The 288,358-nt window shown below is 37.1% G+C and overlaps 1 protein-coding gene across 3 annotated transcripts; it reads left to right on the top strand.

Annotated features, from left to right (window-relative positions):
* Window positions 1–74,443: 74,443 nt before the first annotated feature.
* On the top strand, window positions 74,444–200,567 carry pcdh1a (protocadherin 1a). Of its 3 annotated transcripts, XM_044140330.1 has the most exons (5): window positions 74,444–75,154; window positions 86,081–86,895; window positions 89,408–91,594; window positions 160,831–161,050; window positions 193,724–200,567. In XM_044140330.1, exons 2-5 carry the CDS (start codon window positions 86,101–86,103, stop codon window positions 194,092–194,094), a joined length of 3,573 nt encoding a protein of 1,190 aa, XP_043996265.1. In that variant the 5' UTR covers window positions 74,444–75,154; window positions 86,081–86,100; the 3' UTR covers window positions 194,095–200,567. The 3 variants fall into 3 exon arrangements, with proteins under 3 accessions (XP_043996265.1, XP_043996267.1, XP_043996266.1); XM_044140332.1 differs by lacking the exons at window positions 160,831–161,050; window positions 193,724–200,567 and adding an exon at window positions 106,435–108,186 and having other exon boundaries at window positions 74,445–75,154; XM_044140331.1 differs by lacking the exons at window positions 160,831–161,050; window positions 193,724–200,567 and adding an exon at window positions 93,256–102,898 and having other exon boundaries at window positions 74,445–75,154.
* The last annotated feature ends 87,791 nt before the right edge of the window (window positions 200,568–288,358 follow it).

Here is a 288,358-nt window from a genome sequence, read left to right as displayed (position 1 = left end):
AGATGTGTTGCTTTCTTTACTGTGCCTAGCAATCAACTTGCTTCATTTAACCTGTTGGAAGAGGCACTGCCATATGGCTTTAGAAGCTGCAGCACATTTCTTCAATCAGAAAGCAATTTAAGACTTGACTTTGAGTCTTGTCTCAGTGCTTTATATTTTCTTGTAATATTTTTTTTCCCCCTTGTGCAACAGACTTTAAGATGTCTCACTTATTATGTGAGGTTAATCTATATGAAAACACTACTCCCTCTTCCAACACTTTTTTGTTAATGTTGGCGAAAGGATTTTGCCCATGACAATTAAAGGTCTGGCCTTGATGGTTTAAGTGTAGTCCTTTTTCAATTTTGTTTTTTCAACCAAAGAGGGAGGATCGAAGAGGGACACACAGACAGTCCATAGCTCTTGGGGAAAGGAAGGCGTTCACAGCAGGAAGGGAAACACAGTAGGACCTGGCATGGATGCCAAACCCCAGCGGGAACAACAAGTTTGTTTTTGAGAGAAATTCATCTGATCTGTAAAGATTTGGTTGTTTTTGTGTTTTTATTGAGGTTTCTGTGTTCTGTAGAGTCTCTGTGCTGTCCCGTCTACCCCTTGATTAGTTACACCTGTTCCTCGATTCTCCTGATTGTCTCCCTGTGTATTTAAACCCACCTGTGTTCCTTGTCGGGTCCTTGTTTTATCTAATCTGCTGTCAGATGTCTTTTGGTTGCCAGTCGCTACCAGTTTTGAGCTTTAGCCTTTTGCTCATTCTGTGCTGCTGGGATTTTTGGACTTTGTATTTCTGACATAATTTCTTCATTAAATCATCATTTCCTTCACACCAACCTGAGTCCTCTGCGTCTGCCTCACCACCTGTCTATTGCAAATTGTGAGATGATAAAGTTGAAGACTGTGATTACGCTCCTCCCTGTAGTTCATTATGTTCCGTCTTTTACTTTGAAACAATTCTCTCAGTTCCACTGTTATTTTTATATTTGCTGATGTTTGTTACTCACTGGCAACTAACTTTGATTTTGACAGGTGGTGAGGCAGACGCAGAGGACTCAGGTTGGTGTGAAGGAAATGATTAAAAAAAAAAATGTAGAAAGTTGTCAACATACCAATGTTCCACAAAAATGAATTTCATTATCTTGTAATTCAGTAAACTAACTATGACAGCTATGGTATAGTACATAATGTAAATTATCTGTTTGCATGAGGCAACTGGGATATTTTGTACCACTTTATTTTATTATATTTTCTTTTAAAAATGTAACATGGATATATAAAGAAATAAAATCTAGCCTTACCATATGTTGTGAAACTTTGTTTCTGGTTGAAATGTGCTTAGGTATTTCAGATTGTTTTAGATTTGTTTAAAAAAATTCCAATATAGGCAGATTTCCTATCAATATTTTAACTTTTTGCAGAAAAATTAGCAAGAAGTTGGATATCCAGATAGTGAACCACAAAAGCAGGGATCCACTATACATGGAATTGTTATAACTAATTTGAAAGATGTTATATTTAAATATGACTCTAAATCTGTTTAACCATACATGACACTTATGCCACCCTCTTAGCACTGAAAAGGTTATTGTTCAGTAAAATGGAAAAAAAAAAAAAAGATGTTCACAAATTGCATTCTCCAAATGCTAGAAAATTTGGAACTAGAGATGCGTTTGAAGAAAAAAAAAAAAACCCTTCTTTTTAATTTTTTACAATCTGACCAATAACAGTAAAAGTCAGTTTTGTCATCCAAAATATACTGTGGTCTTTTGCTTGGATGCTCTTTAGCAGCAAGTCTCTATTGATGCATAGTGACCCTCTTCTTTACATTAACTTTAAGCACTTTTTTAACGTTGTATTAGGTACTGATTCTATAGAATAAGTGCCCTAAAACTCTGTGATCAGCATGTTGAACTCATGGTCTGTTTCTCTTGTCTGCAGCGTAGTTGACCTTTAATAACTGAACTACAGGTATAATGAAGACTGTGATAAGAGTCCTTTTTATAGCCAAGCTCGGGTTATTGTCCTGGTTATGTCATTTTAATGGCATCTTCTTTATTATGTAAAGTGCCCATGTGTGTAGAGGAGATTTCTGGACAGTTTTAGGTTTTGAGTGTGTCCCTTTTGTCCTCCATAGGTGGGATACTAATTTGAACACTGACCGCACCACTTCAACTGTTCACAGTTGTTCCTTTTAGAGTCATGAAATCAAAATAATGAATTCAGAGTCATATTTTACCCTCAGCATATAAAATTACAAGCAGTTTGATTAGCAACAGTTACACAAGCACTCTTGCAAATAATTAGGCCCAGGCAGCAAAAGCGCTGTGAAACTCTAATGTATCTGTAGTGTTTATTAATCTGTTGGGAAATAAATTTATTTCCCAACTTTGTGGAGGCCTAAGCAGAAAAGAAAACTCACCAAATGTTGCACAAATGTCAGGCATACCACAAAGATACGTATTTTAAGGGTTTTGCAAAAGCTCAACAGCGTCCCCTAGACATAAGAGGCACCGATGTAAGATTCACTTGCCTGTCATGATTTGACACTCAACGTCTTGTTACAGCTCTAATGATAATATTCCATTGTTTCAGCCAATATCATTGTTGTTGTCGATTTGTTTAAGCTTTTTACTTGCGTGTGTGTGTGTCTGACGAGAAAAATAAGAGTGCAAAGATAACATAACCGTACCATTCCAAACTTTATCAAACACAACTGACATTTGCAACCTTTATCATGCTGCCTCCAGGCCTCGTGTGAAACAGTCCGCATCTGGATTGTGGCCTGTGACATTTAGACAACAGTTGGCACAATATCAGTTGGCCACTAGAAAACCAGTAGTGGCTATAAATCCTTCTTTTTGTGTTTGTTTTGACAGATGTCGAAAGTAAAAAAAAAAAAGTCAGAATGTGGGACATAAAACAAGTTACTTAAAATGTAAAGCAACACTTTCATCAGGGAAAACTTCCAACTATTTTCCTTTTATCTTTATTTTTTTAATGTTGTTACTGTGAGTGTATGATTAATCATGTGATTAGAATGTGCTGACATGTATTAGATGGAATTTGTAATAAATTTTTCCAGCGCATGCAAAAGTAATACTAACATCATCAAGTGTATGGTAATTATAGCTGCAGGCTCTGCATTGATTTCTTGGGGCTAAAGGGGTGATCCCCTTTCAGCTGCAGAATAATAGCTAAACCTTTACCATAGACGGGAATCAATAAACCTGCAGGACTTCACCTTAGTTGTGAAATGAGCACCACCACTGGGCACCCATTTAACCGTACGGTCAGGAAACTCTATTGCCGCCCTCTCCTCCAGAAATCCTGTGATCCGAGACAAAAAGTGATAGTCTTGATTTGCGATGGCCTGATTGTTCTTAATATTAATTACATCCAAAAGCCATGAAAGCCTGTGTATTAATGAATAATTCAGAATGGTTTTTGAACCAGCCTTGTGAAATTGGCATTTGGTAAATAATGGATGAATCTCTGTCTTTGATAATAGGGTTTGCATTAGAAGTATGCTTTCCTTCATTGTGTAGGCCCTATTATTGCCCAGGCAAGTTATTGTGAAAGAATTGATTTCCCTAAAACCTGTACGTGCCAAAAGACATTTGTGTCTATTGTCTGGGAGCCAATGCATTAGTTGGGGTCCCCAGTGTCACAGTGGAAGGTAGGGGATATTTTTTTAATCCATATATAATGCAGTGAACCTAATTATTTCCATAATGACGAGAAATTGCTGAACATAGCGATCGATAGTATCTAAAATATTTAACCATATGCAATAGGGAGAAAGAATATTTTGAGAATGAATTTGGGCCCCTTCTGATTGGGGTTTATGAAATATATATTGGCAACCAAAAAAAAGATTTCCTTGAACTAACTGTCGAGAGCAACAGGGTAATCAGTGAAGTTGATCAAATTTACCAAAGCATGTAATTTCACTCAGAGATGAAAAGCCCTGCTTTAGAGTTTAATCAAAGAAACAAATTGTTATTGATTCATGTCTGCATCTAGATTTGTTGTTTGAAAATAAAGTAAGTGTTTACTGGTAAAAGTGAAAATCGACAGATGTTACTGTTCAAAAGGTGCTGATAATATTTATGTCGACTAAAGTCAAGTTTTAGTCAGTTAATAAGTATGCTTGACTTGTAGTTTTTCCATTGTGACATTGGATAAAGGGACAAAGCTTACTAAAAGTCTTCAAACTACTTGAATCTGGCTGTATTTTAAATAAATTTTACATAGTTAAATATTTTGATGTAAAGACAGAAGTGCTACATGTTTTTTAAAGGATTTCATTAAAAAAGTCGGAATGGGTTTGCAAGCAATGGGGTTCCGACATCTTTATTCTGATACTCCGAAACCAGTGGAATAAGATGTTCTTGCCAGAAACCAAACTAAACTTTGGGCCCTATAAGCTCAACAGGCCACCACAGGTAGAAAACACACTACATCACCATAAAAAGCTCCAGTTCCATAGTGGCATTCAAAACATCCACAAAGGTAAAACATCCAAGTGGAAAGATACTTGTAAAAGAAACGATATAGCCACAGCTACAGTTGAATTGCTTATATAAAAGCATATTCATGTGTTAGAATGACTCATCCTGCTAAAAGAAAGGAATGTCACAACATCTCACTGATGCATTCCATCCACTCTGAAAGAGCTTCAGGTGTTGTACAAAGAAGAATGGACCAGAGTTTTAGTTTTTTGATGTGCTAAGCTGGTGGAGAACGATATAAACAATATCCTGGAAAAAATACAAACAAACACCTAAAATTGTAATATGAAAAAATCTAAAAAGGTTGAAGGGAAAAGAGTACTTTAGTAAGCTACTGTAATTAGACACTGCAAAGTGAAGAGAGGCCATCAGAAATAGTTGGATTTTAATTTGGCACATGCAGGTTTCAGGATATTTTTAGACACTCTGATACAAACAACGGCATGACAATGCATTGATCACAGTAACTGTCATCGACTAAGGGTTGTGAAAAGACTGACAGAAACAGATCTCTGTCAAAATTCAGCGTAACAATATGTCACACTTGCATTTGTGCTTGCAAACGCGTTGACACAGAGATGGCACATTTTTCCAATTTATTATTTTAAAGCTGAAATTAATCCCACGAAGAGGAATAAGAATCACAGAGTTCTGCCTGTTGCTCAGAAATAATTAGTTGGACTGCCTATCAGATCTTATTTTTAATAGATTTTGTGCATATGTTTATGAAAATATCTAGCTCTGTCAGTATATATATGGTATACAAAACAAACTCCCAACTAGCTCAGCAAATAGCACTTTTTTTCTCCTTATAGGTTTGAGTGACAAATGTCACACACAAAACCTTATTCAGTTGTCAGACACAATAAATTTCAATAAGCGCATTTTATCCTTGTAAATGTTGACATGCCGGAGCATGTGTGCTTTTAACCAAGCAGGTTTTGTGCGACATTTCGGTTGATTTTTTACTCTCTGTTGAAATAGTACTTTTATAAAATCCTCTGAAAATTATTATAACTCATGTCATGCTTAGATTCAAAGTTGCAAATGTTCTGACATTTGCATGGTTTAATCTTCCCATTTATTGTGTCAAAGCTGAAATTAATCACATGGGGAAACAAAATATTCAGACTCCTGCTTTTTCTCAAATTTAGCCATCGCAGTGCCAAGGTTTTTTCAATTAACATCATTTGACATGCACACATACAGTATATGGGCTAAATTTGTGCCCATAAGCATTGTGACAAAATAAAACATGTCTAAAATCAGTTCATCCAGTTTTGCAGCTTATTTCAAGTTACTGTTGGCATTTAGTAAGTAAAAATTTAAGTAAACATGGAGATTTGTCTAAGTTGTAGATTGTAGTTCTGGCTGTACAGTAAACTTTTGGGTCAATTCTGTTTAAAACCAGTAAAACTCTGGCAAACAAGTAAAAAAAAAAATGAAACAAGAACTCGACTTTTTCCTTTATTACCTGAAAATGAAGCGCTCTGGAAAAGTCAGGTGTCTTGTACTGCTCAAAAAGGCAATATCTAAAAACCACTGTATGGAACATGCAGTAGATATCATGTGGATTTTGAAATTTGATGATTTAAGATTCTAAAATGTTTCCATATTGGATCTTTTTTTTAACAAATGAAGCCATTTTAGTGTATCCTTCAAAAAATATTGACCATTGACACTAATTGATGTGCTATTAAACTGAAACATGTAACTTAAACATCTAACTTTAACTTCTCATTTTATAAAAAATACCAGAAGTTGATATATGGTTATGAACAGCACAGGGGTACGAGGGTGGGCTGTTTGGGTGGAAATGTGAAGCAAGAGTTGCTCAGAAAATGAGGAGATGCAGGCCACCTATGTCACAGAGCTCCTCTCTAAAATCCCTCGAAGACAACATTAGTGTGGTGAAGGACCAGGGTGGTCCCGACCTGCATCAGTTCAAGCTGCTCTCCTGCCTGCGGTGGTGCCTGCGGGCAAAGCTCTCTGAGCCAAGTACTCGAAATGTGCAAGAGAGGGTGGGAGCATTCTCCAAGGTGTGCAGCAACAGTTGCTAGACCAGAATCGATTCAGTCAGGTAGAGCTTCTAAAGGAACAAAAACAACAGCGTCAAACTACTGTTATGAATTTGAGACGGGGAAAGGGTCATAAACAAAACAGAAAATGATCACTATCTTGATACTTGACACAAAAAATGGCAGACGCTGTTCCTGGACAGGAGGCAGTGCAGAGTCGGCACATTTCTGTGGTGTGGACAGTGATGTCACCAACAGACGGAAGAAAGTTTTCACTGTAAACTGTGGCAGTTTAGGCACATCAGGAGCAGCATCTTCTGTCCGAGCAAAGAAAAACACAGAATGACATGAAAAGTGCTGCGATATAACCTCTAACACACCATAGGAGATGAATTGCTGCACCTCTTCTTGCCTCCAAGCCAAGCTGCTGTTGTCATTACAGAGCTTATATACTATCCACTCCATCTTCCTAAACATCTGTATTTCTCTCCAATACCAAATTAAGTGCTGTCACATTTTAGAAATGTTTGAATTATTTATTGTTTTCACTATTGAGGTCTGTGTGACAGCATATTCATTTAGAAAAAATTATGAGGTAAAGAAATTTTAAGGACTGTAGTGCACATAATTTACTACCTCTCATGTATTTGCACACTTACTGAACATTCAAAGATCATCTATATAAAGTAGCAAAATAAAGTTTCAAAAAGAGGAGAACAATCTACATTGGCCATTGCCTGATAACTGATTATGGAGCTTGTATTTAATAATGTTTTTTACTTTTCATATTTTTCAGCATGAAAAATTACAGCTCTGGAAAAAATTAAGATACCACTTTAAATTATGAGTTTTTCCTTATTGTACTGTGTATGGGTATATTGTTGAGTAAAATGAAGATTGTTCTTTTATTCTATGAACTTCTGGCAATATGTCCCAGAAATTCCAAGCAAAAATTACCGGTAAGTACTTATTTGCAGAAAATGAGAAATGGTGAAAGATGCAGTGCTTTCAGACCTCAAATAATGCAAAGAAAACAAATTCATATTCATTTAGAAACAACAATGCTAATGTTTTAACTCGGGAAGAGTTCAGAAATCAATATTTGGTTAAATAATTATAATTATATTTTAGAAAAATGTGAATATTCATAACCTCATTCAGTATTCCCACAAAGCACATGAAGCAAGCCAAGAGAATAAATAAAATAAAACTATATGTGTGGAAGTTAACACATATCCTATTATAAACCTACTTACATTTGTGTTGAGGTGAAAAAAAAGCAGATGGGAAAGAATTTTAATTTTGATCTTTTTTTTAACTTTGTTCCAGAGTTACTATTATTTCTACCAGATAAATATAGTCATTTGAAATATATGTGGCAAAAATGTTTCCACTGACATTTAAGCATTAATTGAAAATTACTTTCGAATAAGTACAACTTACTCATTTTACGTGCAGTAAACTCAAAAATGTACTGTAAGCCATGTCCTTTTAATAACATGTTAATTATTTGTATGGCATATTCTGTGAAAGGACGTACTAGTGACCACCATTTGAAATAGACGAGCAGTCGATATTTATCAAGACCAAACGGTGCCAAAAGCCACAAAATATGCGTATGCCCTGGCCTTCTTCATGAGCCTGCGTGGGTTTCTCTATGTACTACAGCTTCCTACCAACCCAGGAACATTTTTGATTTTGAATTAATCGTGGGGGGAGATGTGAATCTACATTACTTTTTGTTTTTTTTCTCTGTGTTGGCGCTACGATGGACCCCATGACCTGTTCAGGGTGTAACTCGACTTTTAGCCTGCGACAACTCGAAAGACACCCCTCTCGACCCCGAGCACGATAAAATATGCATGAGAAACGAATGAATGAGCTGCTCCTCTTGTTAACTCTTGTCTGAGGTATACACCGGCAGCACAAAGGCAGGAGAAGGTAAGGCATCCCTACATCGGGTGTGCGCCAGAGATTAAAGCATCTGAATCATTCACCTCCTCATTTCTCTACTCTGATTATGCCCTTTGAAAATGCTTACTGTTAGCACTGACTTTCATATTTGAACATTTTTGGTACTTTTACCTAACATGGAAAGGTAAATCCAATGACAGTTTAACAGCCAATATCCCATATATATATTAATAAAGTCAAATATTGTTGAAAAAGACCTATTGCTGCTTAGTGGTTACTAAAACTAAAGAAAAAAAAAGGTAAGATGGCTCTTGGCTCTTAAGACATTGGCATATTCAAACATGAAAATAACAGACAAATGAGAACAATAAACTTTGCACTTCTTTTTTTTTTTTTTTTTTACCAGTGAGAACTAGAAAAGCACGCAGCCCTCCCACGACCCTGAACAGAATAAAACATGGATGGAAAATGAATGAATAAGCTGCTTCTCTTCTTAGCTTGTTTTTAAGGGCATTACAGGGCATTACAGCAGCACAAAGGCGCCATAATGTCATGAAAAGCATTAAAGCACCTTGAACAACCAAGTGATAGACCAACACAAAGCAGTGCATTATGAAGTGGAAAGAAGCCATACATTATGAGATTTAAAAACAACTATTTTTCAAATAAAAACCTGAAAAGAGTGACTCACACCAGACTACTACTAGCTTAGTGCCAGAAAAATGAACATTTTTTTAGTTTTTTCTTTTTTTTTTTCATCAAAGTCAACTTACATATATTCATTTAGAAATTGGTAGAATTATTGTGGACGAGATATGAGTGTGCAGTAACCAACTGCTCCTTTGCAGCGACACTCAGGAATAATAATAAAAAATAAAACTCAAGTTCTGCTGCTGATGGACTCAAATAAACTTAAATATTTCATTTTGTCTCGTTAATTCATTGCTGGCCCAAACATAAGGAAAAAGACCCAGAACAGCTGATTATTTATGCTGTATATATATAAATGTAATTACATTCTGACACTATTATTTTTCTGAGTGCAACCTATCGGTTTTAGGTGATGTAGTCCAAAGCTGCCAACCAATAGACTTGGACTTTTTTTTTTATTTTGAAATCCCCCTGAAAACTTGTTTCTACTCTGACCAATATATTTTTTTTTTCTTTTTTTTTGTCAAAATGTAACTTTTCGTCTATAAAAAGGTAATTACTTTCAGTTGTGACTTAATAGGCATGTTTGAATTTCACCAGAAATGGAATAGTAATTCCAAAATGTACCACTTTTTGAAGGTCAAACTCAAAAAAATTACAAAATCCTTACAAACTGGTACATCATGGTTTGTGTAACATTTTACAGATTAGGCCTCCTCATTTTTTTTTTTTTTCCCAAGAAATCCAGATGTATGCAAGCAAAACTAAATAAAAGAAAAAAAAAAAACAGCGTTTATCTTGCAAGGTTGCTGTCTTGAGTCCTAGAGAGAAAATAGCTGATAATTATTAAATGATAGTGGGAGATGGGATTTTGACTTTTTTATCTTTTTGGTGTGCACTGAGCAGCAATATGACAGTTAGAAAAGACGGAGGCAGACAAAGTCAAACGGAGGCAAGCGTTTTAAGAAAAAAAATTGGTAGAAGCAGATAAGAGGTGAAGCTATGTATGTAGGTGGAGTAATACACACACTTTTCACACTTACAAAATTGATTGCTGGAAGAGTGGATATATTGTACAACAGGGAGGGGGGGTGATTTTTGTTAAAGTCATGTTATAGAAAGACAAGGCACACTACCGATCTTAAAAAGTTTCTGAACAGGATATACATTTAAATTAATATGAAATATTGACGTATGTTGATTCAATTGGTCTTTTTGACTAACCTTAACCTTTTTGACTTGTATACAGTACATGATCTCAATACTTGGTTGGACTCCTTTTTGGGTGAATTACTGCGTCAGTGCAGCGTGGCATGGAGGTGATCAGCTTGTGGCTCTTCCGAGGTGTTAATGAAGTCCAGGTTGCTTTTACAGTGGCCATCAGTTAATTTTGGCATTGTTGCTTCTGGTGTCTCATCTTAGTCTTTACAATCTAGATCAAATCAGTTTGCAGGCCAGCAAAGCACAGTGATCTGAAGTATTTGTACTTTTGGAAGTTTAAACAGGTGCTCTATTCTGAAAAATTAAAGCATCTCTGTAATTGACAGTTACACTGACTTTGGAGACCGCAAGTCATCACTGACTACTTGAATTTTGTGCCACTGTATTTCCTCTGAGACCTCGATTTGATGGTCTGGAAGATTTGTTTTCTGATGATTGGTTTTCATGTTTAAAAGCCTTTCTGTTTAGCAGTGCAACGTTGCATTTAATTGAGGCATGATGTTACTGAAAAGAAAAAAAAAATAATGCTATTAATTTGTAGAGGTAAAGGAAAAGAAAGCATACTTTGTGAGCTGTCAATCAATTTTATTCTAAGCAGATTAGCAGATGATTGCCAGATAAGGTGAGCAATTATACAGGGGGATTTATTTTAAACTATTTGGTGCCGCGTAGAGACTGCTTACAGAAAAAGGCTTGGAGTTTTATAACGAGGTAAAGTAAAAAAATAGACTGACAAATTGCAGAATGCAAGCTATTGCTATGTGGTCTGTAAAGGTCACCCAAGTTCTGTTTAAGCAGCAGTCCTCTGAACAAAGCATACATTCACGCTTTCCAAAGTTCCTGCTTAAGGAATTGATTGGCACCATCCAAAAGTATGCTCTTTATTTTCCTAAAATTTATTCAGCTCTGCAAAAATTATGGGTGGCTTAAGATAGACAGAAATTAAGTCTAAATAGTCTTTCTTCAAAATCTAATAAGCAGAAATCCATTTTTAAGAGCTTACAGAATAAGCAAATTGTGGCTATAACATTTGTTTTACCTTTTTCCTTTTTTTTTTTTACTTTTTCAGACAGCTAAAAATAAAGTAAATCCATCTCACCTTGCCTTCTCCTTTTCCATTCTTTAATACCATGTCCCTTAGGAGGCAAACTGATGGCAGAACACTCCACACGTTCAGAACAAATAATGACAGTTTGCTGTGTTTAGCCTGCAAGGAGCAATAAAATCTGACAGCTATACAGACTTCATATAGCCTGATAGTTGTTGGGTGCCAAAGGTTGATGCTCCTGAGGATGCTGTATAAGGACTATTTGAACAGTTTAGTAGGTACCTATCAACAAAGCCAGTCTTACAGGAAGGAGGGGGAATAATTATGCAAAAGCCGAAAGTTAAGGTTGAAATAAGGAGAAATACATGAGAAGAAAAAAACATTTTGACACAAGAACTTTGCTGTGGAAGGCATGCAACCACAGCAGTGAGCACTTAGAGAAATAAGAGCATTTTATGATTTCATTGTGAAAACCTCCAGGAGTATCTTCATTGCATCATGCAGTTATTACCTGCATAGACTTCAACTTGTTCTTCATCACCTGATGGTGCAATACATTCTAGACAGGATATACACTGGGTATGCTACAGGGCCAACACAGAGAGGACACAGACATCCACGGATAAACATAGTCTCACGTAGGAGCAAGTTGAAGTTAACTTAATGTTGGCTTTTTTTTCTTTTTTTCTTTTTTTGGTTATTGGTGAAAATCAGAGAATGAACTCATGAGATGCTGCCCAATCCCATCAGACAGGCTTCAGCTGATTTTTGAATTTTTTTTATTGGAAGGGATGGTGCTTAAAGGGATAGGTTTAGAATATTGTGCTTTTATGCCATTATTGGGTTTGTAGAGAACCAAATAAATCCTTGGATTGGTGGTGACTGGACAAAATTGTTGGTACCCCACTGTTAATGATCAAATAACCCACTGTGATCATTGGATTGACTTGAAACTGACAGAATATTAATAAACTTTTTTTTTTCCTGACAACTGAGCAATAAAAATCAGACATGGCAAAAATAAAAAAAATAAAAAACTGGACTCAAGCCTTATGACTTGCATCTGAAAAGATCCTTAGCACACTGCCTCAGATTTCTGATTTTCTTGACTTGACTAGTGATCAAATTGCTCGTACTACAGCATCAGGAGTGTGATTTACTCTAGAAAATAAGTCTTGTTACACCCCTAATGTTTTAGACAGATTGGCAACAGCGTGGTGTAAGTATAAAAACTAAATCCTTTCCCTGTTGGTTTATTTCCTTAAGCATCTGAGGATGTCTAACAATGGTAAGGGAGCTTGTTGTGAAAGCATTTTTGACCTCTTGTGCAACGCTAAATGTAGATTTTAGTATAATGTAGTGCATAGATAATTAGCCCAGATTCTCTCCCAGCTGACTTTGGAGGCTACACCCTTGACACTTCAAGAGACGATGTGAATACAAAGCAAAGACAGAGCAGACGTTTATTTGAATTGCATGCTTAACAAAGCTTTATCTTTCTGTGCCCTTCTCCTGTTCACTTTATCTGGAGTTGAGACTTACATCTGACACAGTGTGAGGCCAAACAGCAGTTTTGTTGGTTGAACTTTTTTTTTTTTCATCACAAGCTAAAATTAGAAAACATCACCAACAACGGCACAGCACATCTGTTTTTTGAAAGTAAATGTCCCCTCTTGGCTTGATTATGCAGTCAGCTGATTAAGTCTGCCCATAATTTCCTATTTCGATATAATCAGCAACAACCTCTGATTAAGGCATAGATATTTTTCAGTGCAGGTAACTGTGCCATATAAATTCAGTGGAACAATTCTTTTGATTGCATGCAGACATGTATTTAGTCGAGGCAGATTTTTGTAAATACAAAGCATGCACTGGAGACAGATTGATGAATAATTATTCCAAAAGAGGCAACGGAGACATAAACAGATGTTCAGCAAGTTTGTCTTTTGTTGTTAATTAAATTTTACTGCCTAACTCACTCACAGATTACTATTTCAGGTGTGCAGCTTGGTCAAAGGGGAAAAAAAAAGTTTTAATCAAAGCTCAAGATATGATTTCACTTTTTCATCTCTTAACAATTTTTTAGGCATTTTGACCTTTTGGAAATGAAAATTCAGATGGAAAGTGAGTTGACTCACAACAGAGAGCGTGGCCCAGTTGTAATCCGAGACTAATTAAAATTAGGGGGCCAGATGTTTGCTGCTGTTATTTACTAAGCACATCCCTTTGGCAGTTCAAGCTTCCTGCCAACATTAGACATTTTCGCTGCCAAATTAAGACATCGCGTCATGACATTTGCTTCACAAATATGGGAGGCATTTTTTGAAATATTAAGAGTGAAGGCAGGCATGAACTCAGCTTGCTGTGTGTGTGTGTGTGTTAGCCCGCGGCAGCACTCTCAGTAGTTGAACAAGTGACAACAAGCAACAAAAACAAAAAAAAATCTATATAAATCCAGACATCCTTAGTTCATCATAGTCAGGATGTTGCCTCTTGATGTAGAAAGACAGAATAATCATCATAGACATTCCTTAGATTTAACTTCCCCCCCCCCCAAAACTCTGCAAAGTGTTTCCAGAAGCTTGAAGACAAAAGGCAATGTTGTTAAAAATGGACAAAAACTTCAATATTTAGATGTGCAAAGCAGGAATAGGCACATATACCAATAAGAAAACTTGCAACCAGAGTTGGAGCTTGAACCCAGGTGCAGCCCACACTTTTCAGGTGTTTGTTTTATATAAAAAAAAAAATAAATAGATTTACAATTACGATGGTAATAAGAAGTCAAGGGGTAAACATCTAAGGAAAGTGAATCCTTTTGCAAGGCACTGCACGTTTAGTCATTTTGGCAAAGTGTCATAATTTCCTGTTTTTAGATTTATTTCTCTCTCTGGTGAGTCATATTGTTCTACATTAGCAATCAAATTGCATCAGAGAAGAAAAGGATGCTAGACTAAGCCTGGCTGTTTCTTACTCATTGCTTGGAGATGAACAGTCCTTTTCTTTTCTCTCTCTCTCTTTTCATAATTCCTCTGTGCTCTGTGCCTAGCCTTGAGTTCTTAGCGTCATTTTGTTTCCTGCTCACCTACCTTAAGAATCGTCTTTTCTCACTTTCAGTTGACTCCCTGAAAGCCAGCCGAAGCTCCGTGCGGGGGTGTAGAACATCTGCAACGATGTAGGTGAAAAGCCACTGGAAGCAAATGTATGTAAAAAAAACAAAATCTAAACTCACAAATAGAAGGAACACACTAATACCTTAACTGTTTTGTTCTTTTTAGCAAAATATATTTTAGTTACAATAGTAACATGGCAGAAATAAAACTCCAAACATGTAATACTTTTCATTTTTCAACCCTTCCAGCATATTAAATATTCAGCTAGTGGGGTTTGAGTCAGCTATTCACAATACATAGCAGAAGACACATTACTGGACTGTGCAGCGAACTTGGATTACTGAAAACCTGCTTGTCTGGCTGAGAGGGGCGATTCTTGCCTCCTGCTCTTCTCTCCTATTAAAAATGGCAGATTGTGAACACACACACACACACACATGCCAACACACACAGCAATGGTCTTGAGATTATTGCTCAAGTTAATGTTCATTGTGCTCGTTATTTCTGAAAGTGAATCAACTTCTGCTACCGAGAGAAGCTCACCTAGCAATTTATGCAACACCTGTTGAACGACCCATAAAGTTCAGGTCAGGGAAGCGGGTCGTCTTCAACGCTGCCCTCTCAGTCAGCCCGCTGCCCGTTCTGTATAGGCTGAATATTTTTCCACTTATAGCAGCTGCTCGTTATGATAGCTGCAAATTATAACGACAGTGCTTCAAAGTCATGCTAATTAAGTGACACGGTTTACCATCAGGGGTTGAACTTCTTTTGATTTCTAGTAATTTGGCTCTCTGCAAGCATGTGGAGCTGTGTGATTCACGGCAGCAAGCTCAGGAAGGAGAAGAGGCAACCAAACAGTTTGGAGCATGTTTATTGTAAAGGTCAATATTAATTATCCCTAACAGTATATGAAGCTGTAAGTGCAGCGTGCATATGGTTGCCAGGTCGACAAATATAGGACCTGGTATGATTTTATTGAACTGAACAGGAGTCAACATGCATTTGAATAACATTAACTATGATTTATTGAGTTCTAATCTTTAGACAAACATATGTAGTTCAAATTCTGCTTTCCTTTTTCTCATTTTGTGAAATAATCAAAAGGAACACATATCAATATTAAAGATTAATCAAGGATTTATAGGTTTCATCTGAAAAGTCCTCTGATTCGGTTTAGAGAGCTGCTGAAAGGCAGCTGGTCTGAACAAAGTATATGCTCATTTATTTGGAAACGCATGGGATTCTTTTTCGGGTTCCTTGAGACAATGACCCATGCAGCTCATGAGGAGAAGACAGCTTTCAGTTATGTAAAACATTTCTGTGAGTAGCAGTTCAACTCACCTGTGACTTATATGCAGAGTGATTTACACGCATCGTTTGCCAAGACATCGCGTTTGCATTTCCAATGTAGCACTACAAACACTTTTTTTTTTTCTGGTTGAATGAAACAAACCTTGATTAGGACTTCTTGTGGGTTTCTTTTATCATGGAGCTTCTATTTGCTACTTTTCCATAAAGGACAGATTTGTGTTGTGCATAAGTCACCAGTGGACAAATGAATTCCAGGGAAATGGATTTGTATTACTCACTACTGTCAGTTTTTACATTTCACTTGATAAAGCTTATCGTATCAAATATTCAAAGACACAACATTGACTAAGCACAACTACAAATTAACTGTGCCCGATTAATGTCACTGTGCTTTTTTAATTTGTGATTCTGCTTTTATCATGTTGTGTTTTTCAATATGTAGTTGTGTTTAGTGATTTGTCGATGTGGTTTGCACTTTGGAACCATCGTAAAATAGGAACCATGCAGTTACAAAAACAAGACTGTTTGTTTCAAACAAGTTACCAGCATTTTTTTTTACATAGACAAATTCATCTCAGTATTTTTAGTAAAACAGGGTCATGTTCTGGGTTTGGCGCCATGCTGAGGTAGGTTTTTAATACAGTGTGGGTTAAAGTGACTAGTTACATTTTTAAGCAGTTTTTTGGCTCTGGTTACTTTTGCTTAATAGTGAATTGACAAGAAAGTGGGTTGTGAGAGAGGGGGAAGACAAAGGTCAATAGGCCGGGACTCGAACCTGTGATGGCCACATAGAGGTCTGAGGCCTCATGCTTTATATCATCACCACCACCCAAGTGACTATTTACAAATGTTAAAGGCTTACAAAACAATCTAAAACCTGGATTACACAACATGATTTTCTTTGTTGCTCTCAAAAGAAGACATTTTTCCTCACTTTGAGAATGTCCTTATATCTATTCTGTTGTCTGTAGGTAAAAGGCTTACTAGATATAAGGGTGCTTTTAAAAGTTTTTCAGTCTGACACACTAAAACTTTATTTGGCCTTATCTAACTATGCTAGATAAGTGACTAAACTTGTTCTTTACTGTGAACAAAAATCATTAACACAACCCACTGATATTTTTGGTATTACACTGTATCATTTGACTGTCTTAACTTTTCCCGGACTTATGTTTTTTCATCTTGTCGAAGAGGTTCATTAAAGTTTTGGAAAGATCAAAACTGTTGTCTGTGAAAAATGATGCGGCTTCTCTTCAAACTGGGTGACAATTCATTCGCGTGTCGGTGCTTTGTAGTATGAAGCAGATTCATTTGAGCAGTTTTGTTGTGACCTTTCCATGCAGATGTTTGCAGCTATTTGTTTTCTGTGTTGCATTTCCAACTCCTCTTGCCGGCTGGTTAGTTGGTTTCTTTATTTCTAAAGCACCGCAAATTTTATTCCGAATTCATCGAAAGTGTGACGGATAAAAGAAGTCCAGATTTTGTGCACCATAAAACTTTGAAGGGCACTTCACCATCGTTCAAGCTGTACTGGCTGAATAGGCAAAGAGGCCAGCGGAAATATTCTAGACATATAACACAAGCCACTTCAAAAGGAATAAAAGTAGAAAAAAAATCTAATCCATTAGTACAAACATGAAGGCTTCTATATTTTGCTGGTGGCCTTCTACCTTGTCGAATGTTTTATTTTGTTCACATGTAGCCTATGTGACGTTTGGAGACCTTCTTATATTTTTTGGGTTTTTTTCGGGGGTTTTTTTTTTTCAAGAATGTGACCCCATTTCATGCTCACGCAGTTTTTGACAGAGGACCTTGAACGGAAAGCCCAATTCCCACTGACGTTCAGTATACTTATGGATTTGAGTTGAAAACGGATAATTAAAGCAAATTTTCATTGTTTGCTCACACACATTCAAGGTTAAAGTTCCCCGCATTCCCCCACTTGAATAGCAATGAATCCCGCACATGCTTTCCCACCTGTATTCATATCCTCTATCCTCTTCTCTAATTTAAATCCACAGGAGAGAGAGAGAGAGAGAGAGAGAGAGAGAGAGAGAGAGAGAGAAAAAACAAAACCTCACAATTTAAAATGATGAGTCCACTAACCCACGCAAAATAAAGCAAGTGCTAGTGCTCAGCCAAAATTTGTCACGTTTATCCTAGATGCCAGATCTGCCAGTTGGTTCTGACCTTTTCTAAGCTTCCAACTTAAAATATCATACCTTCACTCTCTCAGCTTCTTTTAATTAAAGGTCCAGTAATATCAGCTTGGAATTTCTGCTCAACATTTCATTTTTATTTATTTTTTTTTTTATTGTCTGTATCCTCCAGTGAGGGTAGGAGGGCTGGCCAGTGATGCCAGCCCAGGGTTGTTTCTGTGGTAATGAGCTGTCAAAGATATGAAGAAGGCCGTGCTTTTTTCTTCTTTTCCTTTGCATATCTCTCCCTTCCAAATAGGGAGTGTAGACAGTAGAGCAGGTCTGGCAGCAGCAGCTGTGGAGAGCACACCCTGGGGACTCTAGTGTCACAGATGCAGTTTAAGAAGCATGTGAATGGAGTGGCTCCCTCACTGCAGGCTGTGGGCCGTGCATGATTAGACCTGTAGATGTTGTCTCCTGAATGGGAAATGGGTTTGCGAGGTGCTCAGGAGGACCAGTCTAAAAGACTAATTTAATTTGCCAGCCGCTAATGACAAAAATAAATTCTTCAGCTGGTCTCTGCTCTTTTGAGCCCGCTGATATGTTTCTCTGTGATTGTGTAAGCGCTAATTGTCTTTTTCAGTGTGATTTCAGCTGGCCACACCCACTTGTTCAGCCACTGGCGCCGGCTCAAGACGAACTTTCAGTGTTTTATTCATCCTTCGTGCCACCGTTATTGTCCTCACATTAGAAGAAACACACAGTAACCGTCAGTAATTTAACTGCTTTTTATATGGTTCCATAAACGGTGGAAAATGAAGATTATTTTTTACTCTAGAGCTAACAAGCATTTACTTTCAACAACTGGTAATGTAACTGTATCATCCATGCATATGTCTTGTATTAACCATCTCTGATGGTCTGTCTTTTTTGTTCTTAAATTTCTAAAGAAGATTACCTCTGTTTAGAGAAACACTTACTGTTCTATTCACCACATACAGCATAAGTCTTTCCACAATCATTTGACAAAGATAATCCCAGACAGCTTGCTAATAAAAATATTGTCATTTAATAAAACACATCACACAAAGCTATGTCATAATGTCATACTGTAATATGCAGTATATACAGTCGTTTTAACTTTGTATTTTATAATAATATTTTCACATTAACTAGAATATTGATTTTCAAAATGTCTGATTGTGTCTATGGAGGCTTTACGAGACCAGCCATGTTTAAAGAGGCAGTATCATGTATTTTACCGGCACTTAGCACCATTATTGGCACTATTGGCAATAACTGGCACTAAGGAAAGTGCCAAATAGTGTGTTCATGTTGGTGCACAGTACACCAACATGAAGTGCTACTTGCTATTGTGAGTGAAGCACAGAACAAATTCACTTCTACCTACACAAGAAATGATCATGCGTTTTTTTTTCTTTGTTTTTTTTAAATCTACTGTAAAAGGTCTCTCTCTCACGTTTTTAACACAGTTGAAAATTTGCAACTCGTATGCAACTTACACTGCAGCAAGCTTTAATGTAAAATGCACCCAGCTGCTTGTGTCCTAAAAATAAACAAATAGGAATAAAGCAATAAACAACTTTTCCTCTAGGGAGACGAACAGCAGCAGACATTTCCTAAGATGTAGTGATCCAAGGAGATGTGGCCATTGGCATCGACTATGTTGTTGAATTGTGTGATGGGGCTTAAACAATAACAGCCTTTCTAATCATTGTGTGTCTGATTTCCACAGTTTACAAAAGAATAGAAATGTAAATGCAACAGAACACAAAAAAAGACCCACCAGCATGTCATTTCTGTTCTGTATGTTCTACAGAGTGGCAGGCAGGAAGTTTGCTGACATACTATTGAAATTATTGTATTACAAGGGGGAGTCATGTTTCCTTCAAATGTCAGGAGGTATTGAAATTGAACTTCTAACCGAAGTGCTCAGATTGTGTAAAAAGCTGGATTGGCAAAACATTCTCCAACTAAATGAAGACAAAACTGAAATTCCTCGTTATGCTCCAGTTATCACTGTCAATGGAAACTCTCGGTGCTTTAGCCTCTTCCATCAGGAATCTTTTGGTACATTTTGACTCTGGTTTTACCTTAGATGGTCATGTTCAGTTGTTTGCTCATGTTTCCATCACTTATAAAATATTGCCAAGTTAAGTAATCTCATCTCAGGATGCGAAATGGAAATTATTCACACATTTTCTCTTTTGAGACTGGATTACTGTAATTCATGTCAACTCACCCATGTCAACAAAGCATGTCTGGACCACTCCAGAGTACACTTAAAGATCTTGGCTATCACTTATGAAGTTTCTTTTGGTATACAGCACTTTGTGATCTACATATTGAAAAGTGCTATATAAAAAATGTTTTGTTTTACTTCACAGTTGGAGCCTACATGTGCTGCGGCTACACATGTGCTCTTTCTCTTGTACTGTTTCTTCGCTGCCTGGCACACAGAGCAGCCAACAGTAGAGCTGCTAACTTCCAAAGCCATCACAGATGTGTGTGCAATGGCTGAAAACGTGTGAGGCTTCTGTGCTCATCACATAAACAAATCTGTCTCATGAAGCAAATCTCTGTACAATAGGAGAGCGATCCAACTTTTACCCAACATTCTGAAGTGCATGTGGACTTGATTTCTTTTTCACTCCAAGCATAGAGATGCTATTTGTGTCAGCTCTTTTGGGCAGTAGGGGTGGTAAAGCGGTGATATGAAAATTTAGAATTGTTGCGCTAGGTTTCTGTAAGTCACTGTGCAACTTTTGTCATTCAGAAACTATATATAAAGCAAACACTTTTAAAAAATTCTAGATTTAGTTAATAAAAAAAGAAAAGCCCATCTCTCTGATCTCTATAATCAGGGTGTTCAAATCCAGGCCTCCTGCAACTTTGAGATGTGTCCCTGGCAGAGGCGGTCCTACTCTTTTTGGTGCCCTGGGCACCACTCCCAAAATAAGGGCAGGGAGGATGCCCAGGTCCAACAAACCTGAATCAAATGGCTTAAATTATCTGGTCTGTTCTTCAGAGTACTGATAATGACATGATTATTTGACATTGGAGTTTTAAAGCAGAAAGACTTCTAAAAGGATACAGGCCCTCGGGGCCTAGATTTGAAGGTTATTGATGTCAAATAGTGGGTTAATTGTCCCAGAGAAATTAACTTTGCGTAACAGAGGTTTCCCTACATTCTGGCCTTCAGATATGAGAAGTGGACCTTATATGGTAGAGACAAATAGACACCCTGGTGTATGGATGTTTGAGATTCATATTTTGAAGTAATAAGCAAATTAGTTGCAGCATAGACAGCATTGGCTAGAACTCTAGCCAACTTTTGACTGCAGATCCACTAAAAAGGGATCCACTGCTTTTGGAAGAGTTTTAGACTTTGAAACACAATTACAGGACATCATGGCCAAAACACACTCATTCCAGGCTCACAAAAAAACAACTACTGGATAATTTCTTGGAAGACAGACATTAATTTAATGAGAAAAAAAAAAAGAAAGAAAAAAAAAACATGTGTTGAAGGATATTCAAATATACATATTTTTCATTTTCGAAGATTTTTGAGACGTTTCTATTAGTGGATGCAGAAAAGGTCCCAAGGTCAGGAATTGAACTCCACACGGCTGCATTGAGGGATAACAACATCAACGCCTCCATATGGGGTCCCCGCTGTACCACTACACTACACGTCGCCCCAAGCATTGAGAAAGAATTTGGTTCTGAATGGTTCTGAATGTTGTGTGGTGTCTGTTTAAATGGAAAGCAAAGGGAAAAACAAACAAAAAAAAAAGTGTGTAAAGTGTGTTTGTGTAAACACACAGCATTCACTTCTCATTCAGTGTCAGACATCTCATTCTGATGGAAGGATAAGAGGGAATTCCATAAAGAAGTTTTCTAAAGATGACTAACTCTTTCTTGTAATATTCATAAACAGACAACAGTGATACCCAAGTTCGTGGCGAACCTCATAATGTCAAGTCACACTGCAGATAGGAATCATAACTTGGAGTGAAGAGGGGCAAATGCTTGTGGTGACATTGTAGTCGGTAAGTCAATAGATCTGACAAAAACGATGCTATCAGGAGATGAAGGAAAGACATGTACCGTGAAATTAAAGGCAGGTAAGGACATCCCAGACTCGATGACTTTGCTGAGATCAGGACAAATTCAAGCAATTTAATTAAGTTCATGGTTATAAATCGAAATATTTACTCCTGGAGAGTCGGATGTCAAAGCAGCTTGGTTTTGTTAGTGCAACCAGTGATCTAAAAATAAGGATATTTATTAGTTTGTTTACTTCTACTACAGAATATGAATGAATGATAAACACAGAGCTGTTTTGTTCTCTTGTAACAAAAATATTTTGTGCTGCTCACAGTTGCTGTGTTTTGTGAATGTTTAGGAATGAGTCTTTGTAAGTTTTATCTAAACAGTAGCCGAAAATCTGCAAATTGCACCGATATACAGATATATACAGACATTCAAAGAAAGCAAATCAAAACTATACAGTTGTAGATATATTACTTTAAAAATTCTCTTTTTTTCTACTTACATTTGAAAAGCCAGCCAGATGTTGTATCTGTTAAGTTGGATTCAAAATGCTGCTCTGTTTTCTTAGCCTTCCTTATAAATGAAAATAGTTTTTTCTTACAAAACAAACCCATCTTTCGAGACCAGTGCAAAAGATCTGATGGAATTCAAAGCAGACTTTTTTTATTTTACCAAAGTTTTCAAATATTTCCCAATGTTTCCCAGTTGCCCATGTGTATCTACTTCTTAATTTTCCCCAGATCTACCGTCACTGTGTCACTTTGTAGTTTACAGACCGCACACAAACAGCTTACCATATTTTAAGTCATTATGTTTAACACACTGCTTGTGTATGTTTACTCTTCAAACAGTGTCTCTATTTCCCTCCATTTATGGCAGTGTGCAGTTCTGGACTGTGAGCACATTCAGGTTCCTTGTGGGTCACTCAAGGCATAAAGGCTCTGAGCTCATGCTACCAAGATATTGTAGTAGGACTTTTTTATTTTTTTCAAACGCTACGCCACAAGCGCTATATTTAGTTGATCCGTTGCACTACCTTTTCGGTTTTAAATGTCTTAACACATACACATGTTGTAGTAAATCACCAAAGAAAAGTATGTTTTTTGCTTGTTATAGCAAAATATATTGGGTTGTGGTGCTAAAATTGATTGAGTATCACAACACTGAGTGAATTAAAGCCAGTGAAGTTGCACACATGCAATTTCACTGGTTTATTGATACTTGGTCAGCACTAGGCACAGGAAAACATTTTATGCACTCTTGTGAAGCTGAAGGAGTGTTCTGTTTGATAGAGAGCTGGGTAGCACGTACTACTGAAATGCTCTTTGAGTAGGCATGATTGTGAGCATTTTGATCTTTCAATAAATATGTCACTTAAATATCTTCTGAGTTATAATAGGAAAAATTTCTAAGTCCTTTAATACTTATACACAGACAATACTTACTTATTTGTCTGTGTATTAATGATAGGATTCTTGGAAACCTAAGTTCAGAAAGCAATGTTTTGACAGCAAGGACAACATTCTGAAATCCAAAATGCAGTTATAGGTGTTTAGAGAGTGACATAAAGGTAAACCCAGCAGCATATACAAAGAAGAAAAAGAGTACAAAGGTACCAGCTTACTGTTTTCATAGGACTAAATGCTAAAGAAATGCTACTTAAGGGAACTGTGTGTCAAAACAAGACTTGAAAAACTAAGAAAGCTTTCAATGAAAGCTGCAAGTCTTTGTGGGCTAAAAGAGGAAGCTAACTCCCTTGTGATTGTAGAGGAAAGGCAGGAGGATTTAGCTGAAACAGCAGGGGCTATTGTTGCACTGTTGCACATGTGCTTGCCAAACAGGGTTTCAATAGGAAACTCAAAGAAAGCATATATATATATATATATATATATATATATATATATATATATATATATATATATAGCAAGAAATCCCTTTAACCTGCTCATGTTTTACAACATTTACAACCACAAATATTAATACATCTTTTCTGGAAAGAAGTGCAAAATTGTGAAATGGAAGGAAAAAGTAAACAAAGAAAAATGTGAAATCAGAGATGTGCATTTTATTCAGTGCCTCCAGTGTAAACACCTTCGGTTTCCCCCGCTTTAAGTTGGACGTATCTCAACACCAGCTTTGAGTTTTCAGAGATGGAAATTGACCACTGCTTTTTGCAACATGGCTTGAGCTCTCCGTCTGGATGTAGAGCATGTGTGAAAAGCTACTTTCAGTAATTAAGAACTGGTGGCAACAGCAATTGAGTCCAGTTTTCTATTGAATCTAGGTCTACACTTGGACAGGGACATTCTAACTCATCTGTAAACTTTTTCTATTGGTACTTAGGCTGTGTGATTAGGGCCATTGTTATGGTGGAAAGCAAATTATCACTCTAGTCTGAGATCTGTTGCAACCTGTAACATATTTTCTGCCATGTTTAACCTACATTTAACTTTACCATCTACTCTACAATTCAACTTTACTGTCCCTGGTGAAAAAAAGGCATTCCAACATGGCATGACATTGTTTCTACTAGGTTTCACCATCTGGATGGTATGTTCAAGGAAATATGAAATCTTGGGCTCTATTTTTTTGTGCTTCTAACTTTTCTTGTTGCAGTTTGCAATTGAAACCCATCAAAATGTTTTTTTTTCTCTCCAGTCTTTCAATCTGTCATTTTTCTTCAGCTTCCCAGCTACCCACGCCTTTGTGTTGGTTGATTAATTAAATTTCAGTATATAGCAAGAAAAATATACTTGAGATAACAGCAAGCATTAAATCATTTAAAAATGTTCAGAGAGAAAAAAAAAAGTTTGTGAATTGTATCTTATATTTTTAGGCTTGTAAACTACTGAGTTTGTACACCAGATAAAACAATGAGTAAAAAATAAAAAAATAAAACATAATAAAAAACATACAAAACAGAAATCTGGAACTCTTGACACTGTGATGATTGGTACAAGCAGAAAATACAGAGTGTAACTGCTCCTCATTTTACAATGTCAGGCTGTAGTGGAAACCAAATTAATTTTCCACCCAGGACTGCCATATCACCAGCCAGACAGGAATGATGTATTGCACTTAATATTAATTTTCCATCATGGCTGGCAATCTTTGCACTTTTTGGCAGGCTAATACTGGATTTTAAGAGCAGGAACATCATCCATTTCAAATTCTCCTGGTAACCACTTTTCTTCCATATGGAAATTATACTATACATGGCAGAGGGAGTGTATTTTCTTCGGCAGAAGACCTGTGTTTACTTTGTACGAGTTCTTTAATTACTGGCTGAAAATATCTGTAACATTATGATTCAGGAATGTCAATAATACATTAGAAATGGCAAAAGAAAACTCATGTTGCAGTGTTTTACATAAAGTTGAAAATTAATTCAAAGTATGCCAACTCAGAATGTAAGTCAGACTTCTATAATCTCACTAATGAGGATGGCTTTTTGAAGCTGCCAAGAAAGAATTATTCACGATTGGTTCCTCGTAGAACTTAAAGAGTCCAAGACAATTTAATGGGGATTGAGGCAAATTTGAAAACTGTTCTGTATCTGGATGAATGAAGATTTGAAATTCTTCTGCGTTAGTCATTGCCACAATCTCCTCAGAGGTATACATGAAAGGAACTGTCCGGTTTCCTAATGATACATAGTTCAAAAGCACTGGATATGTGATAGGATAGGGGCAATGAATGCTATCTGCATGTGGCACTTAATCATGGAGGCATCATTATTGCTGAATTAGCTGTAAAGTGGTCGGTTTTGCCAAGATGGAACTGAGAAACTTCTTTTGGTTTGTTGTTGGAATGCCCAAGTTTGAACTATGTAACCCAATCTGTCACATTAAGATAAAAGGAAGTTGGTTGGGATTTTCATGAACAACCATGGAACCAATGAAGCTCATGTCTGACATGACTGCTGGAAGACCAGTGTTACTGTCGTTTTTGCATTGACTGACCAAGACATAAAGCAGCTGCATCAAGACATACTCAAGCTCAACTTAATTTTGCTGTTTTCACGTTGGCAAGCAAAATACCTTCTGGTGAAACGCTTTCTTGTGATGTGGGACAGAAATGTAGGCATTTGGCTACTATAAAAAGAAGAATATTTGGAGGAACGTTGACAATGATTTCAAATTGAAAAATAAATGGTGATGGTAGGATTAAGCTGATGTTTTTATGAAAAGAGATACAAGTACATTTCACAAGTTGGATGGAATAATAAAAAATAAGCACTTCTAAATTATTCAACTTCCCCTTATCTAAACGGATACATGTTATTTATTGCTTTTTGAAAAATATACAAAATGTAGGCAGGTCAGGAATAAGGTTTTGCCGCACTGCAAAGTTTTACAGTGCTCTAAAAAGATATTGGAACCTTGAAGATTTTCTTTAATTGATTTTGTAGGATTAACAAAATAATTTAACAACAACATAATTTAAAAACAAAGTAATGTTAGAGAGAGCCCTATATGCAAATGGTGCGGCCACACTTAGCAAGTGCCATAAAACAACTGGAATGTGTAGTATTCATTCTAAAAGCCATTGCTATAAAGGAACTGCTTTAGTTTAGCCACATTAGAAGATTTTTCTCATCCCTGATTTAAATGCTGACTTTGACTAGACCACTCCAAAACTCTCATTTAGGTGTTTTTTTTGTCGTTTCATTCAGAACTTTCTGCATATTCATGCAGATATGCATATTTCATGTTTCCATCAAATATATCAAGAGATATCAGTGATGAGACAATGTTGATAAGTCAGTCAGTTACTCCTCGGAAGGTTCATTACTGTTCTGTGATTTCTCCATTTCTGCATGGTGGCTGTCAGGGTGAAAACAGTTTTTGACACCCAATAAAAGAAACCATTTACAAAAGCAAAACAATGCAGAAATAGAAGAAATTTGTAAGGTCTTTTTCACTGCCCTGCATATAAACCATGGAGCATCTTTTGGACCAAAGTTAAATCCATCATTCAAAATTAGGAAGAGCTTGGCACTACTGTGAACCTACCAAGACACTGTAAACCAGCTAAGCTAACAGTTCAGACAGGGGGACTATTAATCCCAGTATCAGCCACGAGGTCCATGGTCATTCTCAAGCGCTATATCTAATAATGTCTGTACCTTTAACATTTCTTAGCACAAAGACAAAAATAGTTAAAGGGTATAAAAACTTTTGGTCGAGACTGTTTCACTACAGTCCCCCCAAATTCCCAGTCCCCCTTTCAGATCGAAGCTGGAGAGAGCTATTCTCCCAACAATCACCACAGACAGGAATCATGACAAATGTATTTTATTATAACTGTTGCTACATATTTTGCAGTGGTATCATTCAAAAAGAACATAAAGGAATCTGCATCTAAAGCATACACAGGCCATTTAGGATTACACATAAAAACAACACGACACACTTTGAATAAATCAGTTTTTCAGTCAAAGTAAAATTATATTTTACTTTTTCTAAAAAAAGAAAAGGGGAAAAAAAATACAAGACTCTGGGGTATTGTAAGCAGGGGTGATGTCAGGACAAAACAAACAGATGGTCTCCTCTCTGATACAGCCTCCAGAGATGTGGCAAGAGACATATACCCACCAGTGAGAGCGCAGAGGCCCACACTGTGCAAATAAACAGAATATATGGCCCTGTGTGATACTCCCTTGGGGAGTATATGTAGAGCCACACTCATAATCACTGTTAGGCCTGATTGACAAATACACCAGAGTCATTAACACTCATTTTCTCATTCGGCTTTGTAATGATGAGTGTTTGTTGGAAGGAGAGAAAAAGAAGAGGAACGGGCCTGCTTGGAGTTGGTGATTCAATGGACTTCCACATATCCATTTACATATAAATATACATTAGAGATTGATGGTGCTCTGGCTTCTGCAGAGTCACTGGTATCATGTTCCACCAAGATATGGATTTTGCATTACTGTCATTACTATGATAAATACAGAGATTTAATATTAGTTTTAGCCAATACACAGGGGATATCTGTTTCCTGTGACTCTCACTGAACTGTGTCGGTTCTACAGGTTATTTACTGGTTATCTATACTTTTTTTAATCCACTCGCTTTCCGCTTTTGTTTCTCAGAATAAGAAGCCCTTTATTGTCATGTTGGGCTAGATTGGAAAATTGAGCAGATCGGATGAAAACACTGTTGCAAAGTGCTAAATTAGTCCAGCAGCAGAGCTTATACACAGAGGGAAAATCTTGGTGCAACAACCACAAGTTGGCAATAATGTAATCGAACATACGTTCCTCCTCTGTGCAACTGTGTATTGATTGTGTGTATTTATGCATTAAGAGGGCAGGGTCCAACATAATATGCCAGACTGTAATAGAGAGGGGAGCTGGAGGCTTACACTGCATGCAGCTCTACAATATAAGCAAAAGGATTTGCAGAGACCTTTAAAGAGGATTTGCTGAACACATAGCACAGTACTCCAATATTATTTTCATGGTTACTTAATGAACTTCGTACACACATATTAAAACAGTTTGCATTTAAGTCAAAACAACAAGGACATCAGGCGTATGCTCTAAAGATTCCAAACTCAAGTTGGAATTGAGGTCTGCTACTCAAGTGCCTTAGTGTGATCACTAAAGAGTATAGAAATGTCTGGTTGTCATGGCAATATGATGTTTTATAATAATAGTGACAAGTTTAATTTACTTAAGAAGGGTTCAGTTACTAATTCATCCATCCATATTCTGTTCACCCTTGTCCCTAAAGGGGTCGGGAGGGTTGCTGGTGCCTAGCTAATGTTCCGGGCGAGAGGCGGGGTTCACCCAGGACTGGTCACCAGTCTGTCGCAGGGAAACACAGAGACAGACAGGACAAACAACCATGCACACACACACTCACGCCTAGGGAGAAGTTAGAGAGACCAATTAACCTGACAGTTATGTTTTTGAACTCTGGGAGGAAGCCGGAGAACCCGTAGAGAACCACATCATGCACAGGGAGAACATGCAAACTCTGTCCAGAAAGACCGTGGCCGGGAATCTTCTCGCTGCAAGGCAACAGTGCTACCAACTGCGCCACTGTGCAGCCCTCCTAGTTTGTCTGTTTTTCTTAAATATTGAACAAGCACTTACAGTAAGCTACAGAGGCTTACTTAGAAATGAATGATATCTTGTTAAAGGGTCTATTTGATTTAATAACCTGGGGCTGACATGATAGGTATTGAGACAGATTGTTCTATAAACATTAATATAGCTTAAAGTAGCTTAATCTTGCTCTACCAAGTCATGTTTACATGTTTTGGGCCATGTAGGCACAGAAAAATGATAATAATAATAATTTTAAAAATATTTTTTATAATGTAATCTTTAAAAAAGTTGTACAACTTTCCTTACACACAACAAATAACAGTATTATCTATGTGAGAAACTTTAGAGTGGGATTTTGCTATGGTGAGCAACTCAGCAAGGGTTAAAGCTTTAATATTTACTTACAGCAGTTTGGTCTGGAGGAAAATGAACAACACATACTGTATACCAGAATGTCCATGGAGAAAGTTTGGCAGGATTTGAAAATGTTTTTATATTTGTCTTTTATATACATTTTAAACACAAATAAATTCATGTCCACAAAATAAATAAATAATTAAATAAATAAATAAATCATGCAAATATTAAGAAAGCTGATTTCTGTAAAACAATCAAAAGTGTATTAAAATAATGCATGTTACAATACATATTACAGTGTATTTCTGTAATATGTCCGTTTTCCTTCTTTTTGTAATCCATGTGAAATATCCTCTTTTTCTCTCTTTTGAGCAGTCATCAGTCAGCACAGTGCAGCTGTACTTGGCAAGTGGCAGGTGTGAATGTAAAACTGTGTAAGTGTGAAGAAGGACATTTTTAGAAAATGGCATGCAGATTCAGTTGGCAATCCTTTAAAAGAAAAAGAAAGGAAAAAAAGACAACCAAGAAACATTCAGCAGGTGGCAGATGATGCTTTTCTCTACTTAGTTTCAGAATTCACAGGGAGTGGAAACTTTTACACACTGAAGATTCTTCCAGAGCTTAGGATCTTTGTGTCTTCTTCACTCTATGATATCTCGGCATGCATAATCATGTTAATGTGCTTGTTAAAGTTTCTATTGTGGACCACCAGAAATACTCATTCAGAACTTTCAGGCTGTGAGTTAAAGACCATATTGGGGTTGTTTCTTTTTATTACTGCTAAAAGTATGCCAACTATAAAGGCAGGAGTGGGTGAAGCAGTTCAAATATAAACTGCAGGACTTTCTTCTGACTCTGCTTTGTTTGTATTTGGGCTGAAGAAATTTGAAGTGGTAGAACAATTTAGCATGTTAGCTGACATTAAACACAACCGGAGGACAAGTGGGTTTTGAAAGATATTGACACAAACGTAACACAAATAGAAAATTGGTGTTTGGCTGATTATTTTTTTACTGTGATGATGCTTCTTGGCAACAAATCTTATACTATTGGAAAAGCTGTTATTTCCATTTAATTGTCTCAATGCTGGGTTCCATGGAGTTTACATGCAACCGTGAGTTCTTTCAAAGGTTCTCCATCATCCTCTGACTGACCATGAATACAACTGTTAGGTCAACCGATTAATATAAATTGTTTTATATCTGAGGGCGGTAATGCAAAGTTTTGTTTGTCTTGTGTATCTCTGTGTTGCCCTGTGATGGACTGCTGACCTGTCTTTGGTATATGTTCTCACCCAATAACCTCTGGAATACCCACCAGCAACCTAGCAATGACTGGATGTCGATACATATCAAAGAAATTCAACTATATTTTCAATACAGATCTTGCACCACATTTATTTCTAAATCATACTCTTACAACAAGAGTTTAGGAAAAAGTGTTGCATGGTATATTTCCTTGATGAATGACTATACCAGGAATGACCAGAGCATTCCTGATATAGTCATCAAAAGTGTGTATTAGTTCAGCAGTGTTGGATGATGAATGCATCTATGACATCCAGGATACAGACTTTGGGATGGTGGAATGGATTTTGTGAAATTATTTGTATGGGGGTGATAAAAGATCATGAGACAATCAACATCACAATCTCATCATAAAAAAACAAAACAAAAAAAACAAAACAATCCCTTTAACAGTGTGTGTAGTTCTCAGAGCAACTGTGGACTGATTATGCTTAACATTATGAAGAGTCATCACATATTAGATTTATTTTTTTTACATTAAATATACATAATACCATCAGTCATGAGAAGAACAAGAACGATCAGACAATGGGATGTTGGTGAAAAAGTAACCTTGTTGAGTTCCGGTTGGTGATTCTGTAGATTGGCCTTGTTTGACATAGAGACACCCATATCTCCTCAAAGTGGTACATAATGGGGATTTGAAGCCAATTCTACACCTCAGACTCTGCTGTAATTTTGAAGTTGCTGAGAAGCAGCTTCAATTGGGAGCCATGCCGGTGTGTTGATGGTGGTGTTCTGTCAGATAGCCATACATTGTCAGATCGTCATACGCGTATGACAAACTGACAAACTATATCTGTCAGATCAGCATACGTTTGCATACGTTTCAGCATACGTTGTCAGATACGTTGTCAGATAGTCATACGCTTAGCTCAGACACGTATACGTTGTCATTACCATATGATTTTATTTAATCAGCAACATAGAATCATGACGTAGATAAGGATTTTTTTCAAAAGTGAAACACTGGTTTTGCCCCAGTTTCAGTGTGGGTAAAATTATGCTTTTCATACGACATGCTATCCAAGTTAGCAGACATGTTATCCAACCCAAAAATATTAAGGAAGTGGGGGACGTGAATTTAAACAGGGCGTGTTTTAGGACGTGTTTTGTAGTTTACTGCAGCTGCAGCAGCATTAAATTTAATTTATTTAGTTACTTTTTATTGTGTCTCTTCTCGCGTATGACAAGCTGACGACTCCTCTCAGTATGGCGGACCTCCTGCAGAATGCGCATGCGTGCGCATGCGCTCTTACCATATGTATGCTATTCTGACATGTATGGCTATCTGACAGAACACCGGTGTTCTGTCAGATAGCCATACATTGTCAGATATAGTTTGTCAGTTTGTCATACGCGTATGACGATCTGACAATGTATGGCTATCTGACAGAACAGTGGCACTCCCACTGTGGAGGCGGTCTGTTGCCATGTGGGGGTTTGATTTTGCCTCCAAAATATTCATAATAGTAATAATGCCAGGATCCAAATCTTCACCAGCAAAAGTGTTTTAAAACAGATAAGTTGCTATTCAGTGAACCTGCCACAGATAACATTATGATAGCTGATAAAAGCACAAATTAAACAAGGTGCCTTCAGGGTTTTTTTTTGTTTTGTTTTGTTTTGGGATTTTGTTCAGATTTACAAATTTTACTTAATTTAAAATCTAACTCACCCACAGGTAAGCACTTGACAGTCAATCCTCATTTGTAGCTCTAATTTTAAAATGGCTCTAGTTAGTGTCTTGCATATAAAAGGGTAGGTTGTGCCAAAACCTTGTTGTATTTCTACTAAGTACGATATTCAGGGACTCATTAGAGTAGAAAAAGGAAACTAAAGTTCTCTCCTTTCTAGTGTTTGGAACATTTTTGCGGGAAGCCAAAGGAGCACATCGAGAATCAAGTTAAAGGAATAAGAATCCATGTTTGTCCCATGCTTCATCTGAAGCACATGTTTGGTCTGTGCTTTCTTATTGTGTTTGAGAAACAATTATCATAGAGGAAATAAATATATCCAAAGAACATGGCTACATTGACTGTTGACTTGAGGCTTGTTTGGAAGGGTAAAGTCGAACAGAAAGTGACTAACCACTATCGGAAGGGAAAGCGGAACAATTTATAATGCATTACAACATTTTAAAAGTATTTTAATTGACATTGGGCTGGTTTTTTACTCAGCTCTGTCTACATGGAGCAAACAGACAAAAATAAAAAATAAAAAACGTATGCCCTTCAGCACTTTTAAGTCCAAATTGGCAGTGCCACAGATGAACTACTTAAATTGGGACAGTTTTTCATAATTTTTGTATGAACATTTTTTGTTTTTGTTTAGTGCAATTGTTGTGCAGTTTTTGGAAAACTGTCAAAAGATTGAAAGAGATGTTTTTCATTTCAATGAGTCTTTCCTAGTTAAAGAAAGTAAATAAATAAAATATTGGGCCCCATTCTTTTCTTTACAAAGTCTGCTCTCTTGTCTAGATCGAAAAAAATAAATAAATAAATAAAAATGGTTTCTCAGAAAATGAAATCTCTGTTATATAATATATATTTCATAGTACAGCAAATAAATAGTGTCCAACATATGATTCAGATTACACTCTTAGATGAATTTCTCCTGCATCACAACAAAACATGCCACTATTAATTCTTAGTAAAAAGTAAAATAGTGCAAGGAGGATAAAATATAATGGATTTGTCAAATTTATATTTACAAGTCAACTGAATTTACCACAGGTGGACCCCATTTAAGTTGTAGGAGCATCTCAAGGATTAACAGTGGAAACATTTCCATTTTGAGCTTTGTGGCAAAGACTGTGATTACTTAAATGTGATTTTTTGTTTTTCTGTTTTTAATAAATTTGCAAAAATCTCAAAAATGTATTTTCCACGTTGTCACAATGGAGTATTTGTGTGCAGCACTTTGATGGAAGAGATTAATTTAATACAATGTGGAACAAGTGAAGCACTGTGAATATTCCCCAGATGCACTGTAAGATCAGGGTCACTTTAAGGTACTGCTATTGTACCTTAAAGACAGTAGGTGGATGGAAACCAGATTTCAATCCGCCTACTGTCTTTACCTGCTTGATTTCTGCTATTTTACTTCAACATGTTTCTTGTTTATCTCCATACTCTTGTCCTTGTTATTTCATAGTCTCCATTGAAGTTATGTTCATTAATCACAGCCACATCAGCACCACATACAAGACAAACAGGTTTAACCTTGGGATTATTGAACGCATACTCTGAATGCCACCTGTTCTGAAAGCTCGTGCTTTCATACTCCACCTTTGATTTGTCTGTTGATCAGCAGGTAACCTGAACCTGCCTCTGGCTTTTAGCACAAGATTACAGAAGAGCATAATGGGCTGGAGCTGGACAAACAAGCCATGAGCAACTCTATGGCGCACTAACTGTTCCTCTGCAATCTGCAGTTTTAGTGGTGCATGCACCCGGGGGCCTGGTATAATTAGGTGGAAATGTTCAGGGCCTTGAAAGAACTCAGAGAGGGCTCTGAGTGGATCCAAAAATAAAGAAATAACAAAAGCGTATTTCAATAAAATCTCCAGGAAAAAAAAAAAATACAAATATTCCATTGACTGCTTGTCTTTAGAACATGATGAAACATGTTTTTTTTTTTTTTTTTGTATACATATATATTTTTTTTTCTTTTTGTGAGATGTTCAGGTAGCCAATGCTGATCATAAATCTGGTCGGATAGCAAAATAATAATAATCATAGCACCTGTGGAAAAATCTCTGCAGCGTCACAAATTTCTTGCTTTTCTCCAACATATAGGGTGGATTTAGGGATACTTGCTGCATCTCATTAAACTTCAGACGCATTGTGTCATCTTTGCCCCACTTCTTCTCTCAACCACGATAATGTTCAGTTGGGGTTTTTTGTCCCCACATGAGATTGTGGTTTGTGAATGTAACATTTTCTTGTTCCTGTAGTCTTTTGTTAAAATGAAGCAAATTGGAACATACCTGCAAGATAACATAAAATCTTTGTGTTAGCACAATTGATAGATTGGTACAGCTAATGGTATTTACTGACTTGTGTCTACATTTTTCTTTGTTTACTCATGTTTTCTTCATTTCACAGCAAATGTGACAAATGAGCACAGCTTCATCCGCTGGTTTTGAAAGTATGCTTATTTTAAGACTTTTGCAACAAGCGTAAGAAGAGTAGTCTTCCTCAACCGAACATTTACTTTTGCTAACATATGGTGATTCTGTAACTAACGGGAATAGCCAAGAAAAAAAAAGCCATTTTTCAAAGTGCAGTTTTAGGATGCGGTTATCGTCCCTTTTTTTATTTTTTTTTTATTTTTATGGAAAACCTCTTGCCACCACTGAAAATGAAATTGTTTTAGATATAAAAAAGAACAGTAGCCTCCACTACCTTTGAAGTCACAATGTATCGTCCCTTTAGAAATAGAAAGCAGTGGTTTAATGGATCACACTGGACATCTCTTTGTTGCACTGAATAAAAGTTTACTTTCTGATAAGAAACCGCAGAGAGGTAAGGAAATAAATAAATAAATTCAGGTTGTGTTATCTCATTGTTTGCTGTTGTGTGTGCAGTTGCTTCCAGAGCACTGCTCCTAATTACTTCTAGGCTTGTTAGGCTGCGCCCCAACTGCTATGCTTACCTTCCCCGCAGACATACTGTGACGCTTGTACCTTTGATACAAATACACCCGATTATCTGCTGTTGCGTTATCATACCCTCCCTGACAAATTTGTTGAGCCCAACATCCTACAGCATTTAACTGAATGTGATATAGATATTGAGTTAGGAAAGTATTGGGTGCAAAAATCCCCACAGCTACAGCGACGAATTGCAGTCCTGCTCAAAGGGTAGCGTTATCTCACTGTTCTCATGTGATAACAAGAACATTTTCTTATGACAGACTTATTTATTAATATTTATTAATTACCTATATGGTTAAATATGCTGGCTGTTTGTTTTTTTTAAATTAGCTATAAAGTCTTCAGCCATAACCGTTAACACAAGATAAAATGCCAAAACCATAAAATAATACAAAGTGTTCAACTTTGTAACTCCTCATTTTTGTGACAATATTCTCCTTTACTCACATGTACATGACAATCATAGATGATAAACCTACATGGTTCATTCTAGAATGACCATAAATGGCTCACCTCCAGTAGCTGGAATCTTTACTGTGGTCTTGCTTAAAGAGTGCTATTGTTGTGCTTTATCTTGTGATAGTGGGATAATTTTCATGTTATGACAAGATAAAAATCGTAAAGATTAGTCTTATCAAGAGATAATGACTTTATCTCTTTTAGGACAACAATTTCTTGCTTATTCTAACACACAAATATGTCTTGAATAGTTTGAAAATGACGCAATTTATCTGCACTGGCTATTGTCAACAGAAAACTTCATTGGAGTCATTTGGTAAGAGCTTTTGTGATTACAGACGATATAATAATTTTCTAATTATAACCAGATTAAACAAAAAGACAAAAGATAGTGACTCTCAAAATTTATTAAAGAAGTTTTTTTTTTTGCTTTCATTTACACAACAATCAGAGTTTTATAAATCTGTTTGTTCAGACAAAAAAAAATCTGTTTGCAAGTTGACAAGAGGTGTAAACATTACAGAAATGTTACGTTTGCGAAATATTCACGTTAGTGCAGACAGGGTTCAAAGTGACTCTATTATTACAAGTGCCACAGCAGATGTGCGTTAGCTGACACTTCTGTGATTATGGCAAGCCTAATACTAGCTGATATTACAGCACACAGAAAAAAAAAACAAAACAAAAAAAAAAAAAAACATCCAAACTCATTAAGGAATACACAAGGTTTTCATATTAAATTGTTCACAAATTATGCAGTTATTACTTTCATCAGACTTTGAAAAACCCAAATACAGAGGCAAATGAAGTCAACATTGAGTGAATAAAGAACAATAAACAGGGTAATAAACCTAATTTCAGGGAATACCTACAAATAACCACTTTGATACACAAACTTGTTCCTGTGGTTAGGACAAAAACAGTATTGTGGTGAACTTATAAGCTTTGCCACTATATTTAGCAACTTGGCAGACTCCCCTAGAGCAATGTTGTCCACCTGGTCCTAAAGACCAGGTGCCCTGAATCTTTTAAATGTTTCTCTGTTTCAACACACATGATTTCAATTGATCCCTGATTTACAGGGTTTTGTTGAACTGCAGTCATCTGAATGAGGTGCCTTGAATCAAGGGCACATACTGTATAAAACATGCACCGCGGCGTGCCTTGAAGACCAGGGTTGGGAAACACTGCTCTGGAGTATCAACTTATGACAAATCCAGCCACTTCTTTCTGTGTTGTTAGAGACTTTTATGGCAACAATGCTGCTGTGACCTGAGCAATGATCCCTCCCCCTTCCTCTCCTGCAGCATGCTGCCGCCAATGGACAGAGCAGCTTAGCTTAGTAACGTCATCGATCACCGCTCACTGCAACCACAATCGTTATTCAAAATCCTGACTCACCACCAGGTGGGGCCGTGAGGCTAGAGTGAGGCGCTTTAACACTCGAACCCAGGGCTGTGTAACAAAAAACTGTACAGTGTGACGTAAAGCTGTACCGTTTTAGAGAACAATTCAAATTCAACTGCTTAGCATCGTTTGACCAAAGGTGCACCTCGAGCGCACCGCGGCTAAATAATACAGAACTCAACACATTTGCACAAAAATGTCAAATCCTCCATTCTCCATGTATATTTTTGAATTATAACACCCATAAAAGGTTTTTGCATAAAGCCAGTTATTCCGTTAACAGAAGCTTAATAAGACAGGCCAGGTCTTGTAAAGTATAGTAGTAGCTTAGCTAAATGTCAATAATTTACAGTTGTCAATCAAATACTATACAATGGTCGGGAGTTTTCCTTTATAAGCCCTCAAGCTGTATTAATGGGACAATATTTTTGTTCTTTGTGAAACAGATAAAGTCAGGATGAAGTGGTGGTGCTATGTCAACCCTGGTTTTATCTCTTATCCTGGATTTCTTGATTGTACTTTTGTGAAACAGCCCTTAGCCCTGTGAAGCGTTGTTTATTTTTTTCTGCTTGAAATGCGGCAACTATAGGTTCAGTTAAATCTAATCATGTCGTTGTGTGTGGTTCAATAGGGTGGTCTGAGAGGAACAATGAGGATCCTTCTAGACTGCTCTGAATTGACAAACTGGGTCACATTTTTTTATGTAACGTTTGTTTAAAGCTACTCACTTTCTAAACCAACAGTATCAACGCAGCATGAAATTTGGCTTGGACTGTATGAAAGAATCCTCTGCATTGATCACATTTTTGATTAACAATTAAAGCCGTTTGAGAGTGTAACCTGCTGGCTGATTGATTCAAACAGCAGTAGGACATATAGGCTTTCTTCAGAAGAAATCCTACCTTTTTTCTGCAGCAGTTATCTTCAAAGCTGCAGATTGCGTGGTGCGCGTCCTCCACCCCTACCTACATGTGCATACTCTTGGCTGAGTGCAGAGTTAAAACCCAATGAATCCAATGATTTTTAATTTTTTTTCTATACAGAAGAGTCATTCACCAGTGTTTATGATTTCCCCAGGTTTTTTTTGTCACACCACAGCAAATTGTAAATGAAAAATAAACTGACAAGATGGTGTTTACTCCGCGTTCCCTATTGACACCTCCTTGTCCTCATCTTAACAAAAATATCTTTTTGAACTCACGGATTTAGAAAAACTATAACCGCCATCACAAATGTATCTCTTCTGTTTGTTAATTTTTTAGGCGGTTTCTACCTTAACTCTTAAAAAAAAAAAAAAAAAAAAGAAACAAATTTATTCAGCAGCCTCCCCAATTGTTTCTCTGCTTGGTACTCGCATCTCATGTTAATTTAAGTGTGGGAGAGAGTACAGCTGGGAAAAAAAGGAGACATAAAGAAGAGATGGTCAAATGGGAGCACAGGATTAGGCACACAGTAATGAACACAAAGACAGCTGGAGGAATGGAATAAGAGGAGTAGAGAAGCACTAGTGAGATAGGATTGCGAGGAGAGCTACCACCAGAGAAGGGAAAGAGCAAGACACATCAGGAGGAATAAAAGAGGACAGAAAGATGACCACTTAGTGAAGAAGAGCTGAGATTCATAAAGAAAAACAGAAACCATAAAGATTAAATATTATTTAATGAAAAAAATGCAGAGGGATATAGTGTTTTTCAATAATACTGACCACTTAAAGTGCATTACACTATCAATACATTTGCACTCACTAACACCCATGTGCAGATCAGAAGGCAACTTGGAGTTCAATGTCTTGCCCAGGGACACATTGACATAAAATAGAAGGAAACTAGAATCGAACCTACATCGAATAGATAAAGACAATTACTCAATCCACTGAGCTATGGTCAGACTGCCTAAAATGACCTGCTGATAACTTAAAGGACTGTATAATGTGTTTTGTTGATATTTTTGCGATTTCTCTGCCTCATTTTATTCATAAATCTTGCAAAAAGGACAAAACCTTTTCTAGCTTATAGAACAGGGTTATCTTTAATTTATCTGAGTTTTTGCTTTTCCTTTTCGGTGGGCATTCTGTCTAAGACATGCAGTCCTGAGGGGAAAACTTTCCACTTCACCTTTTTTTGATTGTAAATGGAAAAAAAAAATAAAAAATTAGAAAATGCGAGAAGCACAACTGCTTGACTGGGATTGTTTCTCTTTGTCAGAAGGAAGTAACATTTGAACACACACGCAGTGCCTTGCACACGGATTCACACGCCGCAATGTTTTTTTACATTTTGTCACATGACTAACCAGAAAACCAGGATTTCATGTGATAGAACTCAACATAGTAGCTCATTATTCTGAGGTGGAAGAAAATGGAAATGTGGTTTCCAAAGTTTTTTGCAGCATGTTAAAAACAAAAAGGGTTCAAAGTGTGGGAATACATTTGCATCGCATTACTGTACAACATTATAGTAAGAAGTAAATGAATGAAAAGGTTTACACAAAAGGCTGCATGCTGATCTTTGACCAAGTTCTTGTGTATTTTAAACTTGCACTACTCTGATTAGACTTTTAAAGTATCTACTTATAAAGTCTTAGATCACGACACAAACCTGACACAAACGCCACTCACTGCGCCGTTCAGATTTGCAGCTTAATCTTACGTCACAGCATCAGCTCAGAGTAGAATTATCCAGCTGCCTGTCTCTATTTTCAACCAAACAACTTCACATAGTGCTGCATTAGTGGTAAATTTAAGCCCTTTACAACACTTTTGCAAAGTGGACCAGAAAGAGATGCCGGTCATCTTCAAACCATTCACATTTGCACACGTTTGATCAGGTCTTTCTCTTTTGTCAAAATACAAAAGAGAAAGCCACAAAATGCACTGTGTGTAAGAAGGGCTGCTGCCCGCAGTTTTACTGCACAACTGTAAACAATAGCAGTTAAAGCCACGGTTCACCTGAGAGAAATTGCTCAATCTGGGAGACATTTTTGGGTAAGAATGATTGAGAAATGCATAAAGCTGACGGGTTTTGAGAACTGGTTTACTATTTATGTTTGTCCTTAAGCAATAAAATGAGGACTACTTTGTAGTTCCAGAAGGAATGACGACTCAAAATCCATAAGTAATGTTCATTTTGTCTGGCATAATATGAGCAAATGATAATGATCTAAAACAGCAGGTAATTACATGGAAACAATTTATGCAAGTCCTAAATGATCGGCAATTTGTTAGAAATAATGAGAAAATGCTACTACAATGAGCACGAAGGATTACATGTGATCATAAAAATGCATCTAAGCAATTTACAAAAAAAAAAGAAACTGTAATAAACTCCTCTGAATGAAACTATTTCTGCTTAGTACTGACTGGCGACGTTACAACGCCCATAATGACCCTGTAAGGATAGTCATGGATTTGTTTGGCTAGACAAAACTTGGTGAAATAAAACTGATTGTGATTATTCAGTGTTTCTGTCAAACATTTCAGATTTTTATCATTGAAACATTTTAGAACATAGGAATCTTATACTTCACAACTAGTTTGTTGGTCTGTCTGATAAAGTCAAAGTGAAATACTTTGAGGTTTATGGGTGTAATGAGACACGTTGTTGAAAAGTTAAGTGGATATGAAAACTTTTGCACAGATGCTCAACATTGAAGGTATATTTTTTTTTTCTTGTAAGTGATAATTAGAGAAGAGTTTGAGCTCAAACACTGTCAGTTTTCTTAATTTGATGTAGTAATTTTATCAAATTTAGAGAAAGAAAAAAAACAACATTTTGGAGCATTTTTGTTGGTCCAGACTATCTCCTCTTCTTCTGTGACAGTTGGTTTGATTAGATAAACACAGCTGAAAATAGCTGACACAAGGAGGTGGCTGAGCGTGATGCCTTCTGGAGCCTGGAGTATTCACAGATCATATGACCAATGAAGAGATAGCAATTCCAGAAAAGTCTTAGCTCTGAGTCCTTGGCTGTATTAGTCATTACTGTGTGCACCATGAGTGATTGATCCAACATTCTAACTGCCCTCATCTATCAATATTTTCTGAACCCTAGGAACATCCAATTTAGACCTTTTCATGTGTTTGATTGTATAAGGCTGGAGAGTCTTTTACACTAGGAGGCCATTCCGCAAACTTACAAAAGCCTGATTCAGTCATGATATCAGAGACTCTATCAGGGGTTGTTAGTGAGTTTGAGGTTCTCCCCAGTGTTTGTCCTGGCTGGAAATCCTTATTTATGGATTTCTGAGGTTGCTATAAGAGAGTGTATGGTTTTCCCTTAAGGCCATGTCTGTTTGTTAAAACTGTGACTGAACTCAAGCATAAAAAAAACAGAGTTAGGCTCACCCAAAGGATACACTGACCTGTCATTTGGAAAAATGACGTGAATGGGGCGAATCGCTTATGAGAATTGTACGTTCTCTATTACTGTGAGGCTAAAAGAGAAAAGAAACAATGATTTATTTTATATTTATTTTAAATGAGCTTAAAAAAAGAAAAACAGAACTGGACATTCTTATAATTTTCTTTGTTAGACAGCGTGCACTGTGGATAGAACAAGAGAATTAAAATAAAAAGAAAGAACATGTAAAATAAAATTCCAGCACACTGAATCAAATACAAACTCAATATGATCGAAAAAAATAAATCTTCTTTAGGAAGCTCTTTGTGAAGTGACATCTAATGAGAAAAAAAATAAATAAATAAATAAGGCACACACTTATTGATTCAAGAATGGCTATATCCAGTTTGTGCGCTACAATGCGACACTGTAGTAGCAGAAACGGCTAGCAAAGAACAGCAGTGGTGTGGTTCCATGCAGGCCAGATCTAAATTTCATCAGTTGAAAATGGAGAGATATCTACAGCTGCAATCACACATGCAGCATTCATGCCTCCCAGACTCTGCTGTGCTTTTTTTTCTGTTTCCATAGCAACATCTCTGAAACCAACCAAGTGCGCTAGCTGACTGGCAGCTAAATTGCATGTATAGATGACAACGGTCTGCTCAGAAACCTTTGTCATGATGCGGTGATAAAAACTGTGTGAAAAATAAATGGAAGTGGTGGAGATTGCCTCCATTCATCGGCTAGCACAGCAAATGGTTACCATAGAGATCAAACATGTGTTGGTAGAGAGGCATTGCTGATTAAAGAATCACAAATATTTATCAGGAAAGCCCCCCTTCTGCCTCGGTATTAAAAGATTTGAGAGGTGCCACTTCCCTCCCATGTGTTGCTGGATAAATGTATCCTGCTGACGCTGAAAATATCATTATCTATCATTACATATTTTTAAGTCCAGTGATGAATGAAGTTACTTTTCTGATATGTTCTGCCAAAGCATCATCACTATATCTATTACTCTGGTCTTTCAAAAAAAAAACAAAAAAAAAAAAAACAATAGTTGCAGTAACAGAATTATTGCATTATTAAGTAGAGATAATGTGACTGTTTTTTATTTTTATTTTTTATTTTTAGTATAAAATAACAGTTGTTGATTAATGCATTTGCAATGTCTTTTGGTTTTGCTTTAACCTGGGTACATTTAACTTTATATGTAGTATACTTTATAAGAAGTGTATGTCTGTTCATTTTATTTACGGTATATATAAATATATATATATATATATATATATATATATATATATATATATATATATATATATATATATATATATATATATATATATATATATATATATATATATATATATATATATATATATATATATATATATATATATATATATATAAGTTTTTTCTTCTATCCCCATAGGTAACGGCTTACACAGTGAGCCATATGTTCATGCTTGCAGGCTACTCCCTGTGTTTGCATGTAGAGGTGTGAGCCTGGCACATAAGCATGGGGTTACATCATCTGCATCTTTTCACATGACAGAGGCACTGACAGCTTGACTTGAGCTCCAAATGTCCACGGCACATTATTCCCTCCTTAAAAATCCCATTTGGTTCAACCAGTGGGGGCCTGGAGTGCAGTGCAGAGGCTCTGATCCTTTGCTAAATTTATGTCTGAACGGGATTTCAGTTGTATTTGGAGAGGGTGTATGGCCAAGTCAGATGGCATTCTTTCTGGGATTGTGCCAGGATGTCTGGAACGACTTGGACAGTTGCAAAGTGTTTACTTGTTTTTAGGTTGCCTCAAATGGCAGTAACATTGTTGACATCCCAGCATGTTTGGCTCAAAGCGGCTTTGTGTGGGTAAAACATTGCTGAATATTTAGTCCCGGTGGAATACCCAGAAAAATAGCGTAAATCTTCCAGCAAACAGAATAGCAAATGTTTAGACTCATTATTGTACAATTTCAGAGATCTTTACTAATGCTCTCTTATTTTGCTATAAAGTAAAATAGAAACAAGGCAAAATAAGAAACAAAGGAACACAATGAAAATGGAACAAGAATCAAATAATGAAAACTCCAAAACGACTGGTGTTTTTCATATTAAAGAGATGCAAAAGATCTGAGACTGCAGCTAATCTTCATACATGCCACCAAAATTACATGGAATGGTTTAGATCAAATCATATTCATGTGTTAGACTGTCTCTGTCAAAGCTTATGCCTGAATCCAATTGCAAATCAGTTGAAAGACAGCATTCATCCAATCTGATGTAGGTCCAACAAGGAAAATACATTTTCTTAGTCTTTTTGAGGTCGACCAGCTAATAAACACTCCCTATCAATTTACTTCCATCAAATTCTCAAAAACCCACCTGACACTAAGCATGATAAACTAGCTGTGAAGCAAGATGAAACCTTTTGTGAAAGTCTGAATTATCCTTACAACTTATTGATTCAGGACTGTATACACCACCCATGTGTAAATATCTGAATCTGAAATGTGTCTGCAGTCATTTGTTGGATAACTCTCATGATCTCTAATAATTTAGAGGTAGTACGAATTATTGCCCAAAGGCTCCCTTAAATTAAAGGCAAAAGAGCTCTGAAGGTAGAGAGAAAGAAAATGCATGAGATGGAAGGCATTGTACGCAGGATGATATACTGTAATCTGAGGAAAGGCACCAAAAGTTAACTTAAGCATGTTTATCATTTTCACAAATAAAATTCACATATATTTTGTACCTCTGGCTACATTAGAGTATGTTAGAGTCCAAGAACTTACAATTATCATAAAGTTAATTCTGAGATCATTCAGGTAAATGGAAGAGAATTACAGATGAACAACTCTGAGTCTTTACGGTGGATTGGTCATCTCTCACTGAAATGCACATGACAGCCCATTGAGTCAGTTAGCAGAAGTGAATCATATAGTAAAGTATTTTTTTCCATTAGTGGTGACCATGATTAATCGCATTTGGTCTATAGTTACTATTTTTTTTTCATCTTAACTGCATTTTACCAAACACTGAGGATAATTAACAAAGGCAACAGATTTTATACTTTGTTCTCTATTTTCCTAATGTTTGGTTTGAACTTCAGCAAATCGTACATTTAGATCCACAACGGTGGGCCCAGATGCTGAGGTTTAACAAACTGAAGAAGTGTACCTAATAAAGCGGCAGGGCAGGCTACATGCTAAAAATTCTTGGGAAGTTTTGATAAAAGCCTTTTCCAATGAGTTCAAAGTTCAAAACTCAGAACTTTTTTTTTTCTTCTTCTTCTTTCTTTCTTTTTTTTTTTTTGCATTTTAATTGGACAGTGATTCAAAAACATACCGCCAAGAAAACACAATATTGAGATCAAGTGTGACCCAGCCAGAGTGTGAACCTAAACGCATGAGAGCCTTTCTGTGGAGCAGAAAATGGCTTAGCACTGACAGTCCCCATGCAGCCTGACCGAGCTTAAACGCTCCTGCCAATAAGAATGAAAGGAAGGTCCAAAACACTGTAAAATGATCTGAGTGGTTCAGACCCTTCAGTTATACAGAAGACATACATCAACATCTCATATTATGTCGCTGTTTATGCATTCGTTAAACACTTTAGAAGATTTTTGATTATGCCTTATCAAGACAAATTTTAAGATGAGCAAGAAAAAAGCATATCAAAATAGAAATGTGTACAATACCATAATGAGAGGACAATCGGATGAATTAAACTAATTAGGGTAGGTTAAATGAAAATCAAATCAGTTTGGATGAGCAACTTATTATCATTTCACTACTATGTTTATGCTTCTGTTCAAGTCGTATCGGTCCCCTAAATCAAAGAAAACAAGATGTCACACCTTTTGTGTGTGTCTCCATTGTCGCTCTTTCTCAGGCAAACTTTCAATCTCACTTGTCTCTCATTCCAAGTGTTTGATACAACAGTGCTTCGGATTTCACACCTGCTTTTTCCCCGACACAAGATGTCAGGCACAATTTCCTCTGTCATGTTGGTCACTCTGCATTAATAAATCAGGTCTCTTCACAGAAAAGCCTGAAGGTACACTCTGAAAATGACCACATTCTATTCCATTCTCTGGTGTGATGTGTTTTATCTGTTTTAGTCGCTGAGCATTTAATTTGCCCATTTTGCGAATGCTGGGCAACAAACACATGAGACGTTCGACTGTTTTTGGACATAAAATGAGGACAATATGTCATTAAGATCACCTGAGTTTTTGTCTGCAAAACACTGCAGAAAATCACATTTCGTCATTAACTTGCACATAGATTCACTATGATTAAGGTCTGGTAGATTTGTCGGAGAATGTGAGCAAAATGCATCACAAAGACAAAGCTCTGGGAATTTTAAAGTCATAAGTAGTCCCATTTAGTTTTCCACAAGCTACACAGGGCGTTGGCCCCCAACCTTTTGCCGGTTGCAGAATGGCAAAAGCTAGCAGACAAGAAATAAAGGATAGATCCAGTTTTCAGAATAAAATATTTCTCACAGATTGATTGTCAATAGCATAAAAATTAATCAATATTCGTACTATTTCTCTTCGACCTGGTACTGAACAACTAAGTAGATGGGAATGTTTGGTGTAGAGAACAGGGCAAAAATGTGGAAGAAGTTTTTTTTTTTTTTTTTGTTTTTTTTTGTCAAACAAATCCAAATCAGAACCTTTTTTGCCTTCAGATGGTTCATGTGAGGAAGAACATACAGTGCTACCATGAGGACACCACTTCAGTTTTTTATTACCATGATTAAGGAAGAAATGGGTAATAGACCTAAAGAAAGAAGAATATTTGTGGGAAAAAAAGTTAATGTCTTGAGTGCAGGTTAACCCACAGGACAAACACCATTAGCATACAGTCTGGATGTGCCACTTTAATTAATCTAAAATTAATTATAAAAACATGTAAAGCTAAAAACATATTTTGTCACACATTTTGTCTAACAAAATGGTACAAAAGTAAATATGTTAATTATATATGTTAATTATATATATATATATATATATATATATATATATATATATATATATATATATATATATATATATATATATATATATTGTCCAATACATTCTTCCCACTGTTACTGTTTCTAACTGAAAAAAACAGGGAAGACACAAGGTAAAATCTGCAGTTTGACTGGCTATTATAGCCGCTGTTCTCTTCCAAATGTTAGTTGTTTACCAATAAGACAAACCTTTATTCTATAGTATGCAAAGTTTAAAATCAGAAAATTTCTTTTGTAGTTAGAGCTACTTTTGCGCCACCAGGAAATGAGCTGGTCTTCATCATATTTGTCACATTCTTTGAGTGGTTAGGAGTGAAGCTCTAGTTAGTCTTGGATAGGCATGTAGTTTATGTGAGGTGCTTAAAGAAAGGTCCTCGTCTTATCAGTCCTTATAAGACTGGTACTGTTAGGCAAACCTTGCTGCTCTTTCATGCCTTGCTCATATCACCATGGCAACACACCAGCCCCTGCAGGCGTCTGCCAAATTGACAGTGTAAAACAGAGCACACACATCCACCCATTCATCCAGCCCCCTCTCTTTCTGTAGCAGCAAGACGACACTGAATATATAGTTAATTAGCCCATGTGTACACATCTTACAGCAGATTTAGCAGATCCTGAATGGTCACATGTTGGCCTTAAATCAATGATTACTTTGTCTCTTTCTTTTTTTTCTTTTTTTTTGGAAGGGTTAATTTGGAGGAATTCAAGGGAAGCAAATTGCAATCGGTGTTAGTGACCAAAAGCCTTCCAGGTTGCGATAGAATCAGGCGTGGGTGCAGGATCACAGTGTAGGAGGATTTAATAGACCCTTACCTGCAGGGTATACAGACATTTTCAGCAATTGAGCTGTGATGTTAGTACGCTGTTATAAAGCCAAAGATTGCACACACTCTGTCAGTTCACCAGCGTCTCCCTGCATAAAGACCCTCCATGTACTTACTGCGCACAGCGTGCATCAAAAGGTGTGCTCTTTTGCGTTAGAAATCTATTATGTTTGACATTTTGACATTTTTTTGCCGCACACACGATGCTGAAACTTTACACGAGAAACATAAAAGATTGCATGCAAAAACACATCTGGAATGTAGCTCTGAAGAAGGAAGAAAAATAGTGTAACTTTATTTGAATGTACTTTTTTTTACTCTAGAATTTTAAACTGCGAGTCAATAGCCTGAAGCAAAGAAAAAGAAAAAAAAAAAGCATTTTGTCTCAAGACGCAATCCCAGAGGATTGTAGCATGCCCAAATACTCTGAGGCTACTTGTTCTCAGTGCTGGAATTGTGTAAATGTCGATTATTAAGGATGAAAAGACATTTTCTGAGAATGTTTCATAGAAGATATGCAAAGGCATGTTTTCTCCAATTAGCAGAGATTTGCCAGTATTCCAGAGTACATTTTCTTATGTGGGAACAATTTGAGAATGGCTTCTTCCTGTTCCAACATGGCTGCACAGCAATGCACAAAACAAGAGCTATAAAGGAATAAACACATACATTTCATGTGGAAGAACTTAATTGTCTTACACCTCGAGTCAATGAAACACCAATGGAATGAATTAAAGTGGAGATGATGAGCCAGGTCTTTTTGCCCAAGATCAGCGTCTGACTTCACAACTTAGAGATTGTAAGATTGGGGCTGATACCACATTAAATCCTATGGTTTGGGAAAGGAATGTCACTCAAGTTTGTATATGTATACTCAGACAGATGACTGAATATTGTAAGCAAAATAGTGTTTGTTCTTGTGTCACAAAGGCCCAGTTAAAGATATAAAACAAATTTAGAATCTGTGTCAAAGTGTCATTTATTTAGGACATTAGAGCTGGATTGAATTCAAAAACCCACCACACTTTTTAGGTCTTTAACTTGCTATATACAATGTTGAAAACCATGCATTGTTCATTTTCCACTTCACAATTTAGCACCAATTAGCATCAGTCTGCCGCACAAAACCCGCCTCTTCCCAAAATACACTGACGTTTGAGTGGACAAAATGTGAAAAATATAAATTGGGTATGAAAACTTTTGCAAGGCAATTAAACATGGTCACAAGCAATTGGTAAGACCATGAAGTAGTAAAGATGAAATGATCTATGCTCATTAACAGTCCCCAGTGCTGTCTAATTAGCATGTAATAGGACACCAAATCCTGCACAGGAGGCTTGTTATTTAAGGATAAAGCTCATCTCTCATTTGAATGCATTTTTCATAAGATGCTCTAATTAGGTTTCATTAGCATTATTAATTAAACATTAAAAGCCTCTCATTTCCTCCATATCATGGCGTCTACTTCAAAACAGCATGTGACAATCCTCACAGTAATGGAAATCTCAATCACGATCTTGTTTCAGAACCTTTTAAGGCCCGTCTATTTCAGTACCAGAGAATTCCTGCAAACACGTCTTTGTGCCACGGCTGAGTAAAGTTGCCGTTTTCACATTTAAATTTTCAAAAGAACCGCATGACCCTCTCCCTGAAAGTGACCCCGTGCTACAGGTTTTCGATTTTAAAACATTTTTGGGTCCACAACGGGTAATTGAAGACTCCCGCAATGGATTTCAAAGGCCACCGGCTTAACAAAACTGCTGATCTGCGGCCCTCGGGTTCACCACGGAAAAGTTCTGAAAGCCCCTGTTATTCTCCCTCAGTCAAAAGCGGAGCTAACCTTGGTTTCAAATGTTTCTTCGCTTGTTAATTTGCCTCATTAAAAATAAACCAGGTGTTATGCCGGGGTGGCTCATTGTTGGCAGTTCCATTCTGAGCTCCTTCATATGTGGAAATATGGCTTGATGGCGTCTCTGAAACCCAAGTTGCTTCCTTTAACAAGCAATTTAAATGCAAAGCAGTAGCATTAATTTAGTCACCCACTTTTGTAGTTCACTTTTGAAATAGAACAGGGATCTGCAACGTAACCAATTAACAAAATTCTGTATATCCTAATTGGTGAGATGCTTGACAAGTGGAGGAAGAAGGGAAGAAAGTAAAATTGTGCCAGAGCAGGTTGTTTAATTAGTGGGTGTGTTACACACACTATTGCTCATGATATAAAAGAATTGTTAAAAAAAAGTTTTATTTAATTTATTTTTGATTCGATGCTGTGTAGAAAAACTCAAAACACTGATGTTTGTGTTGTATAATAAGCTAATTGAATCACTTTATTAAAATTTGATATTACCTAGCTCCCTTGATATGTTATTTTTTTAAGAAACAAAATAACTACAAGGACAGCAGGTCATAGCAACAGAAAAAGTTTTATATGTTATTTCTATTTTTTTTATTCATTTATTTCTATATTGTGCCTTGATTTGATTCTTAATTTCAGACTTTAGATAATTGTGATAATATATAAATTGACTTAATACAATACAGTGGAACAACATGGTCTACTTATATATTTGTGCATTTAGGTAATGACCAAGCAAACAAGATAGCAAAGAACAAGGAGAAATGAGTGACAAAACAATTAAGCTGTACATCAAATATCTTAGGTAGACTGAAATTGTTTTATGTATCTGTATGTATTTGAGCATTTCCTTCAGCTAGGTGTATTAAAATTAAGGTTTCGATTTTTTTTATTTTTATTTTTAACACTTAGCAGATATCTCTCCAGACAGAGCTTGATTGCTTCCATTGAATGAATTCAAATACAGCACTTTTGTTCAAGCAGCATTCAAGTTGAACTGGCAGCAGAGCTGTGAAGAGAAATTACGAATATAATTTTGGACTAGACAAGAACGGTGACTATGATCTCAATCTCTCCTCTTTGTTATGACTGAACTGGAGGAAATTTTTAAATCAAACCTGATGATTGACGACTTTAATTTATTGCTTACGGTTGTCGTTAGCATTTGCAGCCATTCTTATCTGCTGTAATGCACTTAAGGTTAAAAACACAAAGTTAATTTAATAGAAGAGGTCAAAGTGAACCTTTAAAGAATTGACTAAACAGAAAAGTACAATGTGAACAGATACAACTAATTCCTTGTTTTTGTGGCGCTTGGTTTATCATATTAATTATGTCTTTATTAAACCATGTTTTAAACTTCTTTAGATTATCGTCATGGACCAACCAGATTTTCATCTCACACTTCTTTATATATCTGATTAGAAATTGTAATCCATTGGTGTGGAACTTCCTTTCCTTAACAGTAGTTTGTAGTCCATGTTGGGAGGTGATGAAATGAATCTGCGCCAATCAATTCAGATATTTTTGACTGAGGCAAGCAGAGGATAAAAGTTCAACCAAAGCCAAATAGTTATCCTGCAGAGCCTCTTTTGTGAAGTTAAAGCATGTCAATGTGGCACTGCATGACTCCCTTTTTTACCAGCTTTATTACGAATCCAATATATATTAAAATATTTACCCCGTTTTATTTCCAGAAACAGCTCGGCAGTTTTAATAAAGTATTCAGCCGTCCGTGGGTATATTTTAATCCTTTTTTTTTCATTTAAAATGCTCCAGCACACTGCCAGGATCTGGGGAGGGAGGGGGGGGAGAAAAAAAAAAGATAACCTGCTTGTTACTGTCCCAAGGCTCTGATAGTTTTTTTAAATAATTAAGCCTATTAAAATGCAAGAGTTGTTTACTTTTTTTTTTTTTTTCCTGAATGCAGAGGGTTTTCCATAAAAACAGGAACATAGTTTTCTGATCTGCCAACCTCCGAGGTACTGATCTAAATGGTTTTGCTCCCTTTTCCACAAAAAAAGAAAGAAAAAAAAACATTGTTCTGGATATATTTGGGTGGATTCGCTCAGTGTTGATAATCCCTGGGAGTTTGTGCTCCAGTTAATCGAATATCACTTACCCCATTTTTGTGTAGTAGTCCTGCATGCTGTCAAACACTGATGATGTAATCCATTTCCCCTCATGAGGTATTCTCAATATAAAGCCCAGAAATATATATATATAAGATGTGTTTTCCAGTCACACTTTGCTACATTTTGCCCCAACAGCAACTAGAGTAAAATGTGGATCTTGTGGTGAGAGCAAATTATCAGACTTTACTGTTTCTTTAATTTAATCTTTACTGTTCTGAAATTTCAGCTTTTTTTTTTTTTTTTTTTTTTACATCATCCATACCACAGATAATTGAAATCATACGTGGAGCTGCAGTCCCAGTAAGAAGTTTACAAAAATTCTTAATCAGCATAAATGTCTTCCTCTTCAAATCATTTAAATGATTTAAATTTTATTGGAATTGAAATGGCTGTGAGTCTATGTGAGACTCTCACTAATACTGTAGCAATGTACTATCCATGTCAGATCTTCAACTGATTGTTCTCCAGAAAAGCAAACAGAGTTTGCAGAGATACAACATTAACTCTGGGCTTTGAAGATAGTCACCACCCTTTCTGACTTCATGTCAAAATAAACACTAACAGTATGAACATTATATCATTCATTAGTTTATTTTTTAAAAGCCTAAAACCCAAGTGCATAAAAAGCTGATGCATTCATTTTTCAAATATTTTTTGGGGTTTTCATAAGTACCGCTCTATTATCCACAGTCACAGGGGTTGTCAAATGACCAGACACAGGGAAGATGAAGGATTTTCTTCTCTTTATGAAAGCATGGTCAGCATTAAAAGACGGAGAAAAAAAAGAAAAAAACATTCAGAAGTCCACTTTGCTGAGCTGCTCATCTTAGCCTGAATGAGAAAACCCTTTTAAAGTGAAAGAAATAGCCTCTTAAGCAGCTGCAAAGGGAGGTCTGTATAGTTTGGCAACACAGAGGTAATGAAAAATTGCAGAGGTGCACCTAAATTCTAACCCTAACCCATTTAGAGCATGCTTCTGTCTGTCTCTGTCTGTCTATATGTCTATCAGTCAGTCGTGAGCAGAAGCAAGAATTATGTTCAACGTTTTTGTTCAACGTTTATGCTTTCTGACACAAAAGCATAATGGCAAGTAAATGGTAAAGTAAACTTTACCAAAGTAAACTTTACCATTTAAAGTTTACCAATGGTAAACTTTAAATGGTAAAGTGACCTTGGCTTACCAAAGTAAGCCAAGGTCACTTAGCATTGTCAATTGACCTTGGCTTGTCTTTTGACAAGTCAAGGTCCACCTTACCGGCACATTCACTAGTAAAAAAATGTTAACCATCTTGAACATTTTACACTTGAATAATTTGTCTCACTGCAGAATGATAGACTCCATGTTATCTTCGAAATGGCCTTTTAGCCATTTGTACACTGATGGTGAGAAGCATTTGGCTCAAAGCAATGCCGACGCCTTCACTCTTTGACATCCACACAAACAGCCGACCCCTATAGTAGCACTAATGGCAGAACTGTAAAATACAGAATCAGAAACAAACACAAAATCCTACCATTTCGAGAAAAATAAAATTTACATTTATTATTATTATTATTATTTTTATTAAATTTTTTTCTATCTCTTCGCTATACTGGAGTCTGAAGACTGTATTTTTGAAGGTTTGTTAATGCACAAAAAGCATCAGTTCACTCTATTGTTAATCGTGTCTTTGGTGTCTTTTGTAATGCAACTCACTCTCTCTCTAGCCACAAGGATATAAAGCCATAATAGTGTTGCATTGCACTGCTTTGGCCAGGACTTCATGCTGTAGTTCACCCACTTGCAACGTGCTTATAGGAATCAGAGGCTGCTTTCTGGCTGTACACAAGCGGCACAACAATTTGAAGATTTGAGAAGGATCTCAATTCTGTTCTGAGAAATGTGTTAAAGTCACTGAGGAAAACTGTAACCATGGAACTATGTTGGAAAAAAGTTCAGTATTCCCATGTGATACACAACCAGTTTGCTGTCGTATTGAGGGGTGTTTAACCTCACTCCCAGTCACACTTTGCTGTCCCAGTCACACCAAGGTTTCATTCTGACATTATGACACACACCTTGGACCACAGAACTCTTTTGGACAACAATTCTTCTTTTCAAATCTGTCTTTTCCAACTTGACAATACTTGATTCTGACTGTGCTTTATATTCATCTGAAGTAATTAATGAATAATATTGCAAGATCTTTTCATTTGTGTATTTATTTACTACTTGTCTCTCGTCTGGTTGACTAAAATTTATTAAAACATTTCTCAGTTGGTTGAAGACATAAAATTTGTGATACAGAGTTTGTGAATTCTATGTAGTTTAGGGATTTTAAATTGCTTGAAAGTGTTCAGAATGGGTGAAGAAAAGTATAGATTGAATGAATGCATTCCTCTTTTGACACTGCAAAAGGCTATACATTTTTTTTCAACCAAAGTGAAGAAAGTTGGTGGCTTTGAAGGTCAAAAGAAGCCGTTTGAAAACTTTACCAAAGTGCAAAGTTTGTATCTCTCTCTGTCTCCAGTGTCTTTGTATGAATTTATGTGGGAGCGAATCAGCAGATAATTTATTCTTTCTTCAGCCAATATCTACTGCCAGTTTCAGCAATTAGCGGGTGAAACATTTATAAACCCAATGAAACATTAATTGAGTCAAGTTTTTTGGGTTTTTTTTTCCATTTGGGGCACATATCTAAAAACTACTCTTCCCAAAGACGTGTCTTCATCATATATTTGAACTTGAAATTAGGGATTTTATGATAGCTTTAGTGAAAGAATGGCTGTGCACAAGTAAACACATAGAAGCTTATGTATGCAAACTGTTTGGAGCTCAACAAAAACTAAACACTCCTACTACTACTGCTTTAATGCCTTGTATTCAGAGGTGTATAGTTTTCACCATTGCCCTTTGGCAGTGCAGGTAATGCACTGTGGTTTTGCGCCACCACAGCAATGCAAGTGTAACCAATTTGTGTAACTTACTAACGGGTAAGTTGAGAAATTTAGATTTCACAATTAGTCTTCTTGCTAAGTTCAAAAAAGGAGGATAATAAGCACAAACAACCTTAATGTCAAAAAAATATTAACAGATTATTTAATACAAAATTAAACAGTACATTGTTGTAACATTTTTCTTTTAACATAAAGTGTCCACCCTTATCAGGTAGTGTGTTTTCTTTTAGTCCAGAATCCTTATTGTTCAGTTCCTTTCTTTAGTTCAGTATTTGAAATTTAAGTCAGTCAGTCAAGTCTTTGTCAAATTCAATGGCCATGTGTTTCTTTGGATCCAAAATCTTATCTTAATCCAGTGCAAAAGCAGGCAGCGACTCCAGCAGTTCCAGGTCTTGGGTTGGAACCTGGAGCTCAGCACATCCCAATCCAGGCCTGCGGTAGTATGCAGCTGGGCAGCACTCCAAGCTGAATGTGGCTCTAAAAAAAAACCAACCTGCATATATATAGAACTTAATTTACTATTAAAGTCCCAAAAGTATACAGGAGTAATGAATCCCATTTATAACAAAAATAACAATTAACTAATAGCAAGCATAAAAAAAATATCACTGTATGCAAACCTTTTTTTTTAAGTTTATACATAACAAAAATATAATACAGTGAAAATCATTCTAATATTCCAATGTTACATGTTTCGATTGGTTTTATGTTTCTTTTATTTTCTTGTTGGAACATAACGAGCAGTAATGCCTGTGGCGCCATTTAGCATTAGCTTCATTTCAAGTTGCAAAATACAACACTCACGGAGAAAATCACAGCAAAAAGAAATTTAACTGCAAGGATCGGGTCACTTATCTTCTCTTCTGTCAATCATTACTAGAATTAATCAGAATTGATATATATCTCACTTTCTTTTCTTTTAGCGTGCAATAGCTCAGCACTGGCGATGCTACAGCCAGCTACGGTTCCTTCTTCTGCTCCAATTTTTTTTTCTGCTGTCTTAACCAGAGTGTAAACTCACAAGCCACCTACAGGCGGTTTCTGGTAGAAAAAAAAGAAAAACCCAAAATTAAAATAGAAACCGATTTGCTGGTGCATTAAATTACAAGACAAAATCCAATAAGAACAAAATAAAAAATACTACCCACAATAATATTACAACCATATATGGGGGTTACATCCTCCCCCCCATTAATTGCATGCGTCCCTGCATGTCAACATTTACTAAACGTCAAACACAGGGGCATACAAGTCACTTTCAAGGGCTACTTGTAGTGCTTTGTCTAAGCCACCCAGTAAAGACTGCATAACTACCACAAGGGGGTTCCCTAAGGATGGATAGGTCAGTCTCTTGGGATGGGTTCTTTCTCTTGTAGATCTCCTCACTTCAACATTCTCTTCATGGTGGTCTGTTCCAACAGGGATAATAGTGGATGTTTCAGGACTGTCAATATTTATTACTACATGGTCTGGCGATTGTTTGGACATCTGAGGTATGGGCGACTGCGTCAACTCACTCCTGAGCTGCTTCTCTTCTGAGATGGTCTCTTTTGGCTCTTGTGGCTCAAATGGTGAAGCTTCAGGATTAAGTGGTGGCACTGAAACATGTTCGTTTGTCACATCCAATCCTGCTTTGCCAGGTTCTGTTCCCTCACCGGCAAGTTCATTTGTGTCCAACATATGGTGTTCAGGTTCAGTTTGCATGTCCTCGTCTGGTTCTTCATTGGTTCTGGTTCCAACATCAGTCACCATTTTTATGGGAGGATAGTAGTAATATTCGGCGTCTTCATCCTTGCTGTCCGACAGCAAATCCTCTGGAATTTCATTTCCAGCGCCTCTGTTTGTTGCACTTGACCGTAGTCTTTTAGATTTCCTCAGTTGGTTTTGGATTCTGGGCTCAGGTTGGTCTTTTGTAACTGACAGAAAACCACAGGGCAGTAACAAGTCTCTATGCAAGACTCTTTCTGGACCCTCGGCATCAAATGGAGTTACTACATAAACAGGGAGGTTTTCTATCTGTTTGATCACTTTGTAAACAGTGTTAGTCCACTTGTTGGAGATTTTGTGTTTACCACGGAGACCAACATTTTTCACTAACACACGATCTCCCACTTCAAGCTTAGACTCCCTGACCGTAGTGTCAAACCTCTGTTTGTTGTAAGTGGCAGTCTTTTATATGTTCAACAGCAATTTTGTAGCCTTCGTCAAACTTGCTCTGAGGCCTTTCACATACTGACAATGTGTCGCCCTCCCACTTTGCTTGTTGAGTCCGTATGCAATGTCAATGGGTAAGTTTGGTTGTCTCCCAAACATGAGCTGATAAGGTGAGTATCCTGTAGTGTCATTTTTCGTGCAATTATAGGCATGCACCAATGGCTGCACAAAATCTTTCCACCTTAACTTCTCCTCCTCTTGCAAGGTGCCCAACATGGCAAGGAGTGTCCTGTTAAACCTTTCCACAGGGTTGCCACGTGGATGGTAAGGCGTCGTTCTTGTTTTTTTTATTCCAAGAAGATTGCATAGCTCTCTGATCAGGGTGGACTCAAAATCTCGGCCCTGATCACTATGCAATCGCTCTGGCAGGCCATAGTGAACAAAAAAATTATTCCACAAAGCTTTGGCCACGGTTTTTGCTTTTTGGTCAACTGTGGGCACTGCCACTGCGTACTTGGTGAAGTGGTCAGTGATTACAAGTATATTTTTTGACCCTTTGTCATCAGATTCCAAGGACAGATAGTCCATGCAGACCAGCTCCAGTGGTCTGCTGGTACAAATGTTCACCAAAGGGGCACTACGTTCAGCTCTGGCTTTTTGTCTGACGCACCTCTCACATGTGTGTATTCTGTGATTTATGTCAGTGAGCATGCGTGGCCAATAATAAGCGTGCACGAACTAGATCTGTGGTGCGATCTACACCCATGTGCCCAATACAGTCATGTAGAGCCTCTAAAGCTTTATTTCGAAAAGTGCTCGGCAGAACTAGTTGAAAGGATGGTACACCATTCAGAAGTCTTTTCCGGTAAAGCACCTCATCTCTCATAACTAATTGGTCCCATAGCCGTAACATGAGCTGGACCTCCCTGTCTTCATGTTGCTGTGCCCTGTGAGGTGGTCTCCTTCCTCCCATTAACAAGGAGATGACTCTGTTTATGGATGGGTCTTTCCTCTGCTCTAAAGCCCAGTCGTGTTGAGACATTTATGTAAAGTGCATGAGCCAGGTAAAATGTCTGTGTGGCTGTACTCTGGTGGAATAGCATTGGCATCCATAGCAACACACTCAATAAAGCCAAGGAAGGGTGACTCAGACTGTGGTTGAGAATCTGAGTGGACAATGTGTCGTTGGCATATTGCACGTACCACTTCTGGAGGGACAGCTATGTCCTTAGTAATGTCAGACATGAACCGATCAATACGGTCATCCTCATCTTTAGCAGAGTTGTCCATTTCATCTTGTACATGAGGCCTGCGGGAGAGACCGTCCGCATCTTGGTTTGTCTTTCCAGCCCTGTATTGAATACGAAAATCAAAGGTGGCAAGTGCAGCCAACCATCTGTGACCAGCCGCATCTAATTTGGCGGATGTCAGGACATATGTTAAAGGGTTATTGTCCGTCACAACAGTAAACTTGGCACCGTAGAGATAGTCGAAAAACTTGTCCGTTACTGCCCACTTTAGGGCAAGGAACTCAAGTTTGTGTGTTGGATATCTTTTTTCACAGTTTGACAGACCCCGGCTTGCAAAAGCTATTACTCTTAGATGTCCATCTTGCTCTTGGTAAAGAGCTGCACCAAGTCCATGAATGCTTGCATCCGTATGAAGGATGTAGGGCTGTTTAGCATCTGCGAAGCCTAAGACTGGAGCTGTCGTCAGTTTGTGTATAAGAGTGTTGAAGGATTCATCACAGTTTGCAGTCCACTTATCAGCAAAGGGTCTCTTTGGGTCTATGGTGGAGTTGTGCTTTGCTCCTGCTCTGTTAGTCTTTCTGGGGGGGTAGCAGCCTGCAGTGAGATCATTTAAGGACCTTGCGATTTTAGAGTAGTCCTTGATGAACCTCCTGTAATAGCCTGCGAACCCTAAAAATGACTTGAGCTCTTTTATGTTTCTGGGTTTTGGCCAGGTGGTGAGGGCAGCTATTTTTTCAGGGTCAGTCTCCACGCCTTTCTCTGAGACAATGTGACCAAGATATTTAACAGACTTCCTGAAGAAATGGCACTTATCAGGGGAAAGTTTGAGTCCAAATTCTCTGAGTTTTGACAGGACACGCATGAGACGCTCCTCATGCTCCTCCAATGTACTTGAGAACACAATGAGGTCATCTAGAAAGACTAGGACCTCTTTGAGGTTAAGACTTCCCATGCACCTTTCCATAACACGTTGAAATGTGCTAGGCGCATTAGTGACTCCCTGGGGCATTCTATTAAACTCCCAAAATCCCATGGGAGTAACAAATGCTGTCTTATGTTTGTCACTTTCCTCAACTTCCACTTGATAATATCCAGACTTTAAGTCCATAACAGAGAACCATTTTGAGCCTGTTAAGGCTGAAAAAGCTTCTTCAATGTTTGGTATGCATCTTTGATGGTTTGGTTGTTTAGTTTTCTGTAATCGATGCATAACCTAATAGCCCCATTTTTTTTTTTAACCACCACAATCGGGGATGCGAATGGACTCTCAGATTCACGAATTACGTTGGCCTCACAAAGTTCTTTCAAATGCTGTCTGACAGCTTCATAGTCCGAGGGGTGTATAGGTCTGGGTCGTTGCTTGAATGGAGTTTCATCCGAAAGTCGTATGCGATGCTTCACAGCAGTTGTGTGTCCATAATCTAAATCATGCATGGCAAAAACATCTGACATTGAGTTTAGTTTATCTATAATCCTCTGCCTCCATTCTTCAGAGAGAGGAGTGTCAGTTAAGTCAAACTTAAGTGGGCTAGCTGCAGTGGTTTTGATGTTATCAAACTCAGCAGCAGACTTTGGAGTCTGAGAGGTAGTCTTTGTGTTAGTACTCAAGCCCGAAGCTAAAGAGCACACTGTCAGGGGGGCATACAGTTCAGCCAATGTTTTACCAGCAGGGATCCTGATTGTATGAGCACTTTCATTCTTGATCAAAATAGGAAGCTTAAAAGAACCCTTTGAGGGAGCTGTCATAATATAGTTACAAAATAGGAAACCCCCAGGTAAGCTTGATGCTATGGATTCTACTAACAGAGGGCTACCTGGGGTTATGTCAACACGTCTGGCATAGCCTGTCAAGACAGCTTTCTCGCCAGCTGGTACTGGGACACACTTTTTGCTCAACAGCTTAACTTTTCCTGTTTTGCCACTCCCCTTATCCACTTTGACTCTATTGTACATGGTTTGGATCAATGGAATGCTGTCATGGCCCATCTGTCTGACACTTGTGTCTGAATCTCTGTAGGATGTGAATGTTTCATAAAGTACATCCAAAACATTTGTCCCAATGAGAACTGGAACTTCTTGGTTTGATCTACAGTCTGGTACAATGAGTGCTAGGGTGTTCACTTCCTCAGGTCTCCCAGTAACTTCTTTTGAAAAGCACAAGCTGAGTTCTATATAACCCAAGTAGGGTACTTGCTGACCCCCTGCACCCTCTATGTCAAGCAAATTGGCCACAGACTGAATCGGGCGTGCAGGTAGGTGTAATTTGTGAAATGTCTCTGATACTGTGGTTACCTGGGAGCCAGAATCTAAAAGGCACACACTGTGAACTCCATCAATAGTCAAGTTGACAGTACGTTTTGATCCAACCAGAGCATTCAAAAGAGCCTCCTCTGATAATGCTGAACAGAAATGGGTACTGTCACTTATTTGTTTAGGTCTTTTGTTTTTTTGGTTATCTTGTGCTGGCTTTGGACTTTGCTTTGAATTGGGACTAAACCCTGGTAAGGTCTCAGTGCGCCCCCCTACTGAAACCCTGTCCAGTTTAAAGCCTGTGCATATTTGGCTTGCCATTCTTGCTGTTTTGCCTTTAATTCTTTGTACTTTTTGTCAACAAGGTCTTTGTTTGGAGCATTGATGCACTCTCGGGCGATGTGGTTATTTTCACCACATTTAAAACAAAACCACGCTTTTGGAGCTGACCTGGGTACAGGTTGATGTACTTGCAGTTCTGCAAAATGTGCTGGTTGGGGTTCTGGAGCAGTGGCACGTTTCTGTTCATGTTTCTTTCGTCTTTGGGCTCTTTTTCAGTTAACTGTAGTTTAAGTTCAGCCACTTGTTTCCTTAAGTCCTCGGTCTCTGTTATATATTTCTGCATTAGATCTATGTCCTGATTAGTTGTGGGGGTGGGATCTAGAATGCCATGAAACTGAGCAAGGGGTTTTGTTTTAAATCCTCCAAGGTGACGTTGCATTCTGTCTACTTTAAGGGATCTTCTTTCTTCTTCCGTCCTTAATTCAAGAAGAAGCTCTGAAAAATCTGGAGCAAGATCACCTCTCAGTTTCTGTTGCAGGGTCAACAATAAAGTCTGGTCCCAGCAACCCCAGAAACTGTTTGTAAAGTTGTCTATTAGCATTGGCCCCACTTACACCACCCCGTCTGACCGCAGTGCTAAGGAGTGTTTGCAGTCTCTGGATGTATTCAGATGCTTTCTCACCTGCGTCCTGATGAGTACTGAGAAACTTGGCAAAGATCTCCTCCCCATCCTCAACAAGACCATAGGCTGACTGGAGAAGTTTTACATAGTCTTGAGGAGGTGAATGAGAGCCCAGTTGTTTTACAATGTCTGCTGCGGGTGACAGTAAACTCTCCAGTATCAGTCGCTGCATGTCCATTGTATAGCCATCCTGAAACATAAGTTCAACATGTAAACACCATGTTTCAAAATCCACTTCACCAGGAGGTTTAGGCACTCTCCCTGAGAAGGAACGTAGTCTCTTGGAGCCTAGACCTGTCGAGGCTTCACTCTTAATAACATGCTCCACTATTATTCGTTGGACATCTGGTGGGTTCAAAATGTCAGAGTCTAGGCTTGTGGTGGTGCCCTTGGCTTGTTCTTTTGGTCGTACTGCCTTTCCCTTACTTGTCCTCTTAAGCTTTTCTGTTTCACCTTGCGGTTTGGGGACAGATTTTAATGGCTTACTGGGTGGAGGTTGTGATTTTTGAGGACTGAATATAATAGATGATCCACTGCTGTCTGATTCACTACCAGTACTATCTGAGCTACCCTGTTCATTCTGCACAGTTTTAAAGGAACATGTGGCTTCGGGGTTTTCGTCAATGGCTGGGGGGGACAGTGTGGGGGTAGTTAAAACCTCAACTCTATCCAAACACCATTTTGAGACCGGGTTCTTAGGACACTGTATTACAGAAGGAAAGTTGATAAGCTTTAGCGACTCTTCTGAGTCAAACTCAACAATCACTTGAAAGTCTTCAAGTCTCACTATTTTACTGACGCTGCCATATAATGATACAACCTCTGAAATATCTTCATCTGTGTCATTATCAAGTATGCCCTTCAGAAGAATGGATTTTCTGGCATTTACACCAAACTCTCTCCCAACGTCAACAACAGAAGCCATATTTTTCCTGGTTATCATCAAAATCACAATGTTTACTTAGCAACTCTTTATAATGGTTGTTTATAGCATAAAATCCTCCTGGCTGGCTCGCCACTTATGTAACCAATTTGTGTAACTTACTAACGGGTAAGTTGAGAAATTTAGATTTCACAATTAGTCTTCTTGCTAAGTTCAAAAAAAGAGGATAATAAGCACAAACAACCTTAATGTCAAAGAAATTTAACAGACTATTTAATACAAAATTAAACAGTACATTGTTGTAACATTTGTCTTTAAACATAAAGTGTCCACCCTTATCAGGTAGTGTGTTTTCTTTTAGTCCAGATTCCTTATTGTTCAGTTCCTTTCTTTAGTTCAGTATTTGAAATTTAAGTCAGTCAGTCAAGTCTTTGTCAATTCAATGGCCATGTATTTCTTTGGATCCAAAATCTTATCTTAATCCAGTGTGAAAGCAGGCAGCGACTCCAGCAGTTCCAGGTCTTGGGTTGGAACCTGGAGCTCAGCACATCCCAATCCAGGCCTGCGGTAGTATGCAGCTGGGCAGCACTCCAAGCTGAATGTGGCTCTAAAAAAAACCAACCTGCATATATATAGAACTTAATTTACTATTAAAGTCCCAAAAGTATACAGGAGTAATGAATCCCATTTATAACAAAAATAACAATTAACTAATAGCAAGCATAAAAAAAATATCACTGTATGCAAACCTTTTTTTTTAAGTTTATACATAACAAAAATATAATACAGTGAAAATCATTCTAATATTCCAATGTTACATGTTTCTCCGATTGGTTTTATGTTTCTTTTATTTTCTTGTTGGAACATAACGAGCAGTAATGCCTGTGGCGCCATTTAGCATTAGCTTCATTTCAAGTTGCAAAAATACAACACTCACCGGAGAAAATCACAGCAAAAAGAAATTTAACTGCAAGGATCGGGTCACTTATCTTCTCTTCTGTCAATCATTACCAGAATTAATCAGAATTGAATATATATCTCACTTTCTTTTCTTTTAGCGTGCAATAGCTCAGCACAACGTGCTACAGCCAGCTACGGTTCCTTCTTCTGCTCCAATTTTTTTTCTCTGCTGTCTTAACTAGAGTGTAAACTCACAAGCCACCTACAGGCGGTTTCTGGTAGAAAAAAGAAAAACCCAAAATTAAAATAGAAACCGATTTGCTGGTGCATTAAATTACAAGACAAAATCCAATAAGAACAAAATAAAAAATCCTACCCACAATAATATTACAACCATATATGGGGGTTACACAAGTTTTGTATCCTTATTGTCTGTGAGACCTAAATTTTTATATTTTACTAGAAAAATAATATCTTTCAACATTGTGCTGTTGCTCATGGTTAGACCTTGCATTATCTTTGTTTCTTTTTTTTTATGCTACCGTCTAACTGGGAGTATTGTTTCACTTGGCACGCACAGCCTATGTGGCCACAAAGCCTGGGATGCACACAGACGTCTGGGGGAGATCACAAACAGTCCCTAGAGGCCGGGTACAGCCAATGACAGTTACGTCACACAGATTTCTGTCGAGCTGACTCTAGAGTTAAACAGGTGTTTGCGTTTGAATGCATGAATTTGAGAAAAGTACATTGCTACCAGGGTCTTCAGCCAGAAGCAATTATTGCCACACAAAACAGAAAATCCCCACTGGTTTTCAGATTTGCAACCAGAATGCACTCAAGTTGGGAGTTACGTCTGCACACTGACATTCAAGAGACTTTGCAAAACAACTTTCTGTTCTTCTTGGCAACAGAATCACTCAAGACTGAGAACCTCCACCTTGTAAGAACAGCAATGCCAATTGTTATTCTTGAAAAACAACCCGCTTCCTTCCTGACAACTTACTTTAGTACCTTCTGGCAGTATTGAGTGAATGTTTTACTTTAATTTGAAGTCCTTGAATTTGCATACAGTATTGCCTATCCGTATTCTAAACTTTCGACATTATCAACTACCTACTCTTCTACAGATAATATAAAAGAAAAAAAAAAGATGTTACCTTTAGTTCACCCTGGTGAATGTTGTTGCTACTGTATGTACATGTGCCAATGTGTGTAGATTTACAGAACTCCCTGAGCTCTTCCCACAGTGAAATTCCAGCACAGAGAGCAACAGAGAGCAAGTGACAAGATAAAAACATTGCAACCAGAAACAACTGCAGAACATGAGCAAAATCTGAGCCAGTATTTATATGTGTTAGGTAGTGATTTTATCGAGTCATAATTCAATGGGAATCTAATATGGGAAAAGCATAACTGAGTACTTTTTCTTGGAAAAAAACAAATTAGGTCGACTCTAATGAGTACTTTTAAACTTGATTCAGCATTCTCTACAGTGACACCTGGGGCAAATATCTAGCCACTTAAAGTATTGAAAAGGGATAATTGTTAAAAGTGGGCGTTAGTAGAATTATTATTAGCAATCAGTGTCTTTTGTCAGGCAATCCTCAGAGGCCTCTCGATCGGCGAAACACACCAATGTTCTGACCTAAGAGAGGAGTTAAGACCTTGTCAGAAAGCATGTAGTTCCAAAGTGAATCTCTGTTGTCTTAAAAGCAATCTTTTGTCAGACATTTTCCATGTTTTTCCTGCCATTTCTGCTTCAAAAGTTTCTCTATTTTTATGAAAATATATATGAATTTATGCTATACCTTGATGATGCATTGATCCGGTGTCTGTGAAACACAGAACAAAAGATTTCACACAATGACTATCTAGGCAGAAAAATTACTGCACAGCAAAAGCAAAGATTATTTTATTAGAATTTGCTCAAATCTCTATGATGTGCTAGTAACATTTATCTTATATGTTGTTCTGTTGTCTTATAAAAATGAGCCTTTTCATATTCTCCTGACATTGCTGTCATTCAGGTTTAGACTATACTAGCGAAATGTATTTCTGACGCATGAAGTCTTGAACTGCATTTAATAAAATCTTGTGTTTTCTCATGGCAAAGTATTTTGTGGTATTTATTAAGATTGCATTAACTGATCATATATTACATATTGATTAATATCTGGTTATGTAGACTATTGGAAAAGTCACAACATTTGGATCTATTATTTCAGACAGTAGAAAGTCTGAAAATATTGCCTAACAAAAATGTACTTTGCAGTGTAACTATGCCATTATGCAGAACACAAAAATATTTTCATGTATTTTTACAGGCATAAATATTGCATTTATCATCTTCCAAACCACCACTCTTCCAGACAGGCCAGATTTGTGGATGATATAGCAAGAGATCTGTGGACAGATTCTTCAGCTTGAGATATCGGTATTTACAACTCCTCCAGAGAGTTCCTTGGTTGGTAATTCTCTCCCGGACTGACAATTTAGATTGACAGTTATGTTGTGGTTGTTTGCAGTGCTAGCACACGTTTTCCATTTTCAAACAATGGACTAAAGAGTGCTTGTGAAATCTCTGAGCCCTTCAAGAGAATAGTTGGATTTAAACTGCAGGCAATTTCATGCCTGCAGCATAAAATTGCAGGCAGGAGGACTCTGTTTGCTCTTTCTTTGGCATCTGAATGGGGCTGTTTGTCCTTGATTTTATTTTGATATTCACTTATGTTCACTTTAAAGCCATGCAAAACTTTGTGTTACTTTATCACATTGTAATCCAATTCAAATCCATTTAAACTTAAGTAAAATGACATGTGAAAAGGTCTGAGGAGTTTGCGTACTTTTTCAAAGCGCTGTAAGCAAACCATGCAATCGCACACATGAAAGTACTTTTTGTTAAGACTCACAAACGAGAGCTTACAAAACCTGAAATGAAATAAATAAGAAGATTAAAACTTTATAATCTTTTCACAGCCAGTGGAGCTTTTTCTGTAATCAACTGAATGGCTTGGCTGACAATTATTAAAAGTTAAACAAAAAAAAAAAAAAAACTAAAATAAAAAAAAGATAGGTTTGGATATTTTTCATAATTCAATTAGTGCTTCCCTGAATGCAGCATTAGATGAATGCTACCATTTGCTAATCCATTCAAATATATACCATTTATTTATGACTTTCAGCATAATTTAATCTTTTAGCAAGACTAAAAGCCTAAGTCGCCTATTTTTTTTCTCTCTTTCTCCTTTTTTTTCCCTTCTTCCATATGTGGGGTTAGAAGCTATGTTCTGGAGCAAATGACAGCAGGAGTGTTTGAAGCGTACTGTTTCTCAAAGAGAAATGTTATTGTTGCTGCTATTGCATCCCTAACTGTCATGTTTGTGTGAATACATAATCCTGACCCAGTGGCAGATGTAGACAATATGCAAGAAGAAAGGAATGCAAACAACAGTGGCTCCTGGCATGTCTGAACATCCATTTGCAGTGATGAAAATACCAATATCCTAACCCATTTGCACACAACCAGGAATAAATGAACTGCGCAAAATGGGAATGTCTAAGATAACACGCAGACGTATTTACATGTCACTAATAAGATTATTTTCTCCCACAAAGCAATAAACTGTGTGTACTTACTAAAACGTTCGTTCCTCAAGATGAACGCAAGTTTTCCACCATGTTTTCTTGAATTCAGAATGTGCATTTTCTACAAGTGGGAAGAGAAACATGAATCCTCCCACCTCCTAATACTCCACTTGCTAGAGAGCCCATTCTGTTAATTAACCAAACCACATGGGTCCAAACATAAGTCCAAATGCTCTCTCTTGTTTTGATTGAAGTTCACAGTACATTCCAGCTAATAAATAAAAGGCATCAGAGGATCCACAAGAGAGATATACTGCAACACATACTGTATTTGGAAGAGAGGAGAGTTAATGGTCAGATCAAATACTTTTGGAGGAAACGCGCAAAGTGAAATTCAGCCACAACAGCATATACTTCCAGCTGAAGCCAGATATTTAAATAGATTCTGTAAAATGACATCAGCCTTCATTCACTGTAGTCAATATTTACTAAATGTCAGAAACATGACATTAATTAAAATAAATAAAATCAGAACATTATTTATTCAATATTTAGTAGACATTGCATTTTTAAGTTGTATGATTTGGCTCAAATGGGTTGTTGTGATATTTTTCTGTAAGCATCATTCAGTAGTTTCCTGGCATCCTGTCTATCTCTTCAATATTTTAAAGTATTGCTATTTCATCATGATAGTATTTGTTCTGTTATTTTGCGACATCCCCACATCAAATCTAATATTTTACAGCTGGGATGGTGATCATAGGTTGCAAGCTTTCCACTTGTTCCTCCATATGTAATGATGGTCATGAGGGCCAATTATTTAATGTCTCATTTCTTCAGACGATATGAAACATCTCAAAAAATTAAGATGCAAACTGTAATAATTCTTGCTTTATTACATTGTTCCATTCATTTTGGAGTAGCAGCTTCTTCCTTGTTGATTGGCCTTTCATCCCATAACAATATAGGACTTGTTTCACTGTGGAAATTAATAATGATAACTTACCGGCTCCTTCCAATTGCCTTGTGTTTTTGTTTCATCCCAAACAAGTTTATTTCAGGGATAACAAACTCATCTTTTTCCTGAACGCTATGATGGCTTAACTTTCTAATGCAGTTATTTTTATTGAATATTGGTCGAAACTGATGAATGGTGCATTTTCAAGTATCTTTACAATGTAACCAAGGATGGACCAGACTTGTGGAGCTCATTAGTTGTCATCCTTGTATCCAAAGCAATTTCTTTTGACACAGAAGTGTATCTGTTTAACTTACATCAGAATCAGAATCTAACAAAGCCATGGAATCATCATCTAGGCTTTTCCAAATTGTTTAAGGAGACACTAGTCTCTGGAGAAAAAAAAAAAAATATATATATATATATATATATATATATATATATATATATATATATATATATATATATATATATATATATATATATATATATATATATATATATATGTAGTCATTTTCAGGCATTTAAACATAAAATGACTTTGGTAATCATGACAGAACCTAAAAAAAGAATTGTTTGTCTCATACAGAGCCAGTACTTGGGAACAAAAAGGTCATATATTTGATTAAACAGTGCATGCAAATATTGCTTTTGCTATATTTTGCCACATGCAGTTTTATCTATTTCTTTCTTTGTGCAAATCAGCCATGCCTTTCTTGAAGTATGATGTTGTATGGAAAAGATAAGTGCAAATGGTGTTAAACGATAACAAACTTGACATTTGCTGGAGGAAAATATGAGTGTAAATCATTGAGCCTTTGTAATTGCACACGCCCACGTATGCTGAGCTAAATCATGGAAGGAATGATGGTGAATGCTCATGCTCTGCTGACAGCTTTATGAGCGCACTTCTTTTAAATCTCCTCAGATGCCAGTCTGCCAGCAGGAAATCTGTTGTCCGTCAACATATTTCCAGCAGTTAGATCACTTTGCACATTTCATTTGCAAGATTACCTCAACCTTTTCATAATAATAGTTCTTTTCCTACTTATTTATTTATTTTGTCTCACTTACATGAAAAATATCAAAATTACTTGCTTGTTTTGTTTTTTTTAAACAGGTTTATACTGTTGCTACACAAGATTTGTGGTTTAAATGTGACTCTATTTTTCTCTGGATACTCCAATTAAATGTCATAATCAAAACATTATATATCTTCTATTAATTGATGACACTAACTGAATGTTGGAGCTACTGCATGGTTGCAGAGTTGTTCTCTTTTCTTGGCTGGTCATCAATTCAGGGTTTGACCCATTTCCTGCAAACTTCAGATCCCCTGTACAAATGAATAAGAAAAAAAAATCTCTCACTCATTTATTTAATACTGAATTTTATATCAAATTAATATTTACAGTATTATCTAACTCAGAACAGACTAATGTACTTCCAGTGACAATATATAATGTGTACTGCATTTTATTAATCTCCCAATGGTACAACAGGCTAAGCAGATAGAGAATAATATTAGAACAACAAATCTTGTGTAAAGAGAAACAGGTCTGTAGGTGTGTGTCTGTGTGTCGTACATTTTTGGTTATAATGTGTTTGTTCTTTCTTTATTGAAGTCAAGTGTACTGGTTGGAGCATCCAGACATTTTCTCAAGCAACAGCAGCAATAGTTCATTATAATGTTATTCAAGTAAAAGTGAAAAGCACACAGAAGTAAAAGTACTTAAAAAAAAAAAAAAAATAAGTGACTCAAGTTATGCTTCTAGTTACAGCTCGCCTTTGAACATAGGCAACAACATTAGTATTCTTGTTTACAAGCTAAACGTGGTCAACTAGTCATCATTTAGCTAACATTTCCTTCATCCCACTGCATAGCTACTCAATTAACTTGATTTGTTTTGGAAAAAACTGTGGAAATTTTTTCGCTGGCGCAGTCTAGTTGCTGCCATGACTCTAAAATACACCGGCGTATATCACCGCCCTGGCTCACCCACAATTGTTAAACTGACATTAGCACCGCTTTGCTTATTGTGCTTTTAATATGGCTCTGGAAAATAAAAACCATGTTATGGCATGTTAACTTCGAAATAAAAAGTGCAGGAACATATCCCCATTTTAATCTGTCTTGGGCCATTTAGGCCATTTACCACCCGTCTTTTATAATGACAATAATACATAATAATGTATTGCAACCTAATGTAATGTAAATATTTTGGTATAACAATATACTTTATTGTGACAGCATAGAATGTTTTGTGTTCAGAAATGACATCAATTGCTCAATTTGTACATATTCCAGATGGCTTCTGTTTGTAATAGGAGTCAATATGCCAAAATAATTTGTGCCAGCTTTGTGTTTGCTCAACCAAGATATGTCAGTAAATGTGTCACGGCGCTCTACATGACGACGTAACTTACCTGGATGCTGTCCTGGTGGTGTAGCTTTTATACATGTCCCTCTAATTGAATAATGAGGATCAGTTTCATATTCTGATTATACACATGATTATCACAATGCAGTCCAAGATAATACAGCGATGAATCAAATTTCAGTATCAAGATATGAAAAGCCAGCATGAATGTACATTTAAAAATTTTCAGCTGTAATTGCATAGGAGGCTGCTACTGAACATGAAATTGTGCTAAATTATTTTATTTGTAAATAATTTTGATGGCTATTTATTGTTCGTAATTATTCTTTACTTGTAACATGTCCAGATGTGAAATATTTCAAGGGGTGTGTACATTTTGCAAAGCACTACGTGTTGTATTTATCTACGTTCGCCAATGACTGCGATGAAAATAAGGGCACCTACACATCCTGGTATCAAGGTTTCATCACTTTCGCCGGTGTAACACTTGTTACAGCTCCAACTGTATACGAGTTGATTTGCTGCACATTAGTAAAGCAACACATTCTTCATTGTCAGCACAGACAGAAAATTCAGGGAAGATAAAGATTGTTTTTACTTCTTTTTTCTTTTTTTTTTTTGCTCTGCTGCAGAAATGTGTCACTTTTTTATTTATTTGCTTACTTTTTCCCCCCCGGTGACATTTAAAGAGCAGATCTGCACCAGATTCCTTGTGGCAGAGAACTGCTGCTCCACTAAAGCCTGTAGGCCTGAATGTTTCAGACCACACGCCATGGCGTCATAGTAGATATTCTTGTCTGAAATTGTTGCACATGGGATATCCAAGCTAGTCAAAGTGAACTTGTGTGTTTTAAGTTCATAGGTGAAAATATGCAGGGAAATCTTTAGGGATGCTTGCTGTAGCCAGCATTTTTTTTTTTTTTTTTTTTGTCAGAAATGTTATTTAAATGAAAAGCTAAACCAAAAGATTAGCTGTGTGTTTAAAGAGACAAACAGACAAAATAATTGTGAATGCTTTAGCAAAATTACATTTTTAGGGGATATGCTACATTTATATTTTTAGTGAGAAATTTGTTCTTGATGTGTTTTCTTTGCTCTAATTGTTTCGTAACTACTCCTGGTGATTATTAGTTTACCACTGCGATTTTATCATAGAGTTTGATCATCCTGAGTGATTATGTTATGTTATGGTGCTTGAATACCTTGAACCAGTGAAAAATGTTACTTCTGTTTCTTTTATCAACTTCATTTTACTTTGGATTTGCTTTTCAAACTTTTGCAGTATGTTTCTCTGCTTCAGACCTCAACTTCATGCCTGCATTTTCTCTAGGAATATATCATGTGTAAAATAAGTATAGGAAAATGAAAGGTCCTCAGAGTGGGGTATGTCGTGAGAAAATGGATGTGAATGTATATCGATCACATTTTTGTGCGCTGTGCTGTAAAAGCAAACAAACCATGACCTTAGAATTCTCATACTCAATCTTTCCGGAGAGTCTTCTCGTCTGCCGAACTCTGAAGTTTCAGCTTCAATAGGCAGAAATGTGCATGAGACGTAAATATAAATATATATATATATTTTTTTGAGAAAACGTGATACTTAGTGAATGAATTGGATGGCCTAAGTAAGTTTTGGAAAAGAAAAGAAGAAGAAAAGTGTGAGGCTGTGATTTCCTGGCTGAATACAGCACGGAAGGTATGAAAGCTTTTAGAAGAATTTGAGAGTCCGAGGTGATTTTAGGCTTTTCTTCTGATATTCTTTTCCCTATTACCCGTGCATTTTCCAGTTTTTGCCCCCTCTTTTCTCTAAAGATGACCACCAGAAAGAGGGGAGGGCGAATTACCTCACACTGTGCTCTTTAGGCTGGCTAATAAAGATATTGCATGCTACAGCATCCAGGTTCACACTAGTTCCTTAAGTGGACAAACCCGCTATTGATTTGCAGCCTGGCCGCTCCCTTCTATGCCTTGTATGCCTTTTTGATTAAATGTGAATGGACTCGACAGAGATCCTCTGGCTGACATCACTGGGATGGAGATACATCTGTTGAATTTAAGAGGCACGGATAGTTAATTAGACATCCATCATTGTTTCTGTCAAAAGCCAGGACATATGAACCACACAGATGATGCTGCTAATTCCACTCTGGCCTATTGGTCACTCTGTTACGATTCTCACTCATGCACTAAGTATCCTAATTATTCCCTCATTGGGTTTTATTTGTTTACATGATATAGAAATAGCCCCACCTTTTCTTTTTATAAGAGTCAAATGTGACACAATCAAATCAATAGGTCAAAAAGTAAATATGTTGTGAGCGGTGGAGCCATTTACATAAAAATGAAAATGAATGCATTGAAAGAAACATAGCTAAATGTATAAATTATTTAAATGTGTCTGTAATTTATTGAATAAATCATGAAATAAATCAATCTTTGAGTCATAAATTAGAATTGTAAGTGAAATTATAAATATTTAATTGCTATATTTCTTTAAACATGTCATTGTTCCTGAGCAAATATCCACTGTGCCATGTTTTAAACTGTAGACCAGCCTATGAGTTTTATTTAATTCATTAACTAAATTAATGAATAATTAAATAAAAAAATAAATGAAGTACATGTAAAAAAAATATAGATTTTCTTTTTTTTTGCTTGCAGACACCATGAGACAATTATGTATTATTTTGTACAGCTTATGAATTAATAATGTATTTTTTTTATTTATTTTGACACTTATTAATATAGCTATTGATTTAAAATATCATTAGCACATTAAATTATTTTTTCACTTATTTACACTTTTACAGACATTAGTTGATTCTTTTTTTATTATTATTATTATTACTATTTTATGGGTTGAGTTACTTTTTCCTCCTCTGCTCTGTTTCTGCACTCTTCTCAGACCACTCTGGGCCCACCTGTGAAAGCACCTAAATGTTATTAAAATGACTGTTGAATGGGAGCACGGCAGCGGGGGATGCGTGGGCGGGAGCTCTAATATGATTGGCTCAGGGACACTGTAAGCCTGAGTGGCAGCCCTTAATGGGAGCCCTGGAGAGGTAACCCAACAGCTGTGTGTTTGCTGTTAATGAGAGATGGGGGAGGAGTGTAAAGGATCACAGACTGGAGGCACTGTGATAAACTCTCGCTGCAGCAGAACATAGCTGCAGGAAGACAGGAAATCAAGTTTTCTCCGGAGTGCATTGCTTAAGGCTTTCCTTGGTGGCACACCCCACAATGCTCCTGGTCCGTTGCTTTATGCTTAAACAGATATGATCACAGACGTCAGTGTTTATGGGAGGAAAGGAAGAGTTACTGTAGCATGGAGTGGATTTTAGTCCCCGCTGAGCCATGTTAATATATAGCCCTGGGCAAAGCATTGTTTTTGTTTTCCTCTTTTTTTGGTACTATTTTACACTCCTCTGCAGTTTTAACTCATGTCAGACATGACTGGTATTTCAAACTAACATGTAACTTTACATTTAGCGTATTGCCGATTTGTCATCACTGAGACAAATAGTGTGCAATGGGTGCCTCCAGAAAATGATGTAAATCTCGATATTTTGAAATAGTACCATCAAGCTTTATTTTGAAAGGCTGGTTTAGCCTTGGGTAATGTCGAACCTGCTTTTGCAGGAATCTACTTCATGCAATATAAAGGTTTTTATGTTTGAATGTAAGGTTATTTATTTTTTTTATTTTTACCTTACTTTAAAGAGAGGACACTTCATTTAAAAGTCGGGAAGTATGTAGATGGTTGAGTAAATATCTTTAAGCTCTATTTTGAAAGGCAAAACTTTTTATCACCATTTCAATCACAACTAATGAAACATTGCAATTTTGAAAGTTTCATTTTGAAGAACAAAATACCAAAACACTATTTTCATCACTAGTTTAGTACATCTAATAATACCTCTGCAACAATAAAAATATGAAATATTGAGGTTTTTAATTTGTGTGTTGAAATGTTGATCTTACTGTACAGTATGTCTTTTTTTATTATTTGTTCTGTTTTAATTAATTTCATGTTCTGTCTCTGTGTGAATCTACTTGTTTTAATTTCCTGTCACTTTTGTTGCTGTTGCACAGAAATGACCTCGGTGTGGGACAGTCAAGGAAGTTCCGTTATGCAGTTTGGTACTGGGTTTCGGTACTGGGTTAATTCAATCAAATTCTACACTTGCAAAATATATATATTTACATAAATATTAATAACTAAATAACTCCAGTAAATATGGAAGTTTTTGATTTGAAGGAAAATTTCTGTTTATTTTGAAAGGCTAAATTAATCTTTGGCACCGGAGTCAGGTCATTTCAGTTTGACCACACCCCTGACGCTATACTGTAATGCGTGCATTTGTATAGCAACACCTCTATTCCATTCCTCTAATTTCCCCCACCAGATACTTCCTGTCTTTCTTATCGTAAGCGCCTGAGGGTGGCGCCAAATGAATAAACAGTGTCAAAGCAGCTCCTATGTTAGACCAGTCATTCCTACATTTAATGCATATCAACAAGTAAACTGTCAGTGCGCGGCCTACCTGTTACACCACGGTGCATTACCTTGTTGCAGAAAGGAAAATAATAAAGAGCTCACGCAATGATTCTACTCATTTAATAAGGTGCATTCCCGCCCCTATTCCGATGTGACCCACTTTGATGAGATATTCTTAAACTATGGAATAGCTCGGATTTTTTTTCCCTTCTTCTTCCTTTTACTCCGGGCACACAGCCGTGGCTCATAATGTGATGTTGAGTGTGAAGTTGCTGTGTGTGCTGTGGTGGATGTGGGAGCCCCACCTCCTCCCACGCTCCGATGAGTAGAGAGAGGCGGCAGAGAGAGACGGCAGGAGAAGAGAGCTGGGGAGCAACTAACATACCCACAGTATCTCATCACTTGCTCTCTGGAAATACTTCGGATGGGCTCCTTCTAGTAGCTGCAAAAAAAAAAAAAAAAAAAAAAAAAAAAAAACGTTGCAGAAATGCAATTCCTGCCGCTGCCGTTCAGACATCCTGTGCGTCCTTAAGAGTGCGTGTTGAGCTCCGGAGAAACTTGGACCAAACGGAATGTGCGTATTTTGGCAGGGATCATGTTTTTATTTTCTTCTTCTTCTTCTTTTCCTACATTTATTTTGAGGACTGAAGATGGCCATACGGAGTGAGAATCTTCATTTAGGTTTGTTTTGAAAGAGAGAAAAAAAGACAGCCACAGCTCTCAGACGAACTGCTGCACTTTAACTTCCCCACTGTCCGTTCTGCGAGATCCATCAGACGACGGACTGGGCGCAGGATCGCCTCAATTTGATGAAGAAAGTTCTGATTTGCAGCTCGGTGGATTTTTTTAAAAGTGATTCCTTGACGGAGGTTTGAGGGTTGGAGACCTGCCTCTGTGGACATACAGGCTGCCAACGAGCTGCCACAAACGCTTACGCACAAGTCTCTGGCTCAGGTATTTATAATACAACAAAATATGCGGGTTTTTTTTTCCAAAGTTTTTTATTTTCCAAATGAAGTTCCCCTGGCGAGGTTTCGCATATGCTTTCGAGTCGTTCGATACGCTTTTAGTAAATGCCACAAGTTGTCCACCGTGTAGTGAAATGAGCTGCAGCTGGTTGGTGTTACAGGTTGATAAGATGCTGTGCTGATGGAGAGAGGCAGCAGTCCAGATATGTCACCCACATTCAGCATCCGCCGCATGACTGATTAGACGATGCATTTCAATTAAGACACATCCGAGGAGATCCAACTTCCAGCCTCCAGTGAGTGATGGCATGAAGTCATTAAGTCTGCCTATCAGCGCACTTGAGCGACATTACGAGTGCATGCGCTTCAGTCTTCAATCCGATGGGCTGATTGCATTTTTATAATACCATTACGGTTCCGTGAAGCAGAAAATGCGATCCAATTGTATCACCCCTCTCTCCTGTGATTTTCATTTATTTATTTATTTTTAGCTTCGATCTAGGCGCAAACACCACACTAATCGCCATCATTAGTAATGGGGGTGGGGGGTGGGGTGGGGGGGTATGAGGGGATCTTAATTTGGCGCTCTTTCCCCGTGCAGGGCAGATTTCTGCGCATATTAATAAAAAGCCGAGCGATAACTAGAGTCGAGTGTAGTTTTCCTACGGAGGGGGTAGGCATCGCGCTCGTAATTGGGAAGAACAGATCTTTGATCAGCGCATCCTCTCTGCTGAGAGTCAGGGGTGTTGTTCTTTCCTCGCCACTCCACCGACCACCAGGCACATTTTAATAGTCTGTGAGCCACATAGTGATAGCGGTTCAAGTTCCCATATGGACTGTAGGCGAGTCTTCAAAGCCGTTGAAACAGAGAACAGAGCAGATCAAAACAAGACAATAACCCACTTTCACTCCTGACTACCTCAAGAATATGTCTATCTATCTGTCTGTCATATTTATTTATTATTTCAGGTGCCATGCTTGTCAATATTTGCTCTCTTAGGTATTCTTCAGTGCTCATTACAGATCTTAGTGACCCAAATCATAAAGGGTGTGTTAAAAACATAGTTATGACAGAATATAATTTGAGTTGTATGAAACGTGCATTCGTTGCAATTGATGTCATTGCAAAGTTCTACAAAAATTTACCAATAATATGTTAAGTTCTTGTCAAAGCCAGGACCTTCTTGGTGCAAAGATAAGGAGCTAACAAGTGCACAACAGTAAAGCCAACAGCAAAACAGCCTAACATGCTTAAAAAAAGACGTTTATTGACAAGCAATTACATTTGGACAGCAAATAGACCCCAATTTTAAAACTCCTTATAGAGCATAGTTTGTCCATAATGACAGTTTGACCAAACCTTTGATCAAAACGTGACTGCTGAAGACACTAGCTTGAGCTAACCGCTAAGCAAAGAAAAAGGCTAATGTTATAAGTGAAGGAATTCCTTCTCTTACCCGAGGGCATGTTTTAAATCTTGGAGGAAAAGCCAGTGAACACAGAAAATGAAGTCAAATATGCATAGAGAGAACACACATATTTTTCAGGGATATTAAAGTTAGTATTCAGTATTTACCAATGTACTTTATTGTCTATCCATATTGACGTTATGACCAAAGGCTTGGTGGAAGCATGAACGCTGCACTTAGCTAGCACTGAGTTGAGCTAGCTACAAAAATAAGGCTATCTATCTATCTATCTATCTATCTATCTATCTATCTATCTATCTATCTATCTATCTATCTATCTATCTATCTATCTATCTATCTATCTATCTATCTATCTATCTATCTATCTATCTATCTATCTATCTATCTATCTATCTAACTATCTATCTATCTATCTAATCAGACTATCCATTGTTTCGAGGGGCTCTGACGGTTTTGGGGTCCTAAGCAGTGGCTTAGTTTGCTTCTGCCTCAGTCCGACTCTGTTCTGATCTGGTCTGTATAAGGAAGCAGGAATATGAATACCATGAACTGTCATTATACACATTCTTCTCTTTACAGAATCGTGTAATGTCTGATTGCAGCCTCTTTGATCTCAATGTAGTTAATAGGATTTTTTTTTTTTGCATTTGATTGCAAGGACCCTCCATCAGTGCTTTTTTGTGTAGCTCAGATTACATCTAACCGAACGAAATGGCAATGCACCTAGCAAATATTCTCCAACCAAAGGCCATCACTTTCTCATTACTACAGGGCTGAGGGAGCCGGGGGGAGGTTCTGCTCTCAGTCCAAATGTGCAGCCATAACAGTTTGCAGTAAATTCTATTGGACGGATCAGCTGTTTAAGGGGGACCCATAGCTTCTGATACTACCCATCATAAATCATGCAGGTGGGAGGGTAATGGATTTTACCTGTTATACTAGCTAAAGGCGCAGAGTCAGCCGATACATCAAACCACATCAGTGGAGAAAATCATTAAATCACCCGTTATCTCTCCATGCTGGCTAAGCAGCGATGAGCACATCCTACAGGGAGAATTCGCGGCCTTGATTTGTTGCATGTAACAGGTGAAGACGCAGGTTGAGCCAGGGGGTTCAGCTTTGCTGTGGGATTAGAATCACCTCTCGCTGTTGTTGCAAAACAGGGCAAGGCATTAAGATCAAAGTAATCTATTTATTAAAGACTGCCTTTTATTATTTTCCTTCATGCATGCTACATCATCTATATGGTGATGCCTGGGTTCATTCTGCACTGGAGTTTTTGTTGTTGTTGTTGTTATTCCTGCTGGACCCGAGGAACCGACTTAAAGAGCAAATGTCACCCAGTCACTGAGTTGACTCAGGATGCGCACAGTCGGTCTCTATGGCAACCAGAGCAGACATGCGCAGCCACACAATTACATTATTCCTCCGTGTTAACTATCTGCATTTTGCATATTTAGTATTATAACACACATTTAATAAGCCACTAAAAGTCTTTATGCTTCTCAATCCGGAAAAGTGCTTTAGATCTTCAACAACCCTTTAAAATAATGCAAAACATTTAGCTTCACTGCCTAAGTCTTTACCCCGCTTAAATGAAATAAAAAATGATGGGAATTGCACTTGACTGATGATTGTATTGATTTTCAAATGTACTACCTGATGAAATACATGAAGGCCCTTACTTTGTCCCTCTGTGAATTTGTTGGAACTCCATTGGTGGAATCAGAAGATGGATTTTTACACATTTGAATGTATTAATCAGTGCTAATAATAGTAAAACAGCATTTTTTTTTTCTCATGATGAGATGATTAGCTTTGCCCTGAAAACATCATTTCCAAACACCTTTTGATAGCTGCCTGTAGCGAAAAGGTTTTTGTAGCAACACGCATGTGGAGGTGTTTTAGGAAAGTCGACCCAGAGTCAGGATGAATGAACAGGAGCTGATCCTCAGCAGGGCTAAAAATATTTCTATTTTCCTGTGGCTAGTGTAGGAATAAGTTTAGCATGTAGTAAGTTTTTCACAGGTCATTGCCGTGGCGGAGTTCGGCAACCTGAGCTTCATTTGTGCAGAGAAGCAGGCTCTCCCGAGACCAGCCACACACTTAGAGGCGGGGCAGGGACGTTGACTCAGAAATTTGACGTGTTCTCGTGAACAGTTGGGGTCAGCCGGGTGGTGTACGCTGTGTAGATTTCATCTGGAGCAGGGTAAGTCTTTCACCTCCTTTACGGTGACCAAAAAATGCAACATCAGTACTGGCTGAGCCTTTACGGAGAAGGAGTGGTTGCTGATTATGCTGTCTTTGAAAAGCAGTGACGGAAACTGGTAGATCTGCAAGCTAAGGAAGAGCTCAGCAGAAGAGACAATAGAATGGGATACAGAAAAGTGCATCATTGTTTGCACAGTTTCTCTTTAAATTCTTACAACTTTCTCAAAATCTTCTGTCCCTTTTTATTTAACCAGTGAGATCTTGAGTCACACACACACACCCACGCACACACACGCACACACACCCCAAAACTTTTTTGCACTAAGCTCTTTCTCTGCTGGAGAATTGAGGATTTGCTGTGGATTAAGGCATTCAAGTATTTTCTGAACTTGGTGTTTGTCTCTATGTAAAATAAATGATGATTCAAAATATTTATTTATGTTTAAAATTGTAAATGCTGAGCTCATTGTTTTCTCTCAAGTAGCTTGAAACTCTGCGACTAAAACTAAGTATTGACCACTCACAGCTGGAAAGCTATTAAACAAAATTATTTTTGCATCTTCTTTTTAAGGTTTTATTGGCTCTAGTGGCCATTATTTGATAGGAAAGTGGATGATGAGAGAAGGGGGAAGTCATGCAGCGAAGGTTGCCAGGCCGGGAATCAAACCTGCGGCGGGCGCATCAAGGACTAAGGCCTCCTTATGTGGGTTGTGCTTAACCCCTGCGCCACCACAGCACATCCCATTTTTGTGTCTTCTTATATCATAGTTTCTAAAGAGAGATCTCAAATCAGCCAAAAGAGAAAAAAAAGCTTAGTAAAAATGTGGCAGTCTAAATCCTAAAGGATGCCTTTCTAGTCATGGTACGGTCATCTATGTTTTAGCTTACAAGGCTAAAAAACAAATATAGACTAAGCGGCTTCTAAACGCAGTTGCTTCTGTAACAGTCAAGCTGCCATAACTTGCCATAATTAATTCTAAACCACATAATGCCTGGTGCTCCTTTACTTTCTTCACCATGACTGTCTGAGATTTTTCAACTGAAGGTACAGCAATTTTTGTCTTTCTTGTAAGTATTTAGCAGATGTCTTTCACCCAATTCACGGGCGTAGCACAGTCTCATCACTCCGTCACTTTCTATGACATGCCTTTAGAATTTCTTTGAAATGTCAAAACAATATAGCAGTACTTTTTCAAGGTTTTAAAACCATAACATCTACAACCTTGATATTAGTGACTGGCCATTGCCTCACTTCTACATTACACTCTCCTAAAGCTTGAATGTATGACCACAAGATGGTTTTGTAAGAAACAGTAAAATCTATTTTTTTTCATTTATCTTAAACTTGTGAAGGCATATTTGTTTATCAGCAGCTACGCTGAGAATGAGTCATGACGATGTTTCTCTGTGGAGTGGCCTTGCAATAGTTTCAATAATCTGGATTTTAACAGGGGATGTTCTTGAATCTTGGCAGTTATAGTCAGCTTTAAGTCCCTTCTTATATACTTCTTTCCTCTCTGAAGGCAACAATCCCATCATGGAGTTTGATGCTGTTTTTGAAGGCCTACTTTCACACAGTGTTGTGGGATGCCTTCAGTTTTCCCTCTATGTTGAAACCATCTGGACTGTTGGCTGATCACACCATGTGACTGTTTGCTGAGTGCTGCTTTAGAGCTAGAGGTAAATTAATATCCCTGCTCAGACTGTAGATCGCTTGATTGTATTAGAAGTGCTACTTCCTGAAATATTCCTCCATCTCCTGGTCACATTTAATGAGGTGTTTCGATAAGTACATTTCTCTGCATTTTCAGCATTAAAAAGGAAATAACAGATTTAGCAGAATGGTAAATAGTGAATGGACAAACAATTAATACTGGCTTTCTGGAACCACAACAACTTTCCAAAAAGACAACACACTGTTAACAGAAAATGCATCACTTTTACTGCTTTTGCATTCAGTTTTTTTTTTTTTTTTTTTTTTTTTTGTTTTTTCAAATATTACTCAGATCAAGGTTTGCCTGTGGTGCAGCAACAAAAAAAAAAGTTTTGGTAGAATTTTCAACTCAAAATGGGCTGCTCACTGATGGCAAAAAAGTGGGTTTTTTTTCTTGCCACTGCTTCTGGGCATTTTCAGGTTGAGTTTTGAAAGCCTTAAAATGTTCTTCTTTCTCCGTCTTACTCCTGAATATTTTTAAATATTTTGCCTTGCATGGCAGGCACTGTCCCCATTATTATACATTTTATTCAAGCGGAAGCTAAGACCTTTACTTCGAAACTCACTATGAAACATTTGATTTAAGGGGTGTTGTCGGGACTCTGAAAAGACAAACACATTTGCGGTCCACGGAATAACTAACCTCTTGCTCCTCTTCTTGATTTTATGCTGATTTGTGATCGGGCCGAATCAGCTTGTAAGTCTTATGGGTCTCCACACCATCTGGGCTGGCAGATGATAACCAAGCATTTCTAAGGAAAAAAGCGCTGAGAAGCAGGAAACGCCACTCCTGGTCGTATTCAGCACTTCTAACTTCTGAATTGTTTTTGCTCAGGTAGCGAACTTTTGTGAGACATATAGCAGGTCTAGAAGTCTGACACAATTCGGCAGACACCAGCCTCAATAGAAATTCTCTTTACTCTTTGTCAGTGGTTGGGGAAAAAAAAGTTATACTTTTGAAGCTTTTGGTCTAATGTTCATAGGTATAAAACCTGAAATAAAATGTCAAAGACATAGTTTCAGTGAACCTCTACTGTAAGAAACTCTTGCTATGTGGTAGCATGTTTCACTAACAACATTAATTTTAGCGTCAATGTAAACAAAGAAAAAGAAAACACCAATTCACTGGGCTGCCAGGCACAGAGCCATCTGGAAGACAGGCATGAGGCCAACTGGAAGGCATTAAGTCATGAGTGTCATCTACCGTAACAATCATGTCACTATCAAAGCATGCCTGCTCATGTTAGAAGTGGCTGTAATAGCTGAGGGACAGCTCCAGCTAAACAAAACATAATGAAATCAATTAGAGGTTTTATGTCTAAATGGCCATTTTGTAAAGAACTAAACTCAATAGTCAATATTAAATAGAAACTGAGGAAGAGATATTTTAAAGCTGCAGTGTGTAACTTTTGTAAAGAACATGCTATTCACATATTTGTTAAAACCATTACAATGTCATGACATTATAATATGATGTAAAATGTTGAAAAGATCGATCCTCTCCAATTCCTCCCTGTGTGACTATTGCCATCTGAAGAAATGCATTACGCTTGACCAAAAACAACCAATCAGAGCCGGGAGAACGGTCTTAACGCTGTTACTCATCCTCATGTTCTCACTGCTAAATGTGCTTATGCTGGAGAAACAACTTAGCGTTGCAGCAAAACCATTTATCAGTAGTGGCTATGCTAACTAGCCTGAGCATTCACAACAGGATCTGTTAACAGGGAAAAACTGTTGTGATAGCAGAGAGGGGAGGGGGAGAAGGAACAGCTAAGTGGGAGAGTTGGGGAAAAAGCAGAGGAGCATGATATTTGTCTCAAATTATCTGTCTCATACCATATTGTCAAGACATAATAGATTCAACAAGTATGTAAATATATGTAAATATATATATATATATATATATATATATATATATATATATATATATATATATATATATATATATATATATATATATATACATATGTAATAAAAGTTGAATACTGGAGCTTTAGCAATTGCAACATTTTACTTGGATGTGAGAGCTGCATTTATCTCTGTGAGGTGGAAGCTTCTGAACTTTCACCTCACAGATGACCCTGTGGTTTTAGAATCTCAGATACTAACCCAACAATGGTCATTTCCAAACTCTGTTGAAGTAAAGTTGTCCCCACTGACAGTAGCATGGGCATGAGCAACACCATCTCAGCCGCAAATACATCTTCAAATGCAAAGATGTTTTTAAAAATTAAAAGCAGAACCTCTGACATCCAAACCTGGAAAAACTCCAAAGAACACTCAAGTCAAACATCTCATGCAGATTCTCCCTAAAGCTAAACAAGCAGGGAAAAAATAATATTTTGACTAAGTCTAATTCAGTGCAAAAGAAACAGCAGCTCTGAAAAAGGTTTGTTTACATAAGGCCTTTTTTATTTCAAAATAAGTTTTGGAAATTATTGCTTATAATTCTTTTGGGAGGTACATACAGATATAATCAACGCTGCACTCTACCATCTGTGACGATTTCTAAAATGGTGTCACAAGTGTTACAGTGTCGATAATAATGTTAGTCTAAACTACAGGAACTGTTTTTCCACAGTGTCTTTGGTGTGTTTGTCATTTTGCCTGTCTGTTCCTCATGCTCCCATGAACACACACACACACACCCACGCACACACAGCCCTCACTATTCACACAACATTGACTAGAGATCTCCCCCCACAAATGTAAAAGCTTACACATCAATACATGAGCAATTAGTGCATCAATACCAGCACTTCCAATTTCAATGTATTCAAAAGGAAATGGGATTTCTCATCGGATTTCTCTGTATTTTGGCTTTGGTGTCTAATAATATTTTATTCACATTTTACATTTTATTCGTCTCTAGCTTGTCATTTCATGTAAATGGAGAGGTGAATTTTACTTAGTCTGCTTCAAATGGTTGTATACACAGATTTACAGGTACATCCCAGATGAGAATAGTGATAATCAGTTTTATAATTTTCTTTCAGTATGAGAAATCTATACATTACAACGATTCATTACATGTGTGATGAGAAAAAAATATATATTTTAAGTCTTTATTTGATGCATTTTTGATGATTGTGGCATACAGACAATAAAAACCCAAATTTAGTACCACAGAAAATTGGAAAATTACATAAGATCAATAAAAATAGCATGGGATATTTTAAACAGAAATGTCAATGTTTTAAAAAGTATTAGTTTTAAGCACTCAATACTTGGTTGAGCTTCCATGTACATAAATTACTGTATCAATGCAGCATGGAGGGGATCAGTCCATGGTAGTGCTGAGGCGTATGGCAAGTTGACGTTGCTCTAGTAATTTAGATACAGCACTCTGTGAATAACTAGCTTCCTTAACATTGACTTGTTGTGGCTTACTCTGAGTCAATGATTGTCTTCTGGATATCTGTCATGTCAGCAGTCCTACCCATGATTGCATAGCCTACTGACCCAGACTGAGAGGTTATTTAAAGACTTCGGAAAACTTTGCAGGTGTTTTGAGTTAATTAGGTAATGTAAATGTAGTCCTAGAAATTTCCAGTATTAAATCTTTTCATTTTCTGAAGAGAATGTGAGACAGAAAAACATTTAACTTTGTCACAGTATTCTGTTTTTTCACATGTAGCTGCATATTAGTCCGCAAAAGATCACCTAACTCACGACTGCTTTGATCCTCGATGGGCTTAATGTAAATTGGAAAGTGGGGAAGATGGTACGACTGCAGTGTTGCCTCATACAAATCAAATCAAATCAAATCAAACTTTATTTGTATAGCACATTTCAGCAGCAAGGCATTTCAAAGAGCTTTACATCAAATCAAACACAAAAAATACAATGCAACATAGAATCAATAATAATAACAATATCAAGTCAGATTCTGTCAATAAATTTGCAATTGATTACAAATTTATTGCTTACCCAAAGATAATGAAATACAGTCGAAAATTGGAAAACAATATCCACACATGAACTTTATTTAAGAGAAAATGACCAAAAAAAGATTAAAACGCGCATCACACCACACTAAAAATCATGTACTTCTAGAGTTTCATACTGGCCGGCACAAAACTATAGCTCCGACAAAACATTGATCGTACCTACACACTTTCTTGCTTTTTTACTGTGTGCCTTTTCTTCAGACACGTGCTACTTGCAGGAACTGCAAAAATGATGGTCATTCATATCCAAAAGTGTAAACCACATTTTCCGCACAGATGTTCCTGGTAGAAAAAGTGCTCACTAAATCCTCTCTATGTGTCACAAATAAACCACCATAAATCTACTTGATAAATTGTTGTAAAAAAGTATTTTTTTCTTGTCAAGAAATACTCCAATCTGTTTACTGCAATAAATCTTTGCATTAAGAGGCTCCTTTTGCTTTCGAAAACATTGCTTTAAAATCACTTATGCTTAGAAAACAATTAAGAGGTTAATTGTAATGCATTCATGTTTTACCCTTTTAAACCTTTTGATTTTCTTGATAAAATGTGATAGCCTAGAGCCTTTAATGGGCTATGCAGCCTTTAGTTTTCCTTTATTTTATCAGCTCAAGTAAGAACGAGGAAATTAAATTATTTTGTTAAGATACTGGCGAAGCAACAGTATTGACTATGGATTGGTCTAGCCTGACTAATCCCTCAGCTGTAAGAGCGAGTATTGATCTGTATATTCAAACAGTGCATCACTAACATGGACCCACTGTATTACTCACAGGAGGTACTGAATGCGTCAACATGAACAACACGTGATGATTGTTGGTGGTGCACTCCCCTGATGCACTGCACATGCAAAGCGGTTAAAAAAATGTTTCCGCCATTAAGTTTTCCAAAGCACTAGACCATGATGCTTAACCTCAATGATTTGCTCCTGTTTCAATTACCCATAACACACAAACTCAAACACACACATCGCTCGCATAGCTCCCCCACTCAATGTCTAATGGTATAATACAGAAATAATGAGTCTCTCTGGTTGTGAGATTTCATATTATATTTTTATTTGATTATTCAGCTGAAACAATCCACACTGGCTTTTCAGTTTGTTTTATGTGTGTGCTTGCGAGATTTAATTTCATGTTCTGACATTAATTTCTGCATGGAATTCATAAAGTCAAGATATTTATTGAAGCTCTTGAAGCTTTGGGAAAGAAACAAAGCCATTGTGGGATATGGTTATTATTGCATTTTTCAGAAAAAAAAAGGAACTCTTTCTTTCTTTTTTTTTTTCCCATCGCCTCTAGGTCTGCTTAGGTTTCTACAAAGTATTAACAAAGAAAAAAAAAATAAATAATAACTTTACAAGCGTACAGCAACCAGATCACAATGTAATGATTTTCTCCTTTTCCCTGCTGACTAAATATTAAATTCTGGAGTGCAAGAGCTGCTGATGTGTGCCCTATCATTTCACTTTAAGATAAAATATGTAATTATTTCCTGTGAAACTTGCTCCATTAGGGAACTGGCTAGAGGAAAATGCTGGAGTGGGGTTTCTAAGAGAAATCCTCATCATCATGACCCAAATTCTCTTCTCTTCCTTTTTACAGGCAGATCTTCTGATGACCTAATGGAACTGAATTTACGAGTAGTACTGTTTTGGGTCGTGGTGCTGCACGGTGGCTCCGTCGATGGCAGTATCCTCTACCGAGTCCAGGAGGAGCAGCCCCCCAACACTCTCATAGGCAGTCTGGCAGCGGACCAGGGGCTGCCAGATTCAGGTCACCTCTACAAGCTTGAGGTGGGCGCCCCTTATCTCCGAGTTGATGGGAAGACAGGAGACATTTTCACTACAGAGATTCCAATAGACAGAGAGGCCCTCCGGGACTGCCGGTCCCTGGCCAAGGGCAAGCCGTGCTACTTGGAATTTGAAGTATCGGTAACAGACCTGATACAAAACCAGAGCCCACGACTTATTGAAGGACGTATTGAAGTACAGGACATCAATGACAACACCCCGCAATTTCCCTCTTCTGTGCTCACCATCTCGGTACCTGAGAACACAATCATGGGGGCATTATTCTCCATACCTCTAGCCACTGACAGGGACTCTGAGAGGAATGGAGTGGCTGACTATGCTCTGACTGCGGGTCCAGATGCAGCAACTCTATTTGGTTTACAAGTGGCGGAGGACAGGGGAGGGAAACTCCCACAGCTCATCGTCCTCGGTAATTTGGACCGCGAGTTAAAGGATTCTTATGACCTCACCATAAAGGCGGTGGATGGAGGGAACCCTCAACGCTACAGCAGTGCTCTGCTCAGAGTGGTTGTTACCGACGCCAACGATAACGCCCCTAAGTTTGAAAAGACTTCATATGACGCAGAAGTTTTAGAAAACAGTCCAGTCGGGCACTCCGTGTTACAGGTGAGATTGCTTTCGAATATTTATATTTGAGTAATGTTATGATTTTAAATAACAAGAAAATATAAATAGCTAAAAATGTGTTTGTCTTAGTTTATTTTCAGATTCTGTCTCAATATAATTTTCATTCTCCATTCCAAAAAAGGGACATTGTATAATATGTGAATAAAAATAGAATGGAGTAATTTTCTTACCTCATTGACCCACATTTTAACCACAATGGAAAATGTCGATCATGTTAAATGTTTAAACTTGCAAATTTTCCAATTTCAAAAGGAAGGGGAAGCAACATAAGGCTGTAAAAGCAAGTGGTATGTTGCCATGGGTCAGTATAAAATGTTTATCTAACTTACTTTATTTCACCTTTGTAAATGCTGAAATGTAAATGCTGTGATATTTTTTTTTATTTAAAGCATGGATTTATAGAAAATATTTTGTTTTTTAAAGTTATAATAAAGCTGTCCACACACTTTTGCTTTATATTGATTAGACTGAAACAAAATACCAAACGAAGAACAGCTAAATTTAGTTATAGTTGTTTTTATAGGTGTATGAATCAAGATATTACACATTTTGCCATTATTACGTTCATAGAACACCAACAAATAAAAGCTGATAGTAATTTAGGCATTTGGGAATTAGACCAAATCAGCTTTAAAACTAGCAAAGAAAGATGTGTATCTGCTCAAACCACCAGCTCTAATAGTTTTTTTTTTTTTTTTTTAAATCATGGTTCAATAATTATTTACTAAATTAGAAATCAATAACATTTTAGATAAATGACTCTCTAAATCTTACGTGTACCTTTATGTACCTTTATGTACCGCTAAAAAATACTAATGTGAGTGCTGGCACCATGCTACGGCCAATCACAGTGCGAAGAGAAGAGTGTTGTAAGACAGTTGAACTAATGGTAGATTTAGCTTTGGTATGGTTTTAGCATTAGTAACAGCAGGCCTTTAACATTAGCAGCTAAGAAAGCAAATGCCGTCTTTACCAGTTTCTACGGACTTTGCAGTCATATATTTTTGTGCTAATAAAAGAAAAGGAAATCAAAAGACAGAACAATTAAAATAATCTCACTAATAAGCTCACAGAGGAGCAAAGTTACTCTTCACCAGTCTTCAGCTTGCACTGATAGCATCTGGTAATTGGCTCAGCTTTTGGAACAATTTATTTTTTGAACAGTAAAAAATATTTTTTTTAACTGATATTAACATTTGATATTTGTTAATATCAAATGTTCATATGAACATTTGATATTAACATTTCAAATAAAACAATGAAAACAAAATAAAATAAACAATACTTAAGTTATTTAAAATATTGCTATACTTTGGACGCAATCAGAGATCTGACTCATCTTGGAGAATATATTCTGAGATTTGTTCTGCAGCCAGTTTGAGGTGGCTAGTCTAATTTTTGGGCACTCCATAATCACCAGTTACTCCAACAGCAGGCCTTGCTGTGGTTTGAGTCCAATGCTTCTTAGAAGACACAGTTACTTACACAGCCAGCAATATCAAGGCAGTCACATACGAAGGTTCCCGCGATGCATTGCTTGCTCAGGGAAAAGAAAGCAAAATGCTGACGAACGACATATTTTGTAGTGATATGACATCACAGGGATTCGAGCTATGGCACTCTTCTTTTTCCCCCATTCTTTCACAAGGAAAGAACATAAAAGTCATTCACCTTTAAAATCTCTAGCTACTAGTTTCAACTTTTAATAGGAGATGTTGAAATGAAGAGGGGATGGTTTACAGTCTAAAGCTGTGTATTTAGATATGTCACTAATTTCAAATTTCAAAAATACTTTTTTCCCCCTCAAATAATCTTAGTTTAAATATTTGAACATTTTACTATGTCCATTGTGTGATTTCAGGTTTTTTTTTTTCCTTTTTTTTTTCTTTAACTTTTTGGGAATTTGGGATGCACTCTGAATTAATTGTGATTCTTTTTCTGATAGTCTTTTATATAAGCTTTAATACCATCATTTAACTCTTTTCGTCATTCCACTATACATTATGCAACACAACTTTAGCACAGTATGGTTTCAAAGGTAATTATACTGCTCATTGCTTGCTGTGGTGCTGTTTTCTTATAAAAACAAATCCTGAAATAACAGCAACACAGTGTCTTGATGTAGGCGTAAGATGTTCTGTGTAGCTTTCTCTGAACATATTGCTGTGAAATCTTTACTGACTGTCATAAAGGAAATTGTTCTAATATGATACCATATGTTTTCCTATTAATCTGAAAAAAGCAATCAAGACACAAAATAGATGCAGTGACACAAGAATCAAGATCAAAGTAGAAAGGCCATAAAAAAATGTATGTGGTGTGTTTTGTAGTTTTCACACGCACCTTGATCTATTCATTCAGTTTTGTAATCATACATTTTTTTGTGATAAAAAAAAAATAAAATAATACATCACTTGTTTCCTTTCAGATTTGACCCCAATTTGATGCATGTTGTCCAGGCTTTTAACCATGTCTTTTGTTTTGATTATAGGTCAAAGCAAATGATTCTGACATGGGCCCTAATGGAGAAATTGAGTACACCATTCACCAAGCTGTGGACCCAGTACCAAGACTCTTACGAATTGATCGGTCTACTGGCATTATCTATGTGAAGGGACCACTGGACAGGGAGGAAATCAGCAGCTTGTCTTTCTATGTGGTGGCAAGGGATAAGGGTCCTCAACCTAAGAGCTCTAAGACGTTTGTAACGATTGAAGTGACTGATCAAAATGACAATGCTCCTGCTGTGGAGATTCGTGGAATTGGCCTGGTGACTCACAGTGACGGAGTGGCCAATATTTCGGAGGACATGCCAGTGGGGACAGCTGTTGCTTTAGTGCAAGTGTCTGACAAGGATGAAGGAGAGAACGCGGTCGTCACATGCGTGGTAGCGGGAGATGTGCCCTTTCAGCTTCGCCCTGCCAGCGACTCTCCCACTGATAACAAAAGAAAATATTTTCTTCAGACAACCACACCTCTTGACTTTGAAAGAGTCAGGGACTACAGAGTAGAAATTGTCGCAGTGGACTCTGGAAACCCAGCACTGTCCAGTACAAACTCCCTAAAAGTTCAGGTGACTGATGTGAATGACAACTCTCCAATATTTTCCCCAACACTGTTTGAAGTTGACTTTGCTGAAGAAAACCAACCCGGGGAGAGGATTTTGGATGTCACTGCTACAGATGCTGACAGTGGCACTAATGCCCAACTCCTGTACGATATTGTTGCAGATTCAACCATCAAAGGTTTGTTTGAGATTGACCCAAACTCAGGTGAAGTAAGAGCTCGAAGCCCGCTGGATCGTGAACATAAAGAGCGGTATGAGTTTCGGGTCACAGCTGCAGACAGAGGTTCACCTGTCCATAAAGGAACAGCAACAGTTGTGGTAAAAGTTCTTGACCGCAATGACAATGAACCAAAGTTCATGCTTAGTGGGTACAGCTTTTCAGTACTGGAGAACATGCCTCCCCTAAGTCCTGTGGGTATGGTAACAGTTCAAGATATGGACAAAGGTGAGAATGCCCGAGTTCACCTCTCCGTAGAACCCGATGGAGGGAAGTTTGTAGTTCAGAATGGAACAGGTACAATTCTCTCAAGTATCTCTTTTGACAGAGAAAAAGAAAGCAGCTATACTTTCCGTCTAAAGGCAGTGGATGGGGGAGAACCACCCAAGTCCTCCTATGTTGGTGTCACTATCAATGTACTCGACGAAAATGACAATGACCCTGTCATCACTAAACCCTCCAACTCTTCCTTCAGGCGCTTATCACCTCTCGCATCTCCAGACAGCCATGTTGAGGTGGTGGAGGCTGAAGACCTGGACAGTGGACCCAATGCAGAGTTAATCTTTAATATTGCTGGAGGAAATCCTTACCAATTATTCCGCATATCCCCCACTACTGGAGAGATCACTCTGGCAAAAGAGATGACCCGCAAACATGGGGGGCTGCATCGTTTAGTAGTACGGGTGAGTGACAGGGGAAAGCCTCCACGTCATGCGACTGCCCTGGTTCACATCTATGTCAATGAAACAATTTCAAATGTCAGCTTAGTGGAAGCCTTAGTTGGACACAGTCTTTACACTCCACTAGACAGGGACATTGCCGGTGATCCTGACAGTGGTTTCGCTGCCCATCGCAGTAATATTTTGTTTGGTAGCCTTGCCGGTGTGGCGGGAGTTGTGATGTTGATCTTGGTGGTGGTGTTTATTCGCCACCGCATCCAGAGAGAAACAAAGAGTGGCTATCAAGCGGGTAAAAAAGAAACAAAAGACCTATATGCTCCCAAGCAAGCACCAAAAAACCCCAAAGGCAAACGAGGGCGAAAAGGCAAGCCACAGAAGTCCCCAAAGCCACTTGGGGAAGATGAGGAGGTCAGCCTACAAAAGAGCCTAAAGTTTAATCTTGATGGAGTAAACGACAGTCCCCGCATACACCTGCCCTTAACATATTCCCCGGGAAGCCCCGACATCGGTAGGCATTACCGGTCCAACTCTCCCTTACCTTCTATCCAACTGCAAGCCCAATCCCCCTCAGCTTCTCAGAAGCACCAGGCTGTGCAGGACCTCCCTGCAGCCAACACCTTCGTTGGAACGGGAGGAGATGACAACTCCACCGGCTCAGACCAGTACTCAGATTACAGCTACAAGACCAGCCAACCCAAGTATAACAACAAACAGGTAAGGTCAGCTGGAATGCGGTGGGCCATAGAGGAGTGAATGATTTGTGCATGGATGTAAGCTCCTGGCAATTATTATGATTTACTTAAAGGAAAGTAACATCTTAACAGATGTTGACTGCACATATTTTATTACTAACATTCTGAGCTATAAATAGTAAAATAAAAAAAATAAAATTCTTCTGATTTGTTCTTGTCATTTCCTCCAGTCTTTCTTAATATTACTCAGTTGAGGTCTCAGTGTTGTAATTTGATGAGAGAGCTAATGAACAACACAAGTTAGAATAGATAAATGAAATGTGTTCTAACTTACTCATGGCTCATGAAATGCAATGAGGTTTGTTAGGCATAATGTTATGACCCAAGAAAGATGAAGTAAGCAGCACTGATTTTCTCTTAAATATCGTGCATATTAATCAGTGTAACATAAAAGGCAGCAGCTGGACATTGTGTCTTATCGTTGATATATTAGAAGCAGCAACATGGACAAACGAAAGGATTTGAGGCATGCTAGCGAGAGTAGCTGAGGTTCATTAACGTGAATCAAAACTTAGTCCATTGGTCTGACCAAACAGACATGCTGCTGTTGCTTAGTTTGATTTAGAAGCTAGCACTGGTTTTGTAAGAATACGCAGTACCTTTCAGTTTTTTGGCATCCTGAATGCGTATCCATTCCGGGTGCCCATGCCGGTCAAAATGTTTCTTTTGATATCAGCTGCAGGGACATCCTGCCTTGCTCCCATGTAACTTTCCCTTGAGGGTTCAAAAGTGGAAATGGAGACTATTTGTCCATTTACTGTACCTCCAGAGGACTGCTGTGGCCTGTCATATTTAGTTTTTCCATCAGACTGGCAGCAGAGTTGAGCAGGCGAGGTCCATTTTTTCTGTTACTTACTTCCGCTCCTGCACCCGACCTCCAGTGCTCTGGATCTCTACAGGTCACTTGCTCTTATCTCCCTGCTCCTTATGCTCTTATCTCCTCTTATCTCGACAACATTTGGCAAGACTCAAATTGCCATGGTAACAGAAAATATTAATATTAAGACTCAGAGGGGATTACAAACAGTAAAAAAAAAGTACTGTCTAGGGATGGTAAGCTAGTCTGTCTTTAGGTTTTTGTGTCATTTGCAACTGTGTGAATGTTGTGTGTTGGACCAGACACACGACATTCTGGTCCAACACACAACAAACTCACATGTGTGTACATGTGAGTTTGCAGTCCATGATGGGGATTATGCAGGCAACTATTATCCTCAAATGGTATAATGGGGTATATAATGCAGCAAAATGTTCAGATGTCTTGATCCTTTCCATTTAACACACCGTACTGGAGCTTTTGAAACTCATCCATTTTTTTCCCAGTTTATACATCACTGAACTTTGCTGCAGTATGATAAAAGAAGACAAAAAAAGGCATGCCTTGCTTCAAAAGGCCGCATAACATAGGGCCTTTTTGCATAAACAACCACAGTTGCAAATAGAGTGTAATTAGCAACCTAATTTGACTGACATCTCTGAACTACACCCAGCAATATATTTAAAAATCACACAACAACCAGATCTAACAATGTTGTATTCATGTTGCCACGGTGTTTTTTTTTTTTTAAAGGATGGCCATTATTTGAAAATGTTTGACACTGATTTGTTTCCACCCAACACAAGATGACACAGGCTTTCAAGATGCTTCCCACGTCGCAGTGTCACAGGTACAAAACAGTTTGACACTCTCTGAGGCTTTGGAGATAATGTTTGCCACATGAAAAAAAAAAAAAGAATAACAAGAAAAAGAAAATTAGCAAAAATAGAAGGCGAAGACGCGACACTGAGTTCTGAACATGTGCATGTGACACGTTTTCTGTGGAGACATCTTCAGTGCCAGCCTCACAGTTGACTGGGTGGTGGTTCCAGCAGATGCTTGCTGACAGTTTAGGTGATCACAAGCCTTTTGGTGGGTGGAGTCAGTTTGGAGAAGAGTCACCACTGTCTGCTTGACGGACAGCACAAGGGACCAAAATGACTGCAAGCCACAGGGTGTGTCTGGTTTTTTTTGTGTGTAGTGCCAATCTCAATGGCTTGTGTGTGTCGGCTTGCTGCTTAGTTGGAGCAGCGCTAATTGTGGCTGCGGCACAGCTGTAAGCTCTCAGCTCTTGACAGTGCTGCGTATGAAGTTTTTCAACTTCATAAATACAAACACGGATGAGGAATGGCTCAAGTGATTGACAGTCGGTGCAAAAAAAGAAAAAAAAAACAGGCAGATGCTGGAGCTCATGTGACATACCTCAGCAGATGTTGTCTCGTGTATGGCGTACCCTCTCACATCAGGAAGAACAGATTGACCAAAATATATAATTAAAGTCGCTGCCAAGTGATGTGACAGATGTAGAGTCGTGCCCTTGCGTTAATTAACTGTGCTGCTCTCAACAATGGCTTTTCATTTGAAATGTGATCAGGCATCTGGGTTTGAGGCACAGTTCATTTCTTGACATTATGTCTAAAAATTACTGCTTGTTTGCTCGCAGATTATGAACACAAAAGGATTTGAATTCAACTTTATTAGCTCTAAATCCATTTGAAGCTGAAAATCCTTTCATTCTTCCTCTAAAGCTCAGAGTACAGTTTCATAGTTGCATTTGTATTTAGATACCAGGTTTATAAAAGCTGTGACATGGACATTTGTGCACGTTATCTTTATTTGCATGTGATTGAATATTGAGCATTTTTTAAAGTTGGTAACAATTAATCTTCACGGATTTTATTGGAGTTCTAGCTTAAGTGGGATGTCAAGCAGAGTATATTAAAAATGATGGATAGTGTAATAGTCCATTTTTGCTCAATTCATCTTACTTTCTACTGTTGACCAATGATCTTGGTGTGTTTATTTTTGACACTCTTGATTTAACAATGAAGATCTTATTCCAGTTTCGGAACTAAGGCACACACAGAAAAAGAAAAATTCAAATAGGGTAAGCAGATGAGGGTTGTTGCTTAATTTAGTGCATAACAGTGCAAAACTAAAAATCATAGTAGTAAATCTGCCACTTTTGTAGATGCTCTAAATTAGGTATCTGTTCCCAGTGAGATTTTCTATGTCTTTGCATTTCTGTCACACTTAAATATTTTAGATCAAACAAAATTTTAATATTCAACAATAATAATTTCCATAAATACAAAATGCAGTGTTTAAATATTGATTCAATCAGTTAAATTCGGTGTGTACAACAGGCATGTACACAGCAGGTTCTGTATTGTATGAGCAAAACTGGAGCAAGAAGCGACTTGTCATAATCTGTCAGGTCTGATCATTAAGGTGTTAGCCTTTAGTCTGTTATAGGTTTAAAATGACAGGGTGAGGGTGGGGGGATTTGAAAACATGTGCATAACAGCCAAACCTACACTTACGCTTGGAAAAACATGTACACAGACTTCTTGCCTTGAATGGGAAATGTCAAAGCTCTTTTCACAATAAAAGCAACATGCTTAATAAACATGTTTATTTGAAAGAATATTTTTACAACAATCGTCATAGACTATACTTTTTCTGTAAGATCACTGCACTATTTGGCAAGACAGTATAGCTATATTTTTTTCATCAGACTGATATATCTTTCTAATTATTGATATCATGTTTCTGGCTTATTAAGCAACTGATTTAATGAACTTTATCAGTTGTTTATAATGGTTTACTTAATGTGTGAACGAGGTCCCATGTATAACAGTAATATTGTCCATCTGTCACGATAATGAGATATTTTAAAGTGAAAACATGCATACCATAATGCATTCTGACTAATATGTGGTGGCTATATAAACAATAGGCTGCAGGTAGTTTATATGAATACCTAAAAAAAAAAAAAAATCCACACTTAAATGTGCAGTCTTCCTTTTACAAAGCAAAATATACTACAGTTGTTTTTTGTATTATTATTCTTTTTATTTTCCCCAGAGGATTTTCTAAATTTTAAGAGCTGCATCTCCCCTTTGAATACTGGCTCAGAGGAAAGCCCGAGGCTGAATATTTAAATACTTTATAGCCAAGAAAGGCTTGCTGAGGGTGCCAAAGCCCCAACAGATGTGTTAGATGTCCTAATTAGATCACAGTACTATCAAAGCATGTGCCAGCTATATGTGCAAAGGAAAGGCTTTGTTTTCTTTCCGAGCACTAGGAAGTAGTACTGCCATAAATGTTGAACCATTTGATCTTGTCAGACTCTATGGAGAACTTTTCCACCATCTAATTGCTTTAGACTAACCCACTTAAACAAAGATTTCTTGAAATGTGTTTTCTGGAGTATAGCATAGTGTTATACAAAAGTCATACTTCCCTCTAAATGAGACTGCAGGGTGCAGTATGCCTACAGCCTTAAGGTAAAACAAATGGCGTAAATCATTTTCTTTGGATTATTTGTTTCAATAAATACATTATCAGGCAAATAAACAAACTTCATGGAAGTAGGAAATAGAATATAAAACTAGACTAGACCTCTTTTTATTTATTTTTTTTTTACCATAGCTGTAATCAATGGCTTTCATGCACTGTATATGTCTGGAACCAATGCAATTCAGCACCATGGACAGCTCATTTTCTGCCTACTGAGCTAAAGCCTCTTTGCAAATGGAGCATAATAAAACATATTACTACAAATACCTGTGTGGGTGACATTTTTCAAACCATTGAAAAGTTAGAATACTATTAAGAAATATACATTTAAACTACTACACATGCTTTGGTGAAAAGAATCAAAGTTGAAAACCCACAATCGCTTAGAAAATCATAAAAAAAAAATTAAAAAAAAGAAGACTGGTCTCATTTAGAATAATGGTGTAGCTTTCCTAAATCTCAGCAGAGGCCCTTACGGTTGCTTTCATATTTGCCTGCACCTGTTTGGGTAATATTGTAATTAAAGCCGGGACACTGGGAATTTTCCTTGCGGTCTTGGCAAGTTGAACCGCTCTCAGGTGTGTGTCACAATTTTGTTATTGAGCCTGGGCAGACATTCACATCTCAGAAAATGTTGATTTCAAAGGAATAATTATGTTGGGAAATATCCTGCGCCGGATAAATGTATAACACGTGGCAATTTGTGTTCTGTGTAGCTAATCAAAGTTGACTCAGGAAGGTAATATTTACCCCTTTATTACCATGATTGAAAAATTACCTTGCGTTATATCCAGATATTGCTTCATTTGCATAAATAAATCATCACTCATGACTAAATGTTTACCTATCACTGGGTAAAAGGTAGTTGCTTAAAATTTTAAACTCATAAGCTGCTACTTTAGGCAGTTGCAAGTGACAACTTGTGTTAATTGATGTAACTCTACTTCCAAATGTGAGAATGATTTGGAGCAATCTATTTTACTTAAAATGAAAATTAAAGCTACACAAAAGCAAAAACATATGAAAATGTTGTGCTTACAGTCTCTGAACTGATGAGCATTAGCGAAAATGTGAAAGTAGCTATGTAACTATGGCACATTATTGTACATTGTTTACAATAAGCAAGCAATGGCAGCCTATGACATGTAGCTTTTCAGTTTGTGGAGCATCAAAATCTCTCCAACATTTTTTACTAAAGCATTACTTCAATTCAAAGACGTCCTTATATGAGCGAAAACATGCTGGAGTAAGCTGTTTCATAAATAACGTTAGTAAACTACAAGGTGTATGTCTGCATAGAACTGACTGCAGGCTTTCAACAAAGCTCAATTTACTTGCATCAGAATGCATGTTTTATGTTGCCTGTTAAAATTAATCTGGATAATGGAACACAAATCAAATTCTGTTAAACAGCTTTTTATGTTTGGTTTTGACACATTGACTGAAGTTGTTAAAGCTTTTGAGTTTTCGGAAAATATTGCTAATATATCATGTTACTGCACAGATTTCCCTGAAATAGCAATAAAACTGCACATATTAGCTCTTGTTTTGTCTCTCCCTTTCTCTCTCTATAAAATGTAATTTTTGTACCACTTAAAAAATCTAAATAAGTTTAAATGTCACCAAGTCCTTGAAAACAAATATCACAATTAGCATAATGTTTGTAATTCTTTGTTTAACTGACAGTATTTAGTGTCCCCTTGCGTCTAACAGTGATAGTAGTTTAAAAATAGAGCACCATCATAATTCATAACATGTAGAAATCATAGTGCATACTGCATAGCGATATCGGCACAAGAAAAAGGGTTTTAGAAATGTGCATTGTGCTTGTTTACCCCTCATCACCTTTGAATGTGTGATATTGCATGACGGTTGCTCAAGAAACCGGTGACTCTAGCCATTAGAGCTGATAATTAGCCCTTTTGGGTCCGAGAGCTGACACCTTTTATTTCACACCACACTTAATGAGAATTCTGCATTTGAACAAAAGTGTGAAGCGCCAAAGTTCGTGCGTTGCACAGCAATCACGTCTCTGTGAAAATGTGCGATGAAGTCTCTCAAAATACACACACACTAACAGACACACAATTGAAAATGTTTTATTCATCCACAATGAATAAGTGTGGTCTTCCTTGGGGCTATTCGTTCATTTCTATTCCTGTTTGCAGTTACCTTAAGCCAGTGCAGTGGGTTCTTTGAGCCAGGAATTGGGCAGAATGAGTCAGTGTGAGTCTTAATTAACCTGCTTCTTTGTTAAGCAGGGCCCACACTTTGTGAACTTTAGGCATCCCTTTGAGCTGGGATTAGCCCAATTTACTTCAATGCAGCTGTTTGAAGTCAGCAGAGGTGCATTTCAGACAAAGCCAGAGGCAAAATTTGCACTTGTTCTACAAGAATGTGACATTATTCACTCTAACTTGCACTCAAGACCAGCGGAACCCAAAAAGTCATTGACGATATGTCATCCACATTCGCAGGTAAGCACAGAGGGCAGCCGACTTATTCGCCCGATCTTTCCCTATCTCTGTTTCCACTCTGCCTTCCGGTATTTTTTCCTCAGATGAGAGACACACACACACACACACACACCCACACACACCCACATGCACGCACATGCATATGCATGCAGACACTCGCACATTCACAGTTCTTTGCACTGCACATATTTGCCCGAGCTGATTACCCAGAAAAGGGGAAGCTGGAATGAAAGTGAGGTAATGCTGGAGTAATTTACCCTGTCTGTGTTGTATGTTTTGCTTTCTGGTGGCAAAGAGTGATTCAGTGCATTGCACTGGCACTACATTAGACTGAAAAATAGCTCTGCATTGTTTTAGCCTCCAATACTGCTGCCATTTCACATCTTTACATTGTTTCCAAATGCTTACGTGCACACTAAGCATTTTAGATTACCAAGTGCGCTCCATTCCAAGGGTCAATATGTAGGTGTGTATTATATATTATTTATATGGCTAATTGTGTATTTCAATTATTTACTTATTATTTAGACAATGCTGAGGTTGGTAACTGCAGGCCCATCTCAAACCTCTCATACCACAGCTTAATACTCTGTCCTTTTCCGCTGCCATATATTCCTTCTAGCAGGTGAAATAAAGAAGCATGACATATTTCATATGTACGCAGATGATATGCAGTTGTATTTAATCTATCTTTGCACAAATGTATAGATGATAGAAATAGGTGTATTTGTCATAATTTGTCATAATAATTACACAAAGAATGCACAAATTCTTTTTTTTCCTGAAAACGAGTTGCTGTAGACGAACACAGTGGCATACTCAGAGTTACTTTCATTAGAAGAAATATAATGTTAGGGCTTAGATTTAACTACCACATCAGAAATCAATGCAGGGTGGAATTTTATCACCGGCAGTACATCACCAAGGTTCTGAGCATACATTGTCAAAGTAATCAGTACTCATGATTATTGCAATCATATAAATTGAATCCATATATATATTTTTTTTGCTTCCACATTCTAGCTTACATCTAATTTGTATGTAAGGCACTCATTTGCCCCTGGGTGGTGTCAGTTGATCTAGTGCTTTGCACGTTGCTTAAGTCTGTAAATATTTTTAAATTACTTTTTTTTTTTTTTATCTGAGAAACAATACTCTGCAGTGTATATACTCTAAAAGTGTATGAATATGACTGCACATTTAAAATACTTTCATATATGAGGCAGGAGAGACATACCTTGTACTCACAATCACTTGTTTGTGACATTGAAGTGGATTCTGGAATGCTGCCTTACGAGCAGTAGATGTGCTTTTCTTTGATCCAGCCTGCAGGGCACGACTAGATCAAACATAGTCCCAAAGATGGCATGAGTAAATTTCAAAGAGAAACCCCTTCATAGATCTGAGTCAATGTTTCTTTTTTTTTGTTTTTTTTGTTTTTTCTTTTACTTGGAATCTACTACTGAAGAAAGCACATAACATGAAGGTTTAAAATAATGTACACAAGAGACGCGTTTGCCTTTTGGCGTCTCTTACATCATCTTGCTTTCCTCCCACGAGCTTCCATAAATACCAGATTCCACTTGCTCCTTTAGTAACGTCCAAATCACACTTTAGGCTCGCAGGTAACTGTCACTTGAAGCTTGGGTTAAAATGTGTTGGAATAATTCCAGTCTTCCAATCCTCAAAAAAAAAAAAAAAAGACGAAAAAAAAAAAAGAAAGACGTGGTGAGGTGGGGGGGGCTTCAGGAATACAGCAAAGACAAGAGCTACAGACAGGCCACCTGGCAAAAAAAAAAAAAAAATAATAAAAAAAAAAGTGGCAGTTAGGAGAGATGCTGACACATAGATAACAGGTGCATCAGCCAAAGAGATGCTGGGCAGGCACTGTCACAGACAAATATATAACAAGAGGACTGGCCTGCAGAAAAGCAAAGAAGCCTGGCAGTGAGCTGCCCTCCACAAAAGCTTGGACTAATTGATGATGAGGATCGGCCCGGCAGACAGGTGATAGGGTTAGGTGAGATGCAGTGAGGGGCAGACATTGGCAAGAGGGGGAGTGACAAACAGCAGGCAAATGGAAGAGAGAGGGAAAAAAAATGGACTGTGTGGAGATGAATAGGACAGAAAAGCCTTGCTTCAGTGGATTTTATTCCTGTTTAATGCCTTGCAAGAGTACTGATACACTGTAAACTCTTTCACATTGTACAGGCACAAATTTAAATTTGTGTCTGTGGGGTTTAAATGATTAAACTTACAGATACTCGTGTGTTTTGGTGAACTGAAAGAAAAGGAACAGCTTGTTAATAAGGGTGGATATAATCATATATGGTGAATAAAAACAAAAATGTATTAGTGTTCTATTCACGTCAGCCCTCTTTACGCTGAGTTCCCAAAAGTTGGATTTCCAGTATCCAGTGTCTAAAATCCAACAACATTTCTCAGTTCATCGTTTGAAAATGGAGGCAGTCTGACTCAACTGCCAATAATTTTTTGTTTTCCTTTAAATAAGACCTTTCCTGTCACCTAAGAAGTAGCAAGAAGCTAGCTGAGATCACAGCTGTTCATCATGAACTATACAGATCTACCTCATATGAAAAAGTGGTCTGATGAAAGCCATAGTTGTAACAAATTCATAGAATTCATTTAAGGGCATGTATGACACACAGCAAACATGCAAGAAGGTGCTCCGCTCCGGTCAGATTATGTCAAAACTGAATATTTTGGCAGACGCACAAAGATAATAATAATCCACAACCGTTTTCGTTCCACTCGCTCATTGCAAGACATCTCAATAAAACACGTTGAAGTTTGTTTTTGTAACGTGACAAAAAAATGAAAAGCTAAGAAGTACAAACACTGCATAAATCTGCGTGTGAAGCTGAGGAGTTGATTGAAGACTCGAATATGTAGATGCATTTGGGAGTCAAATACAGTGTAATTTTGACAAGATCTTGGCAACAAGTATTCTCTAGACAACCAGAGAAAGAAATAGATAACAATGCAAATTGTCAGTGCAACAATGGGCTTAGTGTCAGTCACCAGTCATGTTCTGGATAACAGAAAATGCTAAATGTAACTCAATGCAGCACTGAGCTGCTCAGGTCTTGTGGGTTGTTAGTGTTTGAGCTGCTCCCTTGCTGCTGTCTCACTTTGTTTCCCATTAAAAAGAAGAAAAAAAGTGAATCCAACAACCCCAGAGCTCTTTCATTATTTTGTGCCAGAGCCTTGCATTTAAACATTGTATGCTTTTAATTTTGTTTTGTTTAGGATGGGTGAACACAAAAACTCAACTGGCAACTTTCCCCGGCAGACAGTAATTACATTAAGGCATCCCCGAAACATTCTTCATGCATCCTAAAACTGATTTGCGGATATTTAACAGCGGGGGGAAAAAAAATAAAATAACATCCTCTCTTTGTTTATTTGTCAAGAAATTGCACAAGTGATAAGAAAAACACTTCATGTTTCCTCATAACGAGGACATTTCAGACAGTTCTAAATGGTTTAAAAGCCAACTCATACCAATAAAAGGTTTGTAGAAAGACGGCAATTAGTATTTTTTTCAAGCATTTCAGTGCAGGTGAATTTTTATTTAAAAGAAAATAACAGAATGGAACAATCTAAGACATTCAAATATCTTTTATTCATATCTAAACTGATTTTCAGTTGGTTGTGCTGCAGTATTTTTCTGTAATATTTTGTGCTCCCTGCATTTATTTGCTCCTTAAATGATGAAGTTTAAAATGACTTTGCAGTAGTATAATCTCACACTGAAAAACCTAGTTTGAATTCAGTGAGGAAATAATTACACATCATGCAAACAATTGTTTTCTTTTTCAAGATTACTCCTAGATTTATTTATATTTCATCAGTTTGTAGTATATAGAGAGGTGAATGTTTCCTCTTACCGTAATGAAATCAGTCATCCAGAGTCTTGGATTCTCTGTTTTGCTTTCTTCTCTTTAGCTCACCGAAGTTAAAGAGGTTTTCTACAATATTTAGGGTCATTGAACTGAGATGGCTATGGAAAAATGTTGATTTTTCTCAGGAGATTCTTCTTAATAATTAGTGTGGATACATTTTCAATTTTTTGGCAAATACTGCTATAGTTTTTCCTTAAAATGTACAGGTATTTTAAATAGTTCATGGCACCATGCATTTCCTGGGCTTCAGCTAGACAAGCAGCCAAACAGCATTACATATTTTCAACACTGGAAATGATGTTCCACACTAAGTGCAAATAATAAAAAAAAATGGATGTAACATTCTCTCTTTGTATTTAGTGACTCTATAGCTGGACAAGTTGCAGTCTCTTTTCTGGCTTACAAAGATAAACTCTTTTTGTATATTCTCTTATCTGACCAGTGACCAGTGAAATTGGATATTTATGAAACTCTTATTTACACATTAAAAAGTTGTGGTTTACTAATTAAGCATGTCTTAATGAGTGCAGCGTACACAGGCATGATTGACATCTCTAAAACTATCATTCTGGCTATGATTGGTTTGTTCTAGTTAGCACTGGGACAAGGCAGAAGAGCTTGATTTTTTCACAGATTATCTGTTTCATACTGTACTGTGACAATTTCAACTATATATATATATATATATATATATATATATATATTATAAGAGTTACATGCCACACCTTTAAGCATGAAGGATGCTCTAGTTAAAGTTTACTCTTCGTTGTTGGAAACTGACTACAGCATTTGAGCATAATGCCTTTAAAGCTGGTACTAGTTTAATGTTAAAAGCTGATCCACAAGTCTCAAAAAACCGAGAGAATATAATAACAATAATATTTTTATTTAATTTGAATTTCCAGGGTAGGGGTGTAACAAAGTCAAAACATGAGACAGGCACAGAAGTACGTTCACAAAATCCCCATGTGCTCTGGGGATTTTTTTTTTTTTTTTTTTCACAGGGTTTTGATATTAGTTATAGAAAAGCTGCAGTTGTAACGAAGTTAGTAAGCCACACTTATAGTCATGCAGTAATTCGGCATGCAGCATATACTGTATTTAGGTTGCCTGTGGGAGATTTTCTGACTCACTTTCTTCAAGTCTTCTTTCGAATCAAAGTTCGTCCTTGACCTTCCAGCTGGATTTGCTGCTGTGTGTTCCCCGCAGCCAAGCCTGTGTAAGTCCAGAGCAGACAAGAAGGCATCTTTTAAGTTATTTAGCTTGCTGACAGAAATAGTCAGTCAACATCACAGCACCCGAAGCGGGACTGAAACAGCAACATCTCATCCAAAAACCGATAGGTGCTGAATTTCTGTAAAGCGTGTTAGGTGGGAGGAAAAGTTCAGCTTTAGTGGTTGTTAAATAAATTAAAATCTTTCCTGTTCTGCGGGACATTTTCCCAAATTGGCAAGTCAGTGAAATTATAGCTCCAAGATTATTCTAGGCACACGAAACTGATCATATGAATGATTGCTGTATTTTCACTGCTTAAGTAATCATATCAGCGGGTAAAAATAGCCAGCTGTTGTCTTACATCCTTGGACTCCACCCATTTGTATCTCCATCCTTGTAACTGTTCATTGCTATTAAAAATTGTGCCAAGCAGGTGGAAAGAGAGGCCAATATTATTCACATAACATCTGCAGATATCCTTTGAAGTAGGCTATCATGCCAGGATAGAGGAGGTGTGTGTGCGTTACCTTGAGATACAGTAGACGGAGATGGATGTCAGCTTTACAGTCTGGCTCGGCACATTATAAAAGATGGCACGGCTCAATAATCAAGGTTTATGCAGACGCGCTGTATGCATACATCACCTGCTACACTCAGCACAATTACAAGTTCTTGGCAGTAGCTGCGAGATCCGTGTCGCTGTCGGTTCCTTGTACACTCCTAAAAGATCGCCATGTTCCAGGATGTGTTCATTATTTAAAGGCTAATCAAGTGTCAAAACTTGGAGGGAGGCTGTTTCTTTAATTTGGACTGTAAGTCTACTTAATGCAGAAGATGCTCATCTAAATAACGCTCATAATTCTGCCTTTACACAATGAGTCCAATGGAATGCCTGGCTTACTGTGGGGTTTAGTTGGTTGAAAGTCGGAATCCATGGATTAGGATGTAAGTAAGACAGTCCTGCTGTACATACAGACTGCCTCTAATGCCGAAAGCTGGCAGGTTTGTATGAAAAGCATGTTTAAATAATGTGATGTACTATAATGACAAGTTCAAATTGGGTATTTTGAGTACAAAATACCCAATTTGAAAAAGCAGGGAATGCTTTCCCCCCCACATTGTTGGAACTCGGGTTACAGTTTCTGTTTAGAAATAAACATTCCCCACACAGTCTTGCTCAGCATGTCTAACACAATAAACAAATTGTTCATCTTTTACATGAAAAATGTTTTGCACTTTTGATAGAGCAAAAAGACTATTTTAATAGAAAATTACAGCAGTATTTTAGTGCTTATGGTTAGACATAAACTAAAACAAGTCCTTTTTTTTTTTTGCTTCAGTCAATGTGTGATCAAAATAAGCTTATTTTGTGTAGTTCAAACCCTGAATAGACAAAAGTTTTCTTCTGTTCAATAAATGCATCAAAATTGAAAAGTCGCAATTTTAAAAGCATTGAATAGTATTTTATGTTGTGTATTCTAGCTTAGTGAAAATTATAGATTAACTTCTATGGTGGATTTCAGATCTTTTTGTCATGAAGTGGTGTTGTGGTGGTGGTGAGGCAAACGCAGTAGAACCCAGATGAGGTGAGGTGAGGAGTTTAATGATGAAAAATCAACAGAAAATACAGTCCACAGACCTGGCAGCACTGACGAGCGGAAGGCTAAAGCTCACAACAGGTAGCAACAGGTTTTACGAGGACTAGACGTACCTTGACATAAACGGACGAAGCAAGACGTACACTGACTGACACTGACGTAGGACCCGACGAAGACAGACACACACAGGTGACACTAAATACACAAGAGGTAATCAGGGAACGAGACACACCTGGGAACTAATCACGGGGAGACAGGACAACACAGAGACTCAGACACACAAGAAAACTAGAAATAAATACACAGAAAAACACAGAACACAACACTTTTTTTGTTTGTTTGTTTGTTTTTGACCACCAGCTGTGTTGTTAATTTGCATCTTCTGTTATAGAAATATAAAGCATAGCAAAAGGTTTGAAAATATTTAGTTGTAGCCCCTCTGCTGTGTGTAGTATTAATTATTTACATTTGGAGTGGACGCAACATTATGCTGTGTGTGGGCAAGGGGTGGAGGGAGCAACAAAAACAGGGCTTTAAATGTTTCTTTGCAATCTTCCTTGACCAGTTGGCTAAGTTAAGCTTGCTGTTAGGAAAGACGCATATAAAGTCCCAGCCATTATGTGCATCAAAATGATAAAAAAACAACTTATTGTGCTTTGTTTAGCCTTCCTGTTTTCTGCAAAGCTTCTAGCACTCTCTCACAGCATAAAATCCCAGCAAACGTGCCGTGTAATGGTGTATGAAATTATTTTTTTTCTTTTCAATACAAGCTTGGTGTTGTTCATTCAATAACACCCTTTTACACAGTGTGGCTTGCAGTGCAACCTGACTGTGTTCATACATGGTTAATTCTAAGGTTTCTGACAGTTTCTCAGTGAAAATCAGGGAAAAGGTTGGATTGATCTTTGATGTTTCAATGGGAAATAAACTTGTCATGCCTTTAATTTCTGTTGGATTCAAAACTATATCCATCAGTATATCTGGTTGTACTTATATTGTTAGTATTTGTTAGTAATTAAACTAAAAACGACCTTTACACAAATTAGCTAATGTTATGGTCTGTAGTTACTGGATGTCTGATCAGTGCATCTCTGGTTTAAGTTATGGTGTTGTCCTAAAATTGAAACCTGGTTTATTCATAAAATTATTATTCAAAAAGAAAAAAAAAATTGCTTGCTTAAAAAAAGGCATAGATGAGGGTGTACTTGCTGTACGTACTGACAAATTAATTCAACCATTTGTTTCAGGCATGATAGATCAGGGATACATCTTAAGAATGAAGGACACCGGCCCTGAAGAATTAGAGGTTGAGACCCTCGGCATAGATTCTAGATGTTACCGATGAAACCCTTCAGATGGAGATCAAAACAGAGAAAGGAAAAGAGATGCAATAAAAATGGACGTCTTCAATCAACAAGCCTCTCTAACGAAGGTGCGGACTGCTGAACTAGGACGCACCCATTGATTTCATTTGTGCCTCACTCTTACACCAAATGATCACAGTTGGTCCTTTGAGATCAGCTGGCCTTGGTAAACAATTGACAGTTGTGGATAATGGATAAAAACAAACATTTACTCAAGAAGAGTTTTAAGCTTTTCAGCGTGTGAAACAGGTAATCTTTTCTTTTGCAGTTTCTATGCCGCTACCTAAAATCCATCACACTGTTCTCTGCAGCGGGGCGAAAGGTGGTTTTCTTCCTGTATTCAGTATTTTTTTATTTTTTTTTTTATTTTAAAGCAAGCTTTTACAAGAATTGGAGGATGTGCCAGTGTTGTGTGCTAACACGATGTGACACTTGTTACTTCCAGTTTGCCTGTTGTTTAAACTGGATTCGCTGGAGTCATAGCCGAGGAATGATGAAACACGACAACGTGATTAACATTTCAGCAGCGGAATGACATCTCACCAGGATAAATGTCTTCACCTCGCAGCTGATGAAAATCACACATATACATCACGGACATTACATTTTGAATATTTGTGATAAAAAGGGCTTGTCATCTACGTTAGACGTTAACATAAATTACTGATAAGCAGAAATGTGACAATAATGTAGGGCTTTTAAAGATTTATTTGATTGTTTTTTTGTGCAAAAAAAAAAAAAAATGTATTCATGTTTTTTTAAACCTACTTTTTATGATGTTGAATTTCATCTTGTTCACAAGGAAGCCCAAATGCATACATACACACACATACCCTGTATTTAATTTGATGAAATAGCTTTTATTGAGTTGTACAGAAACCACATGCTTCTTCCTAACTAGAATTTAACGATTATCTGGCAAGGACGCAGTTATTGAGTTTTTATAAATCTAAACAATTCAAGACAGCAGTGTGCCATCACTTTTTATTAGGAACCACAATCACCTGCAAATAGTTAAAATATGCAAATACTTGAAAATAAAATGGTCTATAACTGCATATTTTAGTAGTTAATAATATATATATCTAGATGCATTAATATCCACTGTGGAAACTGTCTTTGCACCAATTATGGAGTTAACATCCTTTGCCTTCCTTCTCTCCACTCTTGGGGTTACAACCAATCAGTGTCAAAGAAAACAAATGGCACTGATTTGCTACTTTTCAAACTCTAGCCAATTGTGTGAAGAAGCATTGCAGCTAGGTATTTCAGCTTCCCAACCTGCATTTTTTGTTCAAATATTTAAAATATGTTTTGTGTGGAAAAAAAATTTAAAAACCTGCAGTTTTTCAGCAAAACGTTTTGAATCACAGTCCACAGAACAATCTACAAGCTGGCGAATCTGCAAATACCGAATTACAAATAGGTGGGTGTCCACTGTAGTCCTCCATTGTTGCGCTCGGAAAGAAACAAACTGTCAGCATAATGCTTCGACTGTCAAACTTGGCAGTTGTTATATTGTTCTGGAAGCCTCACCTAAACTTCTACAAACAAACAATCTTCTTTTCATTGTGGTCAAAATAGTCAGCAATAGTTTTGGAATGAAAAAAAAAACAAAAACATAATTTTCAATTTTTACTCAAGATCTGTGAACTGTTTGTGAAAGTCTGGTCCATACCAGGAAGTCAAAAAAAAAAAAAAAAAAAAAAATCTGAGCTTTACTATATTGTAGAGGAAGAGTGGTCAAATATCCAGTCAGAATTATCTGAAATACTTGTTGATGGCTATAAGTTGTATGATTTCTCTGCAACACACTGGAAAGCATTTACCATCAAATTAGTGTGAGTTTCTGGCTGAGTTCAGGTATATTAGATCATAAAAAGAAAGGTTGGACTAAATTCTTCAAGAGAAATGAAAATTGCTTCATTCTGTGTGTCGAGGGGCTGCCAACCATGAGCACTCTTAATGTCATCAAAATGCTCAGTTGCGCTGACTTGCTCTTTCATGTAGAAGGAAAATAATTAAAGTGATGCAAGTGATCCATACACATATTAGAGACAATTGTCTCTGCCTATTGATCACGTCTGATGAAATGTCCGATGAAAAGCCGGTGGTTTACACAATCATCTGCTCCGACTTTTTCCCCAGGCTCAATGCTTCCAGCAAGTCGGCCATTTTCCACCTTTCAGGTAAAAGTAAAATAAAAATGAAATAAAGTAACTCCTTTAGGCAAGGCTGTGTGGAGGCTCAGGTTCCTGATGATATTGCGTGTAGCTAAGATATTATATCACCACACCACCCTGCCTCCTTACCTTCTGCCAGGCAGATTAGTGCTTTTATCAATAAGCAGCTTAGCACCAAAGTGTCCCTCAATAATATGCCATTTCTTTCCCCACTGGTTTAACTCCTGGGCTTCTTTTATACTCAAACATATTCTAACTCCACTCCCCCCACACTCCACTCCTCAGCCCTTCCAAAAAATGAAACTTTTATTTGTATTTTTTTATTAGAATTTTTTTTTAGCAATTACTTATGCAAACAGCAGAACATTATGTTTTATTCTCTTCAGGTGACATTAGGAACCTAGACAGGTCCCCAGGGGTGGGAGTGGAGTGAGGGCTGCATCCCCATCAGACATACTACCCCCATTAGAAGCCTGCAGCGCACCATAAAACCCATTAAGATCCATTAGGGTAGAGCTCTCGCCCACAGACACCTTTAAGATGACTCAGCCACAAAGGTGCACAGTTACATATGATGTGAAACTCATTTGATTTGTCATTAAAAAGCCATGCGCTTCTTCCAAAACATGACCATTGTCAAACACGGTCACCCGAAAAGCATCGTTTCCCATCACAATACTGCATGCTCGTTTTTTGTTTTGTTTTTTTTCTTTCTTTTTTTTTTTCTTTTGCCGATCCTCAAATCAATCTACATCTTACTTCGACATCTGTTCTGTACACCTATATGGTTGCACTTTCTGGTTAGAAAACCATCTCACAACGTGCAGTACGGCAACAAATATAAATTAGCATAAGCATTATTGAGCATAAACAGATCGCAGCTGAGATTTCTCCGGGGCTTTTGTAACTGCTTGAACATGTTCTCCAGCTAATGGGAGCTCGTTCACCCTCCTTCGATTGGAACAATTGCATACAGCTGTGAGGCTTCCGCACACTGCCTCTCATGTGATTAGTGTGCCGCTTATTATGTTTGATGAGCCTGACCCAAATCTTCTAACGGCAGACACATTTTTTTTCTTTTCTTTTTTTTCATGGGGACATTTTTTTTTTTTTTTTTCATTTAAATCCCAAATCATGTCAAAGGTGAATCACTGACTTGGCTGCTGTTTCTGGGGCGCTTGGTGAAAATAGGGATACTTTGACATACTTTCAAGCAGACTGTTCTCTTTGAAGATTTTAATATTTGTTCAGCTGTTGCAGACGTGTGCACTTGATGGCACGGTGCTATGTGTTTGTAAACCAATTATTTATTTTTATTTATTTATTTATTTATTTTACATTAGGCACTGCCTAATGAAAAGATTTTAATTAGCATTGTTTCAGCGTTTCTCATTGTAACAAACTTTTTTTGCGGAGCTACAATTAATTTCTTAACTAAAATTAATTTGATGTGCGTTTTTGGTGGGGCTTTTTTTCTGCCTTTAACAGCTAACTTATTCTCATTATCGGCAAATTAATTCTCACAAGCACATTTTAATGACTTGTACATCTGCTATTTAATTGGACCAAAGAATAGTTTGAAATTTTAAGTAAAAGGAGCAAGTTGTTGCTGTCATCCTGCTGTAGTTTTTCTACTCTCTGACTGCAGCCCTCTGTGAAGTATGCTGGGGGCATGTTTGGATTAACAGCTGGGTAAAGCTGCCAACCGTGCCCTCCTCTCCCCTTCAAAGAGCCCAGCTTTACTACATACAGTGCTGTGCTAGAGTATTTATACGCCTTAAGCATTCTATTCTATATGATAGACCAGCAGCAAACATTGTAAAGTTGAACTAAAATAATAGATGGTTTTCGAAACTGTTAAACTACTAGGAATTGCGATTACAGCTGGAAGTCGTTTTGGGTGTGTTTCTACCAGGGTTGCACGTGTGGGTGCTGAAATATTTGCACAATAAAAATAGCTTATGGATATGGCAGATCTGATGGATATTATCTGTAAACATCAGTGTCAACCTCTCGCAGATTCTTAATTGGATTTAGGTCTGGACTATGACTGATCTGCTTTTAAAAGGCTTTATTGGCCCTAGTGGACTTTGTTTGAGAATGGTCAGACAGGAAAGAGGGTAATGAGAGAGGGAAGATATGTGGCCAGGGTCATCAGACCTCCATACAAGGGTCATGCTTTACCCCTCTGCCGCTGTAGCACTCCCTCAATTTTCTGTTTTAAAGCATGATTTTACTTTGATCTAGACCATCCCACTGTAACTATTTCTGTACATTTAGAGTTGGAGACTTGCTGTAAAGTATCTCTAACCAGGTCACAGAATTTTTGTAATCTTTTGTATTTAGCTCCATCTCAGTTTGCCTCTTATCAGCTTTCCTGTTTCTGTAAAACAACACCATACTCATAGCATAATGCTGCTACTACCATTTTCCACTGTGACAAAGGCATATTCAAGCTTATGCCATATGTTAAGGCCTTCACATACTCCACCACAACATATACGTTTGTTATTTCACTTGAGATGGGAAGAACCAGAACAAAGTTATTTCATGCCAGGACATTCCGTATTTCACAAACCTTTGGAGAGTGCCTCCAATGGCAGCATTTGTCAGTGTAGTGATAGTCAACAATTGTCGAACACTGCAGAAGAGAAAGGATTCTGGATCCACCTGAGATGTGGATCCCTGCAGCTCCTCCTGTGTCACAGTTGTGCTCTTGGCAGCATGTACAATTAATATCTTGCCCAGACTTTCAGTTTTCAGTTTTTCTTGGTGGATTTACAGCAGGGCTGTGTCATTTTATAACAAATACCAAACATAACAATGGCATTCTTGAAATGTCATTGAAGAATAATTAACTAAAAAACTCTGTTGCATTTGGCATACTTTTCCTCTCATTCATCTCTGTTGTCTCTGTCATAATGACATCTCCCTCCCAACTGTATAATGCATTAATAAAATCCATAACATGCTTGAGCCTAAAACACAGTATACTTCTATTCCTATTAGAAGCATACTTCTAATAGGAAGAATATGCTCTTATTATCACTGTGCATATTTTATGCACAGTGATAATGAGTGACATTTAAAATATTTTAGCACTTTCATCTAAACAGCCATTTGTCACACAGATGGATATTGCTATGTCAACTGTGATTTTTCTTTTTCTTTTTACAGCTTTTAGGAGGAAACAATTAAACCATGTAAACTTTTTCCTTCCTTCAACTGTTATGCAGCACTGCGTGTCTGCCTGTCATTTAAAATCCCCATTAAATATATTGAAGTTTGTGTATGCAATGGTAATTTACCAATGACACACATTTTGTGTGTTTTGCCTCTAAATGGGTTAGAAACAATATCCAGGTTAACTGTTTGAATATTTAGGAAAATCCAATTTTTTTATAAAAAGAAAAGTACATATTTAAATTAAAATCTTCATACTTTCGTCATCCATCTGGCTACATTTAGCACTGAGAATTTAAAAACTAAATAAATAAATAAAAAAGAAAAAGAACTGAACTAAAGGGTTACCTAAGCGTGAAATATTTTTGGAGTCCAGAGCTCACCCCCTGGGCCACTTGCAAACAGTTTTTTATTACAGGAGGCATCTGAGAGATAAACCTTTGTTGCTGTTCTTTAGTAATTTTTATGTACTTTTCTGCATTTTGAGAGAGATTCAGTAAAAAATTATCAAAATGTTATTCCAACACCAGTCAATGCTGTTTTTTACGGAACCAAACAAACCTTATATAAAGCCCACTAACGATTTTGGGTCAAAAATGCATCAATGCAAAAATGCAAAAATGTTCAAGCCTTCCTCCTTCCAGGGCTTACCCATGTTCTTAAGCCATTAGATACTTGTTCAATAGTCTCTGGAGTTACCGATTATTATTCGTGAAGTAGACACATAAAAATTCAAATATCATGCATTTTTTATTCTTTTGTAGTTTTGCATTACACCATATTTCCATTTCACATTCGTTCTGATTCATGTTTAGAAAGAAGTTGACTCTAATGAAATATGACATATTAGAACAGAAGGAACTCCGAGCCACATCCTTCTGCCAAATACTATTTACCAAATAACCACATTTTGTTGTTGCGGACTCAGTATATCATAGAAAATCATTTTCAATTATCCAAGTACGTAAAAATTATTCCTGTTGTACCCAAAAAGAGTTGGGCATAAATTGACTAAACTGCAAAGAAACAAATGCCATAGGGACAAAATGATAAACACTGGCACCAAAAGAAGAAGATTTAATAGAATCATTCTCTAAAGCAATTGTAAATAATATAACTGTTTGTACCTCTTTCCCCAAAGTCAATGTCACATCTCTAGAATGCAAGCTGTTGATCAAAATAAGCGAGAGGCCAATTCACATTCACCAAAGTTGTTAATGTCCAAATTCAAAGATGAAAACCCCCCCAAAAAAACTCCTTTGTTTGATGAATCACAACCCCATTTTTCACCAAACCTGTTGCTAAAAATGTTCTGCCACAAGGTGCCAATATCACCTTGTGGCAGAACAGGATGTCTTCTTGTTTGAAGAAGACATCCTGCATTATAATTTAGATGTGTGTTACAAGTGTGTAAAATCATAAAACCCATCTGTCAAGAATTGTTTTCTTCAACTGTGTATCAGTCTCAAATTTGATCCAGATACCTTAATTTAATTTGCTTCCAATACCAATGTTTCACAGTTTGATTCTTCTATTGGCAAATTTAGTGATGCTTTTTGTGGTGCTGTTCTATAAGTTGCGGGTTATCCATCCATTTTCTAACACCCTTGTTCCTAGTGGGGTCGGGAGGGGTGCTGGTTGTGATAACTAAAATTAATAAATGTTTTAATATGCGTTACATGTCAGAAATGTGTTTTGAACAAATATTTTTGCACTCTTCTGTTAGCAACACCCGTGTTCTTCCAAATTTTGAACTCTGAAAGGTAAACTACCTTAAATATGTTCATATACACCAGCTCCAGGAGCAAATTTAGCTTTTTCACACCTGTCACCTATTATTTGAGTTCAATGCTTGGAGTAATTGTCAGTAGTCCAAAAAGAAATATGCAAAACATAATTTTAAAACAGACATAGAATCATTGTAATTCTGGCAGAGAGAGTAAACAGATCTGTGAAACATGTTACTTAAAATAGCACAAAAATTATCTTTTCAAAAGTGTGTCTGCATGACTAATTTTTTAGTCGTTTTAGCACCATTTTCTCATCATGCGATCCACCACTCGAGAGGTTTTTGAACGGATCTGCAAAATGAAAATCCTGATTATTGTCCCTCTGGTGGCTTCTGAATTTATAATAAGTGATCATTTTGTAAAAATGGCTTGATTTTGCTCCATCATTTCAACTATGGGAATTAATAACTTACTGTTATCATTGAGAATTTTAAATGGTGATGACTTCAAGGCTGTTACCCCTGGTGGGTTTTTTTTTTTGTTTGTTTGTTTTTGGTTTTTAATGAAAGAAAGAAAAGATATCGTCAAGAGGAAATAATCCCATTAATTCTTACACACTCAATACTTTGCATCTGAAGCAGACACTAATATTGGAATTTCTCACAAAGTTTCATCTAATTAGAGGAACACCAAGGACCTTCTCTCAACAATTGTAACACAGGATGACAGTTTGGTCAAGTTCAATGTTTGTGTCGCTGGAGGACATTTTGACATGTCTAACATTACCTAGATGATATGAAGCAATTATGCTCAGTTCAGTTTACATTCATTAACTGGTTGTACTTATGTCCTTAAGTATGCCGAGTTTAAAACTTTTACGGAATAACAGAACAGCTGCTGTGAACAGAGTGTCAGTCATTGAGATTCCCACAATGTAAATGCAGTGTAGCATTTTCTATACTCTGTTGTTTTGCCATACAGAGTAAATGGAAATGGCATGATCTCTTTTTATAAAAAATGTAATATGACTAACTTTTACAGAACTTCAAATTTGCAAACAAGTGCGCATGAAAACTAAATAATTCTAACAGGTAATATTTGATACCCTCCAAGATTCATTTTTGTTGTATAGGTGGATTTTCTTCTCCTCTAACAATTTAAGTAATTAAATTATGCATTATATATAATTTCAGTTTTTTTCGTAGCTTTTAGTGTTTCAGAAAAAAACATATTTATTTGCATACCACTTATATACCATTGAGGAATGGTATATTATAAAGAATCTTGAACAGCACAAAAGCAATAGAGGCAGTTTTTCTTAGGAAGACAGCTGGAAGGAAAATCCTTCAAACAAAGCAAAAAGTAAAAAAATAAATAAAAAGAATTCCAAAGGAAATAATGAAATCCTTATGGAAGCAAACACCATGATGGGAATTATCATTCGGATAAACAATTCAGATAACTGCAGGAGCAGCAGAAACACCTCACGGTTAGGTGCAGAAATTGCCTTACCTTACCTACACACACCCCAAACAGTTTGGGTTAATTACACTTGGTGAAGGATGCTTAGGCACATTACCCACAAGGGACCAAACATGCAATATGACTGCCAACCACACTGCCTTTTTCTGAGCCAAAGAAAGTATTTCCTAACCTCCAACTGAGAGATTTTTTACTGAGGAAGCACCACCACGGTACTCATTACAGGACCCAGTTTGGGGTAGACACTCAGCCAATAAAAGTTTGTTGCATTCTGCCTGTGATGCATCCAGGAGTGCTATATCAGCACGCTGCCTCCAGTTTCATTGCAGGAGGTCCATATAAAGATGGAAGAGGGCCCATGGTCAAGCTGAGCTGTAAGCAGCTGTTCAGTATTTGCATTATACCCACTCTAATTCATTTATTCTTTAATGTAATGAATACATAATGTAAGTTTTGGAAATAATGACAATGTAATAGGTTCATGACTTGTAAATTTTGGTACAAAAAAAGAAAAGAAAAGACAAAAAAAAAAAAAAACCTATTATTTAGACATGCCCATAGACAAAGTCTTTGACTTGAGGCTATAGGTTGCAACTGTTAGTGGGACATACATTTGATTAAGCTCAGTGAGCATGGCCACACAGGCAGATAACATTATGTGCACTGTTGCATGGGTGCATCCTCCTCTCCAGCGAGGCCAGGTGCTGGCAGAGGTTGGAGCCTACATTGCGATGGGCGGTTGGCTCAGGAAGGAGAGAAATCTGGGGCTGGGTTGTGGGCCAGTTCGCGTCCTTGCAGTTATGAAGGAGAAACAAACTGATCTGACAGTGACAAATGAACCATCTCCTCTTCTCCAACTGCCACTTTTGTGCCTCTAAGACTTCTTTTTCACCCTTAGCCTCCTCTGTGCTTCCCTAGCCATTTTCTTCTCAAGCACCCTCAACCTCTCACATTTTTTTTTCAGTGAGTTTTCTCTTTCATATGTTTTACTTTTTGTTTTTTTCTCCCTGTAATGCGCGTACACACAGCTTCGCCTTTGACTTTTACCTTCCCTATTTTTTTTCTCTCTGCAGCTTCAAAAGTATCTCAGGTTTTTTTTTGTTTTTGTTTTTTCCTTTTTCTTTTTTGGTAAGACAATTCTGTCTGGTTAGGGGATTATGTAGTCCATTTTTATTGATAGATTCATCCTGAAACACTATAATTACTTCAAGCTATTGTTTTATTTCTCTATTGGGGACAAACCCGGTCTTTAAATATCATAAATTGCTTTTTGCTTCTACTCGCATTTTTATTATTTCGTTTGAGTGGAATTGTCGTGGCTGGGCACCATTAACCAGGAGACCCTGAAGTAGCATAGAGGATGAAGGCATAAGCTCATCAGTGATTATTGTTAAGGTTTAATCATTGACTTGCTCCTGTAATAGACCTTCCGCAGTGCTGAAATGTAATGCCAAGCAGAGAAGACAATTAATTGCATGACTTCCTTTTGTACCCTCCCTCATCCCCTGTGCATTGGGCCGAAACCTGATAAGATACAGGCTTAGGGCCACCCTAATACATGAACACAGTCGTCTGACTACGTTGGCTTCATTGTGGCTCCATTGTGTGACTTCAGCTGTCCGGCTCAGGTAAATAGGAAGTAACTACAAATATTTGACTGCTTTGTGAACTTTTACTTCAGATAGAAAGCTTTAGAAAAATCTGAAGCATTTGTTTATGTAGGCATTTGTTGAGTTGCAAGACTATTCAGGCCCTTTGAAATGTTTTTTTTTTTTTTATTGCTACACTTTTTGTGACCAACCAGCGCCACGTAGAGCATAATTGTGAAGATGAAGGAAAAGAATACACAACCATCAGAGTTGATGGAAAAAAATTCCAGTAGCTGTGGTATAAATTTGGATTCAGACCCCTTTATTTGATACCCCAACACTGTGATGCCACCAACATCACAATTTACTAATGGTGCGTAGAGCGTTATTTCTGAGTCATGCAGCATTTTAAATGTAGGCAAGAAATTTTGATTTGATATAATCTTATCGTCATACTAGGACTTATTGCTGTTTTTGGTAAAGAGAGTTTGTGATAAGTCCACATGGGCACATGCCCAGAGCAGCAGTAGATCGGGGACATCACAATTACTGATACAAAAATATTATCTTTCAGTTGCATCTTTCTTTCAGAGAGAGTAATCTCTGCTTGCTGCTGAGAAAAAGGGAGACTAGAGTTTGTGATTTGCGAAGAACTGCACAGCATTTCATCCTTCTCACATCTTCAGACCATTTCCTGGATTTTGGGTGGTCGATGCAGCAAGAGGAGATAAAATCTGAGTAAAATTTATCGAAGCTTGTTGTTGTAACACGAGAAGATGGAAAACGTTATGTGATTTTTGCAAGGTAACGAACAGGCAATGGACCAGTCTATAAATTAATATTTAAAGACAATAGATTTATTTTCCCTTTGGTTTGCTTTTGTAGCAGTTGTTGTTGTCTGTTCAGTTGGCAGACTGACAAAAATACTAATACTGTATGTATAAATCAGGATATTACAGCTGCGATCCCAGAGCAATACCATTATAGTTTGATTGTTTCTGTCACTGCTGGTTTTCCCGCTCTGCACCAGACATAAATTCTATTCTAAACATTTATTTATGGAGCAAGCATACGAAACAATTGCAAAATAAACGCCCCACACGAGTTCCAATCTATTGTGTGCAATCTGCAGAAAATTGGGGACAAGTGTTAATATACCCTGAGCCCAGAAAAATAAGAAAGAACAAAAGGTTTGCGGAAGGTTGCTCTCTCCTGATCAAAAGCTACTGAATGCAGAACCAATCCAAAAGTACATTAAGATAAAAGTGGTCAAGTGTATTGCATTCAATGGAAAAAAAAAAACACCTCGGGGAATGGTCTGATACAGTTTGGTGGAAGCCTTTAAGGCATCATGGCATTTTACTTTTAATTCACAATCCTACAAAGAAAAAATAAGCATCACAAGAACACCAAGTCTCCTTCTTCGCCATGATAATTGACACACAGCTACAAGTTTCTCTTAAAGGCACGCTTACACACATTTTCTGCACGCCTCTGACCAAAATCAATGTAATTTACAGCAGCACCTCACCTCCAAGATGCCTTGGATTCTAGATAAACATCTGTCTTTGTATTCCCGTTTTTTGTTTTTTTGTTGTTTTTTTTTTGTAAGAAGAGGGGAGAAAAAGTCTGTACAGGCCTCATACAAATAAGAGCAACATTATATTAAGCAGTGGCTCCAAATGCTGCAGTTAAATGGTGAATAACCTATTCTGCAGGAAATAAAAAAGAACACAGCTACACTGTTGTTTATGAACATTAAAAATGCATTGGTGTTCTAAATCATTATAATGCAAATTCTTAGTCCTTTAAGCAGCAGTGCACTGCAAACATTAGATGAGTGCAAATCCATCAGGCAGAGCTAAAAAATACAGTGCTCTGAATGTAATTGGAATAACAAATGAAGCCTAGGCGAAAATTCAAGCTGGGAGACAAAACACAGCCGTCCCACATCAGACACTCACCACGCCCCCGCTGCAGCCAATCGGGACAGGTGCGCCGCACCGCTTCAGCCAATCGTCGTTCACGGATCCCTTCAAAGGACAAGCCTCCCCGGATCTTCTCGCTCGTCAGCCGCACTTGACCCACCTCCTCCCCATCTCCACCATCATCCCAGGGACATCTTCATAGCTCCCTCTCTGCTCCTTCGTTCAAGGCTCCGTTCCACCACCAGTATTCGGACCGGGGGGAAGACTACCCTGAGCTAAACCTGGACCGATCACCTGCCTGGTGATCCTCAGCTCACAAGTCTTCCGCCGGGTTCGAGCGCCAAAGAAAAATTCCGGATCATTAAATCCTCTAACTGCTTCTCTTTCTCTGTGTGAGTCTATCCAGATTGAAATAGTAGAGTATGGTATTCAACATACGGTCAATATGGTGCAGTTGGAGTCAGAGTAAATAAAACAGCAAAATGTGCATGTCTGCTACACCATTTTCTCTTTGGCAGTCACAGTCTGTTGAGCTATTAAGGAAACGACTCGTTGGGGGGAGCGGGAAATATTAGAACCTCAAATAAGTCCTGTCAGTCAATTAGAGGCAAAGATTAATTGAAAACGAGGCAAGTCATAATGTGTTCATAGAATTTCCATATTTCGTCTTCCCGTCTTTGTCTTTTTTTTTTTTTTTTGGCGCGCTTCGCTCAAGCGAATCCCACAAAACAGCATTGATTTATAAAAATCAGATTTCTGTCTCTTCCTGCTTTCTGCTAAGTGTCAGAACAAACAGAGCACTTAGAGTCAAGACTAAAGCACTGCAGTGTGGAATTTCAGCTCTCAACATAATGACTCTCCGAGGCGGCAGCGGCGGCAGCTTGCACTGGAAAAGGATTGTTTCTGGTTTGCAGTCATATGAAATGTCATCTGGAATTTGACAAGATATGAAGAAGCAATCCCCACTGAGAGCTTCACTGAACCGCACATTTTCTTATATTGTTCTCTTGTTCTAATCAAGCCCTTACGGGTGACCCATGTCATTGTGTGATAAAACTAATTATTTGCCACAAGAATTATTGTGAGCCGTGCTGTCTCGAGGTCAGAATAACTGGCAGCCTTCTAATACTATCAAGCTGATAATTTTATTCTTTTTTTTTTTTTTTTGTCACTGGCCAGAAATGCTGTTAACATCACAAAGCCAGCTTCTCCTCCTGTTTTCTATTAGTTCTTCATTATCCATTTTAAGATATTCAAAGGCCCTCCCTTTTAATGTGTATTTGTGTAATTCTCTGGTGTGCTAACAAATGCAAACCACCGAAGAAAAAAGATTAGAAGACAATATTTGCGAAAACAGATGCTTACATTTTAATTTTAAGCTGTCATTTTAAAGCCATGAAAATATCTGCATGAAACGTTTCTTCACTTATCGCTGGGAGACGCTTTTGGTAACACATCTGTTCATTTATTTATTTGCAGCTATCATGGGTTTTGCAGACATCTGGCTCATTTTTGGATGCAGGCCTTTCTGGAGCGCTCCCTAAGGCGCCTGTCCATTTTTTATTTCTGACTTTGTTGCTACTACTACACCAACTATAATGTTTCTGTGCAATTAGGGTTTACTGGCATCCAAAATGGTGAAATGTTATTGTATTCCCCCTTTGAAGTCTTGCACAAGGTTGCACTGTTCAACTACATTGAAAAAAAAAAAGAAAAAAAAATCTGCTGTGATCATAGTGGCCTGATCCAATGAGAGTATTACATATTTTTCCTTTGATAATTTATTTGTAGCCTTTTCTTTGTAGATAAACCTTAGCAATAGTGGCGGGAATGTCTCAGTTTCAGAATAGTAAAATGTAATGTGTCTCTAAAAAAGCCACTGCCCAAAAAAACTTCCCAAAAAAATCACTGAATGTAACTTAGAAAGAAGAGACAAAGAAATAGAGATGTCATGTGTTGAATATTGTGCTCCAGCTGCTGGGACGTTTGGTTGCACAGCTGGACTGAGGGAGGGTTGCATTTATAGCCTCTTTCACTTACTGTAGCACATTGGTATTTCCATGACTGCACTGTTTGAGCTTCAGGGCACCCTACAGTAAGACAACTGTCCAGCATCAGCTCGGGCAGTTTACATCCAATGCCGCTGCATTCACTGCTGCATACTAAACTATATGCAGTTTTTGAAAATATCTCATGTTGCCAAATGGAAACTCTACCTGAAGACGGAATATAATAACAGCACTGTTGCTCTGCTAACCGCATCTAAAATGTATAAGGTACTGGAATGCAATGTTGTCCAAGTCTGTCATGGTGATACACTTAGCTCATCTTTGCCACCATAATTTATAAGGCATGTTTTCTGTTTGTGAGGATAACACATAATTTTTTTTTTTTTTTTTTTCATTGTTAAAAAATGCAATGGACTGTCAATATACATATATTTTTTTAATGTTTGGTTGTAAATTATCTTATTATGACAACAACTGACCTTCAGAAAACATGTTTTTCTTGGTATCTCATAACAAATAGATCAACCATTTGTATTTTTCCCAGTATTTTATGATTTATTATTCCATCTTTGTTGGTCTTTTTCTGTATGATAGACATAATATTCAACTTAATTTTTGAAATGAAAATAGACCTAAAATATGATGGCATGAAAGGAGTTATTAAGTATTTTTTATAAAAAAAAAATAGATGTTGAAATGATTCAATATTTTAGATGATCATCTGCATTTCTTTGCAGAAACTATGTAGCTTTCCAGTGTCTATGTTGACTTTCAATTACTCTAGTCCTATCCTGCAGTCAAGCGTTTATGAATGTCTGCAATTTTTTATTTTTTATCTTTTTGTTCAGCATGCCATTTAGTATGCCTTTTAAAACTGAATGGATTGCAATTATTGACTACAGGTAATTCAGGCAATAGAATCAAAATAAGGTACTTCAAAAAGGCCAACAATCATTGAAAACAACAACAAAAATCAGTTAAGTGGAATATTTTAATAAGTCACCGGATTTAAACAGATTCAAAATGTTATTTGTCAACCTTTGAGTTTATTCAAACATGATAGTCATCTTTAAACCGGGTGCTTATCACCATTCCCAATCTACATTCTCTGTAGGTCGTTGTTGTCCGGAGTTGTTTATGTGAGCTCTCATCTTGATCAGAGCCCACACAAAGCTAAATCATTGGAGATGGATTGCGCATTTTCTAAAAACGTAATACTTTTGCAAAAGTTTGCAGTTAAAATCCATACTCTCCAACCCAGTTATTGAGTCAGCTGATATATTCTCTAGTCAATGTCAGAAGGTAAAATATTATAGTTGCAAATTGGTGAACTGTTGGGTATGCAATTTCCTTTGGTGCAAAAAGTTAAATGCAAGCTGATAACAACAGAATGTCCCTTAAAAATATAATTAGTGTTTTACAGCACAATGTTTATCAGAAATACAAACCATCAAATGGGCCAATAAATAGCCGGAAATACTATGTTCTTGAGTATAGCAATCATATTTGAGAAAAAAAAAAATAATAATTAGGGCTGTTCAGGGAGTTCCAACTTTCCAAGTTGTAATTTAAACTTCAGGGGGTGCTCTGGACTTTCCAACTGGGCATTAGAACAATGTTACTGAGTAAAAAGAGAACCAAACATTACATGCCAAGTATTACATGGCACTATGCCAGTTGACAACAATAAATAACAAGAACATTATAGTTTAGGAAAACTTAATAGATTTTATGAACAAAGATGAATTCTTTGTTTTGTAAAAGCACAGTTTATTTCTCAAGTTCACTTCCTAACTGGAGAGGGTAGAAACTTTACAAAAAAATCCAGTCGAGCCGTACTTCTGAATCTCTTTCAGTTGCAGGGAGATGCAAAATTGAGGGAGCAGAGCAGATAGGAGACAACAAAGTTGGTCAACATTTCACCACTTACAGCTGTGAAACAAGTTATTTTGAATCAACCAAAACGTCACACATTAAAAGTTACATCAAAACCCCTCACTGCCTCCCCGACCATTTGATCTCTGAAAGATTCCCCTACCTTTAAAAAAATAAATAAAATAAAGGTAGTGCAAGATTCTCAGCAAGAAATGCTAATCTACAAAAGGCATATTTTGCTTTGTGAGCTGAAGGTAAGAAGACAAAAAAAAAAGGTCTCCTGTTTCCGGATTTACACAGATGATACACAATCGCTGTGGTATATTTGTTATCTGACAGGCGCTGCATATGTCCTCACTCAGTTGTACATTCCCTTTGAGTATTTCCACCTTGTTAAGCGGGTAGCACACAGTCTGCAGAGATGGATAAGCTCAAATACAACATAACAGAATCCCAAATATTTCAGTGTCTAGCTGTGAAAGGCCCCTAACTGTATGTTAAAAATACTCTAGACTGTCTTTAATAGCGATTCTGTATGAGCTGGATAAGCAGCAGTCTTAAATCAATGTGCTGCAAGTGAGTGATAAGCCCCACATTTGACTGGAGCCCTTCGTAAAAGCACACGGCGATCATCTTGTGTTTGCAGTGCATGTAACGCCACGATTTCGACCCCAAATCTGCTTGAATTTCCTTAAGCGGATGGATTAATATTTGTGTTTTGAGGGCTGACCGTGGCTCAGTTCTGAACAAACATGCGCACAATGTTGCACCTCGGCGATGAGTAGCGGTGTTGTGATAACTCCTTTTTTTTCCCACTCTTTTGTGTTCATATCTGGCTTAGGCTTGCTGCTCCACTGTGTGCAATATAAGACTTTGATAATAACTAATGGTTTTCATCAAAACACATTTGTCAAAAGCACAGGAATATCTTCAGCTCTGTTTTTTTTTGTTTGTTTTTTTTAATACAGCCAAGGTATAGATTTGTTTCAAACTATTTGCAATTAGCTTGATTCTGTGATTTTGTGGCTGTATCCCTCCAGCTGGGAGCTTGTTTGTGTCTTTCGGCTTGTCTGCCTCCCCGTCGGAAACAGTCATTGACTCAGAAACAATTACCCTTACGACTTGAAAATAATTCAATTAATTTCCTTCATTTCCTAAGTAATAATGCATAACAGAGTTCATTTGGCTCTCTCTTATAATATACATAAGATTTTCATGAGAGAGCACGATTGCCTTCGGCTTCAGTTTTTGTTTCTGCTTTGCTGGAGACAGACTTCCTTAATCTTCTCCATTCATTTGAAATGATTTATGAGTCTGCTGGGAGATCTCACTTTGTTTATTGAAATGTCCAGTCAGGTGTAACACAACAAAATAAGTTTACTTCAAGTATGCATGTATAGTTGAAAATAGATATTTGCATACTACTGTTTTTTTTTCTGTCTGACTTAAGTCAGATAATTATAAACTTTCTTAAAGGGGCAGTGTTATGTAAATCAACTTGTTTGAGCTTTATGTCATGTTATGTTATTTCCTCATCTAAAATATATCTGGAATATTGCTTTGATTCTTTAACGCATGTTTGAGAAATCCTTGAATGTCTCGTGGCAGCCGTTCGTGGTTGCAAAAGGATTTATTTTTATTTTTATTTTTTTTTAATTTGCCAATTAGCAAACGCCAGGTAGAACTGCATGTCTGCTGAGCGTATCATACAAACTACTTTTCAGTGCAAAATGATGTTAAAGGCTCAATAGAGGAGGAGCAGGGAGTGTCAAAAAGTCACTTCCTGCTTAAAGAGACAGAGGCCCAATTTCAAGGTATTAAATTCTTTTAAATTGAGTTTGATATTTACAGCATTTTTACAACAACCTCAGGTAACATGGTGACTTTATTGTGTTATATAATGACACTGTTGTCAGTTCTGCTGTCCTTATATGATTTTAATGGTATTTACTCACAATGCTACCATCACCATACATCGTAATTAGGAAGGCATTTTCAATCTTGTAAACTTCTGCCTCTTTTTAACAATTTTAACATAGCTTACCATGCCCAAATATTCTAATTGGAAATAGACCAGAGGATAATTAGTAACCATGAACAGGATCACCAAGCTTACATACTTATATCAACATTAGATTATTTTTCTTCTTTTGCTCTTTCCTTTGGTTTGTTATTTTGTTTGTATTTCCTTTTAAATCCTGTAAAGCACTTTGTATTGCCTTGTTGCTGACAACGTGCTATATAAGTAAAATTACCTTTACCTTTACCGGTACGTTTAATTTTGGTCTTTGTATCCCCCAAGACACGTCTCCAAAAATTAAGGCATTCGTCCCTGACTACACACAATTTTTCAATTGCTTGTAGAGTAATGATTTTTTCCTCAAACAGTGACCTTTCAGCTCATGCTGGTAAAAGAGTCTTTTCACTGTATTTAATATGATGGTCTCTTATTAGTTTCATTCAGCTTCTTTACAAGGTTTTTTTTGCTTTCATTCTCGGCATGATACACATATTTCACACCAAAACTCCTTCATATCTGACACAAAGAACCGTTCATCTTCCTTAACGATATGATGGCAGAACTTCCCCATGATGATTATGCTTCTTTAAAATATTTGAGCAGTCAAACGTGGCACGCTGGAGGCACCTGGAATTTAAGTCTTACAATTCTCTTCCTTACATCTTCATATTTATCAAATGCATATGATATAATAGTGAAGACTTTCAGAAATAGTTTTAATGATACTAATTGGGACTTATGGGATCTTCTGAAATGAAAGAGAGTAAAACATCAAAATCAATCTTTCATTGTCAGGGAAGTTAGCAGATCCTCACTGACCTAAAACAAGAAAAAAATAATGTAATCCACCTATTCAACCAGTTTTTTTTTATCCCTGCTTATTAGACTTGTTGCCTTTGCAGTATTATGTAATTATCAGGTTCTAACTTTCTATGTATGCTAGTGGTTTCTTTCTCTATTAGACGACCGGTCACCATAGTGGTAATTGAACAGGTCTGGAATGAGATCAAGCCTCAGACATTCACTCTCAATCTGATGTGTGTGCGTGTGTGTGTGTGTGTGTGTGTGCGTGTTTATATATATATATATATATATATATATATATATATATATATATATATATATATATATATATATATATATATATATATATATATATATATATATATATATATATATATATATGTCTGTGTGTGTGTGTGTTAGAGCCATAACAGCTTGACACCTCTAATCTAGATCTTGATGACATTTGCTGTTTTGTAAAAACTCACAAGCCGATGGAATATTCTTGCAGAGCCCAAGAAATTCATGGGACTCGGCGCTCACTGACAATATTTGATGTAATGCGAACGTTTCATCAGCACAGTCTTTTTTCCTTCCCTGAAGTCACCCCTTCCCTCTTATCAAAGGTTTGTCATTTCCTGTAGGATAAGATCAGAGGTTACATGATGTTGCTGTGATGCCCGCTGGTGTTGGTCATAAGTGTTTCCCTCGCTAAAAGAATCCAGGAAAGTTTTGCCTGCCTTAGGCTCATCTGTTCATCACTGATATAAGCACTTCCAGAGGCTTGTTCTTCGCTCTGATATGCAAGGCTTTCTGTAATGTCTTCACCAGTTAGGATGAAACATGCAACAAGAGCTTCACGGAGGCCTCACAGAAACAGACAGCGTACGGCTGCACCATCATGTTTTTTCTTTTCTATTTTTTTTACTGTTTTTGAAAGTGTATGACCCAGTTACAGATCATCCGTGCGTGATTTTTATTTAAACCGGGGTTGTGGTTTGAGAGACAAACACTATCAAATTACAGAAATAAATACAAAGTTTCATTTTACAATGACTAAATATTGATTATTTAGACAAATGGAAACTGAAATGGCCTTTTTGTATGTGGAATATCAAAATGTTGGAAACATTTATGTATAATTTATAGAATAATAACCTCTCTGTGCATTCAGATGTGTCATTTACAATCTGGTGGAAGCTTCTATTCCATATACTTGAATTTACTGCTCTGCAGTGGTGGGCAGAATGGATACAGTAATCCAACTAAGCTTTTCTCCAGGTACCAACAAATTGTTGATTTACTTTAGTAATTCTATCAGTTTGAGTGCTTCCAGGCATAAATGTGTTTCAGGAAAAAAAAATTAACTGCTTAGCCAGACTTAAACTAGGTGAACTCAGACATTTTGCATTTGAAACGTTTGAACTTTTTCCAATAAAATAGGCGCACTCACCACAGGAAACCACAACAATCTTTAAACTGTGAAAAGAAGATATGGGAAAAAAGTATTGATATTAACCCTCGTTTTGCAATGTGGTAAGGAAAGTGGATATGATTTTATTTATTTAGAATTGAATGGATATAATTCTTATTTCATAAACAGATGCAGATTCTAGCAATTCCAATTTATCTATAAGAACAATTAATAACAACAAAATATTTTCGTTCCCCCAAAAAAATTTAGAATTGAATTGAAAAAAGAGAGCAGCCTTTTTGTTATGCCATCTGCTTTATCACCCAGAGAGGACCATTCTGTCTTTTATCAGTCTCGCTGCATTAGAAAATGCTGGTGGTCTTTTAGAAACCTCATATTTAAGGTAAAGGTCAATTAACTCTGCAGGGATCCCACTTTTCTGCCAAAGGGCTGTTAGTAATGTGAACCACACTAGCCATTCTTCTTGTGTTAATCACAAATAAAAGATGCAGAAGACAAATTAAAATGTCAATTCTGCAATCATTTAATCATTGAAAAAGATATAGATGAAATCCTCTATAACCAGAGAGCTATGTAACCCACAGATGTCTGTTCTAGTACTACTACAAGCAAAAGAAAATGGAGCATTTAGCTTTTATAAAAATATATGTGATTTATTTATTAAAGCTGTTAGTATTTCAGTATGTCAGAAGAACAGTAAAGAATGAGAGACGGAAAATATGTTAAATAAATCTCCCAGTGCTAACTACAGAAATGCACAGCTCAGTCAGAAACAATCAGAGCCAGGAGGAGGATCGTCAGCTGTCAATCATCGTGGTGTACACGCTACTCACATCCTCCTGCTTGCTCTCTGCTATTGTTCTGCTTCTCTCCATCAGCAGAGCCTGCCACGACTGCTCAGACTAACTAGCATTGCCACCAATAACGGCAGATAAACAGATGTTTCTCTGCCATTAGCACATTTAGCCGGATGCACACAAGGTTGATAAGACCTTCCTCCTGGCTCTGATTGGTTGTTTCTGAACGGGAGTGGTGCATTTTCTCAGAAGACAATAGTACCACTAGGAGAAAGTGGAGGAACTCAATATTTATATGTCTCATACATTATCAGGACATTGAAACAGTTTTAAAAAATATGTAAAAGAACATTTTACTTTTAAAAAAGTTTAATAGGAGATCACAATAATGGGACTTTTTGGCTTCTTCATGGCTACACAAATAGGTGACTGATGAACAATTGAACAACTGAATACACCACATATAATCCGTTTTGTGAAGAGATTCATGTCTCTGTATTGGTATTTAAGTTAACTGGCAACACCAATAATAAATTAGTTTTTAATATGTGGAAAAGACAGCAATACTATTGAAAAATTATTGTTACAGCTGTGTTGAAATGGAGGTTGCTAGGAGACATGAAAAACGATAAGGTGTTCTCAGAGTACCTGCAATTTATCAGCGAGGTGTGATATTTAAAAAAATTAAAGCCCAAATTTACTATTTACTTATAGGAAAACTAACAAATGCCTGTGTAATTTTTAGGGCTCACATCCCTGTAAATTCAGCAACATCTAACTTGAAAACATTCATATTCTCTTAACATGGGCAAAATGCATAATTTTCACGATGAGAAAAACTACTCATGTAGATGTTGCCCACTATGACTCTAAGGCTTACATGGCAGATTTAATCAAACAAAATAGGTAGCTTCCTCTCTGAAGAGTCATGTCAGACACTTCGGGGCATTTTGCAACGTATCAGAAACAGAAATTACTGTGCACCGTCTTATCAGCTCTACATATGCATAATTTAAAGTGGAGATGTTCAGTAATTGGCGAGGTTTAAATATCTTGAGCTATGGTAATTGAATAGTCTCCCCACTAATGGAAATGTGTCAGACATGCCCTTGCACCCAGCAGACCGCAGACAGTGAGTGACGGAGCACCGGCGTTTTGAAAGTGAAGTGTGGAAAGATGGGAAGAAATAAATGAAAAAGAGAAGAAATGAAATTCTGCCTTTTAATTTGCCATTGAAAAAAAAAAAAAAAAAAAGATGCTGCAGTGAAACAGAATAGCTGGGTCATGTTGTTCTGCTGCCATTTTGCTTCAAGGACGTGTTCTATCTGTTTCTCCTAATATTTATCTTAGGATATATATACTTACTGCTGGCTTCAGGCCTACCTGAATCCTGTTGGTTTTGGCTTCATCACAACCCTCCAGAGCATTTAGTCAGGTTTGACAGCACACAGAAGGAGAACTTACTTGGAGTTAAAAATATGAAACAATAACTTATTTTTAGAGATTGCCATTCCAAGCTGCAGTTTATTTGTTTAAAGTCAAATATAGTGGAGGACTACCAATCCCTAACCGCAAGTCGGTACTTTGGGAATTATGAAACTGTACATCAGAAATGGGGTGGGGAAATAGCTGAAAGCTGTGACCCAGTTAGAGTGATCTGTTCATTTTAATCCGTAACAAAATATGATATTCCTGACTAAATATTTATTGCGTTCTATTAAATGCAATGTTTTTTATGTTGTTTTTTTTCAGAATTTGAGCATACCTTCAGATTTTCAGGGTATTCATAATTTCATTTAAAAATATATATTTATTTGATTTCTCTATTTGTAACAAAGGATTATATATTTTAGCATGTTTGAGGTTAGACTTAAATAACTTTAAAACAAAAGGCTTGCTATTAAGGCAATAGAAGTTGGCTTTCTTTTTAGCATGATGATATGTTAAGGGTGTGACTATATCTATATATGTTTGCAGGGGATTTTGAAGTAAAAGAGAATGCAATTCCTTATTTGCCTGGTTGCATTGACAGAGTTGATGAATAAAGACTCCTTGTTGGGCTGCTTGACAACACTTATGCATGCATGTTGTGGAAGACTCCACCACACCTAAATTGTTTATTGTTTGGATTTTGGATGAAAAAAGGCTGATTTGTAAGCAGTAAAAGGATTAAATTGTTATTTGCTAACAATGGTGTAGTTACTATATACTTCCTGGCTTCCTATCAGCAGTAAACAAAACAAAAAATATTGATTTTAGACTACATTTCATCAGCTCTTGTTAAAGAGTGAAATACTTAGACTTGTCAGACTTCAACTGGATAGTTCCACACTGAACAGAGACACTGATTCTGTTGTTACACAACAGACCTTCTCACATTAGATCAAGCCTCATCCTCATGCATGTTGGATATAACAACAGCAAGTAATGCATTCTCCATGCCTTTCTCCTTGCTTTTTGTATTACATTGACTTTAGTATATTTATACACAAAGACCCAGCATGTCTGTTATAACAGTCTGGGTCTTTTATATAAAAAATAAGATGCCATATTTATATTGCTAAAACAGTTTAGAATAAACAGAGTTTTTGTTAAACTCCAAATACTTTAAGCAAATTCTCAAATATAAAACTCTCAAATAAAAAAAAAGGAAAAGTCATTGGCTAGAACGAGAGACAAACCTTTGCTAAAGATCTTGACAGACAAATTTGTGATTATTATCTATTACACTATTTGATTTCCTGAATTTTAAGCTTCGGTCATTGAGAATTTTGCACAGTTAACAAGGTGTGTGTGTGTTCCTGCAGTGAACCTGTGAAACTGTGATGTGGTCGGAAATTCGTGTACACCTAACTACACTAAATCAAAGATCGAATCTTTGATTTAGTGTGTTTAAGATATTATCTTTGATTTACTGTAGTTAGGTGGTCATGGAACCTTAAATATATCAATAAACTGCCCAACCCTTATGTTCTTTGGGTTCATGCCCAAAATTGATTATATATTGCCTGAATTCAATGCAGTGTCCTGATGTTTTCTGTGAAAATTAAACCTGTCTTGTCAAATCATACTGTGTAATAATGAAATAATCTCCCCTTCAAATGTTTCTTGAGGCAGAAAAATATACTGATGCATCACATGTGCCACAGTTGCTTTTGGAATTCCATTGTCATCCAGATAACTCAGGAAAATAGGCCCAATCCATTGTTTTGCAAGGTTGTTAGCTCCACACTGCTGTAAGCCAGAGCTTATCTTGTGATATTTACCCTGCTGGAGTAGTGTGTCCAAAAACTGGATTTTTTTTTTTTAAGGCATACTTTTTTTTCAGAAAATGTCAGAGGACAAAATAAAAATAAGAAGAGCATCACTTTTAAAGGGAACTTAGGGACACAGGAAGATCCCAGATTTGCCATAAGTTCCTATGCTCTGGATTTACAATGGCAGCAATGAAACAATTATTCAAAAACTGCTTTACCATAAAATAGGATTAGGATGTGAGGGTTATGTGCAGATCTGCATATGTTTTCTTATAGATCAAAGCTACAGTGAGTCACAAAATGGCTTTTTGTGGGTGTAAATTTAGCGCCACCGCTGTCATTTTGAACAGCACTTAGTAATTGCTAAATTTAATACATCTTGTTCTTTAAAAATCAAATTAACACATTGATCACCCAGGAAGCTATCTAATAACAACACAAAGTGGACCAATAGGAATTAGTCTCATCAGTCTTTTGAAGTCTGCTGTGCTTGCTTCTTTTATAATTAATGCAAATGCACTTTTGGTCGAACAGAAGTGCTTTGTTTGGGTAAATCTCATTGGCTGAGCTCAGTTTAACTGCAGATATTGGATCTCTGAGTATAACTGTTACCATGTTATGGTCCTTCGCACAATGCAACAAAGGAACAATTAATTGAGCTAACAATATGTAGATCTACTGCGCCTTTGAACAAGGGTTGGGTCACTTTTACTTTACTTTTTATTTTCAGACAGTTTTTCCTGTCTTGCCAATAATGTTGACATTTTCAAAAATCTGTGTTGCACAGATTTAAGTGTGGAGAAATTAAGCAGATTTTTGTAGCACATTAAGTCCTGTGATTTCTTTGAAGTGTGTATAATGCTTTTAATGTGCTCCAAGTTTAAATGGTGAGTGTGTGTGTGTAGTGGGACTAAGGGTGTGAAATGAACTGTGTCAATGTGGTGTGTGTTGCATTTGTTATGATGTCTCAACTTGTCTGTGAATGAAATGTCAATGCTCTATGTATGTCAGTAAGTGGTTAGATAGTAATGACCTGAGCTATTTTAAAAGTAAGCCATGCTGTCAGTTTCAAGCATTTGGCACCCTGAGGTATCTCCTTCAGTGCAGACAGGGACATTCCATATTGTTGCACAAGTTTGAGTAATGTTAGTAGTTGGACATTGCTGTTATAGTACTCTCGGTAAAAAAGTGTAAGTGTAAGGCAGCGATATGGATATCATACATGTTTAAAAAAAAAAAAAAAAAAAAGATCTGTGGCCTCTGACTATCCCACATAAAAATATTTACTCCTTTTTCATATTTCTTCTGTCATGTTTTTTTTTTTTTTTTTTTGTTAAACCTCTTCAGAATTATCAAAAAGTTGTATTGTTCAATGGAGATACTGAAGTATGAAAAACAGTTTTCAAATGATGAGCTAATATATTAAGGGCTAAAGAAGCTGTCTAATGCAACCTGGTCCTGCCCCAAACTAGCATTCAGGAGAGCTCTAAAGCAAAGCTACAACTGACCTAAAAATAAATACCGGTAAATAAAAATCCTAAAGATTACCCAGTCTTTTGGTAATACTTTGGTATTTAGACTTTAAGTAGTCTAAGTACCAAAGTTTTTAAAGTCCAAATACTCCTTGGACTTTAAAAAGATAAGTTATTTAAAGGTTGGGGTTGTATGTCAATCGATGTAAATCCAACACAACCCTTCATAAAAAGCCAACACCTAAACAAGTTGGTGTGGGTATGTTTTTTCTTCTTTTCAACTTGGAACAAGGACTATAAATGACGGAACCTTGAATTCTGTTCACTTAAATAACCCTCTAAAGAAATCTTAAAAAGAGGAAATTACGCGTAGAAGGTCTTAGTTTATGCTTGGACCTAAATTCAATTGAAATGCTGAAACCTGAACTATTCAGCTCATTCCTGAAATGTGTCTAAATAAAATAATTTGGAAAAGAGTGGGGAAAATGTCCTCCATAGAGTTGTAAAAGGCTGACAATAAAATATGCTCAATGTTCCGAAACATTTATGACAAATATAATAAAAATGTAAATAAAATAAGATAAAAAAAAATAGGAGAGGCCAAATACATTTTTCCTACCACTGTATGTTGCAGGATTTTATAGGAAAGTGATGCTGTAGGATATTTTACCTAAGGCATTGTATTTCTCAATGCCATTGAAGTGCAATGCAGGTACCCAGTAGCGTAAGTTGTATTAGGTTTGCTAAAACATGAGCAAAATGACAAAAGGTGTTGTAGTTTTTCTTAGATATTTCTGTTTTTGCTGAGGTGAAATGAAAAGTATCTGCAATATCTTTTGAAGCACAGTCAAAAGATATTGCTTAAACTATTCCTGTCGTGATTGACTGGCATGCCAGCAGCGGAGCAACCATCACCAGCTGTAGAAATAACCCCATATGTGGATATCGCTGTTTGTTCTGCCGTTTGATTTTTGTGGGTCACGATACAGAAGAAACATTACTTTGAAAGGAATGCTTAACAATCTGCCAAAAAACTGAATATCTAGGGACACACGCTGTTGAAACCAGGACGTATTCATCTCTTTCAAAGATGCTTCTGGACACATTGTGTGACTGAAGCTGGCTTCACGGGGTACATTTCAAATGCTCTCTGTTACAGTTCCAGCTGTGACAGAATATTGCATGATTTTCAACATTTAGGTCCATTAACTGAATAGGCATTCCCCATTTGATCACCCTGAGAACGCAGTGTGGTCTGCAAGCCAGAAAATGCCCAGATCTTGTGGTAGGACAAAAAGAGCATTGTTGCATTTTGCACTTTGAGATACATGGATACATTCACACTTTGATCCTCCGGTTGCATCATCTTCTGGGATAATGGGTCAATTGTTCATGTCTAACTCGGTTCCCACTGCATGTAATGAAACCCTACGGTTAATCCACCTAAAGACAATCTAGGTTTTGATTAATGCCATCTAAATCATCTCTCACACTGAATACATAATAGAGACCACAGTACATCAGATGTATATTCCGCTGTAATATTTCAACCATTTGTCAGGTAGTTGACAAATAATTGTGCTTGACACTATTAAACTAAGAAATGAGAAAGCGTGTGTAGATGGGGCGCAAAAGAGAGATGGATTTGATGGTGGCTGGGAATAACAGTCTGACATGAAAGAAATTAATCCTCAATATCCACTGCTCCCAGTGCACCACCACAATTGCATGCTCAGGCGTCTAGTCCATTCATGAATCACTGGACCTGGGAGACATGCAGGAGAAAACCACCAGCCCTCATAAATAAAGCAAGACTATACTACTGTAGTGCCAATGAGTCACCCAGGTCTGTTCTCGTTCACGTTTGGAGAGGAAAATATCATAATAAACTTCCTCCAAACCTCTGTAAATGAAATAAATAAATTAAAAACATGCAACATTTATTCCCTAACATTGCTTCATTAAGCCCAGGAGCAGCATTATCCACCATCGCAGTGGGAAAACACACTTTAATTATGAGAGAAACCCAATGAAGCTTTGTGAAAGAACACACATTAAATTTTCTTATCGATTGAGAGCATGCATGTGGATTTTGACTTCAGCAGTTTATCTGGCATAGATGTTACAATTGGTGCTTATCAGACATAGGGCGATTATTTAATTTTTTTTTTCATTATAATTATTTGAACATATATAGTAGATTTCTGCCCAGCTCATCAGAGAAGCTTCACATCAAAATGTCACTAAAATGCCACGGGGGAAATTGATTTTTTTTTTTTTTTTTCTCATATGTCTCTAATGTTTGAGGGGAGAAAACACAGCTGAAATCTTAGAGTGGTTGTTCATTATCTCAGTCAAATAACTGATCTGTGGCATTTGAACTTTGATGGCAGTAAATCAGCTTACACTCACAAAAGTGGCTTTGCATTTTTTTTTTTATGACAGTGAAAGCAATAAAATATTTGAGGTTACATGATAGATGAGCTTTAAAAAAATCTGCAAATTAATATTTTATTGCATTACCATAATTTTACACTGAGACATCTTGTGCATATTTATTAATTTGGGGAGATTCTCAAATTAATAGTTACTTTCAAACAATCTTTAGCATTCTGGATAACTGGTGGCTTTGGACACCAGTTATCCAAAGTCAATTTAAGTGAATCTGTAACAAGTAGGTGTTTTTACAAATATTCACTGGAAAGCTGTCCATGCTCACATTTAAATGCAGTAGAGTTACTGTAATGCTGTGGGCCTGCTTTCATCCTATAGGCCTGATGAAACATTGTTTAAAAAATTTAAAAAATGGCATAAGTTTTTCAAAATCCAACACTTTAAATATAAATCTTTGTATTATTAGCAGCGTAATTACTCTAGAGAAATGGGATAGTCAATACAGAATGTTTTATCCAAATACCGCCCTCAGATATGGAGACTACTACTATTTGAATCGGTAGTCTCCAATTCAATTATTTCTTTTAAACCTCACAAAAGGTGCTGTGATGCTAACTTTTAAAAATAATTTTTATTACAGTATAATAGACCTGCACCATATGCATAATTTTACATTAATTATGTCTAGAGGGCTTCACAGTGTCTGAGGTAGTCCATTTTCCTCAGTTTAAAAACATGACTCTTATGTCAGTTGTTCTAATTAAATTGCCCTTACAAGTGTGGCCATCCCTTGTGTCTCTGTATTGCCCTATGATTGAGCAGCAACCTGTCCAGGGTGCATCCCAGTGACTCCTGCTGGACATTGGTACAAGTTCCCACTCAACCCTCCAAAGACTAGAGATGATGGACAGTTGGATGTCTGAAATAATAACACTTTTTTAATGATAAAAAATAAAAATAAAATGTTCAGCAAGTGAATGATCTCATGTTGGCAACATACATTTACAAAGTAAATAATCAATAAAAAAGTTTTTAAATACAGTCAGTAAGTAAGCAAAAATGACTAAAAATGATTAGCTGTAACATAGTAGAAGCTACTTGAAGGAAAAGGGCAGAGGAAAACTCACAGAGTAGCCTGAAGCAGACAACTGTAAGCTAAGAAAAAAACCCTACTTGTTTACCTCTAAAGTTACAAGTGTATCTTGAAATAATACCAAACACAAATAAGAGTTCAGTCAGAAAAATTGTGGGTCTTGTTTGCTAACTGATAACCTAACTACTATTGGGAATACAATCTAATAACATTGTTTTTTCTTCACATTTTATGAACTCAAACAATAGGGAAACACATTAGTGTCATGCCTATAGAGTACCACAGAGGGTATATTTAGAGTACGCTGTGTACTGCCTTAAGTAGCTATAGTTGTCACCTCTGTAGAAGATGTACTTTTGGTAAAAGGTTTGAGAACCACTGGTTGAGTAGCAGCAAGTCTGCTAATTAGAACTAATGGTAGAAATAAAATCTTTCTAAAATATGCCATTTCAAGGTTGATGAAACGCCACAAATCCCCATCATGCTAATTAATTACCTTCATTGCAGCTTTGAGTGGTTTCTCTTCAGCAATACAAAATTAATATTTCACAAACACTTAGAGAAATCTCTCTGTAGAAATGTATGTCATTAAATACCAAATGTAACTATATGAAAGCCATTCACTAAGAGTATGCCATCATTAGTATTAATTGCAAAGAAAAACTGGTGACTTGTTTACGTTATTTGCAGAATGTATCTTGTGACAGAAAGGGGCCTATTGCAGACAGCGCATCCCGGAGATGTTTTAGATCCACATGGCTGCTTTTGTTTGATTTCTTTATTTTCGTTGGGGTGATTCAAATAACACTGAAAAATGTCTAGCAGATGGTGCACAGTATTGACATTTAAGGTTGTCAGTTCCATATGTGACATGTGGAATGCTGGCTGTTAAGAATCCTATTGAGTTGTGGGACTTGTATCACATTTCTACCAGACATTCATGTTTCAAGGTTAATAGTAGTAGAATACACTTGAAGAAAAAAGACCAAAAGAGAGGAGGAAAAGAGTAGAAATAAATTGGGAGTTCCATATTGACTTGTAGGACCTAAGTTGCTCTTTACGTCCAACAACTGGATCTGTTAATTACAGTCACTGACGTGTATCAGCTTGTAGCTGTTTGCAACAGAGGTTCATTGGTGGTGCAAAACACTTTGTGTAGTGAAAAACAAACACTGTGTGTCACCATTAACATGTCTCTGTTTGTAGCACAGTGATGGCTCCATCATAATATGGTGAAATCGCTCAGTGGTCATTAGAGGATGAATAGAGCTAAACAGAGACAGAGACACTACAATGTCATACTGTATATCTAGAGCTAGTTAATGTCAAAGCATATGAGAATGCTCTAGTAAAAGTCTGCATATGAATCCATTTGAAATTGTATATCAGTACATACTGACATATGTATGTACTGACAATTAGATAGATTGTTCACAGACAATCTATCTAATATAATTAACTATACATAATTTGAAATTTCAGATTCTAAATGTATAAAGTTTAAGAGACAAATCCTTACAGCTCTAATTGTGGCAACATTTTGATCCTAGAGACACTTACGTGGAGTTGGAAAAAAATGCATGCTATAATTTTCAGATTTTATTAAAGATTTAGAAAATTCCATTTCGTTATTCTTCCACTACACAAATGTGCACCACTTAGCTAACCGTGTATGCAGCTGCTTCTGTTGGACTTTTGTAATTCTGTGCACTTGACTCAGGTAATATTGTAAAATCTCCAGCAGATGGTCTCTGAGCATTTATGCTTAAGGACTGTTGTTGAATATCAGACTGGGAAGCCATTTGGAATGCTAGTTATTATAAAGCCTATTGATTGGTGTGACTTGGAACATATTTTTGCCAGACCTCCCTTTCATGTTTCAGTGCTGAAATTAGGAGTATGCGTGTACTCTCACAGATAAGAAGAAAAAAAAAAAGAAAGTTAAAAGAGAGAGCAAAAGCGTGGAAAAATCCTGGAGTCCCCGTTGACTTGGCCCTGGTCGCTCCTCAGGTCCCACAAACTGGTGCTATTATTTAGAGTCACTGAAGTGTAACCCTGTATCTGTTCGTGAGAGAGAGCGCGCTTTGACTCTATAGTGAGGAATCCATGAGCATTTCTGTGTGCTGATGGACAGGGTCAAACACCATGATCTGTATTTATCAGCAGGATGCTGCCCCTGTGCTGTAAATGTGATTTTAAAGCCTCTTTATCCTCTTTTTTTTCCTTTTTTTTTTTTTTTTTTTGAGGATTTGCAGTATAGCGGATCACATGTGACTCTCCCTGCACTTAAGCTACACTATCAGCAGCACAGTTGGCTATCTATAGCACACACACACTCACGCCCACACACCCCCCCACACACACCCACGCACACACACACTGCCTACTTTCATTTAGTTTTTTTTATATTTATTGAGCAGCTATACACACTGGATAGTGTTCAAATTCATGAAGCAATCTGCTAAGTGCCTTAACGTTACGACTTTAAGCCAATGAAAGTATTGTGGGAAAAACTTAGTGCTGAATCTGTCTTTGTTGCCCAAGAAGCTCATTCATAAATCACTCTAGAAGAAGAAAGAAACAGATTAGATAACAAACATTTTGCAGATAACAGCATGGTGGAGTTTGTATTGGAATAAGGAAACTACTTGGCTTTAAACTTTAAATGCCAGTTTTTTTTTGTTTATTTTTTATCTCAAATTCCTGAGCTGTCAGAGATTGGTAAACAGATGGAGACAAGTGGGAACAGAATGTTTATTAATTTGCTGGTGAAGACATCCCAGAAATGGACGGTTTGTCAGTGGCGGTTTTTATTGTGACTGGAGTTCAGTACAAGATATGAATTGACGTCAACAAGTTCAGCTCGGGTCTCAAGTTTACAAAGACCATAGTCAATGTTTTTCCACCTACTTTGCCTGTAATATAGCTTACTAGTTCAGATTTTGTACTGCCTATCCTTATGCTAATTTTATAAGCAGACATTTAACTTTTCATGTTTCAACATTTATCAACTTTTTTAAAACCATCTGAGAGACAAAATAAATGTTTCATTCTTGCAGTACCTTAAATGAGTGAGAATGTTGAATTTATGATGATGAACAGAAAATAAAGTGCTTTTATTTTTGATAAATTTGAAGTGCCTTTGCAACCACACAGCGAGCTTAACAAACAGATTAATTTGTTGGAGGCAAGTTAAGTATTTATTTTGTTCTGAAATGAGCCAAAGCCTTTTAATTCAGCATTTAGGTGGAGAGCTTTGTGTGTGGTCGTTATTTGAAGCTACAGCTGAGATGAACAGATTGTCATAAACCATTAACAGCCTACAGTTCGCCAACATCTAATATATCAAATAAATTTTTTTCACAGGAAAATATGTGGAAGCAGCATATCACCTATCAGAACCTCAGTCTGTATTATTAGTAACGGCTTGTTTTCACGCATGTTTGCATTTAAAAAAAAAACATATATGTAAATATATATATATATATATATATGTGTGTGTGTGTGTTGATGAGACTTGACTCCCTGCCTACAAGTCTAATTCAAGTCCAACGTCTGAAGCCTTTGCAACTTGAGTCTAAATCTGAATCCAGAGTGATCATCTCTGGCTAAAAACTCCCGATTAATCATTTATGCTTGGATCTTTATAATCAAGTTCAAATCAATATCTTGTTGAAAGCACTGTACCATCAAATGGAGCTGAAATGCAGGCTGTCATTGTAATTACACAGCACTTTAAAGATATACTAATGAATGCCCATTTTATTAGCCTGTGATCCAATGAGCCACCTGTTCCATTCATGCCATGAAGGTCCAATAATGCTATAGAGTTGCAAGCTTAAAAAAATCTATTTGAATTGATTTGAATGCATTTGAAGGCCCCTACTTGTTCCCTCACTCATATGGGACATATTTTCCTAAACCAGAGCTGGTATAAGAAGAAGTATTTTTTTTTTTTGTATCTACAAATAAAAATAGCTGGTGATGCCATAAAAAAAAAAAAAAAAAATAAAAAAATTTTTGATCAGAGGCCTGTTGGTATTACTGTTACATCCCTCAAGCTTCTTAAGCTCCACTGCAATGTCATCTCATTGTGGAGATGTCTTTCTAACATGACATTATACTAGCTTACGAAAAAAGCAAAAGGTAATACGTAAGTGAATCTATTTTGGCAGCATGTTCTTTAACCGCCCAAACAGACTTCATAGGGAATATAGAAAGTAAGGAAGCTGAAAGGTGTGTGTGTGTGTGTGGGGGGGGGGGGGGGGTAGACAGCCAGTGAGGAATCATGCGCTGTCAGAACCATATCTGTCTAAGCTTCAGGAATCCAGGAAGCTAATGCTGTTTGATGTATTAACCATGATGGAGGGGGCAGTGTCTGCGTGTTTCATACGCAGTCTTGGAAGGATTTGGGTACAATATGCCCCTCTGTGTGTGTGTGCGTGTGTGTGTATGTGTGTGAGGGCTGGGGGTGAATGCTTGTCTTTGCATTTGCGAGAGCATACCCGCCATAATGCGAACGTGGGCGTGTTCAAGCGGGTGTGCGCCCATTGACAAGCAGGAGAGGAAGGAGGATTGATGTTGTTTGATGTATTAATCATGCATATGTGGGATCGAGAGCGCTCTGCGATGGGCTGCTCGGGCACTGATTCCATCTTCAATCAGCAGCTCATTTGGGTCCCTTTGTGTAAATGTTTAACATTGTTTGGCAGAAAATAAGCACTCTGCTTATTTGTGTATGTGTGGCATTTGAGACAGAGGAGAGGGGATTGGGGGCTTGAAAGCTAGGATTTTTTTTTTTCTCACTCTCATGCATAAAGCATATTAGCACCATTGTTTTCTGTGAACCATTTATTCAAACATCTATCATGCTGTTTCTTGTTGACAAAAAACGGGAAATATACCATTCAAGCAGCAACTTGTGTATGATTTAATCAGCTCTATAGGAAGAAAGGAAAAGGTATGGCCCTGCTATCTGACACAGTGTGATTTATCAGTTCCTTGTTCAGCGTGTGGCTCAATGCACATGGCACAAAAGTCAAACCTACGCTGTTGATTAGCTGTACTTATTTCCTGCTCATTCAACCATTCACATTCAGGTGTGAGTCAGTGTTAGCAAAGTTATTACGGCACCAGAAAATTGTTTGTTTTGTTTTGTTTTGTTTTGGATTCCCTCCCTGTCCCCCCCTCAATTCACTTTACCCACCTTAGCTATTAAAATTTTGTCCATGAGGCACACCTACTGTCTAAAACTTAATCCATGTTTCCCTTGGATTACAAATGTATTTCATTTGACACTTTAATTCACTGCGGAGCTCCAGTTTTGTTGCCAGGCAACTCTGTTAAGGAGCACACAAAGGATCATTATAGATTTCTTGGGTGCAACTGTTAAATTGTACTTAAAAAAAAAAAAGAAAGAAAGAAAGAAAGAAAAAAGGGATACTGTAACACAGTATCCTGTTAAGACTCCTATTTGTAGTGTTTCCCTTTGCTCCGACATACCCTTTGTATGTCATTCAATATACAGAACAGTGGTCAATAATTTATTTGACTAAATAGGCATTCTTGCAGAAACTGCTCCTGCCAGTGTCGGCCTCTCGTATCTTCACCCGCACTATGAAAGAATCAACTTGAGTGCCTCTTCTTATGCGTTGATCAGACATATGTTGCTAACAGGAGATGACAGCATGGCCCACAGTACTTAAATGGTTCATGGTGCTTGTTCTCTGATGGGTACAATATGACATGATGAGCCACAAATATGTCAGATATGACTCAAATGAGCTCTGAAAGGATTTGGCAATAGAGTATTCATACTAGATACTTTGCTTGTGGCCCTGTCTAAACCCCACTGCAGAGCTCTCCGCCCAAATTTCATCAGCGGATTAATCAAACCTGTCATCAATATCACAAGACATCTGTATCAAGTGTCATCGAATATTGCCCCACAGAGTTACCAGCCCTACACAGTTACAGTGTCACATATCTGCTTACGCTGTCTTGCTTAAGTATGGATATTTTTTTGAACATTTTCATTCTTTGGCATGGTAAAACCACATGGAGTCTTCCATGGTATACCAATTGAGGGAAGTATGTAATTATGCTTTGTTTTAGAGTGTTGTTATACAGTGAAAACCGGAAAAGCTGTGTTTAGCCCGCCTCAGCACAAATACATCTATCGATGCACAATCTGTATTGTGAAGAAGCAGAAACCCACCCAAGTCTGGAAGAAAGCTGTGGAGAAGTTAAGTAAGACAATATTATTCCAAGTTTCCAAAAGTTTAAAAACATCATAAAGCAACTGAAAACCTACCAAGATATAAACGTTCAGCTAAACTGACAGGCAGAACTTTGCTCAAAGAATCAGCAAAAAAAAAAAAACAAAAAAAAAAAAAACATTGTAACTCTGGAGGAGATGCACAGATTTAACAGCTCAGGTGGAAGCATCTGCCAATAGGACAATTATCATAAAAGCATTCCACAAATCTTTCTTCTGTCAGTCGTCTTGACGACTGACAAGAAGAAAGCTACTGTTAAAAGAAAACCATAAGAAGTCATCTTCGCCTTTTCCCAAGAGCAATTTAGTAGACCAAATAAGAATGTGAAGGTGATGCTTTGGTCATAAGAGAGAGAACCTTAATTTTCTGAATCTAACACTGCACATCACCTTGTAACTAACCGCAGCATGATGCAACCGTCATGCTGTGAGAATGCTTTACTTCAGTAGAGATGGGGAAGCTAGTACGATTTGATGGAAAGATGGCTGAAATGAAAGACAAGACAATCCTGAAAGGAAACCTGTTAGAAGCTAAGAAAGCCTGAACAATACGGGGGGCATTCGCCTCTTCACAGGACAGCAACCCTAAACGCACAACCAGAGCTGAAATAGAATGGATAGGAATAGAGAGTCTTTATTTGCTTGACAGTTCAGACAAAAAAATTGGATGGAGAATCTGTAGCAGGACTTGGAAACTGCTGTCCACATATGGTACCCATACAATCTGACTGAACGTGAGCTACTTTACAAAGATGAATGAGAACAAATTCCAGTCTTTAGATAAAGTTCACACCCCTAAAGACTTGCATCAGGGGGAATGAGGGAAGGGATGAAATGCACTACACGCAATTTTCTGAACCACACATCCTTTTTGTCCACAATACTGAACTGCTTGCTGCTGTCTGATGTAAAATATCTGCAAAATATGTTGGAGTTAGTGGTTGTGATTTAACAAAATACAAAAGTTGAGCACTTTTACAAAAAAACTATTTGTTTCATTTAACAAAGAAAAGTATTTTTATTCATCTTTTTTCTATATACATGGGGTACTTACAAATGTGATGAGTTGTTGATGTGTGTGCTTCGTGTCTGGAGATGATTGTTGAAACTGTAAAACCTGCTCATATATTTTGTTTCTCCCTCCTAAAGCTGTAAATTATCCTTTGTATGATATCCCCAGGAAGACTGATGGTCAATGTCACAGTGTTGTGGCAAGAACAGGGGAGCACAATAGCAGGATGCAAAGGGAGACGATATAGAAAGAACCATGTGGCAGTGAGAAATTCAGCGGGATTACATGTGAAGGTCTGGCAAATGGGCAACAACAACCCCCCCAAAAAATAAAATAAAAAATTTGGGCCTTGATACTTCAGTGAGAGTTTGCCTGCTATATGATTATGATGCAGTAGGTGAATTACAGAGATCTATTCAGAGGAAAAAAAAAAACAACAAAAAAACACGCCAACTGCGAAAGGCCTCGACACAGGGAGAAGCTTTGGCAAACAGAGTAATCTCTTCATCCGATGGTTTTGATGTGTTGTTTTTCTGCCTTGTTTCCCCGAGCCTTGGTCCTCTCAATCCCCAGGTCTGCAGAAAGATCAATGTCGAGAACACATTTTTGCTTCAGCACTGACTGAGCGCCGGTTGCCTGGGATGAAAAAGGTCACTATGAATCTAATTAGGCCTGATTTTTTTTCAGTTCTTTGATAGGATGGCGGCGCATGCAGGCTCCTCATTCAGTCGCTTAGAAAGAGACCCGGGTAAGTGTGAGGAGGAGATGGAGACACGCTGCCCAAATCATCCGGCTCTCAGGAATGCATTGCCATTTGGGACATCTTGGGTGCGAGGTAACAAGTTGAGACAAGCCAGACCATAGGAGATGCTATTAATAGTCCGCCACATGCATGTGCATACTTAAATAAACAAGTGCACGCACATTAGACGTTTTAAGTACTGCTGAAAGCCTCCCCCTTCTGCATCCTGCTTTCTAATCCACCTTTCTTCCGGTTCAAACAATTGAAAGTCCCTTCATGCTTTGCAGTCATATAGAGCAGCAGTAGAGATATTAACTCTGAAGATGGAAAGTTTGAGAAGCAATAAGGTACCCAGCAGGGAGTGGATATTGAGGATTAATTTATCTCATGTCTGACTCTTTATTTTATCCCATCTCCTCCTCTGTTTATCTTTTCCCTCTGGCATTATCAACTCCCGATATGTCTTCCAGAGAGACATTTTGGAAGATGTGAACTTTACAGTGCAGCCTATTATAAGAAATTGAGAAGTGTGAAATATGCACATTACGTCACAGACAATCTACAGTTTACAGTAAGGGTGTACTTAAAGAAGTATCAAGTCGGTTGTGGACATAAACTCTAGCGTAATTTAGCTTACTGACAAGAATACACTGACGGAGTGCACACTAGTCCACAGACAGCTATTAAGGTGCTGTGACGCTGCAACTTCAGCTCTGGGCTTAAAAACAGTAAATATTGATTGGTTGCTCAGAACTTGAAGCAACTGCTTGCAAGGTTAGACAAACAGAAAATGTATCGTGGAGTGTGGGTTTCAGTTATAATCCATGTCAGACAAAGCTGTGATTTGTTCAATAGCCTCTGAGTCAAAGATATTTGAGTCGGTGGCAAGCCTTCAAACAAGCCCAAATGAACTATTTGTAGTAACTTGCTCTCCACACAATCAGAATGCTGGAAAATGGGGTCCACTGGTACAGCTCCCTTTCCTTTTATTCCCCTTTTACAACAGTTCCTTTGTATTCTGCTTTAATTACATTTTGTTTAGCAGCACAGCGCTTGAAATTAGATCCCCACATTGCTTTAGGGATGTTTCTTCAGGTTAGAAATATAAACACATTTGAGCATTGTGGGGCTATGGGCCATTATATATATATATATATATATATATATATATATATATATATATATATATAATCAAGTCAATAGGACCCCAAATCAATTTGATTGCCTCGTTGGTTTCAAAACAGCAAGAGAAAAAGAAATGGCAGAGAAAACACTTTTTTTTTTGTTTTCACAAAAAAATTTAAGAGAGTAACCTTTCAATTAATAAAATAAAATTGTGGTTGAACTTTCCAGTCTAGGTTTGACTACACTATGTAGTGTGGTTTAAATGCTTATTTGAGGCCCAGTACGTGCTAACCCAGATATTTTTCCAAAAAATCATTTTGTTCTCTTCATTTTTCCTTTTTCCATTTGCAAATTTGGCCAGATGTGAACAAAGCTATTACTTTCCAAAGTGGATATTTTTACCAACTGTTTATTTTATTTTTTTTTACCAAATGATCTGAAAATATATCACTTTCTCTTGCTTTTTAATTTCTTTGAATTACATGCAGTTGTAAGATTAGAAAATGAATGACTAAGAACAAACTATAAGCAATTTCACAGAAAGCTTTAGCCATGCTAAAAAAGAAAAAGTCAGAAGATGTACTCACCTTTATACCAAATGCTCATAATTATAGTTTCCACTTTTTCTCCAGTCCCATGTTGACAGCAAGTGGATAGCACTTTTGCTAGAAAGAGGAGAAATATTGTGTCGTCTTAATGTTTCAAGATCTCCTGCTGATCTTGTCAAACCTTTAGTATAAAATGTACATTCTTTAACCTGCGGTGCACTGATGTAAGTCTAATTAAGATAAATTGTAGACTACATTCAGTGTTGAAATGAGGCACATAAGAAGCAGGCAGAACACTTCGTCAGTGGAAGACTGAGTGTTTCCGTCGAACTTCACAGAACAGCCAAGTGATTTTCTTGTTTCGGAGGTGCAGAGTCACACAGTGCAAATATATGTCTCCAAAAATATCCTGCTGAGGTGAGATGTTGTCAGGCTTAAAGCTGAAACCAAATTTCTTTATTCATTAGAATCAACGTCAGTTTTGCTGTGTGCGCAGTGCTGTGATTCCATACTTATTAGGGTGAAAAACAATGACTCTCGCTGTATTTTAACACAAATCATTACCACTACCTTTGTAGTGTTTCAATTTTGCTGGGGCTTTTATATAAGGGGAACATCTATATTGTGTGTAATGTGTTTGCAAATGAAGCAAAGCAATTATCGCTTTCTATGTGGAAGCTTAGCTTACTCTAATAAGAACAAAGTTTAGATTCCCTTCTTTAAATAGAAGAGGTTTCTAAATATTTGTCTCATTCTCATAGCCATGCTTCTCATTAACTGTGTACCCAGTGGGCCTGCTTCCACAGTACTGTATAGCCTCACTAATTCCCATCAGTTCTCTTCTAAATGTACCTGTTCTCATGGTCTCCAGAGATGTTGTTAAGGTACAAATGTTCACCTAAATCACTGTGCACAAAGTCTGCTCATCAAAAAGCTACGCATTGCAAAAATCAAATAACATCCCTAACTTATGTGGTACTTTATATTGTAAAAATGTAAAAATTATATTGTATGTGACAAAGATGAAGGAAATTACTGTTTCGGGAACACCGGTTTCAACACTATCGTCGCTTCAGTGCAGTAATATTTTACCAGAGCTGTATTTTGGGATATCAGATGTCTAATAGTGCCTCCAAGCTTATTCACCCTTTATGCTCCTCTCATACTTTGTTCAGCATGTCCTCCAGACAAACCTATCAGCTTACTTTGTTCTGCCTCTGTTTTGGACATGGATTAATTTGTAAAATCTCTAATAACGCTTTTCTTGCAACCTCCTCAACCCCTAAAAATTGCCTGCCGCCCTTTGTAGCTAATTAACATTAGCATATGTACTCCACATGGTTTAAGACAATAGAAGTGTCAGTAGGAAGGCATCACCCCCTAAGCCTTAAACCAATCAGAATTTTAATCCTGCAGCCTTCCCAATTAAGTTTCACCACTGATCCTTTCTCTTGCTTGATCCCTCGCCTCCAAATCTCCCCTGACTACAATGAATATGACATTTCTGTTTCTCCATCTTGTCATCTTGTTTCAGAAATGTCATTTACAATACACTCCGCGTTTATTAGCGGTACTTTAAAGATGCATAAAAAGCCCAAACTAAATGTAAAATTGAATAAGTGTTGCCTTCCTCAAAATCCTTCTCACTAAGTATGACTGGATGTAGCTGAAAATCTGGACAGGTTTAGGCCTCTTTATGTTTTCCTTTAGATTTTTCCTGATCTATGAAGATTAACAGACACTTTACTTAAACTTGCTTGTTTAAATAAGGTGTCCCATTTAAAAATATTAACCTTTGTTACACCTCAGCAAAACAAGAAGTCACGGACTGTTAATTAAAATTCTGAAACAATAGGGGGTGGAAAGCATCATACTAATTTTATATTTTGTGAGAAACTGGCTGTTTTTAATTATTTACTTGTTCTTGACATTATACTCTATTTTTGCCACTGAGATGCACACAAATCCTTACTTTCATTGCTATGCTTTCAAAATGGGAGCATTTTCAATAAATTCTCATTTATTTATTTTGAAAGATAGTTGTGTCTTTATGTGAATATTATGTGCATGCACCTTACATCCGCAAAAAACATCAAACAAAAATAACCTCTGAGATCTCTGCTAATTACATCTGACTTGTATAAGGATTGTATAATTACTAGAGAAACATACTTCAATGTTTACAACATATTTAAAATAACAGAAACATAACATAGTTTTATTTAAATCATTTTTAACCAAGTTGGCTTTTTTCTTCTTCTTGTTTCATTACTTTTGCACAAAAATTGTTTTTTTATTTACTGCTCGAAGATGAAAAATAATACATTTTTATTTAAGGTACACTAAGCTCTGACTACAAAACTTTCTAATTAGTAATTAGTTTCCCTTGGGTATATAACATAATACATAGAGTCATTTCTTTTAGTGACTGGCCACTAGGCTAAACAAGAACTCATATTCATTCTGCCAAAATCTGTGTGTGGAGGATGCTTAGGGAGGTACAAGCCAATCTTCTGTACTCTATAAGAGTTGCAGAAAAGGGTGAAACCTTGGTCATTAAGTCTAGATAACAACTATTTACATGCCAGCAAAGCTGTGCAAGAGTGACATCGATCCTGAACTTCATTAGAGGGCTTTGCGTCAGGACATAGGGACATGTTACTTGAGAAAATAAAATAAAATAATGGAATCTATCAGTAAACCTAAAGGAATCATGACTTGGTCTTTCAACATCATTTGAAGCATGCTGAAATCAGCATAGACATAGTTGGACACAGGCAGAATCATGCTTTCCATCTCAGTCCTGATCTCTAAACCCGATAGAAAAACTTGAGTTGTACAAACTATTGGCAGCAGACCTAATAATTAGCCAAATGGGGATTTTGTTGAGAAAAATTATTTCTCAACATGGCAAAGTTTCCCCCCACTATATATATATATATATATATATATATATATATATATATATATATATATATATATATATATATATATATATATATATATATATATATATATATATATATATATATATCCCCATAACACGTTTCTCTGCATCTGTATGCTTTTGTTTTTTAATTTTTTACAATCTTTCTAAATATAGAAACATATTTCTATATTTTTAAAAAATGTCCATTGTTTCTGCAGAACATTTTTAACACACTTCAAGCTAATTTAAGTCTCTTTAAGGCCTGCTCAGATGGTCAAGTGATCACAAGTGGTCACAAAGTGCAGCTTGGAAAAGAGAGGTTATTTGTTTTGTGTGCAGCATGCCAGAAGGGGTAACTATATAAACATTATGCAAATCTGTCACAATGTGTTCTAAGTATCAGGATAACAGATGAATAATGTGGACTGCCCACGAGGTGATTCAGCCAATTGAAGAGCAGCCTCCTGTGGGAGAGATTAATACCCTCGTATGGGCACTTTGGGCGTGGTAACTGTGCTGAGCTTTTCATGCGCACAGAAGCTGCATACCACTCCGGAAGAGTCGAGAAGGAAAAGATCCAAAAAACATTGCCTCTTTTAAAACAGCGCAGAACGTCTCTACATGTGGCTTGTGTGACATTTACCAATTTGTTCTTCATAGATATGGCTCTGCTGCACCCCTCCTCTTTTTGTCAGAACAAATGACTGCACCACCAGTGCAGTGTTGGCGTGCCCCAAAATTACCAAACAGGAGCAGGATGGGAGGGAGGGCATAATTCTTCACACAAGTCTCTGCCAGTATGAGTTGTGCAGAGGAGATTACTTTAAGCACCATAATTTGATTTCAGCATCGTGTGATGGAAGAATTTTACGCCTTCATTAGACACTAAAGGAATCAGATCTGGCTCAAACCAGGTCAGTGAAGGTGGGAGGTTTATGTGCAGCAGGGCCGACTCAAGATTGTATGAGACCCTAAGCAGAAATGTATGTGGGGGTGGGGGGATTTCCAGCTAAGCTAATTATTATACACCTGGGAGAGTCTGAGAGGAGGAATACAGGTTAATGTTTTGTCACGACCAAGAATATCAAGAGCCTGTTCTTGAACCATTGGTATTGTTAGATTTTAGATAAAACCCAAAACTTTCTTTCACATTGTTACTAGGGTCTAACATCCTTTTAAAGAGGTGACTGAGAAACTGCAAGTTTCCTGAATTTGTGGAACATAGTAGAGTTGTGCTTCCATAAGCCAGGCTTTTCTAGATACTGCTGGTCAGCTGGCTGAAAAGGAGTTGTTTCACTTTTTCCGCACTTACAACAAATAAGTATATCCAGTTACAACCATAAAGTGGAAACTAAAGTTTTCTACTCTTCCATCTTAAGATAATTATGTTTTTAAGTACAGTTGGCAAGCTAATATCAACTTTTACTTGTGCTTAAAAATATTTAAACCCAAAATTATGAAAAAATATTATATATTGAAAAGTTCATCAATCAATCAATCAATCAATCAATCAATCAATCAATCAATCAATCAATCACATTAATTTGTATAGCACATTTAACTTTAATAACCATTGTTAGATTGGTTTAGCAGCAGTGGTAATATATATATATATATATATATATATATATATATATATATATATATATATTTTTTTTTTTTTTTTTCCGTTTAAAAATTACGTAATGTTTGAATTCTGATTGAACTTTTTGTCTAACTATTGGGAAACTCTGGTATATTTACTCAGGGTTATTATATAGTCGGGCTTTCATACTGGACTTAGCCGGCAAGCAAGCACAGGGGATACAGAGCTATTACTTGTTGATCTACTTACAAACAGTTCAGGTGAGCATGAAATATTACCCCAGCTCTGACAAGAACAGAAGGAAAAAGCAGTAGAAGAAATTATTAAATTCTTAGTAAAGTATGACTACAGTGAAAAAAAAAAAAAAAAAAAGACATTGACTACATGAAAGTTTTCTTTTGATATGTCATTGTAAACCTGTCCTGTATAGATTCCACTGCTCTGGGACCCCCAACTAGGCCTTCAGGGGCCTTCCCCCTCCAAGCAGTCATACAGTTTGCATACACCTCAGGCCGGCTCTGATGTGAGAAAGCCAGTGGCAGCGGGATGGGATCATTGCAGGAGAATGCCCCAAAGCTGACAGCAGCGCAGCTACCGGAATCATTTTTACACACCAACTTGGAAGTGCATTCTGTGGTGAGAAGTGTTCTTGTAATAGGGAGAAGAAAAAAAAAAAAGAGACATCCATAACTCATCTTGGGACAGAGTGGCTGACGGAGAGCTTTTTGTTGAAGAAGGCTGATGCATTCACCCCAACACCCCCACATCCTGTCTCGCTGTATTGCGTGAACAGTCAGATTTGTCATTAGATGTGGCAGGTATGTTCACACTCAGTAGGTCCTGCTGCAGTAATACTTGGTTTCACTGTGACAACATTATGGTATTTCAAGGCCAGCGCTCCCATTGTAATAAAATTCTCCGGGTTAAAAGAAAAGAAAAAAATAAAAAAAAAAAAAAAGAGAGAGAGAGAATGCTCCTGAACAGGCACAGGCACTGAAGAATGCAAATCCAGTCTTGCCTATCAAGACCATTAAGGTCTGTGTGATTGTTTTTTAATGCATTCACTCCAGCCCTCCCCCCCTCCAGCCCCTCCCACGTCTCCTTTCTCTCTCCATTTACTGTGTACGAACAAAGGGACTTCTGGTCTTTATCCACCCCACCTCAATCCACCCCACTCCTCCAATCTCCTTCTCTTGTCTGATCACTTCATCCTCCAACCCAATCCTTGCTGACTCCTCTACAACCCCCCCTGCCCCCTCCAGCCTTCCACCCCACCTCACGCTTATGTTCCTCCCCCTCTTCCCCCCTATCCAGTGTGTCCCCTAGTTTTCTGGTAGCTGTGTCTCTTTGATAATCCAAGACTCTTTGAAGACTCCAATTCCACACTGCTTGCCTCGGAGCTATTGCACCTACAAAAACAACTGTGTGTGTGTGTGCGTGTTTGTGGGGGCGTGTGTGCGTGTGTGTTAAAAAAAGAGAAAGAGCAGTAGATGAGATGAGAATGGAGGAGATAATGGTGATATGGGAAATAAAAACAGTTCCATGTGAATTTCCTTTGCAACTGCTTTAGTCTTTATGGTTTTATGCTTGCTGCGTACACTGAGAGGTGCACTTCTTCATTGTCATATTTGTTGGTGCAGCTCATTTTTTTCTTCTGCCTTCAGAGGCAGCAGCTCATTGATTCCCACATACACGCCAAAATGTCAGTGCCAGGATGTACCCGCAAAGACTGGAACTAAAAGGACATTCTGACTCCTGCTCTGATTTGAAATTACAAATACTAAAAAAATAAAATAATAATAATAATAAAAAAAAATGGTATTTGCCTTTTTAAATTTAAGCAGTGTTTTTCTCTACTTCCTTCTCTAGCTAAACCCAATTAAAATAATTGTTTGCAAACATTTGTCTTCTTTGCTTTGCATCTTTCTCTTACCTTTCTTTCAGACAATTCCCTCCATGGTGATGTCCCCCACATCTTTATTGTCTTAATCCCAAATTGTAGTGCCTCTCCCCTCCGTCTCAGTCTTCGGTGCTCCCCTCTCCACCTTCTCTTTTTTTTTTGTCTCTGTCATTCCGCCTCTCTTTGGCAGAGGAGCTTGGCATTGGGATTTAGAAGAAATTGAATTGAATTATGAAGGAATTTCTCTGCAGCACGATTGGCATCATTTCCTCCACACAATGGAACATCATTCTCATATCTTTCAGTGTGAGGGAATGAAAATAGGCCGTGCACCATTCTTTCTCTCATCCTTTTAAATTGAATTTTTCATATCACAGGGGCACTGAGACATCAGCCGTTTCCTTTAACATGGGCAGAAAACCCATTTCATAATATCAGAGAGAGGCACACACAACTGTGATTCAATGGGAAGGAGTCTGCCTTTCAGCACCGGTGCACATACGATATACCTGACTCAGTATTGATAAACAGGGCCACATGAGTTACCCGCAGGTGGAAAGTTGATGTTTCGGCAGGGAGGCAGTGCGATATTTTGTGGACTACACTCGATGATAACTCACTTCACATCCATCTGCATGTTCTTTGTATAAAACATGGAGTGCCAGTCAGAAGTTCCCATAGACTTATCATTGTCAAGAATGTCATATTAATTTAGGCCTTTAATGGTGCCATTGAACCTTACAGTTTACAATTAAAGATACGACACAAAATAAACAATTATATATATATATATATATATATATATATATATATATATATATATATATATATATATATATATATATATATATATATATATATACATTTTGAAGGAGGGGAAATTGACAGTAAATTCACACCTTTAATATATTTTCTGTTTTATTCAAATATTTTTTGTTTTAGTGTGAGGCCACTATAATAAGATATTTCAAAATGCATAATTAAAAGACCATGATTAGCATGACATTCACAGGTAAGTTTAAATTTAAGTCACTGAATCAACCACCCATTGGTCCTTATTTTATGGTTCTCCTAAAAATATAAAATAAAGATAATTTATCTTTTAAATTATTTTGTAGCTGAAGCCAACTCAGTAATAGTTGTGGGAGGTCTTTTTTGTTTTTATTATTTATCAGTTATCTAAAATGCAGACGTGTTTGTTGCGCTTCTACAAGTGTAGATCCTGATATTCAGTACACTTCATTGGCAATGGTGGAGGAACTTGAGCAACACCTCAGTGTAATAAAAAATTTAACTGAAAACATTTGTCAACACTTCACCTGTGAAGACTACAACATTTCTCACTGGACACAGAAGAGAACAACAACCTTTACTCAACATTATGACGCTGCCAATTCAACTCCAGGAAACGCACAATTTTATTTTCCAATACAGTGTTGGAATATGGAGCAGCAAACTGAAATTCATTTAGATTTATGTATTGGATGCATCCTTTATTTTTATTATAGAACTGTTTATCATATCTTTTTATGCAAAATATGGATTACTAGATTGATGAAAAGGATTATTTGAATGTTTTAATTAAAGATGCTACAAATATGTTTCGGGGCGCAGTAGGAATAGTATAAATGGAAATGCAATCAGAGTTGTATCAAGTTTACAGTCAGACAATTTAGATTAAAATTCATTGGTTAATGTAATTCATTAATCTCAAGTTAGATGCTTGAGAACAAAATAAAAACAGTAATTGTATTAATAATAATGATAATAACCACCTTGCACCCTACATGGTGCATTTTTTTTGTCCAAAAGTACACAAAATCAAGCAGTTTTCTATTCTGGAGTCATGCAGTACATTTGTAATCAGCAAGACTTGGCCGGGTGACAGGGCACCTGATGGCAGAGAGGTCTCAGATTCCTCCATGGCAGTCTGAATGTAGGGGGGGAACTCGATGCAACATGATAGCGCGGCAGTAGTGGAGACCTGCTATCCCAGCAGGAATCGGTACTGCAAATCAGCAGTTGTAAAAGAGATGCTGGTCACCAAGATGTTATCCTGGCTGCTTACGCAAAGGGTTTGGCCCTTATATTCCTTGCTGGGATGGCTTAAAGCTTTTGGACCAGATACCAGCCTCAAATGTTTCTCAGTAAATGAAGTACTGGCGCCTTGGAATAAATCAGAATATCATTAAAAAGTTAATATATTTCAGTAATTTGATTCAAAAAGTGAAACCTATAAATTACACAGATTTATTACTTACCGGGTGATATATTTCAAGAATTTCTTTCTTTCAATTTTGATTATCATTGCTTATAGCTGATTAAAGACCTCTGCTACTTAATATGATAAGCACTTATGATAACACCAACAATTTACAGAGAACATTGCCTATTGCTAAGTAGACATCAATTGCTGTTTACAATGTGCAATTTCACAGCATATTCATACAAAGTTGAGTGGAAGGAGAGAGTGTTTCAAGAGTTACAATTAGCAGATGCATGACAGATAGGAAGTACAACTATGGCAGTCCTTGTTTTAAACCAATTCCAAAACTAGAGACGTCAAAGAAATTGAACCTGTGTTGAAGAGGAAAAGAACTGTTAGTGAAAACACAGTTTAATCGTATTTTCAGATTGAGATAATTTGTTAAAATTTCATTCAAAAATCAGGTTACCAGAGTTTGGATGAAGAGTGGAAGGACACACATACCAAGTTGCTTGAGTGTGAAGTATCCAATATTCTGAAGAAGTCTGTAATTTTGTAAGCGACATTTAAACTAAAATAAACCCCTGAACTATAACAATCTGTCTATCATGACTGTATGCATATAAATTACAAGTTGTACAATATAGCAATATGAATCCATCCATCAATCTATTGTCTATACTTACATATCCTTTCTGAATTATGGGACACCTTTCAATTATCTTTAAATGCATTAAATGTGCCTGATTGTATTCTAGCTTTTAAGTCTGAAGAACATATTTGAGAGCTCAGTTTCAACTTAGCCATTAATGCACTTTTAATTTGAAATTATATTATGCAAATATTCCTAGCCAACTTTTACATCACATATATCATAACTTGCAATCATGCGCTTGATTTTATTTCACTCCTTATCAGTTCCAATTTCAGGCTAGATTATTGCACCATTTTGTTGTCTGCTCTCGACTTTGTATCAGATATGCGTTATCTGATACGTCAAAACATGTTTTAGACAGCACAATATCGTTTGTGGGAACACACACTTAGAAGTGGTTGGAAATCATGATTGTGAAGAAGGATATCAGGACAATTATGGCAGCAGTTTTAGTGAGCACAGGCAGGTGTACAAACCGGGTTGGAAAATTAAACAAAGGTGGAGTAGAAAAAAGAAAATGTTGGGGATTCAAACAAAGACCAGAGATAAAAGCTGAACTGCATGATATTTTTTTCTTTCCCTCTCTCTTTCTCTGTCTCTCTCTTTCTCTCACTAAAGCCAGAAATGAGCAAACAAAATCCAAAACTTCATGTCACACTTTGCAGGAAAGTTTCTGGTGATAACAAGCAAATGTTTCTGTGGAGCTTGCCAGTTGTATAAAAGTTCTCAGAGAATTTCAATCCTTTCTCCCGCCGTCTTGCCAGAGTCAGGCGGATTCTCCTCTGTCTCTGCCAATTCTTCAGTTGCTGTAGTTATAGACATGGTTCATGTGTGACAGCCACTGTTGTAGAATAACTACTAAAGTACAACAGAGCGGGAGAGGGAGGAGCCTGGAACAGGTCATTTGTAGATTATAATATCAAAACCGTACAACAAAACATTTGGTAATATGAATATGCAATATAAATGTTAGCAGCACAAAAAACAAGATATTTTAAAATGTTAGAATAATAATAAAAATTGTCACGCCCCCATGTTTATTCCTACATACAATTAGTAAAATTGCACATGACAGGGTATGACTGTTGTCATGAAGGGTCATTTGGTAAATAATGACACTGCAAAGTTGTACTAAGAGTTGCATTAAAAGTCCATTAAAATTGCCAACTTGCATTATTCGGTAAATAACATTTTAATGCAAAGTACTAAAACGTCTTTTAAAAGTTCATTAAAAATGTCAACTTGCACTAGAAATGTCATTATCTACCGAATGACACTTCATGACAACTGTCATAGACATTCACGAAGACGCCTTTGTGTTTATGACAGTTGTTATGTCATGTTCATGACAGTAATAAGCCAGTCTTATGCACAACCATTCAAATAAAGTGTTACAGATTTTTGTTATGTCAACCTTAAGATTTAGTTTGGCATGCTTCTCACTGTTGAAGTATGATTGAACACCATGGCAAGATTAAAAGAGCTGTGTGAGGCCCTCAGAAGGAAGAGTGCAGCAGCCTTTGAGTGTGGTCAGATATTAAAAGAGGCCTTCAAGAATTCAAAATTATTCATTCTCTGTACGGACAAGAGTCTACAAAATAAACAAGACTGACCTCTGCAAATGAGTGAGCAGCCATTCTTAAACGAGAGCTTGCAAGCTTTTTTTGTTTGAGTTTGCAAACTGCCTATTTGCTTCACGAGGTCTTGAAGCAATGTTTCAAAATGAAGTAATAAAACATGTTTTCCAGACACTATGAAAAGTATTTATGGGGTCTGCATTTTTTTAAAAAGGTTTTAGTGGCACTGGTGGCCTTTGTTCATTTGTAGCTACACAAGAAGAAGGGCAGAGAGAGACGACATGCAGTGAACGGTCCAGCGCTGGGAATCGAATCTTGATCTAAGCCTCTGCATACGGTGCGCCTGCTCCACTACTGAGCCTAATGGCACCGTTCTTGAACATAAATTGTGAATAAAAGAAGAGAAAATTATGTTAATTTGTATATTTCCAAACTAAATAGCTTTCTTAGTCACTTTCATTTTTATTTATTTATTTTTTGACTTGACCACAGCATTCTGCATATGGTAATGAAATAAAGGCATAAAAACATTGTTATCTAATTGGCAGCTTCTGTTTCTAACTGAATATCAATAGGCTTGAAATTGCCCTGTGGCACTGCAGTATGGATATTTTTTGGCAGTCTTATGAAAAGAAAAAAAAAAGAAAAGAAAAATTCTGGGCTCTAGGTAGGCAGTGGATTTTTGCTTTTTATTACAGCATTAAAATGTGTCTTGTTCCCCTTGCAAAGACACAATCTGGCTGTATCTTTCCATCTGCTTTGGGATTGCTTTATTACAAACGAGGTCATTTTAGCTCAATCTAAATGGGGTTATGAATTCAGATGTCACAGTTAATGTCCCTTCTCCTATTCTCAGCGCCACAGCTTCTTGCTCCTACAACAATGCCCAAACAACCCCGCTCTCTCCCGCCTGCAGTCTCCCAGAATCTAATCCGTCTGCCTGTCCCCTCCAGCCAAAGCGATGTCCGTGTCTGCCTGACCAACTCCCGAAATCCCGCTCAGCCTCCTCTTTCCATCCCTCCATCTTGCTGCACCCCTGCAGCCCCCCAAGGCCTGGCAAAAGATGTTTTTTTTTTTTTGTTGTTTTTTTTGCACCGACTTAAATGAGAATCTATTTAACATCTCTGCAGCTTTAGTTAGTTATCATATCATGCTGACTCTTTGGAGTGATGCCTTGAGGACAAGTTTAAACTTGAATCCATATTTGAGCAGCTAAATATCACCTAAAATTCACATATTCATGGGAGCGTCCAATCATTTTTAAGAATGGACACCGTTGGCATATGTAATTCAGACTCATTTTCATCTGATGTGTTGCTGCTTACTGTTTACTGCTGCATATTCCTGTTTACTCTGGAATTATTTAAAATAGTCCATAAAATTCATGTACTTCATTGGTATTAAAGTGTGTTCTTGAGAATGAAGCAGAGTTACTAAGCACATATTTGTACAAGAGTAGATGTAGCAATGACGGAGCATATTTTGAACCAAAGAAAACAAGCTACAATCTCCCGATGGCCTATTTCTTTTTTTTTTTGAGAACCCTACATGCAGATATGCCGGTAAAAAATATGTAGCACAATTTTCCTGTGTAAAACAGCTCTGTTTCACGTTTTACTTTTCTGTGTTCTGTGCCTTGCAAAACTATTCAACCCCTTCCATTCTACCATGTTACAATCACAAACTTTAATGTGCATAAACCTGATTTTTGTTTCAGACATCACCACAAAGCACAGTGCAGAATCATGCGGTGGAGGAATAATTTTATGACGAAAAATAAGAAAATGTGGCATACATATACATTCTACCCCCTGTACTTTGACTCGTCATATTCAGTGGAACCAATTGCCTTCAACAGATCCATAAGCTGCACGAAGAATTCACGTTTGCAATTGGAAGAGCAAAAATCCAACTGTTGTGTGAATCCCTCAGAGGTTTGTTATAGAACATTAGTAAACAAACAGCAATACCCAGGATCAAGGTTGTAAATTTCAACCAGAGTTATGTTATAAAACAATAATCCAACCTTCGAATATCTTACAGCATGGGATTAAATACATAATTTAAAAAATATACATATTATTGTGTACAACTGTGAAACTACCAAAACTTGACAGCCCACCTACAGACACCTGACAGGCAATGAGATCATTAAACAAATGTTTGAAGCTGCAAAGGTCTTCAACTCAGGTGGGGGAATCTGATAAAAGAACAACTCTGCGCTTTATGGAAGTCCGGTAGCATCATGATGTTGAGAATTAAGCAATCCTGGAAGAAAACCTCATATAGGTTGCTGAAGACTTGAACCTTTCAACAGTACAATACTAGCAGTACAATAAGAATTGGAATAGTTTAAATCAAACCTTATATACTGTTCAAGCAAATCAAACTGCAAATCTGAGCCAAGACTCGTAGAGAGCTCTTCTCCATTATCTCTGAATTTTGGCAAAGAAATTTACAAAAGCTCCCAGTCCCTTCACATGCTGTGTACATAACACACATTTCATACTTATTTAAAAATAAGCATCTGTTTTCCTTCCACTTTGCAATCATGCACAACTCTGTGTTGGTAGTTTGCTTAGAATCCTATGAAAATATATGGAGGTTTGTGGTTGCAAGCAGACAAAACATGAAGAAGTTCAATACTTTTGCAAGGCACAGTAATGTTGCCGTTAAATGAAAAATCCCAGATTTTCAACCCAGTAGCAGCAGTTTATTGACTGGTCTCTGTGGTAGTACCTCTGTCAGAAGAGGAGGGGTGAAGGCAGATAAAATTGCTCACTGCTCCAGTACTTTAATAATCATTATTTCACTACAGATGCATTGTTTGTCTGTAAAAAGAAATATGATGGGAAGACACACGAGTTTCTGGAAACATTGCAAGCCTACTGATGGCATTAGGGTGTTGATGGCTCTTACCTGAGCTTTAAAAGCATTTCTTTTCTTTGCTGTTTGCTCGAAAAGTGGTGAAATGGTAAAAAGTGCAGGCCGTTCGTATTGATCGGAGCTGACTAGTAGAGCCGAGGCAGGCCTGTTCTGCTGTATCAGTGCTTTCCTGACTTTTACGAGAGGTGCTCGTGTATGGATGAGGGGCGGGGAGGGGAGTGGCCAGCAAGCGAGACTACACGCGCCCTGCAAGGAGTCATCTTTCTGTTGTGGATCGGTGGTAAGTAGCCATTAGTAAACCGATCTTTGGATGAGGAAATTTAATGGTCTCCTAACTGTATTTACAAGCCATTCAATTTGATAAAAGGGTGTGATCTCCAATGATTCACCACGCGCCGCTCCGCTCCTCTTCAAGCAATCGCATTCTGGAATTCATCTTTTTATTTTGCTTGTTCATTTCGCAGTTTTAATCTTTAATTAAACCTTATCGGCATAAAACAACAAAAGAGCCCCTAATAACGCGTTCTAACGTTTGCATGATGATGCCTGTCCCAAACTGTTTTCTCAGTACTCTTCTGAGGTTCTTTTTTTGTTATACTTATTTAGAGCCTCTTGGGAATTGTGTTAAATTGTGAAAATATTTCTGGGCTTTTTTTTTTTTTCTGGTTTAAACATCAAACGGTGCGGAAGAAGAAATGGGGAGGGGGGGCCGTGGGGAGGAGATATTAAAATGTGTTGCGAGGAAGAAGCTCACTGGGGCTACTGATTAGTGCACCAATCACTGTCATCAGAATTCATTTGGTGGTGACAGATTTAGAAAATGAATCCTCTAACTGACTAATGATGATAATAACAGCTATGAAAATATGTTTGACGCTCTCGGTTTCTGCTATCCCCACGCACCCCAATGATGTTTGTCTTTTAATGTTTGTGTTCAGGTTCATACATATGAATAGGTATTGTCTCTGTTGGTAAATTTCTCATATGTACATGCTTTATTCATAACACTCCAACCATTTGCATAATGGCTTTATGTACACAAAACAGACAGGATTTCAAAATTAATATGGCAAAATTATTTTTTTAAAACCTGGGTCCTGTGGTCAAGTGGGTTGTCTTAATATATACTTTGTTTCTCAGATAATAACCAATTTTGAACCTTCTTGATATCAGCACTGATAATATTTAATATGTTTCAGTCTTTGCCTCCTATTTACACGTTCAAGTCTTCTGAGTTGGTGTGGAGGTTTTGTGATAGTTTATTCATTTCTGCTGCTGCCAATTTGCACATTCTTATTACAGAAATAAATATCCCCATCCTCTTCACATATTTATACCTTATGTAAAATTTAGAATAATAATAGTGCAAAAGACTTTTTAATATTTAATGGTGTTTTAATATTTGATACTATTTTCTAACTTTTGGTGAGGGAACTTTATAGAGAGCGGTGTTCAGTGATGCTAAATGGAGCCATTTCAGGTATAACATTTGTCACTGGGGAGCGATCCACTGCAGAGACAACAGAACTGGAAAATGTAGTCAGAAGCCGTGTTTGCTTATGTTAAAAAAAACAAAAAAAAAACATCTGTTGCTTTCTGTTTTGCAGCATCCCCATCGTCGCGTGACTTTTTCCACCACCAACCCCGTGCAGGACCTGCAGGATGCCTCGCAGCACAGCTACTATGACAGCGGCTTAGAGGAGTCGGAGACCCCCAGCAGCAAGTCCTCATCTGGTCCTCGCATCGGACCCCTGACCCTGCCTGAGGACCACTACGAGAGGACCACCCCAGATGGCAGCATTGGAGAGACAGAACACCCAGAAAACGGTAGCGTGTCTTGTGTTTTTCTCATTTTTGCACAATCTTATGCTTCTGTGTGCTCTAGTGGGATTTAAATTCATTGGTTCATGCAAAGTAAAGCATAACTGTGACACGAAAGAAAATTATTATTATGATTCCAAGCCATTTGTAATGCCAACAAGTTTTAGTTTTTCACTCTCAGAGTAATAAAAAATATTTTTCAGAATAATATTGAGTTAAAGTCACAGTTGACAAACATCTTCTGTTTATAAAATGTTGAAATTAGAAGTGCTTTTTTAAGAATTTAGGTTTAAACTTTGATGATTTTAATGTGTTTACTTTCATTGTTCTGCTAGAAGGTAAACTTACTTCCCAGTCTTAGGTCTTTTGCAGGTTCCATCATGTTTTTTTTCTCTTACCACTTTTCCTATTCCTGCTGGGCTTTGTCTGCTTTTTATTGGATAAAGGTATATAACCAAAACCATAAACTTGCCTTCTCTGTTTTTCACTGAATGGTGTGAAGTTAAAGTTTTGCGCGCCGCACAGTCAGAGCAAAAAGTTTATTTCTGGTCTTATCTAACCAGGCATTGTGGCTCAAACACAGCTATAAAAACTGCAAAACCAAGGACAATATTCAATCAACCATAGCAAAAAATAAATAAGAAAAAAAACAACAACCAAAAATTTAATTTAGGAAACTTGTTGATTTGAACATCATTGTTGGGTCGAAACACCTTTTCAAAGCTGAAACCCAGAGGATTTATTTTTCCCTTACCACTTCTCCAATTTTTGCTGGGCTTCTTCTGCTTTCTGTTGGATAAAAGCATACCAAAACCATAAATCTGCCTTCTCTGTGTTTCACTGAATGCTGTGAAGTTAAAGTTTTGCCCGCTCCACAGTCAGAGCAAAAAGTTTAATTCTGGTCTCATCTAACCAGATGTTACTCAAACACAGCTGTAAAAACTCACATTAGCAAAACCAAGGACAATATTCAATTTACCATAACAGAAAAAATGGAATTCAGGAAACCTGTTGATTTGAACATGAAGGTTGGATTGAAACACCTTTTAGAAGCTGAAACCCAGAGGATAACAATCAAGGCTATGAAGAAACGGCAGTCTCTATCAACAGATGCTTCTGAACCATGCTAAACATTGGTTGGCCAGATAAAATCAACAACAGTGACCTTTGGAAATAGACAAACGAGCTGGTTGTGTAGGGAGTTTGGGATGGAGACATTGGCTGTGGAATTGCAAGACTCCTTTCCAGGCCACTTATAAAATCACTAGACAAGCTGTGACTTGTAGCCCCACAGGAAAGAGAAAGATAGGATTCCCTCAAAATAGCTGGCAATAAGATTTGGATGCAAACATCAAGAGATTGGGCTACACAAGGAACCAACTAGAGAAGAGGGCAAAAAGTAGAAAGAGTTGGAAATCATTTGGTCTTCTCCCCGGAGGAAGAAGCAGGTATGGCGGTCATCTGGCCTCCTTTCAACAATGTCTTTATTCTTTCCGCTTTTCCATAAAAGTCAGGTTTGTGGAGTAGACTGTGAACAAAATTGTCCTATTAACGGGTCCTTCCACATGAGCTGTGGCTCTCTGCACCTCCTCCCAAGTTATCTTTGGGGTCTTTGCTGCTTCTTTTATCAAATCCTAATGATTTTCTAAGGAAACCCAGCAGACTGAATTAACTCATTGAATTGCAGTAATCATTCATGCTAAAAGCAATGATGTATTTTATATATTACAAAACATATTGAAACAGTTAGGGATAATAGTAGCTCCTTTTGTGACTTAATATAGAAGAGAAACAAAACTAAGCATATAGGCTCTGAAGCAGTTTGCATGTTTGTAGGATGAAAGAAAGAACATAGAGTTAGTCATAAGAAAAGCCAATTGCTAGGACTTGGAGTGGGACACAATGTACACCTCACAGACTAACACCAGGAGCTTGATAACTAAAAGACCTGCCTCCCATTCTACCTTTAGGATCTCTAGGAACCACCAGTAAACCTGCAGTCTGACAGCAAGTTGCTCTGTTAGGAACAAATGAAACAATCAGATCCCAGACATATGGAGCTTGATTATTATTAAGGGATCTATTCTGGATTTAAGAAGGAGCCAATGAAAAAATAAAAAAGGACAAACGTGATCGCTCTTTTGAAGTTGTGATTTTCAGCAGAACTCTTGCTGTATAGGAAAGGGAATTGGGTCAAGCACCGAGCCCTGTGGAACTCAACATGTAACCCTGGAGTGTGAAGAGGGTTTATCATCTACTCAAACAAGATGGGATCTGTCCTAAGAATGAAACACGCCTAGTGTTCTTCTCCTGATCCCTGCAAACAAGCCAAGTAAACATTGTAGTTGACCGTAAGACACATCAAAGCTTGTGACTGCAGCATGAGAAACTGAAAAAGTTGTAGAAGTATGAATAGTTTATCATGTTATTATTTTTAAGGACAGTATGTCTGAGGGATGTTTTTGTGCTCTGTACTCATTTCGTAGTGAAGATATTCTCACCTGTGCATCGAGTGTGTTTGTTGTTGACTGAAAAATTGTTTTTTAAGCAGATCTGTGCCTTTATGAGTGGGTGTGTGGGGGTGTGCGTGTGTGTGTGTGTGTGTCTGTGAGTGTTGTCTAAGCAGTGCCTCCATCCTCCCTCATCAGCAGGTCCTCTGTCAGACATTCTTAATGACCCTCTCTCGCAAGTGTGCTAATTAAAAAAGCTCAACTAATGGAGCATTTGCCCTCTAAATAAATCTGACCCATGACATCCCGGCAGACAACACAATGTTTGGCTGTGGGTGGACACAAGCTACACAGCAGCTTAGATCTGAAGGTGCCATTATTTCTGTGCACAATAATCCCTATAGAAGCTGATGATCTCAGTTTAAAAAAAAGAAAAAAAATGTCTTAACCAACCACTAACTATGTACTATCTTAAGCTGCAAAACATTATCCAGTACTTATTTATTACTAATGCTAGTGACTCACATGGTATATTTCTAGTTTTCGACATACCAGTATTTTACTGCTGGGCAAGAGCAGCTCACCTCTCTCATTATGTTTTTATATCACTGCTTTGTTGCATTAATGTGGTTTTATCTCATCATCATGCAGGGCTTTTTCTTTTTGTGCATAGGTTATCAGTTTTGAGGGTAAGCCTTTCCCAGAATCCCTTAAGAGCTACAATTAAACGGATAGCAGCAATAAGACTGATGCTATGATACTCTTAGAAAGTTACAAATGTACACTGCAAATTGAGAACTCAAATCAGTCATTTTTTATAGAACACTTTTCATAATGATAAATGTAACATAAAGTGCTTTACAGGAGATAAAAAAAAACAACAAAAGGAAATTCAACATACTATTCTGAGTCAATTTTACACATTATAGTTGAAGCTTTTAACATAAAATGAAAACAGTCAAAAACAAGAAAGAAATGTTAAAATGAAATTTCACGTCTAGTTGAGTTTGTAACTCAACATGACTTTGAAGGTTAGTTAGGTGGGTAGGCAGTTGAAAACATTTGCATCATTACAATTTCTTCCCTATACAAACTCTGCTCTGCTTGCAATCCTGCATGTCTGTACAATTTGTTTGTATAATATATATATATATATATATATATATATATATATATATATATATATATCTATATATATATATATATATATATATATATAATTGTAAAATTCAGTGTTTGAGAATTAGATCAAGTGAATAAAAATGAAATGGAAAAAATTACTAGGTTTTCAGAGTGGGTCAAGAGGGTGCTGACGGTTCACCTCATGAGGATGAATTGGTTTAACACTTTTATAGTAAAACTGTTGTAAGGTCACATAAATAAGCTTTCTGTTATTTCAACTGTTTTTGACCTTTCATTGTAAAGTTTTATCAAAGCAAAGACACCAAGAGAGTTATATCCTGTATAACAGGTACAATATTAACTGCTAATGATCTCTTCAGAGATTATAATTCACATCAGATTATCTGAACAACCTTATTAAAAGCGGGAGAAGAAACATTTTTTTTTTTGTCTAAGTTAAATTGACATAAAGCTAATTGTATGGGTGTATAATTTTTACCTTCTAACTGATATTGTCGGGGCTGCTCTGTTATCTGTGCATGCAACAAAATATTTGACTTTTTCAAGGCAAAGAGATGTAGGAGCCTGTTGAGGGATCAAAGAATAAAATGTGTCACTGTCATGGCAGAACAGCAGACGGCAGGGTTCTATTATTAGTCCAGCAACTTGCATTGTGATGCATGGACTGTTTATTTGACAGCTTGGTAGAGTCTGGTTATGTTGTTTATTTATCTCTTTTGGAAATGCTTGTGTCCATTAGAGACACCGTACTTCTAGAATGGAGTTGGTAGTGGCTGTGCAGGAGGGGATAAGTCTTGCCAATATTGCCTTTCCCTCTGGCCCAGTGGAGGTCAGAGATTGCTTCAGAACCCATTAAATAGATTTAGTCATTCCATATACAGGCTTGCTGGTCACCCAAGAGCCAGGAGCTGATCATTTCCATTTTCTCCATATCCTCAGCATGTGAAAGACGTGCATTTCCCCCTCCATTGTTTCTGTTGTTGTGCCTGTTTATTGTGCTATTCCCATCTGCAAAACACAAGGTTTTTTTGTGAGACTGGGTGCTCTTTGTTGTCAGCAGCGGGAGAACAAGATTGTGAGAGGAGATGGAGCAGTTAAAGAATGAAAAGGTGGCACAAGATGGGGGGGAGGCGAGGATGTGTAATGTTCTGACAGAGAGTGGGGGACTGAGCATCCTCAACAAAGAGGCAAAGCCCACAACATGAGCACATATGGCAGAACGATGCAGAGATAAACTGCTAACCAAGGATAGACCTAATTAAAATGTGATTCCCACCTCTGGGAGATAACACCGAGCCCACATAAAATGAAAGATTAGACAGAAAAGGAGAAATCAAATGAGACACAGGAATTCCTCCCCAGCTCCACCTGAATTGTGACATGAAGTCTTTTTTCAGCGCTTGAGTGGCAGAGTGACAGGTTGTACCGGCGCAAAGCTTTATTCATTGCAGTAAAGATGACTGACAAGCAAAAAATGGGGAGGAGAGCACGATGTGTCACTCCATTTAAGTTGGATAAAACGTAATATATAAACCCCAGACTGTCAGCTTTTGCATCACCGGGCCCTGGAAATATTGACATGGATGTGTGTTTAGTCATACTAGGAAAATTTTGACAATTGGGAATCTACATTTTGAAAAACTGCTGGTGCTTCGCAGTGGAACATGACGTTCTCAGAATCCATTTTAGTTTTGCTGGTTAACAAAGTGATGCTTGCAGTCAGGCGCAGCTCGCCTGCAGTTAGAATTAACTTATTTGTCCTTGGGGTGTTAGCAATGTCTTTATCAATGGCACAGATCTCTTTCAGTGAATATAATTTCCATATGTGGTGTATTAGCTGAATATATTATTAGCTATGAGCATACATGGGCTGGTATGAGGTCTTTGCGGTATGTTAATGAAAATAAATACCCTGATTTTCAGAGTCATGGTATTATTACAAAGATAATTTTTTTTTAAAAATCACAAAATCTACTTGCTTATACTACAACTTCTTAAAATGCACATTATTTATTGCTGTTATAATATTCTACTTGACATTTATTTTTTTATTTTCTTTTTGATTCATAGACTTGGTAGGAGAAAAGTTGGTGTCGGCATTAGGTCTCTTATATTGTTTGTACAGTTGATGTGCATTGGGATGCAGGGTGTGAAGATCACACTCGTCATCTGAGATAAGTTGATTCTTCATCAGCGCAGACAGAGCATCTGTGTCGTTTAACATAAAAATTTGTTTATTGTTGGGCCATTTGTGTGACATTTTAGTAGCTCTTACTTTGGCTTCGTTGCATTTTTGTGATTATATGCAGGTTATGGTCAGGGCTGATTTAATGAGAATGTGGATTAAAGCCAATTGATGTGTCTTATTTTTCTTTTACTTATTTGCATAAATTATACACAAAATTAGCTAGATAGACAGGCCATCTACTTGGTTTATCCTCCAGTTGGCTTGGTAAGAAACAATATTACCTGCAGATTGCTAACTGTAACTGCAAATGGCATTATTTTAAGGGGATTTCTGGAAGTAACATATTGACTTTCAATTTACATTCAAGATCTACAAGAATTAAAATAAATAACTTTACTTGCTTACTTAATAGCTCAATTAAACATAACTTTGTCAACTTGTCTGTACTTTGTGCCTTTAGTATTTTAGTCTATGCATGAGCATTTAATTGATCTCATATTAAACATTGTGTGTATTAGGCACTGTAGAAAGCATCATAATTGTTACTGAGAACAAGTTTTAATAGGATATGATTTTCTTCCAACCGAAACTTCCTTAAACATACACTCGCCTGATAGAGCTGGTAGTGGGTAAGAACAGTTTGATTTAAATTCCCTAAATAATAAACATGTCAGGTTTTGAGGTATTTTCCTGATCAACACGTAGAATTGCACAGAGGATGGTAGAATGCAAAGTGATTTAATCACAGTATTTACCAGAAATATGAGTACTACTAGGAGGAAAAGGAGAAGAGCAGTTAGACTGGACGAGAAATAAAAATGATGAATAATAATAACAGGAGGTACTGAAATAAGTATGGCTGGAAGGTTAGAAGGATGTAGGTGAGGGAGGAATGATGATCCTATAGTGGTGGAGTGTGAATGGAAATGTCTCAATGAGGATTTGTGTTCGAGGCAGGTGTGCAGTCTGCAGCAGGTTAGCCACGCCCCCCCAGCAAGGATCTTCTGTTTTAAGAGAAGGCTCACAGATATACAAAACCACTCTCACTTACTGGAATCATGAGTACACATTAAGCTAGTTTTACAAACCAATTTCTTTTGTAGGTTTTTTGCAAGGCTAATAACAAATAAATAATAATTCATGAATCCTTGAAGTGTAAAGTGATACCTGCCACAAACTATAATACTAGAAATATTTATATATGTGTGTGTGTGACAGCAGTTTTAGCACGTTTAATGTGGAAATGTTACACATTTGACACTTTTTAAGGTATAAAACTGAAATGATTAAAATTTTAGACCTTAAAAAGACTAAAGAAAATTTTTGCAGAGATCATTCTCACTCATTCAATTTCTTTGTCAAGACATTTCAACCCATTAACTCTTTCATGTTAGAAGGAAAAAATGTGGAAGCAATCAACACCCTACAGAAACAGGTGAGGTTAACGCTCTATCCTGTTGCTCTGCTCTCCAAAACTCCAATGACTCCGATACATTCCCTGGCGTCTCATTGAAAGTACTTTAAATTTTAGGAACTGTAACATCTAGGTGCTTCTGCTTCCGCAGACACAGACTCAGCTTCATTGAATCTGGCATCAACACAGCCCATTACGGATTTTGGCTATTAAAGTAAGCAAAAATTCCTATCAAAGTAATACAATTTTGAATATAGATGCTTCCTCATCTGCAGAAATTAATTTCTGGATTTTTTTTTTTCTATGTTCCTAATTCGTATCTTCACATTGTTATTAGTGTTCTCACTATGTTTTGTGAGAACATGGTGCTCTCCGTTTCATTTTGCCTGTATTTATTTCTCATTGCTTTTTTAGTGGTTGCAGCATCAAGGGTTGTGTACATACATTTTATGCATGCACGCCTGCCTACCATGAGTGTGTTTGTGCAGTGGAAGTGTTTGTTAGCAGTGGGTATGTGTTTGGGGGTTATGAAGGAGGTCGCATCACAACCCAAATGTGTAAATCAATTTGATTACAGTGCCATTTAACTTTAATAGGCTCTGATCATAATCAGTGAGCTCTGTAATTCCCTTTAAATTGATTGCTTCACACAACATGAAAACTGCTTATCTTATATATCTGGTTGGTGTCAAGATTCATGATTTATCATGCACCGTAATCACATCAGACAAACAGTGACTGGTTTCTCTGCGTACAGTGAGTCTGTTTGTATTTCAAGCAGATCTGGTCAGATTTTAATTTGTAATGGCGAAAGGTTTGCTGTATTATTGTATTTCAGAGAGAAATTACTATTTTGTGCCTTTTCTTTAAAATGCTCACTAAAACAAAAGTAAAAGTTAGTCACACCCCCTGAACTTTTTTGAATCGTCACATTACAAAAGCAAACTTAAAAGTTCCATTTTCGGATTATAAGTGACACATCTAAGGATTCATATTTTTCCATAATATTTAAAAAAAAATATGATCTGAACCCATTTTTCCTTATGGGGTGATAGGGAGGCTGTTGTCTATATCCAGCTGTCATTGTGCAAGAGGCTAGGTACACCCTCAGAAGGTCTAAAGTCTACTGCGCGGCAACACAGAGACACATGTCAAACAACCATACAGACACACCCACACACCAAGGACAATTTAGTGAGACCAATTAACTTAACAATCATTGTTTTGGATTGCTGGAGTACCCAGAAGGGACCCATGCATGTACAGGGAGAACATGCAAACTCAATGCAGAAAGACCCCAGACTGGGATTTGAACCCGAAACATTTCCGCCTTGCTGCAAGGCAACAGTGCAACCAGTTTTGTTTCTGTTCAGCTGGAGAAAGTTGTGACTCATCCACACATTGATATGTTCTACGCACAACTAGATTAATATCAGAAGGTATCGGTTCTGCAAGATGATAAGGCTTCAGTGATCCTTTATTTATTTATTTGTCACATGATCTTTTATTCACTTTCATTAGTTATGTATCCTAAGGGATACACCAAAGACATTTCTTCCCCATTTTATATCATTCTATTTTATTAAAAAAGTCTCTCTTTTTTTTGCCCTCCAGAACACGCTTGGAATCCGATAACAGACATCTTCAGTAGCCTAATTTAACCTCTCGACTTATCTGGGGCCAGCGATGTGCCCCGTCTCTCTACTTGGGGGGCACACATCACACATTTGACGATCAATCCCTTTGTGTTCAGCCCAGGCTCAGCAATAATCACTCCTCTGGGGGATCCATGGTTAGTCATCTTCAGTGTGATATGAGGGCTAGCACCCGTGTTGCTGGACTGAAGGCAGGTACTAGCATGTGCATACAACTGCACACCACACAAACATATTCACACACAAACTCAATTGACCACAGATGGAGGAATTTTGATGTGGCTGCTTGCCCAGCATGAGGTCTCCCTGTGTCTTCCTCTGTGTGGACTCGCTGCCATATGGGCTATTGAGAAGGGTAAGATAAAATGGAATAAATGGCATTTGCATGATAATGAGGTTCTTTGGTAATACGGTCTGATTTTCCTCCCTTAGATCTCACAGATGATGTTTTTAGCATTATATATTTGTTCAGTTTGAACTCCCATCAGGGGGTTCCCCCACGCTTTCATTGCTGGCTATATTAGTGCCAGAAAAGGGTAAGGTTGTTTTGGCCATTGCCTGATTTAACACAAGAACATCTTGTTCTTGTGAACAAAGCGTGAGAAAATAAAGGCTTAAATCAAGACATTGTTTTGACTGGAGGGCAGAATATAGCGCTAATGGACCTTGTTTTTCCTATGAATGCCAACTTGGGTCGATGCCCAGGTGCTAGTTTGAATTGCTGATGTAAAGGTGTGGGTTTCCTTAAACAGAGGTCACTGTGCTTTGCCAGAGTGTCTGCCTCTTTTATTCCAGCCTGAACCAGCACTGTGGCCTATTGCAACAAGAAAAGAGACAGGGCATGGGACTAGTAGGTTTTTGGATACTCCTTTAGAAATGGCTCCAATGGAATGTTTGCTTTTGGAAAGCTGGTATGGGCGATATGCTTATCATTCCACTGTCATTTCATCATTGTGCCTGTCTTAACTTAGCTGCTTCTGTTTGCCATGATTCAACTGTGGGTTTATTTTAAAGCAAGTAGGTCATTGGAAGAACCTAACTGGAGCGCAAATAAATTCTCTATCCCGCATTAAGCTCCAACACTATATAGGCTCTGGTAAACTATAGCCCTTTTAACAAATTACTTTATGGGACAATGGAGCTGAATCCAGTGGCGCTGATGATGTGTCATCATGTCATAGTTTTGAATGTGTCTACATTTCCCTTTGCCCAATTTGAAATCGAAAATGTGCTTTCGCTTGTCTGATCGTCGACAATGAGAGCTAAGGCGCCCCGTTTAAACTTAGGCCACACACATTACAGTATTTGTGAAATGACAGCAGACAGGCCAGAACCTTTGAAAGGGGGTTTTGTGGCATGTAATCACATCTCAGGCCATTAACTACAGCACTGTAAAGAATTGGCTTATTGTCTTTCTGATTGAACTAAATTATTGTGTGGCAAGGATTGTAGCCACATGTTGAAATTGAAATGGAACACAAGCAGGAGTCCCATTATCTCAATACACTCCCCTTGCATTTCATTTCATACCAGATTCTTTGACACATTAAAGTGATTTCTCCACAGTTACATCACGTTGTCCAGCTGACTTGAAGACTGGGGAAACATAACTGATAATAGGATCCTTTTGTCCTGAAAATGTATTATGGTCATTCATGCAGTCATAATGTCTGTCATTGTTCCCACCACTATTAACACTTAGAGCATTCATTTGTGATGCCTTGAAAAAAGTAATTATACCAGTGAATCTTTGTTTCACATTTCATCACATCAAGAACAGAGACTTAGACTCATTTAGCTTATGGTGTTTTATTTGGATTTCATGTGACAGACCAATGAAACATAGCAAAAAAAGTGTGATATAAAAGAAAAAAATAGTCATTGCTCTTTTAAAAATAGGACCAAATGCCATTGTATATCTCGCTGCAGAGGTGAAAGAAGATGTTAACTTTACTTTTGCACTCAACAAAACTGCTATTTATTACTGTAGCCCAGAAGAGTTAACAATGAAATATTATGACACAACAAAATGACAAAAAAGAATCTATGCTAAAATCAAAGTTGTGCTAGCAGGTTCATCAAACATAAGTGGTTGCTTTTGCTTTGTGGCGTTTGTATTTACATTTTAGCTTTTGGTTGTGTTATGGCTTTTTTTTTGTTGAATTGTGGCTTTTGCATTTTCTTGACCCTTCAGGGCCACTGTGCTTTGTGGAACAGTGACATGCAGTCAGTGGAGGCAAGAGAGGCTGAGCCTCACCTGTCATAATGGAAAAATATAATGATAAAATAATTTAGATTGCTATTTTCACCCTGTGGTTTGTACTATAAAGTATTTATTTTTTATTTAGCTGAACCAATTTTGATTATTTTTTCTTCAAAATCACTGAGTTTTTGCATTTTCCCATTCAAACACTCAGAAGCAAAGCTGGTGAGGCAGCAGGAAGCTGAGCCTCACCTGGGATTGCGCAACCTCTCAGCCAAATTTACAAATTTACAGATTTACATCGAAGCACATTTATGTATGTATTCACAACTTCTACAGTTACAGTTGTATTTTTAAGCACAAATGTAAGTGTTTATATACTGAAGCATCTATTTTAAAATAATACTTTTCAAGAGTATCTAATCTGACTAAACTGGAGCTCTTTTGGGAAAAAAAGATCCCGATTTTCTATTTATTTAAGAAAAAAATCTTGAAATCCTTTTCACTATTTTACACTATTTCGGGTCAAGATGGCACATCGAATCCTTATAAAGGAAATGTTTACAGTGCACTGTGATAAACTGTGAAAAGGTTCATGGCACGTAAAGACTTTTCCAAGGCATTGGTGGCTGTATGTTCTTGGCCATAAACATTTCCTAGTAGTACATGTCTCATTTTGGTAATTTCTACTTATCTACTTCCTCACTTAAGTGAAGATGACATGGATGAAAACCCAGATAAGTGTTCAGAATTACATCTAAAAAGAAAAGTGCATGCATATAAGCTCACATTAGTTTCCATAAATAGTGCTTTTAGCACCATGCGGACACCGAACATGCTCGGTTTTACCACTAAGCCTGTAAAATGAATGAGTGAGCCAGTGTGGCTAAGCCAGTATCCCTAAGCTTTAAATGTGCTCATGTATTACTCTAACAAAAGTGGATGGCTCTGTGTGCTTTAAAAATTGGATAGTATGCTGTCTTCTTCTGCCATGCCAATGAGTCTTGGCAGCAGGATGCTGAAGCAGCAGGTTCGGAGGTGGTAATGTGTGTATAAATTTAGGCTTGAAAGGACAAGTTTCTTAAGACACATGAAGTAAAAAATCTTTATTATCCCGGTGCCTCTCATTTCCATAGGAGGGGCTCCTTTTAGCTGACTTTGTACGGCCAGTTCCAGGGGATCTTAAGTTGAAACTTGAAGGATAATTATGGAGGCAGAAATAGAAAGTGGATGTAGAGCTCTGTTGCTCTCACTGGGTCTTACCCAGTCTCACCCCAGATGTGATTCGTGAAGCAGGTATAGACTGCTGTGCGTCAGGGAGGGGATGCTGGCTTGGGGCCAGTTTCACTTCAACCTTAGTTGGTGGGGCTGCTCAAGCCAGCATCAGAGGAAAGCCCGGAGGGTCATCTTTCCATCATAGTCTGAGTCGCTGAACCTCCCTCTAACTAGTGCTCTGCCCTTCAATGATGGATGGCACTTGAGGGACTGGAATTGTATGGTATGGGTCTGACATGCATTTCCTTATTTCCAGTGAGTCTCGCAGGAGTGGAACCGTTGTGGCTCTAAGCCTTTCTCGCGGATGTGTCAGAATTTCCTGCAGTTTAAGAGCTTCACAAGCTTGATGAGGACTGGATCCAGTAAAAATGAAAAGATATTCTGGAAAACAAAAGTGGCGGCACATGGTTTCTACTCTCACTCCTGTGCAAGAATCATTTCCTACTTTGCAGTATTGTGTTTATATTGTGTATCATACAATCAATAATCTTTATGCTTTCAGCTAAAACCAAAATTAGTCTAGCTTTTCTTTCTAAACACAAAAGTAACTAATGCACGTTCCCGTTAATACACGTTCCCATTGCAAAGAATCCAAAACACATTTTACTTTTCCTTGACAGTGAGTTTTTATTCAGTACCAGGCTTTTAGTTATTACTTTGCCATGCTGGAAATTTTGAGTTTTATAACCTTAAATCTTATTCTCTGTGAGTCACTTCCAAAGAACCCTTGTTCCCAAGCCAAAAGTTGAGTAACTCTGACAGAATATTACATGATGGTGTAAAATGGTTCAACATTCATCTTCAGAATCTCCAACCTAATTAGGAGGCATGTGCGATTTCACCACAAATAATCTACAGTCTAAATGCCCGTCGTCATCCAAAGGTTTCTTAATCATCAGAAGTTAGTTTTTTCTTCACTGTTTCTGTTCTTTGTCTTATGTTTTCCTTTGGGTCATTCCTTCTCAGATGGCTGCACCATGTTCCATGCCCCAACATGTGTCACTTATCTTGATGTGCTGTCTACTGAAAAGTTATCTCGCCTGAAGATAGATACTCATCATACATATACCTCAGGCACTATCGTAACAGATGGTGAGGCAGAACATAGAAAAAAAAAATCGAAACAAAAAAAATGTATGCTCTTCTTGTGCGTTTGGCTCCTTTATTGTTTTGTTTCGTTGTTCATGGGCATTATGTTTGTGACAGGAACATGTGGTAAGCATCAATGTTTCATGTTTGAAAAGATTTTTTGAGCAAGAAGATTGTCCTTAGATCACATTATGAACCGGAATTTCTCGGTTTTATTATTGGGCTTTTACCCAGTCCTTAACATTCTGTGAAAAAGATTTAAATGAACATCATGATAAAATAACTGAACAGATTGCATTTCAAAATTTAGTATGATGCACAAAACTATTAAAATATAATACTAGAGTCAAAATTCATGATGAACTTGGGACTTGAAAAGATTATGTTTATAACAAAATGGTTTATGACCTACTTAGTGCTACTATTAACCAACCACAAAATTAAATTAGAAGTTCACAAACGGAGATTACAAAGAGATATTTTATTTTCTCATTTTCTGAAGTTAAATCAGACCAAGCGTCTTTTGTTTTAAGACAGTTGGAATTAAAATTATTAATATTTATGAAATGCCACAAGAATCAGAGAGAATGCCAGAGATTTATATATCAAAGTCTTCAAAATCAGAAGCTAACAAACTGTTTGTCTTGGGTCAAACATTTTGGCTCTGAGAAGGAGCTGAGCCTCAAAGGCGACACGAGGTCCAACCAGGCGTTTGCACAGCTGAATAGTTGCCATGGCAGATTAAATGATTTCTCAATCATGCATGAAATAATCAAACCAACTCTCCCGATATGTTTTGATGAGGGAATGTAATTTATAACATGATTTTAAGCTAAAATAAGCAGATTTTGTAAAATACTGCTCCTTTAGCAGGTCTGTGATCAGGGCTTTGTGATGGCCAAATCAAATCGATCACTTACCTCACCGATAGAGGTTGGTGTTTAACTCTACACCCACCACAGGTGCTCTTCTTCTATGCTTTGAAAATAAAGCATACAAGAGAATTGATAAGATTGAAAACAATAAAAAAATACAGTGAGAATATAACCACTTAAGGACTCTCTCCTTATTAGTGATAATCCCCATTAAAGCTGACAGATTTATTTATTTTTTTGTTGGAAATAAAATGAGATGGAAACAAGGAATTTTTTTGTACAACAGAGTGAAAGATAGCAGAATGATAGGGACACTGACTTCATTCTCAGTCTGTGAATGTGTGGTAAATGGGTAAATGACTAAATGTAGTCTGAAGCACTTTGGGTTCATCTCGACTTGATAAAGAACTAAACAAGTACAGGCCACTTACCTTTTATCATATTACTTATCAAAAGAGATGTATGCTTTAAAGAAATGTGACTTTATTTAGGTTTAACTAAAGCCAGAATAAGCTGAAACTAAATAAAGTTGTCAATTTGGCACACATCAATCAAGTATTGTCAACCTCAGTCAAATGGCTGCAAACTTAACTTCACTAAAAGAGAAGACTCAAATGCCTCTTTATGTTTGTGGCCATTGCAAAATCTTTGATGACAACATACTTCACAACATACACAATGGTTTTGAATTTGAAAAATAATTTTGCACTCAAATTTTCAGGGTCCTCATGACATGTTTTTACCCATTTTTTAATGCTTAAGTAAAAACGTTCACATTATCTTACTGCAGATTTACCTAGACTGTAAGGGAATGGGTGGATAATGGCTGGACAGACAGAAGTGCAGAAAACAAACAAAAGATGGCGTGTTAACTTCTGTAACCAGCTGATTTTAATTGACATGCACCACAGTCAATTAAAGGATTCATCTTGGGTTCTTCTTGCACTCCCGAGCAAAAAGGTGGATCTTCTATTCAGCAGGTTCAATGGATTTGAATGAAGGAGAAATGAACCAGAGCAATGTGGTCAAACTGTAACATTTAATCTACTGGATGTTGACCAAACAGGAATAGAAACTGATTCAGATGCAAACAATCGTCTTGGGCTTGAACTATTTTGCTCTCAAGTGTGCTTAATTGTAATTATCTGATAATGTAGCTATTCTTAATCGCATAGGGTTGATGAATACAATAAAACAGTTATATTGCGGTATTAATCCTCTTATAATAAGGAAGAGGATTTTAAAGTACAAGTGTTGACTTTACTTAGCTAGAGTATCCCCTTCTCTTCCCTACTGTTCCTTGAAATAAGAGAGAATATATTTTATTTTAGTGAATGTATCACATGTCTGATCTTATCAACACCATCAAAGAACATAGATCTTGACCATGCTACATCAAGTACTGGCAGCTGAATACAACACATCACTAAGGAAGACCACAGGAGGGAGGAATCATGCTGGCCTTAAAAGCTACCTTGATGACCACCCCCGCTGCCTTCTGTGTTTTGTAGTTTTCCTCAAATCTATATTTAAATACCAAAATGTACAGTTTCCCTTTTTAAAGATTAACACTCAGTGATATTATTTAGCCCCATGTGCTATTTCCTCACTAATCAAAGCCCTGACAGAAAAGCTATTGCCTGGCATCGGGCCATGGCAAGTGGAGCCGTGTGTGGAGATTGCTGTCATTCTTTTCCTGCTACACAAAAGGCAATTTTCATATTCCATCACAGCATAAATTTGAATTGTCCTGCTCCTAACTCGTGGCTGTATTGTTCAGAGCATTGTGGTAGCAGAGGCTTTCCATCTGACTGCCTATAGTGTGTTGACTTTCTATGAGAATTGTCAGTCATGCAGCAAGTCTCTATGTGCAGTAAATGGCCAAATAAAGCCTCCGCCTCTCTGGGGTTGTTTTTTTAGCTGCAGCACAGGCAGCTTACATAGCTCTAAAGATCGGATTTTGTGAGATTATGTTGATATTTGTCCATATTGGACATGGAAATTATCTACCTCCTGTGATGGTATTATCTAAATCTGTAAGTATTTGACCGCAGTCACAGTTAGTAGAACTTGCGCTGATCCTCACATTTCGCTCTGCAAAACATCCAGTACACACGGCGCTCTGATATAAATCTCACCATGACCATTTTGTGCATGGCTGGACAATATGATATATGACTAGACTGTGTTCCAAATTATTATGCAAGTGATATTTTTTCAGACTTTCTTAAATGGTCAATGCAAATGATGATCAGTATAATTTTCAAGTCATGAACTATTACAATATGAATCAAATTTTACTGAACAGAGCTCCCCATGAGAACAGTAATTTTTTTTCAAAAAGAAAAAAACTTTAAATGCACTGCTCCAAATTATTATGCACAGCAGATTTTCTAAACATTTTATGGATTATAAAGAACTGCAAATGGTCATTCTGTGAATGTGCAGGATTAAGTGGTCACATGTACTAAAATCAAAAGCTATTTCTATCAAAAACATCTTAACAGACCGAGTTACATGTTAACATAGAACCCCTTCTTTGATATCACAGCACAATTCTTGCATCCATTGAACTTGTGAGTTTGTGGAAAGTTTCTGCTGGAATTTCTTTGCAGGATGTCAGAATACCTTCCCAGAGCTGCTCTTTGATATGAACTGTATCTCAGCCTCAGATCTTCTGCTTGAAGAAACCCCAAAGGTTCTCAATAGGGTTGAGGTCAGAGGAGGATGGTGACCACACCATGAGTTTCTCCCCTTTTATGCCCATAGCAGCCAATTTCTTCATGCATTGTCATGCATGAAGATGATTTTGCTGCTGAAGGTACGGCTCTTCTTTTTGAACCATGAAAGAAAGTGATCAGTCAGAAAGTCCATATACTTTGCTGAGGTCATTTTCACACCTTCATGGACTTTGAAGGGGCCGACCAGCTCTCTCCCCATAATTTCAACCTAAAAAATATCTCCACCACCTCCTTGCTGACGTCACAGCCATGTTGGGACGTGGTGGCCATCAATCCACCAATCCACTACTGCGTCCACCTGGACCATCCAGGGTTGCACAGCAGTCATCAGTGAACAGGTCTGTTTGAAAATTAATCTTCATGTACGGCTGGGACCATTTCTGTTTGTGAGCTCTGGTTATGGGGGGCCCAATAGTAGGTTCATGCACCACAAGCCTCTGGAGGATCCTCCACCTTGAGGTTCCAGAGGCACAAGCAGCTTCAAATTACTGTTGGCTGCTTGGTAAGGGCATTTTAACAGCTGCTCTCTTTATCCGATAAATTTGTCTAACAGAAACCTTCCTCATTTATCTGTACAAACCATCTTTGTTCTGAATCAACCACAAATCTCTTCACAGTATGATAATGCTTCAGTTTTCGTTAAATATCTAATGTTTTCATGCCCTGTCATACGGCACTACACTGTCTGATGATTTTCATCAGCAGAGATCCTTTCTCTTTCCCATATTGCTCGAAACCTGTGGCCTGCTTAATAATGTGGAACATCCTTCTTAAGTAGATTTCCTTTAATTGAGCTCACCAGACAAACTAATGAACCCAGCTCTCTGAAATTAATTATAGTGAGTTTCACAATACCATCAATAAATTTAATAGCACAACAAAAAATATATTCTTCATGACACTTAAATCCAATTTGCATAATAATTTGGAACATGGTGGAAATGATGAAAGATATTAAGAAACAACTACAGCCAAAGTCAAGGTTGCACAGTGCTCTGAGACGAAAAATGCTCTTTTTTTTCTGTTACACTTAAATGTGAATTTATCAAAAATATTTCTATATATAAAAAACATAGTTTTCCAATGACATTTTTATGCTATTCAGCTATTCAAAACAACATTGATCCTCTGTAGAACGTGAATCTGAAACTATTTTGTGACTCAAAAGATCTGATTACTGCCTTGCATGTATCTTTTAAGTATTCACTTTAAGATGAATATTTAAAATGTTACATCTTGGACCAATTTATGTACATTCAAGAAAAAATAAGAAACAATGTCATTTACAGTCTGGAAAGGGTTAAAAATCTATTTCCAAGGCTTTGGAAAGTGAACCACAAGAAGAGCCATCATGTGCAAATGAGGAAAACATATAACAGTGGTGAACCTACTTAGGGGTGGTCGGTGTCCCAGAATTGCTCCATCAGCTCACTGATGACTCATCAAGGAGCTCACAAAAGATAACAATTTCTAAAATACTGCTGACCAAAAACAACACACACAAGCCCCATCTCATATTTTCCAGAAAACATGGTAATGATCTCCAAGACCTTTTTGAGACAAATGAGACAACTTCTGCCTCACTTGTGAATGAGTGAGAACAAAAAGTGTGTGCACCTTGTTACATATGGTGTCAACCTGGAAAAAAGAAAAAGAGTGGAGTGCTGACATTCAAACATGGGTTTTAGTGTTGGGTTTCTTTGCAGGTCCTCTGTGATTTGCCCTAACTGATGAAACCATACAAAAAAAAAAAAAAAGGTTTTTGGAGTGTCCTAGTTAAAATACAATTGAGAAATAGTGGCATGACCTCCAATGCACTCATGCTCAGAAATCCTCCAATGCAGCTGAATGAAAAACAAAATATGCAAAGAAAAATGGGTCAAAATTTTTAAACAGTTATGTAAAACTTATTGCATGCTTGATGGTAGTTGCTCCCACCAAACCAAGTACATTCTCACATTGGACAAGTTTGGATTAGTTTTGTGAAATGGGAGACATACTTTCCTCATGGGAAGAAGTGGGGAAAATATGTTAGTTTTGAAGCGACTTCATCATATTCATGGTCTTAAAAATCCACTCAAGTTTCTGACTAATTAGAAGCCAATGTTAGTGCTTCCATGTTAACCGTGTTTCTCATAGTAGGATGTGGGGATCAAAGGCAAAATTAGCTATGAGATAACATCCCAATCGAAACAGGAGGAAGAGCAACAAACTGATCATGGAAGACAACCGTTTAACATGTCAGGAAGATCAGTCAGTGAAAGATACTGAGAGTGAAAGTCATGCATTGGATGGTACTCAATGGGGAAAATCCCAGATATGAAAAAAAAAAAAGTTGTTAAAAGGCAGAGATGTAAATCATATCAAAGCAAGCCTTTGATTCTTTTTTCTTCCAAGAAAAAAATATTGCTAAAATAATTTTATTTGATAGAAACTATTAATATCACTTCAATATTTTTAGTAGACTAGTTATTAAAAGCTCAAATCTGTTTATGCCTCAGGGAGTTGGGTGCGGGGGATTCATCAGTTAAGTAAACAGCTTAAATGCAACAAAGACGAACAGATTGAAGACTGAATGCTCAGGTTTTTCTTTCAGTTCTTTTGGAAAATGCAACGTCTTTTACCAACTTCCACGAGGCTATTGAGAGCCGGCACTGTGAAAGGGCTACAGAAAAGGCCGAAAACACGCAGAAGGCTTCAAAGGCAAGGACACAGAGAGAGACATTGACTCGAGAGGAAGAGGGAACAGTTGGGTGTTAGACGAAAATAGACAAGTATCTCTCCCAAGTAAATGTCACACAATAATCAGAGTCGGATGATAAAACGTTCTGTTTAATTATCATGACAGGATTTTCTATCAAATCAGTCATAACATTCACAAAAGGATTATGTTTTTTGCAATTTTGTAGCTCGGTTTCATCAGCTCCTTGTTTACTTTAATCTTCAGCTAAACTAAAGCAACTAGACTGCAGCTAACTTGCACATCTGCTATCCAGCTTTGCCTTTGCCTTTATTTTCACACTGTGCAAGGTTAGCGTAGAACTTGTATGGTAATATAGCGTATAGAAAAGAATATCATTGTATTATAGTATTAAGTTACGACCCTTCACCACAAGAAAGCAGTCTGCATTTCCTTGAGCGTCTGCAATTAAATTATACAGAAAACTTTGGGAAATGCATGGTTTCCTGTTTCAGTTGGAGGGAGAAACACAGACGAGGCATAGAGGATAGCAGGATGGTTCGAAATATAATTATTTGGGCTAGTGTAAATATGAGCTTGCATGAGCAGCTAGTCGAGAATAATAAAACTCATCAAGCTTAAGTTGCACTGATTTTTGCCCCATTACTCCTAATTTTGATTTTTAAATGTAATTTTTTTTCCCTCCGTTTTTGGCCTATTTTGAACAACATTTGTAATTGTTTGAATGCAGCATTAAGGAAGCATTTGTATGAGACAGAGTAAGATGTGTCAATATCTTTCTCTCTGCACGGATCAGATGTTTTTGGCTAGTTTCCAAGATTTCATTGGTTACTTTCTGATTCTGGTGCTCCCTGATTAAAGGTATTATCATTAACAGCATTCGGGACTGTTTTAGCCTTTTGACTGGGAGAATAATTAAATATTCATACTAAGAGTAGAGGTAATGTCACATTGCAAGTGTAGCTCTAAAATGGTTTTCTTTTTTCTTTTTTTTTTGTCATTAAACAAAAACATGATGGAACAGATTACAAACTTAAAATTATTAAAGCAAGCAACTTTGTATTGTTTTTCCCATAACAGCCTGAATGAACGGCCAACATGAGTCCTTAGAAAACAGAGTTTTCTTCTTCAGGGCTTGTTTTTGTGCTCCTTATGTTCATTCGAAAACGCTTCACTGAAATGGAAAACAGCTCATGTTAATTTTAAATAGTCATTATGTATCGACTACTCCCAGCTTGACTTTTTAGCCATACATAAAATATCAAATTTAAAAGCTGTTTAAAATCTCCTTGGTACTTCTGTGAAAGGGATAAGCTTCTTCTTCTCCCAAGGTTAAATTGTTTATATAAGATAGAGACATATACTGTCCTCTATGTTGTGTTATAATTACAGAAGATCTGTACATTTTAACTTGCAGATTTCCAATGCCGAATTGAACCAATCCTGATTTCTCTTCCACAACTTTAACATAGAAATTTAAAAGAAGAGCATATAATCTTTCTAATGTTCCTCGCTGGTACCGCCATGTGTGTAGGAGAGTGGTTGCAGTAAAATAATGTTTACAAACATTTGGTAAAGCAAAGACAAAATGATTACAATGTTGAAATCATATAAGCAATAGTATGGTTTAGCACAACTAGCAACAGTAAACAGTTGTCCCTGTATTTGTCAGAGAATGTTGGTCCTTTTGTAGGTTTTGAAGACTTCCCAACGTTTCCAAACATCATGTTCCCTGACAGAAAGAGTCTGAATGTCAAACAAATAAAAATACAGAGCAACGTTGCTGTACTCTGTTCAGTGCAAACATGTCATGGCATATTGTAGAAAATAACAGGTGCTGTTTGAATATCTCCTTCTGCCTATGCTTCATCTAGCTCCATTTTTTAACCCCTTGTTGATACTGGTAATATGACACCCATCTTCACTCAGTAACAGCATTCACACTGAACAGTGTTATTTCTGCAACTATCCAAGCACGTTTCCTGACAGGGAAACAGATTGTTTAGTCTTGCCAGGGCAGTTAGTATTGAAAACTGGCCAAATATTGGCAATAAAGATGAATTGGCAATTTCTCAATTCATCTTTAGTTGTAATGCAAAGTAATAAATTATTTCAGGGCTATTGACCTCTGAAATGAAAATGGTACTGTTTGGAAATAGTTCACTGGACTTCGCAGGGATAATCATAACACTGACTCTTTAATGTTTTTAATAGCTACTTCTATTTATTTTCACATTGGCAGGTACTAAGAATCAATATCTTGTTGTGAAGCTCCAGAACGCAATTTCCAGTCAGTAATTGACCAGCAAGCCAAACATGGTCAGAGGCTGAAAGCTGCTCTCCACTCATGCATTCAACAAACACCTTTGCACGCGAGCAGAGAAACAATTCTATTCCTTACAAAAAGGGAACTATATCATCATTTAGCACACTTTACTCCCCCTCCACTTTTCCACCAGTGTTTTGAATCGCTTTTATCTGAAGATGCTGCATGCGCGTGCCGCAGTTTGACAAAGCCTTAGTGTTGGTTGACACATCACACCGCATATCAGCTCCTCAATTGGAGGAGCCGGTGCATAGCGTGATCTGTCAGCAGGTGCTAGGGCTTTGTCTAATGCACTGATACAGAAGGCAGCCTTCAAATAGAGGAAGTCTAACACAAAATGGTGGATGGTGAGAGATCTGACAAGAGGTTCACCAGCACCCATTGAAGTAGCTACAGTGTCATTTTAGGTTTTTGTTTTTTTTCCTTTCTTTCTTTTTCTCCGTCTTCTCCTTCTCCTTTCCTGATGTGCCCCTTCCCCGACATGTCCACTCATCAGGATTTGTCAGCAGGGAGGCTCGCCTCCTCGGGAAGCCGAGAATTCAGATCTCAGTGAATCTGTGAAGGAGATACTCTGACACTTTTGCTTCTGACCAATTGTTATCCTCCCATCACCTTTTGCAGACAGCTTGACTGAGAATTGATTAACCTGTGTCTGCTAAAACATTTAACCTTGTGCTTCTCAGACAGACAAGAAATCCCTGTTCGGGTTTGAAAAACTGATGCATTCAATCTTTATTTTTATTGACACAAAGGAAAGCTTAACAGGACAGCAGCTTTAGAATAAATATGATGTAATTATCCACCAAACCTACCAACAAGGTTTTCTAATGGTATACACCACTTTATCACTTTACACATCATTTTCTGCAGAGCTATGGTAAAACAGAAAGTTTGCTGCACATTGTAATTTTGCTGGTGGGATGCTTAAAGTGTGTATCTAAGGTTACAAACAACCCCATTGTTTTTTGTTTTTTTGGGGGTTTTTTTCTGGATTCTTGTTACAATGAACAAGCTAAATGTGCATGTCAACACTATGTTTGTGCACTTGTAGCAAGTTTCTTTCTTTTAAGAATGTTCCCCTCCGCAGGGGGAGTAAAAAAAAAAAAAAGTAGATAAGAAAAGCTGCGTTTGGTAGCTTCTGCTTACTGTGCTTACTGAGAGTTCTTGAATAACAAGACTTGACATGTCACAGCTAAATAAATACAAAACCCTGGTTTCTTGTTGTTTTTCCTTGCCGAGGATGACAACCACAGAATGCAGTCACACCCAGTTATCATACTGATAGCCACCACAGGACCTACTGTCTGCAAAGATAGGGATATTTCTTCCTCACTTCCCATTGTTCCTCTGGAGCTCCTCCACTCATTTACCACATAAACTCTTTGCCGACACCACAAATGCGGCATTTATATCCGTGGCACTCTTCCCCCCAAATGCTAGCTGCTGTGTTTTTTTTTCCCCAGCAGTTGTTTCCCTCCGTGAGCCGCGGCTCTCTCATATTTGTCCGCCATCGATCATAGCGGTGTGGCGCTCACTCTGGAAAGCAGCCGGTGGGGAGAGGCAGCATTTGCAATCAAACAGAGAGGGAGCAGTGTGAAATCTCAGGAAGAGGCAGCTTCCCTCTATGCCCGTGGGCAGGGGATCAGACGATGAGGAAGCCTGCCTCAGACACTCAACACCTCCCACTGGCACCCTGATGCAAGCAGCATGCAAACCCACCCCTTGCATGTATCTGTCAGGCCGGTGGGTTAAGCTTCCATGCGTAGCCCCCACTCTGTGACTACACTGTGCAGTATGTATATGTTGTGTTAGTGCAGTCGAGGCACCTTTAAAATGTCCAGTGCGAGTTGACTGCGACACAGCAAAAGGTGGGAGGAGGTAAATTTTCTGCTGTTTTCCTAGCTAATGATGCCACCGTAAGAAGGCAGACAGGAGTGACCCCTGCGTAAGGTAAAAAGAGGTGCAGTTTGTCTCCAGCAAACAGGAAAAAGAGTTCTGCTGTGCAGAGAGGAAGAAATGTCAATGAGTCACTGTTCCTTAAAGCAACTCTAGTCAGTCTATGCCAGCCAATGTAATATCAGCATCTTGCAATGTATTGGCACCCATGCACACTTGTCATACTCTGCAAGCCCATTTAGAGACTGAAGTATTTGTCTGTTCTTTGCTGGAAAATCACTCAAGTTCAGTCAGATTGGCAGGAGAGTGCCAATGAATAGCTATTTATAGAATTAAATTTTAACTATTTGCTTAGAAGGCAAATTATATAAATGAGGCACAATTGGGTATAACTTACAGAAATTTATGACATTTTATAAAAATGCATTTTTAATTATTATTAATTTTTTTTTACATATTTCCTCAAACTGTCAGTGTTCTAATAATATGAAATGGATAATCTGGGAGGGGAATTATCTGCTCCTCTTGGACCCTTGCATCTATGGGTCCAAGAGGTCCATTTAGCATCTATGCACCAAAAATCTGGAACAAACTTCCAGAAAACTGTAAATCAGCTGAAACACTGACTTCCTTTAAATCTCAACTAAAAACCCACTTGTTTAGAGTTGTATTTGAAACGCAATCAATTGCAAGTTTATTGACGGAATCTGACTTGATGTTGTGTTTTTATTGTTGATTCTATGTTGCATTGTGTTTTTGTATTTGATTTGATGTAAAGCACTTTGAAATGCCTTGCTGCTGAAATGTGCTATACAAATAAAATTTGATTTGATTTGATTTGATTTGATTTGATTTGATTTGCAGTCTTACATCCATCTGGGCAAGTAAATGCAGTGTGTTTCTCCATTTGCATCCAATCTGCATCCTTAACGTCCTTCGATGCTAAGGAGGAGTGTCTTACCATCGGCAATCAAGCTCATGTATGTGCTTGATTGACCCTTTTCCTTGCTCTCCACAATGCTAAATATCTTCCTTCACAGCAGAGCCCACCGTGAAGGTGCAGGCTAACAAACACGGCCACTGCCGTAACTTTAGGTTGTTTCCTTGCAGGTGACAGTGGCAATATTTTAACAACATATTTTTGTAAAAGTTATCTACTGAGGCTTTTTTTGTCCTTGGTGGTCTATGTGTGAAATGCATCAACAAGCTTTAGGTTGGAAGCAGTCAGAGGCAAATTTGCAATATTAGTCTGAATGGTTGTTTCAGATTCTTATTTCAGTTTTGTAACAGGGATTGACTGAAACATTTTAGCGGTCGGAGAGGCTTTGATCTAAGCCACTTAGCTCAGGCTAGGTTGTTGTCTTCTTCTTCAGATACGAGGCCTATCGTTCTGTTGTTTGCTCCATCTCCCTGTCTTCTCTAGCCAGCTTGATCCCCATGGCATGATGCTGCCACTGTCAGTTTGCTTAGGGTATTACAGTGATCTTACAGTGCTAAGATCTATGCTAAACATAGTGTTTCGGGCGTTAGCCATTCTCATATAACATGGCGACTTTCAAACTGGACTTCTTATGCCTTACCTTATTTGGTTCATAGATTTACCAAGTAATTGACTAATAGTTGTTCCATCAGTGGATTTTCCAATCTAAGCTGTGGTTTTCTGTAGCTCCTCCAGAGTTACTACTGGCTGTTAGCTGCTTCCCTCATTGCTTGGCCTTTCCGATCAGATGCACAGTCGTCTCTTGGCAGGTTTGCAGTAGTCCCATTTTCTCCCCGCTTTTTATAGATATAATGAAAAGGGCTCTGAGCTGCTCAGAGCTCGAAATATTGTTTTATAATCTAACCCTGCTTTAAGCTTCTCTCCACAACTTCCTCCCTGCTCTCTCTGTTGTGTACCTTAGTCTTCATGATGCTGTTTGTTCGCTGATTGTCTCTAAACCCCCTCTGAGACTGTCATGGAGCATTTGTATTGTTTGCACTGTTTGTTTAAAGCTATCGGAATAAAGGGGATACAAACACCTGCCACATTTTTTTTATTATTATTTTTTTTATATTTAAAACAGTTGAAAAGCAGATATAATTTTCCTTCCACTTTGCAACTATGGACTACTTTTTGTTGGTCTGTCACATAACATCTCAATCAAATACAATGAGGCGAGTGAACAAAAAGGAGTTTACGGGGTCTGTACTGTTTTACTGCTGTGATTAGATAATCTGTTTTCCATTGACTGCCCTTCTGTCTATAAAAATTAAAACTCCAAAATCTGAAAGGCTTGTTATAGAGTGTGGGCTGAGTTATTCTAGGTATGTATACAAAAAGCATCTGGGCCTGAGTGGGTGAGAAAATACCAATTTTCCCACAGTCCCTCCTGGCTCAGTCCTCTTACCTGAGGTTGACTCATTTGCTTCATCACACCCTCCAAATATTCAGACACTTTTACGTGGGTGCATGTTTTTATTTTGCAGAGTGGACAACGATTCACCACGGTGTAAGTGACCTGCACCGCTGCCACTGCCGGCTAATGGCCACGACACAATGACAGACACAAAAGTGTAATTATCAGCATTGATTGTTTTTTGTGGAAATGGATCTGAGTGTGACAGAAAGGTCAGCTCAACGTAAAAAAAAAAAAAAAAAAAAGGAGAAAAAAAGAAGAAACCACAACTTGTGCTTTGGCGATAAAACACTCTGTCATAACATGGCATCACATAATCAGCGGCTCTTTGTTGGGAAAATCGACGTGCGTAAATGAAAGTGCTGTTCAGTAAAGGACGTTAATGATCGTACGGAGGAGAGCTGACGATGGACTACTCTGTTAAATTGTGTGTTAAGAACAGACGGTTTCTCTCAGAGCCTCACTCTGAGTAAAACCAATTCAAATGAAGATAGTCGGAGAGACTAACCAACACGGCAAATGGCCTTGAAAACTGTTGGCATGAAATGCATGCTTTGGCAATACTGGAGGAAAATGACATGACTTTGGCATACTAGTTGTGTATTTATCTGTCACCACAGATTTTCTGCCCCTTAATAATGACGAGCAGGGCTCAGCGTGAGCGGCGCACACTCCAATCACCAGTGCAATGTGTCATTTTTCATAAAGTGTTTTCTTTTGCTTGGCACTCCTTTAAAGAACTTCATGTTATCTTTTCTAAAAACACATTCAACCTGAAGTGAATCACCAGGCTGACAGTCAGTCAAGATACAGCAATCAGTGTTAACCTTAGATTCTTTCATCTTTTCTTTCTCTGGACTCAGGAGTTAAAAGGGACACGCGCTCATGAAACAGGCAAACATGAGTGATCTATATCCTTCAGAAGTTGACTGCGAATGTGGATGCTTGCACTTGTGCCAGTTCTGATCACTTGTGCATCTTTATTGGTAATTGCTAATTCATCAAGACAAAAATATGCCCTGGTATCGCATGTGGTGCATTTCTAAAAAGCTCCCCCCCCCCGAATAAAGTTGCTCCATTTCCGCCCTCCCAACCATCATCATACACGGCTTTGTAGATGTGCAGCTGCTCCGATTTGAACATGTTGCCTCATGGTGAGATGCAAACCTCCTAGAAGCCGTGGAGAAGTTTTAATCAAGTGTGAAATCCGTTTTGGGGTAGATGCCTATGCGACTGCACTTGTACTTAAAAGCGCGCTCCTCAAACTTCTCTTCCTGTGAACCTCTCCTGCAGCTCCAGTCCATTTTCGCTGCTGTGATGCATCCTGACCACGCCTGCAGATAGCAGAGCTGGTGAAAATGAGAATCTGCTCATCAAGAAGGAGGTGGCACACATGCACACCGGCACGCACAAGTAGATCAAATTTTTTTTCTCAGTTGCTCATTGATTTATGCAGCCACTGTGTTGTGCAAAAGTATTCAAATCACTCGATTTTTTTTATTATTATTATTTTGTTACATTTCAAAATGTATAAGAATGTAAAACTTACATTTTACATTTACAAATCACTGAATTTTATTACAGTTTTGTGTGATAGGCAAATAAAAAGCGGTAGGGAAATGATTTGATTTGATTTTTTTTTTTTCTTTTTTTATTCTCTGTGCAATTAAAACTGAAAAGCGTGGCATGCATTTGTGTTCAGAAGAAATTGGATGAAGGTGCTTTGGTCAAATAATAAATTTTGGTCTTCGTTCACAATGCTGTGTGTACTGGAAAACTGACATCACAAGTCACCATGAGCAAAGTGGAACACTGTACTTGAAGCATCATGCAATGCTTTTGTTCAGCAACAGGTCAGACTGGCTCAAACTTGAAACATATCCACAGGATAGAATGGCCTAGTAGTCAATCAATCAATCAAATTTTATTTGTATAGCACATTTCAGCAGCAAGGCATTTCAAAGTGCTTTACATCATATCAGACACAAAAATACAATGCAACATAGAATCAGCAATCAAAACACGACATTGAGTCAAGTTCCATCAATAAATTTGTAATTGATTAGGTTTCAAATACAATCCTAAACAAGTGGGTTTTAGTCGAGATTTAAAGGAAGTCAGTGTTCCAGAAAACTGTCAAACAGCTGAAAGTTTCTTCCAGATTTGTGGTGCATAGATGCTAAATGCTGCTCCTCCTCGTTTGGTTCTGGTTCTGGGGATGCAGAGCAGAACCAGAAGACCTGAGAGGTCTGGAAGGTTGATACAACAACAGCAGATCTTTAATGTATTGTGGTGCTGAGCCATTCAGTGATTTGTAAACTAACAACAGTATTTTAATGTCTATTCTTTGAGCTACAGGGAGCCTGTGGAGGGACTTTAAAACTGGTGTTATGTGCTCTATCATCCTGGTTTTAGTGAGAACGCGAGCAGCAGCATTCTGGATCAGGTGCAGCTGTTTGATTGATTTGTTGGACAGTCCTGTGAAGACGCTGTTTCAATAATCAATACAACTGAAGATAAATGCATGAATGAGTTTCTCTAGATCCGGCTGAGACATTAGTCCTTTAATTGTCAATGTCCAGTGCTAAATCCAACTAATTATGTAGAATGTAGAAAATTTGTTTAAAGACAAAGAGAGAGAGAGAGAATGATCAGAATCATTTTGCAATGATACTTCACGTAATATCCCAAAATGATATGTTGAAATTTATTTGCAGTTCCAGTGGGATTTGTTTTGTTGTGGAAAAGTTCAGGCACTATGAATATTTTAATAAAGCAGCTTTTTTTCCTTCTGTATCAAACATGATATTATAGGTAATTCATTTGAAAACAGTACTAACTCAATTACAATGGCCTCATAAACATAAACAAGCCTTGACTTAAGCATCCTGGTAATTAATTAGGCATGAATAAGGCAGAACATTCCCCAATTGTGCGGTGAATGTATTAAATAGCCTAAACATCCTGCTGCTTTGGATTACAGGAACAATGAGATTAGCTGCAACAACAGCTCAAGCTATGCATTCTTCTTCGCCCAGTTATTATTACTGCAATAAACAATGGGACAATTGTATATGGATTACCAGTAAGAAATAAATAGTTACCAATATGGACAAAGAAATAAAAAGAAATACCCTCCATTATGTGTTAGTTAGTTGTGAAGCAGTTGAAAGTCTTGGCGCACACACAAACACCCCCACTGCCTCAGAGGTTTTATATTCAGCCAAGAAAAATCTGAAATTTAATTTTAGTCTTTTTCAGGTCTGGATAAGTTTGAAGAAACAAGAGTTGATCATCAGAAAATATTTTTATTTTCAGATATTATTTCCTACCCCATTGTTTGTCTTTCTTTCAATCATACTGTGTAGTGCCACTGTCTCCTGTATTACTTTGTTTTGTGCTTCCTTTCTTTCTTTTGTTCTTTACTCTCTTTCTTCCTTCCTGTCACACTCATGTCCTTTTATCAGTTATTTTGTTCCCTTCTTCTTTTCTTCCTGGTATTCTGTCTCTTTTTCTCCTTGTGTGAGTCCTTGAATCCTTTCCTCCTTGTGTCATTTGGTCCTCGTTTTCCTTCATTCCTTGCAGACTGAGCTCTAAGAGAGTTTTTAATTATAGATACTGTTGGTTTTCTAAAATGGGGTTGTTGAAGGTCAAATATGTCTCAAAATTGTACTAAAAAGAAAATTTGAATTAATTTTAAAGTTACAGTTCACTTAGTGTTCTTGCTCCATGGAAGTTTAGAAAGCTTTAGAAGTTCAGGATTTTATTGGCATAGTAAAACAGGACTAGAGCATCTATGTGGACAGAAGCAAAAATAAAATTATATATACATATATATATATGTTGTGACAATATAAATAATAGTGAGTCTTATATAGAGTAAAAAAGGTAGTTATGAGTTTTTAGTGAGTTTTGATTAGCAATCACTCCTGAAATCTCTGCACATTTATTTAAACTTCACCTAATTGGTTTAAACACTTCTATGTTGGATCAATTGTGCATTAGTAGGTAGGTTTAAGTTTTTTGCACATTTGACTGACAGCTCTGGGAGGTCATTCAGTATGAAGGACAATAGCAAAAATAGGAAATTTTCAATTTCAATACAGATCATGAGAAAAGGGTGCAAGTCAGAGCTTTACATACCCACTAATTTTTATTTTATTTAGTTTTATTTTCTTTATTTTTGGTTTCACAGCAGTTGACAACAACCTATATGGCCTATGCCAAGAATCAGCCCTGCTTCCTTGCATTCTTTCCTCCATGTCCCCTTGTTTACTTCCATCCTCATCCTCATGTTGCTCTTCAAATTTTCTTTCCATTTCCTTCTCTTCGTCCATTCTTCCTACCTTGTGTCTGTTCTTTATAACTTATTTTCTGTCCTTTTCTCCTCCCTTCCTTTTCACCTTTCTTCACTCTTCATGTCCTCTGTTTCTTTTTTCTTCCTTGTCACCTACCTTTTTGTATCACCCTTTCTTTCTTGCTAATATTTTTTTCTTCTTTTTGTCCTTCTTTCCTTCTGTATTTTGTATTTTGTTGATTTCTTCTTTCTTTGTGTTTCTCCTTTATGCCTGCTTAATGTCCTTCATTTTTTTTTCCATTCTTCTCTGTGACTTGAGTCCTTATTCCCTTCATTACTTGTGTTCTTCCTTCAAACTGCATGTCCTTTATTCTTTCTCTCCCCTTGTTGTATTTCTTTTTTTCTGTCTGTGGGCTTTTCTACATTTTATGCTTAAAGCCAGCACTTTGCAAAATCGTCTGCCATAAATTCAAAGGCGAATGTTTTACTTTTGAAATGTGCTTTAAGGAACACAGAAGTCTGAACATTTCAGATTTGGACATTGAAAATTGGTAGGGACCCTGTTCTCACTTAGGTCTTTTGATTGACTGAAGCAGTGGTGAACCAGATGCAATTCTCCTGCCTTCAGTGGTCTGACATTTTGTGGGCTAATTATCTTGCCACTGGTCATGAGTACAATACTGGCTGAACGTCTCCCAGGCTTATCGTCAAGCTGGCACTCTGTCTGTTAACTTTGAACTCTTGTTGCTACCTCCACTACGTCATTCTTTGTGGTTGCATCAGTCCCATTCAGCCACATCCCTCAGTTTGCTGTGTACGGGTGTCGGTGTGTGTGCGTGCGTGTGTGTGTGTGTGTGTGTGTGTGGCCTATGTGTAAACACTTTCTCTCATTCACATGCTGTGCTGCAACCACGGAACAAGAACGGAGCATCCATAATGGACACGTCCTCGCATGGTGTGGACAGCCTTGTGGCATTAGCGTAATGCGTTTGTCACAGCAATCACAACTTTTTCTCATCAGCAGCATCACAGAGACATAGATCTTTGCTATCTGCTCCTCGCTCTCTCAGACATTGATCCGACTTGTCCCAGCATGAGTGTAAAGGGATTTAAAAAAAAAAGAAAAAAAAGAAACGATAAACAGAGTGGTATTTTCATTTAATCCGTGCTGTATGTTCAGCTTGTCAACAGGTGCACGATTGGCAAGCCCGCCGACGGCCAGCTGCACGTTTCTGGCCGACAAACAGAGCGCCTCCCCGGAGCTGTGTTTGCCTTCAGAAAGTGTGAGACGGCTCCGAAGTGATAGCTCATGCAAACTTATTTTGGAGCTTTCTCGACTTGTGTGTAAAAAACGAGGTCACTGGGTTGTGGACCCATTTATTTAATTAGGAGTAGCTGAATAAAAAATGGATGATAATCAAGGGCAGGGAACTCATTTCAGCGCTGTCAATCAATAACTCATTCAGCAATGTTTTTTTCTTCTCTCTTCCCCTAAAGGATCCAGATACTCCCTCTGTAACTGAACACTGCATGTTTCCAGTGTGTGTTGTTGTAATGTGTGTATTTCTTCTGCCTTCCTTTTTTTTTTTCCTCCTCCATGCTGGAACATTTTGAGTGTTCTATTCACAGGACGGAGATCACGTGTAATAGAAATAGGTTGCTGTTGAACATATTAACGATATGATGATATATTACAAATATACCAGACAGACTGCTGGGGGATACTTCTAAATGACAAAGACACAGCATGTCGCCTCTTGCATCTACCACACCAGCTTGTGGACTACACACACAGTAGCGCTCATTACACAGTGCATAGCGACAGCTACATAGCAACTGCTGCTGACTGCTTAGCAACAGCTGCAAAGACCTCAAGGATGGGGGTAGGGGCACAGGGGTTTCATGGGGTGCATAAGATGACACCATTTCTGTTCACAAATGCCATTTTTTGCTACTTTAATTCCACAATGCGTATTATTCCAGAGTAAGGCTCTTACTGAAAGAGTTGTTTTCTTTTCACCTGCCCACAGACATCCGCTCCCTCCCTGACGTGGCGATGACCGGAAACTGCACAACCGAATGCAGCGAATTGGGTCACTCGGATGCCTGCTGGATGCCTGGGCATCCCTCCCCCGTGCGGAAGACCAGGAACCCCCCCAAGCTCTCCACATTTGTGCCTTACCAGGAGAGAGGGAGTCTGGGTCGCCTGGCCAACGGCAGCGCCAGGCTGGGTGGAGAGGAGCACCGGTCGCGCCTTCCGCCCTCCCGCAGTGCCTATTCCAGCAGCGGCCAGGACGTCGGTCAGGACTGTCCCGTAGAGGAGATGCCCCTGAGCGTGGCCTCCGAATTCCCGCCCACGTCCCCTTCAGCTCACACCCCCAAACGAGAGATTTACCTGTGAGAAACAGATTGGTACACAAACAAAGAAAAGCTACACCCACTTCAGAAGAAGAGAGAGAGAAAAACAGACTGTCCACATTCTAAAGCCTACAGTTGGGTTGTAAGTAACTATTGGTCGTAACTCATTTAATCACTGGCATGAACACTCGTCATTTCTGACTCAAATTATCAGCTCATCAGCAAATCTTGGAATGATTCCACAAAGATAATTGATGCACTCCCTCATTTATTTATTGAAGCTCTCAACGGATACAATCCAGAAAGTTAGACAAGAATCACAAGTGGAAATAGCGACTTTAGCAGTGACTAATTCTTGTTGTAGTCAGGCAAGGCCCAGTCTGTGAAGTGAGTTCTTGAAAGTTGTGATCAGTGCTCTTGTGCCATTTCTAGGTATTATTTAATAGACAGCTAAACTGGCCATATCAGAAGGCAGAACACTTGAGACCAGGAGTTAGATCAAATGGTCGTTCTTAATGTACAGAGCTGTAAATACATTTGAATGGTGTGTTCTTCATATATTTTCGTCTGGCATAATCTTCAAAGAATGCCTCTGAATTTTAGCATATTTAACCTTTTCTTTACTGCTGCTGTGTAAACTTGACTGAAACCATCTCCCAGAGAGGGACTCAATATTGTGGAAGGCATTTATTTGTTCCGCAGTATCCCACACGCCCCCGCGTGTGCACACCCACACACACCAACGCACACAGACACCTTCGACCCCTAATCATAGTAGAATGGCCTTTACCTCCGCTCCCTGTAGAGCTCCGCCACTTCTGGAGAGAACTGTGTGGCAGCATTTAAAGCGACATTATGTCCCACTGACTTGCAGCACTGTGACCTGTCGTTCATCATGAAAACGGTTGACTTGGCCACAGAACCCGGAGGGTCACGATGACCAAACGCAGAGCTCACCAGATACATCCCGATTGGCTTTTTGCTCCCTACTTGAGATTATACCAGTGCACCAGTTGCAGAAAGTTTCTGTCTGTTGAGACAATCAGATGGGCTTCACATGCAAGACACAGTTCGTTTGTATTCGCTTACCCTCGCAGTTCACAAGAATTGATGTAGATCTAATGAATGAGGATCTACCTATTTTGTTTAAAAGAAAAAAAGGGGGCACTTGAGTGCTGAGAGCTACATGGGTTATGGTTACTTTTGGAACGGAATGTCATACCAATGAATTTGTTTAAGCTATCACATCACAATAGGGAAACCCACCTAGAATGCAGAATTCAATTTGTAGTTCATTGCAGTAAGAATAAATATGGACCTGACATGAAATAATATACAATTTATATTTAAACTAAAGATTGAATTCCAAGTCAGCCTTTGATTCTGGATAATTCAGTCCAAAATTATTTGTTAACCTTTTTATTCTTTTCAGGGGTTTATTCACTTTACAACCATAAAATTCAGTGCATTTTATTGAGTTTTCATGGAATAGACCAATGATGTTGCGTGCGATACAAAACTGTTACTACACATTGCTCTAAATGCACCATTCTCACATTGAAACAAAGTGGTGGAAGTATAATGCAGTCCAACTACTTTGTCTCAAGTAGAGAGGTGTATAAGATTATGCCTGCATTTACGATGCATCAGTCAAATTTCTCCGGCTTTTGCATCTCTGGTAAAGACACGCAATGACATGATGAAACATTGTTGTTGCAGTATTATGTTGTAGAGGCTGCTTTTCTTCATAGTAGTTGTTAAGAGTTGATGGAAGATGGCTGAAATTATATACATGGTAATCATTTAACAAAATAGAAAAACTAATTTATATAGAAAATTGGCAAAAACTGTCATAGGCATCCCCAGAATGCACTTCTATTGCAGTAGAAAATAGTTTCACAAAGTTCTGACTCATTGTGGAAACTCTTTTTCAGATTTGTAATTATAGAAAAATTGAAAACCATGCATCTTTACTTTTATACATAGCAATTATGTGTAACAAAATGTTGGTCTATCACACTGAACTCCAATTAAACATTTAAGTTTATGATTGTAATGTGAAAATGCTCAGAGCATGCAGACTCTTGCAAGCCATTGTGCAAGACAGAGTGAACTTAAACAGAAAGTTCAAGTGTAGGATTGAAGCATGGTTATAGCATTGCACTTATTTAGATATAAGTTTCTCTATGATGAGGATGATATTTTTTATCCATTTATTAGGCATTTTCATTCTCAGACTCATGAACAGGGAATAAAAATAGGGTATTTCTGGGGGATTTTTTTAAATGCTTTATACAGATTTTCCAAGTAAATTTGAAGGATATGTATGAAGGGCACTATGTATTAGGTGGTAATTGGATGCTAATGACGACTCCACTAACCTGCACTACAACATTGTAGCTCTCGTTGCTGTCTTTGATTTAAACATCGATTTGATTAGATTTGTAGATACCTTTCACCTCTGCAGAGTATTTCCATAGTGAGATTGTGCCTCTGAGTGAGGGTGGAGGAGCCAAGAATGGACATTTCCTAATTAGGGTGAGTAATGAGTCTTGAGCTGGGGCATGTGTGAGTGCACCCCCAGGACAAGGCACCCACCAGACAATGCAAATCCACCCACGGAGCTACAATCATTTAAAGCGGGGGTATTTTTAACAGTACTTACCTCATCGCACTGCCTGCTGCAAGCCGCAAGCCGCATTTAGGCTGTTTAAAACAGAAAACATATGGAGATTACTGGACATGGCCGTGATTAAATAAGCTCAACAAATATCCTGCCTTGAGGGGGAGAAAGCATATTATGCCACTTTCAAAGCCATTTAGCAACCGAAATAAAAATTCAAACAACAAGCCATGATACACTGTGATTAACCTCCCTTCCCCCAGCCATCTCGGAGCTGTGGATTCACCAATGGAAAGCAGCGGGTAAGATCGCTGACCTGGAATTAATGACAAGTGAGAAAGATAGCAATGAGTGATAAAATGAATGTCACAAAGCCTCAGTCGCAACTTTGTCTATTCGAATCCTTTCACTCGAGTCAGGTTCACCAACAGGATCAAATCTTATCCCTTTTCTAGCCTAACAATCACTAAAGTAAATCTGGAAAATATCCCCGGTGGTCTCTTTAATTGCCAATACCTCACATATGGTTTACAAAAAGACAACTTTTTTTTTTTTTTTCTGTTTGAGATTAAATTATCCTTTCCTGTTTTAGGTCAGTTGGAAAAAGTAAAATCTAAGAACAATGAGACAGGCAATATTTTTTGTATTACTTTATTCAAATCTTGAAGTTTACATACAGATTACATGTTTACATGTAGACACGCCTGTGGATGCGTTTTAGAGCCACGCGTAAAACACACTGCTTTCTGATAGGAATACATGGAAAAAAAAAAAGTAGCCAAGATATCAGGAACAGGATTGGGAATTTCCACAAGTCTGGCTTATCTTGATTTTAGATGGTTGAAGGTGCCACATTGTTCAACCAATTATTCACAAGTACAAGCATCTAAGTAATGTCCAATTATCTTACTTTAAAGGAAGTTTACAATTTCTGGGTCCCAGAGAAGAAATTGTTTTGATAAAAAACAAAAATGTGTTTCCTCAAAATAACTTTAAATTAGGCTAACTGGCAATTAAAAGCAAGGACTTGAATCTTGGTAGACATGTTCAGTGGTCTCATAAAAATAAAAATGTTTAGCCATAAGATTTGGCTCTATATTCAGTAAAGAAAGTGGGAACATACAAGCCATAGAACACCAGTTTAACTGTGAACAGTACTTGGCAACATAGATGTCATAATGAAGACAGAAGGTCAAGGAGCAATATTGAAGAAATATCAACCAAGAAGTTTTGGTTTTCTGATACAACTGAGAAACAACTCTAATAAGAGAGGCTGTCATAGAGTTGGGCAGTCCCAGGGCCGGAAACTCCAAATACACTCAGATGCTATTTTGAGTTTTACCAGATTATTGTTATGGAGTTGCTCTTGTGACTCAGTGATTCCACCCACTAGCCAATCAGTGACCAACAGTCTCCTGACATCATGTTTTCAGTCCAGCACTCCACACTTGGAACTCCAGCAAATTAGGCTCTAAAAAAAGGTGTTGGTACCACATAACCCTTAATAGTGGACATCTCTTATAGCCTTATAGAGCCAAGGCAACCCTCACTGAATAGCAACTAGCAGACAAGGGCCAAAAGTGGCTTAAGGCTGACAAAGTCAGTGACCATCACAAAACCCTTATCTCAGTCCTATAGAGAAATTATGGGCAGAGCTGAAGGGTGTGTGTATGAGCGAAGAGGCCTATGAACCTGATGCAGTTACAAAAAATTCAGTGAGAAGTATTGAGACAAATTTTAGTAATCTCTTGTGAGAAGCTTGAGGAAGCACACCCACAATGTTTCACCAAAGTCATACAGTTTGAAAGGCAATTTTAGCAAATACTAAGGAAATGTATGCAAACTCCTGACTTGCAACGATTCTCTAAAAAAACTATCCCTCATTATTATTTTCTGGCAATTAAAAAATATTTTTGGTAGTCCAGCTGATCTATAACAGAAAAGGTTTAGCCTGATTTAATGGCAAACAATGAGTCCTAAGGCTATATTAAGTTTTGACAGTATTTGTAAATATCTTGTTTTAACAGAAATCATTAAGAGGAGATAAAAAAAAATATGAATAAATAAAAATAATAATAAAAAAGCAAGCCCACCTTGTCCACTGTTCTTCTGGCTTGATGAGCCAGCCTGACCTGTTGTTCACAAAAGGGGAAAAAAATACATATCACCAGGATTGCCCTTTCTTTTGAACTCAAGCTAAGTGAACTGTCTTTACTGCTCTCTGAAACAACGAAGCTCCTCTTGATAAAAGTTTGATGCACCTAAAAACACTCAGAAGTGTGTTGGATAATGTTTAATTTGTACTTTAACATTGATTTAATGTTGGATTCACTTGAGTATATTTTACCTCTCTGTAATGTGTATTGTATGGTGATAATTTCTGTGCACAGATGGACAAATTACAGTAACAGAATTGGCAAAAGCGGTTTGTTTTCCCTTTCGTTTTTTATTCTTGTTTTTTTTCCTACTGATCAAAGACTCTCTGTAAACTGGCTGTGTGAAAAAATGAAATCTGTCGGTGGCGTTAGTGTACATAGATCCTCACGACCCCAAGTCTGCTGCTCTGCGGGCGACGATTTTTAGCATGAATCCCAAAGATGATTGGTAGAAACTGTTTACTCGTTTTAGTTCTATTTACCGTCCCACTCCCCCCAGACGGAACTGAAATCGACTGAACATTTCATCTTTTTTCCACAGTTCATCTAGTACAAAGACAATTGCCTTGAAAATATGTCTTTGCAAGAGAGAATCTAGTTGTTATCCTAAATGTTGGTATATTTATATAGGATAAAATGCTTGTGATGCCATGTTTTTGTACAGTTTTATGTACATACAAGTGAAGCTTTCTAAAAGTTGAGAAAAGCCGATGGCATATAAAAATTGTAACATGTTTTATTGAGATGTGCACATCTTGCCTTGGTTGGATTGACCTTTGCTGAGTCAGTGTGAATGTGGCCGTTCTATGCCTGCACTGTAGTCATTCACCGGCTCTCACCTCCTGAGGACTTAATCAGTTTTTCTGTTTATTGTGAACAGTGGATTGTCTTCTCTTACCAGTTTGTTAAACTCCTGTGTTCTGCTTTGTTCTCTTTCCGCATGTTGGCAAATTCTCTTGTAATACTGTAAGTCCTCATGAACTTTGTAATAAAATCACTTCAGGGAAAAAAAAAAAAAAAAAAAAAAAAATTAATGTTGTCAGTGCTTTCTTTGATTTCTATAATTATTCATCACTTTTGACTCTGTGGTTGTTACATTTTTAAGAGGTTTTGCAGCCTTGCAGCTATCTTAAGTTGAAATGTGTCTCGCTCAAGAGCTAATTAAGAAGAACTTGTATTCTTGTCATGCGAGGAACAGCAGCTCATTTCTGATTCAGGAGAGCCCAGAAACAAGTTGTTTGAGGGCTAAAAGTAGGCGAGCCTCTGGACTTTAATTCACCACTTCAACAAGTTAAACACCGGGTAAGAGGAACACAATCTCATTATACTTTTAGTTTAATACACAACGTTGTTTTCTACGGCTGTATATCCACGCAAGTCTTTCTCACAAGAGTGATGTTGTCTTGAAATATTAATTCTGAGATATCTATGAATATGAGAACGCTGTCTTCTTCAGTTCAGCTATAATTTAACATTTAAGCCTTTAGGGTAACACAAGTGAGTGAAGTAAAACATTATACCCTAAAACTTGATACTCATAATCACTATTTTGCTTGTACATGACTTTGTGTAATAAACAATGAATGTTTATCCAGTTCTTAAAAGGTTTTTTTTTTTTTTATTTGTTTTGCATTTATGAGATGTCAGGATGGTGGAGGTGTACCGATACATTCAGACCGATAGACAACACAATACACAGAAGTAGATTTAAGTGAACGAGACAACTACTTTCATGGAGTCAAGTGAACTGTTTTGCAGAAGGGGACACACTGAACAGCAAATTTCTACCTCGGAAAGCAACTTGCAAGTTTCATGGCAGTCAAAGACAATGTGTTGCTATGCAGTTTTCCCTTGCATCAGTTTTGCAACATGTTGGTATTTTCTCAGAAGACTTTCAGAAGATGGGTTGTAGACTGCAGGGAAAAGGATTTTCTTTTTTTTTTTCAGTTACCTGGTCTAACCAACCACTGGATCTGATGCAAAGATGTAACTTCACAAAATCTCATAGTGTTACTTAAGCAGTAGTGTTTGTGGTTTAAACTGTTTAAAGTGGCAGAAATTAAATCCTTTGCTGAGTCAGTGTGAATGTGGCCATTCTATGCCTGCACTGTAGACATTCACCGTCATTAAACTGCTTTGAAAAACCCTCTGATTGATTCCTCAAGCAAAGTTTCTTCTTTGTTTTCCAAATGGAGAAAACTCTGATCCTGTCTGCTGCAGGCTAAAACTTTCAAAAGAATTTAATCAAATCCTCAAACTCCATGAGGTACCTTCACTCAACAGGGAACCCTTTTCCAAAATCAATTAAAATTGTTATGTCCATAGATTTCAAATATTTAGTTCAGTTTTTAATTTGAACGTCTCCCGTTCGAATTCTGTTCTAGGTATTTTTATTGTTATTTAAAACAGTTCAGCTGAAAGAAAGATCGAGAAAAGTTTAACAAATTAATAAGTGAAAATGTAGAGATGAAAGGTGGATAAGCCGTCAGAGCTGTTATAGGCACAAGGTTCAAAAGCCAGAATCTTTAATGGGTTCTCATTAGTGCACATGGCATGTCTCATCTGTGAAGGCAACATTAATACTGAATGATTTATGCGGGCTTTGGAGCAACATATTTTGCCATCCAGATGACATCTATCTCAAGGATACCTTCCTTATTCAAGCAATAAAATCTGAAATCACATTTGGCATGTACATCAGCATCCCTCTGTAGAAGGTGCCAAACCTGCAAGTTAAATTTTCAGGCATTTCACTCAGAAAAATAAACATTTGGTACCACATAAGAGGAAAAATATTGCAAAACAAACTGAATACTTGAGCAGCTAAAATCTTGGTTCAGCTAAAAATAGTCAACATTTGCAGTGACTTTCTCAATCAAAACATCCTCCTATAAAAAGTACTACAATTGGGACACTCATGAATGAACCAAATTTCTTGACCTACTCTCTAGCACAATGGAAACTGAGTTGCAGTTGTGAGCTATTCTTGTTTGTTTTTTTTAAATAGATTTTTTTCTGTGTGTTTCAATTCAGATTACACACATACAAAAATGTCATCTCAAAGCGTCTTAGAAGACAAACAGCTCCAGTTCATATACAAAAATACATAGTCAATTGCGTCAGCTCATGAAGACACTGTAAAATCACTTACATATATTCCTATTCAATTGTCTTCCTTATTCATTATACCAAAATAACGAGGTTTTATTTATTTATTTATTTGTATTTTTATTTATTTATTTTTTTTTTTTTTTTGCAGGAAAAGCTTCTAATTTAAAGACTGCAGTAGAAGTTCCCATGTAAGGATGGTGCAGTTTGTCTCAGGAAGCACAGGCAGCTAGAGCTAAATAGCCAGGGGTCTAATGTAGCCTTAAAAAAAATTGTAGTGTGAATTCAGTTTTATTCATTTGAAGACTTTGGATGTGTATTTTTTGAAAGTATTTTTTTATTATTTTATTTTTTTTCTGCTATCATCATTATCTACACTATGAGCTTCCACTTGGTAGGGAAAGAAAAATAAAACCAAGCCACTAGCTGAAGTCTGAGTCCTACTTCCAATGTGTGGCCAAATTCAAACACCCTATTTAAAAAAATAATAATAATAAATTTCAATCTAGGAAAATCAAGTTCAAATTTAACTAACCTAAATATTTTGGATTGAGCAGCAGATACAAATGCAACTCACAGTTTATAATAAAGGAAAAGAAAAAAATAACATAGAAGTTAAGTGTACATGCAGCATTGATTTCACTGTGGAATTCACTGTGGAGTTTGAAAATGATCTTCTCTGTGCTATTGCAGAATAAGCATATCAAACAAACTCAGAGTGTCAATTGCCTAAAGTATCCGCCCTCATATCTGGGGTTGGTAATAATGGCTTAAACCTGTTTCATGCTGTCTACAAAGAGAGCTTCACAAGTCGGACTTCGCCTTATTAAAAATATTGTGACATATTAGTATTGTAAGATCCTGCAAGATCCTTATTAAGCTTTTAGCAATAACAAATAGGCCCATTTGAATGCCAAGAATTTAAGAAAAGAATACAAAATGTTCCCAATTATTTAAGCTATTTTTATTTACTTATTTATTTTGACAAGTTTCAACTAAATGACACATTTCCATTCCAAATTACTGATTTTGGACTCCATCTGTTGATCAGCATCTAAAGAATTTTCAGTTTCTAAGAACAACAAAAGCCGACCCTGTACAAAGCTGCACAAAGCTTCCAAGAAAGGAATGAAAGGACATTTGTGAACAGTCCACAGTCTGAATGTATAAACTTTAAGTAAAGGATTTTATTTTTCTTTTACAATTTAACTTGTGGTAAAGGGGCATGTACCTAACAACATACACTGCATAACCTAACAGGCCAGTATTTTATGTACTACAAGGGGTCATTTGACAGAACAGTCCCTGACATTACATGTATTTTTTAAGCTCATAGAAGTGACAGAAAGCAGACTTTGAACATGTATTAGCTAGTATTGCCACCTTAAAATGCATCACTTTTGGGGAGTCAGGAGTAACATCAGTGAGTTGTTAGTGGTTCACCTCCGCATGTGTGAAAATATCTTTAGAAGCACAGAATCTTTATCACATTCTGCTCCAGGCCAACAGCTGTTTCTGAGCAGCATGCAGAAGCATAAATACCAATTATTACAGACTTGTGGGTATATTTTCTTCTCCCTTTGACAGTGTGATGTTGCATTAAGTGGTGTGATCCACAAATGTTGGTGAGTGATGCCAGCATACTCCTAATACAAAACCCCCTATATGTTTTATTCATGTCCTCTGCCAGGAATTGTTCTAGAAATTCTATTTCTTTGCTGTTTTTCCAAAGTTACTGAAAAGAGCAAAATGCGAACCAACAAAGAACTCAAAGTAGAGAAAGACAGAATCATAAATTCCGTAATAGTCACATAATATTGGTTTAAACGATCAAGCAGATACCCATGGCTGCTTATCAGCTGAGCCGGCTACATTGCCCATAATACCTTCCCTGGAAATAAAGGCCCTCTTCCCTTGTATAATCTACACTCATTTATAGCTGCTGGTGAACACTGTGGCTCAGTCTGTGCATTCCTTTGTTAAATAAAGATGTCACTTTAGTCAGTGATTGTCTGCTTTCTTCTCTCGCATTATCTCAGTGAACATTGGCAAACAATATGGTTACACAAAATGGCTCATCAAATTTAATTGAATTTCAGATGCGAAGGATCACAGTTTTCGCTAGGAAATAATTAAACTGCAAATATACAGCAAACCATTAGCTTTGACATTACTGACGTTCCAATCCGGCAGCAAGTAAACCGTAAACAGGCAAAACACACCAAAGCACACAAGGACAGTGAGTGTACCTACAACCACTCATTTGCTTTGAATTCTTTACTTGGTTTCTGAATGTAGATGTTCAGCATTTTTTTCTTTTGTCTAAACATGTTCAAAATGCCCTGCTTCTCTCAACAGACTACAGCTATCCTTTAAACTTACAGTAAGTTATTTAAAAAATAAAAGCAACAAAATGATTAAAATGTTCCAAAGAATTAAAAAGAGTCTTCTGAGAATTAACTGGAATTTAGTGTAATATAAAATCTAGCACAGGTTGGCATGTTGGGTTTATGTTTTGAATAAAAGTCTTACAAAAAAGATAAAAGAAAGCCTCCATAGTTTTCCATACCAAGTTAGTTTGTGAAATGTTATTATGTGACTGACTCTTGTGCTATTTCTGTCAACACATGTAATATAGGTTTTAGATCTCAATTGGCTTTTTGTAGTAATATAATAATAATAATAATAATAATAATAATAATAATAATAATAATAATAATAATAATAATAATAATAATAATAATAAATCACAATATGAGTGCCTTGCAATTCATCATTACACAGTCCATCTATCTATCTATCTATCTATCTATCTATCTATCTATCTATCTATCTATCTATCTATCTATCTATCTATCTATCTATCTATCTATCTATCTATCTATCTATCTATCTATCTATCTATCTATCTATCTATCTATCTATCTATCTATCTATCTATCTATCTATCTATCTATATACATGTAGGATGAAACAACTTTAGTTGTTTTCCCGACATACTGGTCAGACTTTATTCTGAAATTTTAAAAATGAAAAATAATTCCAGGTTGCTCATTTCTACATTCAACATAAATGTTCATAATAACCATGCATGATTGCATAGTCAAGTTTCGATTTAAGCAAAGAGGGGTGATGTTTTTTTCTAAAAATTCATTGTTGTAATTCCATAGTGCATGCTGCACACATGCTGCAAAACTCTAACAAAGGCAAAATGGTCATTTAAACATATAGCAAAGCTTAGGTATCCAGGCCTCCTGAGGATGCGGAGGTCTGGGGTATTGCGCATGGTCTCTTGCTCCTGTCAGCCTTATTAGAGACCCTTAGTGCAGGCTGAGAAAGAGGGATGTGCATCACAGACAACAATGCTCAGTGGTTATGTGGGGGAAGGGTTGGCTGAAACCTTGCTCATTTTATAGACTTATGGTCAAATGTTGTGATTTTAGGAATTAGGATTTAAGTTTCTCCTTTTGAGAGAGGTTCTATTAAACACATCCAGGTAAACCATGTAGGATATAAGGTCACTCCTTGTGCTTTGGTGTGTGAAGGAAAGCTCCTGCCACTGCTTGACAGTATTACCCTCCAGTCGGATGGACTTGTTGCTTTAATCCTAAAACCACATGTCAAGGTAAGCAATCCTTGATCAAAATTTGCCAGGGTGGGATTCCCCTTATTGTTGTATGAAATATGGAAGGGCCAGAAGACAGAGTGTTGTTGTGAATAACTAGAGTCACTTGACAACAACTGAAACATCTCACTATCGATTACAGCCTGAAAATAATGTAAAACATTAACACCCTGGCAAAGTGTCTCTTCAAGTTGGCAAGCCAACTCTGTTTCCTCAGGCTGTGGCTCTGTGGTATTACTCATAAAAAATCTCTATTAAATCAGAAAAGCCCAAACAACTGTTACACAAGCTACAATCTAAGCAGAGATAATCTAATTATCATCCAACTTTGGGAAGGAGGTAGAATATGTCCAAGATGTTGAATAGGTTCAATTCTTCCTTGGAAGAGTGCCTTTATTTTAGCTTGTTCCCAAAATATTTGCATGAATACCTCTTTGAGTTTATTTGCTCTGATGCTGCGGTTTAGCTTGGTGCTAATTTTAGCTGCGCTTGTATCCCAGGGAGTGAAGGAAAGCCAATATCATCAATACTACGTAACCTTACAGCTGGACAGGGACAGCTTTGACAGCGACTGCAGCTCTTGCAGCCTCCATACAGGAGCTCAATTGCAGTGGGGAATGTATTTGGGGATTCAGCCTTTTCCCTAAATTTCACTGTTAAAAATAATAAAGGGTAATGGTCAGTGGGGAAAATATTGAATGCCAAAATGTGTTTTTTACTAAAACTTTGGCGCATAGTGGAAGTATCCCAAATGTTTGTTTGTGTTTGTGTTTTTTATTTTTTTGTACGAGACTAAACATTTCTGGTTTTAGGTCACTTCAGTTTTATGTTCTAAATGCCAGAATGAGGAAAGAACCATTTAACAACACTCCTGATAAGAGAGCGTCATTATCATTTGGTCAAGCCCTAACCTCAAAAAGTAAAAAAAAAAAGATCCTTAATAGATTATTTGTTTCATAACTCTGGCCTTAAAAAGTTTTGGGTAACCTGCGTGTCAGAAAATAGGAAATGTGTAGTCTGATTTACTGTCAGACAGGGAGACAAATACTGTATGTTTTTTTAGTATATGTGACTATCTGGTATCAGCTGTATCTGTCCACAGCCTGAGCTACTTGCACATTATTGCATTATAAGAAACTACTCATTCGTAGGTTTTTATCCAGTGTGGTCACCGAGCCTCTCACCATTGTCCTGCATGTTGGCTTTCTGTCTATCAATTATTAATGCCTATATGTTCTGCTGAAGACAATCTACCTTGAAGGATGTGCTGTCTCAGTATTATGGCTATTATCTGCTTTTTGACTCATGAAAGTGTTTTGTTATTCATGGGAGTCACCTGGAAACGGGACGGGAGAGTTCTGGGATTATGTCGTAATTGACAACCCTATAAAGATGAAGCCAGGAAGATGATAAATTGAAGACATTAAATTAAATCAATAACTGTATATATATATTATGAACAGACTGAGTTATAATTCAATTCTAAAGATCATTTTCACTTAACAATGTAGTTGGATGTCATTGGCTGAACACGGTTTCATCTTGTTTGATGTTAAAACAGGTAAAAAAAAAATCAATCTATGCCTTGTCAGTGAGTCTTAGAAATTCAGTACAGTCTTAGTAGGAACAATATCGCCTCGATGAATGTGAATTTCATTTTCTGTCATTTAGTGTTTAATCAAAGTTACTGAATAACTGAAATTGTAGTAGATAAGTAGATATCAATAAGCTTTTGTTTTTCCCATTGCACACACTTGTTTCTTTTAATTAAAAATAGGTTTTTATTCTCACTTGCTTGTACGATAAGTATTTTTCCCTGCAGAACTTAACAATTATTTGAACAGGCAAAATAATGGATCACAGAAGGTCATAATGTTTGCCTATTAGGGAAGGCTTCCCTTAATCAATTGGGATTTTGCCTCATTCCCTTAAGCAAAGTTCCACTTTATTTCATTTGTAACTAACCGTTGGGCTAATGCAACACATTGGCTACACTCTACCAATTTTATCTTGCATTTCCTGCAGGGCATTGTGTGTCCTACTTGGAACATATGACACATAAGGATGCATAGAGTGGGCAAAAGAGGGAGAACAATTCCCTTATAGATGAACAAAACTGAACCTGACCTGAGGATTTCCAGACACATCCTCGCACAAATAAACATGTAAACGTGTGAAAGGCCTTTAACCCAACCTGTTACTGTCACACAGGAAAAAGTAAAAAAATAAAATAAAAATAAGAACTTTAATTGGGCTATGTGCGCTATACACAATAATAGTACACCAACATCAACATAGCATTATATTTGAAAGAGAATTTATTTGGGCTTATCTCAAATTATTATAGAGGCAGACACTAATGGGGATAAATTAACATTTATACGTTTTTGTGTTACATTAAATCACAATGCATATGACCAGAAGGTGATGAAGAGGGCGATTTGGGTCAGTAAGATTATTGGGATTTTTTGTGACTCTGATGTTGCAGAGCTGGACAAACTCTAGCAGACCTGTCGCTATCTTTTTGCAACACATCATTACAACTCTGTTTATTCTGTGCTTTTTTTTTTTTTTTTTTTTTTTTTTTTTAGGGTAATAAACCAACAAATTAAAGCAAACGTTAAAACTCCCTCAATAAAACAAGAGTAATAAAAAAGAGCATAACTACTCAACCAAAGACTCCCCAGACCATGAATAATAAAAGGGTTTAACACTACTTCGAGTGTGACAAATAACGCTCGATAAAAAAAAAAAAAAAAAAAAAAAAAAAAAAATTTTTTGCCAGTCACCAGTACAGCGAGGAAATTGTGAGAAGGTTTCCAAAATAAATCCAAAGCTTACTGTGAGAAAACTGCAAAAATCTTCAGGTCACAAAATTCCCATAACAGCCATTACACACTTTATACTTGCCACCTAGTTATTTGGATGGCAAGCCAGGAAAAAAGTCTTTTGTACCCTCATATCACAACAGTAAAACAGTGCAGGTCTGGTATGAACCAAATGATATAAAATGTGGAAAAGCACTGAAATCCTTCTGTGAAGTATGGTAGAGGATAAATAAAGCTTTTTAAGAGCTTAACTTTTTTAATTTTTTTTTTTGATAGTTTCAGTTCATTCCCCTTTTAATGCATGGTTTTCATCTGCTGCAGACGGCGTTTTAGGATTTACAGTTTTTATTTTGCTCGTTACTGGTCAACTTCTCTCATCATTTAAGCACATACTGGACAGTATTGTTTTATGGTCATGAAGAAAAAAAGTCTGGAGAAAATGAGTAGAGAAATTGAATTGACAGATGGTACTATGGACAAGAAAGCCAGTAAGATATATTTTGAACACTAATATGGTGTGGTTCTTCCAATCAAAGATGGATACAAATGGCACGTTGAACTTTTACAAAAAACAGTCATTGGAAATTGGCCACACATCTCAGATCAGTGCCCCTCTGCTTTTCACGCCATTTTTTAAATCCATTTTTTCCCCTGTAATTCTCAGATCTAAGAGTTTGAACATTCAACCAATCACTTAAGCATTTTAGGGTTAGGGTTAGTAAACTCATCCAGCGCCATAGAAGTTGGACTTACAACCAGTGTTTATTTTGTCCACTAATTTGAATACACCTTCTGTTTGAAAAGCCTTTTATGGTCTTATGATGACCTTTTTTTTAATCATCATTATTATTTTCATTATTTTTTATTTTTGTTGAATGAAATTTGAAATTTATGTTATTGGTATGGATTGTCGTGTTTTATTGTTAAGTTGCAATGCCTAGTACCCCTAGAAGATCATAATTGGATTCATAGTTTATTATCAAATATATACTTATAAAATTGTGCTCAGCCAGTGACCTGGTAACAATGGCCCACTGGGAAAAATCAAAAAAATATTGCTCAGCTTTGCCATAGAATATAGTCACTGAGACCTTGTGTCAAGCTGTAACAAACACTCATATAAAACGGAAGCAGCAAACCCAAGTCAGATGTATCTAACAGTGGAGAGGAGACACGGAACATGAACCCAAGGTTAGGCTTGTGATTTTGAGTCATTCAATGTCTACTTTTTCTAGGGAAGCGTTCAGTATTCTAGTTTTGTCTAAACCTGTAGAAAAGTCTGGATGATGCTTGGGGGAGAAGGTGGGAGGGGTAAATGTTTCAGTGAAAAGTGGGGGTGTTACAACACCCACAGTCCCCTAAGCTGCAATACTCTAAGGAGACATATATCAGTAAGAAAACCAGGACAAAAAAAAATAAATAAAAAAATAAAAATATTGCTTCTTTGTTTCAACCTTAAGACAGACAGACATCAAAGCTCCATCCCAGCAGAGTTGCTTTCAAGACATGGTGCTTGTGTACATCAGAAATAGCCTACACAAGCCTTTGCTTTTAAGGAAAATTGTTCCTCTGGTGAATTGTAGAGGGCTTACTCCACAGGTTTGCATACATTTTTCAACTGTGTAATAGCTTCACAATTGTATCTATTATTTTACAGCTATTCAGCGCAAAGCTGCAGGGAAACACAGCTTTCCTATATTCTCTTCCTCAAGATGAAACCCCACACTCTGTTGCCACTGCTGTTGCCTTGGAAACTTGGTCACTCTTGCTCTTTTACCCACACTCTTCACCGCTTGCTTCATTAAGTGCGTTGCTGCTGGCAATTAGAATAAAACTGGCGGCAGGGCTGGATGTCTCGAAATGCAGTCTCCAATTAAATACTTTCACACAGCAATGTTTCTTCTAGCTACATGTGCAGTCTAATATAATAAACCGTGCACCTGGGACCTGCATGCTTCTAAAAGACAGCACTATGGTTACTGTAACAATAAATGTCTCCAAAACCTATGTCTGCTATTAGGGGAAAAAAACAGGTCTGAAGCAAGGATTGGATTTTGCTTGGTTATGTATGACGTGTTCATTGAAGAGTACTTTGTGTTATAACAAGCAAAGAAAAGTTGCATAAATTATTTTTATCTTAGCACCAAAAGAAGGGCACCTGAATGACGAGCCTAGCAATGGAGCTAAATCAACATTGTGTTAAAAGAAATAACTTTTCTCTTCAATTCGTAATTGAATCTGATTAAGTCTTTTCTGTTTTAGGAAATGTAGAATTACCAACGTTGTTTTTATTTGATAATTGACAGAATCATTAAAAAAGATGATTTCTTCAGTTCTTCCATAATTTCTTCCACTAAATTCAAAAGTTTTCATACCTATCCATCCACATTGTTTCTTATTTAAGTGGGGGTTTTTTTACTTTATCCTTTTCAAAGTTAGGTGTGCTCAATAGTTTGACAATAGTTAGAACTATTTCTTAGTTCTAACTGAACTAAGAAATAAACACTTACTCTGAATTAATGACAACCAATAAACTAAATAATGTTGATTTATGCAGTGTATGTATAGATTTGGTTTCAACTTTCTACACTTAAGGTGTTCTGCTTCACAGAGAAAAGTATAATTTCAACTCAAGGTTGTATATATGATTAATAACTTATATATCATTACATAAAGTGGGCTTTCAGTCTCCGGCCTTCTGAGACTTTTCATTTTATATTTCTTCCCATGATTTGTTTTACTTCTGCCAGATACATGAGCTGGCTATTTCTGCCGTTAAATTCCTGCAGTAAAATGAAATGGTCATCATTATGTGACGTTTGCTTTGAACGTGGGGTACTCCAGTGAAGCGGGCCCATTAAGCTCATGTAAAATATCATAAATTATTTAATCTTGCCCAGCAGCTGGCCTTACATATACTTTGCTAAAAATAGAGAGGAAAACACACCGTGTAGCGGACACTGAAAGTGGCCATTGTGTCATCCTTATAGTCTTCACAACAATCACTTATTGCTCTATTGCTTCCCAAATCAGCTCACTCTTTATGAAATCAGTTTAATATCAACATGATAAAACAGAGATGTACACAGGGGGGAGTTATAATGATAAACAAAACAAACTGCTTGTTTACTTCAATGAGAGGGGGCCTTCTCATTTTTCACAGATCACCATTTTAAATTATGCAATGTCCTACTCAGATTTCAACGAACATCCTCCACTGGATAAAAAAATAATAATAATAAAAAGTGAAAAAAGACATTAATAAAATCAGTGTGATATTATTAATGTTAGTAATTTGTGTTATTGACTTCAGTTCATAGGAGGGTATGAGCTGTTCAATTAGGACATTAGTCTAATAATTACAAAGTTTATAGAAAGGACTGGTTAAACAAATGTAACAAAGTACAGAGGATAATCAGTGCATTCATTTTTTTATTTTATTTTAAGGAAATTTAAATAAATCAGCCTAACTTTAGTAGAATATATATATATATAAATTATACCTGTCTTTTACACAAATAGTGTTAGGCTCACTTACTTGCACCTAAGCCAAGATAGTGTGATCATAAAGACAGTAAAGACAGGCTAAGATGCTGTATTTATTTCTATTTCAAGTGTATTTGCAATTGTGATGTAAAAGTTTTTTTTTTTGTTTGTTTTTTTTTTCTTTGCTGCACATGTTTAATAATTAATTTGATTTTGTCATTTTTAGATAAGATATTAATACTTATTGAGTGAGAGGGAAGGTACAGCCTGGACAGTTCATCAGGACAAGCATGCATAGTTGGGCAGCCAGAATACCCAGAGAGAGGATTCAAACTTTGTGCAGAAAGACCCCAGGCAAGGATTAGATCTCAGGGTCTTTGCACTGCAATGCAACAATTCTATCAAATGCACCATCATCCAGCCCTTATATGAATTCAATTGTTTGTAAATGAAAACCTTTTGGGACTTTATTACTGTGTTGTCTTATATATATATATATATATATATATATATATATATATATATATATATATATATATATATATATATATATATATATATATATATATATATATATATATATATAAATTCCTTCTCACCCACACTGGTGGTGATTCTTCTTCCTCTTAGCTCGGGTCCTCTACCAGAGGCCTGGGAGCTTGAGGGTTCTGCAGTATCTTGGCTGTGCCTAGGACTGCACATTTCTGGACTGAGATGTCTGATGTTGTTCCTGGGATCTGTTGTAGCCACTGTTCCAGTTTGGGGGTGACTGCCCTGAGGGTCCCGATGACCACAGGCACCACTGTGGTCTTCACCTTCCAGGCCCTCTCAGTTCCTCCCTTAGGCCCTGGTATTTCTCTAGTTTCTCATGCTCCTTTTCCTGATGTTGCAGTCACTTGGTATTGCCACATCCACCACAACGGCTTTCCTCTGTTGTTTATCCACCACTATGTCTGGTTGGTTCGCCTCACCATTTTGTCTGTCTGGATCTGGAAGTCCCACAGGATCTTAGCTCGGTCATTCTCCACTACCTTCGGGGTGTTTCCCACTTTGATCTTGGGGTTCCAGTCCATATTCTGCACAGATGTTACTGTACACTATGCCTGCACTTGGTTGTGTCGTTCCATGTATTCTTTCCCTGCCAGTATCTTGCACCCTGCTGTTATGTGTTGGACTGTCTCAGGGCCTCCTTGCACAACCTACACCTTGGGTCTTGTCTGGTGTGGTAGATCTGGGCCTCAATTGCTCTGGTGTTTAGGGCCTGTTCCTGGGCGGCCATGATGAGGGCCTCTGTGCTGTCCTTCAGTCCAGCTTTTTCCAGCCATTGGTAGGACTTTCTGATGTCAGCCACTTGGTTATTTGCTGGTGGTACATCCCATGCAGGGGCTTCTTCCCTTGATGGTTGATCCGTCACCTCAGCTTCTGTTCCCCATTGTTTGAGACATTCACTGAGCACATTGTCTGTTGAGGCTTTGTCCCTGATGTATCTATGGATCTTGGATGTCTCGTCTTGGACAGTGGTTCTCACACTCACTAGTCCTCTGCCTCCTTCTTTGCGGTTCGTGTAGAGTCTCAGGGTGCTGGATTTGGGGTGGAACCCTCCATGCATTGTTAGTAGTTTCCGGGTCTTAACATCTGTGGCCTGTATCTCCTCCTTTGGCCAGCTAATTATTCCTGCAGGGTATCTGATTACTGGTAGGGCATAGCTGTTTATTGCACGGATCTTGTTCTTGCCATTGAGCTGGCTTCTCAGGACTTGTCTTATTCGTTGAATAATGGCAACCTCATCAAGGTTGCCATTTGCTTGTGATATTCCCAGGTATTTGTAACCTTCCTCTATGTCTGCTATTGTTCCTTCTGGGAGTGAGATCCCTTCTGTGCGGATGACCTTCCCTCTCTTTGTAACCATCCGACCACACTTCTCTAGTCCGAATGACATCCCAATGTCCGTGTATATCCTGGTGGTGTGGATCAGTGAGTCTATGTCTCGCCGCTCTTGGCATACAGCTTGATGTCATCCATGTAGAGGAGGTGGCTGATGTTGGCTCCATTCTTGAGTCGGTATCCGTAGCCAGTCTTGTTGATGATTTGGCTGAGGGGTTCAGGCCTATGCAGAACAGTAGCGGGACATCGCATCTCCTTGGTATATGCCACATTTGGATGGATACTTGTGCAAGTGGCTTGCAGTTGGCTTCAAGGGTGGTCTTCCACAGCCCCATTGAGTTTGCAATGAAGGCTCTCAAGGTCCTGTTGATGTTGTACATCTATATATACATATATATAGATATATATATATATATATATATATATATATATATATATATATATATATATATATATATATATATATATATATATATATAGAGTTATCTATTTCATGCAGATTTACATTAAAGATCATTTTAATCCAGATATGTGGAGATGTGCATGATTCATTTCATTTCACTTATCCTTAGTCCTGATGTTTTACAAAGGCCAAAGCCTAAGGAAGTCAAACTTATTACCCAAACTTGGTGTGCTAAATCAGCTCTCGCATGGATTGGTCCATACTTTGCCCAGCATGTTGTAAACAAAAAGCCCATATTAAGTTGTTTAAACGTAGTATTTGTTTTTTAGAGTCTGTATTTCTATTTATGCTCTTTCCCCTTTCTCTGCTTGTTCATAATGTTTCTGTCATTACCAGCTATGCTCTCACTCATTTGTACTGCCTGATTTTTTTGTATTTGATTCTTGAAGTTGTATGTGGTCTACTCTCCCTAGACCCATTAAAATGTACTGTAGACTGTTATAGAAATACATTGTTGAATAGACATAAAACTTGCAAACAATATTGGGGTAAGCAAGATTGTCTAAATGATAGGGAAAGAACGCTTAGATAAGAATCATTGTATAATGCCAATTCACAATGACTGTCATCTCAAGACCCTTTACAAGAACATCAGTTCAATTCAATCATACTTACATTCCAACGGATTCCAGTTATCAAAAAATACAGTATACTCAATTAATTATTTAAAGTATATTAAAAAGTCTCGAACGTAAATGCAGCAGATTGCATCGATTGCATCATTCACTCCTCTTGGATGAACACATAGATCTTGCTTTGTGTTGAAAGCACTTCACTATTCATACATTACCTTCCTTAAGCATTTCCACGCCTTAAATTTTTCATATTTTGTCATGTTATACACATAAACAAATTTTATTGGGATTGTATTTGATAGACCTACACAAAGTACCACAATCAAAAGACTGATGTTTTAAATACCAAAAATCTGCAAACGTATTTCTTTCTTTATCACTCCAATGATTACATTGTAGAAACACATTTCACTGCAATCACAATTGCATATCTGCCTAATCATGTCTCTATCACTTTTGCAAATGAAGGCAGTGAAGGTTTTTCCCTTTCTTCTGCCTAAGTAACTCAGGTTCAGTCAGACTCTGTGGAGGGCATCTGTAAACAGTCATTTTCATGTCTGGCCACATGACCTCAATTACATTTGAACATGGTCTTTGACCTGGACATTACATCATGTAAATATGTTTTGATCTAAACTATTCCATTGCATTTATTTTGCATTTATCTTGACTGAATATCAGTACTGTTGTGCTGCTGGAGGGTACAGCCTTTTGCCCCAATCTCAAATGTTAGTAACCTCAGTGTGGCTCATTAATTAAGTCCATCTATCTTCACATAAGCATCAACACAGGATGATGCTGTCACCACCATGTTTCACGTTGGTGATGGTGTGTTCGAGGAGGCTCTATTATGTTAGTTTTCTTAGTTTGTTGCTTAGAGTATACATATTTTTTTTGCAAAGCACTGTAGTTATATTTCACAGTTGCAAAATTGGAAAAATGTTTTTCTAATTCTTTTTTGTACCAAAAGCAATGTATCACATGTGTGCGTGTGTTAATAGCTCATTTAAAAACGGCCAGTAGCAGATTATTAAACTCTCAGTGCTCTGATGACTAAGAATACTCTGCTACTGCTACATCCATGGGGACTGTACATTCTGGCAGAATTAAAAGATGGCATCATTCATCTTACAGGCTGTGTTATAGTAATGTTTCTAAAAATCAGGACCCTCTGCTGCTAGGCAAGCTTGTTCTCAGAATGAAAGTCTTTAAGTTCGCAAGCTGCTGCTCTAATTATCCTAAACTCTGCATTTAATGTTATGACCAGTAAGCAAATGTTACTGTAAAGAAGGTAAGGTAAGGACAGTCATCCAGCACCTGCACTTAAAACAAGGGGATCCAGTTCTGAAGCCAATAAGAAGCCGTGCCAGTAAATACTTCTGAGAACTGTTAAGTCATTTGATGTGGGACTGAATGCTGATCAAACAGTTTTCTAATTACACTCACACCCTGATGTAAGTAGTGTTCATAGGTTTCTTGACCAGTGTAAAATTGGCTATGCTTTTGTGCTTAATGTGGTTGGTGTTTAGATATCGAACGACGAGAGGGTGAGAGTGATCAGTTTGTAACATGCTCTACCTTTTTGAATCTGTGTTCCACTTTGAATTAGATCCGCAGTGATGAATTAATGCTGCTTGATTTGTCCCATTTAAGCATGCCATAATACAACTAATGATTTAAAAGAAAAAAAACTACATTTATAAGTCTTTTTAAATCATTTCCATCTAATGTCCAACTTTATTATTGCAGGGTGTGTGTGTAGGATGGGGATGTGGGGTACCTATTTCTAGTGGTCATTGAGCGAAAGGCAGGATTCCCCCTGGACACATCACGAGTCCATCACAAGGTAACATTGAAACACACAATACAAACAATAAAGCACATGTAAAGAGAGACCAATCAACCCAACAGTCATGTTTTCAAACATGAAAAGCTGGAGTACCCGCAGATGAAGATAGGCATGCAGAGAGATAAAACATGTAGAACTCCACGCAGAGGGAAGGTAAAGGAGGTATATCCAACTGCTATATTTTCTAAATAACAATAACAGTGGAACAAAAAATCCATTCTGGTTTCACCCTGTCAAGATCAAGAAGCTTTATCATCATTCTTCATGTACTAACAGATCCCCTGTTCAATACATGAGGTGACAGTGCAGCATGAACTAGAGCAAAACAATGAACAAAACAGGCAAGACAGCAACCGTCCAGGACTTAGTCTGAGAACAGCGGGATTAGCAAATAGCAGCACAAGAATGAGGTGGAATGGATACATTCAGATTGTCCACACACAGTCTAAAGTGCACGCAGTGGTGTGTGTTAAAGGTCAACCTGGTGTTTTGTTAATGGTAAATTTGTTGATATTTTTTGTTGGCTCTAACCACAGCCCTCAACATGTTAATATGCTACTTACATAGCTAAAATTCTCTTCCTTTTAATTATTTTAATGGCCTCTCCATGTCTCATTTGGGACATAACTTCCATAATTCCAATATTTTCTCTTTTCATGTTTTGCAGAAGATATTGAGGTTTGAATAACGTGAAATCCTGATGATGGCAATGTTTTAATTAAACTATAATGATTGAGGTGAGCACAAAAACCAGGAACAAAACCGGAACTAGGTACAGGAGAAGAATGATGGGAGATAACAGGAGGAGCAAGAGAGAAGTAAAAGGAGAATAGGTGTGTAAGTACTGGGAGAGTGACTGCTGGAACAAAGGACCAGGGCTGATCAGTTAAAGGATGTGAGGGACAATGGAGAGAACACTGGGGTCTAGGAAGTGAATCTAATACTAAAGAAAAACTAAGTTAACACAATTAAACTAGAGTAACTAAGAAAGCAGTGAACTAAAGGAAAAGAGAAACAGGCTGATCTAATCAAAATAAGAACAGATCAGAACTTATAAACCCAAAGCAAATTCACACAACTCAAGCCCTTGACAGAACTGTATTAAGGAGGTAAAAAGCTGGACTACTTGACATTCTTCACCAGAGATGATCACTTTTCTTTTTGTCCTCCAAAGCCCTTAGTAGACAACCACTAAGTGTCATTTTCATTTATTTTTCCCAAGCTAGGGAAGAATAAATTAAATTTAGCTGTTTTTCACAACCATTTAAAGTTTGATTGATTTAACAATCTGTTAACAAAGAGCTGTTTCTTGTGACTCAGAAATATCTAAAAACTCACTTCTAAAAAAAAAAAAAAAAAAAAAAAAAACTTTTATTACCACTTTAATAACCTCAAGGATAGGCTATTGTAATTCACTTTAATTCTGAATTAAATTCTGGCAGAATTCAGTAGCCATATTTCTAACCAGAAAAAGAGACAAAATTACACCTGTGGAGGCATCGATCCACTGGGTTCTTGTGAAGTACAGCATTAATTTTATTTTGTGTTTGTGTGTTTGAAAGCTTTTTATGGGTTCTCAAGCAGATATATTTTGAACTATTTTTTCTCCAGTTTTTTTAATGACTGCACTCTAAATTTTAATTGTTATTATTTTGTTATTATTTTTCTTAAAATCTTAAAATCCATGTTTTCCTGGTGCCTAATTGCTATTGTCTTGTTTTTTTAATTAATTAGAAAATCCTTTTGAAGTAAATTGACTTCTTATTGCAACTTGACAATGCTGGGGATTTCACCAGCATCGACTATACAGTGTTTAGTAGCAATTTTGAGAGACTCTTCTTTAGTCTCCACTCCATGGCAATCAGAATTTTCTTCAGTTGGAAATATTTCCAAACAGCCAAATCTGTCTTTCTTGTAAGCAAAGACAAATACAGTAGAAGACCTGCAGTTCTCTGAAACAGGTGGGACAACACTGTGTTGTTCAAACTCTTGATCACACTGAGACTTTTTTTTCTAACCTTCCATCTGCAGAAAGCAACTTTCTAAAATACTTTAAATTGGGTTCAGCCTGAGGCTCCTGACAGAGACAGAAACAATATTTTACATTGTACATCTCAAATGTAGAACAGAAACAAATCAGACTTGAGTCTGAAAATAATGTCATGACAGAATATAAATTACAGCTGGTTCTTTGTAAAAATCTTTTCCATTTACTGAAAATTTTGGTGCCGATTTTAATTAGTCATAGATTTTCTTTTATATACTTGAATGACAGAGGTCTGCAACTCCAGTCTTCAGGTGCAACTGTCTTGCGGCTTTTGATGTATCCATGCTCCAAAACACCTGAACCAAAAGGCTGAATTACCTCCTTGGCATATCAGCAAACCTTTCAAAGGCCTAGTGAGGAACCCTCCAGGGATCCCTCCAGAAGTTGCTTTACAGTGGCACTCAATGCCAAGAGTTTCAGATCATTGGTCTAAGAGTAAGTGCAATTGTACTTACTGAAGAAAACTCAAATTTTTCTGAACAATGTTGGGCAGGTGGGGACTGAAGCAACTGTTAAAAAAAATGTTTAAAAACTATGAAAAAGCACTGCTGGAAAACACTTTTGAAAGAAACTTAATCTCCAAGGTGGCAAAATGTGAAAATGTGATTAGTCAGATAAACAAACAATATATGTATATATATATATATATATATATATATATATATATATATATATATATATATATATATATATATATATATATATATATATATATATATATTAATAGTCAGCAGCCAATGAACAGAATCTATGTTAAGCTTTAATTTCAGTTGGCTTGTGAATAAAAACATAGGTATGCATTTCCTTTCCCTTCAGAATATCTGTGCGACTTTGCAGTGAGATGTGAGTCATGCATGTGCCATTTTATGATGCTTTGCTGCACCATTTACGCCGACTTGCTTCAGGTGGCGACACACTCACCTGTGGTGTTCTGCTCTTTTTTGCTGTTCACACAGCCAGGCAGACACAGAGACAAGTGTTGCTGTGGAGTGAAAAGCAAGTATTCAAGAGGCAGTAATGGGGACTCTTCTGTGGAGAGTAAGATTTCTCTAAAAAGACAAAACGTTGAACACTTATAGGCCAGTCAGTATACACATTTGGAGAAAAAAAGGGGGAAAAAAAACAACCAACCTGGAGTATTCGAGAAGCTTGCCTTGGAACTGCAAACAAGGTCAGGCAGCTCAAATAGGAGAGCTGGCAGCATAACCACAAGGCCGACAGAGAGGGCAGGTCTGATCAGTGAGAGGGAGAAGGAGAGGAAGCAATAAAGAAGGGAGCTGTAAACAAAAGGAGGAGAAAAAAAACAGGGTAAAGACTAACAGTTGCACAAGTTTTTTTTTTTTTTTTTTGGTTTGCTTTGGAGATAACATTTTATTTTCTTTTAGAGATTTTTTTTTTGTCCTCTGAGAAACTATGGTTTGTTGCTATATTAATGACCCAAACTGTTTCCAATTGCTATTTTAATATCCTTAAATAAATAATAACAGTTTTTTTTCAATCAGTCCTGTAAACTAGAGCACATTATCTTCAAGACATATGCTTTCAAAAAATATATTTTGGTAATTGTTCATGTGTGTGAGTGTAAGCAGCTGCAGCTTTAGATAAACTTAATCTATACCACACAGAAAACAGATTTACTTCCATCCACTTTGACTCGACTAATGTAAACCCTTTGAATGGTCCCAAGACTCGTCATAATTACCCGTCCCTCTGTGACAATATCGGGGAAACAAAATGCCTGAGTTAAAACCCTCACTTAAGCTAATTTGTTTTAACAGAGCTGGTGATGTAGAGTGTTTCAAAATTAATTCAAAGGAAGACACATGCTGCTATAGCCCAGGAACTCAGATTGGGTTTGCTGAAATACGTTATTAAAAACCACAAGAACGGAATTGTTAATTTTAATGAAGTAAATGAATGTGAAAACAAGAACAGGTTGTACAAGAAAGTGTTTAAATGTTATTATGTGTTGCTGCTATTTTTGCAGTTAATCGCTAAATCCGTGATGATGCAACTGACTGTCATCTTCTCAAAAGGAAACTTTTATTTGCTGTTGCCAGTCAGAGTTATGTGAATCTTTTCTGATAAGTTCCAGGATACAGAATATTTATTTCTCCCAGTCCTGTTAGAAAAATCTCCCACGTCAATAGGTCAAAGATTTGGTCTGTCGAATATCTGATTGAACCTCCTCAAGGTAAGTTGAATCTTTTAAGCAAAACATCTTGCAAGAATATTCATACGTTTCAAACTTAAAAAAATTAAAAAATACATTTTGACATTTTTCAAACACAACTTCAATAGATCTTATTCCTTTTCAGTTTTTTAAATAAAAAATACAATATGTAATACGTAGCCCAACTAAATCAATGCATTGCAAAGCCTCTTTAAAATGAAATGACAGCTGCAAAATGTTTGCTTTGCATGTTAGGAAGCAAAAATTGTGGCCTGTTCTTTGTAGAAATGCTCAAACCTAACCAGACTGAATGTATACCTCTGCAATTGTTCAATTTTACATTCTGCCACTTGTGCATGGGAGCTTAGACTGTATGTTTATTTTTGTTGTTGGGTTAAAGGTGACTCTCTCCAAGTCTTATATCTTATGCAGGGTTTCTTCCAGAATCCCATTTGCTCCTTCAATTTAATCACATTTACTGTTACAATAGAATAAATAAAATAAAAATAAATTAAAAAATTCTCTGAGCACGATGCTTGTGGGTATGGTGTGTTCAGAAGGCAGTTTTGGTTTTTCAACTGCAGTTTTGCACGTAATGACCCCTTTCTACTTGCACCGACTCTGTGAGGCTCGACTCGGCTCTGTGAGGTTATAAAGGTTTTCCGCTCATAATGGTTGCCAGTCTACTTTTTTCAGAACTTTGATTTGATTCCAAGTTTGGTGGGTTGAAATGTCAGAAGACCAATTCACCATGTTGAAATAGTTATCAAAGACATAGCTGGTCTTAAACCTTACCTGTCTAATTTCTGAGTCTGCATGTCTAACTGTATCCTTATTAGGCACATTTCTAAATGTTTTCTTTTCTTTTTTTTTTCCTGGAGGTGTGAACTAATGTAGAAAAACTTTACCTCACAAAATAATTCTAATAGCACTAATGACAATAAACAAACATTTTACCCCCCCCCCCCGTGATAATAACATATGAACATAAAACCAAGGCAATAAAATTCTAAAACGTATACAACTTTAGGCAATATTATCTAATCGCTTTCCATTTATCAGCATGAAATTTTGTCACATCGATTGCATCCATAGGGTTTGTATTGTATCCAAATTAGAGCTATTATTGCACCAAAGGCTGCAGATTCTAATGGTCTGTGGCTTTATTGGCACATTAAAACATCATCAGTATGAACAGTGTGCTTCTCAAATAAATCACTCCATGTTGGAAGTCTGAACTGTTTTTGTGTAACATAGTCCAAAAGAACTCTACTTCTCACTGCTGAAATCTAACTTCCACCTACTGTGATAGGAAATTTGCACTGCTTCAAAATTAATAAGACAACTCCTTTTTATTTTACTTTTTTTCCTTGACACAAGCCTGTTGAAGCTCCAACATTTCTCAGAGAGCTCCCACATTTTTCTCACACACCTGCTGGCTCAAAGGGTCGGGGCTGACAAGTTAATGCAGTTCAGGTGTTGTAATTGAAGTTTGCCACCAGCTGGTTGTGATGTAGCTTGGCAGGGTAAAGAGGCGAGGAGCCGTCAATTGGGCTGAACAGGTGATGGTGCTTCAGTGCTGCTGGCCTTGGCTCACAACAAGTCCCCTTGTTTGTGGAGAGCCACTTGTGCCTACAGGCTTTGCGGGCACATAATGGCTCTAGCATTAAAATAAAAAGAAAAGAATGAGCACTTCATTGAATATTAATTTTAATCTGAATGTACTCTGAAAAGGAAAACCAACTAACCTCTTTAGCATTGGCTATTTGAACATTGAAATTAGACAGAAAGCAGAGACAAAGGCCCAAACAGTATTTTTTTTTCTTTTTTTTTTTTTTGAACTAACACTGTCTATGCTGGCCATAGTTCCCAATATTCACTTAGCCTAATGCAAATCACCCACACTCTCAAATCCAAACTCGGCATGCTGCAGTCAAGAGTGGTTTTCATTCAGGGCCATGCTGTTTTCCAAACTTTACAGTAGCACTATGTCTGAGTAGAATTGCTTGCTATGTTGGTGGCGTCTTTGATCATTGATTAAAAGCTGCTGCTGTTTCTTATCTTGCCATTCATGCTGGCATTATGAAAATAATGTTACATGGGTCTAAACGTGAGCAAATGAAAAGGATTTTATTAAAAACATTATGTCTTCAAAGTAAAAAAAACTGAGGTTCTGAATATGGCATGTTTGTCGGGGGTCTAGAGTGTTGAAATGCTTTGGTCCATCATGAAAGAGATAATTTATTTTTTTTTATTATTATTTTTTTCTATATCAATAGGCCAACTGACTGTATGGAAAGAAAATATTAATGCTCCATAGTGTCTACATGTGGTCCTGCGTGAATCTTCACCCTCCCAACAGTACAGTAAAGTGCGAGATTACGCAATGTCACCATTGTGTCATGGTTGTGATATTAGAGTCACAGCTGATGTATAAAGAATTCTGTGAAAGTCTGGTTCATCTTAAAGTGTTAAATGCATAATTATGTGGTATATAAATATAGTTTTTATTTAAATCAATTTTACAGTTGGTAAAGCAAAAATTAAGTCAAGTGAAAGGGTCTTACACATTTAAGTTAAATGAAAACATTTAACATGACCTCAAAAACATTTCTTATCTGACTATTCTGAATGCCAGGGAATATTGTAATATTGAACATTTCTTTTTGGCATTGTTTTTCATTAGTTCAGTTAGCATCCTCAGCTGGGAGGGCACAGAACATGAGAGAAAATAAACAAGAAGCATTGCCACGTAGTACCAAAGGAAGAAAAGCTGAAGGGCGAGCAGCTCGGATTCACTTGTTACAGAACAAACTGTTGTAACTGCCAGCAATTTCTGCATCTCGCAGAAAATTTGAAATCGATCACTGCATTTAAACACCGTGGCACTTTGGTGCTGGTGGGTGAAGGCGAGCACCTTATACGCTTCCTTAACAGAAACAGTGGCACAGCAAGCATTTAGAAGCAGCAGACTTCTGTTGAAAGACAAGTCAATAAATGGTTACTTGGGGTTGCTCGGTTGTTTGTCAAATGCAATTACAGAATAAATAAAAAAAAAACTGTCTTGAGACCAAAGTCATCTAGTTCAAACCATATAGATATTGTAATAAAGGGTAAACATAAATAAATATAAGACACAAAAGGAGCCGGAACAAAGAGCTCTCAGAAAAGCATGAATAGATGAGAGACATTCTACAAGAAATATATATATATATATACGCTTCAGAGCTAAACCTCAAGATTGCACCTTGAGAAAATAACAAGACTGCACCTTGATGCCCTTTTTCAAAAGACACATATAGATGTGTAAAGGCAACAGCTAATAGTCCTGAATTAGACAGACAAGACAGAAGATGCCTCACAGCTAACAAAATGTTGAAAAGGAGACTAGACCCAAAGAGCCTTCAAGGTAGCTGTGGAAGAAACCATTTGAATTTTACATTCTCAGACTTAGTATTGAATGTAATTAAAATAATATATTGGGAATAATGTAGTTATATTAAATTGTTGTAAAATTCTCAATTTTAAACAATTGGTGCTTTACTCATGAGGGTTTAAACTACACTACAAAAACATAGCTGTTAAGATGATTCAGTAATATTCACTAACTGAATATTACAATAGTGTTCAGTTATAATCTTAGAATCTTACCCATTTCTTCTTAACAGCTGAATCTTTCAGAAAAAGAAGAGTGTTCACTCCAGTTTTTGTGTTTCTAAGTGGCCATACATTTATGAAACATATTCCTATGGAAATATCTTTCTTTATTATCAGGAAAACAATTTGTTTCTTGTTTACCATAGACAGTTGCACCCAGAGGTCCAAGACCCCACATTGTCATCCTTTTGTGAAAGTGCCATTTTCTTTTGAATAAATGTTTAAAGGTTGAGATTTTATTTATTTATTTATTTATTTTATTTATTTATTTTTTTCAAAAAAAGGTGGTTTAAAATTACAGGCTGTACAGTGGAAAGGAAAACCTGAATGCAATATTATCTACATCTCACACTTTTTAAATGTGTTTTATTACTAGCTCTATATATTTTTTGATTACATAAAGACATATATATATATATATATATATATATATATATATATATATATATATATATATATATATATATATATATATATATATATGGAGCGTAGGTAGATAATTTTGCCTTTTGATTCCAAGGTCTTTCTTTTTAATAAATCAGAGACAAAAAAAGAAAATATGAATATCAGATTTTTTGTATCAAATTGTAGAGGGACAGCAGACTGGGTTTCTTATTTTGTGAAAACTGATTATGTTTGGTTTGAGGAGGTGTACAAACTGCTAAACCAGCTTGTACATAATTAAATCTTGAGAATTTATCAAAAACAGTTAAGTTTGCTACTTTCAATGGTTCTTATTAATTTTCCGCTATTATTTTTGACCCAGAAATAATGAAAAATATCTCTGCATGCGAATCTTTTGAGACAGTGTTCTTTTTTTTTTTATATGATAAAATAAGGGTTACCATGATAACAAGAAAGCTAGAGATGTGCTAACTTCTGAGCCTTTCCGATCACAGTAACGCTTGGTGCACCAAATGCAATGCAGAGAAGGCTTCCAGGTATTTGACAGAGAAAACGGTTTGAACATTTGAAGTGTTTCATTATCTGTAACCAAAAAAATAAAGTGGGAGAAAGCTTGTTAGGGAGTTTTTCTGTGGAATATTAGCTTTCCTTCCATTAGTGCTTGTAATAGTCCTTTAAGTGCCGAGTTCGCAGCCCAATCATCTGACACTTAAAACTAATCAGCTGCCTCATACAATCCATCAACCTTTTCCAGAGGCCTTTAGGTGATGGAGTAATTGGCTGTGGTTCACTTTCCTTTCAGGAGAGAGATGTTGGTTCCTCTTTGTTAAGCATGTCCGCTTCTCTCTCAGGGGTATTTTTGGTTTAGGTACCGAAACACCCAGTGACATTTCCACTGCAGTGTGGTGACTTTGCTTTGCAGTGAGAGCCAACTGTCATCTTGAGCAGATCCAAATAATTGATTGGCTCATTATCCCGACGGCATATTTTCTCAGTTTGAGCCTTAACGTTATTTGGTCGCAATAACCCATTATTTCACCGGGGGTTTCATTGCTGAATTAATTTGCGAGCGCTCACCAATTTCATAACTGACATACTGCACTGCTGATTTTGTTCCCTAATTCAATGATGGCTTTGAGAGTGGCAGAGTCAAAAGTGCTGGTATAAATGTTGGTTATGTCAGGCTGGATGAACTATCCTGGGCGGTTTTGGGGCTTTTAGATGGCAGATCCTGAACATTTTATTCAACGTTTAGCAATCAAACTGTACAGATTTGATTAATAAATGAACTCGAGATTTGAGTTTACATCGATATCGCACCCTAATAAAGTGAGCATTGCTCAACACATTGAGTATATTCTCTTAAAAACAAACACACTGATGCAGCCCCAGAGAGCTAAAAAAACAAAAAGAAATAAAATATGTAATTGCTCCACCTACATCTTCACAGCAACGAGATCTCTAGCTGATTCTAATCACCATCAACAGCTGACCTTCTTCCTTGAAGTGACAAAATGTAGGAGGACCTGAACTGACCCGTCTCTTCGAGAACAATAAGTGTGGACAGGAAATTCACAGTGAACAATTCTTTTAGGAGGCAGCTGAAAGGGCACCGGCTTGTTCTGGAAGGGTGGGGGTGGTGCACGCGTACACACATAGCTCGTGAATGTCAAACCCTTGGAGCTTTGCCTATTCACTGCTTGATAATTGGTCATCTATCCACCCTCCTGTGATCACCAGTTTAGTTCCAGTTCTGTGGCTCGGTCATTTATTTCTGGTCCCATTGCCGCTGCTTGTTTGTTTCCAGTTGTGTAGTCAGCTGTTTACTTCTGGTTCTATGATCAGAAATTCATTTCTGGTGTCACAGTCAGTGTTTTGTGACTGGTCTCAAGGAGTTTGCTGTAGTTTGGTGGTGCTGTAGCTATTTTCTGCTTGATTTTACTAATTTACTGTACCAAATATTAAGGGAAAAAAAATTAAATAATTCTTCCTCTTGCTGAAAGGGCAACAAAACAAAAGCTTTTGGTCTGAGGTAATATCAAATCAAATCAAATTTTATTTGTATAGCACATTTCAGCAGCAAGGCATTTCAAAGTGCTTTACATTATACACAAAAACACAATGCAACATAGAATCAACAATCAAAAAACACAGCAAGTAATAGCATATTTCCTCAATATATATATATATATATTTTTCATTTATTAATTCTATATTTAGCGCTGGCACAATAGGAGTGTAAATTTGGTTTGAGTGCAACGTCTTCATTCGGAATAGTGAACGGAGCCCAGGGTGCTCAGTGGGATCATAGCAGGATGAGTCAACTCTGCATGTCTGCATGCACACAGCGAGAAAGGAATAAGTAGCAGCTTACATATTGATTGAAAATTGTGTTGATCTGGAGATCTATGTGAGCAATACCCCAAGGCCCTTTGAGGAGTTCTGTCAAGAATACAATTCAAGCTGCTAGGTTTTGTTGTGGTAGCTGAACTTTGGGAGTTGTCGGCTCCTTGCTGATTGCAGCTTTAAAATATGTAGCATAACTTAAAAGATGTAACGCTTCAAGCGTTGTCAATTTTTAATGCACTCATGCTTTTTTTCTTGGTTGTTGTATCTTAAATTGTATCTTTTCAATTTTGTTTTGTTTTAGCCTTGTTGTTTTTTTAATGATCAAATTGCTTTAAACTTAAAATATCCTCACAGACTGTTGTGGTAAAGATGTGACGAAAGTGGCATATTTACAACTTTTATATTACAGATTTGCTTCTTTAATAGTAACATTTTTATATGTTTCTTACTTCCTTACTGTCCACCTCTTTGTGCATGGTGGTAAAATGAATTTGTGTGCCTTTTTGGTAACAGCTCTAGTTGCTTTGACCTGTTTATTTACTATTCTCATTTTAGATATGAACTTTATGCTGATGGTTACTTTTTAACCATCTCTTTTCCGATGAAGAACGAGATGCTGGTGTTGAGCTGTTTAATAAACAATTTTTAAATGAATTATCTCACCTCTTTCATAATGGTGAACACCCAATAGCTAAATGCTAAGTGAGTTGAACACCTAACAAAGCTAAAAACTGTTGACGTCTTTTTCAACTGTTCATCATATTTGTAATTTCTTTTGTGACACACCATTTTAAGACTTCATCAGTTGTAGTTTTCAGTTTGCTTCTTTTCCTTGATTCTTACCTAATTTCTTATTTAATTTCTCCAGCTTGAATTTTTACATCCACCTCAGTAAATATGCTGTGGAGATTTCATATGCTCTTTGCTCGAGCGTTGTCCTTGTTCCATTGTGAGATGACATTAAAGTCTTGCATTGCTCAGTTTTACCTTGGATTGGCTGCTTATGCACTGCCCTTCATTTTATTAAAAATATTTTTCATTATCCAGCTTCATCTGCCTGCCTCTTTCAGTCGTGTTTGCATTCTGACTCACCTTGGCACAAAAATTCAGACATTCTTGGAGCCCGAATAAGAAGGAATTTCTTTGTTCTTGAAAGTTGTGCGAAAGAGCAGAAAACTTGAAGTACTAATGTCTGAAATAAGTTATAACCGGTGCATAAATTTTATACTTACTCGTGTTATGAACGTAGAAAATCTTATAGCCTCATTTTCACTTACAGAGGATTACACAGCTAACCCTACAACAAACTACAGCTGGCTTTTAGTGTGCATAAATATTCAGAAAAATTAATTCCATGCCTTTTAGTTTTTTAATTTAGAAGTGAGTTAAATGGCATACAGCAGTATTCAGTGTTTATAAATTCCCTTAGAATTTGTTTTCTACGAATAGTCAATTGTCAATAGACTGGTTAGTAATATGCAGGTTGATTAAAGGGAAATCTGGGTGTTTTTTTCCAGTTAATTAAATGCATAAAAAACTAAACTAACCCCATTTGTAGTCTATAAACACTCAAAAGAAACCTAAAGCCCAATTTCTTATTTGCTTGTGCTACCATCGTTACAATAACAAAACTCCCAATTAGTCAAGCAAACAAGAAAGAAGAAATGTAATCGCCTGGTCAGTATTAACCAGGATTATCCTATTTGTTGCACTTTGACATGATTTCTTTTGTTTGTTTGTTGTTGTTTTTTTTCTGCTTTGAAATGATTTAGCTTAGGAAGTTTTCTAACATGAATCAAAATGGCTCAAAGCGGGAAACTGGCTGACAAAAAAAAGTTGAGAATTAGTACCAACCATGAAAATTCTGATCTGCCCATTTTTATGTTTGTACTTTTGTTTGTTTGTTTCCCCAGTTATGTTTGTCTTTAACATCTCTCACATGTCAATTCATTTTAAAGAATAAAAACAGTTTACAAAATGCAACATACCAGACATGGTTTTGATTGTAATTTGAAAAAAAAACATAAATTATTTCTCCATTTAGAAAAATATAAATCAAGGAATTATGAACATGCTATGTAAGTAGAGCTACTGACTGCATCATTTATAGAAACATTGTAACTCTTAATCAGTTTATGTTTATCTATTTATATATTTATTTTCTTACAAACTCTGAGGCATCAAAGGTAACACTTTTCCTACCTGCGGTAAGAAAAATATGCCATTCACTGTGCTAAGACGTTTTGAGGACAGCACAATATTTGATGCCAAGTTGCATAATTTGTCTTGACGTTTTGCTTTTGTGTACTCCCTCTTAAATTTTGCTTCTGCTGTTGACATGGATAAAATTACCAAATGATAAACAGAAGGGAAGTATTTGCTCGAGCTCACTGAAGCTGTTGCTTTTCTAAGGTCAGAGAGCTCAGTTTTGTCTGGGTAAAAATCAGGGCCCTTGGTATCATAAAAATTAAATTGACAGGAAATTCACCCGCTAATGAAACAGACAAAGGATCTAATCACTTGTTATCCAAAATGTCGCCCACGGTGATTTAAAAAAAAAAAAATGCCGTCTATCCTTGCCTTCCCGCTTTCTTTCGCCTATAATGAAGTCTCTCGTTCTGTCGAGTGATCTCGCTTTAAAACATATTTTTTTCCCCCCTTCCTAATTAGACTTCACACCCTCTCTCTGTCTATCTCGTCTAATTAAAGGTTTCTCATTCTTCCTGTCACACCGTGTCTACTACTCATCAAATAAAGGTCTCACTCTTTTAGCATCATATCGTCGCTAAATAAATGCTATAGTATCCACATCTGTTTCAAATGAGAAAATCCAAACTTGAACTTTACCGTCTCCCTCGCCTGTTACTTTTTTTTTTCTTCAGAATTCTAGTTGTTTCCTCAACACACCTCTCACCTCAGTTCCCATCCAAAAGACGTTTTCTAGCTTGTTTATTTCCCAGCTCCAACTTTTTCTTTTTTTTTTTTTTTTGTATAGCCAATTCCTTTAGATGTTTCAGATCTCAACATCTCGTCTGTTTTCTGTAACACAGCTGAATGTTCTTGTTGCCTCTGAGGAGGTCTTCCTTTTGTTGCCCTAGCCATATGGGACACAAATCTGTTCAACAAAGAAAGCTGAAGCCCTACATTGTTTTCCAAAGTTTTTTCCTTTCACTGCCACATAGTAAATTCAAGGCATTTTACTTACATTCATGACATAGAATCGTGTAGCTGCACCAATTTCCTGTTGATTTAGCTTATTTTGTTTGAGAAAGCAAAATATAAAAGAATAATGAAATATAAGCAAATATTGACATGTACATATCAATGTGTTTAAAATAAAAAATATTGGGGTAATATCTGACACCAATTAGGTTTTTTTTCTGGTTGATATTGATTTCTAGTTTCATTTAGGGTCTGATGTGCAAATTCTGATTTGGAACAATTCACATTCACTGACTATGGTACTTACGAGTAAAAAAATAAAATAATAATAATAATAATAATAATAATAATAATAATAATAATAATAATAATAATAATAATAATAATAATAATAATAATATGTTCTTTATCAAAGTGATAGTTTTGAATCCAACAGAAAATTAATGAAGAATGACATTATCCCCATTTATAAACAGTAGTTGGTCTGTAAACTTTGCCTGCTTTTTGTTAAGCTCAGAAAAGTGTATCAGTTGCTCATATAGTCTGAAAATGGTGGTTGTCCTAAGGCTTTATGCATTAAATAAATATAAAATATTTAGATTTTTCAGGATTTGTCTTTTTAATCACTGATCAGTGCCACTCTATAGAGAAATAGCTCATTCTAATCTTCAGCTGATTGATTAGTGAAATTCAAATTACTCTACACAATCATCAGTTTTCATGTAAGAATTTATAAACATGATTTAATCCAATTAAAAAAATCCTTATATCTCATAACAAGAGTTTAAAATCAAGCAATTTTTATTAAAAAAGATTTCCAAATCTGAAAAAGATCCATTTTTTTCTGACAGTAGAGTAGAAATATGTAAAATAAAATTATGGACAGTTGAGAGTTAGTTATTTATCCAATAGTAAGTCATTATATGTATATTTCAGAAATGATGAAGCAACGCAATGCTGAAGAAGCCTTTAAATGTCTCATAAAAGGTTCTTTCTTGCTTTTTAACTTTTGAACCAACTTGAATCAGTACTATTTCAAAACACATAATACTCAGACTTGTCAAAACTGGACTGGATTATTGTACATTGAGTAAAAAATTATCTAAATGACAATTTATGACGTGTGATACAGTTACTCTGCCAAAACTTAAAATGTCGCACTAGGACATCATGTACTACAATAAGGTGTGTTGATGACTTTATTCACTCAGACTGTCTGCTTCAGGTTTTCACAATGGGTGCTTTCACATGAAGGGAGTTTAAAGAAAATGACATTTCTTCCATGCAAAATATGCAATCACATAAATAAAGAGAGAGGAAAAATAGAAACCTGACATTTCTTTCATAGAAAAATAAAATGTGAAAAGCTTAAAAAAGTTGTGAGGATTAGAAAAAATATCATGGCTGTAACCGGTTAGAGCCTTTATTAGTTAAGGCTGAAATTGTGCTGTATAAGCTTCTAAAGAAATGTTGAATGCACTCGAACCTGACAGGCAGGTGTTTGGAGTGTGGGAGGAAGTCCAGAAACCATGCCAAATCCACACGGAAAGACTCCAGCTTGGATTAGAACTAGCAACCTCCAGACTTTAATGCAACAAAGAAGCCAATGAGTTTCATTTGACAGCAGCATATTTGCTTGGTTCTGGTAATATAAAGACAAGGGTCAAAGGAGTTTCCTGCTTATTTACTTTGAAGCAAATCCCCATGTTTCTTCCTTATGCTGTGCGGGTGTAAGAGGACATTGGGGAGGGAGAGTGAGAGGAGGGGTTGTGTTTTATAGTGCAGTCAAGATGTAATGTTAGGCTCTGGCACCTGCTCACATCCTCTAACCTTGCTGTTTATCTCCTACTGAGCAGCAAATATTTCAGGAAAGTTCTGCAGTCTGTCTGACTGTCAGGTGAAAAGTGGAACTTTTGCATTGCTTCCCTAAAGATTTATCCTAGACTCAAGATTAATTTGCCAGCTACTAAGTCTGATATTAGGTTCCCGGTTGACTTTGTTGAGCCTGTATCAAAGACGAGTTCATGTGATAGAAAATTTGAAAAGCATATACATTTTCCTGTTGAGCTGCTTGTGGAGATACTCCAACAAAAAGCCAAATACAAGCTGGAGAGCTGAAAGTTGAACAGTTGGAAATGGCCGTCTCCAGACACTGGCAGTGGCAGCAGCTAATCAGTTTTGGAGAAAATCAAGGTCCAGTTGACTGAAAGCATTTCTGAAAAATGTGGGGAGGAATTTTGAAGTCGCATGTGTGCTTTGGCAACCCACCAATAATAACTCAAACACTGTGCTTAAGGGACTCTTAGAACATAGAAGAAATAGGAGCGGCATGCAGGAAAGTTTCACCACACGATCTGCTTTGTTTACTAAGACTTCAGTGTTTTGCTTGGATTAACTTGTCTTCCAAATGAGCCTAAAAGTTTGTCAAAGAGGCAACGCATCCTGAAATAAAGACATGTTGTTGTTTTTTTTTTTCCCTAAGAAAGAAGAAGACATATGCAAAATTGTTGATTTTGTTGCTGCATACCCAAGCATCTATTTGTCAGTCAAAGCAAATTATTGTCTTTCTAACCACAAGCTACAAATAAGTATGGTCTTGGAAGTTCCCTTAGCCTTCTTTGTGAACCCAACCCTTTGCATATGAGATGAGAATAAAATGTTTGTTTTTAATGTTTGCAGCACATTCAGTTTAACCCTTTTGAACACATAGGATATAGGAAATATATGGCAGCGAGACCTATAAAAACCAACTTCAGACTCAATGTGGCCAGTAATCAGCAATTACTGGGAAATTTGAGTGGATTATTTCCGTCTGACTGCATTTGTTGTGATATGGTCAGATAATGATGCGCTAAACTTAAATCAACGTGCCAGCCATCATGCTCAGCACTTTGCTCTGCTTGGCTTTTGCTCTGGAAATGTCCTCACCAGCAGCTTTTGAAACACAGTGTTGCCTCTTCCACAGTAAAGCTAAAACTGTCAGTAGAGGAACAGAAAGCTGTGTACAATGGACTTTATTCCGTTAACTGAAGTTGCTCCAAATGTGTCTGAAGACCATACAGTGGACATAACTCAAAAAAATTCAAGTGAAGACCAACATACTTGCACGTTTTTTTTTTTGTTGTTGTTGTTGTTTTTGTTTGGCCCAGCCATTTCAGACACACTTACAGCATTTCTAGAAACTCTCAAGCTCCATCTGGTGTAATGAGACATAAGACATGTCCAAGACAATGCAGAGTCCTCATGTGCTGATTTTTGCATGACACCCATTTTAAAAAAGATTTGCAATTGTTGGAATCTCATTTTTGTTTGACACACAAAGCTAAAAGTTGTCACCTCTGTTCATTTTAACATCATTGATAATGCTGTGGGAAGTTATGCCCAAGACTACCTTTGACTGCATTTTTTTGTTTAAAAATATTTAACACTCTCCTGAATCTTAAAAATCTCCTTTGAGAGCAGCAAATATTATGCTTTTTTTTATTATTTTTTATTTAAAAACACATTTCCACTCTTGAAGAAAACCTGTATTTCCCCTCGTACTCTAACAGACGGGAGCCATTGCTCTCTTTCTCTGCCCATCACACTAACAGACAAGAAGATTTGACAAGCATGGCAGGTTTCTGCCTCTCAGCCTGGAAATGGAAGGCAAGAAAGCTACAACTTCTGAAGCCAATTACTTAAGTTTTTTTTGCCTCAATCTCTCCTCACAAGAAAAGATTGAATGGAACCTTCCCAAAGCCCTCTTATCATATGGTAATTATGTACCATGCTCCACATGTTTTTACACGCCAAGCCATCTTCACATCATTTATTTTCTTTATTTTGCAGTGCATTCTAATCTCCCCTTGCAAGAAGCGTTCTACAGGGATCCTTCTGAAGGAATAGCTTGTTTCTGTGCAGCTCAAATGTGCCAACAGGGAACATTTACTCAGAGATTCTTTGCAGTGTTTGGGTAAGACTTTGGATGCCGGTGACAAATCAAATGCATGTCTGTGGGAGTGTGAGAGGACAGCAATACAGCCAATCATGCATAGCTGTGCTACCTTGCTGCCAAAATGAGATTCATATCAGGAGTGAAAGGCGCTTTTTTTTCTTCTTCTTCTTCTTCTTCTTTTTGGAAAAAGCGACACTGAATAGGACGAATAACGTACATGGGAGGGTGGGGGGAGTGAAATTTAAAGACCACATATTCAAGCCAAATAATTGTGATCATGATAAAATTCTGAATGGAAATATATAAAAAAGGAAAAAAAGAGCAGCAAGGGGAAACGCATCGAAGGGGAATAAAGGAGGACCGAAGTCTGAATTGTAAATGTCTCCTTTCAATTCAGGTCTGTACCGGCAGGAAAAGATGTGCAAAGTTCCACAGAGTGGGAATGTTTCAGACAAAGTTGGACTTTCACTTGCAGGAAGAAAAAAAAAAAAAAGTCAGTCAACCCAAGATGTTTGAATTTAAAATTATACCCAAAGTATTTTTCGCTCGTAGCTAAATAAATCCTTTGTTTGTGTAGAAGTGTAAATCTGTATTCACTAATCTTTAAACTGGTGAGGTTACTAAATGCTTTTGAGTGGGTTTTGTGTTAAAAGTGCCCATCTCTTGTTTGAACTTTGCAGTTTAAAGGAAGCTCTCTGGTGTTTGCAGCTCTATAATGAAATGCTCTACCTTAAGGTCTTTGAATCTGTCAGAGGGCTTAAGTTAAAATGACCCCTTTCTCATTCTGTATGTTTGTTTGTTTTTTTTCATGTGTGCTTGTGTATGCGTGTGTTGGCGTGTTGTTAGCGTAGCCAGGAGGGATGCATTGGAATAACGGAGGAGGAAGAGGAGGTAGCTTTTCATCCATCTGTGTCTTCTACTATTGTAGCAAGCTGTCTCACATGTTTTGTGGGATTAGTTAGGAGAATTGTAGCTCTGCCTGAAGCAAACAGCTCATATTCATTAGAAGTGCCAAAATTATGCACTAAATGTGGAGATTTGCATCTGGCATGTTAATCAAAAGTACATATGACTACATATGTTGAGTGCTCCTGTTATTTTTACATATCATTGGCCACTTCAGTAGAGAAATATTGGTAGTCCTGGTTTTGAACCACTTTTGAACCACAATTCTTTGTGGCAGAGTTTTCAATTGGGTGTTGTTTTGGTTCATTTCAACATGATAGCATCACACACTTGCTGCAGACCTGTCAGCGGCACATCCATGATGCGAATCTTCTGTTTGACCACATCCCAAAGCTCATCTATTGGAGGACAAAGGAGTACAGTATCATGTTCGAGAACCGAGTTCGGGATGATATGAGCTATGTGATATGCTCCATTAATGTACTGCAAGCAGCCACAAGGGTACACTGTGGCCACAGAGGGATGGACAAGGGCAGCAACAAGACTCTGATAGGCTGTTGTGTTTAAACAATGCTCAGTTGGTGCAAAGGAGTCAGCGCCCTCCACATTATTGCACATCCGATTTGATCCTGTATTTCATGTTGTTTAAGCTAGTGTGTGAATCTCTTCTTGAAATCAAGGCTCTTTAGACTTGCCTGTGTTTTCCCAATATTTTATTGTCCAATTTTGGTAAATTGGACATTATTGCTTCAGTATGCAATTGATAGCGAAAAGGAGTAGCGCTAAGTGTGGTCTTTTGCTATCGTGTCTCAGGTTTGGGGCTGGAGTCTTGTCCAGGTCGGTAACAAACGCTGTTCGCCGACGTCCTCGGATGTCCAGTCGAGGGATCCGGGTCACGGCACCAAATTGTTGTGGAAAAAATCTATTACCAAGCACTGTTCAGGTAAACTCACTCAATCAGGTTTATTTATGAATTGTGCTCAGAGAGCTCGTAGGACAATCAATAATGAAGTAAGTCTGGATGAAAAGCTCTGCCAGGCAGAGACAACACATGAGTTTTATACCAAGGATAAAGACTCTAAAACAAGGGGTGAGACAGTCTGGTTCTGATGCAGCTGTGGAAAACAACTCCCAAAATTCTACATGTAACCCAAATAGTTATATTTTGGTGGGACTACTGTATACAGAAACTTAGAATAAACATATAGCAATACAACTAGCAGATGTGACCTTACTGTAATTTTCCACTTCTTGCTTCAAAGTTTTAAATTTGTCATTTAACCTCTGATGTCACCCTAAATGCTTAGATTAATTGATGGCAGATTTAAAGAATTGTCTTCACTGCATCCAGGTGCCTGAATACATTGGATGATGTACTGTTGGTGCTGAAAAAGTAATACTATGTATGATTTTACATCAGACAAATTATGAGCCACCACTCCTTTCCTTGCACTTAGTAGTTAAGTAGTCATACTTTCATGTTATATTTCACTATGCTCTTAATCAACTTTTCTCATCAGTTCTTTAAGTGTTCAGTGTTTTTTAAACATTTACCAGTAGTTTGATACATTTATATTCTGCCAATTTTGAATCCAACCTGAACTGTTTTATTTTCTACGCTTTTCAACAGTGACCTAGGAATCATTCAGCTCTTGGAAAGGCTCATAACTCGAGGTTTTAAAGTATTGCTCTGTTCAAACCTGGCTGGAAGAGTTGTGCATTTATTTTGTGTTGAACAAAGCCTATTTGCTTTCTCATTATTTTATATATTTTTGGAGTCTTAGGTTTTTGTAACCAACCTTTCCAAGGAACAAAAGAGAGGTGCACTTGACATAACAAAACTTTCTATGATCTTCTCTATTAGTCTACTGGAAGGAAATGTTATTTGTTAGTGATAGGGTCCAAGCCTAGAAGCACAATCAGTAGGAAAATAAAATAACTATAAAAACTAAAAAATAACATGCAATGATGTAGAATTTAAGCATTTTATGAATATCTTAAAAATTCATCAAAACTACAAAGTGAGTGAGGAGACCTTCCGTCGCATCTGCATATATATATATATATATATATATATATATATATATTCCAAAGAGGAATCAGCATCTGTAGACATATTGGGTGGGAAGGTACACTAGTAGAATATCTTAAAGTGAAAAAGACATAAGAAAATTGAAATAGAAAAACAAATGTCATGGAAACATTACATACACCACAAATGAATCTAAAAATAAATGCGAACACAAACACACATACCAGTGTCATCATATCCTTAAGTACCACCATCCAACATTTTATGTTTTTCACATCCTCGTTTTCATTTGGGTGTTTCTCACCTTAGGTGTCTGTTTCCACTTGACTTTTCAAGTGCTCTTTAAATGCTCCAAAAAGGTCAAGCTTTGCCTCAAAAAAGGATTTTACTACATTGTCTATTAGACAGTAAAAAATTTACTTTTTCTATCTTCGGAAGATATAGGAGACGGTTTGGTGTTGGACGTTGCTTCAGCTGTTCTGGAGTATTGGCAAAACTAAGAACGTTTTGCCAAAATTATTTACACAAATAATTTTCCTCATAAAGTCCATGTATGAAAAATACAAAAATATAAGAATACAATTTCACAAAACTATGTTGGTGTGAGCATCAGCTGGCAAGTATCAGTGCTACACTATTAGGTTCTACTGCAACAGGGGGGAGCTTTGTCAGAACCCAGGGAAACAAAAACTGAAATAAATTATCTTATTTCAAGTGGGAGCACAATAAGAATAAATAGTTCATAATAAGTTTAGTTTATTATGTCCTAACATGCCTAAATTTGGTCAATGTAATAATTTAACTCCTTTATGTGCAGCTGTCCGGTGTTCAGAAAAATAAAAAAAAGTTAGACTCAAATTTGTGCAACTTTTCGGTCCACAGTGACAAAAGATGATTGCTTTGCTCCGCTGCTGATGAAGCGGTCTGTGATAATGTTCTGCTTTGCATAATAGACTTAGTCTAAGCATTTTTTGTCAATAATAATGAATATAGATAACAAAGCTGTAAGTTCTAGTGCAGGATTTTCACCTACGTTTCTATGACATCACTGCGACTAGTTGATGTCAAGTCAACTTTTATCAAGCTGATGTCGCCATGAAAAGATATGAAATATTACAACCTCTAGTCCACAATGAATCAAAACGATGTTAAAACACTAAAATCACTCAGTAAGAACAAAATGAGTAAAAATCATGCAGAAAATTAAAAATATTTACCTAACCACGCTTTCAAAATAAAACAAATTTCAACTGTGTGCCATTGACAACAAATGGATACTAATTTGTGAACCTAATGAAAAAAAACAAAATGTGTTTTAGACCCACAATACATGTATCTGAGCATAAATACGTCTCTCTGGTTTTTGTTTTTAGATTTGTTTCAGTCAAAGCCTTTACATTGTACTTGTGAGTATTTTTCAACCACTAACATGACACTTCAAGTCAAACAAAACTTCTTGCCCCAGTTCATGGTTGATGCATGCTGTGTGCTCACCTGCTGCTTGACATATACTCAACTTGGTGTTTTTTTCTTATTATTATTTTTATTCTTGTGACTCTGCTCATCCCTCCTTGTCTGTTTTAGTGTTGACAGACCCTGTTACTCGGGATACTCTGAATATTCCTGTCAGACTCGCCTCCGAATGGCAAGGCATAAAAAAAACAACAACAAAAAAAAAAACAGCTTACTATCTAACTGCCACAGTACACTCAGTATCTACTGTCAGCTTGATGTTAAGTAAAAAGGATTTTATGAAGAAAGTGCACATTTTCAGTATCAGTGCTTTGCAAACCTTGTTTGTGACATTATCAAAAGGGGCAGTTGCTTGATTACAGACTGACAGCCTGCAACTGTGTGTGTCAGCTAACCTTTTGTCAAACAAGTAGGCAGAAATCATGCTTTTGACCTTTCTCTCAGTTCAGGCTTTTTGACAAACATTGTCAGTCCTCTGTTTGAAACGGACAGTTTGGATCGCTGTTTTGCTAATTCAGCCACACAAAGCTTTTTTCCAATATTTTTTTTCATCTTCCTCACTTCAATAAAACCGCCAGCTATTTCTTATGTGTTTCCACAAGTTTTTTTTTTTTTTTTTTTTTTTTTTTTTCCTTTTTCTTTTTTATATCATTCATTTTGCATCTGCTGCCCTTCTGGTTTGATTCCACAGACTCGGCTGTGATCACACGTTTGGAAACAAAAGCTATGAAAATGTAAAAGCTGCCGCAGAAATAATACGTCGTAGTCAGAGAACAGACAGCTTTGAAAAATATAAAGAAGCAGGTATCTGGTCTTGTCTTGCTGCTACATGATTGTTGAAGCTCATCACGGAGAACATTTGTTTACACAAATAGATGCTTCCACATCCAGGAAGCCTAAAGGCGGAATTGTGGCATTGTGTCTAAGATGAAAGGGGCAAATTCTTTTGCCTCAGGGAATTCAAACTTGGCCCGCAGTGGGATGTTTCCCTGTAATTAATTCAGTTTCGATGTGTCACTACTTTGGAAAACTCTACATCAATCGTAGATGGATTTGTAAAAGCTTTCAAAAGTCTATTTGTGTGGATGGGGTTTTTGTAAATATCATCCCAAATTTGTTCCTCTCCTGTTGCATTTTGGCTCTCCCCTTGAATGCAGTTTTGTTTGACTTTCTTTTTGCCATCGCATCCATATTCATGACTGCCTGGTGTTTTTGTCCTCTACATTCTGATATGTGGAACACTGAAATATATTCACACATAAAAGACCAAGATGCTTCTTTGCAACACTGGCCTCGAAACGGGTAGTTTCTGTATATACTTCTCACAATCTAAGCTGCACCTCCTACAGCAAACAGGCTTCCTCAGAACTCTGCTTCCGATTCGATTTTTTTCCTTCTCCTCTCCAATTATACAGCTCCCTTGTTAGAGTCATTGCTTTTATTTCTAACTCTGGTCATATATATTGTAGCCTAATCCATACGTAATGGTCTCTCATCGATGCACAGCAAAAGCTTAGAGGCCGTGTGGCACTGCCAAACAGGAAAAAAAAAAAACCTAAACTAAACACTCACTTGCCACCACTGCAGACACATGAGCTCAGTCCTCAGTGGCGGCATCCAAAAAACACAACTAGCTGTGTTCACTAATGGGAAACCAATGAGGTTTGCTTGTCTTTGTAGATTAGCTGGTCCGTGGGTGCAATGTTGGGGCAGGAGGTCAAATTCACTCCAGTGCTTTTCACAGTCGCTCACCAGCGGCTGCAAAAAGCAAAAGCGTGTGAATCAGAGTGTCAGCAGCATCAGTGGCAGAAACATTGACTGCTGAGAACTGGCTATACTGTACTGCACCATAATACACTTTGAACTTTAGGGTTGAGAACCCCAGCAGATTGGCATCAGAAGCGACTTGCATTCAAGGGTCCAAACCCGTTTTATCAGTAGCTTTTTGGGATCTTATCAGCAAACAAATTCCATTTATTAAATATCCTTACTCTTTGTAAGGAAATTAAATGGCACTTCATGCCTGCCGTTTCTTGCGTGTGACCCCAATCTGCTCTCTATTTTGAACACTGATGTGTTCAAAATAGTTTCAGGTTTTAACTCGACTTGCTTTTCCACTCAATTACTTTTCATGCTTTTGCTGAAAGAGCCTTTTTTTCCCACATCTAAATAAATGAACAAAACGAACTGAAATGTACATGCAACAAGACACTGGAACACCAAAGCAACTGGGGCAACAGGTACACACAATCTGGGTTGGTATGGGGTGATAACACTGGTACCCTGCCTCTCAGCCAATGACCACTCAAGATAGGGACTTTTAGGAAGTGAATTGCAGTTAGTTCAAACTAATCAGTGGTTATACCTGAACTGTTACACAGTTTAGGAATTGTGAAATCTTTTATTTGTGAAACCTAATAAGGACTATTTTGTAGCGTTTTTTTTTTGTTTGGTTTTTTTTCCATTGGGACCATCTTAGAACGACTAGACATTTTTGGCTTCAGTCCAATCTTTTATCTCCACTGTCCTAACATTCTGCATGCACATTGTTTTAAAAGGCCGTTTGGTTGTGGTTGCTCTACACAGATTTGGTTCTTACACTTTTGAGAAGAGCCCTCTGAGTTCAGGACCCAGAGTTAAAATGAAGTTAAGCTGTTCTTATTTCTTTTTTTTTTTTTTTTTTTTTTTTTTTTGTCTGTTGACAACTCCTGCATGCGCTGAAGAGAGAACAACTGTGACCTAATGCAAAAATTGGTGCAAATTACATCCATCTGCAGGATTTGATGTGCAGGTTTGGGCATTTGAGTATTTCACGTAATCTGCTTTGGGAACGTAGTGTAACATCGGAGCAAAACAGACACAAAAAAAAGAAAGAAAAATGGAGAAGACCGCTCTACTTTGTCAAGTCTTTTCACAGTGTACAGCATCTGTTGTAAATTCGCATATTAAATCTTATAAAGTGAATCACTGATTTAAATTAAACTCCCCCTTTATGGATCAAGCTGTCACTTTGTTAATGCTCTCACCCGACGAGAGTGAAATGCTGCGGGTACTCTAACTCAACCAAGCATCCACATCTAATAGTCCTGCAGTGTTGTTTTTGGCACAGCAGCAGTACAAACATGTTGCTGCGGAAGAGGCTACTTCCACTGTAATGTATTTACCGTCTAATTTGTGTCTCAGTGAGAGACCATATATCCTGTTTAGGGAGTGACACCTCTCCTCCTCCACTTTATGGAGCGGTGCAGCCATTTGATGGGAGCTCGGGCATGCTGCGCTGATGGATGAGGTTGTCAAAGGAAGCCCCGTGATGCCCTCCTCCCCTCAAAATGCACAGTACTGGAGAACCTCAATCATATAGAAAGGCATCTCTTGGAACACAGTTAATAACTCATTCATACCACCTGAAAATAATCTCTTTAAGAGTAAATTTTATGTGTGGGGACCAGTTTGTAGTTTAGAGTCGGTTAAATGCCGGCTTTAATAATCTGGTTGAATGCGTGACATTTGTCAAAAAGAGGTGGTGGTGGAGGGGGGGGGGCGAGGTAATTTATTCCGTCTGACAACTTACTTTTGCAACTGATGAAAAATGCCTTAGGTTTACGTGTACACTCATAAACAAGATGTTTTTTAAAACCCCATTCTATGCTTTCGCTCGTCTGCCAGTGTACAATTTTTGAACACAGAGCCTTTAATGTCAGAGACTCTGCTCGAGTCTGAGAGTTTGATTCCCCCAGGCAGAAGTTGGGAATCGCTGACAGGTGTTTCAAAGTGTTGAATTTGCGGAGGTTCTAAAACAAATTCTTGAAACACTTTGCTTTAATACGTCTCTTTGAGTGACTTCGGTACTATTTTCGTGCCGCTATTTTTGCTCTGTTGTCTTTCACCTTAATGTGTGAAATCCCAATCAATGGTACTCCTTAGCGAGAGCTGATGGCCTGTGTAGAAAACAACAAATTGCACTTCAAGATGCAGCCATATAAATAACTAGTGATAATAGTTGAATGCACCTATACAATCCAGCTATTGTAGAAGAGAGAGAGAGACCTGATGTAAGAGTTACTTGCATGACTGCATGTCATCCTAAGGCAACAAAGGTAGAGTGCACCGGTCTGTCCTCCCATCTGACTGCAGGAACAGAGGCAATAAGGTATTGTGTTACAGCCGCTATATGGCTCACACAAAGTTGTTGAAAGTGTGAAATGCAGATGGATGATATTCAGAGCAGCCCTGGAACTGAAGCAAACAAACCAGGGACTGTTCACGTCTGTGAGGGTTGGACAGAATGTTTCCGTTTGCCTCGATGTCTTTGCCTGTTGTTAATGAAGCAAACATCGATGAAGCGTTCTTTCATTTCGCTTGCAAAATTAAACATATGTTTTAGGTTGCATCATAATCTTTCATACTGTAAGATTTTCTGAAATATGAACCTTAGCGTGAGTTTAATAAGATTTGAATCATACCTTTTACTCATGCATATCAGTGTGTACACATAATACCAAGGGCTTATTTCTATTTTTTTTTAACCTAAATAGAGGGAAAACACTAGAAGAACATAGTAGCTATAGAGAAACACAGAGCCTAAAAGTGAACCATTTTATGGGCTTAGAGGACAGACTAAAAGGAGTCTCATCGTTTTTCACACACCACCATCTTAAACAATGCAGTGACCTGATCAGACTTCACAGCTTCTTTTCCGCAGGACGAAATAAGAAAGATAATAAGGTTAAATTATGTAGTATAATAATCTTAATGTCAGTGGGTCCTGGTAATGACTTAAGTTCTTATTCGATAATACATGTGTTTACTCAAGTCAAGTCTCCCTCTGTCCAAGACTTCTGTAAAAGATCTTTAATAAAAGCTTTAATGTTGCTCCTGAGAAACCATGCAGTGGTTTAAAAATCAAGCCAGTATAGAATATATTAGTTTGAATGCCCATGTCAATATACTTCTTTAAAATCAATAAACTTATTCTGCTATTTTTTAACTCGGTAAGCTTTTGAAAGTGGTCCAGAATTAGTCATTCTACTTTACAGTTACCATACACTTGCACATAAATGCAAACACACTCCAATCCAAGGCAGAAGCCTGATCACAAGCCGGATCCAACTTGTTCAAGAGTTGGTTTCAAAGATCTAGTTGTTCATCTGCCACCAAACAGAGGAATAATTCATAAGCTTAAATCAATTTGACACCTACAGTATCTACTAGAGGTAAGGAGACTCCTTCTGTTAATTAGGTCACAGAACTTCACATTTTTAAAGCATGCATAAACTATGATGATTTCTAATCACTGATGACTCCTGATGTTTATTCATTACGGCAATGATTTTGATGAATTGTTGGCACATCATGTGAACGTTGCCTAAGTTGTTTTTCCTCCATTTACAGCGAGGTTCTTCCTGCAGCTGCAACTATAAGATGCACAGCACTGTTCCAAGGCCAGAAAACTACGTGCGTGCACAAAATGAGAGTATACACATGCTTCATCATTTTGCCAAAGGTTAAATATATCAGTCATGTCAAGATTACGCAAAAATGCAAAACCAAGTTTCTTCACTGGGCATGTTGACAACTTATTCTTAATAAAAACATATAATTTACTGATTACTGCATAAAGTCTAGATAAATCTAAATTATGTATGTAAATATATAAATAAAGTGCATTTGTATACTTTATTTATATACTTAAAAAGATATAAATGAGGAGACAGCTGCTACACATTCAGATTTGTTCTGGCTGAAATCAAACAGGCTGACATATTAGGCATCTGACTAAAATGCCAGCCTGTTTTTTTTTTCTTTTTTTTTTAAGTGGTTCAGTCCTTTATGTCTACTGAATCCTCTGACAGCTGACATGTAAATTGCGAAATATTACATGGTTCTGTCAAACAGCGCAGGCACACGTCCCCTCTGCGCTCCATATCACCACAAGTATTTTATTTATTTTTTTCCTCTGTAAATACACAAGGTTTTGTGACTAAGAAAGGCCAGCATTTCATTTTCTTCTTCAAAATATATAAACACTTATTGAAATAAAAATATTCAAAGCCTAATTGTTTAGGCTTTAAGTAACAGACTCTTATTTCTTCGCTTTATGTATGTGCAGCCATCAGCCAGACAACACTTTGAATGTTGGAAAACAGTTTGCATGCTCCTTTTTAAAAATATAATCCATAACAGGTTTTTATATGTGTCACCTGACATAACTGACAGCCTCGTCATGTTTTCACTTTTCAAAGCATATGTCCAACAGCCTCTTTTTATTTTTGATAATAACCCCTCATACTGAAAACTAAGGGAAAAGCTGGCTGGTTCTCTGTGTGGCGCCATGGGCTCCAATAATCATTAACATTGGCTACAGTCTGAGAACAAATAAGGCTCGTCAGTCAACAAAGCGCTTTGCTTTTGTTCTCCATTCCAAACTAAATTCTGGGTTTATGTAAAGTGAGCTCTCTTGGTTTTGAAAGCCTTTGAAATAAAACATTTCTGTCTTTTTTTATTATTATTCTGGAAGCACAGTAATATAAAGTATCTTGTAAAATTATTCATATCCTTTAAAATTGTTAATTTTATCACATTTCAATGACAGACTTTATTGTATTTTGTTTGTGTTTCATGCCACAAATGCAAACAAGCAGTTCATTTGGAAGTGAAAGGAAAACACCACATGGTTTGCACAGATTTCTTTTTATTTTTAAAATAAAAGTGTGAAAAGCATTTGTGTCACACTTGCAAGTCTTTTTTGTAAGAATGTCACTATTAGTTCTGCACATCTAGAAGCTCAATGGCTTTTTCCAAATTAGCTCAAATCTAGTCATTTTAAACTATGCATCTATAAACAACAATTTTCAAGTTTTGCAATGGACTCAGGTTGCTTTTAGCATGTATTTTGACTGGGTCATTTCACACATTCATGTTTTTGAATGTTTTTTTTTTCATTATGGTTAGAGTTGTCTTAATGGAAGTTGTACCTTCAATACAGAGTGATCAATCAATCAATCAATCAATCAATCAATCAATCAATCAATCAATTCAGTTTATTTGTGCAGCATATTGCAGCAGTAAGACAGTTATTTGTCCTGCATTTGTTATGGTAAGGGACAGCATTGATATTGGATTTGGTGTGGATGTGCAGATTAATCTTCTAATTTTTATTTATTTATTTATTTATTTTTCTACAATGAAGTTTGCAAATTCACTGCAGGCCCTGTTAGAGTGGAGTTCAGGTCGTACAGTCACAGGAAGGTTTGTGAGCCTAAATAATGCACAACCATTGTTAATGGTTTTGTTAATGATTTCTGCAGTCTACAGCGATCAGAAGTGAAATGTTTTGTTTTGAGCAGAATCCCTGACCCTTCATCATTAAAGGGTGATGTCTCTGATATTGCTGTCATCAACAACAATATATGGTCATTGAACATTTAGGGTGACACAAGTTTGAAAAGTTCAGTTTTTGTTTTATCTAAATCTAATCACATTCTGCCACACGTCTGTTGTATTCCCTCCAATGCACCATTTTGTTATGCTTTGTGTTTCTTACTCAAATAAAATCTCAGTAGATTAATAAAAATGTGACTTGTAAAAGTTAACATGGAATATTTTTGCTAAACCTTGTGTCATTTACATCACATGATCCGTACAATTCTTTATATCTAAATGCAATAATGGCTTCCCTCTGTTTCATCTGTTTACCCAAGGACGAATACTGGTGGTTATTTATTTTAGTTCTTTTCAAATATGTTCATGCAGTGTTTTGGCACTCAGAACCCAGAAATGGCAGTTCTGCTGACCACGTGCCTTACACCCTTAGAGGTGCTTGCATGATCTTTGCCTGAACAAGGAGTGTGCGAGTTTAAGCAGACAAGTGCAAGAATGAATTTTTTTCTGATATGTTGACAGTTTTTTTTTTGTTTTTGTTTTTTTTTTTACAACTTGTCAAAATTATTCTTGTTAAATCTGTTCTCACAGCATCTTCTTATTTCATAAAGAACTTTCTTCATAACAACACACAACTGAGGATAAAGCTTCTGTTTTTGTTATTTAGCATTTGCCAAAGTTGATTTGGCAAATGCTGTTTTTTGTCATTGTTGTTGTTGTTGTTGTTCTTTCTGTGGTGACAATATTTTCCTCCTGTTTCTGCTGTCAACACATGAGAGAAACTTGATTGTCTTTCCTGTCAGTGTTGACAACATATTCTCCTTAGATTATGAATTGCTTTGTATATCGTTTGAGAAAAAAACTGCACAAAGTCAGTTTACAAAAATACATGTGTCAAACATTAAATGTCTTTTACAAAAGTTAAATTCAAGTTAGATACATCACTAACTCAGACATTGCATCAACAACCCAATGATAACATTATATATTCTTATGATGCAATCATCTCAGGATACTAGACTATTAAAAATAAGATAAACTGTATGTCTTACTGACTGATTTATTTTTGTCCAATTATTATCTGACCGCTAAAGGGTACTAATAGAGCATTAAATTTCTATCCCAGATGGTCAGGTAATGTTAAAAAAACAAAAAAAAAAACAAGGTGTTATCATGAAATGTAACAAACCTCTCATGATCCAGCAGTACAGTGTGAAGCACACATAATAAATCCCTTATACTATTCAGAGTGGGAGCACATAAGGAGCAAAACATATTTCAATGGTGTGACTGTTATGATTCAATGGCTGCCCAATCTTTGCTCATATCACTGCTTATCCGTTGAGACAGTTTTAATAATTACGCAAAAAAAACAAAAACAACATATTGTTTTTAAACTGGAGCTTTAACCACTCTCCATTTATCTAGTATCGGCCAGATTAATAAAAGGTTCTACCAATAGATGTCTTGCATTGTTTTCTTGTTCTCGTCTCCTTGTTGGAAACGTTGTTTCTGTGCCCTGGATTTTCCTGCCTTGCCTTTCTGATTTCTACACAGCTTCTGATCTCAAGACATCAACTGTGTTTCTGTGCCCTGACACCCACATTTTGCACCCTCCTTCTCAAGTAATAAGATCTCTACCTATGATCCTTGGCAGTCTCTTGTTTTACCTTCTTAATTACAAATTGCTGACAGAATTCCGCTTATGCATATGAAGCCCAGGAGTCTTGTTTCCAGATTATCTATTGCTGTGTCATCACCCTGCCAGTCCTCGGTGCCACTCTGGACTCTCTAGAGCAGGGGTCTCAAACTCCAGTCCTCGAGGGCCGCAGTCCTGCAGTTTTTAGATGTGCCACAGGTACAAAACACTGGAATGAAATGGCTTAATTACCTCCACTTTGTGTAGACCAGTTCTCCAGAGCCTTAATTATTCTATTCAGGTGTGCTGCAGCAGAGGCACATCTAAAAGTTGCAGGACTGCAGCCCTCAAGGACTGGAGTTTGAGACCCCTGGTCTAGAGTAACTCATAGTGATCAAATTGAAGAGATGGAGATGGACACTCTCTTTTGGAGTCTCTGTAAAAGTAAAAAAAAAAAAAAAGATCTACACATTTGGTAAATTTTCCAACTATATCTACAAACCACACTAGACATATTCTAACCAGTGCACAAATCTAAGAAAATGACTACACTTTTTATTATAGTCTCAAATTAATAAACAGAAAAGATTTTTTGAAAACAATAGTCATGAGTAATCAAAACATTTAGTTGTATAATTTCATGGCACTTGTTTCATTTGATTTGAAGAGTTGATTCTCTAAAGGTTCTCTCCTCTCCTTACAGATAAACACCAAATGAATTTTGCAAGACATAAGTAAGTCTTAAGACAAGGGTACCATTTTCCCCCGGCACTAATGTGACCATATCACAGTGTGCATCTGCTTCCACTAAGGCAGAAATGGCAGCAAATGTTCCACTTTTCTTTCAGAACATGACTTCTAAAAACTAGCAAACATGCTTAACTTAATCTGTTATTGATTGAAGGATTTAACCAAACAGCACTGCTAAAGAAATGTCAATCTGTCTACAACTGATTTCAGAAACAGATAAAAAAAAATTTTTAAAAAGCAACTGGTACACCAGGATGCAAGTGTGCAAGTCAAAAGTACCTTTAATGGACAAAAAAAATCTAAAATGTAAATAAAAAAATAACATGGGGTAAGAAAAAAGCACTCTGAGCTCATCTAAAGTGAAGGTTTCTACAGATGCTTCAAAAGTTTGGAATTGGCTCTGACTGTTTTAACTGTGGTAAATATAAATATAAATGTTAAAGCCATTATTTCTAGATTCTATTTTCTGAACCCAACTGTGAGTACCAAATGTAGTGGCTATTATTTGATTCACATTTACATATATTACATGTTCTGATTAAAATTCTAAAGTTCACACAGTATGCCTTAAAAAATCTTAAGGCACTTTTCAATCTTAATTTGAAAAGTGCAGATGTGATAGACTTTGAATAAGAGCTTATCTAAGTTAGCCTAGATGCCAAAAAAGCTTTTTGACGGGACTTCATCCTACTTCAAAAACTAGAATCCTACTACTAAAGATGAAGCAGTTCAAGGTGAATATTATGAGTTCAAATGTCCAGAATACTGTAACAACTTAAGCAAAAGGTCAATAAATTACAGTTAATTTTTCTTACATGGGGAATCCAATTAGACTTCCTAAAAGTAGGAAGGCGTGTGCACCCTCCTGTTGGTTTCACAAAAAATCTGCTCTTCTTTCTAAAAAATTACATATTTTTACCTATGTTTTGGCATTTGCATGCTTGAAATGACCTGTCAGGATTGCAGGAGTCACAACATGTGCCGCATCATTATGTGAATGACCACATGACCACATCATTCACAAAAGTGCATTACCCAATGCAATGACGAAGCCAAAACAAGTATAATCTGAAGGGAGAGAGACAAAAAACAAACTACTAAGATGAAGGAAAATGCAAAATGGCAGGGACATTCAGGTCAAGAATTTATAGAGCAAAGAAGAAAAATTAAAACATGCTGAAGAAAGATATTCAGGTGCATCTCTGTAAAGAAAAACATTAAAAACATTGTTTTTTATTGTTCTTTGAACAATAAAGCCTTCTGTGTGAATGCATCCACTGATACCAGCTGCCTGTGTTCCTGTAGATATATTAAGGCAAATTCTCTGTAGTTGGAACAGGCGACATATTGGTTGTGTAGAAAACATGTTATAAATAACGCTGATACAATTTATTGCATCAAGCAGTGTTGTGATTCTGGGTAAACAGATGTGTACAATTATTTTGTAACTTCTCACTATTCTTAAGAAATCATTAAAAATGCTTTGGAAAAAAATTATTTTCATATTGACTTTGTTTTTTTGTTTCTTTCTTTTTGGTCAAAAAGAGGCAACCACACTGAAAATATGAGCCATCAAGTTTTGATCTTTTTATTTTAACCCACTGGTGGAGGTGGAAATCAATTTAGATTTTGACATAAACGCTTCTATTCACATGGGCACATGTTTTTTTGCATTTTACGCAAACTGTGTCTTTGGAGAAGGGAAAGAAAATGGTAGACCCTGGGGGACTCACAGAGCAAACGAACAAAACACCAAAGAAGGCACCGATTGCAAAGCCAGAGCCATCTTGTTTGCGTAAGGACACAGTGACAACCACGGAAAATGCTGCTGTCTAACATAAACAGACACAGTTTTTTTTGGCTCGTAGATGATTAAGCACACAGTAAATTTTCACAAAATAATTTTTCATGCTCTGAGCCATACTACACATACATAGACACACACACACACACATGCATGCTTGTGTATGTAGATATTGAAATAATAAGACCTCTAATACTTAACTGCTGCTGCATTTAACACTGTAAGCAGCAACACTCTTGCATCAACATTGTTCTTCATGCAATTACGTCCCCAATCAAAGCATTATTCCATGTGCTTCACTTTGCTTCACCGAACACATTTGTGGAAAGTGAAAATCCTTTCAGATCATTCTTCACGCCACCGCGCACAGAATAACAGGATCAGGAAACAACCGAGCCCAACGTGTCAGTAATTCAATGTCTCCATTAAAGGATCATGATCTGTTCTATGATTCATGATGGCCACGAAGGAAAGTCGTGTAATTGGAGAGTATGAAAAGCGATGGCTCTCTCAACAGGATTTCAGTTCTGTTGTCAGAGTACTTATCATTCCAGTGTCACTTCTTCTTTCCCTTTCTAGCTGCACATCATCTGCACATCAAAGTCATATTCCAGCAGCGCTCTGCAGTAATGAATGTCCCACATTTCTGCTGCTTAAATTTGATGATGTCTCACTGAAGCATTTTTCTTCCTCATCTCCAAATTCTATCAGGTTTCTGAAGATATTAAATAACTATGCTCTACTATAAAGTTACTATCATATTTAACATTAGACACTACTGAATATTAAAGACATACTGACTGAGAAAAAACGTCTGAGGAAACTAAATTATAAAATAAATAGTGAGAGTTTCAAACCCGAGATAAGACTAAAATCAAGATGTTGTTGATTTGTCAAAAAAAAAATCAACAGATTTCAGATAAGTTGAAAAGCTTTCCAACATGACAGCCAAAACATGTTGTTGTTTTTTGATGTCTTCAAAACATTTGTAACAATTTGAAAACGTGTCAATCTTTACATTTGAAGCAATCTCATCACAGATATGCTGATTTGGCTTTTGTTACATTTCCACCGCCTTACACGTGGCACTGCAGATACTCAGAAAATACAGATGCTTGCATCACTTTCACCAGCGCATCCAACACTACCGCAATCTCTAGCTACAAAGACAAAAAACAGGAGTAAATACAGATGAAGTTTCAAAATGATGATTTGATTTATCAAGGGAAAAAAAAAACTACCAATTTTATTTGAGAAAGTAATTCTCCCCTAAACCTATTACCTGCCTGTACCACAACTCTTTGCATTAACTGGCAATGTGTCTTTCACATCTCTGTAGAGGCGTTTCAACCCATTTTCTCTGCACTCTTCTCAATTGGATGTTAGTCCAGCCATTGATTAGGTCACTACAGAAATTTAATTTTGTTTTTGAAACAATCAGAGGAGACTTGTAATGCAAACCATCAAACTACCAACAACATGTTGGTAGTTTGTTGGTAGTTTATGTTATTTTCTCAATATTTTCCACTTTTGTTGTGCTGGTCATAGGTCAGAATATATTCCAAAAGGTCTCATGGGATCAACACAGGAATCAGCCTTTAAGTTTTCACCACTTTTATAATAAGATAGGCTTTGAACTCAAGAAATCGTGCTCACTCTTCTCAATTGCATATTTTTCACTTCTGCAAAGGTTTAGATCTAATCTATCTCCCTGTTACAGCCTCATCCCCTTTTCCTCTCTTTAATCAGCCTCATGGAAAGGATGCAATAATGTAATTATAAGAATCGAATTAATTTTTTTACTTTTCTTGGTTTCATGACTTGGCAAAATCCTCAAAATATAGTTATATATTTTTAGGTTTTTCTTAGATTTCATAATTTTTTTTGACATAGTATAAATAGTGTTTTTATGCATGTATATTAATAATCAATTATTGTTTTAAGTAATTCAAAGCAGTCACCAATTCTTCTCATTTCGAATGGTGCTCTTCATGTTTTATTTTTTCTCACTGTACTATAACTGCGATTTCTCACAAACCTGATTTATTTTAAACGAAGACATGTAATTTTGCTGTTGCAGCAAAATGAGAAATCCATTACATTAATTTGCACCACTATTTCACCTCTGTAAGCATATATTTGTGTTGTTCACCACTGCAAATAATTTACCTTTTCTGCACTTTGAATTGTCTACAAAAAATATTTACAAAAATTCTCAAGTATTACTTATATTTAATTGATTCAGTGTGATTTCTCAAAAAAAAAAAAAAAAAAAAAACAGAGTATCATCTTAATTCTATTTATTGTTATTCTCATCTCTCATTTAGATAGTTAATAAATAATATTATGACCCCTGATCAAACCAGCAGCAAACTCTTCTGGTAGGTGGTGTATATTGGAATCACATAAGTTCACGCATTAGGCTGAGTGTCCTAAAGAAATTCCATTAAATCGTTGTTCATCCTAATGTGCATGAAATCATTGTTTCTCCAACAGCCTTCAGATCACACAAACATGCCAACAAGTTGTTTGGAAGTGATGCCAGAAAAAATGCCTCATTTTTCTTCCCATCACACTATTAGAGATGAGGAGTCGGCAAAACTCTACTGGGACTGTAACTGGAGCTGTATTTTTTGGCTAGGTGTCACTGAGATTAGGTTTTTCACCAACACGTGTGTGAAACAAAGATTGAATATGTGAAAAAGCACTTCAAGTCCACAGTTAATGATGGTGGAAGATCCATAATAGTGTTGGTTTGTTTTTCTTCCAAAGACAAGAAGGGTTTGTTGTTGGTGTCTCTCTGTGTGAGCTCTTTGAAATACTGTGAGGTTTAAATGAAATCTGGCTGACTCTACCAGAAACCTGAAAGCAGGTGAGTATTGGAGCAAAAATTCAAAATAAATTGGACAAAATAAACACAGAAATCAAATCCATTGTTTTCCATGAATAGCTCCGTTCCCAGACCTAATTTCTTTTAAAACCCAAAGAGAAGGAGTCTGGATGATCTGAACTCCTGAATCTAGAATAGAGATCTTTCTCTGTTTGCTATAACTTTGTGAAATGAAATAGGAGCCAAGAGGGAGCTGGACAGACTATTGCCTTCAGGGGCACCAGCATTTGTGTCATGCCTGATTTTGTCAAAAGTATAAACATTGTCTTATTGTTCTTTGAATAAATGTGTTCAAATAAAAAACTTTTTATTATCATTATCCAATTTGAGCTTATAATCATGCAAATAAATTAAATTTATACTTTGTATCTTTAGTACCAGTGCAAATAAATGTGGCAAGCACGGAGATACATTTATTTCTTAAATGCAAACATATTCAAATAATGAAATGTCAAAGTTTTTAGTACACTATGTTTAATATACTTTTTGCTCTGCTTATCTTCCCCCTCTTATTCAAGTCTGCAGGATACACATAACTTCCTCTGTTACATACACGAAGCGTTTTTCTAAACAGATGCTCCAAATGTACTTTGAAACACAGTGAGATAGACAAAGGGGAAAGAGAAAGTAAGTACCATGCTGGTCCTGGTTGGCACACGGTGGTAGCATCAGCTGTGTAGAACATTTGAAAGCAATGAGGTTCAAGAAATACAAGTGGGAGAAAAGCGCATCTTTTTTTCTTTTTTCTGAGTCCTATCAAGGCATTTGAGGCATGTCATATAGAGAAGTGGGTTGTACATGCCAGGGCAGATTTGCTCTGCAAAAAGGATCTGAAAATGGTATCCTAATTGCATGATCGACTACTAAATCAAGACTGCATCAAGCGTCAAAGTAGGCGGGCTACATTGATGGAATAATAACCTGCCTTCATATGACCTTCAACCATTTGGATTATTTGTGTGTCTGCGTGTGCGTGGGTTAGTGAATGTATTTGTGGAAATAAGTGTGTTTGTCTCAAGTGGGTGTATGTGAGGTAGCCTGTGAAGGTGCACAGTTCTCTAGCAAGAATGATTGAAGGTCTGCAACATACGGTATCCAAGAGCAGCAAAGAACAGGTGGACCTGGCTCAGGAAGGGCGAAGTAGCCCCAGGCAGATAGACACAAGGCGTCACCCGAGGGCAGCCATAAGCCCCACACAGAGGTAGGTCATCAATGAAGCGCATAAGCAGCCTCCAGGCAAAAGACACAAGACATGAGACTAGCGTCAACAAGCACCTGTCCCCCTCAATCCAGCCGCACTGTCTTTACTCAACACGCAGGCCAAGCCCAGAACCCAGAATTTCTGTTGACCTAGGGTCTTCCAACCGCTGGCAACAAGCACCAAGTAGGGCCAGGGACTATCCCACCATGGCTGCCAGGGCATATATGGACTCAAATAGGGGAGGACACAATACAATCCCGCCTGGTGAGCTAGCTCCTGGGAAGTCAAGAGAGAGAAGGAGGGAAGGGGAGAGGTTTAATACCTGCTTTGCAGTGTGAGTGTTGCTGTTGCATCCCATCATGGTGGGAGTTTTGGTGACCAAAATCTTTGTCATGCTGTTTCAGTTTTTTCATCATCAACAGTGTTGAAAGTGGAAACCTGCAAGCAAAATTGTGTTACTATGAGAGGAAAAGACTGTCATTCACCATTACACATCTTTAGATAAGTGCCAAAGTGAAAGCCGCAACTGTGTCAGAACAGGATTGCTTATGTCGCAGATCCTCATGCAGAAGTGCTGCACATTTCAGGAAGACAAGAGAAGACAAAAGCTTAGTGAGAGATCAGCTCTGCCTTATAGAGTGCGGTATGGGTGTGAGCCAATGTCACACCCATAAAAGATTAGGAGCTCCAGTAGTTATTGCAGAATCTCTCCGATGCATGAAAATATGCTTGATTGCTCCAAAAATGAAGCCGTTGTTAACTCTAACAGCCCAGCGCTGCAAGCAACAGCCAATTCCATTTTGAGTCCTCTATGTTACATACAAGGAGCATACTTGCAAATAGCTGGCATCGCTTGTGAGCATACAGCCCACAGTGAGAGAGAGAAAGTTTGCTCCAAGCATCCAAGCTGGTCATTCTTGGCATGGAGGAGAGGCATCAGCTGTGCTGTAGATATGGAAGCAATAAGGCACAAGTGAGGCGAGACGGGGTGAAAGACAAGTTGACTGTTTCTGCTGTGACAGAAATGAGGCTGGAGAGAGATTGGTGAAAAGTCTCCAAGGATTGTATTAGTTTCTGTGCATCCTGTTCTCATCCAGAAGAGGATATGCATGTTTGTTTTGGTTCCCTGTTATTAAATGGATGGCTTGGAATTTTTGAAGAAAGATCCTGTGAAATTATTAATAGTAACGTTTCTTTCGGCTCCTGTAGAAAAATGTAATATTACAAATTCTTGAAATGCTGGCAGGCAAATTGGAAGTCAATTGGATCCCCTGTTTAGAGAATTTTCCACAGGCATTGATCTTATGCCCCACCACTTTCAGTCATTTTCCAGCTCAGAGAGTCTTTGTTCGTATGCCCTAACACCAAACCTAACCCTAACATTTCCTCTAACTCTTTGAGGAAATGCAAAGAAAACCTACTTTCAAATTTTATAGCTTTATCTTTTACATGTGCAGGCATGAACTTGTTTATCCATCTTCCATACACCAACTTCAAATGCCATCATACACTACCTGGGTTATGGACTGTCAGGTCTTGTAATGGTTTTGAAATTCTCCAATTATATACCAAGGCATATTATAGACATTTTTAAGAATTAAAAAAATTCCATGCAAGTCTTTTTATCATTCTGTCATTCTCTTCTTAACCAAATATTATGTGTTTTACTTAAAACTATATCAGACCCCAAACAGCTTAACATTATAGTCAGCTGATCAGCAACAGGCCATGGGTCAAGTGCTAGAAAACACAATCTTTGATGCCATAGTACAAACATCCAAATGTTGCCAAAGCCAAAAGTTCACTCCACTCGTTAAACACTTGAAACAGATTGACAAGGAGCATATTAAGGCAGTCAGCTGTCAATTCTAGGAAGACATTACATTGTATTAATGTTGATATTCAGTTGAGTGAACAGGGACAAAAGAAAATGAGAGGACATGCTATTTTAAGTTCCCCGCCCCAAACCTGGCTGGTAATAATGGCAAAATCACGTCTTCTTGTTTTTAGTCAGCAGCATGAAAAGGTTGAGGCTTTCCTGTGATCTACGGCAGCAGTGCAGAATGAGTAATGGAGGCATGTCAAATGGCTTTCACACTTTTAGAACACCTGGAGGAGTCCAATAAATATATCTAAATAAAAAAGATGATTTATTTGAGTCACTAAATTCAAAAACTGACAGTTTCTTCTGTTTCTGTGTTAATCAGCGTCACACAGAAGCATGTATTTGATTTTTGTCTTTTAATATTCTTAATTTTGACTATTATGGTTCACAAAAAAACTAGAAAATCCAGTGGTCCAGCAAAAAACATAAGGCCCACTGCTCCAATACCTAAGCAGAGCTAATCAAATATTGAATACATAGAGTACATGAATAAGAACTACAGAATAAAAAAAGAAGATAATTATTCACATTTTCTGATGAGTTTCTTTTTGTTCTGAAGAAGAGAAACCAATCTAAGCATTTGACATTTTTCTCATCATAGTGTTGTACTGAGCTAGAACTTAAGCATATCAAAACATATCAAAACCACAAGTTCATTATCTCACCAGGGCAAAGTCAAACACACAAGCAAAATAGAAATCATTAATAATGAGATGTATTTGTAACAAATTACTTACATGTTTAAAAAAATATATATTACGCATGGTATTCCATAGAAATGAGTGTAAAAGAAATTTTAGCCTTTGGCTTGTTTACACAAGCGCAGCATTATTACCAGTATTGACCTTTTCTAAATAAGACCATCTTCCAATTATGGTGTTTACATAAAGGATTTCCCATTCGTTTTTCTGTTTACATGTTGCAGAGCCTGGGCTCCTCATTTACATTAATCATGTTACATATTACACCCTCTGTGCACCACAGTGATGTTTGCAGCCATACAAGTCCTTCATTGCAAAGATATAGGTCAAAACTTTTCAACACTCTCTGCTGAAAAGTGTGTTGGTCTTACTGTTAACAATAGCTATCCCATTGTGCCTCAACTCTGCTGAGGTGGTGTGGCTATCATCAGATCAAATGACTGTTTTGTGGAAAATATTAGTAGGATTTCAAACTGAGCATGTCTCACATGACTTAAACCCTTGACTTATCTTAATTTAATTAGTTCACATCAGATTTGAACTCATTTAGGTTACTGAAACCATACTTTATTTCCGCTTATATAAAAAAAAAGACAGTAATGGAGGCACTGCATGTGAATGCCAGCTCGCAGGTTTCACAAGCACAGGGTGTTTGGGAACAAGATGAGCATATTTACTCACTTCACAGGTCAGTGGTGAAATGTTTCTGCTGTTCAGTGGGTGTTTGCCCACTAGCCTAATTCTTTCATTTGTTCGGAAAAGTAGTGCAGCGGTAAAGGGAAGCCTCTGAAAAGAGAAGCGAATTGATGTCCCATGGTGCTGTGTTTGGCTGATGGGAGATGCTCTAAATTCTTGCTATCCCACAGTGCTTTTACAAACTTCTCAAAATATTTCAAAAGCTGTAAATGTATCTGCAGGGAGGCAAGACTTGGAGCACAGAGGTCCAAAGGGTGTGATATCAAACACATAAAAATAAAAAAAGTTTCAGAAAAATGTTTAAGATTTTTAAAGAAGACTGAGTAATAAAGATCATTATAATGCTGTAGCGCTTTACAATAAAACTTATAAACTGGGTTTCTTAAAGAACAGAAATTTATTAATTGACTAAGTGATACCTAAAGCTCGATTTCATTGTGATGTCCAAGTAACAATTGTGAAGTGCTACTTTTTTTGACACAGTTCGACAGATTTTTGCACGAGTTGAAAGGGTTCAATCTTGTTCAAGTAAAAGTATGATTGTGATTAATCTCCAAGATACTGTGTGTGACAAACAAGAAAAGAATACCTGGTTTTTAACATTTTTTTTTACACATGAAAATTTTACAGCTGTGCCATTTATTTGTGCTTTGCCCCCTTTATCCTGATAACCCTAATGAAGTATAGCACAACTGTTTTTTGTGTTTTAAAAGTCATTTATAATGCAAAACATCAAATAAATGTAAATTTTGCTTAGAGGTTTGTTCAGCCTTTTTAGTATTCAATGTTTGTACTTTAAGTAAATGTACTTAAATCTCCAATAAAACATTTTGTTGTGACTGTTGCCAGACACCACATGTCTGAAAAACAGCTTACTGAGAATTACTTTTAACCACTGCGGGCTAGCTGTTCTTTTCATATAAAGAACTGATTTTGAAGATAATCATTCGTAGGGTAGTTGAGAGAAAATATGAGATGAACTGAAACATTTTCTTCAAAGGCCGGATCAGAAACCTCATGTGCTTTGCAGGCACTTGACCAAAAAACAGACTACAGTTAGTTAGATCCTGGTTTACTAGGCATCATGAGTGAATATCGCCTCTTTAAAGTTGCTAAGGTTCATCTCAAATGTTACTTATCAATAATTTCTAAACTACTAGGCATAAAAAGTAAGAATAAAACTCTCTACTCTCAGCATTTGCCATCTGTTCTAGATTCATATCTACAGGCAAGCAGAGAGTAGAGATGGATTTAAGTTTTATTAATTGTCTGTCCACCAGTGGTAATGAGACTGGTTGATCATTTTATTATGTGCTTTTCATCCCAACAATAAACACAAATGTGTTGTTGAGATGTTGCTTTTTTATGCTTTATTTTATTTTAAGGGTAAATTAAATTGGTATAGATATGAAGCAATCTGGTGTCTTGTAAGAAACACAAATTTAACTATAGCATAAACTTTCAAGAATATTCATTTCTTCCAGATAGAAAATGATTTCAACATCATCAAATAGATTTGTGCCCCCAAAAGAAAATTTAAACGCCATAGTAGTGTATTTTAAATTGTCCATATGGTTCAAATATAACAAAAATGTCATCATAAAGTCAGATTAAAAATATCCTTAATAATAACATCAGTTAAATATGATAAAGCTTTAGCTATAATCTTAAATCCACCCCAGTCTGCTGCGTGTCTTTTTAAAGCGTTCAGTGAGAGAGCTTTTTCCCCTCAACTTCAGACTTTTAAACATCTCAACCTATTAAATTGTAAAGATCTGGTAAAAAATGCTCACAGCGTGTTTTAGTCACTTAGACCTCATAAGAAATTTCCCAGAGTGCAATGAAGCGACCAAATGAGGCGAGTGGATGACTTCTTCCAGGCTTGGTCACAGCTTTCACATTCGACAGCCCATCAACAGGCACATTTACACAGAAGGGGAAACACTAATAGTGTGATTAGGCTGGAGGTGAATCTCAAGGCCTTAGGAAGCAGCGTACATCTTGGCATCAAAAGAGCATGATATGGAAGCCTGGCTGTCTCCACCATACTGTTAAAATGGCTTATTCATACATATGTATATAAAGGTACAAAGAGTGAAAGACAAAAAGGGGCTAGGCATTTTTTAATGGAACTCTGGGAAAGATGTGCAAAAAGAAATAAAGCGCCATTACTGTTTATTTCAGAGGTACTCAATTCACTTGGAAAAATGTAAAGTCAATATCCAGCTTCATATTTGACCACTTTTATTTAATTGAGGGGAATAACACCACACTGTTACTTTGGGCTTGTTTATGTTCAATATGGCAGCAACTTTTATTCTAAAAGTTGCTGCCAACTTTTAGAATAAAAGTTGGCAGCAATGCTAGAACTTTCAAAGTTCTAGCATTGCTCTAATAACAATGCTAGAACTTTGAAAGAGAAATTGTTCCACAACCTTAGTTATTCTCCACCATATTACCATATTAAACAATGAGGATTAAGCATTTTCCCCTCATGTTCAGAATTTATTACAGACATCTCAGTTTAAGACACATACGATTAAAAAACTGACTTTAATTGAGAGGTAAGAGGTTACTTAAATAGTTCATATATATATTGGATATAACCAAAAATATTCAGGCATTTTTGTTTGCTTCTCTTGATTTAAAGGGGAACAGGGCAGAGAAAAATTCCTACTGTGCCTTCGCTGCACATATAAGCGAAGTAGGATGGTGCCTGTGATCAGTGGATGATTTTCTATTAGTTGCTAACAGATGGGAGATCAAGATGAATGTGGAAACTAATTTGAAAGCTATGATCAAGAACCAGTTATATTTGTTGCTTTCACTTCATGAACAAAAGTCTCACTGACTAAAATCATTAAGCTTTAATGAGGTTTGGCTTCAATTTTTAACCAGAAAAAAACACAACCTTTTGAAAAAAAATATTAAAACTGCTGGAAGAAACATCAGTATGACTTTATAAGAAATAAAGATTCAAATAGTTATGTTTTATGATTAGTAAAAAAAGTAATGTGCTGTCAGCAAATGAAAAGAATATTAAACATCGGATCAAATTAAATTATACTTTTAGCTCCATTCATCATCCTCAGCAATGGAGTTGATGAAGTGGGAAATATGGTTTATCAGTTCATCAGTGTCCATTTCTTCCAATCATCCTCCAAACCTTTAAAAGATGAAGGTGTACTTATGATTACTTTACACTATTTCAGATGTTAAACTTGACACTTCGTGATATCTATGTTGATATCTATGTCTACTTAACACCAATATCTGGACGTGCTTATGGTCTGTAGAAATGTTGCTTTGAGCTTTTTTCCTGCTTCTAGAATAACATTATAAGTTTAACAGACTGATATTAACTTGTTATTTAGCTTCATTATGGGATCAATTAGCCAGTCAACACTCTACTTCAACCTTATCAGCTCGGTGTAATGTACATCGCACTTTGTAAAAATGTACCTTTGTGTGGACATGCCCTGTGGACTTCTGCTTTGAGTCCATGTTTAGTCCACAGACCTCTGTGAAGTGAAGTACGTCTGAGTATGTGGGAGCCTTAAATCATAATAACTCTATCAAGAGAAGATATGTGATTTTGAAATATTGTTTAAACTGAAACCACCAATCAGCCCATACTCAATGCACATGCATCTATTTAGTGTGTAAGGGCTCCCATATTGATATGGGAGCCCTTACCCCATAGCAGGAAACATGGTATACATACATAAGTTGGCTAAATCTTGGTGACATCTGGCGAACAAGCAAATAGTTGCTTTACATGCAAATCACTGTAACACAAAATCATGTAATCAAGCAACCTAAATGACCAGAACAGCTTCATATTTAAATATTTTACTAGCCATTTCCCAGTGGTGCGGTGAAGGAAGAGAATTATATGATTGGATGACTTTTTGCAGGCCAAGCAATGACTTTCACATTTGACAGCCCATCAACAAGCACATTTACTCATAGGGTAAAACTAATGGTGTGATTAGGCTGCAGGTGAAGGCCTCAAGGCCGCTAGACAGCATTTCTGCAAAACAACTTCAGAGAAGAGAGAAAGAAAACACAGCCTGCAGAGAGGTTCTATCAAAGGAATAAAAAAAAAAAATCCATACCATGCCAGCTGTCAAGTAGTAGCAACATTTAGAGTACAACTTGTCTGTCTTGAAAACGTAAAGATTTCCTTGGGGCAACTCAATAATATCTTTATCATTGACTCAGTATGCTTTTTTTTTTTCTTTTTTTTTTCTCAGGAATTGTGTTTAAAACACATTCCACTGAAATAAGTTTTTTGTAGATTATATGTTTGCCAGTATGCTCTCACATGACATTTTGAAAGCCGAACAGAAACTTTCAGGCAAAATAAAGTGCCCCCTGTCATTGGAAAGTAGTATGTGTTTTTAAAATCCAACCTTGGCAAGTTGAAGTTGTAGCATTTTCCATTATCTCAAGAGCACCACACCATTAGGCCTTTTTTTTCAGTCTCAGGGCTACAGCAACGTTGATTTAATTTAAGTTTCATAGTACTTCCTTAATACCCAAAGGGAAACTATAACATTACTTTGTACATTATTTAAAAGTTGCCGTATGTTGTTTTGAGTTTGTCCATTATGTCTCAAAACCTATCTTTTTTATCAGTTTGTTCTTTGAGTTTGTTTCTTTGAGCCAGTGGCTCTGATGTTGTTGCCCAGACAGATGGCTGCCAAAAAACAGTAAAAAGGAAACAAAAGCTTAATTCGTCTCCATCACAAACTTAGAGAATACACAGATCATAACAAGTAGCAAAAATTGATAGTTATTCAACATCAACAAACACCCTGACCTTTCTTGCCACAGTATTTCATCCAGCTTTAGTCTGGGTGTTGCCCCCTGTTTGTGTGGTCTTCCTACACCACTTAATTATAATTTCAATATAAGGAATATATTGAAGAAATTTCTAAAAGACTATATCTAAGAAGACTACAACAATATTAGCTAGAGATAGTTACTACACATTTTTCAACTTGTGTTTACATTTGGTTTTTTTCCCCTTTGCTATGTTTTACATTATAAATATTTGGATTAGAAAAGAAGAAATATGTGGAAAGGTGAAAAACAAGTTAAAAGTAAATGACAGCACTTAGTATAAAAATAGGCAACCCAACATTATTTTTTGTTGTCCATCCTTAATTTCTCACTGTAATAAGTATTTCGGTGTTATTTCAGTCATTCACTGAGAGTCCATATACAGCCGCTAGGAGGCGTTTGACACATTGGTGCTCTAGAGCAGTGTTTCCCAACCCTGGTCCTCAAGGCACACTGCCCTGCATGTTTTAGGTATTTCCTTGCTTCAGTGCAGCTGATTTCAATTGATGACTGATTAACAGGCGTTTGTTGAACTGCAATCAGTTGAATCAGGCACATTAAAGCAGGGAAACCTCCAAAACATGTAGGACAGTGTGCCTTGAGGACCAGGGTTGGGAAACACTGCTCTAGAGTAAATAGTTGGGCTCACTGAAGAAGAAAAAGAAGATATGTTGTGAGGAGGCTCTTCTTCAGCAAGCCTGGAATGCTAGTCAGTCAGTTGTAGGCTATAATGACATAAATCCAAATAAGAATAATTGGATCACATTAATATATGTTGAAGTTTGTGTTTACATTGTGAGAATCTGTGAAATGTTTCAATAGGTACAAAAACTTAGGCAAGTCTGCTGTTCATCAATGCTGTCTATTCAGTCTGACCAACTTTCAGCTATTTTGCGAAGAACTGATAGAAATGTTTATTTGCAGGTGTGCATATTTGGCAGAAATACAGACTAAAAGTTTTGATTGCTATTTGTAAAAACTCTGGAAAACCAGTTACAACCTTCCGACCTTAGTATTATTCACTTGTTTGGGTCTAGCAAATAGAAATCTCAATAAATTCCAGTGATGTTTGTGGTTTTCATGTAACAAAACGTGAAAAGGCTTTGAGGGGTGAAGGGTTGGGAAGATGTTTGCAAGACATTGGAACTGAGTCCTTTGACATCCGTTTCTAAAATTGCTGGAAATTGGCAGATGAATGCAAAATGTAATACACGGTATTGCCATTTCATTTTGCTTAAATATAGTTGTAATCCCATGTTATATAAAATATTACGAATATTCTCATTTTGTTGTACTTTGGCTCTGTTTCTTCATCCCTGGAGAAAGATAAAAAAACAGAAAAAACAATGTGTCTCAGGAGATATCACTGTAGGTTATGAAAGTGTTTAAAAGTCCTACCGCATTCCATTGTTAAGTGACAAAAGTGAGATTTGAAAAGATCTAAGGAAGCCTTTCATTTGTTTTTGTCCCTCTTTTAAATGTTCAGGCATCATTGATTCCATTTGGGGGGAAAGAAGGCAGGTATGTTTCCCACTGTTTGAGAATTCTCCACACAGAGCAAAAGCTGTCGACAGCACTTTCATACAATAACAGCTGTGGGGTAGAGAAGAAATGAATGTAAGGTGCCACACGTGCCTTTGTCCATTGTACTTACTTTTCACTCTCCCCCCACAGGCCCACCACAGTTGCTGGCAGTGCACACAAAAAAACCAGACGGGAGATGGGGACTAACCAGAGGAAAGCACTTTGATGACAATCCAAGTATTTCTCAAGAGGAATCACTTTTTGAACATTGTTTTTTAAAGCATTTCCTTTCATACTGAAGTGTAATATGCGCTATGCTGCATATTGAGAATAGTCTATGTAAAAACATCCATGCAAAATGTGAGTCATAGGGAAAAGCCGTCTGTTTGGCCAAGTGCGATGCAGATGTGGTTGAGTTTAAGATTTGCTGCTGAAAGAAGGCAAGAATCATGAAAAAAAAAAACAAAGTAACTGCTTTGGTAGCAGGAAATATGGTCAGAAAATCTGGTGGAGGACTGACCTGGCAGCTGTCACCCTACTAGAGTGGAATGCCCCTGAGCAGGGCATGAAACAAACTGCTGCAGATCAACTCTGAGGCCAAGAAGACAAGGCTGCGCTGTTGGTACATTGAAGCTGCCAGCTGTATGAGCAGAGACACACGGCCCGTAACCCTAGGCCACTGCTACTGCTGTAAATAGTAAAGTATTTTAGTAAACATGCTTCGTGAAAACCACTATGTAGATTTCCTTATTTATTGAAAATCGTGTCTGCAGCGGCAAAACAGTCAGTGAAGTCCTACAGTATTTTCAAGGTGGTTGCCTCCCTGCACTCCAGGCTGTATTTTCCATTCTCTTTTCTTTTTGTGATAAATACAACTTTAGTCAGCAGCCCTGTAAATTTTACCTAATAGAGAGTGTCAACATTCCAACATCTTGTGCTCAGCAGGAACTAACATGGCTCCCTGGTTCTGGTTGTGTTTAGTTTCCATGCTGGCATGCACTGTAATGAATGATATGCTTGTATTTTCTCCCTCATGAGCCGGCCTAATGGCAGACATATATTTGTGCGATGAAATACTTCGACTGACTGCGTGGGAGGGAGAGATAGACAGGAAAGGAGAGAAGGGGTAATTGTTTGAGAGCTTGTTACACCATCACTGCGTAATAATTGCTGTAATTAGAGAGAATGTACATCCATCTCCTTCAGATCTGCTTGTAGAAGAAGGAATGAATTTGACAATAAGGCAAACATTGTTTTGTTGCAAAGATTATTTAGAGTTTTATATCATATCAGATGTGGGCCAAATCTTCCCAGTGTTGAAGCAGTCGGTGATAAGAGTCTCTGGTGATCTATAATGTTTGTCTGCAGTAATTAACTTGAGGTGAAGATTATGCGAGATTTCCTCTCAAGTGTGTACACATTATGCCGACTTCATATTCTGACCAAAGTCCAAACAAGTGAGAATTGTTCATATTCTCTTTCTCCACTGAGAACAGGCTTGGCAGCTCTAATGAGAGCTGGACTCAGGCCTATCCAGGTGTAATTTATTATTTATATGTATTTCTGGCATCAACAACAAACGTTTAATGTACTTTTACACCAGAAACTATGAGAAAAATAATTACAACTGCACAGATTGTGTTGTCAATTTGCAATCTGAATTTTTTTAAAGTTCTAATTGATTTGGGGAAATTTGTCTTTAATATTAGAAAAGAAAATATTACTGGAAATATTTCAATTTCTAACTTTCCTGTCAAAAGCAAATTGTATTAAAATCTATTAAAATGTATTAAAATCTGAAGGAATTGTCTATTTGAACATTTAAATAGTTTTAAATACTAGCTGTAATTTTCTACAGCTAGTTTTACGAAAGCTTTAGTAGCTATGCATATTTCCCAGAGAATGAAAATTCTTACCTTAACTTAGACTTTAAAGGGCCGCCAACATGTACAAATCCACCAATTGTTAGAGGTTGAAAGTATAAAACATATATTTTGTAGAAAATATTTTGCGTTTAAATTGTTTTTGCATCACTGTGTATACTTTTTCTTTTCTGTTAACTTCAAAATTATTGGTCTTCGCCGAGTTAAAGCTTAATTTTCCGCTGTTGTGCAAAACATACAGATGAATTGTTCTTAAGCAGTGTATTGCAGCTGTCACTCTATGGGCTTATGCTTCATTAAGGCTGAAAAACTAGTAAAACTAAAACTTTATTTGACAGAACTGTCTTCCTCTGTGTTTTGACAACAAATTACCATAGCAACATCTTCTTTTTTATTTTTTTCTGACAGTTGGGTGTGGCTTACTGTGCAGCTTTATATTTGCATGAAAATGAAAAGGGGGGGAAAAAAAGTTATGTGGGTTGACAGCTTGTTCCTGGCCCTGCATTGATGCAGATTTAGCAATGACCACATCAAGATGTATTTTAGCAATGAGAAATATCTACAAATTTACTGTATGTGTATTAAATGGATGTCATCTGACTTTCACAGACCTGAATGCCTTCAGCCCTGATGCTGCTTTCTTCTTTCCTCAGAGGCACAACAGTAGTCTGCCAACTTTAACCCCTCCGTTCTGACTTGGTCATTATATAAATCACACCACAGCAGGATGAAGGCATTTGAGGTCTATTGTTTACTCAGCAGGTTAGGCAATTTGTCTCTGACCTCCACTATTACCAGGAAACTGGAGAGGATTTTTTTTTCTTCCCCGATTTTCTCGTTGATTCTCTGGTAATCATTAAAATGGTGTGTCTGTAAATCTCAAAGGATCAGCTGTTTCACATTCGATACACAACCCTTACCATCCTGATACTTGTTTATTTCTTTTCTTCTGTAGACTTAGGTCATTTCTACATGTCCAGTGACATCACCACTTAGGGCAAATAAATATTGACTACACCTAGAAAAGGTTTAATTACCTTTTCTTGTATCTACGGAAGAAATTGTCTCTAATTTGCAGCTTATCGTATCTTCTTTACGTTGCCAGATTTGCAAATGAGCATGGTTAATTGGTTGCAGGGGTGGTATGCAAATCCCAGAGAGATGCTGCGTGTCACACGACACAGCTTGAACGTTTCTTACTGTTACAGTAGAAATATTGAGTTGGAAGAGCGGCACTCATTTCAGGAAATTCCTAATTCTTTTGGTCCTGCATGAAAAGCTTTTCGATTTAAAAATGGAAAGCCAAGTCCTTCACGATTAGACATTAGCAGCTTGGAGAACAATCAAAGTTGTATGCACCACTTTCCAGTTAATCCATTATACATTCATCAGCCACCTTACAGAAGCCACCTCTTGTGTTGGCTGAGTACTGCCCAAGCCAGCGAAAGGGTTTGACTGTAAAAGCCCGTGCTATTAACAGAATTAACTCCAGCCAGGAGCACAGCTCAGGGAGAACACACCAATTCCATTATCTCAGTTGGACGGAGGCCATTCTCTCTCTGCCACTCTGCAGCACAAGTACTCCAAGCATGGAGCCCAGCAAACCAATCATACAGAGCAACAACATCCACCAACTCAAAAATGCACTCTATTAAAGCCCTTTCTTCCTTAAAATATTCATCTACTAGGAAAGAAAATTGAAATCTTTGCAAAAAAAATAAAAAATAAGACAAAAGGCACAAATGTAATCCATTGTTCTTCCTTTCAACAATAAGTAAAGTGAACAATACTGAACAGAGCACTGGATGTTTACATAAATACCTAATATTTTTCAGTTGTGCTCCTCCTGAAGAGATACCAAAATCTAAATAAATAGATCACATAAAAAAAATTATGTAAAACAGAAACATTTAAAGTAAATCACTTTTGGCATCGAGAGAAAATGTAGTGGGGAGTCAGGGGGGACCACGTCTTGGTCATAATATGTGTGAGAGGATTAACAAAGAAAGCAATTTTTAATTATCTTGTCAAATCTTTTGAAAATATTTGATGTGAAGAAAGTGTCCATGAACATTTTTGCTGTCTTATCAAGTACCTTGTGGTGACTGTGGCAGGAGTTTACCCTGCAATTGGTGGGTCGCCGGTTCGATTCCTGCTCCGCCTACAGTTCAGTATCCACAGCTACTTGAACGTATGTATATGTCCTTTGAGATCTCAATTTAAAATAAAGGCCATTACAAAGAAAATCAACTATTATCTCAAAAACCTGGAATATCATTAAAAAAACTTACTTATTTTATTGGACCACATTTCAGAAGAAATTAATTATAGATTAATTACATACAGCAGGAAATATTTCAAATATTTAATTAGCTCTTGCCTTTTTTATAATTAAAGCTTACAGATTATGAAAACCTGTAATTCAGTGTTTTCTAAAACCTGCAACTCCAGCAGCAGTGTTTCCTTCCACATTTTTTCCCTCCACTCAACTTTCAATGAATATGCTTGGATACAGCAACTCTGTGAACAACCAGCTGCTGCAGTAATGATTCGTAGCCATTTGTGGCTCCCTATCCTTGCGAAGGGCGCTGACGATTGTCTGGTGAACACCTGTCCAGTCAGCAGTCTTCCCCATGATTGTGTAGCCTACTGACCCAGACTGTGAGACCATTTCAAGGCTCAGAAAATATTTGTAGGTTTTTTTTTCTTTAGTTGATTTGCTGAATAGGGTGACACCATGACTTTCCAAGATATAACTTTTTTTTTTTTTTATAATAGTATTGTGTAGCAAAATTCATGTAATAAATGGGAGGAGGTGTACAAGGAGTGGACTGAGGACTAAACAAAAGCAAAGAAGAGCTTGCAATGGCTCATTTGTTAAGTAACGGCAAGGTTGTAGCTAAGTGAATAGTGTCAGTGTTAAGCTAATGAAAAAGTATACTGTGGAGAAAGAGAACATGAGTCATTAAAACAACATAGAATGTGCTTGGAACCCAGTTGTTTGGAGACAGTGAATGCCATGCTGGTGTTGGCTAAGGCAGACATAGAAATTTGCATGCTGGAACAGTACATGCTGTCAGCTGCATACTGTCGTAAACCATAGAATTCAAAAGTAGAAACAAAAAAAACCTGCATCTTGTGTTTCATTTGGGGTTCTAGTCTCTATCATCAATCTCAGCATCAATCTGTGTTATTGATGCTGAGGACATCAATAACACCTCTCTCTCTCTCTCTCTCTCTCTCTCTCTTTATATATATATATATATATATATATATATATATATATATATATATATAAAATAATCACTAGTTAATGTGTAAACTAAAGGTCAGTCTAATAAAGTAAGGAGCAGCTGTGGTTTGCCTGGGACACGTTGCTATTTATGAAACATTTTGTGGATTTGGAATAAATTTCCCTTAATACCTATGGAAAAAAAAAAAAAAAAAAAAAAACGTATGATCATCCTGCTCTATTTCATTAGGTTTTGTAAACACTATCACATCTCGTGGGCCACTGAGATATTGGTGGCCCACGATAGTTAGAGTAAAAATATATCTTACTTATCTATCTGTTTAATAAATCCCTTTGTTGTTCTGTTTTATGAACAGAACTACTAATAAAACCGTTCTGGTTTATTAAAACAGAACTGTTATAATAAATGGATGAGGCACACACAGCCATATATCAGAATATTGATATTATTCGCAACTGAAAAATTGTAATCAAGTTAAAGCTTGAAGTCATGCAAGAGTCTAACCTCGGGTACATTCAGTGCCTGAATAGCAACCAATTTGAGGTACTTGTTAGATCATGAATTTATTTTTAATTAATCACATTTTTATATTCAGTTTCATTACCCACTGCCTGACCGGTTGAATCAACAAATAACCTGGCTAGAATGTACCTGACAAAATGAAATTGATTAAAAGATCTTAAACAGCAACACATTGTGCCCTGATGTAGAGAAATACAAGACAACATGAAATATGGGGTTATACCTAATGGTTATTTTAATCAATTATTGTATCAATTCTTTTGATGATTAATCAATCAGATTTTAAAAAAAAAGTCACATTTTAAAGTGTTTCATGTAACCACTTCAGCCTTTTTAATCCAACATTAGAAATACATTAACAAAGGTTGTGAATGAACAAATTATTCATTTCCATTTTTAAGTAAAAAAAAATAAAATAAAATAAAAATCTAACTGCCTAAAATGCAATAACAGCATTCCATTAGAGTACAATTGAACATTTGTAGCAAAGGAAGCATTTGCATCTAAAAAAATTACTTCAACATGTGAAGAAATCAGCCCTTTGTTCTTGACATAACATCAACAGTGTACAGTACTAATCTGTTGACAAAGATTTTGATGTCTTATCAGTCTAGAAAAATTATCAAATTTATGTCTTTTTTTTAATCCACAAATGAGGTAAACACTAAATAGTGTTGAACCGTCCGAGGAGTGGCTGTTCTAACAAAATTACTCAAATTTGACACATAAGTGTGAGTAAGAAGCAAAAAAAGGGAGCAGATCTTGTAGATAATACAGATCAGTCTTTTTGATCTGAAAATAGATAAAAGATTGTATTGAAACACTCCCAACATCAAAAAACTCTCACAACAAACTAATAGTCATAACTTCATAATCACAATAAATTTCAAAATAGTCCCCATGTTGCAAATATGAATACACAGGAGGGAGGTCAAAGTATTCATTTTGTGGTTTGTAATTGTTGATTCGTGAAAGAAAACTGTGACTTTCTTAACTGGAAGACGTTGCTTGAATTGCTTTCTGTGTCAAAGTGGAGAGCAGAATGCTTGCTTTCATAGAGATGATGATGCTTTAAAAAATCGGATTGAAGAAAATAAACAGGTAAAACCTCTGAGGCATTAGTAAAAGTAAATAAGCCAAAACAAATTCTGGTGCGCATCATTTCTTGGTTGTAGAATTGTTTTAATTTACTCTGAAACCTGTCCAAATCAACAGAGTAGTTTATCAAATCTTGCATGCAGGAAATATTGTTAGTTTTATGCTAATTCGAGCCTGAGGATAAAATGTTGCAGTTGAATTGCAGCAATTCAGGCAATGTTAGCTGGATCATAGTTGCTATACATCTCATTACTGTACTTGCTCTTTAAGCCCTCGACTTGCCGCATTGCTACGACACTCGTCTTTTGCAGAAATACTCAAAAGGTTCTGCATCAGAGAGGTGTGCCGGTGGTGGGCAGGGATCTGTGAAAGGTTGAGTGCTTTGTGGCACAATGATGGAAGAATGATCTCATCGTTAGTGCGAACAAGACAGAGGACCTAACCCCGCCACTGTTTCCGTCCTGTGAAAAGAGGTATAGATGGCGAGGGACTACATGTGATTGTTTGTGTGATGAAACAGGTTGTACTTGGAATGTAACAGACTCCCTACAAAAAACAGAACATCCTCTGCTTCTGGAGGGAGCCTAGCTCCTTCACTGTTTGTAGCAGAATATCGCAGTGAAGTCTGTGCTGAGAGAGTGCAGTTTGCTATACGTGCGTCGTTTAGAGCAGCAAGATCAGAGTCAGTGACTCAAAGGAGCTAGACAGACTAGGAAGGATGGCTGGCTTTGTGCCCTGAGTTGAGAAACTGCATTGGAGCCCTGGAAGGGGGAATTTTGTACAAGATGATCGACATAATGGGTAACTCTGCGCACTGTCTAGAGAAAATACTGATTAGCAGGAAGGTGTCTTTGCAAAAATGTGCTTTCAGCTCCACTTCAATAAGAAAAAGGAGAAGGAGCTATTCCTTCACACCTTATAAAACAGTGCTCTGTCTGCTTTAATGGTTTGTCCAGCTTCTTGAGTTATTCACAAATAACACTGCAATTATACAATTTATCTCTTTGGAATTATTCAATTATTACTCTATTGTCTTTGTCATTTCAGTGTGCTAAAGGTTGTCTGCTGTGTCTTACTAGAAGAAAAACAGAAAGGAAGCCCTGTAAGACCTTTCCTTACTATTTAGAGAACTCAGCCAGCGCTTATCATGCCTGCCACTTACGTTCAGGTCATTTCACCCGGTCGAAAACCTCCCAAAGCAGAAAAAAAGACTAGTCATCCGCAACCCTGATCTCTCCTGCTTTCATACTTACCTGCTTTCATTTCCCCTATTAGGCTCTATGTACTGCCAGTTCACCGACCAGGCTTTCTGATGTTATTGTTGTTCTTCCAGGCATTTAGCCTCTACTTGTAAGTAACTTAACCCAGTAAACCACTGCTTTTCTTTCCGTCTACCTGTTTTATCTTAGGCAGCTTATATGTAATTTCCGCTCTGTAGTTTTCTCTCATCCATTTTCATGCTGGCAGAGGGTTGTTACCAGTATTGAAGTGTTTTTTCTGATTTCAGTAATATCAGTGTTTGCACCTTGAATGGGAAGAAATAATCACACCAGTCCTTTTATCTTCCACAGAGTGTGGGAATGGGGATGAAGAAATGACGCCCCGATTAAGAATGCTAGCAGGTTTAGCTGCTTTGTCAAAATTCTGTTAATGACACTCGAGAGAAAGAATGAGCAGAGCTTTCTCTGGTTGTAGAGTAGTGCGTAGTGTGGCCCCTCTCAAACCTGTCAGTGCTTATTGCTGGTCAGATGGCTTAAAAAAAAAAACTTAGTATGTCATTGTGTAGAAAAACAAATAAGTATTCTCATATCTTTTGCAAGGCAATGCTGTTTTTCTCTACACAGTAGAACAATAAAGTGTAATATTTCAGACAATAAGCACTTGGAGACTTCAACAAAGTTATTTGATGTTTGGTCTATTCTGTCTAGTTTTGCTTAAAACTAAGTGTCAAGGTAAAAGTAACCCCAAATGGTAAAGAAGGCATTCATATAGCTGTAATAGTCAGTGTCATATTGTTTAAGTCGTAGTAAGGAAATCTGTGACCTGTGTGTTTAAATGCAAGTAATCAGCTCAAGATACTCGTGTTTGTTTTTAATTTCTGTCAAAATGGCATGCGTGATTTTTTTAAGTCATTGCTATTAATGTTGTAGACAGCTGATACTGACTTATGCCTGTTTTTGCATTAGGTAAAGGCTTTGTTTACTGAAGCCATAGGATAATTGCAATAGTGACAGTGGAGATCAGAGACCATGACAGATTTTTGTCTTTATATGTGTGTTCAATATTCTTGAGCAACTACAAGCTGATACAGAGCTACAGAGACTTCCTGTAGCTGTAACTGCATTTGCTTTTTGGGGATTTCTGCCATCTGATCAGCAAAGTTCATGTCACGAAGCAACATTTATAGATGTTGTCAAGACATAAATGTTTCTGTTGCATGCACTTGGCTGTGCCTATTGAGGAGGCTTTACCATTTGTCATTTTGCATTCTATGAGTATCACAGAATCGAAATGTCACATTTACAAGTACAAGACTGCTCGGGAGAGATAATAAACTTTATGTGTTAAGTGGCAGTGTTTCTCCAACAGACAGGTGGCAAATTAAGTGGCAAAAAAAAAAAGAGTAGCAGCACAACAAGGGCAAATGGTTTAGCTCAGGTGTGCAGTATGGTACAATTAAACAATTAAAACTCATCAATCACTCTGGCATAAATTAGATTAGAAGGCAGCCACAGATAATTCAGATTTTTTGCAACACGATGGCAAAGCTGACTTTTAACAGTTTTCCATTTTATTAACGACAAAACTAAAACATTCACCAAAGAAATTTTATAAAAATGACATTCTGTAACTTTAAAAAGAGTTAAAACTCACTAGTTTCATTAAAATCTAGTGATTTTTTTTATATAAGGTGACATATAGAAGGTATATATATCACCTTATACGGCTGTTGTCAGATGTCAAAATGTTTACATAAACTCATCTTTGGCATGGCTGCCATTAACTTTGGACTTATTTTTTTAGCCATTTGTTTCTCCAGGTTGTGGTGAACACAGTAATAGTTGCACAAGTGTGAATGCAAAATATTGCAAATAATTCTAGTCCATGTCGAGGCTAAATAATCAGGCTCAAATGAATAAATGTAACCTCATTAATTAGGTGAAATGTCTTTGAGCAGCTTACACCTTGTCAGAATTTTAGTTTCTTCTTGCCAGGATCACCTGAATTCATTTGAATTTGTTGGTTTCCTGGCACTAGTCCTGCTCTTATGCATACTTATTGATTTTTTTATTTATTTTTTTTTTTCAATCAGGTTCAGGTCATGGCATTTGAAGACCATTCCAGAGGCTTAAAGGGTTATTAAGCATTTTTCTTGAAGAGAGGTTCTGTGCTGATAGTACTGCACAGAATTAGTAGTGGTCCCATTACCTGTAGCTGAATGAGCTCATATCATCATGGGCTTATGGAAAAGTGTGTACATCCTGAGTAGTGAAAAGCTATGCAGAGGTAATGCTGTATTAGTCTGCCTTATCAGCCAATTAGCTACATCAGCTAATTGTGAGCCCAAATGGATCATTTTCAAATGAGATGAGAAAAGCACAAGAACACATGATTGTCCTTGATTTACAAAACTCACACAAAATCCGACTGTTTACTGTTGGAAGAGCTAGCGGAGCTCAGAAGTGAACTGATTAGGCTACGTTATTGGGTTCACTTATACCCTAATATACCAGACAAGATTTAACATGTTTTTTTTTTTCTTGCCTTTGCAACTGTAATAGGACAGACAAAAAATACACAATATTATTGGGGGGGGGAATTGCCAGATACTAAAAAGTTCTCGTAGACAAAGCAAAGGCATTCTCAGACTTCCTCTCCTGTATATGGTTTTAGCCATAAGGGAGTTAAAACAACAGAATCTTCTTCTTTGATAAAATCCTGACTCTGTTTATGAACCTTAGCTGAAAAACAACCCCTGTGCTGTTTTACTTCAGTTTCTGGATGGTCTGGGAGAAGGGAAGAAGCTAAAAGCTGCTCGTCCTTGCTGTATTCCCTAACCATAAACAACAAATTCAGGGTCTAAAGGAAAAAACAAGAAACAAACTCAATTTAATCTGTTAGATTTGATGGTGGAAGCTTGAGCACTTGGCTAAGATTTTCAAGTATAAAATACATAAAAGGTAAGACAAAAAAAATAAAAATAAATATATATATATATATATATATATATATATATATATATATATATATATATATATATATATATATATATATATATATATATATATATGTATGTACTGTCATATAGCAGGCTGTGAGCATCTTTTGTTAGGAAATATTCATGTCCAGCTTTAATTTAGGAAATCATACAAAAAAACAAACAAAAAAACTGACTTTTTTGCTCCTGGCTGTTGTTAGAGCATGATCAGATAGAATCTGAAGGAATGATAGAGCCCGCAGGCGAGGCAGGCAGAAAAGGGGAAAAAAAAAAAAGTAAGAAGATCTGGTGAGAAACGGTAATCGGGGATATAATATGAGGTATTATCACATGCACTGTGCCATAAGCGTTTTAAAACTGTTTAACACAAAATTTGCCCCCTGGCTAAGGGCTTTGCGAAGGTTATTTGTGCCGTCTCCCTCAGCATTTGCTATTTGTACAAATATAAAAATCCCTTTGGATTAAATTGGTATGACTGAGGCAACACAGCATGAGTGTGTTTAATACTCAGGCTCTGCAACTTGTTTACAATATCCAGTATTAAGACACAAACTTATTACCTTTTGCTCAACACAGTTGTTCTCACTAACACTGGAAAGAAAATGAGGAGTCTGGATCATCCTGTGAAAACAGAAGGAATACCTTTCATGGCACACAAACAGAACAAAATTATGTTTTTGGGGTTTTTTTTCTTCATTTTCTTTTCTTATGCAAGCATCAAAGGCTGAAAAGCATGCTAGCTCGTCGACAAGAGCAGCGAACAGCTCCGACTGCACACTGAGAACAGCATTGTTATTCATTATACCGCAGTACTTCGACATTTTCTGAAACGTACATGGGCAATTCAGCAACTGCAAGATCAAAACAATGAAATAAATTGGCCAAGAATAATATTAAGGCTGTCAATACAGATAACATTGGTAAACCAAATCTGTATCTGAAGAAAAGAAGCACAGCATTAGAGAGAAGCTGGATAACCAACATGTTACGGTTGGAATAGTTTTTTTTTGTTTTGTTTTGTTTTTATCTGTATCCCCTAGGAAATCATCTCTAAACTGCAGAACATTTTCTGAACTGATGGGGAAAAAAAACAGTAAGTTAGGAAAAGAAAAATTTCTAAATGATGAAAAAAAAAACAGAATAATTGTTCATTTTATTTTAAAATGATCAAGTGCATCCACTGTGAGCACCAGTAAAAAGCTTTAAGTATGCCTTTAAAAGTGGTGGTCTAAATTTTTGTGGATGCGTTTTTGATTTTTATTCAATGCGTTTAATTTTTGAAGCCAATACTGTGTCTCGCATAAACACATTTTTGAGTATTTCTGTTTAAAATTGGTCTCTAATAAGAAAAAATTTATATTAAACTGAAAAAGAATTAACGTTGTAATTTACACAATAACATATTAAAGATAACAAAACAAGTAACTGATCATAAAAGTAAGTTCTATTTTGTTTATTTATTTTAAATACTTTATAGACATTTTATAATTATTGTTACAAATTCAGGCAAAACTGAAACATGAATGAACACAAAAATGGGAACACAAAGATTCTCATCCCTCCTTAAATATATTTTTTTATCTAATTATTAGTTCTAATTTCTATATTTTCTTTCTTAAATAATACTCATCCATTAGTTCATCTCATGTTTTGTAGAATATCTTGAGTTGAATAAACATTCCATCTTTTTTATCCCATAAACTGAAGTACATTCAGGCTTTGGTGTAGTTGGAACAGTTGCACTTTAATTTTTACTTTATTTTTCTATCATTATTGACATTAAATGGTAATACAAATATTGTGAGCAAATAAAATGGCAATGAACTTCTTTAATTTTTTTTTTTTTTTTTTTTTTTTTTTTTTTTTTTTTAATATATATAACTAAAACTTCACCAAATCTTTTTGCCATAATCTCCTGCATCTATGCTGTGAAATATTATTCCTGCAATTTATTATTTTATTTTATTGGTTTTAATTTTAATCTTTGTTTCATCTAATATATATGGATTATGACAAACTGAAGTCTTTAGTTTAGGCATTCCTTTAATTTTGAGAATTGGGGAATGCCCAACTAAAAGTTGTGAACAAATAAAGTCATTCCCAAATCATAATTTAACCTGGGAAGACTCAGAAGCTGTTGGGAAGTTTATTTGACTTGTAATATTCTCTGACCCTGGCAGAAGATGTGGCGTCAGAGAGGATGAGTCGCTGTGGATGAGGATTAGAGACCTTTTCCCCCCCAAGGCCCAGACAGTGATGGTGGAGAGGATGGCGAAGAACTGAAGGGAACCTGAAAAAGTAGGGAGCTGAAAGTGGAGAAGGGGGTGACAGTGTGTTGAAGCTCAGCCGACGAGCCGGTGCAGAGAGGATGCTGGACTTTATTAAGAGAGTGATGCCTGATGATTAGAGGAGCTATGGAAAAGACGGGTGATTGTAGGCTGGGACGAAGGCGTGTGATGTGATTGGCTGAGCAGATGACATTACGCTATGCTTTATGACATACTCCAAAACATTGCTGCTGCTATGATTAGTTACATAATTTTTTTTGTTTTTCTGACAAGTGTTTTAAAAATATTTTTCACATATTTAGTCAATTTGTGCTGTATTTTTGTGGTAATGATAGTAATAACGATAAAGACGATAAAACAAAAATTATGTACAGATTTTATTTTATTTTTTTTATTTTTTTTTTTAGGTAAATGCATAACTGTGACTGCATGGCACAGAAATAAAGCGACATAACTCCAAATATCATTCTTGAAACCACTTACTTTAAAAGGGGTGAGTTATATAACTGTAATGCACACAGTAACTGCATTTAATCATAATTTCAAATTTTTTGATACACTCGTAGAAATAATCACAGGGGGAAAAAAAACAAAATAAAATTTCTGATCATACTGTCAGTTTTTTTTTGTTTTTTTTTGTTTTTTTTTGCAGTCGACAATTAGAATTTATCATGATGATGATAAATCAAAATCAAAACAACTCAATAAATGCCCAAACCTACTGCAGAGATGCACAGGTAAAACCTTTTTAGCACACTAACTCCATAAAAGATTCAATATTCAGTTTGTTTTCTTAAGATGATATCAAAGAAAATGAGAAATTAATTCATGGCAGCTGACATTTACGCTGTATATCCTCCTCTAACAAATGCATATAGTGTAGAACACAGACAAAAGATTAAGTTATGCTATTACAAACACACACCGTGCATTGAATTATTCTAATAACCTAAGATAAATGTTTAAAAAAAACAGCTTATCTAAAATGTGAATATCCTAAAAGAATGCAGCAGATATAGAAAACAGATGGAGAGGACAAAAGTGGGAGAATTTAGACTTAATGCTATCTGCTATGTAACTGCCTATACTTATGCTTTTGTGACAAAACACTTTCACACTCTCCTACATGCTCTATCTTACTCATCATACTCCTGCTCTACTTCTATTCTAATTTAGTCCTCTTTTTATAAAACACCATCCCATGTCTTAATCCTCTATACCTAAAGCACACAAGCATAATTCATCCTCTGTGTTGTTTTATTTTTATTTTTTTTGTACATAGCCACAACTTCACTTTGATGTAAAAATATTTCAGTGTGCCCTCAATGGAAATAAAAAATAAAAAATACTGCAAATCTCTTTGTATCGTCCCAGATCAAACCTCTGCCTGTCACATGCAGCATGAGACTTGGGTGTGGTCAGATATTAATGACATTTAGCATGTAGAGCATTTGCAAACCCATGGTTTTCTGAAAGGGCATCTCAGTTTCCGCATGAACAACTCATTTAGCTGCACTTTTATCTAGATATCCATAAAGCAGTCACACAGGGTTTCTGCATTAAAAATTCTGTTCTAGACTGAAATGTCCAATATTCTGAGTCCTTTATGCCCATTTTAAAATTTAAAATGCATTCATTTACTGTCATCATTATGCACAGCATTGAAAAACCCAGCAGACAGGCAGCTAAAGAGGACAAGGATGAAAATAAGCAAACACACAGCAAATAAAGAAGTGAATTAGATATTAATGGAAGACAGAAAAAACAAAGGGGAAGAATGGAAGGACTTTTAATGCGCATTATTGTATATCGTTTTTAAAAAAAAACAACTATAAGCATTAAGAAAAATAACATCAATCATCAAGAGAATAACATCATTTCCATACAGAATGTTTCCACTTCTAAGATCTTCAATATGTTAGTGTCTGTCCATATAGAAAAAAGAAATTCAATAATGCTTAATTTTGCAGTACATTTACATTATTAATGCTCAACCATAAAAATCCCATTTTCAACTCTGTTCATTTGTTTGAAGGAGTTCATAACATAATACTAATACTGTATCCGCACATGGCTTAGAATTAGTTAAAATTTCCCGTGCTCTTTGACATTACGCTCCCATTCCCTGTCTGTGAAAGGTACAAAACCGTCAAGTAAAAGCAGAAAACAAGAACAGAATGAAACAGATAATAGAAGTCTTTTATGTAGTTCTTGGCATATCGCACATATAATGCCTACATTTGTTACACTCTGCATTATACGCTTGATGATTCGCAGAACTGCATCACGTTTTCAGTTTCCAATTGTCTGCTGCAGTTCAAAAGAACCATCTCATCAGACTCATTAAAAACCTAGTAACTGAACACCAATTAAATGCTATTCAGTCTAGTTACACAGAACGGACCTGATATACTTCAGCAAGCACACGTTTAAATTGTGCAAATATTGCAATGCTTGCCTCTTTTTTTTTATTTTATTTTATTTATTTTTTTTATTTCTTCTGTATTGAAGACATTTTCTCTCTAAGGACATGTATGGGTGCATTCATGTACTCTTAATCTCTGCCTAAGATTGGAAGCTGCTTTGCACAGTTTTTAGGATGTATCTTTGAGACGTACACGCTTCATAAATGAGCCCGCAGAGATCCACGTCTATGATCTGTGATGTCACATTGATGTACAGCCCGAAGCTGTTCTTCTGTTTCAATGGATGTGAAACCAATGTTCTAGCCTTTATTTATCCAGGGAATCTTAGATAAGCTCACATGCTCTACTGATATTCAGTAGCTGTACATGGATTCCACAGCCATTTATTGCATCCCGGTTCTATCGATCGACCTCAGCCTGTCGCTGTGGTGTTTATTTTGATGGCTAAATTTGCTATTCAAATGCTAACAAAAATGACTGACGCAGTTGTCAAAACATCAGAGCTGAATATCTCTGTCATATCGATTAAAAGCTCTCAATGCTGGGCTCGAGTAGCTAAATTATCATCGCTAATATTGAAAAAATAGGAAAAAAAAAAATAGGAATGACTTGATTACCTTTTAAACTGCCCGGTGTTTACTGTAGCTGTTAAATCCCTATTAAATCCTTACATCAAGTCTGGGCAGTTATTTTTCCGAAAAGGTCACATGAGCACCTCTGGGGTTGGCTTTTGTCAGATCATATGCTTTCCGAGAACATACATGAAATTAAACCATAAGTAAGTAATGTATCATCTTTTGGCAACAGTACAAACTGCAACTAAGCAATAAAATCTAACTCACCACATGGATAAATGAAATTTCAGATTCTAAACATAGCCAATTTTAACTATTCGCTATGTTCGCCACCTGGGTTCCTAAAACAAACAAAATACTCTGTCAAGGATTGGCATAATAATTTTTATTTTATTACATGTAGCAAATATGGATGAATTCAATGCTTTTTAAAAGTGGCAGACAAACCTATTTTTCCTGTCCTCCATCTGAAACTAAAAAACGGAGAAAATAACTTCAACTACTGGAAACACACACACAAAAAAAAAAAAAAACAGCAGCACAAATCAAATTAGAAAGGCGGTGTTCCCAAAAAGTGCATTTTAAATAGGAGTCGTTGACCTCAAAAAATCCAGAGGGGACAAAGAGTCCTTTACTGAGTTCAAAAGGCATATACTGTAAAAGAGTCAACAAAAACATCACTGAAAATGAAGTCACCCCAAAATACAAAACTTCAGCTAATGTTATTCCATTTGAATAAACACTGCCAAGGTTATGCGAAAATAAAATTGTAAAAACCCACAAAATGGTCAGGGACATGTATATTTTGCAAAAGCAATTCCCAAGGTCTCATAAATCACTGTATGTTTAGTCTCATTTAGATTCATCCTGAGAGCATTGGCTATGTTTTCATAAACTAAGTACACCATGTAAAATTTTGTGGGAAAATAAAGAAAAATTGCTAGCAGCATATATTTCAACTGCTTTTCAAAAAAATCTCCCTTGTATTTCTGAATGTTAATTTGGTTAGCATTAGTATGACTGTTATTAAAAAAAAGAAGCTAATATGGAATATGTTTACCAGTCTCATTTGGGTTACTTTTGATGTTTACAAACCCAATGAAGGAATGGGGTTTGGAAATGCGACTTAGAAAACCAGAAGTTACAGAGGCAAGTTTATTTGTTGCTCAAAACGTATTTAGGGGTCTCTTACTTGCTTTTTGTCCCTTTCCACACTCCCTGCTGCATGCATATTAAACAATCAATCATATTTATTTGTGTACCACATTTCATGCATCACAGATTTGTGCCGCATAGAAGCTGAATGCTGCATTTCCTTCTTTGGTTCTGGGGATGCAGAGCAGGCGAGAACCAGAAGACCTAAGTGTTCTGGAAGGCTGATACAACAGCAGATCTTTAATGTGTTGTGGTTCTAAGCCATTTGGTGATTTATAAAAATAAAAAAATCACAAATATTTTAAAATATATTTTAAAAAATTAAATACTTTTAAAATATTTCTTCCTAGATACAGAGAGTCAGTGTAATGACTTTAGAACTGTGGTGACCTGCTGTACCTTCTCTGGTTTTACGAATATTACTATTATTGTCAATACTGAGCATGAATTTTGTAATAGCAGTAGTAATACTCTATCTGGTAGATCTGGCAGTAGATTAGCTTTTCATACTGTTTTCTTTTTTTTTTTTTTAGGTTTCATAATCCCCTACTGACAATTATTATTATAAATATAAACATATTTTAAGTTTTATCTACAAACAAATGATAACTTAATTGGGGATTGAACAGTTGTAAATTACAAGACCATTATATATACATCTGGGTATTTAGTGTTGAAATGAGTTTCAAGATAAGCATGTATCTAAATGTATCTATTGCTGTTGTAAAATGTGCATCTCTCAGAACTGGTGGAAAACAGACCACCATGGCTGCATTAGGACCAGAGGCAGTTTGAGCAGCCAGTTTTGTTTTAGGTTTTAACCTAATGATCCACATCTGAGCCTTTTCTAACCAGTCTGGACAGACAGCTCCTGTCCTGACTACCCTGAGTCTGTAGGGCTTCGTAGCAGTTCCCAATGCTCATTTTGTTAGAGAAAGAATTATTCCACAGATAACATTATTTCTATTGCCTTACTTACTTAAAAATGAAAGTCTGAAACAAAAACACACCGGGGTGTAAAATTCAAAAGCACTGACAATAAGATTTGGGACTTACAGTTACAGCTCAGACTTAACTTTAGCAGATAAAATAACATGCCGACATCTTCACAGGAAATATTGCGGTGTTCTAAAATTGCCACGTCTCATGTCCCAAGATCTTGTTGTGCTACCAATGTCCAGCCGATAACTTCTGTTCAGTACTTTCCTTTTGAACAAATGATTGAGCCTACCCTTAAACAACTGTTCTGGTTATGTCACTGTTTCCTTTTTTGTCCTTTTCCCAATGAATTATACATCAGTGTGGCATCACAGATTGCATCTAAAACAATCATTTTTGGCTTCACAAGAAGGGACAGCGAAGAGCAATCGCTAATACCAAAGAAAAGGGGGAAAAAAAAAAACAGTCGGGAACAAAAGGATCTGCTGCTTGGAGTTCGTGTCTGCCTGTGGATAATCCAAATTCAAATTACTGATGTGCTGTTAGATTGAGGATAGCTAACACAGGCAGCAGAAAGCTGGCTGCCTGTGTTGGAAGCTTTTGTTTCTGCAAAGGCTAAAACAAAATATTCAGTAAAAAGAAAGGAGAAATATTCAAGTTAAATGTCGAAGAATGATTCCTCCCCTCATCTAAACCAAAAGGTTAAAGGCTTTTCATCCATGAGTAAAAATGTTCTCCCCATGCATTTATTTATACTCTGGCTGTTATGGCTTTTTCAAGTGTCCCTACAGGGTTGTCTGCACTTCCAGCACCTCTCGACTCTGACGCACTTCCCCTTGTGGGGCTTGACTGCACCGCTGAGCATGTAAAGCTCGTCTCAGAGCACTCTTCCCTCTGCCTGGGGAACGACACCCTCAGAAAACACCTACATGAAAATGCAATTAAAAGCTTCTTTCTCTGAGCAGTACAGCCTGTTTTAAGGGACAGTGGCAGGAAATGTAGTGTGAAGGCAACATGGTCCGGGGGTGGACGGAGAAAAGAGGGTCTACGGTGGAGGAGACGTGGGCCATCTGCATTTTCCATCCAAAGTACTCAACTTTCATCCGTCGTTTCAGCACTCAGGCCTAATTTAAATATTTTTGTCTCATGAAATTTGTTCACGTGGACATACGCCTTCTCTTTTTAGGGCGAGGCAATATGCCGGCAGATTCTCTGATCCGACATAAGGGGACTTTTTTCGTTAGAATCATTTAAAAAACGGCTATTGATTTTATACGAATAGTGTTCAGTCTCTGTTTTATATTTTAATATATCGCTACTTAAAGCTTACATTTGTTTTTATTTACTTTAATGAGCAGATTCTACCTGCAGAAAGTGAAAATTGCCTAGGGAAAGCAGGCTATGTGAGCCAAATATTTAATTATAATATTTCTGTTAAGGATTAGTCTGTAAAGAACTCTTAGAAGGACATTTCATCCATGTGCAGAGCAGCCTGAGCTCTAGATATTAAGTATCTAATCTTCTCCCGGAGAGCGTGACTATAATAAAGCAGGCACTGACAGCACACATACAGTAAATTAATCTTTATTTTTAAGGACCCAAGCAATCAAATTACCTCCCAATTATTGTTCTGTAAATGTTGTAAGTAAAGCTAATGTGTTGTTTTCTTTCATTTTACGGCTGTGTTGTATTAAAATCCCCAGATTTGTCACAGACCAGCGGCGTAGGGTATGTAGCATAGGAGGAAGCTCAGGCAAAGGTTACATAAATACTAAAGCAAACATAATTTAGGAATGGGATGCGCTAATCAGCAACATCAAACAGTGGCAGGAGGCAATAAAAGAGCACAAGAGTTAGCTCATGTGTTGGGATTTATAGCCAGCAGGGCTCAGGTGCTCTTTGTTGCATTTGAAAAGAATGCAGAGGGCTTTTAATCTCTGACAAAATACAGCAGATGATGTGTTGGTAAAGAAAGAGATGAGAGGAGATTTTCATAAAGAATTGCTAATTAGTCTTCCTGTGATTTTTTTTTTTTTTTTTTGTAGTTTTCGAAAATTTTGGGAAACCAAATCTTTGTTGTTTTCTTTTTATTTTTATAAGAATCTCCAATCAATTTAGAATAAGTCATTCATGTATTCTTTTGTAATTTCTATTATTTATCCTGACTCAAGATTTCTGCAGCTGTGTGGGGCGTAGATTCAATTCTTTTAACCCCAACTGTTGCTGTTGGTCAGCTTGTTTGCAGAAGGCTGATTACTTTTCCCATGTATACAAGAAATAAAAATCTGGCTCCCGAGAAGTATTTGTCATAAAAAACAAAACAAAAACAAAAAACAAAAAAACAGTGCAGTAATTGTAAAACTAGACAAGCAGCAACCATCATTCTTTTTAAGTTTCCAACAACAGCTTGTAAGCTAACAGATGCATCTGTAACGCAGGTGACTGCAAGACTTTCAAAGCAGATTGCCTGACTATGAAGCCCCGAACATACTGAGACATTTCAGGTGTACCCACACGGATTTGACATCCTGGGATCATTCAGCATCATTTTTGAATCAGGGTTAAAAAGTGTTTTCAACATTTTGAAAAAACAATATTTTTCAAAAACGTTGTTTTTATGTTTCCCTATGCCTACTTGAGCTCTGTCTTTTTTTATTATTATTACTTCTTAGTGCCATCTCTATCTCTGTTCTGCGTGCTCCTCACTAACAATTAACAAACATGGCATCTTTCTTTGTTTCTTGTGTTTTTCTCTACCAGTGTCACAGCGCCCCATATTGGCCCGGCATACCTACTGCATGACGCACGTTATTTCTTAATCCTTTACAAAATATACCACGCTCGTCTTCATGTGCGGAGGATTTAAGTTGCGCTTTTTGCTAAACCAGCTAATTTAGAATCCTATCAGTGTTTTACTATATAAAGATATGAAACAGATAGAAAGCATAATGTTCCATGTAATGAATGGTATGACTTTTTGCTATATAATTTACTTTTATCTTTGTATCAAAGAAATTGGAAAATTTTTTACAATTTTTAAATAAATATAATAAAAAATATGCAACAAAATTGCAGCAACAGCAGGAATAATTGTTCCCATTTTGCACCAGAAGTAAGCAGTTATACCTTGTTGGACATTTTTGCTAATTTGGTGCAACTACAGTAGCAATATAAAAGCAGAATATTTCATCCTGTATCTATTTCATAAGAATTTCACACCACCATATGTCTAGGTTCTGGCCTATTTATCCATACATGAATACACAAAAACAAATTATGTAATTTAAAAAATTTTTTTACAATGTTTTTTAGATTTCTTTGGTGGTGAAAGACTCTTGGATCACCACCCACCAAAAATGTTGTACTAGCATTTCAACAAGGTTTCTTGGGCTGGTTAAGGATGTAGGAACAGCTGGGTCATTTATTAGGTGTTATCTGCATCGTTGAACTAAAGAGCCCACATTCACATGTGACCATCTGTGTTTTCATGAAATCAGGTTCTGTTTATTGAATAGAGAAAAGGAAAACCACCTGCCAGTAGAGAGAAAAGGAATATTACAAATAACCATTAGATGAACTGCGGTAGAACTTATGTTTTTATTCCTCTGGATTCCCAATACTACTCTTTCTTATTGTAAGTGTATACAAGGCTCATCTAATCTTTGAGCCTTACCGTATATTGTGCAAAAGTTGATTAGTTTTCCGCTCTTTTTAACACCCGCTGCATGATATTACAGATAGCATATGCAATTGGACGGTATCATATTTGCATTGTGCAGGTGGAATAGCCACTTTGTGCTCACAGCATTATGTTATAGAATAAAACTAATCAGCTTATGCACAGTGAACATAGAAAATGGGGGTGATGAATAGCGAGACGGTATAGGGTTTTGATAAGACCTTGTTTTACCGTCTTCAATATCTCCTCTCCTCGTCTTGCAAGTGGACACCCATGGCGCAGCACATGTTTGCATAAATATTGTCTCCTTTATTGCTTTTGCTGCCCAGTAAAAATTTGATTCCTTTATGTTTGGCAAAGCTCTTGTTGCAAGTATTCTGCTGTGTAATATGCTTCAAAATCTAAGTTCAAATATCCTCAACTAAAAATTACCATGGGCCTCTCTAATTGCTTAACATGGTAATTGGATTGAGGAAAAAGCCCCCCGAGCTTCATTTAGGAATCTCACATCCTGAATTCAAACACCAGACGAGAGAGAAGAAGGCTTTCCACTTGCCGAAAGACATCTGGATGGCCTTGCCCTGAAAGCATATTCATAATTAAAGCGCCAAGTCTAGTGGAAGGTGGCTTTTATGATTGAAAGGCCTTTCTGCACAACCCAAACTAAATATGAAAAGAAGGTGTAAATTTAGCATGCAGGAATATGACATTTAAATTAGACCATGTGGCTTGCCTCATTAAAATTAAAAGACGGCATCTAGATGTAATTTGTCTGTGCATAGCCTTGTCACTAAACGTAAGGGACTAAAAGCCCATAGTACACGATCATAAAACTTCATTACAAAAATTTAGATTATCAAATATGACCATCTATCTCGCAAAACGACATGCGGGGTATTTTGGTTTACAGGAATTAGGAACGTTAGCCTGGCCAGTGCTTTGTAAAAAACCTTCCTTGCAGAAGGTTCCCAGAATCATTAGTAGGCGAGGTATTTGGAGCGTATACGTAGGTGGGAAACCCTCATTGATGTGATAATTTGTTTCACATTATACCTGTTGATAGCAATAATGCACTAGTTGGTTTTCTTTTCTTTTTTTTTTTTTTTCAATCATCAGACATTCCAGGATAAGAAATGCCCTAGGGGACAAGGGGGATATATTTTTCTTTTGCATTCCCCCGTAATAAGTATGCAATACTTTTGCATTCTGGTCACATGCAATATTTTTGCATTCTCTTGCAATAAGTTTTGTGTTCTCTTGCAGTAATGTGCTGGTCAGTTCATGTGCCATAACTGAATACTGAATGTCCTTCTGTTGCAATGTAAGATTTTTGTAAGGTTTTGTCATGTATGATAATATCTCACTGCTGAGCTATCTGAAGTTTTATATCTTTTTTTTCAAACAAATCTACCACAAACATCCTTCGTAACGCACATTTAAAACCTGGTCGAAAACAAAGGATCTGATTAATAACACAAGAGTTTCACTTCTCCTGCCATTAATGAACATGAACAGAGTTTCTCACATTGTAGGTACTTCACCTGCTGGGTCCTTCTTGGCAGCAAAGCCACAGTAACTTCCTATACAGATTCAATCATGAAGTTATGTAGTTTCTCCATTGTGCTGAAAATAAAAAAAGATCAGGTTTGCGATTGAGGCAAAATACATTGCTGACTAAGCAGTAATAAACTTTCCAAATATAGTGTGGCAAAGTAGCAAATAAATGTTTGGTTTTTTGTTGTTGTTTTTTTTTACTATCAGCAGCTAACAACAACTACAAAATGTGAATAATGACAGACCAAAATGGAGACGCACGGGCAGAAAGTGCTTGGAAAACAACTTATGAGGCAGCAAAAGATGGAAACAGAAAATATACTCAAGGCTAAAAAGGTTTGCTGGTTCTGACAGTGGACTGAATAAACAAAGGGGTTTAGTAGAAATTGAGAATGGTGATAAGTGAATTGAAACCATCAATTAGTGTCACATATCAAGAATCTAGGGACCTGGCTACTCTACATTTTTTTCTAAAATATAGTTTTCTGTCATTACTGTCAGCCAGTGCCAACAGGAGGCGACTGGCTGACAGTAAACATCATATTTCAAAAACAAGTTCTTAGCCTAGCAGAAGCACTGCAAAGCCAAAGATTCAAAAGATTTTTTCCAGCTGTTATAAAACATTTGCAACAGATTTTTTTTCTTTGATTTTTATTTTA

Source organism: Gambusia affinis, linkage group LG15, assembly GCF_019740435.1.
Source record: "Gambusia affinis linkage group LG15, SWU_Gaff_1.0, whole genome shotgun sequence".
NCBI lineage: Eukaryota > Metazoa > Chordata > Actinopteri > Cyprinodontiformes > Poeciliidae > Gambusia > Gambusia affinis.
This window is presented reverse-complemented; position numbering and strand designations above follow the sequence as displayed.

Bases quoted from the DNA above. Each gene is read 5' to 3' on its own strand.
- pcdh1a (XM_044140330.1), top strand. From the start codon at position 86,101: ATGGAACTGAATTTACGAGTAGTACTGTTTTGGGTCGTGGTGCTGCAC. The intron at 91,595-160,830 runs GTAAGGTCAGCT...TCTGTTTTGCAG, and splicing joins CCAAGTATAACAACAAACAG to CATCCCCATCGTCGCGTGAC. The intron at 161,051-193,723 runs GTAGCGTGTCTT...ACCTGCCCACAG, and splicing joins GACAGAACACCCAGAAAACG to ACATCCGCTCCCTCCCTGAC.